The sequence below is a fragment of the Cupressus sempervirens genome, chromosome 5, assembly GCF_028749045.1.
Source record: "Cupressus sempervirens isolate cs-2001-9-10 chromosome 5, ASM2874904v1, whole genome shotgun sequence".
NCBI classification, from domain to species: Eukaryota; Viridiplantae; Streptophyta; class Pinopsida; order Cupressales; family Cupressaceae; genus Cupressus; species Cupressus sempervirens.
In genome coordinates this window covers 476,784,496-477,072,853 of record NC_143122.1, presented here as the reverse complement: position 1 = coordinate 477,072,853, position 288,358 = coordinate 476,784,496, and the positions used below count along the sequence as shown (strand labels likewise).

General features: G+C 35.7%; 1 protein-coding gene across 1 annotated transcript; it reads left to right on the top strand.

Moving 5' to 3' along the window:
* Nucleotides 1-111,790: 111,790 nt before the first annotated feature.
* KAPP (kinase associated protein phosphatase) lies at nucleotides 111,791-273,970 on the top strand. Its single transcript, XM_089831382.1, has 12 exons — nucleotides 111,791-111,983; nucleotides 144,630-144,822; nucleotides 144,998-145,173; nucleotides 145,292-145,450; nucleotides 146,335-146,493; nucleotides 146,599-146,660; nucleotides 158,227-158,362; nucleotides 199,795-199,889; nucleotides 272,631-272,746; nucleotides 272,849-272,978; nucleotides 273,081-273,135; nucleotides 273,390-273,970. The coding sequence occupies exons 1-12, from the start codon at nucleotides 111,882-111,884 to the stop codon at nucleotides 273,585-273,587; spliced, it is 1,581 nt and encodes a 526-aa protein (XP_089687508.1). The 5' UTR covers nucleotides 111,791-111,881; the 3' UTR covers nucleotides 273,588-273,970.
* Nucleotides 273,971-288,358: the final 14,388 nt, after the last annotated feature.

The window sequence follows — 288,358 nt, the reverse complement described above, 5'->3', positions numbered from 1 at the left end:
ACCACATACATGATCTTGGGCTTTAAAAGACGTGTTTATTCCAATTGATGATTTAGATTTTGTAAGCTATGATTGAAGACACTTGTGATTATGGCATACAATGTTCATTCCAATTTGACAGCATCGTCAGCATAATGAAAGTTGAGAGATCGTCAACATAAGAAATGTGAGCGTCATTGAAAATGCGTCCAAACCATGCAATGTTCATTGGTTGTTAGACATTCAAGATTGAGTGTGAGTTTGTTTTAAGCCCAAAACAAAGATGTGGGAAACTTGATTGCCAAGCGTGCGCCCGGAGGCCATCCACGTCAAGATTTGTCCAATTTTTATGCCCAAATGAAGTGTGAACGAGATTAATGCACATTCAAAGAATTTTCTAACTTAGAAAAACCACTAAAAACCCAAGTGAGTGGAGTTTGATTTGCGTGGAGCACTTAACACCCTCTTAGGTGGACCCATCCCCATAGATGGCACTGAGATTGCAACCAATGGTTAAATTGATGGGTGATTAAAGAGGGTGAGTCCAACGACAAACTCACTCAAAGCATTTTTATTTATTTTTATAACTTAAAAGATTACAAAAATGTAGATTCTTTTTATGCTCCAAAAGATGATTATTTGATCTATGGCATTCAAGATTGGATTTTTTGTTTTAATCATGCATTCATAAAAAAACAAACTTTGATTTTAATCCATGGCACTCAAGAGTGATTTTAGCAACATGCATTCAAAGACAAGTGATTAAACATTCAAGTTTTTTCCTTTGAGCATTCAAGATTGAGATTTTGTGTGTTGTTTTAAGAACTTTGAAGTGCTTTGTTTTAACCTTAGATCATTCAAGATTGTTTTTGGACTCAAAAGTGAAAATGAATCTTTGGACTTTGCTTTTCATTCAAGATTTTGTGTTCTAGTTTGCATGTTTTAAGCCCAAAAATGATATTCCTAGATTGTTTTGATGCATAAAAAACCTAAGAAACATTCAAGATTTTGCAACAAGACATTTGTTTGGAACAAATAACAAAGCTTTTTAGGACAATTTTGGCAACCATTTAGGACTCTTAGTTTTCATGAGATTTTTAAAAGAACTTTAACATATTTTCAAATGAGGTTCATTTTATCCTTGATTGATGCTTTGAGTTTGATTTAGATTTTAGTGTGCACTTAGTGTTGATTTTGAACCTTTTGAAATGGAAACTTGAAGTTCTTTTTAAATTCCCAAAAATGAAGTGTTCCTAACTTTGCATGAATGCATCTAAAACCTTGATGTTGCAAGGATGCAAATGATTAGATTGGTTTAGTTTCACTTGTTAAAAGATTTTTTCTTTTTTGCAAATTTTTAATTTTTTAATGGATTTAAGTATGATTTGGGGGTTCATTTTAAGCACTAAAAAGAAGTGTGTATGATTTTGCTTCCTTAAAAAAAAAATGGCTAAGATCTCCCACAAGAAGAAGAAGAAGAAGTAGATGGAATAAGAAGAATATAGACAAGAAGAGGAAGAAGAATTCCAAGTGCTTTGTCCACCTATAAGCTTGAAAAATCTGCAAATACTATGAGATAGACTATGAGTTCCTTTGTCTTCTTCATTCTCATGTGGACCTACAAAACCAATTTATACAATCCTACCAATCACAAAAACAAGCAAAATTAGCCAAAATCAGCAAATGACATACAAAACTTGACTAAAAAAGCTAATGAAGATGACCCATGCGGGGTCCCACCGGGCGTGCCAAAATGTATATGAGCAATGTTAGTATGCTAATAGAAACCAAATTTAAATAAAGCTTCTACAAACTAAAAAAAATTCATAAACTTCAAGATAGACTAAGATGAGCTCTCAATTGAAAATATGAGCCATTAATGGGCTCTCTCAATGAGAAGCTCTCTTGTTGAGTGGCTTTATCTAAATGGATAGGATGTATGCTCAATATGCTTCCAAAGGCTTCAATGGATGATTGTGGATTTTTGGTGTGGATAGATGGCTTTAGTATAGATTTGGTTCTCAAAATAGCATTATAACTTTACTTCATGGATTGTGTTATTTTGCAAAGGGAAAGGATCCAATTTGTAGGCAAGAGGCTTGAGGGATTGAGGGCTAAGATGCAAGGATGGGAAAAAGCTCATGGAGGGCTTAGATTGCATGAGAGGAGAGCACATGGATTGTGCTTCCTTATAGCCAATCAAGGAGTGACACATGTCACATGGTGAGAGGATGGAGGAAAGGGGAAGGATGAGTCAACAAAGGAGGCTCAAGGGATAAAATCTTCATAAAGACCCTCATAATGACTTGTAAGAGCAATAAAAGGGCTTGGAAGAGTCATTTATGGCCTAGTGGGCTTCATAAAGTTTTATGGTTGAGATATTTTGAGGGTGATGAGAGCAATTTTGACTTGGACTTGATTAGGATGGTTTTAAGCTTGCTTAGGGTTGTGCAAATGATAAGAGGATGGATTAGGATGGTTTAGGATTAGCTTAGGGATAGGCAAGTGGATGGCATTTAATGAGGGTGGGTGAAGGAGGAGATATTTGTTAACTTTGGCTTGGGTTAGTAAGTCTTAACCCATGTTTAGGGAATGTGACAAGGTTAGGAGGGGATTAGGATTAGGGTTAAAGACATCTTCTAGAAGAGTCTAGGCTTTGGATGAGGATGAAGACTTTCTAGAAGAGTCTAGAACTTCCTAGGATAAGAATGAAGACTTTCTAGAAGAGTCTAGAACTTCTTAGGATGAGGATAAATTAGATTTTTAGGAAATAAATAAAGTTTTATTTATTTCAAGGGTTTGGGTTGAGGAGATATTTATTAAAACTTTTTTAATAAACATGAGGATTAATATTTAATCTTAATTAAATATTTTGAGTTGGGATTAGGGGTAGGAAATTATGGGATTAGCCTTTAATCAAAATTAAATAAGGATTAGAAGATTTTGGAAGAGGTTAGTGGTCTTAAGGAAATTGGCCAACTTTTGGGAAAAAAATAAATAAATTAATTATTTTGAGATTTTTGGTCAATTTATTAATTAAATAATTAATAAATAAGGAAATAATGTTTAAATAAGATTTAAACATTTTTGGGAGGGATTTCTTAATTAAATATTTTTAATTAAGATAAAGGGATTTAATGGCATAAAAATAAATTAATTAATTAAATAATTAATTAATTAATAAATGATGATGTCATCAGGACTTTTTCAGAAAATAAAAATACTTTATTTTCTAAAGGTTTTTAGGTGTCTACAGAGACAAGCCTTTTCAATATTGTTATAGTTGAATTCATAAGCCACTAAAGTACAACTAAGTATAGTATATGGTTCTTTCTTTTCCATTTTCATTATTTTGTTCTATCGGAGCTCCTGGGGAATTTTCCATAGTAGAGATATGTAAGATCAATGGTTTCCCTTGAATTAGTGGCTTGAGAATAGGTGGCTTAGATAATTATTCTTTAATTTTTTCCAAGTTTTTCTCACATTATTCATTCCATATGCATATTGGTCCTTTGTGTAGATGTTTGTTAAAAGGTTGTGACTGATCAAGTAATTGAGAAATGAACTTCCTAATAGACTAAATACATCCTTGTAGACTCCTTAATTGGCTAATATTTTTGGAAGGTGGCATCTCCATAATTGCTTGCACATTTTCTAGATCAACTTTTATTCCCTTAGCCAAGATGATGTACCCCAATAGTTTTCCTAATGATGCCAAAAGCACATTTATTTGTGTTAAGCCTAAGTTGAGATTGTTCCATATGATCTAGTATTAGACTTAGGTCAGCCAAGTGAGCGCTTCTTTGTTTGGATTTTACTAAGGTGTCATCAACATAATCTTCCATGTTTTTGTGCATCATGTCATGAAATATTGTGGTCATATCCCTTTGATAGGTAACTCCTACCTTTTTTAGACCAAACAACATGACGTTCCAGCAAAAGGTTTCCCATGCACATGTAAAAGTTATTTTCTCTTGATGCTCAAGAGTTATTTTTATCTGATTATAACCTGAAAAGCCATTCCTGGGGGAGTATAGAAATTCATCCTTTGGGCATGCTTTATTTAAATACCTAAAATTAGTGCATACATAAATGGATTTTTTATGTTTCCAGAAATAGGGACAATATTTGAGATCCTTTCAGCATAATCAATAGCTCCAATGAATTCGGTACTTAAGAGTTTTTCTAACTCAACTTTCACAAAAAGGACCACATGTGAATGTATCTTTCTAAATTTATGTTTAATGGGCTTGATACCAAGAACTATGGATAGATGGTGCATAATGAGATATGTATCAAGCCCATGCATATCAGAATAAATCCATGCAAAATTGATTTCCTTTTCCTACAAAAAATGAGTGAACTATTGTTTCTCCTCTATTGATAATGATTGACGCACATGTATGATTTTAGGAGATTTTGTGGTGCCAAGATTGATTGGCTACATTGGTTCTATTAGGTCAGGTGAACTATCCCAGAAGTAGCTTGGGAGGCTACCAAATACCTCATCCTCAGGTGCCTCGAAGAGGTTTTCTCCTCAGATATGTCTTTATTTTTACTTTTTCTTGGTCTAGATACTGCCACAAAGTGGTCTTCACCATCTAAGAACTTATTTTTCATTTTTCTCTTTAGTTTATGACTGAGCTATTGAATGTTCATTTTGGTCATGCTGACTATTGGTTCTTTAGTAGAAGAAACTATGGGTTCAATGGCATTGAGGTAACATGCAATCTCATAATCATTTTAGAATGATTGTAACTCTGGTCTTTGATTTTGAACAAACCAATCTATGAGATTCAATTGCATGAGGGAAAGTGATGTGGAAGTTTCAAGGTTACTAACATGATAGGAATCATCTCTGGTGACAAAAGACATTATAGGGAAAGCCCCATAAGAGTTTAATTTAGGAGGAGATCTTGAGATATTAGAGTGGCCTACTAAGGAAAGTTTTGAATCCAACTCATTCGACCCTATACAAGACTCATCAATTGCATTTAGTTGGGTAACATAGGCATGTACTATATCCACAACCAATTCACAAGAAGCATCAAAAATAAAACCCACTCATATTCTTGCAATTTGGTGCCTTGATCATGAGCTATCAGTCAAGGTATGTTTCTTCTAATTCTCTCTATGTTAGGACCATTGTCATCAAAGTCAAGTTGTCTAGATGTGGAAGCTTTAGTAGTATCATCATGAAATAGCATGTCTTCTCCCCAAAGGAGAGAGGTAGAAGGAGTAAAGTCTTCTTCATGTATCAAAGTGGAAGAAGCATATTGAGTGTCATTTTTGGACTCACTGTCAGAAGGAACTTCCATATCAAATTGTAGCAAGTCATTTTCAATCCCATATCCTAAGCCTGTAGTATCTTTACTTTGTCATCCTTTGGTATGACTTAGCGGTTCAAAAAGAGCAATTTTGTTGTTATTTAAAGGTCCTTGACCTCAATAGCCCTTTTTCGTCAAAAATTTATAGCCCTTTCCATATCTCTTGGGAGAAATGGGTGTGGTTAAAATGAGCTCATTATTATCCTCTTCCTCTCTATAAATCCAATTTCTAATAGCTTGGTCTTCTTTATCAACTTCTAAAGGAGTTGATAATTGAATAAATATGCCATAAATAGTCATGGCAGAAGCAAAAGGCTTCATTTTGTTAGAAGGTTTCCCATAGGAATGTGGGAAAGCTAACAATGTTGCAATAGAATCCAAAGTGTACTCCCTCATCCCAAGACTCATCATTTTTAGTTTCTTTTCGTATTCTACTAGAGATGGTTTTATGTTGCTAGATGGTCAATTTTGAGGTACTAGTGACTTTGTGGCTATGAGCATGTTGATGTACACAGAATTGCCCCCTAGGATAATATTTATACACCATTGAATGGAAATTTGATGCATTGGTGATATGTGGATGATACAACTTGCATTTCATGGATTCACGGTCGATCCAACAAAAGATTAAATGTAAGTGGAATATCTAACACTTCAAAACCATTTCCTTCTCAAAATGACCCACATGGATAGGAAGGACAATTAAACCTTTGGAAGACCTTTCAACCTTGTCATATGCTTTGATAGTGATCTTATTTCTAGGGTCAATCACGAACTCTAACATTCCTAGCTATTGTATCATGCTAAAGGAAGCAATTTTTAACCATGTACCATTCTCTATCAAGACTCTTTGGAATTAGGTATGGTAGATTATGACTTCAATATGAAGGGAGAGATTACGGGGATGACTAAGATATTTTTCATCCTCTTCAAAAACATTGAGGTAATGAGGTAAAGAGATATAGTTAACCATCAATTGGAATCAGATAGTGTCAATGTCTATGGGGATGTTAGTTATGTGCAAAGCCTTTTCTAGGATCTCCTTGGGCAAAGGAGACAACTCTAGAAATTCAAAAATAGAGATTTGTGCAGAGGTTCACTATAATTGATTGACAAGGTTGTAGATAGATATGGCTGATGTAGCCACTTGTTTGGAGGCAGAGGCATTCTTGGGATCATTTGCCACTTTAAGAAAAACTTTATATTTCCCCCTAGTGATAGTGTTTAAAGTCTCACAATGTGAAGAGGAAAATTATGCCACCTTAAGAGTCACCCTAGGCCTAGTGTCTCTATAGTTTTTTTTAGGGTTGCTTATTCACAAGACTACTTTAGGCTTCTCATTGTCAGTATCATAGTTGGGTTCCTTATCAAACTATGGGGTCATCATGTAAATGTGTTCACTAAGAGGTTCAATCATGTTAATCACATTATCTATGTTGGTAGAGGCATAGCTAACCATAGTGTCATTACCCTTTTTTTGGCTTTTGATATTTCACCTTTCTCATATTCAAGTAATGGTTGCTTGAAATCTTTGCGATCAAAATTTTTGACTAAAGCATCTGCAACAAATTTTTCTTGATCAATGAGATCTTGGATGATATTCTTAAGTTTGAAGCAATTCTTCATACTATGACCTTTGTTTCTATTAAAATTACAATATTGGTCATCTCTCCACCAATCAAGTTTGACAAGTGTGCCATAGGAATAGAAATTATCAGGCAATATAATAATCTTGTTAGCAAGAAAAATCTTCAAGACCACGTCATATGACCCAACCATTGTTGTATAGGTGCATCTTGGTTTAGAGCACCTCTTAGGTTTGTCAAAAGATTGAAGTTTTAAGTTCACTTGTTGTTTTATAGCATATATGGCATTAGAGAGGGTAAAGGTTGATTCTTTAGCCTTGGGAGTGTCTACAACTCCATCATTGACTACGTATTTCTTATTGTTCCATGGTTTTTCTTTGTCTTTTCTATTACCATTGTCATTTTTGTCTATATGAAGAATAATATCACTCTTTTTGATAGCCATGTCCTTAATGTGGTAAGCACTCTCAACCATTGATAAGTAGGAGATAATTTCCACAGCAAGTCAAATTGTGATATTGCTATCAAGATTTAACTGTGTGATTATAAGTCAAACTCATTTACTCATGTTTCATAAGTAGTGATTCAACATGAATCCATCTCTCATGAGAATAAATGGAAAACTTAGCACTCATTAGATCTAGGTGATGCTCACAGGGGTGAAGCACCAAGACTTCCCAGGAGGTCATCCATCCTAGTACTACTCCAACCTGAGCATGCTTAACTATAGAGTTTCCTCCATGATCAAAACCAAAGCTTGCAACCCCATTTACAAAACCTTTACCAAGTGTTGTTCCTTATGAGCCATTCATTAGAAAGCCCCTTAAGCTCATCAATTGATAAGTAGGAGATAATTTCCATAGCAAGTCAAATTGTGATATTGCTATCAAGATTTAACTGTGTGGTTTTGAGTCAAACTCATTTACTCATGTTTCATGAGTAGTGATTCAACATGAATCCTGATAAATCGTGATAGCATTATCACACTCTCAAACATGTCATTGAATGATCTAAACAATTGTTTTACAAGATCAAAGTATAGCTCAGGCACAAGAATGTTGACAAAGACATCAATTTTCTCAGTTTTAGGAATTTGTTGAGGGTACCTAGAGTGTAATGATCTCCAGTGTTGTAGGTATGTAGCAAAGGGTTCATTATGTTTTTGTTTGGTATTGTACAAGTCCAACATAGTGATGGGATGTTGTATATTGTAAGAGTATTGTTGAATAAAGCATTGTGAAAGTTAATCAAACATTTTGAGAGGGGATGACAATTTAGTGAACTATTACATAGCTTGTCCCCTCAAGATTCTAGGAAACAACCTCATGAGATATGTATCTTTGTACATAAAATCCATGTTGAGAGCATAGAAGTGGCATACATGGTCGTGTGGATTGTTATTTCCATCATATTTATCTTATTTGGGTACTTCAATATCCCTTGGAAATGGTACCATTTAGAGAATCATGTCAAATGGTAGAGCACATAGAGATTCGACAAAAGATATTTTAGGTTGCCCCTTCATCATTTGTGATTGTGTGACTTGGATTCTTAATTCTTGCATTTCTTTCTCCAGATTTTGGCCTTAGTAAGTTCTCTTTTTGTATGATCCTCTAAACATCATATTCATGGGGGAGTTTCCATCCCCTAGAGGTCATGTATTGGAAATATTGGTCCCTATTTTGTTGTAAATCTTTTAGCATGATTATTTGAAGGATTTCATCTTGTTGGAACCTCACAAGGTCTTCACTAGTAACATTATCATCCACCTCACTCTTGTGATGTGATTGTGAGGATCTAGGTGGTGAAGGACAGGCTTTTGTGTGTATTTTTGGAGACCTCAATGGTATATTGTTTCAATTATTGTCACCATATGGGTTATCCATGAAGGGATTATTGTAGTGACCATAAGCATGCCTATTCTCAAAGTTATGTGTATGAGTGCTAGTCTTAGCATGTTGATAAGATGTCTCTCTAGTAGCAATGCATCTAGCCTCTTCTAATCTTTCTCTATCTAAATGTGTTTTTTCCTCCTTTTGTGCAAAGAGTGCCTCTAGGCAACGATTCCTCTCTTTAGGATGCATGGTGAGTGAAACATTGTTTGTAGCCCTAGGGGTGTCAAAGGGAGTATCAAAGAAGTTATCAAATCTATAAAGTGGATTGTGTCAAATGTTAGCCTCTCCTTGCTTATCAGGGGTGCACTCTTCCTCACAAGTTTTGTTACAAGGATGTCTAGCTAGAGTTGTTTATTGTTCAAAAGTGAATAAGGGATGACTTCCTTGATTGACTTGTAGCCTAGTTGCAACCGGCATGTAAAAGTTAGTCTTTAGTGTAGCAAGAAGAATAGAACCTTTTAGTGGAGAACTTGTATTTTCACAATGATCACTTGTCAAAAAGATAATGCAGAGAAAGAGGCTTGTCAAGAGTGCTCAAGAATTTTCCACACTAATGATTCTAGCTGAGAATAGAGCAAGAATCTCAATGAAAAGTAGCCAAGAGAACAATGTAACCAAATTTTTGACAAGTGAACAAGAGTGATGTTGAGTTTGCATCTAAGAGACTAAACCATCTTTTTGGATTTAGACCATACCATACATGGAGATTTTAGACTAGACTAGAGTATAACTAGTCAAAAACACCTTGAATTCAACTAAGATGCAAATTAAGCTTAGTTTTGATAGCAGCAAGAACCATACAATATTTCCAAGTAAAGTGTGTGATAGTTGTTGAACAAATAATATCATCTAATATTTCTCTTAGTAGTTAGATGATACTTCTTGGACATATGATACTTTCTAACAAAGGGTGCAGCAAAACTTATATTAGACGTGTGATAGAGTTGTGTACTTAAGTGATACTTTCATAGGTGTGAAGTATTGCACAATATTTCTCAAGAGTTCATGCGACAAAGGGCTAGTGAACTGTGTAAAATGCAACTTTATGCCTAGAATGCCTATGTTTCAATTTGACCTTTTGAGTGTTTCAAACCAAAATGCAGTAGTGATAATATAGAACTTTATTTTACAACAATAAACACAATATTTTGAAAATAATAAGGGAAATGAGCATCTGTCTCAAATAGTTGAACAAGGGACAAAGCAACCTTGGCAACACAAGCAACTGTGATATCAAAAAGAAAATCCTATAGATGTTAATGCCATGTTTGATGTTTGAGAACATTTACACGAGTCTTGTCACGTTCAAAAACACATTCTAAGAAGAACTATCTAAGGTCATAGCTCATTACTCATCTACTTGGCCCATGCTTGATGCCCCTTCATGTCACACAAAGCAATTGCCCACAATAGATATTGGCTTTGTCATGGAGGTGTCATTGGCACAACCAAAGGGACACATATGGTGAGTGTAAAATCTTGGAGTGATCTGGGTAGTCCACTAGGACCAGTCCTTGCACCAAGATGTTGAACAAATAAATAAGGTATCTTATATTTTTATGGTGTTTAGAAAGGTTTTGTTCACAACACTCCTCTTGCACCTATGAATAGGACACCTTACCTTGTAGTAAGTAATGGACCTCATAGCCACAAGAGTACCTTAAGCATTCTTTCTTAGTATTTTCCTCATGGTCTTGATCCCACAAGTACTTCTACTAAACAAACAAAAGTTCTACGCCCTCCAAGGCTTTGGCCTTTGTCAAGGGGTTTGTGATTATAGTAGGTCAGGTTAGCTAGGTTTTTCTCGTTCCCACTTTGGATCATTCCTATTGGTATCTTTCCACCAATAGAAGGCCCTCTAAAGGTAATATCTCTCTAACAGATAGCAACAAAATGGATCCACTCTTGGAGGTCAATATTTATAATTCACCCAAAAGGTGAAGAGCATAATCTCCTATTCCAAGTGCTTCCCCCAAACATACTAAGAAGGTTAATTAAAACTGCTAAAAAGTGGGGTATACCACCCATTTTCAAGATCTAGGGGTGGGTCAAGATTTTAGGTTCACCTAAAGGGTGAAGAGCATACTTTCCTACCACCAAAAGATCCTACTCATAAGTTTTATGTGCCTATGGAAAAGAAACAACTAGTGTATTGCCACACATGAAATGAAATAAAAACAAGCACACATGGTTATTTTGTTTTTTCTTTGGGCAGCCCTACAAACAAGAATTAGTGGCCAATTTAGCATAAGGTCTTTGACATGCATTCTTTTATAACAATTTGCAAGCATTTTTTAGGAAATCCAACAATTCAAATGCATTAGTCCATCATGGGATTAGCCAAAAATATAATAAACTTGCAAAGACTTCTATTAGAAAACAAATAACTCTAAGAAAATACAAAAAATAGAATGTTCAAGACTCACAATTTGACCAAATAACCCAAATAGTGAATTGTTCCAGAAAGGGTGATACTTTTTTGCTGACAGAGTATCGTACAATACTTCTCAGTATACACAGGTGGTATTTTATCTCTATGCAATACTCTATACCATACCAGTGTGATAGAGTTCACAAATATAGTGTAATACTCTCTAAACTAGTGTGCAATACTTTAATTGGTAATGTATCATACCATAGTAGATGAAATTATCATATGATATTGATAAAGTATCACACAATAATTTTGGCTAAAAAAAATTGCACGTAACAACAAGTAAAATTGCAAGAACAGAAGTGAGTAAAAGGGAAAAACAAAGACATCATGCCCCACGGTGGGCATCAAAAATGTACACTAGAAATTGTGCAGTCCTCTAAACTATTATATCCAAGGTATCTCGTATATTGGAAAGCTTGGATGATGGCTTAGAGCTCCCTATTCAAAAAGTGCAAAATGACACAAACAAGCATAAAAATAGCTCTTAGTTGAGCCTTAGAAATGTAGCCCTTTCTAATAACCATAAAATAGGAGATTCCAAAATGATGCAATTCAAGATGAGACTATGTTAAATGAAAAGTAAAAGTGTGACTATGCTAACAACATGAGAGTATTACAAAACTATTATAATTAAGCTAAGTGAGCTAGTCTATTACATAAGGAAGCTAAACTAATGCAAATAAAATTGCACTAGTATGATGATGAAAGAATGAATGAGAGAGAAGATAGAAGTTCTCCACAAATGCTCCAAGAAAACTTGTAAGTAAACCTACAGCATAATAGTATCTCAAAATTGGGATCCTTAGATGAGGAGGGATATCTCCCCTTTAAATATGTACGAACAGTTGAGATCAAGATCAAGAGATGGATGATCAAGTTGGGGGTTGACTTTTAGCATGATCCATGTGCAAGATCATTTCCACCAATGAGAAAGAGTTGACTTTTTCATCTCCATGTGAGACAAAAATTATTTTCTTTTATTTTTAAATTTGGGAAAATGCCTTATGTGTGCAACTTAGGATAAGGGGGATTGGGATCTTTATTTAATTAAAAGGGGACACTTGAGTAAAAGCATAGATCTATGTCACCGTTTATGATACCAAAACCTATTTTGGTCAAATCTCATTTCTCTATCAAAAATCATTTTTTTCAAAAACTAAAAATACCCTTTTATAGATATTAGATTCAATATCATCATTATATAAATTTTTGAGTGTTTTGATTAGTTATAATATGTTATAATCTTAAAATTTTATAAGACAATATTTCAACATTTCATAAGATGTTCCCTCAAAAAAGGAAAAAAATAGTAAATCATATCAAAAAAAAATTAAAATTATATATATCTCTAGAGGAGAGAATCCTCTTCACGAATATGTAATTTTTTTCAAGAAGGTATAGATTTGATAGGGAAGTTTTGATGGGAGGAAAAAACTGTTGGATTCTAATAAGGTCGAACTTGAGTACTTATAACAAAGAAAATATACATCAAAAATAATTATTTCTTTTTTTGTTCACTAGCTATACATGTTATCTATAAGATATTTTCAAATTAGAATAAAATAAGATGATTTGCATATACTTGTTTGACAGGAACTTCACCCTATATTTTTTACAGTTAAAAAAGGGACTTCAAAATAAAATAAAATGAATAAATTCTTACTCAAAAAAACTATAAAAATTATAGGCATATAATTCATCCAATTCTACACATTTCATCAGTTTACATCATCTTCATATTTTAAACACAAACCATTTTTTTTGTCTTTGATGTTGAACTATCACATTCTGATATCCTGTTTCTTTATAAAAGGTGGCATAGGTTTGTGCTTTTACCCATTTTCTTTCAATAAAATATGGACTTAGGATATAGTGGTCAAACTATAGGATAAAATCAAATAAATTAATTTTTAAAGATTTGACCTAGGAAAATAATTAAATAATTTAGGCAAAATGTTGAGAAGGGAGCTAATGATCTAGGTGACCATTTTTTGGTGATTACATATGTGACTTACACGCATGCACTTGAATATTAAAATTTCTGAGATTTAATTGGATTTATTTTCTGTGGGTTGTCTATGATGATTTTCTTTGTCCCTAATGGTCTCTCAAGGATGCCCTTGACTAGGAGACTAGGGGCATGGGGCATGTTTTACTTTTTTTCTACGTGTGGGTATACTTAGTTGATCTAAAGTGTCATGAGAATTCCTACTTGTCCTACTTGACATTTTGGATTTACAACATATCACCCTTGTGTATTTTTACAAGACTGCACTCGAGGGTTATCTTGGTGCTCATGTCTTAATATAGGTGTAATTTTTCTATAGTAAATTTAGAGAACATAACTACATTAATAATCTTGACATATATGTCTTTGATGCATAGGAGGGTTTCCCACTAACCTATTTGATATAGATCATATTCATATCCTCATATTTATAATAGTGATGATTATATGATCTTCTGATCTCCCTAATAAAACTTGATGATAAAAATTAGAGTTTACTTATGCATCCCTTGCAATTACACTTTTGAATATTAGCTTAGATTTTAGGACTCATTCTAGTTTAGTTTTTGCATACTACATATTGAGAGAGTTCTCTCTTTATCTTTCATGGATATGTCAGTTAACTATATTTATTGTCTTTCATCACTTCCTCTTAATCATTCCTTCTACTCCTTGTTGTTTATATCAACTTAATGCTTCTTTGATTCTTGTCATCACAATGGGTTAATCTCATCATCACATCTAATCTATCCAAGGGCTGAATTTTCAAATCACAAATCTACATCATAACATGAGAGATAAAACATCTTTGAGAGATATATCCATACATCCATGAGCATATAAGCATAAGATGATCATACATATCAACATCACATGGAAACATAAAGACAAGTGTTGAAATACACATAAACATCCATCGCACAATCCATAAAGGAGACTAGTACACAATGTTATAAACTAAATCCAATATCTCGTATATGTAATGATAAATCAAGAACATGTAAAATATAGGATCCAAAATTTGGATAACTATCTCAAAATATACTTCAAAAGTGTCATAAGGACATAAACCTATCTCTTTTCCTATACCTAGGACCGACTCCCCCCTCATGCATAGGATGTGGTTGTGGAGGGGGTGCTCATGCCCTATCTAGTGGTTGATCTGATCTTCTTGCTCTCTCTAAATAGAGAGGCACCCACTTTCTTTCTCAAATTATAGTTATGTATACTTCATGATAGTAAGTTATATGTGCCCCTATCTCTTAGACTTGTGTCAAGTATCTATAAGATCCTCTCACAAGGATCTCTCTCATATGTCAGCCTTTGCTCTAGCATCCACCAATTATTGATCCCTCACTATGATGGTTGTTTGTAGTTGTTGAACTTCTACCTCTAGGGCCCTAATCTAACCATCCCAAGGAATCTCTCCCCCTCCAATTGCAGGGTGCTCCTAACTCTGCTCTTTTCTCTCCTCCCTATCCCTCTCCACCTATGGCTACCTAACAAAATTTTAGAATGTAAACATTAATCATTAAAACACCATAAAAACATCCACACAAGTTTGAAATTGGGATTTAACATGGAAACCCAATTTGGAATGAACCACCAACAACATGTCACTAAGCTTCACTCTTCTAAAGTGAACTCAGTTAGGAGCCAACCCTATTAAAGGTTACAAAATACACTATTAAGTGTGACCTTGTTAAATGATTTAATCACCCTATTAGGAGTGGCCTTATTAGAGGGCTTTAGAACATTTCATTAGAATGTCACCCTATTAAAGGATTTACATATGAGTGTTAGGTCAACCTTGATTAAAGGATTTCAAATACTATTTATAATGGTTAGAAAGTAACAACATGTTTTGATATATCAATTACAACTCACTTTGCATGTGATCTTAGTTTGGCTCATAAATTTATTCATTGTTTATCCTCCATTATCATCTCAATCTCTAATTCACTTGGCAACCCTTCAAGAAATCACTCTCCTTCAACTCTTCTCAACATTTTGCTTAGATTTTTTAGTCACTAACATTAGCAACTAATCCAACCTTCACAACTCTGTAACACTCTTACACACAGTAGGTTAGACCCTTGTACCTCATTAAATAGGTAATTCTAATCATTTTCCACTTAAACATCATCAAGATATTAGGGTTTATGATTAAATCCACCACATTCAATGAATTTGATAATCATTTTGTTTATCCTATTATTTTCTAGAAACCTTTCTTGAAATACATTCCTTAAATCATTTACCTAATCCTCTCCTAGTATTAAATGATCCAACTCATTGATCCTTATCATCAACACACTTTCCATATTCCAAGAAATCAACTTAGTCATTTAGAAATTATGATTTCTCATAAATAGTTAAAATATTGTTCTTTATCCAACACTATGTTTTGATGCTCGATCATCACTTGGTTACTCAGTTGCTACTAAATTTCTTTCTTAGTATAGAAACTATCACTTAGTCAATATTGATGCTTGATCAACACTAATTTTCCTTAGCTTTTTCTAGTGCTCAATCAATGCTAGCATCACTTAGCATATACTTCAAGTTCTATAATCTTCTTCTATGTTGCTTGGTCAAGCCTATGTATTTAATATTTCTTTGATCACATCTTCAAGGCTTTAGCATTACTATCTTCTCTACTTGCAATATGATTTAAACAATCACTTTATAATCTTGTCAAAAATTCCAACTAATCAAGTGTCCATTTGTAGTTTCCTCTTCATAACCCTACCTTTCATATAGTTACCTTTGTTATGAACAAATTCTCAAATCTTCTTCATCAATAAAATAGATATGACACTTAGATCAGATAGAAAACAATCTCACTAATAGATTTGACATCAATGACAACATAACAATTATTTGAATTGTAGTTTCCAATAATCTTCCTCTTTGGCATTGATGGCAACACCTCTAGTTACCATGCAATCCAAAACTTTTGTTGTCTCAAGCAACTCCCTCTATGTATAGTATCAAATCTCCATTGATATCCTTAGTTTCATTATGATTCTCATCTCTAAAACACATAATCTCTTTCTATCATATCAGACATGACAACACCTTTAGTAAGTTCTATGAACTCCCTCTTATTAATCTCTCCTTCATACTTTCTTTCTTATGGTAACTAGATAACCATCTCTCTCTTTGACAACAATGCCAAAGACATTTCAACTCATGCATCTTTCTCATTTAGATACCTTCATGTTAGTTTTGAGTCCTTCATCTATCATCTTTGTATGACTAATCCATCATTCTATACTTCTTCTTCACTAGTACCTTAGGAAACTCCTAAAGTAGAACTATCTACATCAATTTGTAAGATAGTCTAATCAACACATTTTATGCAATGCTTCACTTTAGCTTAAGTATCTTTTTCTAGGGGAATCACCCCTAGTTTACCTCTAAGATATTCATGAGCATCTTTAGGTAAAGCTTTAATAAATATATTAGCTATTTTCTCTTTAGTGTTCACATACTCCAATTTCACTTCTTTGTCTTGAACTAGCTCTATCAAGTAATGATACTTGATGGTAATATGCTTGGTTTTTGTGTGTAATACAGGATTCTTTAATATGTTAATATCACTAATTTTATCACAATAGATAACTACTAGATTTGTGAATGCTTCCATCAAACCTTTCAACAGTTACTTGATCCATATGATATTTAAACAATTTATTGCTACTGCCACATACTCAACCTCAACTGTTGATTAAGAAATGTAGTTCTACTTCTTGCTTGTCCATGAAATTAGTCTTTTCCCTAAAAATATTGCACTACCACTTGTGCTCTTTCTTTCATCAATATTTCTTGTCGAATCAAAATCAATAAATACTTTCTAGTTCAAACTTGTCATTCTTCTTGTAATATTATACATATTCTTCTATTCCTTTTATATATCTCAATATCCTTCTCAATGCCATCATGTGATTTTCCTTAGGTCTTGTAGGAAATCTTGCAACTATCCCAACTGCTAATGCAATATTAGGTATGCTATGAACAACACATTGTAGTTTTTTAATCATTGATCTATAATATGTCTAGTTCACATAAGTTGAATCATCATTCTTAGATAATTTATGTCTAGTGACCATAGGTGTACTTGCTAATCTTGAATCTTCTATTCCAAAAGTCTTTAGGATCTCCTTTTTATTTGGATCAAGTAATGAAGATACCTTGCATCATTTGATATATTTGTAAACTAACAAAGAACTTGATCTCTCCAAAAATTGACATGTCAAATTCCTTCTTCGTTTCATCAAAAATGATTTACATAATGCTTCCTTGCCTCCAAATATGATATTGTCAACAAAAATTTATATAGCAATACCTCATTATTCTTGCCATTTTTTAAGTATACTTTGTTTTTATCATTAGTTTTTGCAAATCCAATATTCACCAAATAGTTATGTAGTCTTTCATACCATGCTCTAGTATCTTTTTTCAAACCATATAAATCCTTGTACAACTTACACACCATATTTTTCTTGCTAGGATCCACAAATATTTCATGTCGCTCTATGTATACTTATTCTTCAAGTATCCCATTTAGAAATTTAGATTTGGCATCCATATGATATACCTTAAATTCTTTATAAGAAGAATATGCAAGAAATGTTCTAACTCCTTCTAGTCTTGCTAAAGGGGAAAATGTTTTCCCATAATTAATACCTTCTTCTAATGCATATCCTTTGCATACCAATCTAGCCTTAGTCCTTGTGACCTCACCATTTTCATTCAACTTGTTCCTGAATACCTACTTTGTTCCAATAACATTTTTGTCTTTTCATCTAGGTACTAGTGTCCATATTTTATTCTTTTCAATATGCTCAATTTATTAATTAATTGATTGTATCCAATCCTCATTCTCCAGAGCATCTTTAACATATTTGGGAACAAATTCACTAAGTAAGCATGTATCACTTTTGAGTAATTTTCTTGGCATAACACTAGATTCTTTATCTCCAATGATTTTCTCAGGTGCATGATGTATTCTCACATATTTTTCTAGTATAGGGTCTTTTCTTCTTTGTTCTTCAATAGGTTCATCTTGAAAAATGATTTCAAGCTCATTTTCTCTCTCTGGTTTAGGTTAAGGTACATGTTTTGGATGCTTGGCATTGTATTCATGATGTTTATCTTCCTCTTCTGTAAATCAGCATCATTTTCCAATTGTTTGGCACCCACAATCTGTTGCTTGAAAACTCATTGTTGCAACTCAACATTTCTAATCTATTGTAGATTGTAGCTTTGTTTTCTTGTTCAGGTGGGGTGCTAGGAGCATTATCATTCACATATATGAATAAATTGTAGTATTTAGGTTTTGTCTTGCATTCAACTTCATTCCTTTCTATGTATTCATCAACTTTTACATTTTCACTTTCCACAACTTTGTTAGTGTTAGAGTTCAAATACTTATAAGCTTTGGTCTTAGCGAAATAACCAAGAAATATGGGTTCATCACTTTTAGCATCAAGTTTCCCATTTCTACTATCTTTAAATATGTAGTATTTTCTTTTGAAAACTATGAAGTAATATACATTATGTGCATATCCATACCAAAATTCAAAAGGTGTAACATTTGTACCTTTCTTAACTTGCACTTTGTTCAGGGTATAAATAGTTTTACCTACAACTTCTCTACACTATTTATGTGAGATATTTTTCTCCATCATCAATGTTCTAGCATAATCTATGATTGATCTATTTCTTCTTTTAACTATTTCATTCTAAGGAGGGGTCCTAAGTGTTGACATCTATTTTTTGATTCCTTTGTTATTGCAGAATATTTTAACTTCATTGGAAATGAATTTACCACCTTTGTCAGATGTCAAGCATTTCAAACTCTTCCCTATCTCCTTTTCAACTCTGGCCAAAGACCACTTAAATAACTGAAAAAACATCATATTTTTCTTTGAGAAACATCACAATTATCATTCTAAAATAGTCATCAACAAATAAAATGAAATATTTGTCTCCACAATAGCTTTGAACACCAATAGGTCCACATACGTCAGTATTAACCAATTCTAAAATATCATTATATGAATATGTCTTGCTCTTGAAACTAGACTTTGTCATTTTTCCCAATTGACATTGTCTACACATAGCATTATCAGGTTTCTTCAATTTTGTAAACCCTCTTACTTTTATCATTCTACTGTTGCTAACTAAATTATCAAAGCTTACATGACATAACCTTTTGTCCCATAACCAAATATCTCCATGTTGTGCAAAAAAACATGTCTCATCAAATAGATCTAGATAGAACAAGTTACCTCTTGTTTAATCACCACTTTTAGTTAGTTTACCATCAACATCAAATATTTTGGCCTTTCTATGATGGAATTCAACTTTGTAGCCTAATTTTTTTAACTACGAAACACTCAATAGGTTATAGTTAAGTCCTTCAACCCAATAAACATTATCACGCTTGATCTTATTAGTTAGTTGTATTGGTCCTTTACCCTTCACAAGACATGGAACAACATTACCAAATTTAACACAACTACCCTGTATAGTCCAATGTTCTAAAATTTACTTCTATCACGATTTGTGTGATTAGAACAACTACTATCAATTATCCATCTATCACTTTTATTCACATAAGAAATTAATGCACTTTTCTTATCTTCATCAAAATCTTCCTTCATGGCAGCATAGATTACTTTCATCATTACTTTGAGATCCAATATCAGTTTCTTCTTCAACAATATAACAAGATTTCTTACCTTTATCTTTGTAGTCCTTGTTCTTCTTATTGTCTCGATCATCTATTAATCCTTTGTACTTTCTTTCCTTTCTCTTTTCTGTGTCTTCTCTATCAGGACATCTTGCAACAATATGACCTACTTTGTTACATGAAAAATAGACTAGAGGTAGTTTACCTTTGCATTTTCCTTTACCTCTTCCAAGTCTTCCAGTCATTAGTGCCTCAAGTTCATCAAGTTCATCATCAAAAGTATCACTGTCACTTTTCACATGTTTACCTTTTCCTCTCTTGCTAAGAACTAGATTTGATTTGAAAGTATATTCAACAATAGTAAGAGTGTGATTATCAAAATCAGACATCTCAAAAGCAGTAAGCCTACCAATTACACCTTCCAGAGTTAGGGTATTACCTGTTGTACATCTCAGTTCTTGTATTACACAAACCCTAATAGCATAAATAGGAAGTAGAATTATTAATACCTTGCTTATTACTATTCCATCCTCAATATTTCCATTTACTCCTCTAATAGCATTGATTACCTCTTTGATTCTTGCACAGTACTGAACTATATTCTCACCTTCTATCATTCTTATTTTATCAAATTTTCCTCTCAATCTTTCTAATTTGGCTCTCATGGAATTAGCATCTCCTCCATATATGATCTTTAGTTTATCCTACATTTTATTTGTATTCTTGCAATCTTTTACATCATCAAACTTAGCATAGCTTAGGGTTGAAGCAATCTCCAACATTGTTTGATTATGTTCTTTATTTTCTTTTAGTTGTTGAGCAACCAGAGGAACTGTTGTAATATGTACATATGCATTGTCCATAAACTCTAGTGCAACATCACCAATACCAGATATATCTAGTCTCATCAATCTTTTCTATGCAAGAATATTCTCTTTGTTCAACTTTGGTATCGCCTTTTTGTACATCATGATCTTTAGCTTTGAGTGCCTTCAAACTTCTCTACAAGCACCATTCCTCTAATACCAATTATTATAATATTTAGAATAATTGAGGGGGATGTGAATTAGTTATCCAAGGTCTAGATGTAAAAATTGAACAAGCAAACACTTAATGAACTTCAAATCTTATCATTCCATAGCTCGGTCTCTACAGTCAACTGTAATAATGTTAACTAGTTGTCCACTATCCTAAATATAATAGACTTATAGAATGTAAACATTAATCATTAAAACACCATAAATAGCATCCACATAAGTTTGATACTACTATTTAACATGCAAACCAAATTTAGGAAAAACCACTAGTAACATGTCACTAAGTTTCACTCTTCTGAAGTGAGCTCTCTTAGGAGCCAACCTTGTTAAAGGTTGCAAAACACATTGTTAAATGTGACTTTGTTAAAGGATTTAATCACCTTGTTAAGAGTGGCCTTGTTAGAGGAGTTTAGAACATTCCATTAGAATGTCACCCTATTAAAGGATTTACATATGACTATTAGGTCAACCTTGACTAAAGGATTTCAAATATTATTTACAATGGTTAGAAAGTAACGTGTTTTGATTTGTCAAGTACAACTCGCTTTGCATGTACAAATCTTAGTTTAGCTCATAAATTAATTCATTGTCTAGCCTCCATTGTCATCTCAATCTTTAATTCACTTGGAAACTCTTCAACCAACCACCCTCCTTCAACTCTTCTCAGCCTTATGCTTAGATTCGTTAGTCAATAACATCAACAATTGATCCAATCTTCATGATACTTTGTAACTCTCTTACATGTAGTAGGTTAGACTTATGTACCTCCTTAAATAAGTAATTCTAATCTTTTTCTACTTAAACATTGCCATAGATATTAGGGTTTATGATTAGATCCACCATATTCAATGAATTTGATCACCATTTTGTTTATCTTACTATTTTCCAGAAACTTCTCTTGTAATCCATTCCTTAGGTTGTTTACCTAATCCTCTCCTAGTATTAAATTGATCCAACTCGTCAATCCTTATCTTCAACATTTTTTCCATATTCCAAGAAATCAACTTAATCAATTGGAAATTATGATTTCTTATAAATAGTTAAAATGTTGTTCCTTGGCCAACACTATGTTCCAATACTCAGTCATCACTAGGTTACTCGATTGCTACTAAATTTATTGCTCAACATAGAAACTATCACTTAGTTAATACTGATTCTCAATCAACACTAATTATGCTTGATTTTTTTTGGTGCTCAGTCAACACTAGCATCACTCGACATATACTTCAAGTTCTTTAATCTTCTTCTCTATTGCTCGATCAAGCCTATGCATTTGATCTATCTTTCATCACATCTTCAAGGCTTTAGCATTGTTGTCTTCTCTACTTGAAATACTATTTAATCAATCATTTTATCTTGTCAAATTTCAACTAATCAAGTGTCCATTTTTAGTTTCCTCTTCATAACTGAACCTTTCCTCTAAATACTTTTGTTATGAACAACTTCTAAAATCCTCTTCATTAATCAAATAGATATGACACTTATATCAGCTAGAAAATTGTCTCACCAATAGGTTTGACATCAATGGCAACATAACAATTATTCTAATTATAGTTTTCAACAAATCTCCTCCTCCTCCTCTGTCTCCTCCATCTCCATCTAACTTTACAACTGAGTTCGGCTACCTAATGCACCTCTAGATTTGTTACCACCTCCCTCTTCTAGATACCTCCCCCACCATCTCCACCATCATCACTACCATCCCCTCCCCAACCCACATCTCTTAACAATGCATATGGAATCATGAACCAAGGGAATGGGTGCCTCCAAATCTCTCGCACATAAGTAGGATCCATCCCCACATCCATGATATCTCAAAGGTAGTTTCATTTCTCTCACCATAGCCCCATTGTATCCATCCTCACTATGATATAGTCTACCATCAGCACCCATCCAAGGGTCTCCTCCCTCCTAAACCTAGAATAGGTGGTAGTCTCAATGGATACTACTTATCACCGCCCAAACTATCTCTAAACCCTACTAATCACAAACCTCTCCATGATCTCTGAGTGTTTTCCCAGTAGTAGTCTATTGTAAAACATGCATAAAAGCTCATATATAGGATCATCCCAGAACTCATATCCAATATATGTCCTCTACTCAAAGGAGGATAGCTCACCAAATAATTGCTAATAGTAGGTGATGTCTTCATTGCGTGACTGCACTATGAATCCACAATACTTGTAAATGAACGGATAGCTTTGTTCCAAGGGTTGCACTCATGATTCGATCATTGTTATGTGGTTCCAAGTCTAAATCTGTGCTAATATTGCACCAAATGCCCATGTCCTCCCCTCCTAGTAAACTATCTCATACAACTCATGGTACATGTTTGTAAGGATGGCTAATCCCCATTCCATCTTTCGTGGCCACCCTACTAGGTCCATCACTAATTCCCCTAACCTAGTGGGAAGCCCTTCTAGGTCATGTCTATAACTAAGGCTTGTTCCACTAGAGAGCATACTATATAGGCCATCATATAATACTCTCCATACTCCTCCACTAGCCTCTCCCAACTCAAATGCTTATTCAAAAAAATGCATGCATTACTACCCTCCCCTCTGTCGAGGTCTGATCATAGTACACTCATGACACACAAAAATCATGTCAACACTCATAGTAATGAAAAGATGAAGTGAAACAAAACATCTAACATACTCATCATACTTATCAACTCTCTATGACATGATACTCATAGGATGCAATACACATCCTCTAGTGTGATGGTGGCCTCTCTAGTGGACAAATGGAAGGTGTTATGCTCATTGTGCCATCACTCCACCAATCTTGTCAAAAGGCCATAGTTTTCCCATATATGGGGCAAATTTAAAAGCCAACCAAATACCATGGTATCTATCACTCTCTCCTACTCATCATCCAAAAAGAAAACCATTTTCAGCCCCACAATCTTGGGGGTCCTAATGATCAACCCCGAATATACCATCTACAAAACCAAATGCTACACCCTTAATATTGGTGTATATAGGGTTATGAATAGTGAACTTGTGGTTATCTCAATCCTTAATATATCATTTTATCATTATTATATTATTATTTAGGTAGGTAGGTCAGCCTAGGTATTATATAGGGTTGTCTCTTTTCAACCTAAGCATAATTAGTTATATATAGGAGATTGCGAGTCTTATTTCAAGATCATATTGTGAATTGTGTTCTCATTGGAGGTATTTGGAGGTTGCCCCCTTGAAGTGGCCTACTACTCTTAGTTATTATCAAGTATTTTGTAGAATATTTCATATTATCTCTTCTAGTGTGCAAGTTATTTCATTACAAGTGGTATCAAAGAATGATCTTGGCACCATAGAGGCAAGATATTTTCTCAACATCGGAGGCAATTTTGGGAAGAGCATAAATTTTAGATTTTAGCAAATTTTTAAAGATTTTAAAGGGTTTTTAAAGACCATATTAAAGAAGCTATTGTCCAAGTTTCAAAGAAATTGGAGCAAACTATTGCAAAATTACTATTTCTACACAATTTATTGAGATCTACATATATCTCACATACTACCAAATTGGAGTATCACTTGTATTAGGTTTCTGAATACATAGTAGAGGAGCCTAGATTTCAAAACTTTGGGAAATTGAATCAAAAATAAGCAAGTTAATGCAAAATTAGGAAAATTCGCTCTTAAGGCAGCATATTTGCTATTTTTTTGGATTTTTTTCTAAGGGTATCATGGCCCTAGTAAGTTACAGTAAAAAAAAAATTAAAATTAAAATAGAGAATTTACATTTCATTTGTGTGATTATTTCAAAAATATAAGTTCCATCATGACAGGGCCTCCAACAAGAGGCAAAGAGAATGCTGCCACACCAGGGAAATCCTCTAATAAGGATTGGGAAACAAAATAGGATAGTAATTCTAATGAGGAAATAAGTAAGTTCAAGGAAGAGGTTAAGAGGGATATGTGTGACCTTTGAGGAGATATATCATATACACGAAGCATGTTAAGTGCCTATATGAATGAACTAAGGAAGGAGTTCTCAAGAAATCAAGGTGAAATGTTCAAGTCGACTAATAATGACACAAATTTTAACACTCCTATGGGATCTAAGAATTTTTTTCCAAAGGTGGATATGTGCAAGTTTGATGGTAAGGATCCTCTAAAATGGATAAACCAAATGAAGACTTTTTTTGAAGTACATCAAACCCCATATGGACAAAAGGTCACAATGGCTTCCTTATATCTAGAACTAGATCAATTCATTTGGTATCATTGGCTTTATATGCATCGAAGGAAAGGGTATCACTATATTATGGTCAATTTTTATAGAATAATTCCAAGCACAATATAGCAGTAGTGTGATAGACAACTTCTTTAGCTACCTTCCTAAGCTTCAACAAACAATATCAGTTAACAATTATATTCAAAAATTACAAAATCTATCCTTATGAGTGGATACAATTATAGAGTAGAGCTTGAATGATTTATTCTTGGGTGGTCTCAAGGATCACATTCAACATGAGGTACACATGTTTAGTCCTAGCTCAGTAAATGAGTCTTTTATATTAGCATGCAGGGTAGAGGAGAAGTTCTTGATTCCTAGAAAGCAATGGGCTAATGTGACAAGAGAAAAAGGATAATCAAAATCTTCTCTTCCTCAACCTACTAGGTTGATTCCACAACAAATTGAGGATAAAAGAGAAAAAGGGTTGTGTTTCAATTGTGATAGCAAATATAATCAAGGACATAAATATAGTGAAAATAAATTGTTCTATATTGAAGGTCCAAGTGAGGAAGAAGAGGATGAACCCATATTAGAGGAGGATAGGGATTCAGGTCAAGAATCGCATGATTCTCAACCAATCATTTCTTGTCACACACTTTTAGGTTTAAGTGCACCACAAAATCTCAAGGAAGTGGGTTTCTTAAAGAAGTAGAAAGTAACAATGTTGATCGACTCAGGTGGTAATCATAATTTCATCAACAAAAAGTTGGCAACTCTTCTAATTTTTTTATATATCTAGCCTTAAAGTTTCATGTTTTGATAGTAGATAGTGGTAAGTTAGTTGTTTAGGGAAGTGTCATGGGAGATTATCAACTTGATACCCCAATGTATGCAATATCCATGGATGTGGTAGATTTTTTTTGGGAGCACAATGGATTACTACATTGGGAACAATTTAGATGAACTTCTAATAATTATTCATGAGATTTCAATAAAAAGGAAAGGTAGCGGAGCTAAGGGGATTGAAGGAAAAATCCCCATAGATGGTAAGCTCTCATCAAATGCAAAAGTTTCTTAAGAATGGAACAGATAGATTTGTGGCCCAACTATGTTCATTATGTGTCTCTCAATATAATGCTCTTACTTATCTAGATTTACAAGCAATTATTAATTGTCACTCAGTGATTCTTGGAGATAGTCCTAAAGGACTTCCTCCTAAGAGGATCATGACCATGCCATACAACTAGTTCCAAGGAGCCAGCCACCAAACATTAGGCCTCATAGGTACCCACACATACAAAAAAGTGAGATAGAAAAAATTGTTGAGGAAATGCTAGAGGTAGGAATTATTAGGCATAGCTAAAGTGCTTACTCCTTACCTATGGTGATGGTGTGTAAGAAGGATGAAAATTGGCACATGTGTCCATATTATAGAGTACTCAACAATTACACTGTTGGTCTGAGTTTTAGCATGATGGAAGTCCTTTGTTCAGGAATAGAAAATTTGGATTCTCTCCTTTGATGGTGAATACGGTTTCTAGATAAGTCATCCATTTGCTACCCTTTAAAAATTTTTGTGAAAACCCTACGTTTCACTCCATTCTTAAGTGGTCAGGCATGAAATGTTTGAATTTTTAAATCGGGAAAATATTTTGTTGTCTTTTATCCTCTGCGCCCCCGAGCTACTTTTCCTCTCAAATTCCCCAGCCGTCCAATCTAAATAGATCCACCATTGTCATTTCCTCACTATGAAAATATGGGCACTCTTTATGTATAGCGAGGTAGCAAGTGCCAAAAAATTATAAGACGAAACTACAATTTGAAGACACGGCAGTCGGAGAATTGTTTTCTAACAGATCACTCAGTCATGGACACCTAGAAAGTACTATCAAAATAAGAAAAGGGACCTAACGGAAGCAGTCAGAAGTCAACATCAAAATGATGGTTTTTCGATGTCTTGCTACCTTGCTATCAGAAAATTTGGTCATCTCGTCATTAGTGAAGTAGCGAGGCACCGAGAAATCAAAACACAGTGGCCTTGAAAATCATCGGCAACCATGGCCTGACCAGGTGGCATAACAGAAAAATAATTACTATGTTAGAAGCAGTTGGCAGGAGCGATAAAATTTTGATGGGTCCTTGTACTTCCTGACGCCGAGTTTTGTTGAAGATTGTTGGAGCTCGCTACCTCGCTATCGAAAAAAGTTGACATCTCGCCGTTAGCAAAGTTGTGAGGTGCTATAAAAATCAATAGTTGGTAGGACCCAGGGCAACATGGAAGGCTAGCTAGGCTCAAGGTAAAGTTTTATGGATTGCCAGTGGTGCAGATTTGCATACATCAGTAGTGCCTTGGACCAATAAAGCATTTAAGAGATCCCAATCGTCAGATCAAGTTTCAATCAATGATCCTCGCCATCTCACTATAAAAAGTTGCATGAGGTTTAGTCTATGCGACATAGCGAGCATGGAGCCCACCTCCTTTTAGGGTTCTTGATGCAATTTCTCCACCTTCGATGTAACCGCATATCAACGGCCATCGTTGTCTCGCCATAAAGAGTTGCTTGAACGATATGTATAGCGAGATAGTGACCATGGGCCCACCACTATCTTCTAAGTAGTACAAGCAATATATCATCTGCAAGATAAAAAATGAATCAATGGCTATCACTACTTCGCTATGGCAAGGTGCTCGTTCTTTATGTATGGCGAAGTAGCGAGATATTGACACGTGTCCTCAGTCACCAATGGGTCTAGGCAAAAATGCCATCAAGGAAGGCATTGTACCTGTGGTCAATTTTTATTGGATTGACTAGCCAACTTGTTAATCGAAATGCCAAGTTGTCTTTCTCTATACTCCATGATTGTATGATTTTGAAGATCAACAGTGTAGGTTTTAAATACTGAAGGGGGTGGCACTCTGCATATTAATGAGATATGAAAAATTTTGCGTGTAAAAGAAAAAAAAGGGTGTAACTTATAAGATTTTCTCAATTGCACCTTATGCGAAAAAAGATTTGAAGTCTTTTCTAAATAGGATCATTTACTAAGAGGATTGTGTAGATTTTGGCATGAGTGCCAAACAGCATAAAAGAACTATAGTTAAGAGATTTCCAAGTGTGTATTTTACTATAGTCTCTAAAGTGTTACAATCTTGCATGGTATAGCAAAAATGGCTCCAAAAAATTCACTAACTCTTAGACTGTGGATAGCAGAGGGATTATTTGACAAGAGTAATTGGATCCCTAGTGTTTCTTCATCTCAAATTAGTTTAAGTTTGTTTGAAGGGTGGTTTGTAGAGAGGAATTTGTTTGCCTCGTATGTCAGTATGTAGAATTTTGATCGAGGAAGATTAGTAATCCCAAGTGTTTTTATGGGTTGTGATCAAGCTACTAAGGTAATGAGGGAAGCAAAGAATATACTTGATAAAATAGAAACCCTGTCAGTAGTAATACCTATCTCTAAGGAAATTTTCAAGATGGTACACTTCAATGCCATGGCAACAGAAGTATGTAGGATCCTGTGCAGAGTTTTTAGAGAAGGTGAAGAATATTTTATACCCATGGGCTTCATGTGAATAGTCCCTCTAACTTTTTGTTAGTACCCATCTTTTTGTGTCAGTAGGTGAAAAAATTTGGTTGAAAGCTAGTTTTGGATGCAGACATGGTTGGCTAAGCAGAAATTGCTCATTTTGTTATATTTGACAGCCACATTGTTTCCATACTCGAGTGCTTTTTCTTAAGGGTTAATCCCATTATCTTAAGGAGTCATATTAATCAATGAAGAGTGGGAAGTAAGGGTGTTTCTCCCAATACCATGATGATGGTAAAACCCATGGGCTCAAGTCATTTTGCAATCATCAGATTAGATTTTGTCATGGACAATCTTAAGTAGTTACATATACGACAAAATCACAGTTGGAGCTAAATCAGCAAAAGGATGTGATAGACAGAAGCCCGCAAGAGAATATATGGTTCACATAACTTCTTGTTAATCCTTTTCTTTTTAGATAGATGTGTGTGTTTTCTTCTTGTAAAGGACACCTGTCATTTTCTCTTAGCCTGAAGCTTGTTGCATCTCATACTATATAAGTGAGATCCCAGGGCTAGAGAAAGGGTCCCAATTCTATTTTTCTAAGTGATACTTAGTCTATTTTTGGTCCATTGTTTTGAGAAAATTGGTGATGTATTTTCTCTGTCAAATCTTGAGAATACATGAATATAGAATGATTTGTGTTTCTTTCTTAAGGTCATTCTGAGTTTACTATAAATTGTATAAATTATGAACTATCCCCATATCAGTTCTTTCTGAACTTTGTCTCTTTTTGATTACTTGGTTGTCTTGATGTTGTATGAGTAAAGGCTTGTGCAATTGAATGCAATTCAATTAGGTTGTATATCTATTTATCATTGTTGTTAATTCAATGGATTAAGTAAAAGCATTGATGAATGTGATAAGATTGTTGTAGTAGTGGAAAGGATTTTGAATGATGAATTCTGATAAGAATTGCTAATAAAATTTGTTGTAAAGAAACAAATTAGATCTAGAAATTTTTAGTAGACTCTGAACCCTAATGGATTAGGCACTGATCAAATTTGATACAGCTGAAAGAGAAATGTGTCACAAATGGTTGTCAAAATGCAAAATTAAATCAATATTACTTTTATTTCTTGAAGATTTTCAAAGTTGGCCTATACTTGTTTGCATGGAATGTTTTAGCTTCAATTAGCCACTATTGCTGAGAACACCTACAGATCTATAGAAGAATGTTGGCCATATCTGCTATATGGGATGTGTTTATCAAATTCTCAAGAATTGTACATGTATTTGAGGATTTGAGATGAGAATCAGAATGAAACTAAAATAATTCTCATACAGTTTTCCCAGTCTTATATCATCCCTGGGTATACCCACCCTATTTTTGTAGAGCCAAAAGAGTAGAAAACCACCCATGGTTTTGTTGAAGTTGGGCCCAAATGGTTTTGCACATACAATTGCTAATAAGAATTGGCTAGTCTTTAGATTGTGTGAGTATTGTCGTCTTGGTATTAAGCATTTTGTTGCTTAGTAGTTTTAAAACACCAACAAAATGGTGACTCTGCTGGGGAGATGAATTGAACCTATGTGACAGACAAACCCTAAGAATTTAAGAAGGGATTCAATACAGTAGGAGAAGGGCATGAAAAATTTGCAACAGTAAGTTCTCTGATGTGTTTTTTCCACATTTCTTACTTAAATGTCATACACCCCAGTATGTTTTATCTAGTTGTAGTAGTATTCTTCAAGATTGAATCTAAATTGTGTTGTTATTAAGTGTTATTTTCAATCAATTTAGTTGAATGTGGTTTTTAGAGTACTGCTATAATTTCAGAGTCAAGATGGTCAAAAAAGGGGTTTCTCTCTTTACAGTGTTTTAAATTCTACAAAGTGACAATTCAGATCTGTAGTTTTATGAAACATGTTTTGAATCTTTCTCACAATAGTGAGTGGCAACTTTTTCTAAAGTATCTCTGAACTAGTGTAGATCGATTACTTGTAATTGTTTTCAAGAGTTTTCAATTGAAATAGATAGATTTGAAAGTTATGTAAAGTTTTAAGCAAGAAGAAGAGAGTGTATAAGTTTCTGACCAATAAGCCTGGAAGTGTTGTTTGATTTGCTATTATAAGACTTTTTAATGATAAAAAATGAACTACAGCTGTGATTTCATTTATTTCTCCTCAAGGAGTTGGCGACTGTACAAAGTTTGATTAGTGGTGTAAAGGATTTTCAATCTTGCACCTGTGCCAACCAGCAGATCAATGTTTCAATAGCAACACTTGAGGTATTTTACAATTTCATGTGATTTTGTTTCCATGAAAGTCAGCTTTACATATGTGTTCTCCGTTAAGTGAGTTTCAGCACTAAGAAGAGGAGAATAGTTTGAAAAGTTTCATACATTTCATTGATTAAGTTTCAGCTTGTTGTTTTAAAGTTGTGAAGTGTATTTGAAGTGTTTTTTTGGTAGAGGGTTGTGTAGATCTCCTGCAAGTTGTAAATCAGACTTATTAGTGAAAGAGTTTTGTATCTTTCAAGAATGTCAAGATTCATTTCATCTAAGATGCAGCCAGTTAATGAAATTCCTAGATCCACCTCTAACAAGCATTATATGCCATTGTGTTTTAATGGTATTCATGGTTTCCTGAATATCATTCTTAGTGATGTTAGAAAAAGTTTGCCTAAGTTTAATGGGAACCATCTTGTTTCAGCCAGTCATCATATTGAGTTGTTTTCTGATTTGATGGGTGACTGTGAGATTGCCCATGAGGATGTGCACATGAAGTTATTTGTTCAAACCTTAGAAGGTGATGCTAGAGACTAGTTTTCTTTCCTACTAGCATGTTTTATTTCATCTTGGGGTGAATTGCATTCTACCTTCATGGAGCAATTTGTAGAAAGGGTAAGCATATATGATTCATATGACAAGTTCTTAAAGATTCATATTCAGAGTGATGAACTTGTCTCTCAATTTAACATCAGATTTGCAAGAGTTTTGAATGAAATCCCTGTGAATTATAGACCTAATGATCAAATGTGTTTAGCAGTGTATTTTGATGCATTTGACAAGAAAATGAACTATCTACTAAGGGATAAAGAACCACAAACATTATATCAGGCTTTTGTGATTGCTAGGGATATTAAAAATAATTTGAAGTACAGATTGACTAGAGGTCATTTCTCTATGTACGATTGCCGGTATAATGTGTTTGAAAGAAAGGATGAATGTGGTGTTGATGCTTCATTTTCAAATAAGCATATCAATACCCCTACTATAGATTTTAATCAAGTGGAAAATTCATATCAGAATATGTGTATAAGCAAGGTTAGCTTGGTTACAAATGACAACACACATGTTCATGATGCTACAGCAGTAGGATGTATCTCAGACTTTGATAGGGTTCAGCACTGTGTTGATATTGTAGATCAAGAATTAGTTACATTAGCTAGTTCTTTTAATGGTGATTGTATACATGATTCTGTTGCTAATAAAGTTGCTGCACCTAGATCTCAGTTTTGTGCAAGTGAGGAAGCTGAGAGTTATCTCCATGATCATGAGTTTGATATTGTTGATCTGACATACCATGGAAAGGTGATACAAAATGAAGAATATGAATCACACTTGTCGCAGTCATAGTCAAAAGAATAGAGTTTGCATGAAGTTTAGTAATATATTTGGCTATACCACCCTTCTCTAGCTTATCCCAAACTTTAGTCCTTTGCTTCTATTTTTCTGCTTCACCGACAGGTTCCTTCCTACTTCTTTTCCCCACCATTTCTAAATTTTCAACACTAACTATTCTCATAAACTTTGACCTTTTATATCCCATCTCCAACCTTTGAAAACCCTAATGGTCACCTCTCTGATAATCATTGATGTCTTTCTTTTTCCCAAAAATGGTAAAGAAAGAGAAAAAAAATCTACCCATGAAATGTGTTGATTTGACATTGATAACCTCATCTGACTACATTTTTTGTAAACACCATAATTATAAATACTCAAACCCCAACTCTCATTAAATACCATTATAACAATTAGATATCTACCATACTTCCCTAGATTTTGTCTACCTCAATTAGGCTTTTCACTTTTTCTGGGATATTTATGCCAGAATTCCAAATCATCCCATTTTCTTGCCTAACTGCTTCATTAGCAAACCAGTCTGTCACAAAATTTGCCTCCCTATATTCATGGGTGATATGGACACTTTCAAAATTGCCAAGAAAGAAGTGGATCTCTTCAATAATATTAGATATGGACCATTATGGTTGGGTGACCCCTTTAATACACCTTATGATGTTATTTGAATCCCCCTCCAACCATAATTTTTTAACTCCCATGTCTAAAGCTAATTTCACCATGTGGCATATAGCACTAGCTTCCACATAATGTTTTGTTTGATAACCTAAAGGATGGGAAAAAATTGCCATCCCTCCACCATAGCTATTTCTAATGATACCTCAACAACCCAAAGGTCTAGGGTTTCCTTCAGTTGCACCATCAAAATTTGCTTTATGTCATTCCTGAGGAGGGAGCAGCCATTTCACTCCTATCTTTTAGTCCTCCTATCCTTATCTTTCTCCTTCTTATTACCACCATTTTCAATATCTCCCCCCTTTCTAACTTGGTAATTTACCTTCATGCTTCTATATATCTTTTCCACCAAAATAAAAGTAGGTTCCTCTCTATCCTTGAAGATTCTATTGTTTCTTTCCTTCTAGACTCCCCAACAGAAATGAGGCAAAGACTAGGTACTTAAATCCTGCAAATCTACACCTTTAAACATACTATTTCATTGAAAAAAGAAATCTAGTAGATTACTTGGCTTGCACCAACTTACCCTAAGATTCTTGGTTAAACTATCCCAAACCTCCCTTGAATAAAGGTAATGGATAAACATATGATTTGCCAATTCTATTTGATTTTTACACAGTATACATATATTAGGCATATAATGTCCTCTTTCAATTAAATTATCCTAGGTAAGAATTTTGTCTTATAAAGCCAGCCAAAAAAAATATTAATCTTTGGGGTTAAACCAAGTACCCAGGCTTTAGCCCAAGGGGGCTTCTCATTTAAGCTCCAAAGAGAGCTATATCTTGATGCAATCCAATAATAACCATTTGGGTTGTCTCCCCATATTAATTCATCCCTCTTGTTATTAGGAATCATAGAGTTCAGCATTATCATAACCAGCTTAAGGTCATCTAAAATGAAAGACAAGTCTCTCCAACCCTAGTTAGTTCTATAATCACTAACTTTCAAATCAAATTGCCTAATACAAATATTTGACCAGTTTTTAAAGATAGGATTATTTATAAGGGGGCCTTGAATAAACTAATTATCATGCTAGAATAGAATGTCCTCACCATTACCCTCTTTCCACTTAATCTTAGCTTTGGCCAAGTCCCTTGCCTTAAGAATTCCATTCCAAATGACAAACCCATTCAGGATGTATTCATTATTGAGCAAGAACTAAATAGTAGGTCTTCCAACATACTTATTAACAAAAATATCTCTCCATTCCCCTATACTTTTAAAGATGCACCAAATCTATTTAGCTAGAAGAGCCTTATTAAGATGCTTTAATTTCCTAATTCCCAAGCCCCCATAGTACTTTGGAAGATAGACATTATCCCAAGCTACAAGGGGATATCTCTTCTGACCCTCAAGGCTAGACCAAAGAAATTCTCTCTAGATCTTTTCCATTTTGTTAGCAAACTTAACTAGTATCCTGAATAGACTCAGGGCATACATCAAGAGATTCTAAAGAGTGGATTTAACTAAAAGACATTTTCCTTCTTGACTAAGAGAAGCCCCTTTCCACCCCACTAGCTTCTTGCTAAACCTGTCAAGAATCCCATTCTAAAAAGAATCAAGAGGCTTAGTACCCATAGGGAGACCAAGATAAGTAGAAGGGAGCTTTCCCACTCCACACCCAATAATCCTCACAATTTTCCTTTGTCCTTTGGGGTATTAATGAAGAAGACTGAGCTTTTCTCCCAATTAATAAGCTATCCTGATCCTCTAATATACATATCCAAAATATCCTTCATCACTTTTACCTCATTAATTGATGCCTCCCCTCCCATAATAGTATCATCCACAAACTATTGATGAGAAAAAGAAGCACTCCTCAAAGACGATTTGATCCCTTTAAGTCTCCCTTCTTGTTTATTCCTCTCAATCAACCTTCCAATACATTCAACCATGATAATGTAAAAAATAGGAGAGATAGGATCCCCCTGTCTTAACCCTCTTGAAGGTTTGAAAAATTTTGAGGGAGCCCCATTTACCAAGATTGCAAGAGAAGAAGTAGAAATAAGTTGAGATATAAGCTTGCAAACTTTCTGATCAAAGCCAAAAGCCTAAAGCACCAAACCAAGGAAAGTCCAATCCACCTGATCATAGGCTTTAGAAAGATCCAACTTAAGAAACATACCTTCTCTTTTTCCTGCTTCCATGGAATGAATCACTTCATGAACCATCATGATAGAATCCAATATCTGTCTTCCAAGGACAAAACCCATTTTTTGTTGTGATATAATCAAAGGAAGAATTTTAAGAATTCTAGAAGTTAACACCTTTGAGATAATCTTGTAGAAAAATTTACAAAGACCTATTATTTCATTCAATTTTGATCCATAGCTAAATTCTCCTTGAGTCCTAAAAGTACCTATTTTTGTTGAAGCAAGTGGTCCTCTATGGCCTGAACTCTTGGTGATTCATTTAATGATGATGTGATGGAAGAAGGATTATATCCATAAAGTGCCAAAAATGGAGACATCTTTTATGAGCCATGAAAATAAGTATTGTACCACCATTCTACAAGAGGTAGCCAATCTACCTGTTGAGATTTTTTCTCTAAAATGAAACAATGCGAAATAATCTCAATGGGTAGATTGGCTACCTCTTGCAAAATGGTGGTATAATACTTATTTTCATGGCTCATAAAAGATGTCTCCATTTTTGGCACTTTATGTATATCATCCTCCTTCCATCACATCATCATTAAAGGTGTGTCACCAAGAGTCCAAGCCATAAAGGACTACTTACTTCATCAACAACAAGTACATTTAGGACCTAAGAAGAATTTAGCTATGGCACAAAATTGAATGAAACAATAAATGTTTGGAAGAATATCTATGATGTTTCACTTTAGAGAAACAATCTCAATGGGTAGATTGGCTACATCTTGTAGAATGGTGGTACAACACTTATTTTCATAGCTCATAAAAAATTTCTCCATTTTTGGCACTTTATGGATATCATCCTTCTTCCATCACATCATCATTAAAGGTGTCACCAAGAGTTCAAGCCATAGAGGACCACTTGCTTCATCAACAACAAGTACTTTTAGGACTCAAGGAGAATCTAGCTATGGCACAAAATTGAATGAAATAATAGGTAGACCAACATCACAGTGAAAGAAATTTTGAAGTTGGGGATCGGGTCTTCTAGAGATTGTAGTCTTATAAACAAATCTCAATGAAGCAAAAAGAAAAATGTTGTCTCCAAGATATTATGGACCATACCAAATCATGCAAAAGATTGGTAGTGTTTCCTACAAGCTAGAGTTTCCACTGACAAAAAAGATACATCCAATTTTTCATGTTTCTTGTTTAAAGAAGTTAATTGGGTAGAATATTCCTAGTCAAATACTACTACCAAATCTTGATGAAGCAAGAATAATTTGGGAACCAAAGTGCATTTTTTTAAACATGCATGAAGAAGCTAAGGAATAGAACCCTCACCCAGTATCTCATCCAATGGAAGAATTTACTAGTTGAAGAGGCCACATGGGAGGATGAGGAGTTTATTCAAAGGAATCCACACTTAGTTAGCATTAAGGATATTGCTTTTGTTGGTAGTGGACTAGTATCCCTCACAAGATTTGTGACATGGCTTAAAACTACCTTTTGTGGTTCTATAAGACTATTGGTTGTATCAAGCATTGATAGGTCAATCTTTTGGTGCAACAGAAACCCTGCCATTTCTAACAATTCATATTAGAGCTTGGTCACAAGTTTGAATCTCATAAGCCATGATGAGTGATGCTGGGAGGGGGATTGTTGGTAGTGGGTTAGTGTCTCTTGCAGGATTCATGACATGGCTTAACTACCTTTTGTGGTTCTATAAGACTATTGGTTGTATCAAACATTTACAGGTCAATCTTTTGGTGCAATGAAAACCTTATCCTTTCTAAGAATTTGTATTAGAGCATCAGGTCCTTCAATAGAAAGATTAATAACTTTGGGAGATTAGTGGTGGGTCATTTCGCAAAGGATAGTCCTAAGTCTAATAAAGGAAATTTTGATACCTAGAAGATGAAGCTTCTTGGTGAGGCATCATAAATGTGTAAAGAATGGAGCATTGAGTTTCTAGATCTAGAGCATTTTGTTGCATACAAAAGAATAGAAGCACAAGTAAAGATAGATCCAGAGCTGAAGAAGACATGAAGATCAAAGAAGTTATTGATCTACTTATGAAAAGAGAGCTAGAAGGTATGGAAATTTTTGTTTGTTGGAAATGTAAAAAGTTTGATCATTTTTTGTCCAGATGTCCTAAGAGAGTAAGAAAATCTAGAAAGAGTTCACTTTATAATAAAGATGAAGAATTCAAAGTAAGTAAGGAAATATTCTTGAATTATTGTGATGATAAAGATAATGAGCTTGAATTGGTTAAGAAAGAGGAACTAGTAGAAGAGATAGCTTTAGTAACTATTGTTAATCCAAAGGCTAACCATGAAAATGTGGAAGTTATCATTGAGACTAACAATAATTTATAGAATTTCAATCAGATTGAAGAGCAAAGATCTAAGCCTAAACCAGAAGAAAGAGTTGATTTGACAACTCCTAGAAAAATTATATCAAAGAATCACCCTCCAGAGAAAATAATTAGAAACAAAGACAAAGGAGTGATGACAAGAAACATAGTTAATAAAGAGATATGTTTGATTTCTCAAGTTGAACCTAAGAGTGTAGATGAAGCCTGTAAGGATGATCATTAGATTCAAGTAATGAAAGAAGTATTAGATTAGATTGTGAAGAATGACAGATGGGAATTAGTTCCAAGGCCTAAAGATAAGAATGTTATTAGAACTAGATGGGTAGTCATAAAAAAGATGAATGAACAAGGAGAAGTTGTAAGAAACAAAGCCAAACTTGTGTGTAAAGGATATTCATAGCAAGAAGGAATATACTATGAGGAGACTTATGCCCCTGTAGCCAGAATGGAAGTAGTGAGAATGTTCCTAGCTTATGCAACAAATAAGAAATTCAAAGTGTATCAAATGGATGCCAAATCAACCTTCCTGAATGAAGAACTTGAAGAAGAAGTATACATTGAGAAACCTGAAGGTTTCCCTCTAACAGAAGAAAAGGACATGGTATGCAGACTAAAGAAAGCTCTATGTCTGAAGCAAGCACCTAGAACGTGGTATGCAAGGTTGGATAACTATTTGGAAAAACTTGGATTTTCTAAAGGTATAGTAAATATTAACTTGTATTTAAAATAAATAGAGAATGTATTATCAATAATAGTAATATTTTTTGATGACTTAATATTTGGAGGTAATGATGAAGCAAGTGATAAGTTTACTAAAGAAATGAGGAATGAGTATGATAGGAGAAATAAAGTTTTTCCTAGGTTTGCAAACTATATTAAATAGTGATGGCATATTTATTTCACGAGCTAAGTATTTTGAATATTTCTTGAAGAGATTTGGATTAGAAACTTGTAAGCCTTTTGGTACACCAATGATAATTGGTCACAAGTTATCTAGCAAAGATGACACACCTATAGTTGAGTAGAAGAAGTACAAATCTATTATTGGAGGTTTGCAATATTTGACTCACACTAGACCAGATATAGCAAATGTGGTTGGAATTGTAGCTTGATTTCAAGCTAATCCTAAGGAGTATAATTATGCCATAGTAAAAAAGGATATTTAGATATTTGAAGGGAACATCCAATTATGGGATATGGTATGACAAATTGAATGATTTCACTCTATGTGCAAATATTGATGTGGATTAGGCAGGCAACATAGATGACAAAAAGAGCACTAGTGGTGGAGCATTCTTTCTTGGAGGAATTTCGGTCTTGGCTGAGCAAAAAATAAGATTGTATTTTGCAAAGTATAACTGAGGTAGAGCATGTGGCAGCAACAAATAACTATAATCAAGTGATGTGGATGAAACTGATGTTGAAAGACATTAGGATAGAATTTTCAAAATTTGTTATCATATACTATGATAACACAAGTATAGTGAGTATGTCTAAGAATCTTGTATTGCATTCTAAGACTAAGCATATATCTATTAAGTATCATTTTTTGAGAGAGAAGGTAGCAGAAAAGGAGATTAGATTAGAGTATGTAAGTATTAAAGATCATATTGTAGATATCCTCACAAAGCCTTTACCTAAAGATAAATTTGAGTACTTGAGAGGTATGCTTGGGGTTATGCCCATGCCTACTTTAGAGTAGATGATGCAAAGATTGCATCAGCCTAGTGGTACATAGCACTATTATTTGACTAGACTAAATGTTGATGCTTCCTACATGGGGGAGTATCTATGATGAGCAAAGTCATTAAGTACTCTAGGTATTTGGTATTAAACAATCTCCTTGGGCACTTGAGCTAGTTGAAAACTTGGAGCAAACAATTGAAATAATGAGGGCTTTATCATTGATGTCAATGGGGGAGAAGAGTACATGAAGAACATCCTCTAGTTGAATAGGGGAGAGACAGTTGCATATCTCTATCAGGGAGATTTAGAAAGATTCATGAATTTTTCTATGGGGGAGATATACAACATGAAGATACAGAACAAAGTAGTTTTCCAGAGGATTTTAGATATGATTGATGAATAGGATTTGAAAAGACAAGAATGAAAGACAAGCAGTTGGGTTAAACATCTAGCATACTATAAGCAAATCACAAAACACAATAATTATATGTTAATACCTTCTAGTCTACCATGAAAGCAAAATAAAACAAAGAAAGAAACACAAAGTAAAACTCCCTCTTTTAATTGTAGCTCCCATGTCCTTCTTTCTTCTCCATGTGATGTAGCTCCAATTTCCTATAGTGCACACAATTGAAAGCAAAATCCTATCGATCAGATGATGCTATGAGAGTACTAGAAGAGTGATTTCAAGCCTAATGGATGGTAAGAGATGATAGATGTTGAATACTCTAAAAGATTAAGGACCAAGGGCCAAGGACTTATAGATTCAAGACTTAGGGATTCAAGAATTAGGACCAAAAATGAGAGAAAGAAGGCTCAACTTATAGCCAATGTGCAAGAGGGGAGGATTGAATGAGAGGATGGACACTTTTCAATGAAATGTACAACTTGGCATGAAATTCCTTAGGATACCTGTGATGCATATGACAGAAGATGTCAAATGTGAGATTCTATGATGCATGAAAGTCAACAAGCCTAAAAGTGGAAGAGAATCTATGACATGCATATGACACCTCAAAGCCACTTGTAGGATTATAAGATGCATGGAAGTCAAGTTGGCTAAAAGTGGAGTAGGATCTATGACGCGTCATGTGACACCTTAAAGCCACTTATGGCCAAGAATCTATGATGATGGAGGCTTATTATAGCCATGCATAAGGAATAAAATATATCGAATATGACATATTTAGCCAAGTATAAATGGAGAATCTATAATGTGTCATGCCGACGTGTCACAATGATGTCAAGGCTATGTCAAGATTATGTGGAATATTTGAATTAAAAACTCCTTATTCCACACAAATCAAAATTAGTAATTTGGAAATTAGAGGTGGAAAATATGACTTGGGAAATAGAGAATTTTCATGGTTTGTGAATGATGAATCAATTAATTAATAATATTCATGGGATTAAATTATGGGTTATTTAATCCTATAGAGAAAAATAGTAGATGATTGGCCAATTTGATTAGTTAAGTGCAAGATGAAATATGACAATTATGCAAATTGACTAGGATACAGTGGATAGATCAAAACCATGATCAAATTGATTGAATGATTAAAATTGATAACATGCCAAGGACACATAAAATGGATTAAGGACATGTAACATTTAACTAACATTGTCAATGCTACAGGATCGAAATTGATTGATAGGTTGATCATAATAACATCGAAGAACATTGTCAATGTTATTAAATATATTTGATGATGTCATAATTTAACATTGAGGGACTAAAAAATGTCAAAGATTAGATTATTTGAATGATAGTTTGACCTAGCACTAAGAGACATGACAGTGCTAAGGTCTAATTTGATAAGGTTGATAAGATTTGATAGGCTTCCATGGCACTGAGAGACACGACAATGCCTAAGATTTGATAGATGATGATAGATTTGAGATGTTTGGCACATTCTAGGTTGATTATGGTTGATTTGGGATGATTTTGGGTTGATAAAGGATGATTCTGGGTTGATTACGGGTGATTCTAGGTTGAGTGGATGAGATTTTGAAATAATCTACAAATGATGTGAAAGGGGATATGAATGATGAAGGAGGTTATCAAACCATGCTCTAGTGATATTCAAGTTAGATCAGAATTAGTGAAATGAGAAAATGGGATAAGTTAGTATGAAAACATGATTAAACCATAGACATGAACCATTTTTTAGTGTCTACATTCTTCCCTCTTTGATACAATGTGATTTAGAGCGTCATGTCAAAGAACCCTGATGAAAAAGACATAAAAGCATGCTCCAATAAGGGTGATATATATGGGTGCCCTATAGATAAATTGACCAAGATAGGCATGTGATAGGTCAATTTTTTGATAGTAAGAATACAAAGCCTTCACAATCGACAGATCACAAATCGAAGCTAAAATACAAAAGTTATGGGGTCCAAAGTGCAAAATGAGGGTCAATCAGGGGCCCCAGAGTAATTTCATGGGTTCCCACTGAAGAAACTAACCCAATGATGAAAATTAAAAGTTAATTTTTTCACAAAAAAGATACCAATCCAACACAACTAACAAATCATAAATGAGAGTTCAAACGCAAAAGTTATGGGCTCTAGAGTACAGAACAAGGGTCAATTAGGGCCCTCGAAGTAGTTTCGGGCATTTAACTACCCCATGTGCACCCAAAATGCACCCAAATGAACATAGGGTGCACTTGGTCATTCCAAGTGTGTGCTAAGATGACCAAGTGCACCCTAGGTTCACTTGGGAAGCCCAACTATGCTCTGACAGTGTAGACTGCGCCCTAGAAGGCTCCGAGGGCCAAAATCAACCTAATTGAACTCGGCTGAATGACATGAAACTTTGTGAACATGCCAAAAATGGTAGAAAGAGGTCAAAACATGAGTTAAATCATTCATCTATGGTCAAATTTTTTCAAACATAGGTCAAACTTTATCAAACCTAGGTCAAATTGAGGTAAGTATGATGATGTGGGGATGTTAGAGTGTAGGATGAAGATGCTTTTGGTGTATTAGAACACAAGTCCATGGTGGTGGATGAGATGGATGTTAGAAGATAAATTAGACAAGATGAGGACCAGGTAGAATGAGGTAGGGACTTTTACTTTTGTAAAGTGGACTATATGTCAATGGAGCTTTATTTTGATATGGCAGATGGAATGCAATGCATCATGGCATAAAGGGCCAAAGCGCAAATGAAAACCTTTTGCATAAACAAGTATGATGTGGATAGAAAATTACCTTGTCCTTCCTAAGGCATATATACATTCCCTAGACTCTCAAAGGTACATGTTTAATATGACCATGAACCATCATGACCACTCTCATAGATCAATTTATATCATCGAGTGGCATAGGAACATGATCGAAGAAAAAAAAAAAAAATTAAATCACTCACTAAAAAGTGTGATTCAATAGCTATTCTTGTTCATTTTACTTTCTTTTTAGTGTTTTAGGTCTTCAGAGAGTGTTTGACAGGTTGATCATGTGATAGGTTTATGTGTTGATTCAGTTGATAGGTTCATAGTGATATGTTGGATTGATTGTTGGTTTACATTTCTTAGATAGTGTGATTGTCATTTAAGTGTAGTGCTTTGAGTTCTAGTCCATGAAAGTGTAAGTGTTTAAGCAAAAGGAGTGCTTATCAATAGTGAGTATTTACAAGGTTTATTGCAAGTTTTCAGTGGTTTTTATGATTTTTAGGGTTTTTTGAGGATATGTAATGTTTTTGTGTTACTCGTTTCTTTAGGACACTTTATGATTTTTAGGGTTTATTTCAAGATATTTTATGATGTTTAGCTATTTTTTTAGGACATTATATGATTTTTATCAATTTGTTCAGGAAATTTTATGATTTTTAAGAATTCGTTCAAGACATTATATGATTTTTATGGATTTTTTCAGGATGTTTTATGAATTTTTTGAATTTGTTCAGGACGTTAGATGAATTTTTTGTTCTTTTTTTAAGGACATAATGTGATTTTTAGGATTTTTTTAAGGATAATATTGGAATTTTTAGGAGTTTGTTTAAGATCATATTGAATTTTTAGGAGTTTTTTAGAATCATATCTAAATTTTTAGGATTTTTTTAGGATCGTATTGGAATTTTTAGGATTTTGTTTAGGATTGTATTTGAATTGTTAGGATTTTTTCAGGATCATAAGGATTTGCAAGTGTTAGCTCCAATTTGATATGCAATAAATCCAATAATGTGCTTAGGGACATGCCCCCAGTTCAAGTTCAAACTCGTGCACTGTGTAGGTGATATGCCCCTAGACAAGACACAAACTATGTACAAAGGCCAAAGACAAAGTATGTACAAACTAGTGATGCTTGGGTAAGATAACAAGGGATATTAACTAGTTTGTTCGCGATGATAAAGGACTAAGGATGTCTTGCAGTATGAAGGATGTGATCAGGGAATGATAGGGGGGGGGGGGGGACCCAGATGGAATCCCCGTATATGGAGGAGCTACAACTGATCACACATGGTGCCTGTTTGCTAGGTTTTCACCATGGTACATGCCCAAGTGCCTATTTGCCAAGTTTTCACTTTTGGATGGAATTTGTCTCTTGACTGAAATTTTTGTGCCAAGATGCCTATTTTCCAAGTTTTCATCGAGGCATCCATTTTTCATGAATTTTTTCCTTTTTTGTTTTCTTTTTTCAAGATTTTTTGCAAATTTTTTTTTTTTCTGGAATTTTTGATGGAATCAAAAATGTTGCTAACGAATGCTAAGAAGAAATATGTTGTTGGTGCTACTAGTTGATAATCTTTGGATGCACAACTGACCATAACTATGTAGGAGTCATTCTGAGTTTGTAGCTAAAATCAAGCCACTAGATGGCCTCGAGATATACCATCGTGTATCGTATGTAAGACAGTGTTTGTTTCTCACAAATTAAGGCATCTGAGAATGGTTGGGTTAAAGGATATTTTATATAGGATGTCACTGATGATGACATGCTCAAAGGCATGATAGATAGAGGTTTGATTTTGGGTGTTAGATAGATTAGGTAGTAGGATTTGGGTATAATTAGTTGGATGCAAAGAAGGACTAGGAGGATTGAGACTAATGACTCTCCACATGAAGGTTGATCGAGAAAGCTCAAAAATACTTTGTGGCATGTTGAACACTGGAACACTTATATTCATGACATCAACTTTTTCATTTTGTATCCTTGGGAGCTATTTAGCTTTTTCTTTTTCATGGTCTAATGGCACCTTTGGTTTTCACTAAGAGACCTATGCTTGTTATTTGTTCCATTGTTTCCATTTTTGTAACTAGAAGATGGAGTTGACTTCCTAAAATATGTCAATGTGTTCAATTTAGGAGAAATTTCTTCTTGATGACCATCAATTAAAATTCCTTCATAGCATTCCAAGACATTTATAAGGGCATCATCTTTGCCAAATTGATCAAAGATTGGTGGTCCATATTGGTCCCAATCTAATAGTTCAGGTTAACTTGAGGGGATGTCATCATAAGTCTTGAATGGGCTCTGGTTGAAGGTATATAAATGGATATCAAATTTAGTTGTATTATTTGGGTCAACAAAGATATGGTCAAGTGTATAAGGACTATTTATTTTATGTTGGGTGTCCTCAAATACCTTTTCATTGTTCAAAACATCCACCATCTTACATGAGGGTACCTTAGTACTAGGAGGACCTATTTGTAATGGTTTGAATCAAACCCCAAAACTAGGAGGTTGTCTTTTTGTAGTGATAGGCACAATTACTTTTGCATGATAGTAAACCTAGGTCCATAATTGTTAGGAGATACCAAAATGGGTTCTTGTTCTACTTTTTCTTTCTCAATATAGACAAATGTATTCTCATAGACATGTTCTTGATGTAGGCCACTGCCACTAAGAAAATTTATAGAAGTGGCATTTTGTGTACTAATCTCAGAATGTTGTGCTCGCAATAGCTATGATTTACCATAAGATTGGGGTGAAAATGGTGACTCCCTAATGTTGGATATTTGAGACATAAAGTATTCTCCACACCCTTTGTGTTCAATCTTTAGCTTTTCCTTGGCCTTACTGAGGAGTATATCAAGATCCACATATTTAGAGGAATCTATGGGTTGTGCTTCATTGTTTGTTGGGACTTGATATGTTGTAGTTCCTCTAAGACTGGCATAGAATTGAAATGGGTCTGGATCACCAGGGATGGTAACCTCTACATTATTATAGGAAAATTTTAAGCACTAGTGGTATGTAGAGGGCACTACTTTCATAGCATGGATCAAAGGGTGTCCTAGTATCATATTGTAATTCATTTCAATATCTTGGACCTGGAATGATGTATTCTCAGTAGCCAAACCAACTCTAATGGGTAATATGATGATGCCCTTGGAGAAGTGTTCACCATCATCGTAGGCCTTTATTGTGATTCTATAAGAGGGATCTATATCTTCTTCAAAGTAAACCAAACCCTTGAAAACTTTAAGGGTACAGATGTTCAATCCCACTCCTCCATCTATCAAGACATGTGTGACCTTGGCATTATGGATAAAGACTTTGAGATGAAGGGGATCATTGTGGTTGGGTCTATCCTTAAGAATATTTTGAGGGGAAAAGGTGATATGTTGTGATGTGGATAGGTTCCCAACCATGGCCTAAAATTGGGCAACATCAATGTTATATGTGACTACTAACTCTTTCAAGGCTTGATCCAAGATCTTCTGGTGTTGGTGGGATGCATGCAGTAGGTCCAAGATGGATATTTGTGCAAGGGTCTTTCCAAGATGGTCAACAAGGCTATAATCAGATGAAGTAGAAGTATGAGGTCCACTAGGGGTTTCATTTCTAGTAGACATAGTAGGTCTAGAAGGAGCTATCGGTAGGGTTATCTTGGTACAACATGTAGTGACAGTGCAACAAGGATCTTCAGCCCTTAAGGTGAATGTGGATATGCGGGAGTCGGACTCATTGAAGAAATTGATGGTATAGTCATATCCAGTGCATGTGTAATTCACATTAGCTTGTGAGTTTGATTGAACTAGAGGCATTTTCTTTGTCATTATTACCCAAAGGATCTTTAAAAATAGTGTGATCAGAGGTGGATGCTAGCAGTAAAGGATCTATAGTAATAATATCATCATCAATGAGGTCTTGGATTTCATGTTTGAGCTGAAAACATGAGGTACTCGTGTGTCCTCTAGTATGGTGATAATCACATAATTTTTTGTCATCCCATCATTCTCCTTTTGTTGATGGCTCATCCTTGATTAGAGGTAACTATAAGAAGTTATTACTCGGTAATTTTTGAAGTGCAGTGTCGCAAGGTATCCCCAAGGATGTGAATTTCCTATCTTTGTTTCTAAGATGCCTTCGAGGTCCATCCTATGTGTAAGTCTTGGTTTTTTGTTATTGAAGTGGTGTTTGAATAGGAGTTTGTGACTTTTTAGGGTTTGCACCTTTTACAGTTAGTTGAGGTTGTGTTGTGTTGATTGTTCGTGCATCCACAATGCCATCATTGGTTACATTCTTATTTTTGGAGAAAAAGTCACCTTGTCATTAGACAAGTTTGTGTTGATTTTTTCCTTGTTTGTTTAAGGATACCATTATGGTTGAGGGTGTCTTTAATACTAGCCCCCTTTTTCATCAACTTAGAAATGGTGCTTGGACTTTTGATCTTAATTTTGTACATTAGGTTGGGGACTAAGTTTTCAATGCATAGATTAACTTGTTACTTTTTAGGAATGTTTGGTGAACATTGACTAACTAAGTTTCTCCAACGTAATAAGAATGTGATGAATGGAACTCCCATCTTTTTTTTAGTTGAGCACAAATCAAAAAGTGTCACCTTGTTTGTAATGTTGAAGGAAAAGTGTAAGATGAACTTGTCTACTAATTTTGACCAAGATTTGATTTTATCGAGAAGTTTGGAGTAGCAAGCCCACCCAGAGAACAACGAAATAGTCTCATGAGGTAGGTGGGCTCATCATTGAGTTTGGTACAAGATGCACAAAATTCCTTGATGTGATCAACGGGGTTTCTTTTTCCTGAACATTTATCAAATCTAGGTGCCTCAAAATGTTTTGGGAATGGAGGCATATATAGATTTTATCAAAGGGATTAGAACATAAGTCCCTTTCTATGTATAGAGTTTGTTTCTTCATGACTCCCAATGCCTCAACTTGTTTGGATAGTGGTTTGAATTGTTATAACAAGTCCTTATTAGGGTGTTGAGTGGTAGTCATTTCTTCAAGTCTTTTATGTCTCTAAGTAGACCTTTTTCTATGGCAAGAATTATATCTACTTGCATCTGACATTTCAATATCTGAAGACTCAAGTGATTTTTCACTGGGAGGTGGAGGTATGTTGGCACTTCCAAGGAAGAATGGTCTTTGTTGTGGCACTTGTTGTGGTACTTCTTGTAGTATTGATTTTGATTGTTGTACCATGGGTTGTTGTTGTGTCACTTATTATGGTTGTTGTTGTTATATTTCTATTGGTTGCATGTGAGACCACATGTGCAACTATTGTTGTAGAGGCATCTATTGAGGTTGTTGTGATGTATGTTGTTGTTGTAACAAGTGTTGTTGATAAGAAATTTGTTTCTCTAAGCATCTTTGGTATTCCAACTATTTTTTTAGTTGCTTTAGTTGTTTAGAAAGCATGGCTTCTTGTTGTTCGTATTGTTGCTGGTACATTGCATGTAAGCCAATTGGATTTACATTAGGTTGTGCATTAGGGATGTTGGATCCTTGCACCACTTGAGGTTGATGTTGTTGTTGTTGATGTTGTTTTTGATATGTTGTATGCATGTTAAGTGGATTTTGACTTGGTTGTGCACTAAGGATGTTAAATCCTTGTACCATGTGAGGTTTTTGTTGTCTTAGAAATTGCTTATGTCCTTTAGAGGTGAACATCGTGTTTGGGTCTTTGTTTTGAAACTTTTGTGTGTTAAATGTTTCTACTTGGGACATCATATTGATTTGGAAATGAGATGAATTCCTTTGGGGAATGGGTGAAATGTCAAAAAATCTCTTCCTTTGTATGTCAATAGGGGTTTTTTCAATTGATATTGTATACTCATAGGAGGTTCCATAACATTTGGTGTCATAACAGTTGGTAGAGTTAGGAGCAAGGGTATACTTTGTTGATTTTCTTCCAAAGGAGGTATGTTTGGCATCCCTAGAGTGTAAATCCCCTTAAGCACATCTTGTTGTTGTATTATTTGATTGAGGTCAATTCTTAATATCCTTTTGGGATATTTTTGAAGAGTCTTGTTTCCATTTATTGGTGGAGGTTCATTAAACAAGGGATTTATGTTAATGTGTTCAAAAGTACTTTGGAGGATCTCATGGTTGATTCTTGGTGAGATATTATAGGTGCTATATGTGTGTTTAAATTTTCCAAAGGTTTTTTTTCCTTATCCAAGTCCAAATTAATCATGGGTTGTATGCTTTTGAATGTTGGGTTGTTTTGATGTTTGGACTTAGGTCCCTCCAAATTTGGATTAAATTTGACAATTTCTTGGGTTGCCAAAAGTTTAAAGTTTTTGCAAAAAGTCTTGTATTGGAAAGCCTTAGCCATTTATTCATTATTGATTCCATAATTTCTATAAGAGTCATCACTTAGGTCTGCAATACCTTGTTGTATGTTCGATATGTTTGGGTTGAAGGTACTTGTGTTGGGTTTGCTAAATTCAAAAGAGTGTGTTTGTTCATCCGCGGGTGTGGTTGGTACACTTACACCTATGGGTGGTATTGGTAAAAATATTGGTTCAAAATTAGGGCTCCATTGAACCATTCCATGTGTAGGAGAACTATTTAGAGGGAACTTCACAGTGGATGTATTGTTAAGGGTCGATTGTGTCATCTCTTACTGGTTAGGGTTTTGTGGGTACATGCTTAATGGGTCCATGAGGAAAGGCTGTAATGCGTATGTTTGGTCCCTGTCAAATTTTTTTGAGGTTTATTTCTCTTCTTTTATATTGGATGAGCTTTAGGTTGTGCTTTGGCTTGCGTTTGAACCTCTATAAATAAGGGTTGGTATAATTTTTCTGGTATATGGGCTAACTGTGTCCTTGTAAGTCTTGGCATGATACCTAAGGATGAAAATTTAATGGAAAAAATACTAAATGGACTCTCTACCTCCCAAGTGTGCACCTAAACTACCAACTATGTTCCAATAAAACTAAGTGTCCCCTTGGCCCTGAAGGTATGCAGTTGGTAAGCAGTTGGTAAAATAGGACAAAATTTGATAATGAAGATGTGGATATGAAAGATATGAGTGTTCTTTGGATTTTTAGGGGTTTTGAAATGTTATGAAACCCAAGGAAGTGAAAAATGATATAGGGTTTTGATATGCAAGATGAAATGGTTCTAAGGGAATGATGCAAAAAATGCAAATGTGAATGACATTTTGATTTTGACTAAAGGGTATGAAAATAACCCTATGGTATGTAAAATGAAGATTAGGATTGGAATTTACACTTGAAAATAATGTCAAAGGTTGATTTATGAAAGGTGGATTATGAAAATGAAGGTTGATCAAGGTTGATAATGACATTTGGGATGAGAAAATAGATAGGTTTGACAAAGATTTGGACTAGTTGATAGTTAGATAAGTGGATTGGACTTTAATATTTAGAGGGAATGTTAGGGTTTTCAACCATGCAAAGTGGAGTGATTGTGCAACTAGGTTTAATTGGAATGACATTTAGGGAAACTCAAGATATGATAATGTTATGACAAGGGTGTATTCAAGGTTTTGAACTTAGGAGAAATCTTTGAAATGTATTAACCTAGGAGTCTAACCTTATGATAATGGACTTTGGATCTTGACCAAAAAGAGATAAAAATGAAAAGATCAAATTGATAAAAATGACAAAGTCAAATCCATCAAGACATAGATAGAGTTTGACCCAAGAAAATGACAAAAGGGAAAACAAAAAAAGACCATGGTCAAGATCCATTATCCATTGACATAATGAAATACTCTAGGGTTCATAATTTGTTTAGATTTTGGGTTCAAAATGATGTTTAGGGGGATCAAAATGATGATTGTGTTGATTTTACATGCAATATGCAAAGGTTATAGGATGAAAAATGATGTTTGGGGTGAAAAATGATGTTCTAGGTTATGTTCAGATTGAGGATCTATGCAAGCTTCTAGAGGCAATTCTAGGGTCCCAAAATGCAGTTTGGAGGCCCAAAATGGTCGTGCAAGTCACCAAGTGTGTTATGATAGTACCAAGTGTGCTCTAACAAGACTAACTATGCCTATGTTGCACTTGGGCCAATTTTAGCACAGTTGGTAGTTTCATGGCGGAATTGGGAGACTAGGTTGAAGGTTTTGTTGAACCAAAACTAGGTTATTAACATATTGATATGCCAGAGAGATAGATGGTTGGGGATGATGTTATGAAAAAATTAAAGATGCAAAATTAAGGTTAGGACATGGGGAATGAAGTCTAATATGTACAAAGTGAAGGTTAGGATATGTAGAATGCAGTTCAAGACATGCTTAGAAAGAGGGCCTTTACAGGCATCTAGTGGCTATCCTAAGGTCCCAAAATGATATTTGGAAGTCTAAAATAGGTTTTTAGGTGACCAAGTGTGCTTAGACGGAGCCAACTATGCCCCTGGTGCACTTGGGTCTAATTTGAGCATAGTTGGTAGCTTCAGAGCATAGTTGGTAAGTTGGGCTGAAACTAGGACAATTTTGGGTTCTACGGGTTCTAGATTGTTGTTCTAGAGACCTAGTTGATAGGGGATAGTATTATGACTAGAAACATGTTAGAATATATATTCCACTGATATAACTAGGCCAGGTGGTGAATTATTTATAAAACTAGCATACCAATCATTAAATTTAAATAATCTTAACCATATGAGTAATATTAACTAAAACCACAAGAAGATACTCATACATTATTAACACCACATATGTTAACTAGGGAAACCCTTGATTAGACAGAAAACCCCAAAGGGAATGGTACCCATAAGATGATGTACTAATATAAATATTCCTTGTTAGAGGATAGACCCTGTTAGGAGTCTGTTACAACATTTAGTACATATGAGTCCCTGTTAGGAGATTCCAACGCTATTAGGAGTTGTGGAAGATAGTTGGACCCACTACCTAGATAGCTTCAAGGTTAAAGTTAAAGAACCCACTATCCAAATAATCTCTCATTTATTCCTTGTAGAATAATAGAACAAAAATGTGCTTCCTTCCTCTATCTTTTTCCTATCAACATGACTTTTTCTCCTTTAGATCTTGTAACCAGGTCTCATATTATGCATCCAATGATCTCTTGGATCACTTACATGCATTCAGTAAGCATTTTGCTTCTCACATTGTGCATTAATACATCACATTCAACTTGATCTTTTTCTTTTACATCCCTTTTCAAATAAGAAAAACAACTTTCCATTATACCATATCATCATAATAATTCCTTGAGTTGGCCTTGAGGCTTTCTCAATTAACTAAGATAAGATAATTAGTTAATTCACAATTGCAATAGCATTGTTGGCTTATAGTCTATACCAAACATTACATGTGTAAAACTACATCTTGCTCACACACTAGCATCACTACATGACTATCCTTGATCACTGTGTATATGCACATCTCTTTATTACATCTCAAATGAAAGATAGTGATAGATCATCAAAACACTATTTTCCAGTACTTCATTTCTGTACTACTTCCAGTAAATCAAGTATAACTTTTGTACACCATTGAATTAAACTAAGTACTCTTAAACACATCATTAGGACAACCTCAAGAACATGTCCTTCATTTTGCATCATCTAAACCTTCCTCAGCTTCTGTGCATCATAAGATCTATGATTACTATTCTTCTAATCTTTATAGAATTACTGCTATGTTGACACCAATGACAAATGCAGTCATGAATGCAACATATCAATACTCTTCAATGCTTAGGATACTCCCCTATTGTAGTATCATCATCATTCATGTTAGCAATCTCCCCCTTTGGCATTGATGGTAACATAGATGAAAAACATCTAAGTTTCAAGAATACCAAACTATACTTTGCTACTGCAGCTATTGTCATCTTCTCAAATATTCTTCATCAATCTAAAATCTTTTGGCTACTAGTCATGAGTTGTTCATGGTGAACAACTTAAAACACTTTTCTGGCTACATATCTTCCTCATAGAGGTATCCTTCTATGCACTTACATATTCTTCTATGCACTTACATATTATTTTGTGCACTTGCATATTCTTCTGCGCACTAACATATTCTTCCATGAACTTACATGAATCTTAATAAATCTTCCTAAAGAGATAACACTTCCCTATTGAATTCTCAATAGGTTCCTCCTTTTCATATTTTCTCTCCCCATTGACATCAATGTCAAAGTTATCAATACAAGTACACAATACTAATTGCTATTTACCAATTGTTAGAATATACTTCTTCTAACTCTTTCAATTAGCTCAAGTGTCCAAAGACACTATTTAATACAAAATACCAAAATACCAAGAGTCCTCAATGACTCGGTACATACTAGATACTCCCCCATATAGGAAGCATCATCATTCTATCCAATCTAACCATAGTGCTCTGTACCATTGGACTAATGCACTCCTTGCATCATCTACTCTAAAGTAGGTAGGGGCATAACCCCTAGCATACCTCTTAGGTACTCAAAAGTATCTTTAGGCAAAGGCTGCCTAAAGATATCTACAATCTAATCTTTAGTACTTACATACCCCAACTTTATTTCCTTTTCTGATATCTTTTCTCTCAAAACATGATACTTAATGGATATATGCTTTGTTTCATAATTTAATACTAGATTCTTAAACATACTCACTTACTTGTGTTATCATAGTAAATGATGATAGGTATATGCCCAATCTACATAAGTATATGTGCACAAAGTGAAATCATTTGATCGATCATACTAGATTTGACGTATTGCAAGGTAGGAGAATCCCCAATGGAGATTTCCTAGCCCCTAGATATACAACCACATAGTATAAACACAACACCAAGAAACAACAATGCAAGATTTGATACCAAATTACAATTCTTGATTAATAGATATATAATTGATTACATGCAATATGCCCAGTTGTATGGCCTTTCGGGTTAGGGCCAAATACAAACAATAATTTAAAAATATAATTAATTCTATAAGATCCAAAAAGATCCAACTTACAACCAATCTCAGCTAGTCTAGATACACAACTAGATAAGAACGCCAAGAAGAATCCACACTTGTACCGCAGGTCCACCAAGAGATCCTCTAGTTCCTAAGCTGCAGCTCTAGCTCCTCAAATTTTCATTTATCCTTCATTCCATCCCCAAACTCAAATTACTAAAAGACTCCAAAAGGCCCCTAATTATATTGATATAAGCCACAAGTCAGCCCAGAACACAAATTAAATACAAATACATAAATTAAATGCCACAAGTCAACCTGCAACAGCAATTAAATGTCCATAAATCAATATCTGAGTAAAATCATGATATCTCCTAGCTTAAATTGAATTAAAAATCATTCTTTGAACTATAGGTAGAAACCTAGGTCCTCTACAACCACTTAAATGAGCAAAGGCTGATTCCCCAAGGAAAAGTGTGCATCCATCTTGAAAGTCATACACAGCAAACTGTCATGCAAAACTGTCAGAAATCAATACTCTGGGAGAATTATCATATCTCCCAACCTATAATGAATTAGAACTTACACTCTTAAATAAATATAGTAATCTAAGCCCTCTTAAATTATTGAAGTGCATAGCCTCTCATTCATTAAATATAATTAGTTATATAGCCTACAACAGGCACCCAGAAATCAGAAAAACATAGTTTTAGCAACAAGGTTCAAATAGCTCAAACTTCAACTCAATCTATCCAATCTCAATGAAATTATGAGGAAAAGGTTCTCGAATGTGTCTCCAACACATCCCTAACCATGAAAATATAGTTTCACCAAAAACCAAGCTCGATGCTCCTCAACACTTGACCAAAATCCCTCCAAACATGCAAGATTCCAAGAAAGCCTAGGATGCTCTTGCATCAAACACCCCAGGTTCAAAAAGATGTTCTAGCAACTGGAAAAACATCTTCTAGGATTAAGCACATAAATTCCAAATTGGTTCTTCACATATATGTCCTCTAACTCTTCAACGTGCACACTCATTCCCTTTTTTTTCTTCTTCATATCCACCACAGGTGTTCCATAAGTCCGCTTTCCATGCTGATCTCCAACCTTCTCAGAATTTGTCAACTCAACTTGGCTACCAATACTCAGGTTCCTCCTACCAAGCTCTTCATTCTATAAAGGAATTAGGGAAACCATCCTACCACCTTTCTCAATAATAAACACATTCCTAACAAAATCATGCATAACCCTATAATCATACTACCAAGGTCTACCAAGTAACACATGACAATTGTTCATATCCATAGTATCACACAACACTTGATCCTTATACTACCCAATCTGGAAATTAGTAAGGTATTGCTCCCTTACTTCTAAAGTATGCTCACCTTGCAACCAACCAATCCTATAATGATAAGGATGTCACATTCTCTTCAAACCAAGTTTTTGAACCATCACTTTAGCAACAAGGTTATCAGTGCTACCACCATCCATAATCACCTTGTAGATTTTGCCACCAGACTTACAACAAGTCCTGAACAAACTAGTCCTCTGACAAGAATCCAATGTTCAGCACTCATTGAGCTAGAAAACTCTCTCTTTTCTCAAGCTAAGTATCCTGGACTACAACCTCATTCACAATAGTAGTTTCCCTTCCAATTGGACATTCAAAAGATCTATGCCCTTCTTGACCACACTCGTAACAATTACCTCTGAACACACTTCCACCTATCCTTCTTTTTTTTTCAACAGGTTTTGGTTCACCTCATGCTTTTGGTTTAGCTTGTGCTAAACTATGCTACTTCTCCTTCCCTTGGGGATAACTTTGATTCTTCCTCTTTAGCTTCTCATCTACTCTCAAAGCATACTGATAAGTATCCTCAACTAAAGAAATATTTAGCATACCAACCTCATCTTGAATAGTAAATCCCAAACCATTAATGTATCATGCTACCTTCTCCTTTGACAATTCTCTATGCCCAGACAGAATAGTCAACTTGTAGAACTCCTCTATATAATCTTTCATAGGCATATCCTTCTACTTCAAATTTTGTAACCTTTTAAACAACTCAAGTTCATAATCAATAGGAATGAACTTAGCCTTTAACTTAGTCACCATCAATTTCCATCTACTGATCTTCATTTTACCTTCCTCTTCTCTATCTCTTTGTAGTTCTTTCCACCAAAGAGCAACATGTCCCTTTAGCTTAGTCTGTGCAAGCCTTACTCTGAGTGGATACTCAATATCCTCAAGCTCAAGGTAGTCTTCCAACTAACCAATCCAATCAATCAGGTCTTTAGGATTCAAAGTACCTAAAAAATTAGAAACCTCCATCTTATGCTTTAGCTTTAACTGAGATCTAGGTTGAGAAAACTGACCGACCCTATTTCCCATAGGTCTCTCCATATGATTAGTTATGGCCTCACCACTTGATTCAAAAAATTCAAAGTCTTTAGTAGCTTCCTCATAACCATCTTCAATAACCACATGTCTAGGTACACCACCTAAAGCACTTACAATTTTAGAAATCATGTCACTCTTCATCAATGTAATCTTAGATCTAAACTCTGCTCTCATCTTCTCTTAGATCCATTCTTCAATAGCATCACTAAGATCATTAATTTCCCTAGGGTCCAATATTCTTGGAGGAATCTTCCAAAATTTTAGCAAACACTATGCAACAAATCCACCAATCCAAAAGATAAATCGGCCACAAGATCAACCTTCTTCCACCCAAGTCCTAGTGCAAACTGCTTCAATGATCTGTCTACATACTCAGGAACAACCTTCACTTTGATACCACCTGACACAGTGCAAGGCAGGAAAATCCCCAAAGGAGATTTCCTATCCCCCAACTATACAACCACATAATGAAAACACAACACCATGAAACAACAATTCAAGATCTGATATCATATTACAATTCTTAATTCATAGATATATAATTGATTACATGCAATATGCCTGGTTGTAAGGCCTTCCAAGTTAGGGCCAAATATAAACAACAATTATAAAATACAATCAGTTCTACAAGATCCAACTTATAACCAGTCTTAGCTAGTCCAAATACACAACTGGATAAGAATGCCAAGAAGAATCCACACTTGTACCCACAGCCCCACCAAGAGATCCTCTAGTTCCTAAGCTGCAACTCTAGCTCCTCAAATTCGCATCTATCCTTCATTGCATCCCCAAACTCAAATGACTAAAAGATTTCAAAATACCCCTACTTATGCCAATCTAAGCCACAATTCAGCCTAGAACACAAATTAAATACAAATACATAAATTAAAAGCCACAAGTCAGCCTGCAACAACAATTAAATGTCCAGAAATTGATATCTGAGTAAAATCATGATATCTCCTAGCTTCAATTGAATTATAATTCATTCTTTGAACCATAGGTATAAATCTATGTCCTATACAACCTCTTAAATGCAAAAAAGTTTTATTCCCCAAGGAAAAGTGTGCATCCATCTTGAAAGTCACACACAGTAGACTGTCGCATGAAACTACCAAAAATTGATACTCTAGGAGAATTACCATATCTCCCAACCTATGATGAATTAGAACTTGTTACCTTAAAAAAAGATAGTAAACTAGGACCTCTTAAATAACTAAAGTGTGTAGCCTCTCATTCATTAAGGATAATTAGTTATATAGCCTGCAACAGCCACCTAGAAACCAGAAAAATACAGTTTCAGAAACAAGGTTCAAATAGCTCAAACTTCAACTCAATATATCCAATCTTTATGCAATCATGAGGAAAAGGTTCTCCAATATGTCTCCAACACATCCCTAACCATGAAAACATAGCTCCACGAAAATCCAAGCTCGATGCTTCTCAACATTTGACCAAAATCCCTTTAAACATGCAGGATTGCAGGAAAGCCTAGGATGCTCCTGCATCAAGATTCCATAATCAAATGTACCCTTGAAATATTTGAATATTCTCTTTACTGATGCATAATGATAGTCTTTATAATCATCTTGAAATATTTCTACAATCCCAATTGTACTTGCTTTATCTGGTTTGGTGTGAGTCAACTATTGCAATCCTCCAATCATAGATCTATACTTCTTCTACTCAACTATAAGTGTTTCATTTTTACTAGATAACTTATTACTAGTTACCATGGGTGTACCAATAGGTTTGAAACTTTATAAACCAAATATTTTCAACAAGTCTTTTAGATACTTGGTTTGTGAAATAAATATCCCATCTCTATTCTACACAATCTGCAATCCTAGGAAAAACTTCATTTCTCCTATCATGCTCATTTCAAATTCATTTTTCATCTCTTCAGCAAACTTATCACTTTCTTTATCATTTTCTCCAAATATTATGTCATCCAAAAATATTACAAGGATAAATAAACCATCGTTAATTTTTCTCAAATACAAAGCACCATCTATTGTACCTTTCTATTCATTCTCTAGAACAGCTGACAGTAGGCCTTCTCTAGCTCTCATGTTACACATGAACAAATCTCTTTCTCCCTCACTTCATTCCTCTAACTTAGATTCTTCAAAAAATTCCTTCTTATTTTTCATCAAAAACCAATATCATGGACCCATGCATAGTAGATGAGTCTTCATCTTTTCCTTCCAACTGTCATAGTTGTACCCACAAGATGATGTACTAATATAAATAGTCCTTGTTAGAGGATAGACCCCATTAAGAGTTTGTTACAACATTTATTACATATGAGTCCCTATTAGGAGACTTTGACCCCTACTAGGAGATTCCAACCCTATTAGGAGTTGTGGAAGACAGTTGGACCCACTGCCCAAATAGCTTCAAGGTTAATATCAAAGAACACACTATCCAAATAATCACTGTATTATTCCTTGAAGAATAATAGAATTGACATGTGCATCCTTCCTCTACCTTTCTCCTGTAAACTAAACTTTTTCTCCTTTAGATCTTGTAACTAGATCACATACCATACATCCAATGATCCCTTGGATTATTTATATGCATTTAGTAAGCATTATGCTTCTTCTCACACTGCACACTAATACTTTGCATTCCACTTCATCTTCTAATTCTACATCCCTTTTCAAATAAGAAAAATAACTTTCCTTTATACCATATCATCATAATAATTCCTTGAGTCAGCCTTGAGGCTTTCTCAGTTAATTAAAATAAGATAATTAGTTAATTCACAATTGCAATAGCACTGTCCGCTCACAATCTATACCAAACTTTACACGTGTGAAACCACTTCTCACAAACATGTTGGCATCACCACAAACTTTCCTTGATCATTATGTAATTTTACATCCCTTTATTACATCTCAGATGAAAGACGATGATAGATCATCAAAATATTATTTTTGAGTACTTCATTTCTACACTACTTCCAATAAATCAAGTGTAACTTTCATACACCATTGAATCGGACTTAGTCTTCTTAACCACATCATCAGGACAACCTCAGGAACATGTCCTTCACTATGCATCATCTAAACCTTCCTAAACTTTTTTGCATCATAAGATCTTTGACTTCTATTCTTCTATTCTTTACAAGATTATAGCTATGTTGACATCAATGACAAATGCAGCCATGAATGCAACATATCAATACTCTTCAATGCTTAGGATACTCCCCTAATATAGTATCATCAGCATTCATGCTAACACAAGAAGGTTCAAAATAATGGTTAGGGCATTGGAAATGAGGGCTAAGATGTGCAAGATGATTTCTATGGTATACAAGGATGCAAGATGGAAGATGAAATATGAATTTTAAGGGTTGGAAACTAAAAACTAGGTGATGCAAGAGGAAGCCTAAGGAATGCACTGTGAATGATAATGGATGAAAAATGAGGACTAATAAGATGCAATATGATGTCTAGAGGATGCAATCATGAGGTTCAAAATATGGTGAATGAAAGTGTATGCTATTCAAGGGTGGAATCTAAGTCATGCCAAGCACTCCTAAGGTTACAACTGTCCATGTTTTCAAATTCTTGAATATTTTAGACCAAAGTTTGCAATGTTTTGACAATGTTGTAATGTTTTGACAAGGTTTGAATAGTATCAAAGTGTAAATTTTAAAATTTGGATTTATCTTGATTAATGTTGTACACAAAAATAAGACACAATAAAATAAGAATAGATGTTAAAGTGAAAGACACACCACAACCTAGGCTTTAAGACTGTATCCATTGAATTCCCACTTGAACTAAAGTTCAGTCACCCTTATCTAAAGTAGACAACTTAAAATATTGGCACCACATGCTTCCCCTTACAATGCACTCACTTATTAGGACTACCAGGATCTGAATCCCAAGGCTCATCACTTCCCAAGGGATTTCTGTCTTTACTAAGGATCATGAGAATGTGTGATGTCTTCATGAGCATGGGTGACTACCTAAGCCAGTGGATAGAAAGGTTTTTGGCATCTAAAACAAGGTATTTAGTCTAGGCATTTTTTTTGAGAAGTGAATGATAAACTTCCTCAGAAGGTCTCCCAACCTCGAGAACCAAGGTTTGACGCACCACAAGGGTACTGGAAAAGAGCTATCATGCAACAATACCATCGACATAGTATAACCCATATTGATTTTGTTATAGCGACTAGAATTTTGACCTAGCTTTGGCCTATTATCACTTTGAGTTCATCCCCTGGGGCTCACCATGTGGCAAGTCTTGGGTTCAAGGTATGCCTCTCTAAAGAAGTTACACAAATTTCTCTTGCACCCAAGGTTCACAAAATGGTGAGGGAAGAAGATACGCCCATGTAACTCCTAGGGTTCTAAACAATGCATGGACACTAGACAAAAAAGAAAAGTTCTTTTTACTACACCAAACGAAAGGTTATCTAATCTAAGAAATCCACACACAATGTTTAGACAAGCACATAGGTCTTCAACATCCTACAAATAAGCATTAGTAGTTTGTAATTGATATGTCTTCTCCCAATGATTGCCACATACTATAGATCATTAGTGACATGAAAACAACTATCCTAGGTCCTAGAATGAAATTGAAACCCTACATGTAGATTCTAATAAAAAATAGGTGCTTTCTATGAACCAACTACGCTACAAACTACGCCCTAGAAGGCCAAAAAGACTTAGGAATCCCCTAAGTACACCTAGATAGTACAGAGTGCACCCATGGTACACTTGGGGCTCATAAGGGCATAGTTGGTAGTTTCTAGGCACAATTGGGAGAGTTGATGCATACTATGGGGAAATGATGCCTAAACAAGACCCAGAACTTGATATTTTGAAATCTACTCAAGTCAGTTCACTCAAATAGTGCAGAGAGCACCCATGGTGCACTTGGGGCCCAGAAGGGCATGGTTGGTGGTTTTGGAGCATAGTTGGTTAGGTGTAAATAGAAAATGGGGGTTATGGTGACTCTTAGGCCCCTTAAACAACTTTATAAAAGTCCCAAGTGCACCTTGATAGAGAAGAGTGCACCATAGGATAGAAAGCTATACAAATGCATTAATTAAAACTTAAAATCATGTTATTGGGTCCCCTAATTCAACTATGTGTGATAAGAAAGAGCATATAGCCATTATACACTTTCATGTGAGTTCCTTCCTTGCACCTACAAGCACAAAAACAAGAAACCCAAGTTAGTTTGCATGAACTTCACGTTGGGTTCACCAATTATAGGACCAGAAAATGGGTTAAACATCTAGCATACTATGAGAAAATCACAAAACTCAATAATCATATGCTAATACCTTCTAGTATACCTTGAAATCCAAATAAAACAAAGAAAGCAACACAAAGTAAAACTCCCTCTTTCAATTGTAGCTCCCATGCCCTTCTTTCTTCTCCATGTGATGTAGCTCCAATTGCATATAGTGCACACAATTGAAAGCAAAAGCCTATTGATGGGACGATGCTATGAGAGTACTAGAAGAGTGTTTTCAAGCCTAATGGATGCTAAGAGATGATAGATGTTAAAGACTCTAAAATATTAAGGACCAAGGACCAAGGACTTAGAGGTTTAAGATTTAGAGATTCAAGACTTAGGGATTCAAGAATTAGACCGGAAATGAGAGCAAGAAGGCTTAATTTATAGCCAACTTACAAGAGGAGAGGATTGAATGAATGGATGGAAACTTGTCAATGAAAATGTGCAACTTGGCATGATATTCCTTAGGATATCCATGATGCATATGACACAAGATGCCAAATGTGAAATTATATGATGCATGAAAGTCAACAAGCCTAAAAGTGGAAGAGAATCTATGACGTGCATATGAAACCTCAAAGCCACTTGTAGGATTCTATGACGCATGGAAATTAGGTTGGCTAAAAGTGGAGGAGGATCTATGATGCATCATGTGACACCTCAAAGTCACTTTTAGCCAAGAATCTATGATGATGGAGGCTTATTATAGCCACACATAAGGAATCAAATATATCAAATATGACATATTTAGCCAAGTGTAAATGGAGAATCTATGATCTGTCATGCCCATGTGTCACAATGATGTCAAGGTTATGTAGAGATTATGTGGAATATTTGAATTAAAAATTCCTTATTCCACACTAATAGAAATTAGAGGTGGAAAATTTGACTTAGAAAATTGAGAATTTCCATGGTTTGTGAATGATGAATCAATTAATTAATAATATAATTAATCAATTGAGGATGCTTTGTTAGAAAGAATAATTATTAATGTATGATGAAAATTATTGGAATGACATAGGATTAAATTATGGGTTATTCAATCCTATAGAGAAAATTAGTAGATGATTGGCCAATTTGATTAGATAAGTGCAGGATGAAATACAATGATTATGTAGAATGACTAGGATGATAGTGGGTAGATCAAAGCCATGCTAAAATTGATTGATTGATTAAAATTGATAGCATGCCAAGGAAACATGACATGGATTAAGGGCATGTAACATTTAACTAACATTGTAAATGCTACAGGATCAAAATTGATTAATAGGGTTGATCATAATAACATCAACAGACATTGTCAATTTTATTAAATTGATCTATTGATGTCACAATCTGACACTAAGGGACTCAACAATGTCAAAGATCATATGGTATGAATGATAGTTTGACCTAGCATTGAGAGACATGACAATGCTAAGGTCTAATTTGATAAGTTTGATAAGATTTGATAGGTTTCTGCTTCATTAAGAGACATGAAAATGCCTAGGGTTTGACAGATGATGATCTCTTTGAGATGTTTGGCACATTCTGAGTTGATTATGGTTGATTTGGGACAATTTTGGGTTGACTAAGGATGATTATGGGTTGATTAGGGGTGAGCGGATGAGATTCTAAAATGACGTACAAATGATGTGAAAGGGGATACGAATGATGAAGGACATTTTCAAAACCTACTTGGGTGATATTCAAGTCTAGCCAAAAGATCAAAATTAGTGAAATGAGAAAATGGGATGAGTTGGTATAAAAATGTGATTAAACTATTGTCGTAAACCATTTTTGAGCATCTAAGATTCATGACGTGCATATGACACCTCAAAGCCACTTGAAAAAATTGAACTATAATTTTAAGTATTTGGTCACTTTGTTGAGCAGGAACCCATGGAACTACTCCCAAGCCCCCAATTAACCCTTGCTTTGCACTCTAGATCCCATAACTTTTGTGTTTGAGCTCTAATTTGTGATCTGTCAGTTGTTATGGCTTTGTCTTCTTGTTGTCAAAAAATTGAACTATCATATTCTCATCCCAGTTAATTTCTTGAGGGGACAACCATATATACCACCACTACTAGGGCATGCTTTTATGGCTTTTTTATCAAGGTTCTTTGACACAAGACTCTAAATCACATTGTATCAAAGAGGGGGGAAATTTAGACACTCAAAAATGGTTTGTGCCTATGGATTAATTACTTTTTCACACTAACTTGTCCCATTTTCTCATTTTACTAAGTTTGATCTTTTGGCCAGATTGTCATTTGATTATATATCAACAATATCCTTCATCATTTGTATGCCCTTTCAAATCAATTATAGATTGCTTTGCCCATTTTTATCCAAACTTTTTGGGATCAACCCAAGATCATCCAAATCAACCCAAAATCATCCCAAATCAACCTAGAATCATCCCAAATCAACCTAGAATCATCCCAATCAACTTGAAATCATCCCAAATCAACTAAAAATAATCCCTAATCAACCCAAAACCATCCCAAGTCAACCATAATCAATCCAAAACATTCATATATATTAAATCAATCATCATCTATCAAACCCTAGGCATTGTCATGTCTCTTAGTGCCTCAAAAACCTATCAAATCTTATCAAATCCATCAAACTTGACCTTAGTACTATCATGCCACTCAGTGCTATGTTAGAATGTCATTCTTATCATCTAATCTTTGACATTTTCAAGTCCCTTAGTGTTAGATTGTGACATTATAAAACTAATTTAATAACATTGACAATATTCGTCGATGTTATTATAATCAACCCTATCAATCAATTTTAATCCTATACCATTTACAATGTCAATTAAATGTTACATGCCCTTAATCCATGTCATTTATCCTTGGAATCTTATCAATTTTAATCAATGAATCAATCAATTTGATCACGGATTTGATCTATCCACCATCATCCTCGTCAAATTGCATAATCAACGCATTTCATCCTGCACTTATCTAATCAAATTTGCCAATCATCTACTAATTTTCTCTATAGGATTAAATATCCCATAATTTAATCCTATGCCATTTGAATCATTTTCATCTTGTATTACTAATTATTCTTTTTAACTAATAATCTCAATTAATTGATATTTATTAATTAATTGATTCGTCTTCATAGACTATGAGAATTCACAATCTCCTAAGTTCTATTTTCCACCTCTAATTTCCATTTTACTCTAATTTCCATTTTACTAATTTTCATTTGTGTGGATATATGGATTTTTAATTCAAATATTCCACATAATTATGCCACATGGACATGACGCATCATAGATTATATCCTTATACTTGCCTAAGATATGTCATAATCCATATATTTTATTCGTTGCATATATCTATAATAAGCCTCCATTGTCATAGATTCTTGGTTATAAATGGCTTTGAGGTGTCATGTGGATGTCATAGATTCTCCTCCACTTTTAGCCATGTTGACTTCCATGTATCATTGAATCCTGCAAGTGGCTTTGAGGTGTCATAAGCACATCATAGATTCTCTTCGACTTTTAGGCATGTTGACTTTTATGTGTCATAGAATCTCACATTTGGCATTGCATCATGTGCGTCATTGATATCCTAAGGAATCTCATGCCAAGTTTCACATTCAAGGTGACAAGTGTCCACCCTCTCATTCTTTCCTCTCCTCTTGTACGCTGCCTATAAATTGAGCCTTCTTGCTCCCATTTCCATTCCTTAAGAGCCATATCCTTAGAGTCTTTGTATTTAGTATCCATTAGGCTTGAAATCACTCTTCTAGTACTCTCATAGAATCATCTCATAAATAGGCTTTCACTTTTCAAGTATGTGCATTATAGGCAATTGGAGTTGTGACTTAAAATTAGAAAAATTCACGCATACTTCTATGGGGGAGATATACAGCATGAAGATATAGAACAAAATAGTTTTCAAGAGGATTTTAGTTTTTATTGATAAATAGGATTTGAAAATATGAGAACAATAGTAGCAACAACAATAGATATTGTTTGGTATTCTTGGAACTTAGATAATTTTCATCGATGTTGTCATCAATGCCAAAGGGGGACATGAATGTTGATGGTATTCCTTTTGGGGAGTATCCTAATCATTATAGATCATTGACATGTTGTGTTCATGATTGTGATTGTCATTGATGTCAACATAGTAGTAATTCTATAAAGACCAACAAAATAGTAGACATAGATCTTACTTGTATGGATAGAGTTTTGATGTACAGGTGAAGCGTGATTAAGGAAATGTTCCACATTGTGTCCTGATGACAAGATAAAATATGCATAATCTAAGTCAAAGATGTACGGAAGCTATAAGTGATTTACAGAGAGAAGTGTAGAGATAGAGTGCATGTAAAGCAATTTCTAATGATCCTCTTATATCTTCTAGCAGAGATATAATTTGGTGATGCATAGTTACATAGTAATCAAGGATAGTCTGATGGTGACATCAGTAAGTGCGCAAGTCCTGAAGTTGCACATGTGAAGTGTTGTATAGACTATGAGCCAACAGTGCTATTGTAATTGTGAATTAATTAATTATCTTACTATAATTAATTAGGAAAGCTTCTAGGCCGACATAAGAAATTATTTTGAAGATATGGTATAAAGGAATTTTTTTTTGTTTGCAAGTGTGTGCACATCAAGTATAAATTGTGAAGTGTGCAAGGAAGTGCAAACAGGAGCAGAGTGTTTGGTGAATGCAAGTAGGTGATCCAAGGGATTATTGGATGCAAAGTTTGTGATATGGTATTAAGATCAAAAAGAGCAGAGGTCTAGTTGATAGGACATAGAAAGATGAAGGAGTGGTACAATTCAAATCTATTATTCTACAAGGAATAATACAAAGATCATTTGGACAGTGGGTTCATTGGTCTTTCCTCTGAAGCTATTTGGACAGTGGGTCCATCTGCCTTTCACAATTCCTATCAGGGTTGGTACAACTCCTAATAGGGTTGGCACAACTCTGAATGGGGTTGGAATCTCCTAAGAGGGATTCAAAGTCTCCTAATAGGGAATGATATGTACTAAATGGTGTTATAGACTCCTAACAAGGTCCATCCTTTTGATTAGGTTTCCACAATCCATTAGACTTTCAAATTTTGCTTCTGGATTTGATTGTGTCCGTACATCATCTTGTGGGTACTATCATCTTGTGGGTACTATCCCCATTGGGGTTTTCCCTCTTATCAAGAGTTTCCATAGTTAACATATTTAGTGTTATTATGCATGAATAGCTTGTTGTTGGTTCCTAATTATATTACTCATATGTTTCAATTTTATAAAGGTTGATAGTTCTGATAATAGTTGGATAATTAATTCACCCCCCACCCTTTCAGTTATATTGGCAAACTATATATTGTAACAATTGATATTAGAGCTTGGTCATAGGTTTGAATCTCACATGCCATGTCGAGTGACATTGGGAGGGGATTGTTGGTAGTGGGCCAGTGTCCCTCGTAGGATTCATGACATGGCTTAATCGCCTTCTATGGTTCTATAAGACTATTGGTTGTATTAGGCATTGATAGGTTGATTTTTTTGTGCAACGACAACCCTATCCTTTCTAACATCTTTTTTGAAGAGTGGGGGCATCCTATGCCCTTAATATTGGTGTATATATGGTAATGAATAGTCAACTTGTGGCTATCTTAATTCTTAATTAAATCATGCTAAAATTATTATATTATTATTTAGGTAGGTAAGTTAGTCTAGGTGTTATATAGGGTTGTGTCTATTCAGCCTAAGCATAATTAGGTATATATACAAGGTTGTGAGTCTTATTTGAAGATCATATTATGAAGTGTATTCTCATTGGAGATATTTAGAGATTGCCCCCACGTAGTGGCCTATTACTCCAAGTTATTATCAAGCATTTGTAGAATATTTCATATTATATCTTCCATTGTGCAAGTTATTTCATTACACCAAACCATAAAAAATATGTCAATACTTATCACAATGTATCCAAATGAGATGATAAATACTCCTACTCTATTTTGAAAATGCAAAAATTGAACTAAACATGAGAAAAATGCTCAAAATAGTATTGTGTGATAGTTCTTTCTATTAGCATATGATAATTTTAGTTGTATTATATCATGTGATACTTGACATAGTATCTATGTGATACTTTTCAGTTGTGCAATACTTGTGCGACTAATCGGTGGTGCTCATACGATAGTTTTTCCTATACCTATGCAATACTATATTAATACTAGAAGTATCACATGATAGTTTATACAACTGTCATGTGATACTTCTAAAGTATCGTATGATATTTTATGGAAAACCTATAAAACTTATAAAAAAATATACCAAAAATGCTGAAAAATGATCCAAAATGCTTGGAAAATCAAAAACTCATTGAGGCATCATATTGTGGAGGTTGATTATGCAACTAGTTGCGCTCAAAATGGTGTGTATGCATCAAAATACCTCCCTACATCATTATTTCGCTACCAAATGTTCAAATCTATCAAAATCACAAGAAGACAAAATGAAGTGAAAATGACCCCTTAGGCCCCTTTTGTACCTTTTGACCTAATTTTTGAAATCCTAAAAATTGCAAAAAAATTGCACCCCTAGCTAATTTTGATGTCCTAGATCCATTTTTGGGATTGAACTCAAAATTTGAGTTTATCTTGATGGTCAAAATTGCATTTCAAGATTTCCTTCTTCTTTTACGTGGTTAGCTGACCTTTTGAGACCTAATCTTCAAATCTCAATGTGGCATCATCATTTCCTCATTTCTTCATCATTTCTATAGTCTTCCAATGCTTCTTTCTCATTCTATTTTATTTCATCTCATATTCCTTCTTGTTTTGACCTAATTTTAATGCTTTATCTTCCTTGGTCAAACTAGGGCATCATATCACTCTTGGTGGTCATTCTTTGGTTTTAATTGCTTATATTTCATAATGGACCTTACTTTATCTCAATTTGATTAAATTTCACTCATTTTTGCATCTCCTCTACCTCATCTTGATTTTGATCTTGAGGGGCAAGAATATTCTATCATCACTGTAAATCACTTTGCTTCTATGGCTATCTATTTCTCAGGAGCATATGCTTGACATTTCCTTTTTCTCTTGATCTATCTACATAATTTTATCATCATATTAGCACTCATATCAAGTTCTAATATTGTCTCCCTCCTAGTATTCAGTACTTCCACTAACAAACTGTGTATTCAAGATCTGTTATCTCTCTATGTACTTCATTATTCAGAGTCAAATCACTTTGTCGCTTGCTTGGCTTCTTCATTATTTAACATAATGTATTCTTCAATTGATCACACATTAGTCAAATATGGGAAAATGTAATCACCCAGAAATGGTCATCTAGACTATTAGCCCCCTTCTTGACCTTTTTGCTAAAATATTTAAATCACTTATTTTGATCAAATTCTCAAATTGTAAATTATATGATTTTATCCTATAGTTTGACCACTATATCCTAAGTTCTTATTTAATTAAAAGGAACATCTCCCCCCTTTGATTAAGTAAAAGGCCCCACTCATCCCTTATCCTAAGTTGTACACATACAAGCATTTTCCCAATTTAAAAATAAAAGTAAAGTCTTTTTTGTCTCACATGGAGACACAAAATCAACTCTTTGTGACTACTGGAAACGATTGTGCACATAGATCATGCAAAAGTCAACTCCCCACTCTTGATTAGATCCTCTCGTCTCATGATCTCCACTATCTTTACTTCTTTAAAAGAGGGAGCTCTCTCCTCATCTTGAATCAAATCCTTTGTTACTGTTGTTATGTTGTAGATTTTTCTAGGTACTCTTCAAGCTTTGGAAGATCTTGTGGCCTCATACTCTCATTTTCATATCATAGTAGCTTAGCATCATGTTGCATTAGTATAGTTTCCTATTGTGCATTAGAATAACACACTTAGTTTAATTAGAAGGATTATAATACTCTCATCTTGCTAGTTAGTTTGCATTTCATATCTCATTCTGTAGATTACTTTTCACTTGCATCATATAGCATGTAGATTCTTGGACACTAGCATCCTTGCTCTTGTCTAAGAATCTCCCATTTCATGGTTTACTTTCAAGGGAATGCATTCTTATACTCATCTAAGAGCTATTTTACTTATATTTGCATCCCTTTGCACATCATGACTAGGGAGTTCTAAGCCTCCATCTAAGCTTCTCAATCCATGAGGTTCCTTGAATAGGACTTAGACAATTGAACTTTCTAAGTGTACATGAAGAACTTCACAAATTTTGTAATTTTGTAATTTTGGGACTTAGCCAATTTTCCCATATGTTGGAATCAATGCCAAAGGGGGAGATTATTGAAAATCTGGATAAAAGGTGAGTATGGAAATACATTGAGGTTGTCATTTATGGAAATATGTCATCTACATTAAGTCAGAAAGTTGTGAAGACAAGGTTTTGGTTTAAAGACTTACACAATTGTCTAAGTGTTGTAAAGATTAACTATTAATAAAGACAACTCTTTGGTTTAAGAAGTTCATAGTGAGAAAATTAGCACATGAGCACTTGAGGGAAACTAGGACAAGGTATGAGAATACTACATGTTAATGCACAAGTCACTATGAGTTTTGTGAATAAAGATATTAAGGTTTTACCAATTGCAGTCATGTACAAGCAAAACAGGGCAGAGTCAAGGAAATGTTAATTTGTGTTTACAAAAATATTTACTTAACTAATTAGGGATGACATCCTAGATTTTACCCTAACTTAACAAAAGTTTTTTTTTTTTGTTTTTTTGTTTTGGGACACATGTGAAGACATGAAGGCTGACATGACATGATAACTTGGTATAAAGGAAAGTTATGGATATGTGAAGTTGTGTGTTGTCTTTAGACATTGAAATATATTTTATATGTGATGCAAAATTTATGTTAGAGTAGAGAATGGATAGGACATGTGAATTTTTGTACTGAGACACATCAAATATTGAAGATATCAGCATTGCCAAAAGGTTTTTGTATTTATTCATTTTTTGTACAAAATATATCATTGCAAATACATGTATGGTGGGCTTATCTTATATAATCTTTTGTAATTGTAATACAAATTCCTAACAGGGTTGAGCTTTCTAGTAAGGCCTTGTCCTCTAATAAGGATTGAGACACTATATGAATGTAATACGCTCCTAACAAGATACCTTTGATTAGTAGATCATTTTGTGGGTACCACCTCTACTAGGGTTTCCCCCTAACTAGGGTTTCCCTAGTTAACAAATAATGGTGTTATGGATTGCATTATGTTATTATTATGTTTATTTATTACTTCAATCTCAAGTGCTTATTTAAAAGATTGTAAAAAATATCCATAGTGGGGGAAAAATTATGAAATATTGATTCACCCACCCCCCCACCTCCCTCAATATTTTACTTCTAACACCTTAAACTTGGCATCCAAATTACTTGGAAATAAAATAGAATTCATAGATGAAGAGGAACTTTGTGGAGGGATTTCATATTGGTGGAACGATCTCCAAGATGTGTGCCTTTGTTGACTTGCACATATAAAAAGGGTAAATAGATTATGAACTAGTGGATGGAGGAATATGGACCTAAAATGGATGGAAGGGGTGAAGGAGGAGGTATATGTTTGTATATGCATTCAAAAGAGATACCAATGCCTTGAGAGTGAGATTTAAGACTTAGGTCATTACCTTAAGAATTGTATTTGACATGGTAGGGTTTTGACATAGTTTATTCTTTGATATTGGACCCTTTGACATGATAATGATTTTGACCAGTGAGATAATTTCTACTAGACATGAGTCCATTTTTTGGATGTACATGATATGTAAGAAATGGTAGGACCAATAATTGTAATAGATTCAATAGAAATTGGGGAACCCATTTGAAGTAAAAGGGGTTCATGAACATCTTGCACAAATGTATTTAAACCATGAGGGGAATCAAGAGGAATAATGGAATCATTTAATTGAATAGGAGTGATTCTAGGATCATACAATAGGATAGGGTCTTGTGGTGAATGTAAAGGAATAATGGGACAATGACATTAAGGGATGAAGGGATATTTAGGAGGATCTGGAAGGACAATGTGATCATGTGGTGAACATGAAAAGATGAATAGATATTTTGGAGGATTTAGGAGTAAAGGGATACTCTAATCTTGACTTAGAGTTGGACTATTAGGGAATATGAAAAGGTCACCTTGATATTGCTTAGGAAGTGAAAGTTCAATGGGACATAGAAGGAATATTTGGTCTTGAGATGAAAGGGGATCATCTTGGATATGGATAATGGGGTCAAGATGAGGCTCAAGGAAAATGGGATCTCGATAAAATATTGGATTAGACTGGTCATTGTTGGGATCTTCTTGAATTATTTTAGGACTTATTTATTTTCTTTTTAAATCATCCTCTTGACATGGGGTATGAATTTCTAAAAAATGGATTAATGTTTGGACATGATGAAGATGGAATTTCAATTGGTTTCTCTGAAATATAATTTCTTAGCATTGGTTCTATAGTTTGGGAATCATGAAATAGACTTAGATAAAGGGAGGGACTAGCTTGAATTTGTTCTATGAATAGCCCCTGGGAGGTTTCTTTATTGGAGGTGAAACTTGAGGGTGGTGAAGGGAAATGCTCCTGTGAAGGTTTAGGTGATTAAGGATTGGAGGGAGACATGGATATATCTTGAAAGTACATTTCTTGAGAAGAAATATGTATTTCATCCATGTGATTATTTTTGTATGGACCATATATATACATGGGTAAATTATTATTCTCCTCCTCTTCATGTATAGGATCCCATTTTTTAAAGAAACTCTTTAACATTTTTGTTGCAGATTTTTTATGCTTGATTGATCTTGTTGATGATATAGAATCAATAATTACATTTTGTACAATTTTTTGGGGTTAAACATATTCCTCAAAAGTTTCTTGATGTACAAAAGTTAACATGTTTGAGTTTGTGCTTGTTTGAGAAAAACTTATTGAATTTGAGGGAATAAAGTGTTGTTGATTAACTTGAAATTTGTTAATGGCCAAGTTGTTTGTGATTGAATTGTTTGAACAAGAGGTTGTAAAGTTTTTTGAGAATCGCTTCTTGAAATGAAATGAAAATTGATTCAAAATCAGGTGATGGCCCCCATTGGATCATTCCACATGTTGATGAAGTGTTAGGTGGAAATACCATGTTGTACATGTCATTTGGAAAAGCTAAAGCATGCTTTAAAATAGGATTGCATTAATAATGTTCTAGGACTTGGTTGAAAAATGTTTTCTCTTGAATATGAATAGATTGGTTGAAGTTTTCATTTACATCATTTAGTTGTGCAATAAGTTTTGGTATGTCTGATATTTCCATGATAAATTGTATGTTAGCTTCAAGAAAACTTTTAAGTTATTATTTACAAAATTTAGCCATGTTTATGTGATTTTTAAAAAATATATTCTATTTTTTCACCTTTTTCATCTCCTATCCAATTTTGTTTGCAATTTTCAAATAAGGTATGTGTGGGATTCATGTGATTGATTGTAACATTTTGATGTTTTCATATGTCTTAATTCAAAAGGGGTAACACCATGTGAGGTGTATATCACATTTAGGTCAAAACCCTATGTTGAATTGAAAGATGTTTGTATCATGTTTGGGTGAAAACCTTTTTGTTTCAAATGTAATTCTTGTGTTGGGTCAAAGAATGTTTGTGGGGTGTCACCACTTGAAATGTACATGGGTTGGTATAAACCTTGTTGCCTTGTGGAAGTTTGTGACCTTGTAAGGATTGACATGATGTCTAAGGATGCAAATGCACTAAGTATGAAGGATAAATGCAAAGTGCACTTCTTTTTTCTTCCTTTCAATTTTGGGTTTTTAAATGAAAATACAAACTAAGGTATACAACATATTTTTGGAATTTTTATTTAAGTTATGAAAATGCAAGCTAACGTGTGATAATGAAAAGATTCTAAATGTATGGGATGCAAATGCACGTGTTGATAGGGATTTGACTAAGGTATGTTAATGAAATGCAAGTATTTTTTTGAATTTTTGGAATATTGGAATGAAAATGAAAACCAAGGGTTTATGTATGCAAATTATTATTATTATCATTATTATTTTAAATCTTTGGTTCATGAAAATGTGACTTAGGACATTTGTATACAAGATGTTTTGGAAACTAGACTTTAGATTATGCAAATGCACCTAAGGGTATGTATGCAACTAGAGATTAATGAATTTTAGGAATTGAAAAGTTTGACTTATTCAAAGTGATGTGGGGTTTGAAATATTTGTGGACTTGAACAAAGTTGATGTTTGGAAAGCTCCCCTTGGACATTGGAGGATTTTGGTGTTTGGAAAATGTTTTAGGTATGAAAATGTTTTTGGACTTTGAAAATGATAATGAAAAATGCAACTATGTTTTTGGATTTTAGATTTTTGGGATAAGTAAATGATATGAAAACCATGATTTTAAGAAACTATGGTTTAAGCAAACTAGGATCATGAAAAATGAGGATTGTGCTAAGTACAAGCCAAGGCTATGCAAGGTTAGGTTTGAATTCTTGAAGAAAATATTTCAAAAGCACAAGGACAAGAACCTAACCTTGTGAGGATGAATGTTGGAACTTGACCAAGAAGAAAAGGAAAAACTAAAATGATAAAGTTGATAAAAGGACTAAGTCAAACCCATTAGGACATAGATGCAATTTGACCCAAAGAAAATGATAAAAAGACAAATGATAAAAGACCAAGGTCAAGATCCTTCATTCATCCACATAAGGAAATACTCTAAGATTCATGTTTTGTTGGGATTACTAACTAAAATCAAAGGGTTATAGGTTCAAAATAAGGAACAAAATGGGATCAAAATGAGGACTATGCAAAATGAAAGTGCCTAAGTGTAAAATGAGCATAATGTAGGGATCATCAAAAGGATTGAGATGGGATCAAAATGAGGGCTATGTAATATGAAAAGGGGATATGACATTGAAAAATGACAACTATGCAAGGACTGTATTATGAAACATGCAAGGAGGATGTAAAAAATGAATACTAAGATGCATGTTATGATATCTTCAGGAAACAAGTTTGCACTTTCATGTTTTGCAATGTTTGACAAGTGTATGTTTGCAAATGTTCAATATTTCTAGTATGTCTACAAATGTTTAATATTTCCAATGTATTTTTTTGAGTTTGTAAATTTCTCAATTATTTTGATCAGTGTGAAGCAACCACACAAGATACAATAAATAGAATGGTTGTTGTTAAAATTGAAAAAACACACCACAACCTGGGTTGAAAGGAATGTATTCCCACTCAAACCAAAGTTCAACCATGTCTATCCAAAGTGGTCAACCTAGGATCTTGGTAGAACAAGCTTCCCCTTATAGTGAACTCACTTCTCAGGCATATCAAGATACTCTTTCCAAGGGGAATCACTTCCCAGGGAATTGTTGTCTTTACTAAGGACGATGAGAGTGTGGTATGTCTTCTTAGGCATGGGTGACCCCTTGAGCCATCAAATAGAAGGTTTTTCGCCACTAAAACATGATTTTTAGTTTGGGACACTTTGTTCTATAGGTACATGATAAACTACCACATGAGGTCTCCCAACCTTAAAAACCAAGGTTTGCCATAACTCTAAGGGAATTGGAGGAGAGCTATCACCCATCCATACTATCAATTGGACATTAATCACAATCAAGCCCTTGTATAGTGGTTACAATGAAGACCTTGATTTGACCTATTTTTGCTCTAAATTCATCCCTTGGGGCACCCAATATCAAATACCTTGGTCTAAGGAAAGATTCTCTAAAAGAATCACATAGATTTATCTTACACCCAAGATTCATGAAGGTGAGGGGAGGGGAAACGTTTTTATAGCCCTTTGGGTTCTAACACTACCAAAATGCCAAATAGAATATAAAATTCATTTTAGTGCACCAAAACCAAGCATTTTCTAATCTACTAAAAATAACATATAATGTTATGATAAACACACATGGTCTTCATCATATGTCCTGCATCAAATACATTATTAGTTTTTAGGATTTTGTCTTTAGCCCACAATCACCACAAGTTGTAAAGTGATCATTATTTACAGAAAATAAAACTACTCTAGGCCATAAACATGAAATTCTAGGTCTTGTAATGCAAATTACTCATAAAAATGCCCTTTTTGTTAGCCAGCTACACATAAATAGTACAAACTATGCAAGGGGGTGCTAGAAACCAAACTAGAAGATAGGAATGCAAACAAAAAGCTATGAAATGAAACCTGATCAACCAAGTGTGCAACTTTGTTGACCAATTGTGCAACACATAAATATTACACTAACAACTTTCTAAATATTCTAAATGACCTTTGTCCATCATCCATCTACCTTTCCAATCATCCCATAAAATCCTTGCCTTGCTAGACACTCGGGACAATTCTTTCTCTATGCATAATTTAAATATGACCCTAAAAAAACATATATGATACTAAAAAAAGTAGAAAAAAATTAAATGTGATCCTAAAAAACTACAAAAAAATAAAATATGAACCTGAAAAAATACCTAGAAACTCAAATACAATCCTTAAAAAATACTTAAAAATCATAAAACATCCTGAAAAAAAAGTCTCCAAAAATAAAAATAAATACCCTAGGGAGATTTGTACACCAAATATAGGACTATAAAAAGAGTGAGTAAGCATAATAGAGGAACCAAAAACTCTGTAAAACTATGCAAACTATCCTAGTCTAAACATAAAAGCAACTTAAAGTAAAAGAGAATTAAACTATGAAAACCCCCTTTAAGTTGAGCTCCTATGCTCCCCTTTCTTCTCCATGATGAGTATTAACATAGCTCCATATAGACAAGGTGTACCTATAAACTTGAAAGAAAAATTATAAGGATGATATGATAGAAAAATGATGATAATGAGAATACTAGGAGGAATTGGTTAGCCAAATGTTAGCCTGCATATGGACCCCCCATTTAAAAATCCAAAGTCCAACTACATTTATTATTCATACGGGTCAAGGATCAAGTATGTGTCTTTTCCTTATTATCTTTTACAAAAAGAATGCATTCCAAAATATTCAAGTTGAACCAAGTTCATGGGGGCTCAAAATGATTCAATCTAGTTCAGTTGGTGGAATCAACTCAAGAACAGGCATTGAACCACCTTGAACTAGTTCAAATTGGTTCAAATAGGTTTGGTGGAAATGTACAAAGTGTAAATTGGTTGATACAAGTGTATATGGATTAAAAACAGTTCAACTAAGTTCAAATTGGTTCATGTCGGATCATATGGTTCATAGGTTTAATGAATTCAAATACAACCAAGGTTAGTGCAAAGGTCCAACAATTCAAGGCTCAAGGTTAAAAATTTAAAAGCTTATGTTCATTGGTTCAAAAGTGCAACTTCAGGTTTAGATTTGAAATCCAAATGTGACTCAAGACCCCAAAACTATGAATGTAGTTCAGAATCATCATAAATAAAATTTTGGGTTCACAAGTTCAGGTTGGCAAGTTTAAATGGTTCAATTTTAACAACAACAAATTTTTTTCTAAAAACTGAAAAAATGGGTCTTAGTGCGAGGGACATAGATTTTAATCCAACCATTGGATTGATTTGATTTTAGTAAATATTTTAGAAATACTAATTTTCTAAATCCTCTTAGAACCAGTTTTCTAGAATCTTTTTGGGTCAAAAGTTATAGACATTGGAGTGTACTAACAAAAGTGTCCATGATAGTTATAAGATAACAACAAATGTTTAAGTTATATTATTATGGACTTCGATTTAAAGTTTATAAAGAGGTTGAGGATAGTAATATAATATTTAGTTCTCATAACTAGATATTATTTTATATTGGTAAAGTATTTTATAAACTTGGGAGTATTTGTGAAGGAGACAAATGTGTTCACTAACAAATTCTTGGTGACTCTTTTACAGAAAGAAATTGAAGTTCCAGTGTTTTCTTTTCTCATAAATTTGAAGGTGCCTCCCCGAGGATGGAGGTTGGTAACTCTATTGAAGACAAATGTCAAGAGGTTTTCTTTGAATGTTCAAAAAAATTAAAGGACTGGGTTCCAACAAGAAGCGAAGATATCACATATATTTTTATCTTTATTCCACCATTTAGAAATGATCCAATTAGAGAAGTTACAAATGATGTGGCAAAGTAGGTGAAATGGTTGAATTCTTTTTATGGTGCCATCCTCATCAAGAAAAAACCCATTGTATAAGAGGCATTTGCAAGAAAGAAGGAGAAAATTGATGTTGAAGAACTTAGAAATTTGAATAGTGAGATTGCGTTGTTAGGACTCAAAATTGAAGCCCTGATTTTGAGTACAATTGAGAAAATCAAGCTTTATAAGCGCTTTTTGATGTATGTGTACCTGGCTGTCCTTTTGAGCCTAAGAGGTGTTTAATGTTTCTAACACCTTGCATTCCATATGTTTATGTGTTCCATGAAGATAAATTTCCATTTTGAGCCATTTCGTGAAGTCCCATTTTGAGAAATGTCCAATGTTGTGTTTGTAATTGAATATCTTGCACCTAGTAATGTTTTGTGACTTACCATTTTGGAAGTGTTTAGTGTCCATACCAAAGAACCTATGTTTTAGATTTCAAGTCATTTCAAATCTGTTTGACTAGGTTTTGAATCCCTCAAAATTGGTCATTTATTGTTGTCATGCTGATGTGAATTGTTTAAAATTCTAGGAGGCCTTGTTTAACTCATTATAACTTTGACTTAGTTGACTAAAATGCTAAAATTCCTTTTGCGCTACATTCTAAAGGTTAGAGACATGTTATGTTTCAATTTTGAGCTTATGATGAATCTATTTGGTTAGTTTTCAAACATTATTCCAAATGCAATTTGTAACTTTTTACTGGTGTCAGTGAATGCATATTAGTCAGTACCCTTGTTCATGATGTCATATTTTTGAATTTGTGATAGGTGAGATTGAATGGATTATACCACCATGTTCTACTCTGAAAATAAATGTTAAGTGTGCCAGTTTTCAAATCTTGACGAATCTGTCTGCACACTTTCCCAATTCCATTCTGTTTGCAGAAAATCACTTTCTTGCTAGTGTTTTCAGTTTGCAAATTCTAAGTAGCCCACTTTGACTACTCGCTAAATGTGTCTAGTTACTTTTCATAAGCCCTAATCTCAAATTTATGTTTTCCTCATGATAGTGAACCAACATGCTAGTTTTCCTTTCCCCAAGTGTCAATTTTCCTAGTTTTCGAAGCCAAAATAGAACATGATTTTATGGTTTTTTGACTTGTTCTTTTGCAGGTAATTCTGAGAGGGCAACTTTGATAGTCAATGTCTTGTGACTGAGAATTTTTCATGAGATGATATTTGACATGGTGCAAGAATGTAGAACAGAGAATCAGTATGTTTGATTTGAGAGCCTAGTCAGGTGTTTTTGTCAATTTTTAAGGTCAGTCAAAGGACCTTCTGGCACAAAGTTGGCAAGTTGCAGAAAGATGTCAAATGAGTTTTAAAAGTCTTTCCAATGGTCAAATTTGTTTCGAATCAATATTAAGAAATTAGTGGGTTAGTTTGAAATATCAATTGTTCAAAAATGAAAAAAAAATTAGTCACACCCACTTCGGGGCCCAACTGATTACATCAAACTAGATTTACAACCTAGAAAGTCATTGAAGAACGTGCCTGTAGTATGGAGGGTATTATTCTTGATTTTTGCAATTGTATGTGGTTTTCACATGTTCTATGTATGCGATAGATAGATAACTATTCACATGAGATCAAGATATACACTCCTCAGGCAACCTTTCAGATTCTCATCACCAAATCAGCTGAAAATGTGCCTTTATACTATCTTATTCCCAAGACATATACCAAGGATGAATGTAAATGCACAGTTGTATAGTTATTTTTTATATTATCCAGGCAAAGGTCTGGTAATGGATGGTTTGAAACATTACTCAATAGCCATCCCAATATCAATTCACATGGAGAATTTTTTTAGTAAAAGAAAGACGACATAATTTCTCTACCATTTCTCAAATGTTAGATACTATTTACAATCTTGATTGGTTCAACAGTGCTTCCATAAATGAATGCACAGCTATAGTAGGCCTTAAATGGATGCTTAATTAGGTAGATTTTTTCTGCAATAGTTGGCTCCCCCAACTTAACATTTTCAATTACCTAAGTTTTTCCTTTGATATTCGTCACTCTGAACATGTAGTGACATCATGTGCACAATCGTTCTTTCAGACTCGATGCTTCTTCACAGTTAGAACCTACGACATGTGGCAAGTGAGAAGAACATTAGAAGGAAGAAGTGAAGGAGCTCCATGGCATAAAGGGTGTCATAGTTTCAAAATGCAAGCAATGGCAGGGGAGGTAGCTCACATCAAAGCAAGCCCACATCAAAAGGGGAAGTCGCACGCCATGAGCAAAGGAGAAATAATGTAAAATTATTAATCCAACATTGAGTAGGAAGGGACATTTTTCAATGTTTAAATACTCCAACACATGCATTGTTAGTTTTCTTTAAGATAACCCCTTTTTGGGAAGCCGCAGGCTAGATGGAGGGGCCCACCATGGACAGTCAACTGGCACGGAGACTAAAGAATTTTTTACCAAATGCATGCCAAAGGTTGATCACATGTGATTACATGGAGATAGATTCCCAAATTTTGACACATGGCCACATTCGATGGTTGGTGCAGTCTCACATTGCGTAGATGCACAGAAGATAGGCAATGCGAGAAAGTGCCTAGGCACCACGTGGTAGCAGGCCCGGTCAACGATGACATGGTGGTCCGGTTAGCACACTAAGGTGGAAGTGATTGGGTGTTAATGTGGTGGTCATGGCAATGTGGGCGAATCGAGCGAGGACACGTGGTGATGAGGTGTTGAAGTCAGACCAATAATATGGTGCCATGTGGCACATATCTGGTGCCTAGGTGGACTTAAGAGAAGAGTTGAAAATTAATAAAATATTTCTTGTTTTAATATTGTATTAAATAAGTGAAGTGGGTGTTCATAGAAAAAATCAAAGTTAAAAATTTAAAAACCTATAGCTTATACTATAGTGGTTTTTTTTTAAAAATCAATTTTATTGCATTTTAATGTGCAAGGCCATTGTTGGAGCCTAATTTTCAAATGCATACTAGAGGCACAATTTTTTCCTGAAATATGGACTCCAATATACCATTGGAACTGGGAGGAGATAAGCTACCCATTTTTGTAGCTAGTTTTTATACAGGTGGTCACTAGGAGGGGATTTTTAATTCTTTTAAATCCATGGCTTTTGATAGGTGTTTCATGTTTTCAGTTGCAGAATTTAGTTGTAATACACTTGATATGCTTGGTTGGCTTAGTATGTTCAAAATTTGATACCTATGATGTATTTTGTCTCAAGTATTTCACAATTTGCATGCCATTTTTATGGAACTTTTCAGAGATTATTTCCTGCCAAATTAGATATGTTGTTCTATCAAATATCTAAGATATTTTATGATTCTAGGAGGCAAAATGATGGAGGATTTAATTTGTAGTTGTTGGGAGAGATTAGAGAGATGGTTTTAACTTCTCGGGGAAGTTTTCCAGGTGGACACATGTTAGACACAGAATAGATCTGGGAATTCATTCTCTTCTATATCATTCTCTCTCTTTCTCATTTGGAGGGGTTGGAAATTTTTAGGGTGATACCTCATTGTTGGTTCCAGTTTTGGGAGAAAAAATTACTCACTGTTGTGATACCATGTGTGTTCCAATCTTGAGTGTCCTCAGATTTTTGAAACCAAGGTTCCAGTCTTGATGTGTTCTCATCACTATGACACCACATTCTTCAACATTTTTTCTCTTGTATGAACAGAAGTAGTGAAGATAATATAGATAGTTTTGATTGATTAGGCATTTCTATGTTTTAATTTCATGCATATGAATGTATAGTTTCAAAGAAATGAGTACAAATAAGCAAGAATCTCTTTAGTTTCATTTTGATTCTCATCTCCTATCTCTATAATCTGTAGTATTATGTGGTTTAGGGATAAAGAACTGAGATTCATTTCTATCCCCTTAAGGTTGTATGTCTGATATATTTTGTTGTTGGAACAAAGGGCCAAATAAATGTTTGATGTGTTTGATAGGGTTGCTAGTTATTTGAGAAGGATACTTCATAAGAATGAGGTCTTTATGAACATCGATGTCTGATTCACAAAGTGATAAGACAGATCTAGTATCTTGATGTATGAAATATGTCATTGATATCACAGATGTATGTGTTTGATTCATGGAATTGCCCAATAGATAAGGCATTGATCAGCTACAGGATCACTTGTTCTTACTGTTGCATATTTGGGGTCTTGCTACAAATCAACATCATTAATCAAATGTTTTTCCCTTCAATGTTAAAGAACTGAAAAGGATGCCCTCACTTAGCTTAGAAATTTCTTAGGTCATGTTATTAGCTATTCCATGTTTGAGATCTATGTATAAGTGTTAGAAGATTATGAGTTTTATCTACTTTGTTTAGATTCAGTGTATGCTTTGACAACTGGTACCATATAAAGAATCTATAGGTCCACCTACCTAGGTTTTGCAAAGCCTGAAGTAGAAGAAGGGTCAAGTCGTATAGTTGACCCAATGTTTGAAAGGGTATGTTGAAGATGGGAAGTAGCTGCCCCTAGATGTATCTTGTTCTCATTCAGGTATTGTTTCAAAACACCAACATGCAACACAATCTTTCTTTGCCCTAAAAGTGAAATCTCCTAGTTACAAAGTTATGGAATGTCATCTTGATCCAAATAGTTCTAATAATGAAGATTTTCAAATTAGTATGTAGCCGCAGTGTGAGATTTTTGGTTTCATTGAAAAGACAAATAAGGATGATTATTTGCATTTTAAAAATTGCAACCAACCAAGTAAATAATCTTTTGATAAAAAGGTAATATCATGTTCCCTTGTGATAATAATAAGATGTCATAAGGTTTCAATGAAGATTTATCTATTTTTGAAAATTTGTTTTATAATGAGAATCATGAGGTAGATAACCATCCAAATGAGGTACCACATTGCTAAAAGAGTTTAACCATTAGGGAGACCACTCTCTTATGTGAGGAAGAAATCATATGTCAATTCCTACCAATTATTAGAGAGGAGAGCTCTATTGTGATAAATTTGGATTACAAAGATGAGGTTGAACTTTATGATATTTTGAGAAATGACAAGATGGGTGGAATGCTTGGTATGTGTAATGATTATATTCTTTCTACTGGAAACCAAGAAAGTACCCCTGTAAGAGAAAATCTCATGCCAAATGTAATGCCTTTCTTTGCTGAAATCTATCAAGATGCTACAAGTTATATGAAAATTGATGATCTTAGCAGCATTAATTGTAAATATTATGTAATCTTTCTTAAAAATCTTTATAGGCATCATTTCTTTCAACTAGAAGTTGGAAATTATTTGAGAGATGATATGCAAAGGGCCAAGGAAAATTTAGAAGTTTATGACACATTTTGGTTCTTTGGGAGTGATTGTTATGTCACCAAATCGTTGCACACTATCAGTTTGGCATTCAACACTGAGGAAGTTTGTAAGGAGCATTGGTCTTGGGATACGTCAACTACATACAATCTTCTACAAAGGAAGAGATCCTATTTCTTATAGCCAGTCAATGGAAATGTGTGAATTCTTCTTACCTTACTTTTTGTGTTAGGGGTTTTTCCTAACATTAGACATACTCTAAATAACTTTTTGTTGTGCATAGTGGTACTTAGAATAATTCTCAAGCTTCATCTTGTTAAGAGTTTAGGTGCTTTGGTGGTGAGGCTTTCTTTTGACCTCATTTTTGGCTTGTATTCTCAAACTTGCTCCCCTTCACCTATCTACAAGTAGCTCCCTATACTTCTCTCATTATGACTCTATTTGCCCAATGATTCTTGAAACTAATTTATTTGGACCAGATGTTGGAATTCTTTGCTTTTTGCATGAAAAAGAAGTCCCACAGTTAAAGCCAATATTACCCTACATATTAACCCTCCATTTAAAAATGCAAAATCCAACTACATTTCCTATTCATACAAGTCAAGGATCAAGTATGTGTCTTTTCCTTATGATATTTTACAAAAATAATGCATTCCAAAGATGATTATATTCAAGTTGAACCTAGTTCATATGGTTCAAAATGATTCAATCTGGTTCAGTTGGTAGAATTAGTTCAAGAACATCATTGAACCACCTTGAACTAGTTCAAATTGGTTCAAAAGGTAATTAGACTCAAATAAAGGGGTGATGTGGCCGAGGTAAGAGGGTAATATGGCTTAGATAAGGGGGTGATGTGTTTGGTGAGTGGATTTGTTAGAGAAATGCAAGTGTAGATATTTAATTAAATAAAATGATTTATTAAATTAATTAGCTTGTGTAATTTATTTAATTTAATAGAGGAATGGGGATTTAATTAATAAGTCAGACTATTGGTTTGTGTTTGATTATTGATTAGAGTATGTGTAATTAATTAAATTAATTAACTAGGGGATACCCTAAATTAATCAAATATTTAATATTTAATTAATAATACCTTAGAAGACGACAAAATATGATTATATATTTGTCTAATCAGATTTAGGTGTCTATAGGTAGTGCCAAAATTAGATAGGCACTCATGACTTCCTTTAACTTGTTGAAGGTGTGTTGCACCTACTCATCCCAATGGAAATATCCCTTCTTTGTTAGATTTTTAGTGATGAACTGGTCTATGAAAATCCCTTTAGAAGTCTTATCTAATAACTATATAGTCTAAAGAATGCACACAACATTGAAAGAGTATTGGGAGGCAACCCATCCAAATTCACTTGAATCTTTTCTTGGTAATCTTATACCCCTCAGGCATTTATGTGACCCAAGTACAATATCTCAATAATTCCAAACTTACATTTGTCTATCTTAACAAATAATGATTATGTCTCCATGGTCCCCAATATGTTGTCCAAATATCTCAAATAATTATCTTAGGTCTTTCTATACACGAGAACGTCATCAAAGAACACCAACATAAACTTTCATAATTACTTTGTTAATGATGTGGTTCATGCAAGACTGGAAGGTGACTACAACATTTTTCAACCCAAATAACATGACCAAGAATGCATAGTACCCATAACAACAATGAAAGGATACCTTTTCCACATATTGTTCCCACATGTGGATCTAATGGTAGTTGAAGAGGAGATCTACTTAAGATAAATAGATTTCACAATACAATTTATATAAAAACTCATTGATCATGGGGATGGGCTATTTATTTTTGATAGTTTTTTTGTTCAATGTGTGATAGTACATGCACATCCTAAGGGATCCATCCTCCTTATTTACTAGCACTACCAACGATGAAAAGGGACTAAAGCCAACCTTGGTCCATCCTTTTTCAAGGAGTTCCTAGATAATCTTCTCTATCCCATCCTTGAATTGCTTAATATGGTGATACAACATGGTGATAACAAGCTTGGCCCCTTCTTCTAGCTCAATGGTGTGCTCAAAACCTTGATGCAAGGGTATACTCAATGAAATATCAGTAAAGACCAATTCATGTTTATCCAATACTATCTGGAGCTCCTCATCTTGGTAGTTAGTTTTTGCCCATGTATAAGTTTCATTGAGACTAGATAGTGTACCACTCATAAGACATCATAATGTCTAAATATTGTCTCCATTAATGGGCCCAAGATTTCCTTTAACCATCCATTTGACATCCCCTTAGTAAAACCTTTTTTCCATCCACCTAAAAGGAGAACTACATCCTCTTGAAGCTTTGTGTGTACTCATTGAGAATGTCCATCAATTGGGTACCCAATAAAATGTCTATATCATCTAGATCTACTAGAAAGAAGTTATATGTTACTATGTAGTTCCCATGGTGATGCTCACATACAAAACTAAATGGGTACAAGAAAATTGATTTCCTCTTGCCACCTTGACTTTGAACCCTTCATGTTCCTTCATACAAAAACTCATTTATTTCATTAGTGATGAGTTGATAAAGTTAAGTATGACCCAAATATTGAGCATGAGCATCACTTTCTACCTATAGAGTGTACCTTTTATCCAAATTATACAACACCTTAGTGTATTGACAAGTGACATAATGTCACCTCCTTGTCATACTAGTGTGAAAATCCTCTATGTGTAGTTTAGGTTATCCCCCTTCAAGTCTTGTTGATCGTCTTCTTCATTCTCCCTTTTTAGTGGTTGAATCTTCCACTCTACTCCTACTCCTCCTCAAAAATCATTTCAATGTAATGGATTTTACCTTTTTCTAAGCATCAGTTCCCCACTTTTCACAAATCCCATTAGGTGAAATAGAGTTTCCTCCTAAGATCTTGTCTTATGGCCTCATCTGACGATGACTTCTGAAGACGAGGTTTGTTGTCTCTTTCCTTCAGAGTGAGTTATAGCTTGGGCGTATATAAGTCTTAGAGGAAAATGAGGATTCCACCATGTCACATACCTTCTTAATGTCTTTTGAAAGTGTGTTTGGGTTGAAATATTTCACTAAAACTTTCAAAGGTTCCATTAATCAATCACCTCTTTGAGATATCCATTACTTAAATAATTAACCTCTAGAATTTTATAATGTAAGTGTCAACTAATTAGGATTTCTTTATTTTTTCCAACTCCTTGAAAATGAGTTTTGGATCCTTCCCATTAAAATTGTCTATCTACCTCTTTTTGGATTCAACATATATGGTTACTTGGTCATGGTCAAGGATAACTATTTCATGGTCCCACCATTCCTAAGTAATCCCTTCCAAATAAAGTGCCACAAATTTGTCTATCTCATCTCTAGGCATCAAGTTAAAAGTTGGAAATATGTGTCTATCTTCTATACCCATACCTATGAAAATGTTGATCTAGATCCACCAAAGGATGATTGATTTACCTTTCCTATCTTCTATTTGAGGTCATTGTGGTAGTGACTATGAATTTTTTTGCTTGAGTATCTAATTCATAGATCAACATAATCCCTGAAGGTTATGTCTCCTTCAACATCCACAATTATCTAGTCTTGCCTTATCTACTCTTGCATTTTTTGGAAAGTGATCTCTTTCTCTCTATGAGGTTTTTTTTTATTGTTAGTGAAATATCAACATCGATGGTTGAGAGTGTGAATGTTTTTCTCTCCCTATGATAGAATTATCATTGTGCCTATTTTGTTCCTTGTTTGTCTTCCCTTCCTCCAATTTATACAACATCTCCTCCATAAGCCATTTTCATTATTATGTTCAAATGCACTTGACTTCTAGTTAGCTCCCTTAATAGCATCATGACTTTAGCCATAGGAACTTGTGGTTTTCCTATTCTATCAATAGAGAAATACCTCCTTCTAGTGTACTAAGTACACCTTCACCCACTACTTGATAAGGTAGAAGAATCACTAGCTTTAACACCACTATAATATTTTGAAGTCTTACTCAACTACATTGTACAACCACTAGATGTATGGCGACCTTTCTACTGCATTATTTCCCCATTGTGACTCTGATAATTCAATGGACAAGATGTCACTTCAAAGAAATGGCTCAAGGCCTTTATGATAGATTGTCATATAACACAACTTTTGGTTAGGGTAGTTTTTCATGTCAACAAGGACACTGAGGGAGATAACCACTCCATGGTTGGGTGGTAAAAGCACTTGGGCCACGCTCTCATCTCAAGGTAGTGGATGGACTCATATTTGAGGCTTAAGAGATACTAGTTCACTGATAGGCTTTAGTTCAATGGATTTTTACATTTCCATTCATGTTATAAGATTGTATCCATGTATGTATTGAAGATGTTTGATGTGGTGGTCAATATCTCATGTATAAACTTTAAGCATTATGGATCTTGGTGTATGGATGCAATCCAAGCTTGATGGATTGGTTGACTATTTGATGTATTTAAGTCACATGTTATTTATGATGTATACATTTCTATTTTGACAAGCGGTTAGATTGTAAGCATAAAGTCTTATATAATTTAATGAAAAATTGGCATTTTTTGACACTATGTTATTTGGACTTGACTTTTCAAATGAATCTTTCCACTTTTTATGTTGTTTTTCTTATGTGGCATTTTTATTGAAATGCAAAATTTACATGCCATATCATAGCTAGGTTTATTTTCTTTGTGTCTTAAACCTATGATGAAATGTATTATCATGCAGGTGACTTCTTCTGTCATTCTATCAATCTCCTACATGTTCTACATGATAATAGTTGTGTTTGAATAGAGTGCCCCACAAAAAATTCTAAATCAACTTTGTTTTCCTTCCCTTTTCACTATATGGTTGTATGGTATAGAAAATGTATGAGATGTACACTCCCAATCATTGTTGTATAGTATCCTTGATGCACAAACTTGATACTACATTTTCCATACTTGGACACAATGATTTTGATCAATAAGATATCATACAAATTGTGAATTATATTGCTAATGAAAGGAAGATAGATCTCAATGGAAATGAAGATTCACACATGCAAAAGAAATTTCATAAATAATGATAGCACTTTAGATTACATCAAATAGTTCCTTAATACAAGAAGTTCTAGCCAATAGTAGATTTGTAGATACCAATGAAGGAGGATCTTTCACCTCCAAAAAGAAAGATTATGAATTCTAACATGAATTTGCACATACAAAGAAAATTCCAAATTCACATCCCTATGGAAACTACTAACTTGGCCTTATATGTGGCTCTAAGAAACTTCCTAAAGGATTAAAAATGTGTAAAGAGGCCAAAAAATTACCAACAATAAATAAATAAAAGGATTGAGAGATAATTTTATTAAGTTTTGGGTCCATAATTATTATTATATTATTTGTGAGTGAGTGAGTGAGTGAGAGAGTTTATTTCTCTCTCTCTCTCTCTCTCTCTCTCTCTCTCTCTCTCTCTCTCTCTCTCTCTCTCTCTCTCTCTCTCTCTCTCTCTCTCTCTCTCTCTCTCTCTCTCCTTCTTACCCCTCTCTATGTCTACTTATATCTCTATCACTTTATCTTAGCATCAATATCTTTATATCTATCTTCCTTCCACTATATCTATCTATCTCTCCCTCTTTATCTTTTCTATCTCTCCCCATCTTTATCTCTCTTCCTACCTTGCTTCATCCATCCATTTGTCTCCCTCTTCCACTCTCGCTTAATCTTCATTTCTACCTCTATTGACACCCCATCTATACACCTCTCTCCCTCTTCCACTCCCTCTCCCTTTCCCTCTTTCTAAACATCTATATCTATCTCTCCTATTTTATTTTTTCTTCTATGTCACTTTTTATTTCTAGATCATTATCTCTCCATCTCTATATCTCTCCCCCTTTTTACTCTCATTTATCTCTTTATTAGTATACCTCATGTAGAAGACACATGTGAAAAAGAAAAAAACAACCATGATTTCCTTCAATTAGCCTTCCAAACCTCTTAGGTGTACCCATTACACACTAAGGCACAATTATTTTTGGATTAAGTAAAATAGGTTTTATAGGGATCCCGAAACCCAAATGTTTTACATAATAACAGAAACATAAATAAAAAGTAAAGTCCAGCTATTATGCATTTTCTTATAAAAAGCTAAAACCAAAAGACAAGCTCGTGGCCAAGAAATAAAAACCAGTAACCCTAGATAAGGATGAAACAAAAAAGAAAACTAAAGCTATTAGTTCTCCCTATCTAGAACCTTTAGAGTCTTTGTAGCTTCATTGGCCCTGTAGTTGTCCAGGCCCACTTCATCCTAGTTCAAGTCACCCACCGGTCCCCTGGTCTTTTTTTGTTCTTCCTTGGTTTTCCCACAGTCCATACTAGCCTTATCTTCTTTTTCCCTGCAAAAGCCAACTTCCTTCAAAGATTCACCCAAACTGTTGATATTCTCATTCAGGGTGTTCAAAGTCATAATCACCTAATTAGCCAAATTATGATTAGAAGTCTCCATGCTTAGAGCTCTTTTTTCAACCATTGAGATACAATCCTCCTAGTCAACATGTTGTCCCTGATAGCTGCTTTTCAAATGGCCATCCTTCTGGCTCGTTTTCTCCTTGAGCTCTTCTATCTCGTGAAATAGCCATTTGATAGATCAAAAATTGTCTATCATGCTATTTTTAGCGTTGTTAAGTAGGTTGAGCCCATATTCTCTCTCATTGTTAGAGATTGCAATAAGAGTCGGGTCTAGAAGTTCATCAAAATGGACTTTACCATATTTATCCTCCATTAGTTGGGGGTTCATCATCTCTCTGACTATCCCCATCTTCACCATTTTAGAATTAAAATTTCTCCACGACCTCCTTCTCTCTTTCAACACCACCTCTCCACTATCTTCCATCAGAGAGATTATCTTCCCCTGCGGTGATGGAATAGAAGGGGCAAGGCCCGAGAACAAAGGAGTCTGGTCTTTTGTTTCTTCCAATAGTGAAGCTTCCTCAGCCTTCCTTTTCTTGGGCTTCCCTTGTATAACTATCATGTCCTCCTCAAACTTCTCACTATCCTCCCCCTTCACCTCTTCCTCTGATTCTATTTCCTCTTCTTCAGCGCTATGCTCCTCCTCTTGTTCCTCAATCTTGGTGGGGTTAGGGGTTAAACCCCTAGGGCTTTTTCTACTAGGAACAATGATCGTAGAGGGAGAAAATTTCTCCCCTTCCTTTAACTTCTTGCTTTTAGAGGGGGAAGTTTCCTCATCTTCCTAATTTATGCTCTAGACTTCCTCAGATTTTGAGCTCTCAGGCACAATTGTTGATAATAATCTCAATTGTTGATAACAATCTCCAGTCATAATAAAATGAGGCAAAAAGGAAATAATTTTTAAAAAAATTGGTAGGGGTAGGCACTGGTAGTGGCTATAGCTAATTTTATACACTTAATTTAGATAAAAGGATATATCATATTGTATTTTTTTTTATTGTCTCCATATGCAACTTAACCACTTAAAGCTAATATGTCAACTTCTAGGTATTGATGGTGTATGCTATATGAGTTGTTATGTGAGGTAGGGTTTAAAAGTGATAATTTAGAAATTGTTGAGTGATATATGACCCTTAGTACACCAATAATTGTTCACTCAAAATTACCAATACTTATGGACACATATTCCATTAATAGAGTATAAATATTTTAGTAATTATTTACAAATCTCTAATAATGGTGAACAAATAAACGATTCATGAATAAAAAAATTTAAAAGAAAAAAAAAACTCTACTACTAATACATAAATGAACTACTATTGATACATGTAAAAATATTTAAATAAACAATTATTGAAGACTAGTAATGAAGAAAAAAAGAGAGATAATTCTAGGCCACTATTGATCGAAATGGCTATGCAACCGACATAATGGCTGAATATTATGATTTATTAATTCTTTAAAATTTACAAAATAGTCAAATTATAATTTTAACTAAATATTAAATAATAAAATTATAGTTATTATGTTGCCTAAGTAGACGCTTCCACTATTGATGACTCTAACTACTTTGTAAGAATGTTGCAATGTTACATATTAAAATAAAGAAAAGATATAAACATTTGAAATTTCTTTTAATATTTTAAATCCTAATTGATTGGTCAATTTAATTGAAAAATTGAATTGAATGAAAGTAGGAACTAATAAAATGAAATAAAACAAGAGCTTTGTTCACTATTGTAAGGAAGGGGAAAAATATCAAAATATGTTGTGAAAGAGAAGATTATAAGTATAAAGATAAAAGTAAAATTTTTGAATTGAATTAATTGAATAATTTAGATTTTTGGCCTTTGTGGCTTTTTAATTGCATTTTGGATCTGATTTTTCTTTTCTTGGACATGTTGCTTAGATGGGACATGTTGAACCTTACGCTTTTGTGGATTTTCAACTTTATTTTCTTTTTCTTTGGCATCCAATTTGCTTCCATTGGCCATGGTATGGGTGCATGAAGGACGTATGGAAGGTGAACGTTGAGAGGAATTCAAGGATGTGCGCCTTTGTTGATCTTTATGAGGGGATAAATTGGAAAACATGGATAAGGTAGAAGGATGTATATAAGGACCTAATATGGAAGGAAGGGAAGAAGAGTTTGACGATGGAACATAAGGACCTAGAATGGATGGACTATAAGAACCTAAAATAGACTTGGAAGATGAAGGAGGTGAAGTTTTAGGTGTGTAAGGAAGAGTTTTGGAATTGGAAAAAGTGGAAGGTGTACCAACATCTTGAGGAATTATTTTTTTAAGGGGATACTTACTATTCTCAACGCAAGATGCGAGTCTAGGTGTATAGGGTTCATGAGGAGATTGGATAGGTGTGATAGGATCATGTGAAGGAGTAGGGTTATGAGGGGAATCATGAGGAATAATAGGATCATGAGATGGAGAGGGATCGTGAAATATGGATGAAGGGGTGCATTGATCTTGACTTGGAAGAAGATCATTGAGCGGAACGAGTGGATTGTGAGATAGAATAGGTTCATGAGATGGAATGGAGGGAGTGGAACTATGAGATGGAGTACTTTGATCTTGACTTGAAAGAATATCGTATAGCTCAAGGAGTGGATCATGAAATGGACTAGAATCATATGAGGACATGGAAGGAATGGAATCATGTGGTGAAAGAAGATCATATAGCATGGTAAGTGGATCATCATATGTGGGCGTGGAGGAAATGGAATCATGAGATGGAGTAATTGGATCTTGACATGGAGGAGTATTAGTGAATGGAGTGGAAGAAACTTCTTCATGAAGTGGAGGATCTATGGAGGCTAATGCTGGAGATGGAATGGAATCAGTAATGTTCGTGGTAGGTGCAATGTCTTGATCTTGATTAGGAGAGGAATCAAAGGACGGACTAGGAGGGATGGATGAATGTCGAGGGATAGTGGAATGAAGGGATGGAGAAGTGCTCAGATCTAGAGGAAAAACATCATGCTTTGAAGGAAGGTCTTGAGATGGAACTGGAGATGAGGCTTTAGATGATTGGCTTACATTATGCTGAATATTTAATCTAGCCAAAAGTGATGTGAAATAGTTTCGACGAGGTGGAGATGACATTGTTGTAGGCTTAGGAGATGTTGTTGTTGGAGTACTAGGGGATGAAATAATTATAGGATTAGGATTTTGTGGAGGTGGAATTATGGGTAAAGGATTTGGATTAGGTTCATAGTAAGGGGGATTACATGGAGGAGTAGGATTGGATGGGACATGAGAACTACTGCCTTTGATATATGAGAGAAAATTCTTCATTTCCTCCATTTTCTTGGTAAGGGTTTTTACGTCTGAGACATTGTGTGGGCCGTGAATGGAATCGTATGGAGGAATATGAGAGCTAGAAAATGAAGGACACATAGCAAAGAAAATGACCTTTTCCTGCGAACTTAGTTTGTCCAAGAGTGTATTCTTTAGTTCCTCAACTTCTGTGGCGAGGTCATTTATGATGGAGGAATTGTATTGGCTATGGATGGAATGGTCTACAGATGAAGGATAAGGAGATAGATTTCCCTTGTCAAAGGTAGGAGAATGATGAACATGAGATAGATTAGAATTGAAGTTTTGAGAAGGAATTTGATATGGAGGAAGTACGAGACCATGTTGTCATGCAATATTGGAAATCATTGAAATAAGAAGATTTAGATCCATGGATGCAAGATGAAAAGTGATGAATAGATTTGAAGAGGGAATATGAACTTGAAACTTAGGAGCTTTGTGTTGATTGGACTTTGATTTGATTTGATTTGAATTTGATTGCACTTGATATAATTTGATTTGATTGAATTTGAATTGATTTGATATTGATTTGGTTTGGATTTGGATTGGATGAGGGTTTGATTTGATTTGATAAAAAACCTATGATAGTGCAAACAAAGTGAATGTTTGATTTGAATGAAAATCCAATGATAAGACAATGCTCCTATGTCCGAAGTAGAATATGTGATGTCAGATTGAAATAGAAAAAGACGTGAATGAAGTTTTTGATTATGATTGATTATGACTTGATTGACTGAATTTGACAAGGGATTGGATTAGAAGAATGTGGATTTGAAAGATCGAATTGAGAATGCATGATGAACTGAATATGAATGATGATGAATTATGACTAGGATGAAGATTAGGAATGTGATTGAATGACGAGAAATGTAAGAGGGAAAAAAAAAAAAAAAATTGAATAATTTAGATGAAAAATAAATAATTGAATTTGCATATACATTATTTTTACTTTCACATTTATCCTCCCCTCAGCTTTCATAATTTTGATACATCTTTAAATTGTTACACCAAACATTGTTATATATTTACTACAATGATAGTTGATACATGAATTGTTTAATTTTGTTTTTAACATAACTAGTGTGAATATATGTTTTTTCACAATTACACTCAATTTCACTCTTTCAACAACATATGTTCCCCTTGTGACTTTTTTTTTGATTGTTAATACATCACTTTAATAAACTCTTATTTAAAGAAATCAAAAACCAAAACCTTGAAACTTAACTTATTGAATGTACTTCATATTGTTAATTACTTTCTTTTTAATTTTTTAATATTTTAAAATTCTAAGAATTGCTTTTTAGTTTCAAATTTTATTGATTAGTGTTTATTTTTAAGTTTGTTAGAATTTCTAATATTGAAATATTCACTTCAAATTTTAAATGTTATTAATTATTGTTTCTTTTAAAAGTTATTACAATATTTGACTTTTAAATATCTATTGTTAGATTTCTACAATTTTTCTAACTTCTATGATGCATTATAGTGTCTTTCCTAGTTTTAAGCTTTTATGATTGCTTTTTATTTTTAAATGTATTAAAATTTGTAAGTTTTAAAACTTGTCACAATTTAAATGGACATTTTATTAGTTGATGTCATTTTAAAATTCTTCTATTATTAAAGCTCATAATTTACTGATGTGTCATAGCGTCTTTCCTACTTTTAAGCTTTTATGATTAAATTTATTAAAATTTGTAAGTTTTAAAACTTGTCACAATTTAAATGGACATTTTATTGGTTGATGTCATTTTTAAATTCTCTATAAGTTGTCTTTTGTAGAGTGATGTGTAGCTGTCATAATGACTATAAAATAACATGCAGCATGGGAAATAAAATTAAGATTCTCAATCAAGATTCTTATCTATTTATCAATCCACTCCATGAAAAAACATTCCAAAGGATACATGTGATTTAAACTTTACAAAAATTCAGAAGCCGCATGATTTACAGGCTTGAATGCAAATGTAGATAGAAAAAATAGTACCAAGATCCACAAGTGTCAGTCCATGCTTCTTCAATCCAAAGAAAATGGCAAGCAAAAGATATTTATGAAAAGATGTACAACATAGATCAATAACATTGCCTACCCTTAAAGCTTATTTCTAAAACACTCCCTAAATCTGAACTAGCGATGAAGCCAAGTGCATAATGACTATAAAACAACATGTAGTGTGGGCAACAAAATTAAGATTCTCAATTATTTATCAATCCGCTCCATAAAAAAACATTGCAAAGGATACATGTGATTTAAACTTTACAAAAAATTAGAACCCACATGATTTACAGGCTTGAATGCAAATGTAGACACAAAAAATAGTACCAAGATCCACAAGTGTTAGTCCATGCTTCTTCAATCCAAAGAAAATGGCAAGCAAAAGATATTTATGAAAAGTTGTACAAGATAGATAAATAACAATGCCTACCCTTAAAGCTTATTTCTAAAACTCTCTCTCAATCCAAACCAGCAATGAAACCAAGCGTATCAAAGGATAAAATAGAGTTCATGTTAGACAAAATAGCCAAGCACTAGATTTGACCAGGGTTTTTTCAAGTTTTTGTAGTTACTTGAATTTTGATTTTTTTTTAAATCTGTAATGCCTAAAACCAGAGGAATTGAAATAGGTATCAACAAAGTGAAAATCAAAGTCCTTAGATGGGAGGATGAGGATGATGATGGGGAGGAGGATGAAGAGGAGGATAACAAAGGTGGTGATTTATGTTTGCCCAAAGAGATAGGAAGAAAATTGTGCCAGCATGCAAGCTAAGTTAGGATTCCATTTTTATTTCAAGAAACCAAATTGGAGAATCTAAAGAAAAGGATAGATTGGGAGGAGGATGAGATAGTGATAAGAGGTTACCACAAGGATAGTCCATACAGTAGGCCCATAAATGAAAATAAACTAACTTTTCACAAGAGTTTCAGACATTTGAGTTGTTCCATTAACAAATTATCATTATTATCACATAAAAAATAATGGACATTACTTTCAAAAGCATGAACAGAGTCCAATTTCTCATCACCACAATAAGGAAGCCAACCATTCAAGTGGAAATGTGGTCAGGTTGTGATGCAACAACTATAGAGTATAATCTAAAGTGACACAAATCTATGCATCAATGGAAACAAGTTGCAGTGTATTTTCTAGAACTTAAGAACTAAGTCTCATGTTTTTCTTTAAATATCAATTTTACAATAGAAAAACATCATATTGTGCATAATAGCAAAATAGAAAAGATGATGGCCAACTATTATATATTCCCTAGGATGTTTCAAATACTTCTCGGTTAAATAGTGTAAAATTTAGAAACTATACCAAAATTTAGAGTTGGATACCAAGAAAATTTGACATGGGCAAGGCAGACGGTTGGAAGGGGCACAAAAACAAATACTTAAAAGAGAATTTCAATTCACCATCCTATGGTTCAATTAATTACATTTTCATTGTCTTGTGTATTTCAAAAATTTAAATTTACAAAAAAGGTTAATTAAATAAACATCTAAGTTAGGTACCATTGAAATTTGAATTAGTTACCTCAAAGTAATGTACGAAATATCTTGCATATATTCTCAAAGAAAAATGAAATAGAATAATTAGTTAGGAGTAGCGAGAATTGAAAAAGTACTAAACAAAATGCCCTAGGGGAATTTTTGTTTTGTCTAATTAGCTGAGCGCTTAAATTATCATTTTAAACAGCTAAGCAGTGTACTCAAATCATCCATGAACATATTCAATGTTGAAGTTGAGTAAAATATAACATCTAATTCTGAGTATAGTTGAATTTAAGCCCACCTTAGCTTGTGCTCAAATTCACAATAAAAAGAGGACAAATTGAGTGATAAAATAATTGCACCTAGCTCAAGATGCCACATATCTAGTGGATAAAGCTAGGTGCCAGTACAAAGGACAAACTAAGCTACCAAGAATGCTGAATTTTGCAATAAAATTGAAACAAAAACAATTCATAAAAGTGTTCATTTCTAGTATAATATATTATAGGTATTGCAAATAGATGTAAGGAAAGTGAAATAAAATAAACCAATATGCAACTAAAGAAAATTTGAGTTAAAATAGTGATTTTCTATAGATAGGAAAATATTAGACTACATGTTTTGGACCGTATGTTTTTCTTTATGGTTGAATACAAGAGACAAATTTCTAGTCATGCAACATAATTCTATCTAAAGTATGTATGTAAAATCTGTGTATTAGAAGTGGTGGAGAGCAAAAATATTATGCTTCATATAGTTGCAGGTGATTCGATGTATTCAACATAATATTGTTGATCACAACCTATCTATATATACCAAAATTTTAGAGTACAAGTGACTCCTAGGGAAAATATTATTGCTAGCACATCTGTAAGGTCTTCAACATATTCAATGTGATCATGTGGATTGAAGCCTTCTAATGACAAAAAACCTAAATTCTAGTCTAGGAGCCTTAATTGATCCGCAATACACCAAAAATGGCTTTGTTAAGTGCAAAGACTTGGAAGGAAAATAAATATTTGATAAAACTAAAGGAAAAGAAAGATGAATTATTTTTATCTTATGTTGAAGGTTTCGCTTATAATGGAGATGATATTGTCATTCATTGCAATGGAGAAAGTGCATTGTATTTCAAATGTTCATAGCAAGTACATGACTATTGACATTTTCTTTTTGTTGGTGTCAAATAGTATGTTTGTAAGTTGTTGCAAGTGTCATTCAAGCATTTTCCCAATCATGGTGCATTCAACAATTTTATTATCAGTTTCTATAGTACACTGCAAGAAAGGTCCATAAGCGAAGTTTGTGATTTTCCCACATGCAAAACATTAGCTATTGTGGTGGTTGAGGATGGTGCTAATGAAGTTGGCTTGTTGCATTTTGTGTAGAGTAGCTGGTATGGTTGCAAATAAGAATTCTTTGGTCTTAAGGTACCCATGACCTAGGATATGAAAGAAGATTTAGTTATGAGTTTGGGATGTCTATTATCTAGAATATGATTGCAGTTTTATTGAGAAGTGGTATGGTTTTGTTGGTTACCTGGATACTGGAGGAGAGTATATTTCGTAGAGTGTTGATTGTACTTTCATTTTTGAGGAGGTCAACACATGTTGATGGTGTTGTTTTAATGTTATTTGTTCCTCTTGGCTCACTATGCACAACATTCTTGAGAAGTAAGAGCAGTGTTGTGGTAGAATGTAGGATTTGTTGTAGTGTTGTGTAAGCTTGAGCATGGAATTCAAGAATGGTTACCTGCAAAGAAAATAAATGTGTTAGTTAGTAGAATCAGTAATTCTATTATGAGAAAAGCATCAAGTCTGGACATAGATATGGAATGAGAAGATTACAATAGATGTGTCTGATATAGACTCTCAATCCTTGACGTGGAGCTCATACTCCTTTGGGGTTTGTTTGTGTGCTGCCACTATAACACCCAACGTGCCAATTGAATAGTTATTAGGTGACTCAATAAGTTGACATATTCTAGTGTCAGGCATCAGTTTTTGTTGGCTATAGACTTTGTCAATGGTTTCAACGGATGTTGTGCAATGAACTAGATGTAATAATTTGCTTCACCTCTTTCATTCTGTGTTTTTTTCTTCAGAGAGAAATCTTTTATGCCGACACTTGCGCCAAGCAAAAGCTTTGTCATAAATTTTTCAATTAATTGGTTGGTAATGTTTGCTGTTATGGTCATGTTACCATCACTATCAATGAGATCAACATGCACTATAGGAGCTTTTGTTGGGCTTGTCAAATTTTTGGCATAAGCAGGACCATAAACAACAAGAACATCACCTTTTAAGGACCATTTAATTTTTATACATATTTAATTATGCATCCATAGCTCTAGAAAATGTATTTAAAAAGGTCAATAAAATAACTAATTATGTATAAAAATTAAATGGATGCATGGGAAGGTATGGAATGTTGCATAGATTATTGCAATACCTTTTTGCAAGAGTTGAACTCTGCTTTTGCAGTCCATTCTTATCAAGACTGCTCTTAGCTTCATGTTTGTTTGTTTTGGATGGCTCCATTGAATATTTGTGCATGAATAAAACTATGACATTGTTCGAATGTAAAATCAATGCGAAAGTGAGTTTGACAAAAGTCACGTCAAGGAACCAGGTCAATATCCTTATGCAATAAAAATGTACAAAACCTATCTACATTTGTGTAACGATATGCTATTAGGTAGGCTTTTGATGCATATGAGAAAGTTGTGGATAATAATAGTTTTGTAATGCATAAATAAAGAATCTAACCTATAAGGTTGTTGTCATTTTTTTAAATGAAGACTATGTAATTTAGAAGTGGGTTGTTAAGATACTGCGAAATGATTTGACCAATATGTACCTAGTAGAATGAATTTTGTAGATTGTTGATTAATATTATGTATTCAAAAGTGGTCTAATAAAGTGCCTGGAAATGTTGTTGCTTTGTCAACTATTAAAGAGAAGTTGTATTGTTGCATGAGTTCTGCAAGCATTTTTGTTTTTTACTAGAATGTAGCATGTTAATGTTGAAGTCTCCAATAATTATTACTTTCAAATTTGTTGGCAACAAGGAAAATATACTCAATATTAGATTCGATATGTCATTGATAGGTGCACCTAGTGTAATATAAACATTAGTAATGCATATGTTATGATATGTAATATATCAATGGTGATTGATTTTGGACAGTCTGTTGCAAAAGAATTTGTGTTTAGTATTGTAGTTGTTTTGGTACAACAAGTCAATATACCATGAATAGCAAGTGAAGAATAGACATTGTATATTTCATTTAGTAATGGGAGGTGTACATGTGTCTTGTCTCTTGTTTCTTGGAAGCATAGTACAGTTGCTTCGAGCAAATCATGGTCGTGGACAATTTCCTTTGCATGCAATGGAAGGCTTTTAGTATTCAAAGAGCATATGATTAGATGGACCATTGATAGGAAATGAAGGCTATATTGAAGTTTCCATTTTGCTTGATTTTGAATTCGATCCATTTCCTTGTCCACTTTATGTGATACTTTGAAATTTTGATGTTGTAGTTTGTGCATCAAATATAATGTTTCAATGGTTTTTACATGAGATAGAGTTGTATAGGTAATACCATGCTGGTATACTTTATGAGGATCAAAAGCGAGTCCATCCATTATCAAACCTTGTGCTCTATGGATAGTTCTTACAGATGCTAGTTTAATAGGGAATTGTCTTCGTGTAATAAATTTAGTAGGAGTTTTCATTTTCCTAGCTATTTTCATTATTGGAGTCCAAGAAGGTGAAATAGAACTTGTGTACAAGCTTTGCATTTTTTTGCATCATGATATGCTAATTGTAGTGTCATTGAATTAAATCCATAGAATGTCTTCATGATTTGTTGTATGTAGTTGGAAGACTCCATCAACACCATTGACTAGTCCATCTTGTGTGTCAAGGTTGCCAGCTATTAGCTCAAGTAGAATTCCTAGCTTTAGATAGATTACAGCAAGCAATGATGATTTTTGAACTTGGTAGAGGAAATTGTCAGTGTGCGAGTCTATTGCATCGAGAGTTTCAAATACATAAAGCTTACTAGGCAAGAAGTCCAACATTCTTTTATTATGTTCAACAACAACTGAATTTCTTTGGAACAAGTATGAGAATTTTGGATCATAGGAGGTGTCTTGTAACTTGTTGTATTCAAGTAGCTTAGGTCTTCATCATTTTTTTTATCAGTTCTTGCATGGTTTAGAATGGAAATGAAGTGTTTGTTTTTTTGTCTAATTACAATGTGTAATTCAAAGCATAAGACATTTTCTAGCCAAAATGTATATGAGATTTTTTCACTATTTATTATTGGCTCCTCAAATATCCAATTATTGCATATAGGTTGTGCTTGGTATAAGTCACCACAAAATATGATGTCAACATTGCCAAATGGTTTTGTTGGTGTATGTTTGATATGGCAAAGCCTTTTGTCAATATAATATAGCATTCTTGAACCAATTAAGGACACCTCATTAATGAGCAAGACTTGTAGTTGATCCAATTTCTTGCTTACATTGTCAAGAGTGTTTGAGTCCAATGGCAACATCTTTGAAGAGTTACATGGCAGTTAAAAAATAGAATGTGTAGTGATGCCACCTGCATTTAATATAACTTTTCCTATGGAAGCGACAATAATGCCTTTAGGCTTGTATGGGTCACTTTCTAGTTGCTTATCATAGATTTGAATCATTGCTTGAAATAGGACTTTTATTGTAGATGTTTTGCCAGTGCCAGCACCTATTGTCAAGAACAATTATAGTGGTTTGTCAAATGCAAGTCTCTTTTTCATCAGAACATCTTTTGTTGTTGATTGTTGCTCTTCATTTAGCTATCTTTGCAAGCTAAAATAGTCTTGGTTGGTAAGAAGGAACGAGTGGGGAATTTCTAAGAATAGTGAGGATCTATTATCATGCATGTTTTGTAAGTTCTTTATATGTTTTATGTTAGTTATAATGTCGTATTTCTCTATTTCATTCCCTTCTTCTTTTTGCCCATGGTCAGTATCGAGGTCTATTGTCGAGTGATTGTCATTGTTAGCTTCTATTGCAGATTGATCAATGTCACCCCATTTACTATCTACTTGTGAAGTAATTTTTTTTTCATTTTTTGTGATTTGTACTTTGTGTGTTTCAAATGTTGCATTCCATGTTTTATGCCCTATCAATAACGAGTTTTCACTATTTCTAAAAGGGACATAAAGTATAGTTTTTCTCTATAAAAAAATTCGTGATCAATATGTGGATTATAACTTACAAAATGTATGATGTAGGGTCTTGCTCTTTTTTGGGGCTTCGATGAGTTATTTCAGTAGAAAGCTGTACATTTTGCTAACAACAATTGGTCAAAGAGTTTTGGCCATTGTATATAATTGTCCATTGTAGATGCATACATGATATTTTCGGAGTTGTCTTTTTCTTTTGCTAATAGCTTAGGACTTTTTAGCATATCAACTCTACTTTCTGGTGGTGAGGTATTGATGAAGATGGTACTTCTTGAGCTTTTTTGTAATGGTAGAGACAAGGCAATATGAACTGCTTAATGGTTGGACATTTGTTGGTAATTAAGCAATGCATTTCCTAGTTTTCGTATGAAATGTGTCTTTTCATTATAAGTATAAGTGCATTGTTTTCGTATTTAGTTGAATGCACGTGACAATGTTCTATCTTATTTTGTCATGTATGAACTACAGTATGATGCAGCGGCATATGCATCCAAGATAAATTGTGTGTCTATATTTGCATACTATAGTACATGCACTTTTCTAGCAAATGAATTAATCCATATGTCAGCTGGTTGCATTTTTAACAAGATAATTTTTTGGGACAATGTTGCTTGCAACATGGCAATGTAATTAGCTTCTTCAAGTTGGAATTCATATAGGAAATTTTCAAATATAACATCCTTTGTGTAATGTTTACTTTCCAATTGTTTGAAAAAAACTTTTGCTTTATCTTTAATTGTAAGATCAACATTTAACAAGAGCTCCAATATTGTTGTTTGTCTCATTGGAGGTAAGGGAAAGCTAAATCTACAACTAGATGTTCTATACTTTTTGCATGTATTTGTATGGTGGTGAGTTTGTGTTTTGACAAGATTTGGATCTAATAGTGTAGAGTCACAGAAAATGTACTTGTCAGTGAAGTCCTCTATGTTACTCTTTTTGCAATGTCTGAAGACAGGTGCATCCATGATCCATAGCATGAAGTGTACATGTTCATTACCTCGGTTTTGGAATTTTGTAACAAAAATAATCGGATACTTTTCCAAATAGGCCATTTTTTAGCATCAATTCCCTAAATTCATTAACCTTATGATTAAAATAGCAGCTATAAGGGACTGGATTTTTCCTAATTTCAAAGTCCAAGTCTTTATCCTCTAAAGTTTCATTTTGTCTGGGTTGTTGAGTGTTCAAAATATGTTGCAATGCATTGCATAATGGCTGCAAAAAGTTCTCGGCACTTGTTAGTGTAAAGAAAAAAGTTGGAGGGCCAAGTTGACAGATCATCGCAAATATAATTGTTCTCATATTTTGTAAATAATCAGGAGATGTGCAAATACTCTTTAGCGACCTAAAACCTATTGGAGATTTCAATATGTTTTCTAGGTTTGTAAGGTTGTGTACATCCTTTGTATATAGTTTTTTACCTTTAGTTTAGCTTTCCTTATACAGACCCATGCGACTAGTAATATTTGTTGGATAATTATTTTGTCTTAAAAAATATGTTTGTTATATGTGTCGAAAAGTTGTTGTCTTTATGCATGAGCTCCCACTTAACAATTTTTTGGTAGGAGAATTTTTTTGTGATGTCTTCTACTTGTGGGAATCCAAAAAACAATGCTGAGAAGTTCATTTCTTCTAAGTATCTTGGAAAATGCTAAAAGGTTTAAAGCCTTTTGCTAGTGCAATTTCAACAATTGTTGTACCGAGATCATTGATTGAATGCGATTCATTAAACCAATGTATGAGTGATTCAGCTTCAGGTTCCTCTTCATCTTCAAGCATAGTATAATGTGCATCTATGTTGCCGTCTATGTCATTATCTGTTTGCTTTTGCATTTTTTTATTTGCAAATAGAAGTTGTCAATCTTTATTTATCAAAAAAAATTCCTTTATATACAATGTTGTCTTAGAGAAGATTGTTAAAGCATTCATGACATGGGTAGGCTTACATTTCCTTGTGCATGTGCATTTTCATATTGTAGCTTATGTTTTAGTCTAACTACAATAGTGTTTGTCTCATCAATGTCTCTAGGCAATGCATGTTGCACTTTATCAAAATCGATAGGAACATTGATTATTTTACCATTCAAGCCGTATTGTGCTCTTTTGTATCCCAATTAACTTATATGTGCAAAAGCAATACGCAAGGAGACAAGTCTTTCTTCTAAGTTAGTCAATGTTTGTACAAGAGGAATTCATTTATTTTTCCTTATGTTCCATGGAGCACCATAATCAGGGAGATTGCCATACACAATGGCATCTACACAATGTTTGCAAATCAGTTCACCTATTGCAATTATTTTTGTAGTTGTTTGAAGAGAGAGCAAAGAGAAAGCATTGACAAATGCATCTGTGACTTTGTGAATGTACTTGTTGAAGCACATCATTTCATAGATTGTACATGCTTGAGTTGGTGTATCATTGATTTCTTGTAGATATTATCTAATTGATTTCTCATGTATTTTGTTTAGTGTACTTTGATATGGATAACTTGTAGCTTGGTGTGTCGTACGTGGCTTGCAAAAAACCCATCTTTTCCTAACAGTTGTAGATCTCCCTTCTTCTTTGGTAATATATTTAGTGTCAATTGATTGATGACCATGTTTGTTGAGTTTATTTGTCTATTGTGGATTTTTGCTTTTAGATGTCTTAGTGAACAATGAGTCTTCAAGTTGTTTGTAGGCATAGTTGTAATATCTGCAGTGTCTAAGCTTTTGACAAGAGACGGTCTTGTTTTCTTCAATTTTTCTGCAATTTCTTTATCTTGTGACAAATTGTGTTCATTTCTTTTTATTTGATTCAATATTTGTTCCTTTGGTTGGAGTGATTTATAATGGCCATGACCTATTCCATTTTTGAAACAAATCAAGTCAATGCTTGTTCTTGGTTCAACACAATTGCAATAGACGCGAACTTTAGATAACATATTTGGTTGCCATATGTTTATAGCTATATTGAAGATGTATGAAAGCCACAAAAAGAAAGATTCACAGCCTTCCAGGTTGTTTTCAACATATTGTATTCTAACCTTACTGATTTGTGTATGTGCTTGTAAGAGGAGTTTTTTATTTGACATTGCAAATTGCCTGTAAATCTGGAAGCAATGCAATGCAATTTTTTTATTTACTCTTAATGCATTAGCCAATGAGTGGGCCATGAACAATCGTAAGGCAATTGCATCAAACTGATTGTCAACCAAGAAGGCAACAACTGCAAACATGCTTTCACCATATGGAGAAGTAAATGCAAGGAATTGTTTTAAACTGCTGTGAGCTGATTCTTCTTCAGCTATGTCTGGAAAATTTGTCATAGTGGACGATAAAATTGGCATTTGTTGTTGCATGGTTTGTATTGTATTGTATGTATTTATTCTTGAGAAGATAGGTTCATAGTACCTGGCCAATGGATTAACATCATGGAAAAGAATTGATATTGTAGGATGAGGTGTACCTTTTCTGAAATGGAGGGATGGTTTTTTCTATGTCAATGACCAAATGCACATGGGTATGTCTAGCCAAAGAGACAACCAATGAATACAAAATGTGTCAACCCAAAGACCCGATTCACCTAGCATGTTGATTTCAGTTGCTGAGAGTTGCATTCTCCACAAGTATGTGGCCTTATCAGTTAATTTATGCAAATCATAAAGCAATGAAGGGTGAAGTTCATGTTGAAAAGAGGTTGAAGCTACACCACAACCATGGTGGAGGGAGTGCAAGAAATGGTTGACAAGTCCATTATGGAGTTCATTAGATGTATAGCGAGAATGAAGCAACAATTGTATTGTATCAAACAAACAATCACCAATGTTGAAGTTAAATGAGTTGATTCAAAAGCAATGGACATTATGAAGAGCATCATCAATTGATTTATTTTGAAATGTGTCATTTGATTTATATGTGTCTGGTATTATTGGATTTTCTGATAACTAGCCTAACGTGGTTGGTATAGCTAAAAGTCTATTTGTCATTTGATGAATGAAGCAAAGATGAAGTAGTAGCGGGTTCAAGATAAGTACAGGATACGTTAATCCTCCTACACCAACCCTTGCAAGATAATGGGGAAAATATGTTGTCAACTATAATGCTGGAAGGACAACATGCTAAGTAATGAATCAAAAATATTGATTAAGGTAATATGCTAGATATTATCAACATCTTTTGAAGAAAACTGTTTTGGTCTCTTTTTTTTTATAGTTCTTAGTCGATTTTATTATCAACAACAAAGTATAGAAATATCAATATAAAACCTATTTTGGTTAGATTAACTATTTATAAAACTAGAAAGGAATATATTCCTAGTAAAAAATCATAAGGCATTTCAAGGATGTTTTGAATCAATAACGGTGGCTATAAATTGAATATGGCCATTTTTAATAAATTTAAAATTTCTCTTCATTATATATTATACAATAGGTCACAGTTATAAGCATATGATTCTTGCAAAAATAATTCTTTACAGCTGCAAGCCAGTTATTAGAGACTATGGCTGGAAACAAAAGAATGATTTGAATACTCAACACAAGACACATATTTTCTATTAAAAAGTGTTAATAACAAGATATAGTTTCAAGATTTTCACTTGAATAAAAGAAGATATGTCAATAATATGTATTGGGAATAAACATATCAAAGGCTATAAAATATAGTGCCCTCCAAGCCATATTTCATAAGCAGTTATGGAAGTACAAATATATCTATTTTTATTAAAATTTCTGAAGCAGAAATATATCCAAGTTATATAGTTGAATTGTATTTCATACGGCTAGGTTGTCATCTTATGTCAATATATCAACAAGGGCTACGGAAGGAATTATCATTGTATATACCAAGCATTGGAAAGCGTTGGTGAAAGATAGTTGGGAGACTATGGAATGATATCTCTAGTCAAACCTAATCTTTGAGAAACACTTTCTCACTGCATTCACATCATTTCCTAACATAATTTTGTTGACAAACTAATAGTTTTGAAACCCTTTCCTATCTTACTGACAATATTTTCTAAGGGAAATCTGTTGAGAGAGTAACAAGTAAAATAAGTATTCATATGGAACCCATCACATTCATACTTTTTAGCAAACTCTACTGAGAAATTAACAATTAAAATGGGTCCTAAATTGGTAATATTAATCAATGTAAAAAATATTTTTAATAACGTCCAAGAAAGAAGAGGGACATATTTGTTTCAATGCAAAATCAATATATCATTTTACTCCTCACTAGTTATCTAGAAGTGAAAATATCTAAGTAATAGAAGAACTACAGAGATGAAAAAGATGGAATACCTTCAATTCAAATTTGAAGTTTGTCACTTATGTGCACCCGCACTCTGCTTTGTTATTAAATATAATCTTTTGATATGTTCAACATAGACAATTACATAATAAATTAAAGTTAGAATAAATCTAACCCAATATCTATGACAAATTTTTTAATAGATTGGTTTATCTAATAAGGTGCATGCATATAAACATATTTAAATTAAGCTATTTTGAAGTTAGAAGACATTAAAAGAAATATACCCAACTTTTCTCCCGCCTACCCAAATCTATCACTGCTCTGTGCACAAGGCAAGGACTCCAACTTGGTAGAGCCCTTGTTTGCATTTGTTTCATTACTAAATTTGAAATTGCAATTTATAAAAATGCTTGCTCTTATGGAAAAATAATTCATTTTACTTATTTCTATGGAGGGCATCTGTACTAAAGTGTTGATGTATGGCAATCTAGTAATATATCTGCTTATATTCTTGAGTTGTCTTTGACTGTACATTTTAATTTGTCTAATTAGAAGATTTAAACTTTTGAAGCATCTTGCTTGTATCATGAAATAAAAGTAATGTCAAAGACTTGTACATCTCTTAAGTGTCTGTACTGATGCAATCTTAGAGGGAGCACATTATGTAGTTGAGATCATTCTTACAAGATTGAGAGAAATGGTTCTCCAACTAGGTCTGCCATGGAGAGAGTGGCCTTCTATCTATCTCAATCACTGCATCAGTACCACCAACATCAAAAGTGGAGGAGTTCTAACAACATTACTAAATATTCCAATTACATGGAAGTTTTAAGTTTGGAAAACCAAGGTTATCCCTACCTCAGGGTTGTTCATTTCATAGCTAACCAGAGCATCTTAGAAGCAACACCTGATCAAGGACAAAAGGGAAGAGGATGAGATAGTGATAGTGAATTGCATCTCGGGATTGTGACACATGTTGGAGAGGGGTAGAAAGAAGTTGTTGGAATTCATTAATGGTGTCAAGGAGTTGAATCCATCAGTTCTGACAATGGGCAATGTACCAAACTCCATGGGAGTTGATGAAAAGCTCAACTTTTGAAAGTGTTTGGCTCAATGTACGAGGAATATGTGTGCATAGGAAGGCTCTTTTATAGTCCTCATCAACATGTATCTTTTATAATATGGAAAATGTAGGACCATGTAATAGCCCACTTTGATAAAGTTTGGATAGTCATTGGGAGAATGGAGAGGCTCTCTAGAGTCTCCATTGAGGTGTACATTCTCTAATATGTAAAGTTTAGCCTTATGTAATAGGTCATTTTGGTAGACTTTCAAGTCATTGGAAGCACATTTGCATGGGAAGAAAATTTACAATCCCCATCAATATGTTTGTTCTCTAGCATGAAAATTTTACCCTTTGCACCAAATAAAAGGAATAATTTGTAGTACTTCAGTAAGAATTGAACCCTAGATAGTACCACTACCATTAAGTCTAAAACTATAATGATGACTATATATCTGTTGTGGAGAATGCAAAATATACTCCACCATTGATAAGAGGTTACCACTTGCCATGTTTTTATAACATAACAAATCCCATTGCAATCTGCTACTTCTTTCATTTGTATTGTAGCTATGGATTAGACAACTAATAACTGATAACAACATATAGAGCTATGAAAAAAGTATAAATAGGTAAATTCAATCACCATATAAAATTCATATAAATCTACCATCACCAATGTGAGCCATGCAAACATGGGATCAGAATTGATACCCATTTTAAAGCATTATGCAATCTAAAGGTCTAATGTTCAAGCTTGGCAAGATGAGAACTTACCTGTAACATTCATACTACTAATTGTGTATTCAAGTTTTTTGAGTCCACTAAATCAAAAGCTGGAGAAATATATATAAGTTACTCATCATTTAGTCCACATAAGGATAATGACCACTATATTATTCCAAAACTTTACTTTGTACTCGCAATTACATAAATTGAAGGCAATCTGTGCAAAGGGCTTGCACTTGATTTGCTTTATTCTAAATTTGATAGATATAGTATGGAATGAGGTATTGATGGTAGAGGTATATTTGAAAAAAGGTCATAGTACAGACCATAGATCTCCATGTATTGGAATATGATGACATAATACATCCTAGCCAAATTCCAAAATTACTAAAGACAAACCAGAAACTGTCACTTCACATCGATCATTGTTAAATAACCTCATAGAATATTATTTTTCTTATATATTTATTTCTTAAAAATTCTCTTATCAAGAAGTCGGCAAAGATGAACTCAATTTTAACAATCCAATTATATGAAGGGAAAAAATAGATATATGCTTGGTTATATTAAGTATGAAAACAAAATTCAATACATTTCCATATATAGTACACAAAGAAATATGTGAAAAAATGGTATGCATACCCCTTGCAAGCACAAAAGACTGTATACAAAAACACATCAATTACATTCTAAGAACACTATAGCCCTTATCACATTTTAGATGCACAATTTGTGGCTCTAATATTTTCAAAATGTCTTCCTGCCAACACTAAGTTGGAGCAAAAATCCAACCCCCTAGCCCATCTGTACAACATGCCTATTCCATGGCATCCATATATTTATTTAGTATATCCTCTATTCCTAAACTAGAAGCTATCTATATTTTACCCAGCTTTGCCCATTTTGCAGGCAAATAGCACAAAGAAGAAAAAGGCTTTTAGAAATTCCAAAGAAGCAAAAAAGAATTGCAGTGTGCATGGTAATTATTAATTGTGGATGTTTGGTGTTAAATTCAAAGGAAGCAAGCCATTCTTCCAAACATTTGTATTTGGAAAAGTCACAAATTTTGAAGGCATTCATAAGGATTATTTACAAGGACATGCATATGGAAAAATCCCTAAATTTGAAGAACTTTTTAAAGCATGATCAGCTGTATAATATGAGTTCAAAATATGGAATTTTAACACCTCACTAAGTGCACAACAATGGTTATTGCAGGCATGGACTAGAGCATATGAAAGAGGTCGAAGAAAACAAGCAAAGGTGTATGATCCCATGTATACATATTTTTCTAGTATATCTATATTGTAAATGTGCAATCTGACATGGTGTGCTAGTCTTAGATGAAGAAGGCTTTTTAGCGCACAAGTAGTTGCAGATGCTTTCTACAAAATACGATTCTTGTTAGCCTATGTCCAAACAATGGTAGGAGATTTGACAGGGAATGAAATATTTATACAACCTTGCAAAAGAAAAGATTTAAAATGCAGTAAATAGAATAACATTCAATAGCCATCTACAAAATATTACTACTACATAGCCATCTACAAATTATTGCTACTACTCTTGGTAGGTTGTAACTTAGCTTAAAGTTGAAGAAACCACCTATGTTCAATGCTATAAATCGATAATTGAAGAAACTCCTACTTATAGATAGACTTGAAAAAGTACAAGTAACTGATGTCTAGAAAAGTCCAAAATCCTTGACATCAAGGATAAACAAATTCTCATATGGTAGAATTCCATTTGCACTAACGATGAGCAAGTCAAGAATTTAGAATATGAGGCGTTGGAATAAAAAATTACATCTTAGGCCTACTTAATGTGTTTTGGGATACTAAAGATATGCAACTTTTTTCATTCCCCATGCTAGGCATAAAAATTAGAGCTCAGAACTAGAGGAAAATGTTGAAAGATTCTTTCACCATTTTCCATAAGACAATAGCAAGTCAAATTTATAGTGTATCCCAATAAAATCTAAAGCATAGAATGATATCAAAGGCAAATTAAACATTTTATCAGAACAAAATGAAAATTTGAAGCATAAAAGTAAATGAAAGTGAATCAGGTAGCTGGACGAAGGCATGATGAAACCACAACATATTCAAGTTGTAAGCACAAATGTGCAGGAAAATAAAGTTTACTTGTGGAAACAAGACCTGACTAATGAAGATTATGCAACAAAAAGGAAGCAAAAGCACCAAAAACTGAACACAATAACATAACCAGGCTACCATTTAAACCATAGAATCTGAAAAATTGGAAATGAACATAGCAAATTCATAACGTATCCAAACCATTTCAGAAATCATGACAAAAAAATAACAACTCTAGCTGAAACATTTGATGAAATCTCCTTATTGAGCAGGAAACTTTTAATGATAAAGAGACATCAGATAAATAAAGAGATGAAGGAAAGATTGGTAATTGAATTCAACCCATTATCAATGGAATCATGGAAAATAATCCAGAGCCGTCGCTGACCACTTCTTTTGCCCTTTTTGTTTTGGACACTATCTGAGTAACTTTGATCAATTTTAAAATAATATTCATTATTAAGAAGATGAGACTTATGAAATCTCTAGTCAAAGTAAAACCCTAAAATATATTGTAGGAATGGACGAATTACAAACATGAGAAAACAAATTACCTAATGACTCTAGCTAAAACATTCGATGTAATCTCCTTATTGACTAGAAAACTTTAAATGATAAAGAGACATAAGATAAATAAAGAGATGAAGGAAAAGACTGTTAATCAAATTCAACCCATTATCAATGGAATCATGGAAAACAACCCATAGCCACCACAAACCACTTTTTTTGCCCTTTTTGTTTTAGACACTAACTGGGTAACTTTGATCAATTTCAAAATAAAATTCATTATTAAGAAGATGAGACTTATGAAAGCTCTAGCCAAAGTAAAACCCTAAAATCTATTGTAGGAATGGATGAATTACAGATATGAGAAAACAAATTACCTTCAATTGAACGTCTGTACAATTTGAGTGGCCCCAAAAACTTTAGGCATTTGTTTTTACTGTCCAACATTCCCTCTGCTTTGTTATTAGTATTCTCTATAGGCTTTTCACCTGTAAAATATACAACGCGTTCGTTGATATAGAGTCTCAAAATTACATATGACAAACAAAAATTCAAAACTTTGGAACTTGATGGTTTCAAGAATACAAAATTGAAGCCAATTACCTATACCACCACCAAAAAATTTGTAGGAAAGAAAATTTCAAAAATGACAAGGTGAATTGGAAAATCTATACCAAACCAATGTCTTGGCTTCCGACTCCCACAAATGCAAATGCCCCAGTTTTCAGACAAGACAACAACAAAAGCTTGCAAAGTCCAAAGATCTCCACCTTCTGCTCTTGAAAGTGCGAAGCCAAATTAAACACACCTGCACTATTTTATTCTTGCTTTTAACATTGCATTTACCTACAACTTTAATTGCAACATTTATTAATAATAATAAGAACAATAAATATTTAAGCATATAAGTTGCCAAGTGGCTCCTCAAAATGTGCTCGCTACTATTTTTTTTAAAATTATTTATATATTATTATTTTAAAACAAATGAGGCTAATAAATATAAAACTACTAGGAAAATGACAGCGAACAAATAGCAAAGCACGAAAAATTCAATAAAATAGAAATTAAAGACATAAAAATAGTATAAACCATATGATATATTTTTTTTCACTATGGTTGGAGAAGTGTGAAAGCAGCATTAATGGTTTCTATTTGAGGGACTAATAAAATAAGAAGAAACGAGAAGGTTAATACAAACAAGGGAAGTTAAAAATAAAAATCTCGTCGGCAATTGATGGTAAATTTTAATAGGCCTTTTAATATAGTCGTAATATTAGTCCGCAACCAGGGATGTTGTGTCGAGAAATTTTTCACAACGAAAAAGTAATCAATCAGTTTGAGTAGCAGAGGAAGAGGAAGGAAGAGGGGGAGGGGAGGATGGTGGACAAGAGTTTAGTAGGACTAGCAGTACTCGTATTGGTGCTGCTGCTCTACCTCCTCCTCTGTAAAATTTGGCACTTCACGAGAACGCGCCACAAGGTACCTTTTTTCCACTCTTTTGTAATTTATTTTTTCGGCGTGTTTCAGAAGATTCAATTGTTGGGAGGGGGCATTTTCCCCGCGTTTCGCTTCTGCGTAACGAAGAGGATTGTTGAAATGTCCCATCATTAACTGCGCTGACGAGAGGGAGTTTGTTGGTACAATAAAATATAACATTCTTCAATTTCGTTGTTTTTTTAGATCATTAAAACTCTTTAAGTTATGACTTTTAAAGCACTCTGCAAGTTTTTAAGATATCAACTCTCTCACTTTAGTCAAGAAGAGCGTTGGATTTACTGGTTAATGACTACTTATTATTTACCGAGCTAAAAAACGCGTTTAGGGCTAGTGATTGTTAGTAATTAATACTGACTTTTGGTACTAGCTGTATGATTACAATCGAATGGAGGATAAGGTTCTACGGCGTTCTGCAAGTTTGTTTAAGTAGCGCATTCAATTTGCCTTAAGATTTGAGAATCGACGACAATTCAATCGAATTTGATTGGGTACATTGGTTGAAAGTTCCACAAATTATATATATATATATATATTTGATGGCTGTATTTTGGGGCAAGTAACTCACCATCTTTTTCACTTTTAACAGATCATTGCCCTCATGCTCAGATTGAGAATGGTTTACTAGCTTCTTTTATGATTGATCTGTTATACCAACTTGTTTTTGTGTTCCAAGATGATGCAATAATTAGGGGAAAAAAGAGAAAATTGAACTGATATATGACAAGTGAATTTATGAACCTTCAATGGGCTAGCAGGGGTCAGAAGTAATAACTAATGTAGTCTGATCTGGATCCAAGGGATATCTGGGAAACAACACAGCAAATGAGAATCTGGTATGCTAGAGTGCTGGAAGCTAGAAAATGAATTGGCTTAATTTGAGTTCATTGAGACGAAAAAAACCAAAAAACTTATTTGAACGTTCATATTTAAAAATTTGATATCGGCAATAGGCCAGCCCAAAATTTTTGGAAAACTTGGAATCAGCAAAACTCGGTGAAAAATTCGGCAATAAATCAGCACTTTTATTGAACATTCAAAAATATACAATTTCTTAAAATATTCTAAAAAATGCATACATACACACCAAATTTGTAGAATATATAATAATTTGAGATATCCACCATATATCAATCAAAGTTTTTAGTTAAACAGTAATTCATAACAAGTAGAACTTAGTAGATTAACATAGTGCTAGAATCATATACCAAAAAAACAAGTACAACATTTAATATAAATAAGTTTAATACATATAGAAGTCAAACTCCATGAAACTACTACTTTTGAATACATATTAAATTCAAGTTTCAGTATCAATGAAAACTAAAAGTCGCAATCATAAATTGCATTTACGAGTAAAACTCAAAAGAGATTGTTGTTGCTGGGTGGGTGGTGTTGAAGTAGTTCATGTGGCAACATCCTCAACAGGTGCCCTAATAGGTGCCTCACACTCGACAGAAGCCTCTGATGGATGACCAAGCTCATCTTCCTCCTCACGCGCTGCGACATTTGCATCCCAGTCATCTGTTTCTCTCTCAAACTCAGATAGCTGCTCATTTGTCAATAAAGGTTCACCCACATCCGCATTTGCATCCTCACCGTTAAGATGAGCAATCCAATTTGTTGAATATGGATCAATATCATCCAAGTCTAGTGCTTCATATGAAGCTTGCCCTTTCACCTTCTTCTCGTGCAAGAGAAGGTTGTACTTCATATAAACCAAGTCATTTAGGCGCTTTCGAGTCAACCTATTTTGTTTCTTTGTGTGCTTGTTTTGAAAGTACTCCAATTTCTCTCGTAGCCAGAAGCACTACAAGGCTGCAATAAAATTTGGATGGCAAGTTGTTGAAGATTAGGCGTTGTGGTACCATAACCTTCCCACCATAGATTTGCAAGGATTAAAAAATCCATTTATGATGTGGTAAAATTTTCAATAAACTTTACGAGTGAAATAAATGGTATGATAAAATTAAACACATGTTCTTTTTTACCTGGCTGCAATGTATATCTCCTACGTTTGCAATCAAGAGAAGAAAACAATGACCCCTCTTCCCTCTTGTAGATCTGCAACTCATCAAGTATGAGGTCTTGGAGATCCATATCAGCAACCAATCTTCGAATACATGTGTCCAAGCCAATTGGAACCTCTGCATCTACTTTAAAAGTGTTGGAGAAATAGTACTCGGGGTTCAAGAAGTAGGCAGTTGCATGAATGTGTTGGTGGAGTTGTTGGTTCCACCTATGGTCAATGATGTTCCATATGGGTCTATATTTGGTCTCATTTGACCTATACAAGTGCTGAATGACCTCTTTTGCCCTATCCATGGCCTCATGTAGAAACCCCATGGGGTTTTTATCCGCATCCACAATTCGTAGAAGCGTCACCAATGGTTCTGACACCTAGACATAATAAAACATACAAAAATCAGCCAATGAAAATGTTTCAAAATTAAATACTAAATCATTAATGAAGACTTGAAAACTTAATTTGAAGGTCTCCTCCGTTAGCTTTTCAAAGCTAGCATCAAACACAATTTTACAATCTTCTCTGCTTTAGGCTTCCTGGCGTAAGGACTCTCTAACCATTTCTTATCAAGAAACATGTGCCTAAGGTCTAACAATGTCTCAGATATGCTTTGCAAGTTTAGAAAATTAGTAGCAAAGCATGTGACCTCTGCTCGTACAAGATCCTTACCACTAGTGTGTTCTCTCATAAGACTCAAGACCCACGTATGATTGTTGATGTACTTCGCGATATTCCTTCCATCTTCAACCACCTTCTCCACCCAACTCAGTTTCCCTAGATCCTCAAGAAGCAAGTCAAGACAATGGGCGACACAAGGGCTCCAAAATAAACAACTACCACATATGCAGCTGCATTATTAGCCTCAATTTGGATGACATTAGCCACTCCCACTTTTATTACCACCTCATCCAACATGTTATATAAATTTTCTGCATTTTTTACTTGATCAGAGGCATCAATTGATTTTACAAACCAACCGCCCCCTTGAAACAACTATAAAGTTGATGATTATCCTATTCCTGCCATTTGTCCACCCATCAGATATGATAGTGTAACCTTTCTGTTCCCAAACTTTTCTTTGCTTGTCCACAAGCTGATGAATGTTTCTTACTTCGCCATCTAACAACAGCCCACTCACCTCATAGGGAGTTGGGGGCTTTATCCCCTTACCAGACAAAGAAATTGAAGTTACCACTTGATCCCAATATGTACTGCATAAAGCATTAAAGGGAATATCATTGCGGATCCAAAATCTTTTAATTGCCACCTTTGTCTACTCATGCATCTCTTTGTTCCATGCAGTGCCTAGCAAGTCAGGTTGAGCACCAAGAGTGTTATGTGGAACCCAAAAGTCTGCTAGAGATTCACTTGTACTTCCCAATCCTTGTATAGGAAGCCCAATAGAAGATCCCTCTCCACCTGTTTGTGATCCTGTAGAACAAAAAGTTCCCATTGGGGCTGCCATGGCCTCGAATGTCCTCTTTTTTGTTGCCTTACTTTGTGCATATTTTTGTAGGCTTGTCAAAGCTTCTCTTGTAACCTGTTTTGAACATTTTTCACATGGTGTAATATCATTGCATGGTATCTTTGCAAGCTGGTATTTCAATCGGTTTATGCATGAAGTCATATGCTTATGGCACTGGATACATTCGACATGCCCATTGATTACCCCTGGGATCCCATGTTTCCGTAAAGAGTCCTTACCTATACCACCGCTAGTCATCTTGTTTCTATAGGTATGTCATTGACACTTGAAGTCTACACTCTACAAGTATAAGAATGAACAATCAAATATTAAATAAGTTTGATATCAAACATAATTTGCAACAATTTTAAAACAGTATGAATATATAGAATTTAATGATTAAATAAATATTTGAAACAATATATTCATTAATTTAATGACTTTTGGTGTTGTATTAAATAAATACAATATACAAAGTTTTAATTTCATGAACTTCATAAAATTTCATATCGTATTTACTGTTATTTATTAATTTTTTTAATAAAATAATAATAAATAGTAATACAATATTACAATTAATTATCATAAAATGATTTACTGTCTACTCATATTTTTATCAATTATGTATATATATTTTTAATAATTAGTATAATTTTTATTGTTTAAACTTTATAGTATTTTTAAATTACAAATTACAATAACCAGTTTATATAAGATTAAAAATATAATCTATCTAATTTAAATTTTAACCAACTCAAAATTTTAATAAAATTTTAAAATATAATTTATTAGTATATATATAAAAAAAGAATACAGTTATATGAGATAAATGATCATCTAATTAATACAATTATAAATCAATAAACATGTATTTAAAAAAAAATTGCTAACTTGGATTGTTCAGATGCAAATGATGTCCAATTTTAAATGGGGAATCTCGATGTTAGACTTGAATGCACAGCAAAAGTTCTCAGGAAGAAACGACAAGGCCATTAAATGAATCTGGATGTTAAACTTGAATGCAAACAATGCCAATGAATGAATCTGGATGTCTATGCATATGTAGTCAATGTCAGGAATGATTCTATTGAAATTTTAAACCACCAATACCAGTCCGTGAGACTAAATCACCCAGTCTGCAGCAGCTAGGAAGTCTTGACTCTCTGTCATTGCGCGATGAGGACAATGTTAAAACGATGACAATGTTAGAATAACATACCTAAAATCAGTCTTTATGCGATAACGTTCATTCAAACCTAATTTTATTTTTGTCATTGTGTGTTGACTTGCTGACCCATGATTTTAATTGGTAATTTTTTTGGTTAGTCACGATTTCAATTTAGAAAACATGCCGCATTTATTTGGAAATAACGTTGCCAAATTTTTGTATGTTTAAATTGTTTTTGCTGGTAACTTAGGATATCTCGTGATTTTGGCAGTATTCCACAGGTATTTTAAACTATGTGAGAGTTGTACATTACCATGATGTAAACAACTTTGCAGAATAGAATTGCTGAGACAATGATTATGTATTCTTAGTGAGTAGACTTTGATGGGTCACATAGCCTCCCTAGTATTGATGCACAAGAGATGATATTGGTCATGATTTGGGTTTTGGGCTTCAACATCACCCTGAGCTAGAATTCTTGGATGAATACGGACCATTGAATATTACATGAAAGTGTACTGTTGGAAATTTCGCAGTGCGTAATCCATAGCCAAAGCCTCCCATTTGATATCTCTTTTCAGCCTATGAGAAATTCCAGCTTGCAAAATATATAGGATGGTCCACTGCAACTCATCATAGTTGCATGAATTTTGCATCAACTGTCAATCCAAAAGCATTTGTATGGGCACGGAGGATGGTCTTTCAATAGAGGAAACCCAAATAGATACACTCACTATCCTCTCTTTGAGTAGCTCCTTTATCAACCCTAAAATCCATGCATTGATTTTGATGATTGGATGAATACGAACCATTGAATATTACATGAAAGTGTACCATTGGAAATTTTGCACTGCGTAATTCATAGCCAAAGCCTTGCATTTGATATCGCTTTTGATATCTCTTTTCCGCCTATGAGAAATTCCAGCTTGCAAAATATATAGGATGGTCCACTGCAACTCATCATAGTTGCATGAATTTTGCATCAATTGTCAATCCAAAAGCATTTGTATGGGCATGGAGGATGGTCTTTCAATAGAGGAAACCCAAATAGATGCACTCACTAACCTGTCTTTGAGTAGCTCCTCTATCAACCCTACAATCCATGCATTCATTTTGATGAGATTGCGGTGGTAACCAACAGCCTAAAAACCCATGCATTATGCACATAGCTTTGGGTGCATGAGGCTTCCACTTGTAGTATAACAATGGTCTTTGTCAATTTGGTGAGCATCTTTACTTATAAATTACGTATTGTGGCAACTGCTAATTGGATTGCAAAGATACGTATCTTCAATTAAATCAAGACATGTAGTTGCTTGTATATCTTGAACATTAGGCGCACAGTTTGGTAATGCTACCTTATGAGACGACACATGTTCACTGACTTTACAATGATGTATGAGAACATGACCAACACATTTTCGATTTGAATAGGCATCACATATTAAGTGAAGAAATCTGCACTCATTCACAATTGTTATTTTTTCCATATCTAGTTGTGGAATTTGAATTTGGTCTTTAATGTAGGTTTTAACTTTCATCCAGTGCACAAGTTTGAATGCAGATATCTATTTGACCATCTTTCTTGATGCTTATAACCATGGCCCTTACTATTGATGTGAGTTTTGTTCCACTACAACATGCAGAATAAATTCTCAATGTTTCAAATTGAAACACTAAACATTTAATCCTCTCTTGATATAAGGTCATCGCTCATGCTAAGCTTGCAAAGTAAGATCATGAAATGACTTCAAGGTTCCTTTTATTGTAGATGCTTAGTAAAATGATGATTCACTGGTTATCACAAAGGGACTTATAGTATTCATTCAATGGCTATCAACTCTTGCACTTCAAAAGATTTGGCCCTACAATGTGCAATGAAAATATGATTCAACTTTTCTACTTCAACTCCAACGTAAACTTCTAACCTCTATTTTTACTTCTACTTATACAATGAATGCAAGGAATCATGGACAAACTTGGACTCTACTAGATGTAATCTTGCCAACGACTCCACACACCTAGTGCAAGCTTCTAAGGAGCACTCCAGTGTTTTTCACATCAATATTTACCCTCTTTAATCCCATCAAATGGATTCAAACTAAAGATTGAATATCAATTGAAGTTAAGTACTTTTAATCATCGACTTACCACACAAGGCACTCCTACCATCAGCAATAGGCTATTGGTTCGGATTTATTCGAGTCATGCAAGTAAACACCCACAAAAATGTTCATTCCGCTATAAACTACTTGTAACAACATGAAATGAGATCCTAAACTAAGTGATGAAATATATTATGATAATAGATAGCTTCTATTATTATTTAATGGTTATTTATTTGTAATCCATCATAAATATTAGAATGTTTCTAATATTTAGTTATCTTTTAGTTAGTTGTTAGTTAGAATAGAATGTATTTATTCTTGATGATCGTTTCCTAAGGAAACATTGCTTATTCTTTTGTATATAATGATCTATTGATCACTATTAATAACAAGTATTTTACCAATTACTTCTCGTGATATGGTATCAGAGCTACCTTAATTTTTTTAAAAGTTAATAATTTCATTTTGAAAATTATCTGCTTAAATTTTTTGAATTTAATTTTTCTGCGCTAGAAAAATCAAAACTTGCTATAGGTTTCTTAGCAATTTTTTTAGCCTTGTTTGTGGGTTTTGTAGCTGCATTTTTTAATGTCTGTTTGTGGGTTTTGTAGCTGCATATTTCGCGGTTGTGGGTTTTAGGTGTGTGTTTTCCTTTGCAACTCGCATGCCATTTCTCCTGCAAATCCTGCCCAGTTTTATGAGTTTTTTCTGCTACATGTAGTTATTTTTATTGCAAAAAATGATGGTCATTTTTATTTGTTTCATGGTCATTTTTGCTTATCTTGAGGTGTCTAGGGTTTTTGTAACCCTCAACATTAAATTCGCGCCCAAAATTTGCTGTTTTTCTGCAAGTCTGTCATTATTTCAAAGCTTTTTTCAATCGAGGCCATTTTTTCGAAACCCTATTATTTTGTACTAGATCCAATTTTTTTTACAGATTCTTAGTGGGTCTTGTGAGAGCTCAATTTGGTTGTCATCCGTTATTTTTGGATGCCTTGATTTTGGAGCCAGAATTTTCAGAATTCGAAAACATATTCCTTTTGGGTTTTTTGAACTCTCTTTTGGGTACCTCTTAATAATTTTTTGGTCTTTCGATTTTTTTGCCTCAAAGTATGTGCCTTCATAGAGTTTCATGTTTTTCATGAAAAAACACGCTCCAACATCTTTGACTAATTTTTTGCTTGAGTGAATGGTCTAAATTTTGGCACATGGAAGTAGCAGATGTTAACAATCTTTGAATATTGGAATATTGATCAGATTGTTTTGGGTGTTACACAATGTCCCACTGCAATTGGTACTGATCAAAATACATGGGATCAGAACAATTGGGAGGTTGTGATGCTTCTCAAATTATCCGTAGTTGATTATCAACTCCCTCATATTCCATCTGACAAGACAACTGTTGAGATATGGGAGAATATGATGAAACTACACGAGACTTAAGACAAAAGTAGGACCTTATTTCTCAAGAATTCTATGTTTTCTATTGTCATGGATGAACAAAAATTGCTTTGGGTACACCTGAATAAGATTTAGGATATCCGTGATCAGGTGCTTGCCATTGGATGCTAGATGGAGGAAGAGGACATTGTGGTAATAACCCTCAAAATTTTACCCAAGTCCTATGAGCATTTTATCAAGACTTTCAACATCACTTATACTAGTGTTGATCTAAAGCTCATAGATCTTTGCACACTTCTACTTCAACAAGATCGGTAGAAACAACAGTTCAAAAGTAGTTCCAACTCCAGCTCCACCTAGCAAGCCTTTGCTGCTAAATCCTTTCAGAAGGATAAAGACAAGTCTTATTCACAATAATCTTCTCAATAGAAGTTCTCTACTCCAACATTAGAAGGCTCCAAGAAAAAGAACATTTAATACAATTACTGCCACAAGTATGGTCACATGAAGGTTGAATTTCAGAAATGTTTAGCCGTCGAAGCTAGGGAATTTGGTTCGTAGCTCAAAGCGAACAATATAGAGCACACCGAGTAATCAGAATTTGCGTTTTACGCCTTCATGGCTAAAAGACCTGCAGATCATGTGAAGTTGTTTGTCTGATACATTGATTTAGGTGCTTCTTGTCATTTCACCACTGTAGAGATTGGTTCACTGACTACCAACCTTTTTTAGATTCAATTAATTTTGGTGGAGGGGAAGAGTACACTGTTGTCGGGAAAGGCAACATTTAGATTCATTTTGCTGGGAGGAATCTCATTTTCCTCGATGTGCACTATGTTCCAGTGATGGAACTCTATCTACTATCAGTCAGTCAGATGCTACGACACTCTCCACGGTTGGATATCACCTTTAGGTCACATCAATGCACCATTACTGATAGGGATACTTAGTCTGTTGTTGCAGTTGGCCTTGAGGATCATGGTCTTTTTAGAATTGTTGATATTGGTGATTCTCAGGACCTAGCTTTGGTTGCTTGGTAGTCTTTGTCAGCTCCCTTTGGCATCAGCCGTATGGGCACTTAAATGTGCATTACCTATCTCAGCTTGTTGAGGAAGAGCTTGTCTTATGTTTGCTAGACATTCAAACTCAGCGTGGAGTTTGTGATGCATGTTAGATTGGGAAGCAACATTCTACACCTTTTCATGTTGGCGATTCATGATGCACTTCTCAAGTACTTTAGCTTGTTCATGCCAATATCTGTGACCCAATGGCTACTCCTTTTGTTCTTGGGTTCAGGTATTTTCTATTGTTTGTTGATAATTTTAGTAGAAAGACGTGGGTAGATTTTCTTAAAAAGAAATTAGACGTGTTTATTGTATTTCAGAAGTTTAAACCTCTAGTTGAAAAAGAGTTTGGGAAATCTATTATTGCTCTTAGGACAGATAATGGGGGGGATTCTGTCCTACTAAATTCTCTAGCTTCTGTGATATTCATGGCATCAAGCACTAGTTAACCACACCCCACACACCACAACAGAATAGTGTAGTTGAACGTCAGAACAAAACAATCACCAAGATGGCCAGATCTATGCTCAAACACAGACATGTTCCAAATAAGTTTTGGGCAGAAGCAGTTAATACTGTAGTCTATCTTATGAACAGGTCACCCACTGTGGCAGTCAAAGCTGAGACTATGGAAGAAGCCTAGTTAGGTTGCAAATCCAAAATTAGTTGCTTGAAGGTTTTTGGCTCTCTTGCCTATGTTTGGATCCCTGATGCATCATGCACCAAGTTGGATGTTAAGAGTTAGAAACTCATGCTTGCTGGATATAGTAGTCTTCACAAAGCCTATTGCTTGCTCGACATTGAGACATCTTGTCTCCTGTATAGTCGTGATGTAGTCTTTAATGAGCAACGAGGAACATTCATTGTTGTTTCTCCTATTTTTGATCCGGTAGATCAGCCTATGTAGGCTCATGATTTGGGAGTTTGGCTTCGATGAGGTCCACTTGATGGGAGGGCTCCAGTAGCTTCAGTTCTACCAGTGATTCCTGTACTAACACCTCTGACTTCTCTTGCAGGATTACCCAGATTTGCAGATGCTTCACTTGAGTTTGATTCAAATTCTTTTGATGATGAACTTGATTATAGAGCATCTATATATGCTAATATTGGTCCTTCTCCTCTTGGGCTTAAGTGATGGGCTAAGACACTTGGTTATCATTGAGATGATGAGCTCAGCGATGGGAGAATTGCTTGAAAAAAGAGCAAACCTACAAAGTCAGTTAATTTGGCTCTTATGGCCAACATTCATAGTGTGTTTAAACCTCAAACATACTCTGAGGCTAAAGGAATTCCAGAGTGGGAACAAACCATGAAATTAGAATATGAAAGCCTGCTAAAGAATCACACCTAGGTCCTTTTTAATCTTCCACTAGGGAAGAAACCCATTGGTTGCAAATGGGTTTACAATAATAAAATACAAGTCTAATGGTACTTTGGAGAAGTACAGAGATTGTGTAGTTGTAAAGGGCTTTTCTTAGGGTTATGACATTGTTTATGAGGAGACCTTTTCTCCTTCAACAAAGATGAGCACTATTAGATTAGTCCTAGCCATGGCAACACAGCTTGGCTGAAAGGTCCATTAGATGGACGTCAAGAGTGCTTTCTTGAATGGTGACCTACAAGAAGAGGTCTACATGACGCAACCTTCTAGTTTCAAGGTTGTTGGTAAAGAACATCAGGTTCTTAGGCTAGTGAAATCTCTCTATCGCTTGAAGTAGGCCTCTAGTGCATGGTACATGAAAATTGATAAGTACTTCAGAGGTCAAGGCTTCCAGAGGAGTTCTTCAAACTCAAATTTGTACATCAAGACTACTAATAATGACATCATCTTTCTGGGCATTTATGTGGATGATTTGATCATCATTGGCAGTTTGACATGTTTGACCAATGGAATCAAACAGAGTTTGTGCTAGTCTTTTGATATGACTGATCTTAGGCTCATGCATTATTCCCTGGTTGTTGAGGTTTAGCAACAATCTTTTGGTATATTCGTTTCTCAGTACAAATATGCCAGGGCTCTGTTAGAAAAAAGTTTGAAATTATCAACCAAGTCTGATTCTCCTCCAGTTGATGATACTACATATAGGCAGCTAGTAGACAGCCTCATTTACTGCCCTGCTACTAGACCTGATATTAGCTACATCGTCAGCTACATCTTAAGTTTTATGACTGCTCCTAAGGCCAATCATTGGATGGTAGCAAAGTGTGTGCTTTGTTATGTGAAGGGCACTAGAGATTATGGACTTCTGTACTCTCGGAGTTCTAATCCTAGACCTAGTGGGTTCACAAATTTAGACTGGACAGGTTCTATTGATTATAAAAAGTCAACTTTTGGATATATGTTCAGTTTGGGATCCAGTGTTGTCACATGGACCAATAAGAAGCAACAAGCCATTCCTCTCTCCTCTATAGAGGTTGAATACAAAGTGACAGTTAAGGCAGGTTATGAAGCTGTTTGGATTCGTTAGATGCTTGAGTATATGCAGATGTCACCAACAAAACTGATCATTTTGTTTGTTGATAACAAAGGCATTATCAAATTAGCACACAATCTAGTCTTTTATGAACAAAACAAGCATGTGGATGTTCACTGTCACTACATACGATAGCTGGTTGAAGACGGGACTATAGACTTGCAGTATGTTCCTACAATGGATCAGCAAACATTCTCACCAAGCCTCTTGGTCTTGATAAGTTTGTCAAATTCAGAGGACAACTTGGTGTCGTGGATGGATTAACCATTAAGGGAGGGTATTACGATAATAGATAGCTTGTAGTATTATCTATTATTATTTAATCATTATCTATTTGTAATCTATTGTAAATATTAGAGTGTTTTTAATATTTAGTTAGCTATTAGTTAGAATAGAATGTTCCTATTCTTGATGATCATTTCCTAAAGGAAACATTGCTTATTCTTTTGTATATAATCATTCATCGATCATTGTTAATAACAAGCAAGTATTTTAACATTTACTTCTCGTAATAAAATATGGATATCACCATGCAATAATGCAAACTTGATCAGAACAATTCTCTATGCAAGGCACCGCAATGAAAAGTAGAGCAAATTTGGCATTATATTAGCAACTATTTTCCAACCTCTCTTTTACAAATGAGGGGAGCAATCCTTATATAGGGAGCTTAAATGTGACATACAACCAAGATTGATTTGAAATCAAGGGCCAAGATTAATCCACATAAGCCCTATTTAAGGATTCATAACCACCCACTACAAGCATTAAATGCTCACCCAATTACAATTAAGCACCACCTTGTGGGCCAATGAAAAAATTACACTACTTTCATGGGCCAATGAGAAAATTCAAATCCATAACAACTTGATAAAGATCAATGACACGTCGACCAATGAGAAGAGAACCCATTGTAGACAACACCACCTCATCACTTTGGGAAATGTGTTCCTTATCCTGCAAGGTGAATAACCACTAGTAAATTATTACAAATTTTGAAATGATAATTGCATTAAGATTTAGAAAATCATCACAAACTTTCCATTTTAATTTTCAATAAAAAATAATTTAATGGGGTAATGTAAATTTGATTGGAAAATATATAATTTATTACCATTTATGATGTATTTCCACTAATTTTTATTTCCCATATGTTAAAATCAGTGCTATTTGGATAAATTCAATGCAATAATGGATGAATTAATCAACTCATTTTAAAAATCAATTCATATTTTGTAAAATTGAGGTAAATTTAAATCTCATATCAATTCAAAACCAATTTAAAAAAAAATTTCTCCCTCAAATTTTTAATATTTTAGAATTAAAATTTCTTTATTTTATTTTATTTTACAAAATGGGTCTTACCTCAATTTGAAATTAATTTCTATCCCAATTGATGCCATTATAAGTATTGAATCCTAAATTGAATTTTTTTTTTTAGATTGGTAAACAATTGAAGCCTAGAGTAGTTAGTAATATATGTTACAATTAATTTTTTTTATGTTTCACACTCGAGCGAATTCAAACCTAAGACCTCCCACTTAAGAGGCTCACAAGTTACTGTTGTGTTGTAGGCTTTTGCCTTCCTAAATTTGAATTTTTATCCCTCCATGCCCATATATTATTTACCAAGTTTGTCTTGACTCAAATTTTGGGCCCAATGTCATTAAAGAAAAATGCCACATGAATTTGTAACAAAATTCTAGGCTCAACTTCCCAATTTAACGTTCAAAGATCAATGCTCTAAGATTGGGTTGAAATTCAAAGGCTTTCCTACACTTGCCTTGAGATCAGACACATTTCATAGGTAGAAAAAGGAAGCTCAACTCGAGATCAGACAAAATTAGAGGCAAGGGAAAAGGCTTGTCTCTAAGATACGATGAAATTAACATAGGTAGAAAGTCAAGTCCCAGCTGAGACAACATATACATTGGTAGCAAAATATGTCTTAGCTCAAGATGGGACAACATTTACGTGGGCAGTGAAATATGTCTTAGCTCAAGATGAAACAAAAATTACATGGGTAGTGAAATATGTCTCAGCTCAAGATGGCTTTTATACTTAGCCGAATTTAGCTCCTCTTTTAGTGTCACTACCAATTTTGTTCCATCTCCTAGACTTAGTCAAAACCCCCATCATTCCAACCTAAATTCAAACCCATCCATTCACACTTAAGCCTAATGCCAAATCTTTATAATTGAACTACTACGACAATCCAAGCAAAAAACAAAAGAGGGGGTCCCCATTTGCAATGGGGGGATTGTGTGAAAACTTCACAACTTTTACCAAATTAGACTCTTGTATGGAGAAGATGACTCTTGCAATCAACATCTTGTTGATCTATTCCCTTACTTTTGTGTAGAGATTTGGTTTCATATATAAGGTGTTCTCTATCTTGTTCTCAAGCCTCTGTGCAACTTGATTTTCATCTAATAAAGGTAGTTAGGATTTCTTTTCATCGCATAGTAACTTTTGGGTAAGATTGTCTTGAACTCCTTTATGTGTAAAAACTATGGATCAATTTACTAGTCCTCAATCTTTACCATCTTGCACTTGTCCTTGTTGTAAACTTCCTTTGTGTTTAAGGCTTCTTGTAATATTGTTGTTCCTTATTGTGCTCAAATTCGATTGATTACTCACCAATTGATGTCTTAATTTTGAGTTGTCTAACAATGTTGTCCTTGTCATTGACTTGCTACTTTGCTAATTCGGTTGAGTGATGCCAATCGCTTTTCTCGTGCATATTTCTACATACCAGTTTTGCACAACAGGATTCTTCATCTTAGAAGAAGGCCCAAGGTGCCATAATCCTCCTTATACCACATGTCTCACAAATGAGGTATTCCATTTTTGCATTGTTGGAGAAGATGTCTTCTCTTATAATATGGAGGGTCTCATTTGAGTTGGGACCCTTTGAAAGGAATCAAATTATTGTGCAGAAGTCACATTTGCCCCGTAATCATCTTTTGCTTTGTTTCCTAGTAGATATACCATTCACAAGCCCAAGATGCAAAACCAATGTAGAAGATGACTTACCATAATGTTGTAGGAGAGCCAATATTTGTTGCTAGATCACTTGCACATCTTTATATACATGTTAAGCACACCATCTTTATTGTACTTGTGCAACTTGTTCTCTCAGGCCTTCCATTGGGAGAGTAAACCAAAAGCTACCTTTACCATCAACCAAGTCGAGAGGTTTGGTTTGCTGATCACCATCACATGATTATACTATGCAAAATGTGGACCAATGTGGTCATAGTCATCACCTTTGGTGTTTACTATTGGTTCACAATACACTAGCAAACCGTGGACCAATGTGGTCACTATCATCACTTGTAGTGTTACCTACTGGAGCACAATATGCTGTGTGAAATTTCGTGATGCAAAGGCATCTTTTTATTTTCATCTTCATGCATTGTGCTCATCTTTTGTTTGCTTTCAACCCCATTGATCTTCAATGTTGGAACATGCCCTAAATGTCCCCATAATTTGGAAAACAACAGAAAACACAAGGACAACAACAACTTTCAGAGGGGACAATTGATGATGTTTGAGTTGTCTCTTGACTACCCTTTACACCTAGTATCTACTCATGTATAGTCACCTACCATCAATGTCTAGTCCTGCGCCTAGAGTTGGGGAAGTATTCACACTTAGCACATTAGAGTTAAGATGCCAAAATTGGGGCATACTAGAAAGCCTTGACTTAGCAAAGCCTTGTGCCTAAGTACAAATACCATTGCAGTCGCCCAATGCAATCGATACCTACACAAATATGAAACTTATTGAACACCTTTCTTCTTGATGTCTAATTTATTCACTATGATAGAAATTTGTCTTCAACAAAGACTTCACAAAATTTTCAAATATTTCAATAGTTGAATCCCAGGCAAGAAATTTATAAGTGATCTCATCCTCAACCAAGGTAGAATCTTGCAGTACTGAAACTAATATACCTTTTAGGTTTCTGCTCTAGTGTTTTTGTTCCTCAAGGAGCTCTCCAAAATCTAAATAGAAGAAATTAACCAAGCTTAGTGGAAATGAGCTCCACAATGTTCTCTTAAACAACCCAGGGAACATTCTCAAAAACCCTTCTAAAGTTCTCACTTAAATTAACTCATTAAGTCTAGATAATAAAGCGACTTTAATATTTCCATGGCTATATTTCATTGTAGTCACTTTCTGTAGCTTTGTTAAATTAATCAAATAACAATACCCATAAAATACACTTTATTGGATAATACTAAAATAATTAATTTATATCTTTCCACCATTATTAGACTTTAACCTATAGGATTAAAATAATCTAAATGGTCCCATTGTATACATGGAACGAGACATTACACAAGTGATGGTACCATGGTTTGTTCAATATTGACACAATCTAATTACCAAATACAATGAGCTCACCAACAAATTCATCAAGAGTTTTGACAAGAAGGATATACGTTTTCATTTCAGAGAGCTAGCAGAGTTGAAGCAACCCAGTAATATGGATGCATACATTTCACAGTTTCAGGGGTTATCTGTCATGATTCCTAATATCGGAGAGGTGTTTGGTAGTCCTTATTGTTGCCAGACCAATGGAGTTTATTAGAGGATGTGATAAGGCTATTGGTCCACTGAGCTTGAAAGAGGTTATGAGTAAGGTTAGGAGTATGGAGCTTGCTGCCTTCCCCCGCAAAAAAAAAATTAAAATAAAACAATAAAGCCTCTTTCATGACCCTTCCAAGATGAAAAAGGTAGGAAGCATTATAACAAAGAAAAACTTCAGCCCAAATGGACCTCCTCGAAGAAGGTGGTAGATGATTTCAAAAAAGGTGTGAAGAAAGAAAAATATTTCTTTGAATGCAAGGACTTATTGGCCCCATGACATAAGTATTTGGTAAAAGGAAAAAATGACTATTGCCGACATATTCAGCTAATAAATCTGAATCCCAAAATTCAGAGCATCAACCTAAAATAGAGGAAAGTGAAGAAGAGGAATTAATTGCAATGTTCCCTACTAGGACTTTACTCTAATTTGCTGTAGAATTTCCAAATAAGGTATAGATTATGTTTAAGAATGCAGATTGCCAATTTATATACAGAAGTAGAGCCTGCAACAAGGTCAGTCATTATTATAAGAGATGAAGAAATATATGTACTTCCACAATGTTGATGAAAAGAGTCCTAAACATCACTATAATTCATAAATAAACAAGTCAAATTCTCTTAAGATCTAACTTAATAATCCATCTGCATCATTAAGTACCATGGGTTTTCACACAAGGTGCCTTGAGCCTGTCCATCAAGCCCAGGAGCACGGAATGACACTTGCCATTCAGCCATTCAGTCCCTTTTGGGTCATCACTACTCATATGGACCTTATGCATTTACCATATCCCCACCTTGTAATGGGACAGCTTAAGGGATGTAGGTTTTAATGGAATCATCATTATATGTGCGTACTGCATTACTAATTATGTATATATTTGAGGCAATGGAATACCTAGATTTATCAAATGAAGACATATACCAAATTAATCAATTCATCATGTAATGCATCATATTCAATGCCACAGTAGTAAACCAATAAACAAGTGCAAGTTTTGGCAATCTTCAATCAGATTGAATGGTCAATCTTCTTTCATCATGTCCCCTTTCAAATGCAGGCGTCTTCCTCTTATACCCCTGTCTTGCCCAAGGGACATGACCTTACATACGCTGCTTGACCATTCATAACAATTTATCTTTATTTAGTTTCAGTTTTGTGCAATGTTAATAATACTCTTTTGGGCACCATTTTAGATTTGTTTGAATCTCTCCAAATGTACTGGCTGAGGCAATTAGTTCACAGACAATTCTCAGCTTTAATCATGCCTCTTGACCATTAAAAGGGATACATCTTAGAATCCATTGGCATTAGATATATCAAACACTAATTGAGTCGATAGTGTTTGAAGGCTTCAAAGTAATTGGTTGCCACTTCTTTCCGTTTCGTCTTCGTCAGTTATGGTTAAATCTCAATGGTATAGACCTGCTATCTTTGTTGGGGATATGATATCGATAGAAGAGTCTAGGGAAGAAAAGGACGTGGAGGCTTGCTTGTTGGACGCTTTAGGCTTAAATGAAACGATTTATTCGGGGTTAACGGTATCTTTAAAAGGCAGCAAATTGTTGCTCCTATTGAGATAGGAGTTACTAATAATGTCATTGATGAAGACATTGTGGCTCAAAATGGGTCAAGACTAAGAAATTTGGAGGTTTCAGAGTTATGGTTGCAAATGGACACTATGTGTTGCATCAGGAAGATTCCACTATTGGGACTTCTATTGAACTGCTATGAAGTCAGTGATGATTTTTATGTTGTGAATACATAAGCACAAATATTCTTGGTATGCAATGACTTTGTTCTCTAGTTGTGTTCATGCTGAACTTAAAATCTATGGAGCTGAAATTTCAGAATTAGAATAGAATGGTGCTACTGAGAGGAATGTCAAAGGAGGGATTTTGTATTGCTACATGTAAAATGATGCAGCATATATCTGATCCTCTGCTCAAAACAAAATCACAATAACAATGTATAAATGTTTTTCAGATTTTGGTTATCCCCTTTTTGACATGGTTGTAGAGTTAGCATTCCATGATCTTCTTTTTGAGATGCATATTGACAATTTCGGGGAAGAAAGTGTTCCTTATGATGGTTTGCTTCATTGATCTGGGTGGAGGGAATCAATATAGCATGATGGATGACCTTGTTGATTCACCACAAGGATATGCGTACTACTGCGACCTTGTTGATTCACCACAACGATAGGAGTGTTATTGTAACCTAGAGGTTGGTGGTACTCAACTTGATGGAGCCACTTGGGGGTGAGTGTTTATGCCTAGGATCAACTGCTTGGGTTGTTTGGAATTCAAGGTGACGTGAGAGACATATTATGGGAGGTTATGGATCAAAAAGTGAAAAGAATGCTGCTATCATCTCTTTTGACACTCATCTTATGAGTTTATATATGTGTTCATACAAATGGATTTGTGAGAGATTTTGAGCAAAACTTTGTATCATAGTTACAAGACTCTACAAGTACAGAGCCTAGTCGGCTTTCCCAACTATTTTTGCCTCTAGACTCGGACTTGGCTGATGTTAGATTTTAAATTGGAAATATAGAAAGACATCAGATCACAAAAATAGTTCAAAGCCATAAAGATTACCCTAGGAAAACATTCCTTCTTGAGGGAAAAATCCAACTACACCCAAAATATTTAAGAATGAAGATAGTCTAAATATTACAATGCTCTCATATTGAAACTATATAAAGTACTTCACCATACTCGCAAATTGTGACTATAAAATAAATACTCCCCGATACACATTAAAACTTAATCAGCTATAAATGTCATATACTAAACAATCATATTCATCTTGCAACCCAACCCTTTCACACGAAAATACTCTAACAAATGATACTAGGAATACTTGAGGAAGTTACCAATACATAATGAATCATTAAGTGGCTACAGCTTCAACCGTTGCACCGAATAGCGTCGACTACCAAATAAAAGACAAATACAACTTGTTCCATCTGTCATTTCCAAAGCAATGGTACTTTGTGTGCTGACTATGATGTTACGTCTCTGCCTGTCACTACACACCGGTGGCTCTTCAATGGGTCAATGAATTATCCTATTCAATGTTAAAAAAAACTCCATCAACCTCACAATCATGTGGCTCTTCGCATGACAACAACCATGTAATGATATGATTGATCAGTAGTTTCTGTTACTCAAGAAATTAAGGCCCTTCAATGAAATTGAGATTTTACCTAATGTACAATGTCCCATTATATTATATATGAATTGAATTGTAAGTGCAAAGCCTTTCTTAATGATGAGCACATGAAAGACCATATGTAGTTTGGAAGATGATGATATCAGGTAGAGATAATACACAGGTATGAAAGATAACTTCTGAAGCTATGCATCTTCAACACTCTCCTCTCAGCAAAGAAGATATCTTTCCAAGTATTATGTCATGGAATCTCTCAACATGACACTCACAATGGCTACAACCATTTGTGAAAAAACCAAAACTAATCACATAGTCTCTCAATGTGATAGTGTCATGGAGTCACTCAATAGGATGCTCACCATGGCTACTTCCATTTGTGAAAGATTAATATGTGCACAAGTACTCATCATCGAGTCACTCAATGTGATGTTGTTATGGAGCATCTCAACATGACATCTACTATGGTAGTGGAAAGAGTAATACCTTCGTCCCAGAGGTAAATAGGGGCCTTCATGTCTAATTTCTTCGTCCCAGAGAAATATGCATTACAATGGCTTTCACTCACAGTACTCCCTCTCATAGAAATCATAACAAGGGTTTTCACTTGACACATTTATCCGTCTGAGAGAAATATGCTTTATAGCAAGTAGCAAGAATCATTGATGTTGAGGCTCTCTCTCAACAAGAGCAACATTCTCCACCATACCAAGCTTATCACAAAAATATGTAAACTTCACTCTAGAAAGTGGCTTGGTGAGAATGTTAACTGTCTACTCATCAATGCAAATATACTTGAGTTGAATTGCTTTCCTTTGCATCATATCTCTTAAGTAATGATATTTGATCTCCACATGTTTTGTTCTATCATGAAATATTGGATTAACAAAATGCTTCACACAATTTTGATTATCACAATGAATCACAGTTGGTTCCAAAGTCTGATCAAACAATCTTTTAAGAAGTTTTCCAAGCCACATTGCTTCTCAAGCTGCCATACAAGCTGCAATATATTTAGCTTCTGCAGTACTTTGTGCCATGCATGACTGTTTCCTGTCACGTATGGGGCTGTTCTTCTTTCTAAGTTTCAAGAATTGGATATGTTTTTCTCAAGAGTACTAGTTAGATTGGAGTCTTTTAAACCAGGCCTTGCAGCCTTCAATGCTCGCTTTGGTCCAACATAGGTTTTTGGGACATGTGCGTGAAGGTCTGAGACTAATAGTTGCTTCTTGTCTCAGTGAAACGATAAGAATAACAACTCCTATTGCACCCTATAAGGATGGCATATTAAAGAAGGTTCTACAACTGATCGTGGACAACCTGTGTGGATTACATGATGCCAAATGTCCTACCTTTGGTAAGAGTGCTAAGACATTATACATTATGGCAGCAAGAACGTGATTTTCTTCTCCACGAGAGCTCTTGATTATTCCTCTTGCAGTCAGGTGTGATTGCTCTTGAATGCAGTCAGCTCAAAGATGATCAAATGTGGGGAATTCAGCTCTCCCTCTTATGCTTTGTATGAACGACTCCCAAGAGTGAGAAAGACCATTTAATGCAAGCACAGTGATGTCTTTGTCCACAACTTTGCTACCAATGGCACTGAGCTGATCTTTTAATTCTGAAATCTTCATGAAGAATGCCATGACTGGTTCTCCCTTTGCCATCTTGACTTGGAGCAGTTGTTGCCTTAATGCAAGTGCCTTGCTTATGTTGTTGATCTCATACATTCCTTCTAGCTGTTTGATCATTGCACTGGCTGAAGACATCTTGTAGATGATAGGAGCAAGATGGTCTTTCATAGAATCAATTATCATAGAGTCAATTAGAATCTTCTTGGCTTTGATGGCATGTAATGTCCCCAATTTGGGACATTATAAAAAGTTAAGTCAAATGCATAACATGTTTTAAAAGTTAATTAAATGGAGCTTAATGCATAATTATTAAAGTCAATTCAATATTATTTTTGAGGGTCAATAAGAGACAAAGTGGCAAGAAAACAAGGAGATAGGGAAGGAAAGCCGAAGAGTCACTGTTTGAGCATTAAAAGAGGAAGTCAAATTCATTTCAGCTATGCTTGGTTTATTATTTTGGTTTTGGATTTTGAGTTTCTCTTGGAGAAACATTGGTAGAGCTTACAACTTTCTATTCAGAATGGAGGATGGAAACCTTCAGGTCATTTCTGGTGGACTGGATGCAGATCCAATTCATCTTTGTAGTGGATTCGAGACAGAGTTCATGCTGAGTTTACAGGTTCTTTCCCAGTGATTCCAATATGACTGTAATACTGCATTTAAGATTGGTTTTGGTGTTAAAAGGTTATTGTATTGTTGTATAATGCAAGATCATTTGTTGAGGAACTTTATATGAATATTTGCTGATGTATGGTGCTGATTTTATTTGCATGAGTTATCTGTTGTGTGTTCTCAAATTTGTTTTTAAGATAAATTTGGGAGAATATCCATTCGGGATACTACAGTGGTATCAGAGTATCGAACATGTTCTATACGGTATAGTTGGAGGCTTCATCGGAAAAGTTACATAAGGTTTTAACTTTCTTGATAAACAAAATTCTAGAAAAAGTGTATCAGAAACAAATATTCCAGAATTAGAAGTGTGCTGATTTTGAAAAAATAAGATTATTTTCTTTGGTCTGTATGCTGGAAATCAAAGGTTAAGTTTTCTGAATGTTTCTAGAAGTGCTGAGTAGATTTGGAATTTTTTTAAAAACAAATGTGCAGGAGCTTAGATCTAATATAAGGGGGCCCATACATTGTGAAAGCATAAGGTTGAAGCTTATATCACTTGATGATTATTCTTGGTGGAAAAACAATAAATAAATAAATAAATTGATGAGAATTTAATTCTGGGGCTTAATAAGGAGACTTAAATTTAATATATTCGGGCCTTCGCGGTGAGCATTGCCATGCGAAGTTAACAATTTTAATATAATAAATTTGCGTGGAATAGATTCAGCTGTTTAATCAATAAACTATATGATCTGTGTGCATTATGATATAACCTTGGATGGTGAGCTATTGCAGTTCTGTTTAAACTGGAATGCTCAGTCATCTTAGGTGCGAACTGTTTGACGAATTTCCTGTGAGATAGAGCAATAGTCAAAAGTGCAGAATTTCAGTTGCATCAGTATAGCAAATTTTAAAAATGGCATCAAATAACAGTCTGGCCTGAGTACTTTATGAGACAAGTAGCAAGCTGGAGTTGGAATCACAAACGGGGGAAATTGAGCTCATCACTTTGATTAAATTGGAAGGATAGTTGAGCATAGTCGAGCAATCACCCTCTGATTTATTGCAGATTGCTCTTGTTTCCATAGTGTCTGCATTGAATTCTTACAAATGGTTCAAACACTTAGATGGCAAGATAAGGTTGTTGGCTGCTTCTTGTTTGATGGAGATTACAAGAAATTTAGCACCTCAAGAGCCTTATGAAGAAGCCACAATGAAGGAAGTACTTCAGCTAATTGTTGATAGTTTCCAAAATCTTGAGGACATATAGAGTCGCCATTTCTCAAGAACGGTTGCCATACTAAAATCATTTGTACAAATCAGATTGTGCAATCTTGCACTTGACCTAGGGTTGTATGATTCAATTACTACCATGTTTTAGTATTTGTTGGGTACAATTGGGGAAGAGCACCATATGGATGTTTTTGCAGTTATGGGAACTATTATGGTTATTACCATAAATGAGAGCGATACTCATTATCAGCCTTCTATGCAGATGTTGCTAATGATTTCAAGGCAAGAACAAGTTACTTCTAAAGCCGCTAATAAGCTGGTCAACAAAGTGCTCGAACATTGTGAATGGAAAATTGAGGAGTTCAAAAAACAATGGGCCGTGTCATGCCCAAATATTGAACAAGACACACACACACACATACTACTCAATAATAATAATAAAATTAAAATTTGCAACACTTTAAGAAACCATATGAAATCATTTACATATTATTGCTGCAAATTTTCAAATACATCAAATCATATTCGAGGAAATATTTAAAGTGAAATGTATTCACAACTTGACATGTCTCTTCCAATATTACAATCACATTTGGATCTTGATATCTCCAATAGAAAATGAAATCTTTCAAGCTTTTCTTCAACACAAATCCATATGAAATTGTAGAAAACAACACTGAAAACCATGAAGAGCTCACCTCCGAACCTAGGTCTCTAAGAAACCATATGAAATCATTTACATATTATTGCTACAAATTTTCAAATACATCAAATCATATTCGAGGAAATATTTAAATTGAAATGTATTCACAACTTGACATGTCTCTTCCAATATTACAATCACATTTGGATCTTGATATCTCCAATAGAAAATGAAATCTTTCAAGCTTTTCTTCAACACAAATCCATATGAAACTTGTAGAAAACAACACTGAAAACCATGAAGAGCTCACCTCCGAACCTAGGTCTCTATGAGACCACCCACCGAGCTTGGAGAACCAAGACCAACCGGGTAACAATCAAGCACAACCACATAAAACAATAATTACACGATACAACATTTAACACCCTTTTTGAGCTTACACAACAGGTTACCATAGCAACCAATATAATGGGTGAAGGTGTGCCTAAAACCCCGAGGAGAAGCCAAATACATAAGACCAAATCTGTCTTCTCGAGGCATATGAAGTAATTACCAACTCTCACAAAATGTCTCCCTTATCACCCCCAAAGTGCATAACAATATTGTATTGGCACATGCATCCCATACACATGCATATCCCTCTTCCTTCCAGGGAAGAGACTCTGCACTCAAGGGAAAGGCCCAACTAACCCCCTCACCCTAAGGCCACTTCTTCCCTCCCAAGGGTGAGTGATGTCCTCCCGCACCTATAATATCATGCTCTCAAAATCAAAGAGAAAGAAAAAAAAAGAAAAACAATAGAAATTTATTCACACCCAACAATACAACATGGACAATACACATATGCATCTGTAGCCAAATTTACACAACTTTTATTCAGTAAAACAATACAATACTAATTCCTAAAACATGGCAGAAGCTCCAACCTTTCTCCAATCTATGGCAAATGAATCGATTTGAGAAGAGCCCTCTATCCTTCCTTGATCAAATCTCCAAAAAGCATAACGTCTCTAAAACTAGAGAGTGGGTGAATGAAAACTCTATTTTCGAATTACCTTTTAATAAGCAACTAAACTCCTTTTTCTCCATCATGAAGATAAAAAATCACTTTAACTCCACCTAAGTTTCCCTATTTTATTGGAACTCCAACTCACTGAAGATAAGGTGAGAAGTTGGGTAAGATTTCTTCCAATTTTCGTAATATTTGAAAAATGGGATTTTAAAAGGTTTAGAAAAGTGATTTAAACTAAAGTCAAGTCAAAATTAGAGCCCTAACATATAGTACTAACATGTAGGTAACTTAATTTTACCAAACGAACACCCTAGGACTCTAATAAATGTCTTTTGCCAATATCTAAAACTGACTTGCCACTTATACACATAACAGTACAAGTGCCAAGTGATACTATAAAATATACACTTAACATTATGAGTGGAAAATCTAATCTAACACACTCATTCACATTACGTTCACAAAGTAAAATACTAAACAACGAGGCTAAGATCTATTCATCAGATATAGCCTTGGCATTCTCAGTAGATACAAAGGTATAGTCTTGGTTCTCCACTTTACCATGTTTATATTTCTTGCACACTCAAACTGCATATCAGTAGTCCAAGATATATAAAATATGCATATATAAATCCTAAATTAATTTTATATTCGTAATTGAATCAAAACATAAAATATATCTCAATTGAATTTCAAATAATATTTTTCCATTTCTATAAAACTAGCAAAATCAACTAAGCATGATATGACCATTTGCAACATTTCATGATTTTCAAACATATGATCCATCTAATCTTTACATTCAAACATAATTTCATACTCCTCAATAAAATAACCAACCAAGTACATGAATGTAAACGATCATCAAGCGTCATCAATAAGTTCTAACATCATAAATAATCATCGTAAAAATAAAGCATCCCATAATATCAAATAGTCTGAAAAACAATCCAAAATAGTTCCAACATATAACAAGGTCTCAAAATATAAAGTATTTGAAACGTAAATAAACTACTATGATGGGTTAGGTTGAGGCCTCACAAGCTGAAACAAATAAACCTTAAAACAAACTGGAGGTTGACTTCCAACCAGCAGAGGATGAAATTACGGAACACTCTCTTACTTGTATTGAGAGGTATTCTAAGCTCTTCATTGGTGAATTGTTGATTACCATTGACAAAACTAGTGAAGAGGTGAACCCCTTTGATGAATCTATAGCAGAAGAGCACATGACATCAGCTATAGAAACAATTAACTATGATGATTATATCGTTTCAATAGTTGAGGATAAATCAGAAAATGTGTTACGGGACAACCATTTCTCCCTATGTGAATTTGAACACAAACCTTTATGGCTGCAAGATTTGATGGACATGTTACTAGTCATGAAAGAAAGGCTTGTACAAGTGTTATCAAGGGTAGTTGACTCTCACAAATTCATTAAAGAACTTATTTGGGAACTCAAAATGATGAGAGACAACAAGTTTTCTTACGTGGAGTCACTAGTATGCTACTATAAACAATCAAAAAAGCATTTGAAATGATGAAATCAGATTACCTGCAGCTCTTAATCAATAGTTAATTTGCTATCAAATTTGGCGAAGACAAGGAAAAAGAGGCAGATGAACTTTGTCTTCAATGTAAGTCCCAAGGTTCGATTTTGAGTTCGACAACTATAAAGTTCAGATGAAGTTCGCGAGGTCCAAGAAATTCGAGATTAAATTCGCCTTATATAATTTTAAATGAAAAAAAAAAAAAAAAATTAATTAATAATAACAATTAAACATACCAAATACTAACATTTTACTGTCAAAATAAGTAAAATATACTTAGAATACTAAAGTTTTTCTAATAAAAAATATATTTATTATTTAAATTATTCTTGAAATAAACATAATTGTTATTTCATTTAAAATAATAAAAAATAATAAATTAATAAATAGTAATAAAAAAACATACCAATGTATTTTCAAAAAACTCTAATATAATAAATATACTTATTATTTTATATTTTAGGTAAACATACATATAATATAAACATAAATTATTGAAAACTAAAAATGAAATGAAAATTGTTGCCAACACTTGGTAATGGCCACAACAATCTTCTACATTGAGCAACATGAAGCGGGTGAAGCTAGGGAGAATGGGAGTGTGCAGGATTTCAATTGCAGAAGACTGTTACCCCTGCCTTTAGAGTCTAGATCATTTTCATAGTGATTATTTAACGGAGATCAAAGCACTGCTAGTAAGCCTTGAATGTCTACATATATGGTGGAGTCCAAAGTTGGTCATGCTTCCAACTTTGCATGACTAACTGCTCTCAGAGATTTGCAAGTGCGAGACTGTGAGAAAATTAAAGGTTTGAAACATTACATAGGATTGGAAAAATCGAGTGGAGACTAGCGGGGAGGTGGCTATAGAAAGTTTAGAGTAGATGCTGAATTTGAGATACTATATCTCGGAGCAAACAAGGGATCATCTATTATTTGTTACATTCAAATGATGAAGGTAATATAGGACTTTCTAAGAATAAAGTTGTTAATAATCTTCATGTTGTGAAATATTTGTGTCAATGTTGTGTAGAGGTGGCCAGATGATATAACAATGTGTATGCAAGCGACCAACAACGAAGATTGTAGATGCATATGATTTTAGATGGCAAATGCCTTCCAAAAAAACAAAGATATTTTTTGCAAATAAAGGTTCATTTATAAGTTTTTTTTGTCGAAAATTTGAAAAAACTCTATGATGAAATGTGTTTTCAGAATAATGACAACCAAACTACTGCTATATGAACTTTCTGCTGAATTTAAGCGAACGTTTTTCATGTGTTATAGGTTTGCCAAATTTCAAACATAAAGCCAAAAATTTGGCGAACCTTGTGACTAAGTCTTCAGCTATGTATGACACATTACTCCTTAAAGTAGGCTAAAATCAAACTCCTATTGCAGCCATTCACAAGGAACATGAAATTAAATATAAAACTATGGAGACAGTTGAACTCTTGAAGGGAAATACCATTTGTGAGCATGAAAATAAGTACAATGTTTCCACCATTCTACATCACGATGAGACACATTTTGCTAATGAAGACCATAGGGACCAGCAAGAAGTCAAACACATGAGTTCTGATTTTTTCAACAACAGTTACATGATTTCACCTTATCATGAGGTAGAAGATGAACCAAATGATTTTACTTCGAAAACAATTTGTAATGGTGATCATTTCATTGATAGAGACTATAATTTGAGTGATGATACTCATGGCAATGCTGAAAATTCAGAATTGGCCTTAATGTTTATTGAGGGTTTCTATAGATTATGTAGAGATTTATCACGGAGTCTTCATAGCATGGAAGCTATACATTTACTAGCTAGTGATTATAATTGTACACCTTCTTTAGCAATCAGTGGTTACCCTACTTGGAATATTAGAACATTTTTAGTTTGGACCTGGCCTACAGGGGTTAGCGAGTTGCAGGTAGATGAGTGGGGACGACACACGTTGTGATATACTTCATACGAGATGCTTTTCTTTCCAGTTCAGTGGCATATTAGTGGCATTGTTGACATTCTTGATTTGGATTTGAGTTATGCCAGCGACATCTTGAGATCTCATGAGTTGGTTTCCATGCATGCGGGAAATGTGTTTGGCATCGACTGGTTCAGTTGGCTGATTCAAGAGGTTGGTGGTTCACCGAGCATCTATTTTTACACACAAGATCTTGCAAACAAATTGTTTGGGATGTAGAAGTTAACGGGGTGGACACTATGCATTATGTGGGCTATGTTGAGTTGCTTCATTATTTGAGACTTGACTCGGTTGTGTTCAAAGTAGCGCAACAGGCTGGAGCAATAGTATCTCTCAGGATGACTTGGGACCCAGGGATCTTAATGATAGATGGGTCGCATTCTTATTTTTGGTACCACAACATGGCAGGTCATGACTTTAGAGTTACCAGTATGGGCCACAAAGATGCTAGCAGATGGATATGGGACCTTGTTATTGGTTATGGACTCATGATTGCTTGAGGGCAAGCGATCTCAAGGAGGGAGGACTATAATTGGGGACATTTAAACAAATTAAGCCAAATGCATAACATATTTTAAAAGTGAATTAGATGGAGCTTAATGCTGAATTATTAAAGTCAATTTAATATTATAAGAGAGGGTCAATAAGAGACAAAATGACAAGAACACAAGGAGACAGGGAAGGGAAGCCGAAGAGTCATTGTTTGAGCATTAAAAGAGGAAGTCTTATTCATTTCAGCTATGCTTGGTTTATTATCTTGGTTTTGGATTGTGAGTCTCTTGGAGAAATATTGGGAGAGATTACAGTTTTCTATTCAGACCTGAGGATGGAAACCTTCAGGCCTTTTCTGGTGGATTGGACACAGACCCTATTCATCTTTGCAGTGGATTAGAGAATGAGTTCACCTTGAGCTTACTGGTTCTTTCCTAGTGATTCCAATATGACTGTGATACTGTATTTAAGATTGGTTTTGGTGTTAAAGGTTATTGTATTGCTATTGTATAATGCAACAAATTTTTCTTAGGGACTTTATATGAATAATTGCTGGTTTTATTTGCATGAGTTATCTGTTGTGTCATTAAATTTATTTTTTAGATAAATTTGGGGGAATATCCATTCAGGATATTACATGGCATTCTTCTTGAACTGAAGTAACTCTTGGTTTTTAGGTTCAGTTTGATCTTGTCCTTTACAAGCTGAATTAGATCATTTTCCTCAAGTGCAAGGACACAAACTCTCTAGGAGGTGAAACTCAGTGCTCCTTCAATTTTGTCATCTACCTTGAGCCTTGTTACCATCTTGACTGAAATAATAGCAACATATTATCCTGATTGATTTACAATTAATCTGATCACAATTAGTATGAACTTGGCTCTGATATCATGGTAATCTTAGTGATCAGAACTAACAAAACTTAGATTATAAGAAAGATGTACACATACAATGCAAAGATACCCTGGGAAAAGCTCCGTCATGGAGAAAAATTCAACAATAAAATTCAGATCATATATTATTAATATCAGCAGTAGTACAATTACAAATTCCCCTACCTAGGGCACGAGAAAAGGACCTACTTATCTGATTGCAATTACTGATCTGAACCTTCGATCACCATAAGAGCAGATTATAATGATGTAGCTTTTCGAACAAGACTCAGAACTGATGATTGTAAAGTCCAGACCTTCAATGATTGATTCACTGATTATTCAGTAGAATATTAGCTCGCCGAACTTAGCAAAGGAATTCACTTGATTTAGTTTATGATGAAAGGCAACACAGTGCCTTATTTATATACCAATTACAAGCCTTGAGATCCTAGGTCGACCTTTTTGTATTTTGCCAGCAAAATGCAAATATAAATTAATTAATTACAAGTTACAATTGCCTTGATTGCCCAACAAGCTTAATTAGGGCCCAACCCAATTACATGGTATAATATAAGTTACCCTTATTTGAGGCCCAACCCAATTACAAGAGGTGATTGAATTATCATAATATGAGTTATATTTTAGTCGCTAAAGGCAATATTAAAATTTAATACGCTAGAATCCGATCTAGCTAGTTTCAATTGTAAAGAGGTAGATGTCCACGAAAATACACACAAGCACGCAACCCTTCAAATTTGCAAACGCACGACATCAACGGAAAGAGATTTTGCAATCTTCAACAAAATCTGCAAACAAAATTCCTAAAAACCTAGGGACCTTTTTTTCATAAAAAAATGATTAAAAATTTCTGGAAAAACATTTTGAGGAGGCTCAATTTTTTCATTAAAAAATTTGCCAAATTTTAAAAAGTGCCATTCGACCTACTTGGATACCATGCCCGGGTGATTGCATTATCCTATTCATGAATATACAAGGTATATATAGCAATTTGCATGGTGTTCTAAAAAGGAAAAAAAACTGTGTAAGTGAAGCTTCAAATTGAAGCTAAAAATGACAACAATGCCTTCTAATAAAAGGAGCCTAAAGAAATACACTAAATGACCATTATTAGAACAACTAAAAATAACAGACTAAATATAATTAAATATTCTAATATGTCTATTATGTATAGTGGACTGTCAACTTGTTCATTGATTGTTAATGAAATTTAATGTCATGAGCTGATTACTGTGAGAATCTCTCTTCATGTTCATTGTTTGAATTTGTGTTTTGATTTTAGTGCCATACTTTTAAAAAAATATAGGGGGCATTCTCACAACTCATAGCTAGAAATCACACCCTTTTTCATTTTCTTCCTTTTGTGATTGAGCATTATGAGTAGGTGAAACAACTAGCACAAGTGGAGTAAAGTTGCCAAAATTTGGCCATTTAGCAAGCCAACAGTTATGGGCCTAGGGATAGGTAGAATCCCGGGGAACAGGAGGTTGGGGTTGGGGGAAGAAGGGCTAAGGCCGCTTGTCAATAGGCCTATATGTAGTTTTTTGGTAGGGGGCTGAGAAGTGTGCAAGTTAGCATCGTTTTCTTTGTGGGAAATTTGGTAGTGTCTAGAGTTATTTCCACAAGAGGGAGAATGACCCATGGGAGGGATTGGAGTTGGTGGAACCCTAGCAACAAACAAGGGGCATTTGCCCCTATGATCAAGTAGCACTTGTAGGTGTGCTACTTCAAGTTCAACTTTATTAACTTGCACCTAAACTTTGAATTCTCCTCTATTATATTTTCAGCCAGTTTAAATTTTTGTGAAGTTGTCAGCTGGGCTACTTATTTTGGCCAATTCTTTTAGCTCAAAGTAGTGTGGCCACTTGTTTAAAATTTATTGTCTTCATTGTCTCAAATCTGCATGATCTTGAGTTCAGAATCAGGGCAAAATGGCTATTAAAAATTGCGCAATACATTTTGCTAGGTGTGGAAATATATTTGGAAAGTAGAACTTGCATGACATTGGTGATAAAAACTAAATTCCAGGCTTGAAGTCCATGGACGAATCTCACATTAAATTCATTTTTCTTATTATTTTTTCATGTCCTTAATGTTTGAATGTTTTTCCATAGTTTGATAGATTACTTTCATGACCAAACTATGCTTCCCCAAGTTTCAGGGATGGGGGATGGCAGGGGATGATGGGATGTGTTTCCGATACGGGGTACTTTTGGGCCATTCTTAGGGGATGATGTTGGAGGACTGTAAAACATAGGGAAGATTTAAAAAAAATAGAGAAAATTTCAAATATTCATATCATAAAACTGATAAAATAGTCATCATGGAGATTATAGATGCTAAATGCATAACATTAGACTTGAGTTGAGATTTCAGATGAAATTGGCAAATAAATTAATAAAATTTAAATGCCTTCATTGTTAATGAGGCATATATTTTATATAAAATTTATAACAACATGCTCTAAGGCTGCGAGTTTGAACTATAAAATGATAAAAAACATAGAATATGTATGGCTGCCCCTAATCTAAATTAGGCATTAGTAACATCAAGTTTATTCCTGCTTCCTTTTTCATCTTATATTTTCTGTCATGAATATTTACTGTATGGGCAGGGGAGAATAGATTCCCTAGACGGATCTTTTTCAGGCAATCCTAGCTAGTAGTTTACAAGAAAAAACATAAGCAGATGACGACAAGATATATAAGTCACTTGAGGAAAATTCCTTTAGCCAGTCTTGACCCTGATATTTGTTCCTATTGTAATAAAATTAGCAGTTTTTGGCTTAGCTGCACATAGTTTTACTATTAGATTCACTAGTGTTGACTTGGGATGAATATTATGCTATAATGAAATTTAGAGCCTGCACATAAATCACATATTTAGGCTAATATGTTGTATATTGGACACAATTTTTGCCACGTCTTATGACATGTAGATATGTTTGGAGATTTTGCTGCCTTTGTCCAAGAAGATTTTGCTGCCTTCTAAATGAGTGAATGGATGTCTCGTTATTTCATTTTTTTGGATGTCATATTATTTCTGTTTGCTGCATTTCATTTTGAATTAAAATGGAAATTTTCTGCCTTGGCAGGTTGACGATGTTACGGAATTCCTAATTCCAGAGGACTCATCTGCTGGACAAAGTCAAAGGTCGGCAACAGTAGCTAGGTGGAATGCTGATGGAGGCATTGATGTTTCAAATGAAGATCGTTTGAATTCTTCTGTTGTTTTGACTGAGGAACACATCATACCAGTCTCTCAAGTGGAGGATATTCCCTCTCAATGTTTGTCCTTTTGTTTTTGTGAGCTGTATTTTATTCATTTAACTGCTGTTGTCATTGGATACTATAGGATATGAGCTTGTAAATAGTGTACAGTAGAATCAAAGATCTTACCATTTATAATTAGTTGTTCTATTTGAATTTTCAATTCTGAGTTCTAGTTATGTTGGAGTTGCAGGCAGCACATTGACTCTGGAAGTTATATCTGGACCTTCTTCAGGAGTTCATATTTCACAAGAACCAGAAGGAATGTGCAACCTTTCTTTGCGAATTGGAAGAGTACCTCAAAATGATTTAGTGGTGAATGATCCTGAGGTTTCAGGGAAGCATGCTCTTGTAAATTGGAACTCAAAGGTAAGCTCAGCTGTATGACAATTATTTTAGATTTCCTTCTAAATACTGATTTGATCAGAATAGTGTTCCTGTTCTTCCTTCTTGTTATATATCAATTGTACTTACCCTCTACTGGCAGAATTCTAAATGGGAGTTAGTTGATCTGGGTAGTTTGAACGGCACACTTTTGAATTCCCAACCAGTTTCCTCCCAAGATTCTAATTCAAGACAGAGGAGTAGTCCGGTGCAGCTTGCTAGTGGAGATATCGTAACTCTTGGTTTAACTTCAAAAGTTTTAGTAAGTATCCATCAGTGCTTTGAAATAAAACTTCAAGAGACCATGGTCAAAGTTTGAGTAATTTATGTAGCAGGATTAAGTTACAAAAAATAAAGTGTAATATAGGTCAACTGACATTTAAGTTGAATTCAAATTTTTATGTGACTGGGAAACAGATTGTAAAGCTAATCTTAATCCTTTCATGGATGGTTGCAATAAGAGCGGAATGTGCACTAATTACAATTTAAGCTTTTCATTTCAGTGGTAAATCCTGTTGAGGACTTTGTGTCTTTTAATTTCATTTTGGACTTGAATTATCTTTTGTAACTAGGAATCACCTGTTTGCTTAAGTCATATCTTATAACAAGTGTTAATGGCTGTAGTCTCATGCTTAACTTTTGGTTCATTGGACAACCTTTTGTGCTCACGTTTGCCATTTGGATAGATTTATATATGTGACAATCTTGAATGCAAATGTAATCTAGACGGCAATTTTGTGTCAGAAAATTCTAAATTTTATATCACTATTGAGTTTTTGTTTTGGATATAACATTCATATACATAAGCCACTTCTCAATCTTTATTTCATAGTCATCCTAGTTCATGAATTATACAAGGCTTATCCATCCCTAGGGGATTGGAAGTTATAAATTAATGTGTGCGTGATTGCCATTCTCTAGGTCCTTAAAACATTTCACACTGCAAGTGTGTGTTGCTAATTAAGGATAAGCCCCACACTACTCGATTTTTAACACCATCTCCCATTGGAGGTTGCACGAAATTCAAGTTATTGTTTTTGCTAGTGCTACCAACAAAGAGTTGTATTTGCATTATAAGATTTGTATTTCAATGCCTTAGAGCTGATATCTTATATTTCATAACTAAAACGTTTGCATGCGTTGCAGGTAAAAATAGTGGATCATAATGACTCAAAAATTTCAGTCCATTCTGTTCCTTTTGGAGTTGGTGTTGCTTCAAATCCAATGACCATGCGCAAAGGAGGAAGAGAGCTTCCAATGGAAGATGTATGCTACTGTGAATGGCCTCTTCGTGGGATTTCACAGGTTTGATTTAATTTTCCAGCAAAATTGTTAACATCCTTTTAGGGCTGATTATTTTTCATGAAATTCTATTCTCCGTTTCCATAACTAAAGCCATTTGTAATGCAGTTTGGAGTCTTTTGTATATTTGATGGACATGGCGGGGCCGCTGCAGCTAAGGCTGCAAGCAAGTTAGTTAGCTTTACTTATCTTGTACGTTTTTAGGTTTCATTATTATAATTATAAAAATAGAAAGCTGTATAAGAGCCTGCTAACTTTTTCAAGACCAAGTCATGCTTGCAGGTTTGGTCTTTATTTTTCTGGTTGTGTTCAATGATGTTTCTCTTTCTATTTATAATATATATTTAAATTTGTGTTGATGTATTTTCCCAACTTCAATTCTTCCTCTGTCAGTATGTATTATGTTGATACTTCCTTCCTGAGGATTTTTACCCATTACTTGTTTTGCAATCCAAGTTATGCTGCTTATTTCTGGATAACTGTATTTTTAAGGTGAAATTTGAACTTTATATTTTCTATCCAGCTAACATTTGTGCATCGTTCGTACCAATTCACTCTGTGGTTTACAAATGATCTGCACACTCCAATTATTGCTTGTTAGACGTAGGTTTCTGTCAGGTCTTATAGCCAAAAAAACATTTCAAGGAAACACCTGAAACTGATGGCAAACTCTTTTCAGATCAGTTGTTTGTGTTGTATGAAAATACAGTATATTTAATGTCTCAACATATGTAGTGTATGCTTAACTAAATTTAGTATGGTTAGTGCCATAGTTTGCAAACTCTGTGAGCACTCTTTGAGTCGCTGCATGCTCTCTTTTTATTGCTGGGTGATTTTTTACAGATGCAGGAAGCATGCGGGTAAAATGCCAGTCTGGGTAAATGCTGGTTAAAACACATATTACACACTATAAAACCATGCATTTTCTCATTAGAGCTGTCATTTATTTTATTTTACCAATTTGTATTACTTTGTAAGTGGCCATGATTTTGTCAAGTATTTGCCGAGTCAGCGATTTTGGGCTTGCCAAGTGCTCTCTCAGTCTGATTCTGGGAGCTATGGTTGGTGCATTGTTTGTTATTAGTTCAATCTAAACATTCCTCGGTTGACCAAGCTGTCAGCATTATATAAAACTGCATGAACTATACCTCGTTTGATATGACTGGATGAACTCTACCTAGTCTAACACATGCCATATTATATCTGTAAATGTCCAGTTATGTCAAATTTGTGTGCAATCCTTATTTATGATCTTTTCTTTATGTAAATTCATATTGTGTTCTTATTTGTTATAGCATGTGTAGTACCGTGTTTGTATCAGATGGGTTGGCTAGAACTTTCAATTGATGGTAAGCATTGCCAACAACTTACTAGACTAAAATATAGGTTGAAAGTCAGTGCCCTAGCTGGATAAAGAGCAAAATGCAGCTAGTTGGAATAAAAAGTGAAATGACTTCCAACTTTCTTTTGGATGTCTTTATGAGAGAACTGAGGAGAAAAGTTAGAGAAAATCCATGATGTATGTACATTATCTGTTACAGTAGCCAATAGCAAACACAGCTGACCAGTTGATGTACTATCTGTGAAAACGCTTGGGAGATTATTATATTATTCTTAAAGACATCCATGCTGTGAGAGATGAACAAAGTTATACAACAGCTTTTTACAAATTTAGGAGAGACATTGTTTGGAAAGTGGACATTTTTTGCACCAATCTGGTTGAAAGAATTGACGCCCTTGGTTATGAATACTTGCAGATGATGAAAAATGAGAACTAAGAAGATTGATTTAGTTGGTTTGCTAAGTGACTGAAGGCAATTGCAAGTAGTCAACAATCTTTCAATAAAATAATCAATAATAATTCCAAACTTAAAGCTGGAGTTGGAGAGGGGTCAAAGACTCAAAACTATTAAATGAAGGTGCAAACTTAAATGATCAAGTTTAGTTCCTAGGTTTTGCAGACGTCAATGATGTAGAGTAAGTCTCCCATTGGCAAGAGTGAGATGCCTGTCTCAAGATCCTGTCGCATCCGACCTGGAATATTTAACCAAGTTCCTCACAAATAATTTTCAGAATTATAGAACCACAAATGCATGCACAGTTTGACATTTAAACCAGCAAATAAACACCAAATATTTCTAGATTTAAAATAAACAAAAGTTATTGTACAACAATGATCAATAATACAATAGCAATCACCAAATACTTTGTTTTGCAACTCTTGCTCTCTCATCCTGATGATGAATCACGTAGTGTGATTCGAAATGTTGATGGTAAAAATTTAACACAATCTAATCCAAAAGCAATTGCCAACAATTATAATGGATTGTGGAAATCTGATTTCTTTGAATCACCAAATATCCAATCTTAATAGAGTAACAATAGTCAGATTGGAAAGACCTGTAAGTACAGCGTGAACTTAGTCTCAAATCCACCACCAAGTTGAACTGGTTTTGCGTCCAGTTCACCAAAAAGGGGAGTGAAGTTTTCTGTCCTCAGGAACCTGAATAGAAGCTGAAGCTTCCTCATAGAGAAGTCAATAATCAAATCAAATATCCAACATAATCTGAAATGAACTAGCTTCCTTCTTTCAATGCTCAAGTTTGTGACTCTTAAGTTTCCTTTACCTGTCTTTTGTCTTCTTCCTCCTTGTCACCTTGTCACCTTTTCACCTTTATAATATTAAAATGACACTTTAAAATAAATTGCTTTCAGCTCCCTAACAAGTCATTGTAATATTTTGGAGTTGGCTTGCAATTTTTCCTAATGTCCCAAAAAGGGGACATTACAGTCCTCCCTCAATGAGATCGCTTGTCCTCAAGAAATCAATACCAGGATCCCATATAAATTTGGTTGTAGCTCTTAAGCCCAAATTGTGAGATAAAATCCTGTCAAGCTGTGAAGCAAGGAGTCCAAGTGCAACTCATCCATCCATAGGATCATTGGATCCTAAGTCAACCTGAAAAATACTGCTGCACCTATCAGTTGTGTGACTCTGAACATGACTGCATCCAATCTCAAACAGTGCAGTGACTTGTCATAAACCACAAAATGCAAAGCATACATCCTGACAACCTTTGGATCCCAGACCAGCCTATTAAATCGATCCTAATAGGGGAAATAGATGTGCAGACAATTCATCACTTCCCTGTATCAGCCAACTGAACAAGTAGATCATGAGGAACAATTCATAAGACCTCCATATGTTGTTGTAATCCGGATCAACAATGAAAATGATAACATTGTTGTCACTATGACTCTGCAGTGGAAAGATAATCATCTTATAAGATATGTGCGACAAGTTGAGATGTCTCCACGAGTATGCTTGCAGCTCACTAACCCTTGTTGGCGAATCCAAATTCTGAAAATATAATAGTAGACCAAGCAGGGTAGCCATTGGTAATTGAAGAAGGCATGGATAAAATCACCAACTATTAAATAAGTAGCTTCCATATAGAAGTTGAGATAATCATCTTATAAGATATGTGGAAAGATAATCATCTTATAAGATATGTGCGACAAGTTGAGATGTCTCCACGAATATGCTTGCAGCTCACTAACCCTTGTGGGCTAATCCAAATTCTGAAAATATAATAGTAGACCAAGCAGGGTAGCCATTGGTAATTGAAGAAGGCATGGATAAAATCACCAACTATTAAATAAGTAGCTTCCATATAGAAACTCAGTGACAAGTCTCTAAATAAAGTGTGGAAGTCTTCATTGTGCATTAATGACAATTTCGGAATTTCTGATTCACCATAAATGTTATCAGCCAAACCTACGCCTCCACCAAGGGAATGATCATCTCCATATGAAATTTCAGAACTGATATCACTTCATTTACACTCATCCTTATGTGGAGATATCTTTACCTCATGAAAATGTGAAAGCATACATCTGCTGTTGTAAAAATCAGAATGCTTGAATCTGACTTTTCACTAGCCCTTTTGATCATTATTAGCATAATTTGTCTCATTCAAATAGGGGATGGTGGGGATGATATGCTCACTTTCATCTTCACAAATGGTGTTGATTCCTTTAACTATTTGTATGATCTCCTTGGTTTTTGAATTAAGATTATCTTCCTTTTGTGGCTTCCATAGAAATATAATTTTTAGCCCTGTACAATGAATGATGTGCCATGCTTAGTTGAAGACAAAGTTCATCCAACTCCTTTTCATTGTTGTTGGTTTCTAGGTAGTAGGATCGCTGCATATGTGCTAACAATTGCCATTGTATTGATTGTGTTTCAAATGCAATTGAAGGCTTATAAATATGAGAGGAGGAGACACGTCTCTACGGGTTAATCATCACTAGTTAACATGTTAATATAATAGTCTATGTTCCCCCAAGTTTCTGGTATGGGGACAGCGGGGGGACGGCGGGACGGGTTTCCAAGATGACAAATTATTTTGGTGATTTTGGGGATCGGGAGGGGGGGGGGGGGGGGGGGACGGCTATATATATATATATATAGGAAATTTTTAAAAATATACATTGAAATTTGCAAATATTCATGTCATTCATATGAAACTAAGCACAAAGCATGTCATTTAAACACTATAGAACCATAACATACAACATTTGAATGCCATCTAAGAAATAATATTTGAATTCAGTACTCAATTGTCAAAATGCATATCAATATTAATGAACAATATCATAATGATAAACATGATAAATCTAAAAATCTAAATCTAAATATGCCTAAAGCTATACGGCCAAAGGCTAGAGGGCTGCCATTAAGTAATAAGTATCAATGCATCATAATCATGATCACGTTCAACATAAAAAACATAACATAGAAAAATGAAGTAGACTGCTGCTCCTATTCTGCCTCTACTGCATTTGGAGGGGTGGGGCCCACCTTGGTGACCTAGTAAGGAGCCTTAAAAATTAATTTTTAATATTCTCTTTTTAATTGTTTTGGAAAAAAAAATTAAAAATTAAAAATTAAAAAAAAAATTGGGGATGGGTGGTCTTACCAGCTACGGTCGGGGGACGTCTAGGTGTCCCCTTTCCATACTGGGGATGGCCAGCTGTCCCCCTTTCTTTCCTAGCCATCCCCAAGTTTCAGGGATGTCCCTTGCAATTTTTCATTTTTTGGGGATGACTGGGGGATGTCCCATACCTGTCTTTCCGTCCCAGGGACGTCCCTGTTTTCAAAACGCCTGGTTTTAGGACGGGTACGCATCCCTGGGGAACATAGATAATAGTAATATAACCATATATATATTGTATTACATATATAATATATATTATGTATATAAGATATTTATCTTAAAGATGATTTACCATCAACAAGGTATCTCATGTTTAAAATCAATCTAACAGAAGTTGCAACCTTAATACTCCCTCGTAGCTAGGGAGGATTTGTAGAACACATTATGCTCTCAAGTATATGAAGCGATATCATCTAAGTATGATATTCAATTCACAATGAGGCTAAATTTCTCACCTTTCATAACACACAATTGAAACAATTTCCATAACTTCAATATAAGCTTAAACACCACCTTAAGTGTGGTCTATAATAGTAACTACGTCATGGTGTCTAACAAGATCTGGCCCAAATAACTATAACACGTTGGTTATCATGCTATCTAGCAAAATTTGGCTCAAAGAACCATGATGAGTTGTTTATCATGGTGTCTAGCAAAAAAAGGCCTAAAGAACCATGATGAATTGGTTATCATGGTGTTCGACAAAATCCGGCCCAAAGAACCATGATAACACTTGCTCCTAGACATCCAACACACGTAGGTGCTACAAGTTAATATAGCGTAACTAGGAGATAGGTCAAACTATTGATAAGGTCGTCACCTTACAATAGTGACCTTACACACATGAAAGATCGTTAGCTTTCATTACATATCATATGCGAAATAGTAACCACAATGAGCCAAGTCAAAGGGTGGTACAAAGGCTTTCACCTCAATTCTCTCTCACAGAGAAGAATACATGACAAGGAACTTCACTTAGAACTTCTCTACATAGAGAAGATATTATTTACAAAGGATTGCAACTCATAAATTCTCCCTTTGAACAATGATCTTGGGAAGTTAGGTCCAACAGTTACTTCCTTAGAGGCTCTCTTTCCCCAAGGATTCTTGTTAGACTCACTCTGAATCTGATATCAATTTTTTGATTTTCTTCTGATAAGTCATCACTTTCTCATGATATACATAGGAGTAGGCCCATCAAAATCATGCAGTCACACACATGTATTTTGAGAGTCCCTCTGAGTATCAATCTTCTAAGCTCCTGCGTTGCTTTAGAAGAAGTGTCATACTCCCTCTTAATGTAGAAGGATCTCATAATCTCAATCATCAAAGATGCTTGCTTTAAGAGCCTCACTTTATCCATCTTGTTCATCAAAGTCTTTGGAGCTACTATCATTAGATTGTGTCTGCACAATATTTGGTAGCATATGTAAAGTACCAACCCTCTTTTCCTATAAGAACACTCTCAAACATAAAGGAAAAGATCAAGACAAATAACCCTTAAGTATGTATAGAATTGCAAATAAGAGAGAGACTACAATGAGTAGATAAATGTAAAAGATAAGAATACTTATTTGCACATGAAGATTCAAAAATTGTTTTCTTAGATTATTGAGAATGAAACATCTCCCCTCTAAAGAAGGTTCAAGTGGGAATTAAACATTGGTTATTATTCCCCCCACAATGTAAAATTCTCACTTTTATATCGTTGAACACTTTTGCATCACATCAAATATGGCAACTTCTTTCTAATTTCCAACTTTCTTTTTTCATCCATCGAAGGTCCAAACATTCATTAAGCTTAACAGTAGAAGCAAACATGTCCTTTCATTTAAACTTATCCATGATACACCAATATCTTGATTGAGTATGATTGTGCCATGAATGAATCTGCAACTCAAACGTCGAGTTTCAATCATCAAAGAGACACTCGTAGATGGTTCAAATGAATTCTTACAAGCTTCATTTACCTATAGCAACAACTCAAATTTCCTTTGTTCATGCAAAGGTATTTGTTTGATCTTTTGATTAAACCTATATTACGCGCATCTTGCAATTTGTATATTCCAAATTTATATCATTGGTGAATCCATCACAACGTGGTTTACTCCCTTTGAATTAATATGATCAAGATCACCAAAGGTTGATTGAATCATATCCTATATATGCTCCCTCTCTTTCAAGGTTGCCTCAAATGTCTACGTCCCTCTGAATTTGAATCTTTCTCTTTTTATAGTAACATTCTCAGAGAAAAGGATCAACGCAAATAGCTCTTATAGTACAAATAAATTATCAAATAAAAAATTATTCTTAAGAAAGAATACTTATCTTAGTATTCTCGCATATATTCTCATCAACATCCTTCTAGATGTAAGTTATTCTAATGAAAGTTATGTCTTCTTGATAACTTAAGACCAACCTACAAACCTTCACAAACCATTTATTTTTATTTGATTTTATGTAGTACAAGGAGTGAAGGTTTCACTTTAAGGGACTATCACTGAAGTCACTTTCATTCTTCTATGCCTGATGAAATATGGGATATTCTATCGATAGCATTAAGACACAATGAGCGAAGGTTTAAGGGACTATCATTGAAGTTACTTTCATTCTTCTATGTGTTGTGTAAAATGGGATATTCATTTTTCATGAATGTTTAACCTACTCCAAATCTTCCAATCATCTATAGGCAACAAAGAATTTCGGCTAAGATTGTGGAATATGTCCATATGCATAAACACCATTTTGAATTTTCTATATCACAGGTAGCGAGGATATATGCATGTTACATAGAATAACTTGGTTCTACATATTAAGGCTATATTATTTAGCTAATTCACCTATCCATGTAGTATTCCCTTACATTCCTTCAACCTTGCATGATGCCTCTTGCCTCTTCAGATTATTATAAATTTTCCCTAGTGAATTTTCTGTATCAGGAATATGGAACCAATTAGACTTGCTCAATGTCTCTGTGCATATGTATAATTATATCGCGTCTCCATCTTTCTCTTAATGGATGCAGCTCCTCTTTATGGATATATTCTTCATAAATTTCCTTCGTTAATGCATTATTTTCCTCCTTGAGTGACTCTTCCAACATTTCAACAATGTGAGCAGCTGGATGTTGTCTATGATGTTCATTGATCTCTTCTGGACTGTCATTTGCATTAAGGCATTCTAACCGCTTGCAACTTGAACTCTATGTTATAACAAGTTTGAGTAATTGAAAGAATTCAAACTTTGTTATTGCATGGGATATTACAATGTAGCTTGATCCTCTGTGCTTTGTTGAATTTCCTCTTTTTTTCAATCTGCGTTTGCAGTATCTTGAACATGAATCTTTCCTTCTCACTTGAGTCCTCAGGCTTGAGTCATCTTCTTATAATATCTACTTGAAGTTTTGAGGCCTTGATCATCACCTTGCCCTCGCCCTCTAGCTTCTCTTTCTTGAATTCACCTTGCAAAAAATTGAGATACGTATTAAGTTTGTGAAAAAAAAATTCGGAAAAAAATTACATCAATAATAAACAGTATTCATCCCACTTAGCATTAAAATTCATTTGTCTTACAACTCTCCAATCTGCCCATTTGATTTGCCTTTCATAACGTGAGGAAAATAAGGCTAAAGGGAAAGGGAGGAATTTCAAGTCCAGAGAATTAATGTGGTGGAAATCCTTAGCTCAGAGGATTTCCACCAAACATGATTTTGCCTTTTTCACAGATATTTCACACTTTTCTCTCGTTAACACTAGATCTCTTCCTAAGTGGCATCCCCCATCCTTTGTTTAGAATACAAAAAATGTAGTGGCGAAATTTGTGACGTTAGAGGATTCTCTTGGTGGAAATCCTTAGCTCAGAGGATTAGCTTTAAGGATTTCCACAACATTTACTTAGTTCTTCATTTACTTCCATCCTTCCAAAACTTCATCATTTCACATTAATTTCACTTCAATACACATCCTTTTACCCCAAACGCTTGCTTGAAATCCATTTTGATGCAAAGTGAAAAAGGGAGAAATTTTGTCTTGAGAGGATTAATGAGGTGGAAATCCTAAATTCTAATTATTTCCACCAAATACGATTTTCTCAAAAATTACCCCATTTCCAACATTCCTAGGCAATTTCTTGTTCTATTGTTACTCATGATGTTGCCTTCGTGCCATAAATCGGATTTGAATGCCTAAGAGGGTGGTGAAATTTTGGGAGGATTGTGGTGGAAATTGTTAGCTTAAGGATTTCCACCAAATTCTTTTTCACCACTTAAACTCCCAAAACTTGGCATTTCACACCCTTAAGCTAATTCTTTTACTAATTTTCGATTTGCTATGTCTTAGCATAACCTTGCATCAATTTTGAGTTGATGGGGAGAAGGGTGGAAATCCTTGACTTCAAGGATTTCCATTGGTGGAAATCCTTTTGAATATGACCATGGCAATTATCCTTAAGAAAATTACTGTTTTCCTTCTATCCTTAAGAAAATTACTGTTTTCTTCTCTTCATCATTTTAACATTGCATTGATCAGTTTGCTACGATAACGAGGATCTATCACAATGCTTGCACATCACCTTGTCCTAAGGGTAAATTGTGAGATTTTCTAGGATGAAATAATAGCTAGTGGGAATTCTAAGCTCAAAGAATTTCCACCCAAGAAATCTTTAAGGATTTCTTCCTTCCAAATAGACTTTTCTTACAATCCTTCTCCCATCTCCCAAGCATGTAAACCTTTATCACTTGGACTAAAATTTCTACTCTTTCACTAGGACTTAGGCTATGGAAATATGTCAAAAGGACATCAAAATCCTTACACGTACCCTAGTCAAATATTACTTCCTAGCAAGCCAAAATTGCTCTAATTTGCCCTCAGACTTGGAGACTTGAAAGTGTTGCCAACAAAAATCACCGAAGACAACAAATCCTACTCACTAAATCAAAAAGAGGGGGTCCCCATCTATAATGAAATGATGGTGTGAAAACCACCCAATCAGAATTTTACATTTTGTCCTTGTTCTAAATGTCTTGGAGGGAAAGACGAACCACATGGGGACAAATTGGCCCAGCACTTAGTCCTTTTTATTGCAAATCTTTTCTCATGAGTGGAAAAGTGACCCCCTATAGGAACTTCCATGATTTTTCAAGAGGGGATTCTATTTCCATAGGGACTTTGTGTGCTTTTTGGAGTGGAAACTCACCCCTCAAAGGGATTATGAACATTTCTAGATTGAAAATTCTATATCTATAAGTACAAAGTGCATTTTAGAGTGGGAGTTTTATTTTCATCATGACAAAGTGCAATTCTAGAGTGTAAATTCTATTATCATTGGGACAAGTGCAATTTTGGAGTGGAAATTCTATTTCCATAGGGACAAAGTGTAATTTTACAAGGAAAAAAAATGATTTTCAATTTTAAGGCCCCTGTTTGTAAACCTTGTCACTGTGTTGTATTTTGGACCACTTGCTTAGCTAAAATATTAATGCACTTAAGAATTTTACCCCAAACCAGTTCAACTTGTCCAAGTGAAACCTTAACCTTGACAATCTATCTGCACATGCAACTTGACAACTTGATCACTTCAGCACTTGATACCCTTTGAGCTCTGAACGGTCACCTCAATTGCCAAAACCTAACAACTACGAGAAAAAAGATGGGGTCCCCATTTGCAATGTGGTGGTGGCGTGGAATATTTGCAACACTACCTACCTTAGAATAAGTCATCAGGTAAGAGTATAGGCATGTATGGAACAGTTCCATATTATTAGGTAGTTAACTTATTTGGGAGACACTGAAACTTTTAAAAACGGAATGAGAAAATGAAACTTTCAAAAATAAAATCTCTGGATGATTGCATTAAATTGAGTCTGCTTAAATAAAAATAAGGCAGAAGTTGCTAAAAATAGTGACACAAAAAATAGTGAATTAAAAAATTGAAAATATCTGGACATAAATATAGAACCTAAGATGACCATCATAGTAAGTAAATTATTATTTTAATTACACGTGTTGTCTTGTTTTCTTATTTTTCATGATTTGAGGCAATTATGTGAATCAATACATGCAGTTCTAACTTGAGATGCAGCTGCCTTTTTTAGAATAAGTCATCAGATGTAGTAATGTGTAGTACAATTCCATATTATTAGGTATGCATGATTTTGAGAATTATATTTCCATGTACTTAGCGTGAAAGAAAGTATTTTCACTATGATTTTTTAAAATTTTTTGATGAAAAATCGTGAACGTATGCACTAGGTTCCTTTCTAAATCGTTAATTTTGGCTTATACCTTTGTGTTAGATAACTGACATAAAATCTTTAATTACACTGTGAGTTGTATAATAAAATAACCTTGGTTTACACTTCAATTACAAGAAGATTAAGCTAAAATGTTGGAATGAACTGAATTGGGGTACTTTTGTATCAAGCTTATTTTGATTATATTTTACTTCATATGTAATGAATAATAGTCACATGAAGAATATAGAAAAAATGATTTTTGACACAAATGTAACATGTTATTTGTATTTTTTAATTTATAAATTAGTGAGCCTTAAGAACCCTCAGTTACCTCCCTTCAACCAATATTGATTTATATGAAATCACAGTAATATGTCTGTTAATAGTTTGAACGCAGGGTGTTTTACTTGCTGGTTTGTGAGATTCAAATTTGTAGTGTGTAAGGTACAACCAGCAGTGGTTTTAGTCAGATTGTGTAATATTGTTTGATTATGTTTTCAGGATCATGCCACAAAAGCTGGCTGATGTTCTATTTATCCCAGGGAAAAAGGAACAAGTTATATCAAACTGCAATGCTGCAAATGTCTTGAGAGATGCCTTCCGGGAGACTGAAGCAGCATTAGACTATCAGTATGAGGTTTATTCAGCTTCCTTTTTTTTTATTGGAAGTTTTGACAAATTGATTTCGCTAAAGAGTTTTTTATTCATACCCAATTTCATATAACAGGAGTGGTGTTATAATCTTGTGGATAATTATTTGGGAAACTACTTTCCTGGCTATAATTTATATGGTTGTGATCAGTAGCCATCATTTATATCTTGCTGAAGCAGATATTGAATTTTTATTTATTTATTTAGTACATTTTTTTATAAGCATGCGGTCTTTTTATGTTGGGGCCATAGAAGTCTCTACTCTATTGGATAAAATATACTTGATAATTAAAGAGAAAATTATTATTTTGCTTATTTATGCACTATTTATTCAATGCATTTTGAACGAAATTCATCGTTCTAATTCTTATATTTTAGGACAACACAAAATGGATAATTTCCCAAAAGTAATGCTTTCTTCAAATCAGTAAATGAAAGCTCTCTTGTAGCACTAAGCAAAACTAAATAATATAATTTAAGGAAACAACCTTCCACTTTTTACACTATCTACAAGTTATATCTGCATTTTAATGATACATTGCAAACACATTAAACAAATGGCCTGTTTTTTAGTTCTTGGGCAAGGGCATAATGCTTATTGTATTCAAGATTATATATTTTGTTTCTCTTTAATCTTATAACCACTCAGAGCTATAAGATTTCCACAATTCATTAGAATGCTATACTGCTTCTGGATTAGATTGTGTAGGAATTTTTTCCAATAATGTTTCGAATCACACTGTGTGATCTATCGTCAGGATGCAAGAGAGCCAAAGATAAAAGTGGATGGATCACATAGTGGGATTCAAAACATTGATGGAAATTTTTTATACACAATCTAATCCAGAAACAGTATAGCCTTGTAACCACTTTCAATAACTAATTGATCATGCCTTTTAACTTAATACAGGGACTAAAAAGCATGAGTAAATTTAAAGATAAAATTGGATTCAGCATTATGAAGTAAGGTTTTGTAGAAATTGCCTGTGAATTGATAAGGTTCAGTTCAGGTATAGGGCCGAGATGGGCCTAGGCTCAGCTATGAACTAGCTTATGATCTTGGGATCAGCCCTAAGCTAACTTGGGTATACTCATTGTCATCCTATAGACTAGATGCAAAGAAAGCATGTAAACCATGTTTTTATAATGAAGTGATGCAAAAAAAATTCAATTGACAAACGAAGAGACCAAAACACCTGCTCTTTCTCCAGGATGCCATTTTTTATTCCAAAAACTTGTTGGTTACTTTTTTAGGGTGAAGGCTTGACAAACAGATTCTTCCATGTTTGTGATACAGGAGCATCGAGAGGTATAAGGGCAATCCTGTGTCACCCAAAAAAATGTACTTAGACTTAGTTTCTGTTTCATGTGTTTTCATTTTTGGATACCCAATTGGGTCAAATAAAAGTTCCAACTCTCACAGTTCCACTATCAGTGTGTTTGAAAATCCCGAAAAAATAGGAGCATGTAATTTGGCCATCATTTTGGTGAACTAGAAGGTGTGAATTGGCCAGATGAATGTAATTGTAATTTAGAGCATTCCAGAAAAAGAATCAGGTCAAAAGGCCACACGGTTTGAAAGTTATTGCAGTTTTTCGGGTTTTGGAGACCTCCTAAGAATGCTTCAAAGTCAGGTTAGGGGCATTAAATGACTTCGAAAAGGGCTGAAAAATGGGCTATAGAGCGCTTCAAGAGCTTTCCGAAAATGTAAACGGTTCGTCAATTGGAGCTACGGTTCAAAAGTTATGCCTCCCGGAAGTTCGGTTACCGTTTCTGAATTCTTCTAGATTTGCACCGACTTCTAACGCAGCTTCTGGAACCTTCTATTTGGTCGGTGGATGCCTACTAGCACTTTCTAGAATGTACTCCTAGTTCTTAACCCTCCGGGGTCTATTTAAGGAGATTTTTGGCATTGTAAAAGGCAGTTTGGAGTGGAGTTTGAGAGGAGGTACTGAAAGGAGAAATTATCTCCGGATTTATGCTATTGTAAGCCCTTAGGGCATGTTTTGAAGTTTATTTTCCTGTACTGTTGTACTAGCTTATTTTCTCAGTTAATGTAATTTTCCCTTTTCTGTTGTGTCCATTCTGTTCTTGGGTTGTGTCCCCATCAAGTGGTATCAGAGCTGGTTTTCCTGAGTGTGTAGACAGAGCGCTGACTGTGAGGCAGTTTGCACCAGGACTGTGTGGTTGTGGGATCAAGTTAGAAGATGCCTCCACGAAGAGAGCGTGGTGGAAGGGCCAGAGCTATTAATCCTGAGGAGGTTAGAGCCCTCCAAAGGCAGGTATAGGCATTGCAAGAGGAGCTCCGTAGAGGACCAAATGTTGCCGCTGGTGACGACAGTGAGGATGACAATGAAGAAGAAGTTATGGGACCAGAAGGGGAATTTGACGGGGAAGTTCTGAATCATGCAGAGGAAAGGCTTTTTAGGGCCATTACTAAGTTTGGGAAAAGACCCACAATTGAAGTGGGTGTATTTTCAGGAAATCTGAAACCAGATGAGTTGATCGACTGGATCAATGAACTAGAAGAATACTTTGAGTATGAGGATATCAGGGACCCAGATAGGGTTAAGTTTGTAAAGGCCAAACTGAAAGGCCATGCCAAAATCTGGTGGCAAGAGGTTCAATTCGAAAGAAACAGAAGAGGAAAGGAGAAGATCACAAGATGGGATCGCATGGTGGACAAATTGAAGAAGTAGTTCATTCCTGTGGACTATGAGCTTGATTTGTTTAAGAAGATGCATGGGTTAAAGCAAGCAGGAAGATCAGTCCAAGAATATACAGAGGAATTTTACCGACTCTTGATTAGAGCAGGACATGCAGAAGCAAATAAGGAGAAGGTTGCTCGTTATATCAGTGGGTTGCGACCTAGCATCCAGGAGGAATTGAGTCTGGTAAGAATCACCAGCGTTGAAGAGGCATACCAGTTTGCTCTACGAGTTGAAGAGAAGCTGAATAAAAGGTTTGAAGGAAGACAAAGAGGGCGCGGTCAAGGAGGAAGGGGAAGCGGTAGGTCATCTGGAGGCCGCAATGAAATCCAAATGAAAAATGAAGATGAGGGTACTAGCAGGAACCAGAGGAATGAGGGTTTCAACCGCCCTCGTGACCAAGACTTTGGAAATCAGAGAGGAAGAGGTAGAGGATGTGGACAAGGAAGAGGAGGCTTCCGTGGTACCTGTTTCCATTGCAATGAAGAAGGTCATCGTGCCTTTGAATGCCCTCAGTGACAAGGAAGGACAGATAGGAGAGCTGAGGGCCAAGCTAGGGTTGCTCATGTGGATGAGGATGCACAATCATCACATTCAGAGGATGCAGAAAGAGGAGAGACCTTGGTAAATGAAAGAGTCCTACTAAGTGGTGAGATTGAACCAGGACAACAGAGGAGTTTGTTCCGTACCAGATGCAAGTGTGAGGATAAATGTTGTGACGTGATCATTGATGGTGGTAGCACTGATAACTTGGTATCAGAAGAGATGGTCTCTAAGCTGAAGCTCAAGAGGGAGAAACATCCCCAGCCCTATCGGATTGCTTGGGTAAAAGATGATCATAAGGTCCTGGTAAGTGAACAATGTTTAGTAAAATTCAAAATTGGGAGTTACCATGATGTTCTCTGTGATGTTATTTCGATGGATGTTTGCCATCTATTGTTGGGTAGACCATGGCAGTTTGATAGACATGTAGTGCATGATGGACATGCAAACACATACTCTCTGACAAAGGATGGAGTTCGCCACAAATTGAAGCCCATGAAAAAGGAAGGTGAAAAGGTATGTAGCAGTGCTAGGATTTGTCTTGTTGATGAAAGGAAGTTTTTAGATGGCATGAAACATCAGCATATGTGCTATGCTTTGATTCCTAGGAAAGATAAAGAAGGTAGTAGTGAAATACCAGTTGAAGTTTCAGATTTACTAGGGGAGTTTGGAGATATTATCTTTGATAATGTTCCAGATGGATTGCCACCAGTAAGGCAAATCAGTCATCAGATAGATCTGATTCCAGGAGCTAGTTTGCTTAACAAGGCTGCTTAGAGGATGACTCCTACTGAAACAAAGGAGCTAAATAGACAGGTTCAGGAGTTGTTGAGGAAGGGGTTGATTCGAGAGAGCTTGAGTCCATGTGCAGTACCTGCAGTACTCGCACCAAAGAAAGATGGAGAGTGGAGGATGTGTACAGATTCTCGAGCTATAAATAGGATCACCATCAAGTACCGATTTCCTTTGCCAAGGATGGATGATATTATGGACTGCTTGAGTGGAGCTCACTACTTCACAAAGATAGATTTGAAGAGTGGTTATCACCAGATACGGATTCGAGAAGGAGATGAGTGGAAAACAACCTTCAAGACCAAGGAGGGTCTTTATGAGTGGTTAGTCATGCCCTTTGGATTGATGAACGCCCCAAGCACCTTCATGCGGCTCATGAATGAGGTACTTAAGAAGTTCTTGGGAAAATTTGTTATTGTTTATTTGGATGATATTTTAATTTTCAGCAAGACTTTGGAAGAACATTTATTGCATATTCGTAGTGTCCTTGAAAGGCTAAGGGAAGAGAAACTGTTAATTAATCTGAAGAAGTGTAACTTTGCAAAAAAGGAGTTTGTCTATTTGGGGTTTGTTATATCACCTGAAGGTCTCAAAATGGATCCGGAGAAGGTAAAAGCCATCTTGGAATGGCCTACTCCAAGGTCTGCTACTGAGGTAAGATCATTTCATGGTCTGGTTAGTTTTTACAGGAAGTTTATTAAGAATTTCAGTGGCATATGTTCACCCCTAACTGATACAATAAGAGGGGATAGAAAAGAGTTCAAATGGACTGCAACAGCTGCGAGAAGTTTTGAATTGCTGAAGAAAAAGGTGACAGAACAGCCTGTGTTGGCACTTCCAGATTTTAGAAAAGTGTTCCAGGTGGATTGTGATGCTAGTGGTAGCGCTATTGGGGTTGTATTAAGCCAAGAAGGTAAGCCTATTGCATATTTTAGTGAAAAATTGAATGATGCAAAGAAGAAGTATTCTGTTTATGATCAAGAGTTCTATGCAATAGTTCAGGCCTTAAAGAAATGGAGGCATTATTTATTGCCAAAGGAATTTTTTTTGTATACTGATCATTAGGCATTACAGTACCTAAATAGCCAAGGTAAATTGAATCAGAGGCATATGAAGTGGGTAGAGTTCTTGCAGAGTTATACATTTGTGTTGAAGCATAGAAGTGGAAAATTTAATAGGGTTGCAGATGCACTAAGTAGGAGACAGTTGTTGCTTACAGTAATGCAGGTTGAAGTAGTTGGGTTTGATGAACTCAAGAATTTGTACCCTGAGGATCCTGATTTTGCTGAAGCCTGGAAAGCTTGTAAAGAACCTGTTGCTGTAGATAGAACCAAGTGGTTAGACTATTTGATTCAGGATGGTATGTTGTTCAAAGGTAGTCAATTGTGCATTCCAAAGAGTTCCATGAGGGAAAATCTAATTAAGGAGAAACACAGTGGAGGGATGGCAGGACATTTTGGTCGAGATAAGACCATTGCCATTCTTAGAGAACATTATTTTTGGCCTCAAATTTCACAAGATGTGAAGAAGTTTGTACAGAGTTGCCAGGTTTGTCAAGTTGCTAAGGGGTTTAGTCACAATATTGGCCTATATCAGCCATTGCCTGTTCCATCAAGGCCATGGGAGGGCATAAGTATGGATTTTGTTCTTGGATTGCCAAGGACACAAAGGGGTAATGACTCAGTATTCGTGGTGGTTGATAGGTTCTCCAAAATGGCACATTTCATTCCATGCCACAAAACTCATGATGCTGTTCATATTGTAGACTTGTTTTTCAAAGAGGTGGTAAGACTACATGGACTTCCAAGGAGTATAGTTTCTGACAGAGATACTAAATTTGTGGGGTATTTTTGGAGGACATTGTGGAAAAAGTTGAGAACAGACTTGAAATTTTGTTCCACGCATCACCCACAAACTGATGGCCAAACAAAAGTGGTAAACAGAAGTCTGGGCAATTTGCTAAGATGTTTAGTTGGGGATAAGCCCAAGGGATGGGATTTGATTCTACCACAAGCAGAGTTTGCTTACAATAACTCTATAAATAGGAGTACTGGAAAATCACCATTCCAAATTGTATATGGGAATAGCCCAAGGACTGCACCAGAATTGAGGAAGATAGAACAAGGGGAGAGGACAAGTGCTGAAGCTGAGGAATTTGCTGAACATATCAAGCGTCTACATGAGGAGGTTCAAGCACACATTACCAAGATGAATCAAGAGTATAAAGCTAGGGCTGATCAAAGGAGAAGACATAAGGAATTCCAAGTAGGGGATCTAGTCATGATGCACTTACGAAAAGAAAGATTTCCAGCCGGTACTTACAACAAGCTGAAAATGAAGAAATTTGGCCCCTGCAAAATTTTGAAGAAACATGACTTAGGAAATGCATATGAAGTGGAGCTGCCAGATGGTATTCACATTTCTCCCATTTTCAACATTGCAGATTTAATAGAGTATCATGATGATGGTGCAGATGAGGAGCTGGTGTTAGAGCCATGTCCAATTCCTGCTTCTAAGAAGGAGGAGATAGAAGACATTCTAGATCATCATGTGGGTAGGAGTACCAGAAACAGGTAGTATGAAGAGTATTTGGTCAAATGGAAAGGACGACCGATCGAGGACTCAACTTGGATTTCAGCAGCTGAGGTTTCCCATTTGGGATTTCCTCTACCATTCATAAAGTGACAGGGTCACTTTTCAATCTACCCTGGGTGTCTGATGCAGGAGCATCCAGAGGTATAAGGGCAATCCTGTGTCACCCAAAAAAATGTACTTAGACTTAGTTTCTGTTTCATGTGTTTTCATTTTTGGATAACCAATTGGGTCAAATAAAGGTTCCAACTCTCACGGTTCCACTATCAGTGTGTTTGAAAATCTCAAAAAAATAGGATCATGTAATTTGGCCATCATTTTGGTGAACTAGAAGGTGTGAATTGGCCAGATGAATGTAATTGTAATTTAGATCATTCCAGAAAAAGAATCAGGTCAAAAGGCCACACGGTTTGAAAGTTATTGCAGTTTTTCGGGTTTTGGAGACCTCCTAAGAATGCTTCAAAGTCAGGTTAGGGGCATTAAATGACCTCGAAAAGGGCTGAAAAATGGGCTATAGAGCGCTTCGAGAGCTTTCTGAAAATGTAAACAGTTCGTCAATCGGAGCTACGGTTCAAAAGTTATCCCTCCCGGAAGTTCGGTTACCGTTTCTGGATTCTTCTAGATTTGCACCGACTTCTAACGCAGCTTCTGGAACCTTCTATTTGGTCGGTGGATGCCTACTAGCACTTTCTATAATGTACTTCTAGTCCTTAACCCTACGGGGTTTATTTAAGGAGATTTTTGGCATTGTAAAAGGCAGTTCGGAGTGGAGTTTGAGAGGAGGTACTGAAAGGAGAAATTATTTTCGGATTTATGCTATTGTAAGCCCTTAGGGCATGTTTTGAAGTTTATTTTCCTGTACTGTTGTACTAGCTTATTTTCTCAGTTAATATAATTTTCCCTTTTCTGTTGTGTCCATTCTGTTCTTGGGTTGTGTCCCCATCAGTTTGCTAAGTGTTATGGAAGAGAGTGTCAACTATGCAATTTCAACAGGGAGAGATTTTCAAGTTTTTAATTCGTTTTTAAAAATGTTTGTAAATTTTTAAAAATATTTAAAACATATATATTTCTTGGTTGTGATTCATTTTTCTTAATTTAGCACGCTCTAGGGTTGTAACTTGTAGCATTTTATGTTTTTTATTAGAACATAATAGCCGCTAGTTTCATTTTATTAGGCTAGTTGATAGAGAGGTAGTTCAAAATTGACATAGAATAACTTATTTGGCAACATGGATTTGTGATGGAATCAAAGTAACGAGACTCGGACTTGGCTTGGACTCAGCAAGGGTAAATTGACTTGTGAGCCGGCTCGGACTCGACAGTGATTTGGCAAAGTGACAAAACCTTTGAAATTTTGAGATTTTTTTAGGATTTAAAGAACATTCCATGCACCCATTATTGAATAAAGTGTAAAGACACAATAACATCATGAAATAGAAGGTAATTTGATCGCATACTTAAACATACATCGATTACATAAGTACAAAGGTAAATTGCTAAATACTAAATAATAGCTGAAGGAAATAGAAAACATAGATATGTAAAATGATAAATCCATAAAACCCATCAAAATGTATATCAAATCCATGAAATCCAACACATCAATAGTCATCATCAAATGTTCCAATCATATTTTAAGTTAAACAAAAAGTTAAAACATGACTATGGTTATGGCTCTTAGTCCTCATCCTCATCCTTAGTATAATCTATAAAATGCCTCTTAGTAAGGCGTCTAAGGTTGGTCTTGGATGATTGATTAGCCATAGCATCAGTCTGTGAGGTGCCTCTAGGATCAATTGTAGTCTCAGCTAGTGCCTGTGATGTGCCACTAGGAGTAACCGTAGTTCTCTGGTCTTTTGCTGCCATAGCCATGTCAACCTCTCTGTCTGCCTCATCAACCCACTCTAGGTCCTCATCATCAAAGACAAGATTAGTAGCCTCAGTGATCTACTCAAACTCTGGATCAACCTCCTCTAGAGTAATCGGAGAGGTGTCACTATCCAAAATCTCCCTAGTCCAAATGCACAGGTTGTTATACACAAAGAGTAGCTTATTCCTTTTCTCCACAGACAACCTGTTACGCCTCTTCGAGTGGATGTGCTTGAACTTGCTCTAGTTTTGCTCACAACTAGAAGTGCTACTTGGCTGGCTCATTATGCAGATGGCAATTTGTTGAAGGTTTTTGGTCGAAGACCCAAACATTTGCCACCCTCTATCTGAATTTTGAAAAAAGGAAAAGAAAAAAATATTAGTCTCATTTCAAAATTCGAACTTTAAAGCTAGAAAGTTAGAAATTAGATATATATATGTGCATTATTGCATATTGTGTAAGGCTTAAGTTGCAATTTTTACTTGGCTGCAATTTTGTACGACCACCTTTGCAAATTTGATTTGAAAAAATGGGCCATGTTGCATTATTATAGGCATCCATCTCAAGCAGTATATCTGTGGCATTAGTGACCATCTTTGATATCACAGTGTATAGGCCACTAAGAACCTCCTCATTTGCCTTGAAATCTTCACAGAAACGGTATGCTAGATTGAGGTAATAGGCTGCTGCATGGATGGGTTTATGAAGTCTATCAATTATGTCCCAAATAAGGCCATATTTGTCCTCAACTCCTACATATTTGGCTCTAATAGCCTCCTTGGTCCTATCCATGCCCTTGGACTTCTCCCCATCAGCAACTCGTAGGAGGGCTACGAGGGGCTCATTGATCTACAAAACAATTAAACAAAAAACCAATTTAGTGAATGATGAAACTTTGGAAAGTTGCACAATGAAAATAAAACAAAAATATGCATGAGATAATTTAATTTATAAATTTTTAAGACTTAAGCTTTTAAAATTTAAATTACCTCCACAATCTCTTTACATGACTCCCAAAAACCTTGATCATAAATGCATTTCGTTGCATCTATCCCTGTAGGGGTGGTGGTAGAGGAGGAGGAAGTCCGTTATGGACCAACAAACATGCACCTTAAAGGTAACCTTGAACTCCGCAAGGATTTTAAGTGTGATAAAATTAGAAGCAAATCTTGTGATACGGGGACGAGCCAACTCCTTTCCCTCCATGTATTCCCTTGTAATGCTAAGGACCAAGGCGTAATTATAGATGAACTTGCAAAGATTTTTGGCCCTAGCAACACATGATTTCACCCATTCAAAGATTATAGATGGCCTTGCAAAGATTTTTTACCAATATCCTCTAACATGAGGTCGAGGCAATGGGTTGCACATGGAGTCCAAAAGATTCTTGGGTGCCTCTCCATCAAAAGTTTTCCTGCAACAATTTTTAAATTAGTTAGTAAACGATTAAAAATTTAGATGTGTTAAAAAATTTTTAATTTTCAAAATTTAATGAAAATCTAAAATATTTTTTTTTAGAAACTTATAAGTTAAAATTTTACCTACAACAACATAATTAGCTGCATTATTAGTCACCACTTGGACAACATTCTCTTCCCTCACATCCCTTATGACCTCCTCAATAGCTTCACATAAGAATTTTGCATTTTTGACATGTGAGGAAGCATCTATAGACTTCAAAAACATGGTGGATCCTGAAAGTGAAAATGAAACAAAATAATTATCATTGAATAATCAATAAAACAAAATTTTGGTTGTTCAATAATACATTAAATTTTAGATTTCGAGAACTAGAGGATGATGAATTACATCTGCTAGAATCAAGAAAATTTAGGAGAGTCCTCTTACTCCTATCTATCCATCCATTCCATGATAACAGTACACCCCCTTTGACTCCAAATCTTTCTATGGTCCTCCAACTCAAGTTTCATCCCCTCAACCATTTTTAGTAAGAGGGGGCCACTCAACTCATCTTTAGTGGGGGCTTTAAATCCCACACCATAGATGGAAACCGCATCAATCATCCTCTGCCAATAAGGAGTCCTGTTACAGTTATAAAAATATTTTAATTAGCATATTTCAGCATCGAGTTAAAATTATACAATTTTATTTTAAAAATTGAATTTTAAACTTAAAATGTAAAACAATCAAATATAAATGAAGTTGAAGTACTTGGCTGCTATAAATGGAATGTTGCATAAATACTAAAACTTGCAAATTGCTCTTCTTCCTACTTCATGGATGTCCCTATTCCAGACCAAGCTCTCAAGTGAGGGTTGTGCACCAAGAGTGGAACGTGGTACAAAAAAATTGTCCAACCTAGATTTTCCGACTCTAGAACGAAACGTAATGCCAATGCTACTAGTAGGGGCAGCTCCACTAGTAGTGCAAAGAATAGATGTAGAAGAAGTATCACTAGCAAAAGCACTAGGATGATAGGGGGAAGGGAAGAACCTTCTATAGCACAACCTATTGAACCTGGGGGTCTAAAACTAGATACAAAAGTAGTTTCAGATGAGTGTGGAAGGGAAGTGGGACCAATTTGAGCTAACTCTGTTAATTGTATTTGTCTTAATTCCTTTTCTTGTTTATATTTTTTGAAGGCAACATAACAAAAATGTTGAGCCTCATGAGTAGCAACTTTACAAGGCTCAACATCATGACCATGTATGCCAGCAATATGGTATTTCAATCTATTTATCCCTCCACTATTAATGACCTTACAAAATAGGCATTTTGTTTAAGCTCTACCTCTACTCGGAAAGCTCATGGTGTACTTCCAACACTCATCTTTTTTATTGTCTTTAAAGAGCTTGGGTGTTTTAGCTGGAGGAGCCATTATGAAGAAGGAAAAATGTCAAGGTTGCTGCAATAAGACATTTTTTCCCAAAAATTACCATTTAAACATTGTATTTTATGAAGGTCTAAAGTAAAACAAAACCCATAAACATACAGGGAAAATTCATCGAAAAAAGCCATAAGCATAGAGAAAAAAATATTTAAATCCAAAAAATCAACTCTTACCTCTTTGAAATGAGTTGGGAAGAGCTCCTATAAACTTCTTGATGATCTAAATGAAAGCATATAGTTGCTCCAATGTCACAAATGCAAGCTTTTCTCCTTTTCCTTTCAGCTGGTTGCAAAACAATGGCACTCTATTTCTCTTCTCTCTCTCTCTCTCTCTCTCTCTCTCACACTCACTCACACACACAATAGTGTTAGGAAAGCCCTTTTAGGGTTATAAGGATAAGAAAGAACAAAAAAATAAATAGAAAAAATTAAAAAAAACAAACATTTTTTATTGTTTTGCCTTAGCCGGATGTTTGACTACCGCGGCCGAGTCAAGACAATTGCAATGTCCCCATTTTTAGCAGGTTTTTGCAATTGGCTAGTTCAGTTCACCATCGCGACCCTCATGAGCTGACAGTAGGATTTGAGTGTCTTAGTTGTGTGGTTATAGGCTTTCTAGTAGCCTATGGTGTGTTTTGGCTCCGTTTGAGGAACTTACTATAAATAGTAAGTCAATCTGTTGGTTTTGATGAGCTGAGTTGAGTTAGAGGAGTTGGAGGATGCTCTCAATTTTTATTTCGGGCTTCTAGTTTGGGCTCCAAGAATCTTGGAGGGAGCGTCTATTTATAGTTACACGTTAGGTTCATTCATCGTCTTTCATCATCAGGATCATTTTGGTGTTGTTAGATTTGGATTCTGATGTTTCTTTAGTTGTTTTCCCAAGACGGGTGTGCTGTCGGTAAAATGTATAGTGTAGCCGACGGGTAGAATAGTATTTGAACAGGAGCATGACGCTTGAGTCGCCCCTTCGGAAAGGTATATGTATATGTCCGAGATGGACTTTGGAATCATCATTGTAATCATTGTATTCGGATTGTAATCATTGAGTGCATATATATATATATATATTTTTTAAAGAGGGGTAAACGCTTTGACCTGGAGCTATGAACTAGTGAGGCCACAAACAGGGGACCTCATCCCCATTAGATTTGAACCTTGATGGCAAGGATAACAACACAACAACTTAACCATCACAACGTGCCACTATTGGCTCATTGAGTGCATATATGAATAAAGTACCCGTTCTGCATTGAATCGTGCTATACTACATGTGTTAAGTTTCTTACCATGTACGGTAAGCATTTGGTGCCATTGCCAAACGTACTTGGAATGAAGGAATGGTATGAAGATTAATGCCGAATTTTCTTAACAATGATAGAAATAAGGTAAAAGACAAAGATGAAATATGTACAGCACAAAAAGTTTTAATTCTAGCACAACAGGCAGAGGCTTCAGCAGATTGCTGAGGGGCACCGAAGGGGTGAAGAGGCACGGACGGAGGGAGTGCACTCACCTAGTAGATTGAGGAGTGCCGAGGAATTGCCGGAGGAGACTTCACAACGATTAAATTTGGTGGAAGAAACAAAGGAAGAGTTCCTTAACCTTTATATGCCGAGGGGAGAGTGTCCGAACGGAAGGGCAGCAACTCGCACAGCTTGGAGTGCTAAGAGAGCACGAGGGTGGAGTGAACTCTTTGTTCTCGATACATCGGACAAACAGATACAGGCGGAGAATAGAACAACCTCACTTGAAGAAGACCTTTCACCAGGCAATGCGGTTGTTGGAAACAAGGCTACTATCTAGAGCAACACAGGTGCTTTGAATAGCACGGGTGCTCAGAACAGCGGGTGCTCAGCAAGTACCTCAGAATCAAAGGAAAGTAGCAGTGCTTTGAACAATGCGGGTGCTTAGAATAGCGTGGGTGCTCAGCAAGTACTTCAGGAATCAAAGGAAAGTAGCGATGGGAGGTCCTAAAGAAAAATTACCCAAGTTTAATGGTGATGGTACAGAAGATCCAATCCGACATTACAAAATGTGTGAAACCATATGGACGGCAAATGGCGTGATAGATGAGTACGATTGGATCAGACAGTTCCTAGCAACTTTGCGGGGTATGGCAATTGATTGGTTTTCCGACGTCGACCCTCAGACACTGACTACATGGCCGAATGTTAAAAAGGAATTTATAGCAGAGTTCAGATTGCTTCGGGATAATAATGAAATAGTAGTAGAGATATATAGTACTAAACAAGGAAAGAATGAAACAGTACAGGCCTATGCCAGACGATTGAAAGAGCTTGTCGGGAAGATGGAAAGTCAATCGGTAGACGGTTTGAAAAAACGATGGTTTGTGGAAGGGCTATGGTCGGCTTTGAAAAAGAAAATGAAGATTGTACCACCGGCGTCGTACACTGACATGCATACTCGTGCAATGGATTTAGAAAGTGAACAAAAGGCAAGTAAGAAGAAAAAGCATAAATTCTTGGATTCAAACGATTGATCATCTGAAAGTAGCAGTAGTGACGAGGAATCAAACAAGAAGGTGCGAGCATTATAGAAAGATATGCTTCGAATGATGAAAGAATTTAAGAATTTGAAAAAGAATTCGGACACAGTGAAGGGAGAATTGTGGTGTATAGATTGTAAAGAGGCTGGCCATACAAAGGGCTCATGCTCGAAAAAACAGTTTTGTGATATTTGCCAGGTGGCAGGACATTCCCTGAAAGAGTGCCTGTTTAATATGAAATCAAAAGGACACCAGTAGGGGTTACTAATGCAAGAAGCATCCAACCGCAATAGCACAAGTAATGATGCAACTTCGTGTGGATATCGCAATAATAATAGACGCGGAAGGGGTGGAAACAACAACAATAACAACGGAGGCCAGAGTCAAATATAGTATGATGCGAGTGGACGGCCGATGATACAGTGTCGGGCATGCAATCTTTGGGGCCACTTCGCTAGGGATTGTCTTACAAAAGAGATGCCACGCTACTATGCAGATGGTGTGGTCTAGGGAACCACAAAGATGCAAAATGTCCAAAACAAGGGGTAAATCTATTAAGCATTGAAACGTGTGATAAGAAAGTACTGGTAGTTACATGGGAGCAAGCGAGGAAAGTGAAATATCCAGATGCAAAAGAAGAGAAGGAAAGGTTACAAAAAGCACGAGCAGAGATAGAAAAACAGATGAAAGCAGAAAAATCACAAATCAAGGACACTGCCGAAACTTCGAAAAGGAACTTAGTGGAATAGAACATGATGAGGTAGATAATGCAAACATAAGTGCTTATTAAACTAAATGACCTTCTCATGATGCCATAGTTGCATACAGCCATTATGAATATGACACCGTCCTCGAGAGTGACGGAGGAAGCAAGGGATAGTAAGGGAACAACGGCAACAGACCCAATGCTACTGGCACTTACAACAGGAAGACACCTGGCAGTAGTGGAGATGGGCATTTTGGGTATTGTGCTGACGGATACGATTGTAGACAGAGGATCAAGGGTGAATGTATTGCCGGAAGATATTTGGGAAAAGTTTGGACAACCCACACTATGGCCACCTACTTTCTAGTTACTCACAGCAGATCAGCATGGGATAAAGCTGTTGGGAACTTTGATGGCACGACTAGTAACAATTGGGACACAACCATTTTTACTGGATTTTGTGGTCCTCCCACTGAAGAGAAGAGGGTACGACACCATCCTGGGGCGGGGGTGGCTGGTGCAAGCAAAGGTAAAACAAGATTGGAAATGGAACACCCTATCTATGGAGAAAGGAGGCAGGAGATTCATAATTGATTTGCATACACAAATGGCAGGGGAAGAAGCAACATTGTCGAACTCAAAAGGCAAAGGCGAGAGTGATGACGAAAGAAAAGAGAGGATGAAACTAGTTGAGGAAGGGGTGTTGAGATTAGAAGGAGGGTCAACTGATGACGACTTAGATTCGGTGAACGGACTGCTACACTGGCAAATGGAAGACTACGAGGTCTTTCCGAGCTGCAACATGTTGGGTGTTGAGGAAGAAAATGCAGGCAATGAGTTCCTGAAGGAGTATAGTGAACTAAAGGAGGGAGAAGCGCAGGTGGATGAAACACCAACTCATATGTTCAGTGAAGATAAACTGATGAAGTATGAAGAGCCTACGGTGAAAACAATGAACTTGGGTGATGAGGAAAATCCGAAAACATTCTAGTAGGAGATGATTGGAACCCAGTGTTGAAGGTGGCAGCATTCAAAATATTCATGGAGTACAAGGATGTTTTTGCTTGGACATATAAAGACTTAAAAGGAGTGCCACCAGAATTATGTGTTCATCGGATACCATTGATCGAAGGTGTAGTACCTGTACGGAAGTGGCTGTACCAAATGAATAAGAACTATGCAACAGAGGTCACGGAAGAAATTGGTAGGATGCTGGAGGTAGGAATGATTTTTAAAGTGCAGACAAGTGAGTGGGTATCACCGATTGTGATATCCCTGAAAAAGGACACAACACAGATAAGAATATTTGTGGACTTCTGATGTCTAAACGGCGCAACAGTTAAAGACCCATTTCCAATACCATTTACAGATAGCATTTTGGAGGAAGTAGGGGGGCATGAAATTTATTCATTTATGGACGGATTCTCAGGGTAGAACCAAATATCCATTGCGGAGGAGGACAAATTAAAAATGACATTCATTGTGGAAGATGGGGTATATGCATACAACAGGATGCCGTTCAGATTATGCAATGCCCCGACAAGATTCCAAAGGATTATCTTACACATATTTGATAAAATGTCTGTTGGAAGTTTTAAGGCGTTTCTAGATGATTGGTCAATTTTTAGCACAGAGGAGAAACACATAACGATGCTCGAAGAATGCATGGAGAGGTGCAGATGAGCAAGATTGGCGTTGAACCCAAAGAAGTGTAGGTTTATGGTGCCATAGGGAAAGCTGCTCGGATGCATAGTTTGTAAAGAAGGATTGAAGACGGATCCATACAAGGTCCGCATAATTTTGGAGATGCTACCTTCGGTGGATTAATCAGAAGTAAAGTCATTTTTAGGGCAAATCGGTTATTATCGGAGATTTATTAAAAACTTTACAAAAGCTTCTTATCCGCTGGACAAACTCACCTGCAAGGGTGAACCTTACAGATGGGAGGCTGAACAGAATGAAGCTTTTGAGGGACTAAAAACAAGGTTGGCTACGGCTCCGCTTTTAGCCTATCCAAATTGGGACAAAGAATTTCATGTTCATGTAGATGCATCAAATTATGCCATTGGAGCAACATTGGTGCAAATTGGTGACCACGGATTGGACCATCCAATATATTTTGCAAGTAGATTGTTATCAAAGGCAGAGAAAAACTATAGTACAACGGAGCGAGAGGCGTTAGGGATGGTATACGTAGTGCAGAAGTTTAGACACTACTTGTTGGCCACCCCATTCATATTCTACGTAGATCATTAGGGATTGCTATATTTGGTAAATAAGCCGATTATTCAAGGAAGAATAAGTCGATGGTTGCTATTATTACAGGAGTTCACATTTAAGATTGTGGTATAGCCAGGAAAAAGTCATGTAAGTGTAGGTCACCTGTCAAGAATAAAATCAGGGGAGCCACTTGAGGGAATTAATGATGACTTCCCAGATGCGCAGCTATTTCATGTTACAGTACTACCAGCTTGGTACACACATATTGGAGAATATCTATCGACGAGGCAGTTTCCGAGTGACATGCCACCAAATGAGAGAAGGAAACTAGTGCTGAGGAGTTAGACGTTTTAGTTAATCAATGGGCTATTATACAAAATGGGATTTGATCAGATTCTAAGGCGGTGCGTCCTAGAGGAGGAAATTCCTAAGGTACTAAAGGAAGCATATGAAGGACCGGTAGGAGGACACATGGGGCCAGATACAACTGCACGGAAGATACTTCTGGTAGGACTATGGTGGTCAACTGTATACAATGATGCCAGGGAGTGGGCCATTGCATGCGACACATGTTAGCGAGCTAGGAAACCATTGAAGAGAGACTCCATGGCTCTGAATCCCTCGCACACGCAATAACTTTTTGAAAGATTGGGATTGGACTTCATTGGACCTCTGAAGGTGAGCAAAATTAGAAGGTGCGATATATTGTGGTAGCAACGGAGTACCTGACTAAATGGGTGGAGGCACGCGCATTACCAGATAACTTGGCAGTAAGCACAACAAAGTTTATTTATGAGCAAATTATTACTAGGTATGGGATTCCACTACAGTTGACAAGTGATCGGGGAGGACACTTTGTTAACCATGTTATCCGACTGCTTACTACTGAATTTAAGATGTATCATTCATTGTCAAACCCATACTATTCGAGAGCCAACGGACAAGTAAAAGCAACGAACAAAATCTTGGTTGGAGTGATTTATAAATCCTGTGCAGTTGAGGGAGAAGATTGGGATGAAAAGTTGCCATCAACCCTATGGGTGTATCGTACTTCATATAAAGTACCTACAGGACATACCCCATTTCAGCTGATGTAGGAACAAGAGGCAGTGGTGCCGACAGAATTCATGGTACCCAGTTTGAGGATAGCAATTGAGAACAAGATGGGCAATATGGAAAGCTTAAGGGAGAGATTGCACAATTTGAACAAACTTGATGAGCGACGGTTGCAGGCACAATGGGCCATCGAAGTTACACAAAACCAGCGGAAGGCATGGCATGATAAGCACTTAAAATTAAACAACTTTCAACTGGGCTAGTTAGTATTGAAGTATAACGGACGGAATGAAATCAGACCTGGAAAGTTCAAAGTTAAATGGGTTAGGCAGTACAAGTTACGGGAAGTTGGCTATAACGGAGCAATTAAGTTAGACACTTGACGGAAAAGAAATACCAGATGCAGTAAACGGATCGAAGTTAAAAACATGCCATGAAAGAAATGGTCCTTCGTCGACAAACAACTAAGAAAGAAAAAACAACTGTAAATAATGTATATATGTACAATAAGCAAATAAAATATGGAGTTAAAACATAATTCTAAGTGCGGAGTAGTAAAAAGGAATAAAAAAAATGAAGTATTAAAAGAGCAGGAAGTGAAATCAAAATATAATGGTGAAATCAACTTTAAAAGCAATGGGAGTATGGTCTACCGTACGGCCTGATTCCGTGGACTTAAGAGGCACACCATAGAGGTATTAATACTCCGTACAGCTAGAGGAAAGCCGGAAGAAAATAAAAACTTGCATAAGACCGTACAACGCATGGTAAACTAGGAGCATAGGAGGAGGAATTGGAAGTCGTACGACTAGAGGAAGAGGAATTGGAAGCCGTACGGCTAGAGGAAGAACACGGCTAAAGCAGACAACCGTACGGTTGGTAAAGAGTGGGAACAATTGCATTGGGCATGTAGTCATAAACTATGAACAACTCCATTTGGCGTGTAGCTTAGGAAAAAAAAATACCTAAAGATATATAGGCCGTACGGCTGAAGCTATATGAAAAAGCAGTCCGTATAGTAAAGGACTGAAATTGGAGTTAAGAAGAGGACCGTACGACCACCTAGGAAGGAAAATAGATCAATCATAAGGCGAGCAAATGACTATACGACCCCAAGAAAGTTGTGCATGCATGTGAAATCTACCATACAGAAGACAAGGAAGGTGAATACTGGAAATCTAGACACCGTATGTAGGTAGCTAGGGAAGCGTTCGGGATTTAGGAACAAGAGGAGATCGTATGAAGATAGAAAGGGAGGAGGGTCGTATGGCGTAGACAGGACTATTGTTTCTGAAAGTTTAAGCTTGAAGTCCAGGAAGAACAATGACCAGTAGAGAAGGGAAAGGTCGTACAACGAAAGCAACAGGGAACAGGAGCCATACGATGCACAAAGCAAGGATAAGTTATGAAAAATGAATGCCGTATGGTGAATATCTAGGAAAGAATACAAAACCGTATGATATGAGGAGATAGAATTATTTCATAGAAACAAAGAAAATTGTACAACACATTTAGAAAAGAATTGAAGGAAAAGGCCATACAACGTATAGTGGAGAAGAAAAACTAGCCGTATGGCCACTACAAGCAAACAAGAGACAATTGAAATTTGTATAGAATACAGGATTAAGACTAATCATTGTTTAAGCCAAGCCGTACCAGGAGGAGCCGATTCAGTGAAGGAATTGTAGCCGTACTTCACTAAGCTTGAGGGAAGTCGTATAGTACGAATGCTAAGGAAGAAAGAAAATTGTAGCAAGTTTGTACGGGAAGTAATTGCCCTAACGGTTTATTCACAAAATGACAAAGAAGTGACAGTTATGCAGTCAGCTGGGAAGAGGGCTTGGAAAAAGAAACTTGACGAAGATGCAACCATGAATAGGAATGTTAAAACATTGCCATTCGGAATTCGTGTAGCAGGAGATACCAGTGTAGGTGCAAGTAAGAAGAAAGTAAAGCAACCAAAGCAGCCGAGAGACATTCCTACAGTAGAGTATTACATTTGAAGGGTTAAATGGTGCAGAATGCTGGAAGTGGTGGCAAGAGACTCCAGACAACCATCAGGTGAAGGTTAGTATCCAGAAAGCACAAGTAGAATGGGTAGTGCAAATGCTAGTATTTTGCATCAAAGACTACAAAGGGTTTTTGTGTATAATGATTGAAACGTATGGCAGGTTCTCTCGGACCAGTATGTTACAATATCTTGGTTGCAATTTAGTAGTATCATTCAAACTGACTGATTTTACATGGGTATTTGGCATAGCTGGTCATGTTCAAGGCGAAAGAAAAATAGAGAGCAAGCCAAAAAAGATGAACCGTGAAGTGAAGTTGAAGTTGATACAGCTTGTGTGTGGAGACCTGTCGCAGGCGGAATAGGAGGTTCTTTCAGACACGTCCAAACGCAGAGGGTTAAAGAAATCTAATATCCAGGAGGGTCACTGGCGTTGTTTGATGGACATAGTGAAAAGCCGCCTCATAGGTTCGAGCCGCGCTTCAGATATCTCTTTCCCCCATGTAGCAATGATGAACGAAATTTTGCACGGCAGAGTATATGACTGGGCAACATTATTGGCCGAATGGATGTCGGAATTTATGACATTGCAGCACAAAACGTTTTATATGTTGCATTATGCTATTGGCCTGTTCTTGGAAGGAACAACGTGGATGATTTCGAATGATGCGCTGAAGGCCAAACCAGGACCACTCGCGCTTAGCGAACCAACTATTATGCAGTGGAGGCATTTGGATACACTTGGCACCAAAACCATCGGACAAAAGCGATCGAGGCCAAAGGTGGAAACACAGATAGTGGTCGAGAGGAGACATCTTCAGAGGAGAGTGGGATTGAGGGGGAAGAGGATGAGGAGGTAGAGGTGATCATAGCTACACCATTGAGATTTTCTCGGCCTGTACTTTCGGCTACGACACACTTGGTTCCTGTGGGCATACATGGCATTCCAGGATTTGGTCAATTCAGGCAGTCAGGGGTGATGACACTAGTTTCAGCTACGACGCAACCCATCATAGAGACACGAGCTGTTCCGGAGGCAGCAGCAGAGGCACCTCTGTCACCAATGGAGATAGTAGCTCCGGAGGTGACGATGGAGCCGGCTCGTGAGACTCTACTAGAGACAGGAGATGAGACTTTGGTACCTGATGCGGAGATGGACATAGAGATAGGGGTAATGGAGGTACTGGCAGGCGAGGAGTTGGGGGCATTAGGTGTCCGATTGGATGTAGTAGGTTCTGATGCAGTGGTTATGGTAAATACAACACTGCTGGCATCACCGGAGCGAGATAGAGAGAGCCGAACCTAGAAGCTGAGTGCTTATTTGAGTACACGGTTCCACCGAACCCTGGCACCTTGAGTGACAGACCCGCCGACACCCACGCGGGAAGCAGTATTGGAGAACCCATTATAGGGGGTTGGGTAGACACAGGCTGAGGGAGTACCACAGTGTTCTTGAGCGTATGGTGGAAGCAGTAGAGACGACTATGGGTGTGCAACAGGAACATCTAGTAGTGCAAGAGATAGGGATAAGAGAGGCATTTCGTGTTGATGTAGCAACTCTAGCGTCTCTAGTGTCTCGGGTTTGCCAAGTGTTAGCTTCGGCGGAGACTCAGGCATTGGGCTCAGTCGTTAAGGAGATGGAGAGGGTTATATCTTTTATGAGATTGGGATGCCTAGCTGCCTTTACTGTCTACTTTGAGGAGTGGGGATGGCCGGATGCGGAGATTGCAGAGATGTGACAGGATTGGGCCACGATGAGAGATCCCGGTATGGAGAGCCGAGTAGAGGCTTTGATTCATGAGGTAGTGAAGATATACAGGGAGGCGTATTACACTCATTGGAGGAGTCAGGTGGATTAGGTAGCAGCTGAGAGAGTTCGGGAGGAGTCAACTGCCAGGTTAGCTTCAGAGAGGGCAGCATCGGAATTCGAGAGGGCGGCCTAGGAATCTGAGAGGGAAGCCCTGTTGGATAGATAAAGTCAACTACAGAGGTGGGCAACAGAAAAGGAATGGTTAGCAGCAGAAAAGGAAAAAGTGGCAGTAGAAAAGGAGAAGGAGTTGGGATAGATAGATAGATAAAATTTTAACGTCCACGAGGCCAAAAATAGCCTATGGGAGAAATCGTAGAGATGATGCAGTCAGGGAATCCGAGAGGGCGGCCCTGTTGGATAGACAAAGTCAACTTCAGAGGCGGGCAACAGAAAAGGAACAATTAGCAGTAGAAAAGGAACAAGTGGTAGCCGAAAAAGAGAAAGAGTTGGGAGAAATCATAGAGATGATGCAGTCAGCCCTAGAGCTTCAGATGGAAGCATAAGCGGAACTGAAGATTAGGAAAGAGCAAGTCTACAAGCTACGGGTGGCGCTGAATGAGTTGAGGGCGCAGACGGCCACTACGCCAGGGACACATCCCTCTGTTTAGTATTTTGATGTATTTTTCTTATCTTGAGTTTTGTTATATTGTCGTCCAGAGACAACTTTTCTTTTGGGGGGATGATGTTGTCAGTAAAATGTATAGTGTAGCTGACGGGTAGAATAGTATCCGAACGGGTGCGTGACGCTTGAGTCACACCTTCGGAAAGGTATATGTACACATCCGAGATGGAGTTTGGAATCATCATTGTAGTTATTGTATTCGAATTGTAATCATTGAGTGCATATATGAATAAAGTATTTGTTCTGCGTTGAATCATGTTATACTACATGTGTTAAGTTTCTTACCCTGTACGGTAAACAGGGTGAATTATTATTATTATTCGTCTAAATATGCTGAGGTTGCTACTTTTGTTAGTGTTGTTGGTTGGTCACCTCAATATCATAGCTCATTGGAACCGGGACGAAAAGTTTTAAATCATGGGAACAAGAAATAGTGACCTTACATGTCAGAGTTTGAAGTTATGGTGAAAAAGGTCATTTTCAGAGCCAAAAGCAATTAATAAATTAGTTTATAATGGTACTTTATTACATTTTAATGTTGTGTGTGGGAAGCTTCTTAAGTGAAGTTCATTTGGGAAATTTTGTGCCATTTGGAGATTATAAATATGAGCCCATTTGATGAGTAAAGCATTCAATTGATTATTTCTTTTGTTGCTTTTGAAGAGTTTTTGAGTTTTCTTTGCCCTTACTGAAGTATAAGGGTTTGGAATTAAGAAGTGCCTGGTAATTCATAGTTGAGGTATTGTGAATTAATTCCGAGAATTTTCTTAATTAAATTATAGTATTTCCTGACTGTTATGTACCGTACCTGGGATTTTCATTGTGGCTGGAGAATTTGTGATTTGGAATGCCATTATTGTCTATTGTTTGGTGTGGTTAAAGAGGAATGTACTATGGCTGTTGTCCCTGTATTTGGCAGCAATTTCAGACTTTGTGGAAGGCTGCAATCAATTATTGGAGGGCAGCAATCAGGTTTTTGAGCACCTGCGATTATAAGCAAGGAGCACGTAATTTTGAACCTGCGAGTAAATTGGATTATTTCTTGAGAGTTGGAATCCATATTTCATTTTTTAGAAGTCAATTTCTAGGTTCATTATTACATGCTTGTAAATTTCCAGAAGTCAATTTTTAAATGGATATTAGTAGCATTGCCATCAATTATAGAATTACTTTTGAATTGTTTAGTGGCATTCATTTGTCCAAATTGATAAAGACTTAATCAATTAAAATTGTGAGCAGTTGGCTGTGAATTTAAAGTATTATTTATTGAGTGATAATAATTTGCCTGCCAAATGTTTGACAAAATATCAAATTGTTGATTAGCAAAAGCAAATTGATGTTTGTTAAGGATATAGCCCGTTGAGCGTTTTTACAATAGTCGTGATCCGCGAGTCACGCCTTGACTTGCGAGTCTGGTGAGTCACAACACTTGACCTGCCGAGCCCGAGTCACAAGTCATTTTGACTTGGCAAGCCATGTTTGACTTGTCGACTTGAGAGACTCGCTCATCTCATGGTGAGTCTCGTTACTTTGGATGGAATAGCTCCTTGAAGATGAGGACTTCTGTTGGTATTGGATGAATGCAGGAATGAGTATTGAAACTCATATAGCTGAATGATAGCTCACCTATGTGCTATGCCCAGATAAGGAATAAGAATTTGTCCAAGACTGAACAAAAAATGGCTGCCAAGGGAGCAACTTATGACATACATCAAAAACAAGAAGATTCCAATAATGTTAGTGTTGAGAGCAAAAGAGTGATCACACCCTCTATTCAAAAAAGGATTGCATATTTTTTTTATTGGACCTATAGCCTGCTACCTCACATCCTTTCTTCCATCTTTGTCTTCCTAGAAAGATGATGTCCCTTCTATTTCTCATAAAAGAGGTCCATTAATGCTTCTAGAATGAAGTGGGATATTGGAATGTCCCATTTTTCTGGGACATTATAATTCTGTGCATTCGGCTCAATTCACCTAGGTTTTAGGGGCAAAAAAAGTTCTTTACAGGGTTCAGTTCGAGATTTGGCCTAGACATTTATAGTTTCAGACCCATCAGAGTAGTTTGGCAGCTTGTCCAGATGCTTACTATTTTTAGTAAGTAAACAGAGCTCCGTATTTTCAGTACCTCAGTGTTGGTTTTGAAGCGTCTTGCCGGGAGCTTTCCAACAAGTTATTGCGCGTGCTTATTTGAGTTCATTTGGTCAGTTATTTTAATGCCTGATGATTATATGGTTTACTGACTAAGTCACTATTAAAGTTCATTTAACTTGTCATTTTATTTTAAAAGGGTACTATGTTCACTCAAGTGACTAAAAGACAAAAGGGGTGTTTTATCTGACATTGCCTAAAAGGGCGTGCCTCACATTGGAAAAAGTGATAAAAGTACAACAAGCTCCACACAGGAAGCTATGAAGATTATAATATTTAAAACAAATATTAATCTGAGAGCTGGAAACAGTGATTGGTTATCTCTTCGAGGATGCAAACCCTTGAAGGAGCATTTGGAAGTTGGATGCAAACCTAGCCTTTTTATAAGTTTTATCTACATTTGCCAATCTGACTGTTATTTCTGTTTGTAAGATTGGATTATTTGGATTGTTGCATGTTATTGTATTGCTGTTATATAATACAGTAACATATTTGGCGGTTATTTGTGTTAATTCTTGGTTAATATATGTGCTTGTGAATATTGGAGGAATAAAACGAACTTTTCTGAGTTTTCTTGTATTCAAATCTGCTAGCTATAAATCGATTAAAGTTCTGGAATTTATATCAAGTATTGGTTTTCTGTTTGGTTTTAAGTCTGCACTTTAATATCAAGGGTTTTTTTGGAAAAATATCCGGAAAGGGATATTTCAAATACCTCTTATTTCCCATGATAGAGGCCCATTGGAAATGGCCTTCTAGAATGAGGGAAGAGAGATTACAGATTAGTGCATTGCTTGTTAAATATACTTAAAAAATAAAGTGAGTTGCAATAAAAATAGTTCCCGCTAAGCTAGAACTGCAGAATTCACCAGTTCCAGAAAATCATAGTATAGAATGAAAAGTCAAACTGGTAATTATTTTATAATTTTGGCATTTTTATTTGAGACATTTCTTGCATATTGCTATTCAATTTCAGCCTCTATTGGATATTTCTCTTTTGAATCTAAGTTATCAGGTTTTGCCTTAAGGCCTCCAACACTTGTGTTGGATATGGGTTCGCCCCTGTCTATGGTTCGGGTCACCCAGGTTAAGTAGCCAAATGTACCCTAGTGTATCCAAAGGCGTCGAGGATAAAAAAAGGAGCATAAAAGGCATTTTAAAACTCTTTCTCTGCATTGAAAATGCCCTAACACATCCCTAAGCGCATCAATCAGCTCAATAGAAAGATCATTTTTCTCTCTTCACTCACTCGTCTCATTGTGGTATTTTGAGTAGCTGAAATAACTATATGACAAAAGACGTAATACCAAATTCTGAACTATTGATTGACATTCACTACTTATCTTTATCACTGCCATTTTAGTGTCAACTTTGTGCATGTGAACTTGATTGATTTGGTTCAAAAGATATTATGATCAGTTACTATGTTCTTCAGAAGTCCATGGAGCTTGAATATCTCTGAGGAACAATTTTGCAACTTGTGGTGGGTTGTATTTTAATGAGATAGCAAAGAAGTGCATGCACTTGCTTAGCTGGTCAACAACCACAAAAATACAATCGTTGCCATTGAATTTAGGGAGTCCAGCGATAAAGTCCATTGATGTGCTCTCCAATTTTTGCTTCTAAATGGAAAGGGATTGTAATAGCTTGCAAGGAAAGTATATTCCACTTTATTCTTTTTGCATGTAGGGTCTCTTTTACAAAATGAAGAGCAGTATTTTTAACGCCTTTCCTAAAGAACCTATCTCTAACTTGTCTGTAGGCTTTGAAATATCCTGGGTGTCCTACCATGGTGCCTCGTGGAGAACTCTCAAGATCTTTTCCTCTAGTTTTGGTTCAGGCACTATGCAGAGTCTATCTTTGTAATAAATGATGCCAGCCAAATTCGCCCATCCATTAGTTCCCATGTAAAGGTGTTCTTTGAATACTATACTAGAAAGTGAGCCTTCCAATCAGTTGAGATCACAAATAATAATAAAATAGTTGGTTTCTAGGATAGGGCATTGACAACTGCATTTTTTCTCCTTTCACATATTGGATAGCAAAATCATTTTCTTAGATCTTACTAAGCTGTTTTTGTTGACATTCATTAAGGTCCGTTTGTTCCAAGAAGTACTTCAAATTATCATGATCTGTCCTCGCTACAAACTTTCGACTAACTAGATATTGTTGAAACTTGGTCAATGCATGCATTATGGCAAGCACTTCCTTGTCATATACAAAGTACAATCTTTCAATTTCCTACTTTCAAAAGCAATAGGATGCCCATTTTGCATCAGAACTGCCCCATTCATTTCTTCTGATGCATCACACTCTAGTACAAAAGATTGATTAGAATTTGACAGGGAAAGGACCGGATAAGTGCTTATTACCTTCAATTTATCAAATGCCCTTTGTGCCTCATTCATTTATTTAAATGCACCTTTCTTGGTTAGACTTGTGACGGGTGCTCCAAGATGAGAATTTATTTTAACACTAGCTGCACAACCCATAGGAACCACATAATTCAGTGGAGTGTTTGGTGGAGGCCAATCTAAGATGGCGTGAATCTTCTCATCGTGTACTGAAACCATCGTTTACTGAACCCATCTTTTGTCAATGATATGACCGAAGTATAGTATTTTGATCATTCAGAATTCACATTTAGGCTCTTTTGCATATAAGGACTGTATTTCTACTATTCCCAAAACTATATCCAACTGTTTTATATGCTCTTCCCATGTTTTGTTAAACATGAGAATGCCATTGAAGAACACAATTAGGAATTTCTTTAATTGCTAATTGAATATGTTATTCATATTAGATTGAAATGTTGCAGATGTGTTGGCTAGACCAAAAGGCATAACCAAATGTTAATGTTTGTAGCTGCAGAAGATATCAAATTACCTGCAGTGATTTCTTTTGAGCTACCGTTGTATCTGTGTTTTCTTCAGTATTGATTCTGAGACTTCTGTTGTGCATTCTTTACTATCATGAAATTAATCTGACAGTGAGGAGTCTTTGTGTTCTCTGATATGATTTAATGATCAATCCAGACTATGAAGTGTTCTATATTGTAAGTATCTGAAGTGTTGCTACTGTTCATTCTTCAGTGTCAGTCTACGTACAATCACTCTTTGTGACTGTCTTTTAGATGTGTGCCACGCGAGACATGTCTTCATCGTTCTTCATGTATGTTGATATTGAAAATATGAAACAGCCTTACTGTTAATGTTTTTGAACCAGATTATGAGAATGCAATAAACAGAAAAACAGAAAAGCATCCAGACAAATGAAACCATTATTTACCCTTGAAAAACCCTCCTACTTGATGGAAAAACCAAGTCACACCCAGAAAGAGTCCTCCTTTATTTAGATAATAACAGTCTCAGTACATAGGTCACAAACTCTTGAGCTTGTACACAAAAGAATCAATACGATTCCCCTTACAAAATAATGAGTTTTTGACTGCACAGCAAAAGAACGAGCTACAATGTACAAAGGCAATAGTCTCCTAGACTCTTTGTATCAACATCAAGTCTTATCATCTGTTCTACAGCCAACAATATCTCTGCAATACTAAACAATATGTAAAAGATGTTCTTAAGCTGCTCATCGCAAGTACTCAATCAAGCAGCTGCTCTCTATAGATGATAATAACAAACACCCAGCTCTTTATAGAATCAGACAAGCCAGTACACAACACTTGATAGTGAAACAGCTAGAAAGGTCACCAACTGTAAAGTAACTAAGAAAAATGAATTGGCTGCCGTTATCAATTATACACGGCAAAAATAAGATATAGCAGACACCTCACACGACAACCATAAGATAGATGACTCCTCACACGGAAAGAATGATATGAATCGATGCCACACACAACAGTAAAAGGAAGAAACAACACCTACATAATGATATGATGCCACTAAATATCACACCATGGTAATACTTGAAGCCGTTACACATTATGAGCTGTTGACTGAAGGAAGAATAATGGCATCACAAGGCACACAAACAAGTGATGATATCAGCTGTTGAGACATAAGGAAAATTGTCCATGTCGCCATTACAAATGGAAGAGCATAATATGAAGACGTGCCATATGAAAGAAGCTACAGTTTGATAATTACGAAGAAGCAACTGAGATGCCATGAAGTCACAAACTACCAACATAGTCTTAGGTATGTATGAAGTCTCTATGGAAGCTACAACTTCAATGCTCCCTCTTAGCAAGAGAGAGAGATCTTCCACATGTCATAACACAAGGCTACAACCAAAAAGAATGTCAACAAAATCTCATCACAGATTTTCTTAGTAAAATTGTTATCTCAGCATAACAATATCAACCATTGTTACTATAGAGGGTCAATTAGAAAAAACAGAAAACAAAGTCATGGGGTCTCACACATGACTTCCACCATGGCTACTCCCAAAGGGTGGATCCACCATAGCTACTCCTAGAGGGTGGAACAAGAGATTTTACCTCAACTTCTCTCGTAAAGAAGAACTCATTAACAAGGGATTTCACCTCACACTTATCTTGTAGAGAGGAACCCATTAACAAGGGATTGCACCTTGGACTTCTCTCATAGAGAAGAACTCATTGACAAGGGATTGCACCTCAAACCTCTCTCACAGAGTAGGACTCATCAAGGGATTGCACCTTGAACTTCTCTCACAGATAAGAACTCATTAAAACACATAAAAGATCACTGAATGCTGAGACTCCCTCCTAGTCAAGACCCCCTGTCAATAGGGACATCATATGCACAACTTCAATTATTATAATAAATTAGGTTGGGCTCCATTGCTTGACCAATCAAGGAGCTTTATAAGTCACATTGCTATATGGGCTTGCTGATCTTCTACATAAGAATTTGACATTCTCCCTTTGCCACACAAGCTCACTCTAAATCTTAATTCCTTCTCTTAGAATAAACTGATCACAAGATAATCTGAATAAGGACTTCTTCTTCAAGTGTCACCAAATCAGCTTGTTTATGCCAATATGGTAGAAATGTTGCCAACAACATATGCATACAGAAATTATAGTGCTATCATCACATCTAATTTAGTAATTGGAGCAATACACAAGAAGGTAACATATATCTTTTATTGATTATACTAAACAGAGTTACTGTACTAGTGATTGTCTTGAATTGCCATGCCATTCTATTCCATCTATGTACTACATATAGTGCTCGAGTTGGTTATTGACGCGATCTTTGGTACAAACTTCTCCTAATAACTACTTAATTACTTAATTACGAAAATACCCTCTACATCACCTCCCTCTCCCCCGACCCCAGAAAAAAGTTGTTTCCACATAGCTGTCACACTCAAGAATAGGGATGAGAGGACGTCCTGTTGGGTGGATATTTTGCAACTGACAATTTTGTGAAAATCTAGTTGCAAAAAGCCAAAACATATGAGACAAAGTCTCTCCTACCTTAAAGGGAAGGCTCTCACTTCTCATTGTTCCTTGGATCAACTCAAGGTAAGCAAGAAGTTGAGAGATTCGTAAGGGGTGTAACTAATATTCTTCCCTCTTAACTTTCAGGAAAGAATCCACTCACCTGTGGAGTGATTAATGGGCAAGATGAAATCTCTAACTACGCTTCTATCTAGTAGCTGGAAATGGTGCTATCGATAAACCAACACCAACTCAAAGGCTGACTGAATGCGCACCGGTTTGGCTCTAAGTCATATTTGTCTTATTTATAAGAAAAATCACTACCATTGGGGCACAAAGACTTCCAAAAGTAGATGATCTCTATTCTATAAATTATTTTTAGTCTTAATCTATTCTATAAGAAAAACCTCTACCATTGGGGCGCAAAGGCTTCCAAAAGTAGAGAAGTTCAAACTATTTTAATGAATTTGAGATGGTAACACAAGCTATAGTCAAAGCTTCTATTCTATGTATTACCACAACCGCTCCCAGCCAAAGCTGCGGCTTCAATTGCTTCTTAACTCACTATGCTCTATTATTGAACACAATAATAACATGAATCAAAGATAATAGGCACAAACTGCTGTCAAAGCTTCTGAGTTGCTCTATCACAATTGCATCCAGTCAAAGCTTCGAATAAAATTGCTCTAGTCTTGCATAGGGTCTCCTTGTGCTCTAGCCTCCTCTACTGCCATTGCCAGTGCCTCTGCCTCTCGATCCACCTGATCAACCAACTCCATGTCTTCATCTCTGAAGACAGGATCATCGACTTCTAACTTCAATTTGACCGCAAAAAACCAAGATAGATTGTGGGAGATAACACCGTGGAAGGCATGTTGAACCTTGAAATTTGGCTAAGCCTTGAATTATTTGAAAACCCCCAAAATCTACAATCTGCATTTTGACTCCTATGAAGTTGAAACCTATCTCAAACATCTTGACAATATTTATACAAATATAACTTAAAGTATGAGCAACTTATACTTAAATGTTATATTTGTATAAATCGTCCTGCTCTTGAGCTGAAAAACCTCAATACTCTTCTCTCAAGTCTTCTTTCTCTATTTTGTGTGTTTGCAAGTGATAGAATAACCTTAGGTATCAGTGATGCATTGCAAACGGAAAAAACAAGGAAATAACATTAAAAAAGTTTTTTTGCCACTTTATGGGCATTGGCTACTAGCTGAGGCAGCCTGATAGGACTCAGTGAGTCTTTCGAGCTTGCTGACTCGGCGATTCAAGAAAGACTTGGCCATGACTCAACCGAGTCTCAGTCCACAGGCAATTAACTTCGTTTTGGCCACCTCGCTATGGGTGTTGGCTGCCAACCTAGGCAGCTTGACGGGACTCAACGAGTCATTCTTGTTTGCTCACTTGGTGATTCAAGCAAGACTCGGCCATGATTTGATCAAGTCCAAGTCCAGAGGCAGCCAGCCTCGTTTTGGCCACCTCGCCTTGGGACTCGCCTAATACTGTAATGCTGGCACATAGTGTAATTGAAGGACCTATCAATGGAAGATGTGTACAAGTGTGGTTGCCGTTGTACCAAAAGATTGACCATCAATGCTCGATTCAACCACTAGACTTATAGAATCTACATGAGGGTATTAGTTCCTTGTAGTGCCCCCTTGAAGTTCATAAAACAACAATGGTAAATCTAATAAATAATAGGGCCGTCAAAAGTATTTAATTAGATTAATTTATTTATTTCAACAACATAAAAATTAATTAACCTATTACTGAAGTGAAATATTTATCTTTGTCTAGTAAAGGGAATTCCTGAATTTAAAAAAGGAAAAAATTTCTATAAGGTGGAATCAATATTTGGTGGGTAGTCATGGTATGGTGACAAGTTAAAAAGGAGGTATAGCTCAGACAAGGGAAAGAAGGACATTTTATCAGAGTTGTTGTAGACTGGGCTCTTTGCAGAGAGTAGAGAATACTCCAGGTTTTGAGGGATGTTCATTTCTAAGAAGAATACTATCTTCGGATTTGAGAGATATTTCCAGGATAGCTAGTTTTTTGGTAGAGAATTGAAGTAAGGGATGATGTTGTTAGGAAAGGGATAGCAAAATATGTCTTTGAAAAGCAAAGCTAACAGTGTTGTTGCAGTAGGATCAAACTGCATTGAGCCTGTCTTACAGGGTAGTGAATCTTAATCACGGTATCAGTTGTCGAGAGTGAATCAAAGAGCTCTAAAAATCCCTAAAGCTCATAACCAGAAGTCCCTTGATTTGAAGGGAGGTTAGTCAAATACAACAAAACTTGAGTTCCTTTTTAGTGTTGAAGATTACCGTGAACAAACAGAAGTCAATATTTCCTCTTTAGTAGTGCTGTTTTGGAATGCTGTCATCATGAGTTTGCTGCTGAGAAGAATATCTATACGTTGTCGTACCTCAAAACCAGGAAGATGCATGTGGTTTAGTATTGACATTTTAGAGATTGGATTCCACTTGCTCACCACAAGTCACAAACTTCAGTGTCAGTCTTTTTTTGTCAAGCCTTGTGTTCTGAAGGGGTGTTGATGCTTGAAACAAAAAAAAGATGATACTCAGTGCTAAGGAATGGCATCTCTAGTAAATCTCTTGGACAAACAGAAAAATAGAGATGTCTGTTAGTTGTTGCAAGGAGAAGATGAGCCGTTGAGTCACTTAGAATACATACAGAGGATCTGCTAGAAGTGGAACAAGCTACGTATGACATTAGAAGGTTTCCAGGATCTCTGTATCATGTAATAATGGAGGAAGGAGCATTAGAGTTTGGTTGCTACATCAGGACCTGCTTGATTCACAAATGACAGGTTCTACTTCTCTATTTGAGCTGGAGGTGATTGTTTAATTATAAACGGAACTAAAGAATACTGGCATTTTAATATATTGCAAACTTGTTTTTTATTAAGTCAAAAACTGTGCCAATTGAAATATCTGTTTTAAACAGTATTAAGCTTCAAACTAATTTTTCCTAGTATTATCTCCTCGAAAACTATATGGTTCATTTACTGGGAAAAAAACCTCAAGAGTCCTGTAATCTTTACTGCTGGAAAAACAAAATCTGATAAAATCTGGGAAAGCAGAGAATGAGTTCTGATTTCTGGTGATCCATATTAAATGCAAGTGATTTAATTGAATTGGGAGTAGCCCACTACATTGTATCTCTAAGTTGGAGTCACCTCTCTTACTAAGGAATTCAGATATTTCAATTTGGATTGGAAAGAGAAAGTGTGAAATATGTGTTTCTCAATGTAATGCGGATTGAAAAGAAAAGGATGTGGAATTAATTACATCAGATCTGTGAAGAAGGATTCATGCAGATTTGGTAGCAAGGATAGATGAAGTTTTATGAAGAGATTGTAGCAGAGTTGAGGAAGAGAAGTAAAAGCATCATTTGTGAAGGATAAGATCATCCATCATCCATTGTAGAAGCAACTTTGGTTGGTGCTTCGAAGAGAATGAGGGGTTGGTGCCTCTAGTGGGCAATTGCTCATGAATAGAATGAGGGGTTAGTGCGCCTAGTGGGAAAGTTTCTCATGAATTGAATGAATGTTTATGCCTCTTGTTAGTTGAGCCTATAAAGTTTGTCAAAGGGAGTTTGTATAAAAGCATTAAGTCGCCGTGGGTTTCTTTTTTTAGGGTTTCCACATATATCTTCTGTTCTCTGATAGATCTCTTGTTAGTACTGATGCATGTGCTTATTCTATTAAGTTGAAAAAGCAAAAGTATGTCGTTATACTACCCCACCCCCCACCCCCTAACTCCTTAGTATAACCATGTGCTCATCACATCGCTTGCAGCATATGAGTGATGGGCATCTTGCCATTTCAGTGTTATGCTAGTTTTTAAATTGAAAGCACTAAACTGCTCAAGTATTACAACTATTTGTCCTTTTGAGCCTGTATTATTCATATTCATAGTTCTGGAATTAAATTAGGAACTTGAAATACAAATAGTGCTTAAATTTATATTATTCAGTTATAAATTTCATTGATGATTGAATGATTCTTGTACTATCGCTATAAACATGGACCTTTGTCTTATCTTTGGGTGGTTAAATTTGACTTAGAGAAAATAAATCAAATGTTCTGGGTGTTTAATAATCTGCTTTATTCTTGTAGTAAAATATTTTCTGTTTGAGAATTTTTGATCTTTTTTCACTTTCTTTAACCCCATCAATCTCAGATAAGGGTTTTATATTATGTAATAATCATTTCTAAGTCTTGTATAGGCGATTGATAATCAATATGATGTATAATCCTGTTTTTGTTTGCCTAAAGTAGATGATCATTTACCCCTCATCATATATGTGTGTCAAAACACAGTACAATAGAACTCGTGGCGGATAATGAGTGTGTGGGTGTTGAAAAAGGCATTTCCTCAATTAGATTTACTCTCAGAGAAATCGTTATATGTTTAAGTAGAGTTGTAGTTCTCTTGACCTATTTGACCATGAGATCTGTTTGAAATGCTCATATAAATATGGTGGACAGTAAGCAAGCTTTGGGAATGAAATGAGCTCATATATTATTTCCAAAGCCTTTATTGTCAGCCTTTTTAATCAGCAGTTGCCGAGCTAGCTATTTGAGCTATTCGCTAGGTCCCTGCAGAGATTTCATGGGATGAAATCAGATGATATAAGATTGAAGTTATTATTGTTGGGGAGATTATACTACTCTTTGGTGATAATTTCTTTATGTGAGGCCCAATGGATGCAGAGGCAGTGATATGAAGTAACTTGTAATAAAATTTCTTGCTCTCAGCAACTTTAATTTTATCCGTTTAATCTCTGAGCATTTTAAATGAATGCATGCTTCAATCCCTGTGTGCTTACTGAATATCCTTATTAGGACCAAGTTAAATTCCTGATTATCCATTGGTGACATTGGTGATACAATGTCTTATCAGATTACAGTTCCCATAATCTATATATTTAGGAATGCAATTTCTCACTTCAACAGAATCCAGAGATGGCAGTGGGAAATCATACAAGAACAGTGGCATCAGAATAACAGTGGAAATTCCACCAGATAGCAGGCATATATTACAATTTACCAATTTGGGTAACTTTTTGAATCCAGTTGGGCTTGTGACACTGTAATGACCCTGCTCAAATCTGATCTCAAAATGCTGATAAAGGCTCAAGGAATTTCATCAAACACTTTGCATACAAGGATGTTAATGTTATAATTCTGTCGGATAAATTATATTATATATATGAGATATATAATATATGACAACTATTATATATGAAATAATTAACTTATATTAAGAGTGATATATATATATATATATATATATATATATATATGTATATATATATATATATAGTTTTATAACCATTATAATATATTAAGGGTATATTACTTGTGTTATCAATATAACTAATGTAAGTTAATATGTTAAAGGGACATGTCTCTTCAAGAGACATGCCTCTTTATTTCACATATATATTCATTCATCTAGTAACTTGGAAAACACATAAAAATTCTACAAGTGCTATTACAAGTTACAGATCCTATTTCACTAACATGGTATCAAAGCAAGTTCCCTACCTGCCTGTGAAGTTTAGAAGGACAATATGGTAAAGTGCAGGAATTTAACATTTAAGAGTGTGTTCGATTCTGATATTTGAGCTAGGTTGCTAAGTGCTGAATTCATTCTTGGAGTACATACTGCAATAGAGACAAGTTAGCACATACAGATATATTCAAGCAACATAGAGAATAAATCTTGATCGAGCCTTCATCATTAGAACAGAAAGAGACAATCCGTATTTGATCAAGCAAGTTTTATATCAGAACTAATCTGACTTTGAGTTGCATAGGGATGCAACAACGTAGGTGGTATTCATAAGGATGGATCCTTATGCAAGACCTCAAGTCACTCTCCTTGTTTTCTCCCTCCAGCAAGACCTTTGAATGAGCAAATGTTCCAGCATTGCAAGTCAGATTTCTTTCAGCCCTTGAAGTGCGAATCTAATTAGCAAATTAAGGATCAAATTTATGAGGATCATGTTTGCGAATTTGGTGTGCGATTTTGTACAGAAATAATACATAACAAGGGCTGCAAATTTTGGTTATGAGCCTTGAGACAAGGGCTACGATATATATAAGGACTGCGATATATATAACCTGGGATTTTGATTGCATGGGCTGCGAATTAAGGGCAGAATTGATGTGCGAATTGGGAAGCAATACATGACATCAATTCAAGGATAAACAATCAGACTTGTGATGTATTCTATCAGACTTACAGAGCAGATTGATGAATTTGGCATTGATAATCAAGGGCAAATTTGGAAATCAGAAGTGCTGATTTGATACAAGCCCTAGTGAGCAAAACTTGAAGCTGCCCAATATCATCGGGATTGTTTATTGACTATCGACCATGGAGATAAGTTGAAGGATTTTGTTAGGAACCAATACATGAGACCAATACAAGCTCATCATCTACTTCCTCATCTTCCATATTCTGATGCTTTTGATCCTTTTCATTGTTGACCATATATTCACCGAGCAACTGCAAGAGATGAGTTTCTCTTCTGTATTTCCGGCTCCCAATCGCCTCCCTCACTTCAACTAGAGTCAAATCTTTCAGAGCGTGCTCAAACTAGTGGTGATTTTTCTTATTGAGAATATGTTGCAACATGGTGGTCGTTCGTCTATTTTCAGTGCCTTCAGGAGGTGAATCTTGTACCGAAAATCTGTCGAGGACTTGTGTGACAAAGCAACCGTCTCTTGCCAACATCCATGCAAGGACCTCGAGATGCATCCCCCTGATTTTCAAAATAACTTCTCTGTATTCTTTTTTGCATCTCCTCTCTCTTCAGCTTCTCCACCAACGATTGTAGGCTATTAAAATTCCACGCGCTTTTTGACTTCAAAGCCTCTAAATCATAGCGAACTTGTTCTTTTTGGAAATGTTTGGGACGGAAGCCAAAAGCTCTAGGACCGTGTAACCAGAAAGAAACTAAGGTTATAATGCCAACTAAGGTTATATGTGATTTAGAATAGTGAGATAAGTATTCTATCTCAAGACTAATATTCTTTATTGTTTATTTTGAAATCAACCTCTTATATGTATCCTTGTATGCATTAAGAGTGTTAATTATCTCCTTATGCTCTTGTTCTTTTCTTTTGTCTCCGAGTATATTCAATAATATAAGAGTGGGAATCTAACATTGTAAGGGGGAATGATAACCAGTGTTCTATTCCCATTTGAATCGTCCTTATACGGGAGTAGAAAAGACGTACTCAAATTGTTTGACAATTCTTACATGGAGGCATTTCCTGATTTGATGCATATGGACCTTCATTGATCAAACTTATATTATTATTGCAGGTAAGTATTTATTATCCTCGGGTATTGCATGTATCTACTCATTGTAGTCTCTCTCTTATTTTGTATTTTTATAATTACTATAAAGAGCTATTTGTCTCTGAGGATGTTCTTGCAAGAAAAGAAGATTGGTACGTTAGGCATGCTACCAAATAGTGCGCAGACTCAATCTTATGATAGTAGCTCCAAAGAAGCTGTGATTTAGGATTCACGAATCATCTAATGATTAGGTTGGATAATGTGAGTTTCTTGAAGCAAATATCCTTGATGATTGAAATTATGAGAGGGAGTCAAACAGTTCATTAGACGCAATCTTGGAGAAAGAGAGGGAGCAAAAATAAAAATAAAAATGCTTAAATCAAACTTTTGATGATATTGGTTCAGAAGGAGTAGACCTTATCGATGGATTCAACACCAGTTAGAAACTATAATAGCTAAAGGACTATGATTCATGGGATAAAGTCTCATGTATATAGGTTGGAAGGCTTTATGCTATTAGGATACCCATTGAACTAGGGAAGCATGACATGACTTGCTTCCAAAAGAGGTTGGAAGGATGATAAGAGATTTAGAGGAAGTCTGACACTTCATCGGAAAGAACCTTGTGCTAAGAGGTTAGAAAAGTTGATATCAAACTAAGAGGGAGAAACCTTATTCTTTGATATGTTTTATGGTGAATATTGTGACAACTCCATATGATAGTATTCATGAACATTTGATGTCATACATGTATGAGGATGTCCCTGTGTACATCATGAAGAAGTGACAATTTCTAAATGATTATCACTTGTATTAGGAGAAGTTGTTGTAAAGTGACGTCCTTACAATAACTTGTAGCATGATTCATTTTTGCGAAATTGTTTCATGTAAAGGCTTTATCTTATAAATCAACAACTAGGCGGTTGATATCATTAATTTGATTATCTACAAGTTGTTGTATAGATATATTTCGGTACTTGGTGTATATTTTGCCTTGATATTCTGATAGGCCATTACCACATTGAGTACTTGGTGGATATCATTTAGTTGATGTTCTGATAGGCCATTACTTAGAGTATTTGGTGAATATCATTTGATTGATATTTTGATAGGCCAATGCTCATGTTACCAAATATGATATCAAATAGTAATTGGTGAATATCATATGTTGATATTTTGATAGGCCAATACTTACATGATATCATATTCTAGAAATCTTCTGATCAAAGATTTCTTATATGTATTATTTTTGAAATATTACCTATGGTGTAATATTTATGTGTTTTATCCTTCTTCATTAAGAGGGAGTGTTAATGTTATAATTTTGTTGGATAAATTATATTATATATATGAGACATATAATATATGACAACTATTATATATGAAATAATTAACTTATATTAAGAGTGATATATATATATATATATATATATATATATATATATATATATATATATATATATATATATATATATATAGATAGATAGTTTTATAACCATTATAATATATTAAGGGTATATTACTTGTGTTATAAATATAACTAATGTAAGTTAATATGTTAAAGAGACATGCCTCTTTATTTCACATATATATTCATTCATCTAGTAACTTGGAAAACACATAAAAATTCTACAAGTGCTATTACAAGTTACAGATCCTATTTCACTAACAAAGGGTCATATGACTGATATAACATTTCAGTTTGCTTTAATGACTCTTTTCTTCAATTAGCATCAATTAGAATGTTTACAAATGACTCTAAATTGATTAGACCTAACATGAATATGCAACTTATTTTGACAATATTCAATGCACATATGTGATTGAAACTACTTGCAATATGCAGCTACAGCAACTAGTAATTATGACAAACACTTTGGATGCAACCTAAGATGACATTTATGCGCTTACAGCCAAGTGGTATTTTAACAAACATTTGGTATGCATAATTATAACATTATTTATGCCAAAAAAAAAGAACCTACAGCCAATTGACATTTTGACAAACAATTGGCATGTAAACTAATAAGTTGATCATGAATGGCAATAACATATTCAATTACAATAGTAGTTGACCCACAACTTATTTCTCCTTCTTTGCAATAAAATGTCTACTACAATGATGCTATGAATTGGTCAAGACTCTTGGCTTACGACTGTTTGACAATAGTGCTAAATTTGATTTTCTGAGTATTCACTTATAGCAGCAATTAAAATGCCTATGATGACAATGCAAACTACTTAGTGAATGCAAGAAGAACCTGGTAATGATGACACCCAATGTTGTTGATGAAGAAACAATAAAAATCCAATGTGATAGGCACCTTCCAAGCTCAAATTGAAATACTCAAGCTGCTGCCCTTGTTCTTGCCTAGCAAAAATTTAGATAATTAATTGCAGCACCAAACGCCTTCCAATTTGCCTCTAAAATGATTGTCTCGACGATAGGAATTGAATGCAACAATACCCAGAATGATTGGCCTCCTCAATCGAAAGGTATGAGCAAAAACATGAGACTCACATAGGTTGATCAACCTCCATGGCAGCAGATTATGAAGGTCTGTAATGATCTTGCTTATTAACATAATCAATCTCAGCAATACATCAGCGGCTGAAGTAACTCTTCATCAAATGCAACAATACATCAGTTGTTGCAAGTACAATAATACATCAACTATTGTACTCAAATAATCTCTGCCGTGAAGCACAAGATTGGACTTCTAAAGGAAAGCCCACAATTAACAATAATTCAGCTGGTATCTTACGGCCTCAAAATTGCATAACCAATGAGGGTTTTCGTCCTCAAAGGGTCCTCCAATGGCTGAAACCCTAGCTGGCTTCTCCAACAAATGATCATATCAAACAATCATCAATTGTTGAACAATGAGAATGAGGCCCATGATGTCTATTTATACTTTTTCCTCAAGAGGTTGGCCCAAAATCTAGAAGCTTACAGAAATTATTTTATTTTTATTAAGTGACTTTATGATATATTATTTTATTTAAGTCACTTTATTAAATTAATTAAATATAAAGTTACCTTTTAATATTAATTTATCTGACAACTTTATAAAGAATTAATTTAATACCACTTATTTATTTAATTAAATAATTAATTAGTCATCCTCATAAAATATTCATTATTTTGGACAACTTAATCAATTAAATTAATTAAATCAAATTACCTCCAAAACGGGGACATCATAGACACTGAAAGTCCTATGAAAGATTCTTATTAAGTTGTTGCCTGGCATCTTAAACTGAGGAGTATTAAAGCTGTTCTTTTCTCAATAGATACTACCATTATTAATACATGTTTAAGCAGTCTGTAGTGCATGATTCTTTATGGTGAAACATTTCTATTTACACTGCTTGTTTGCCTATTTTTATGCATAATTTTGGTGTTATGGTAATCACTGATCAATTTTAGCTTAGATTAGTTTTTTCTTTTCTGTATTTAATTCAACTCCAACTGTCTGAATCCCTTGAGATGGCAATATGGCGTTTTCAATTGTTTTAAAAATCTTATGCCATTGTAAATAGAAATAACAAGATAAGCTGATAACATGTGATGATCTATAGCACAGTTTACAGATTCAGTTTTGGAGAGTACTCGGCAAACCCAAATTTTTCAACTCAGCATCATAGAAATAATTAAAAATTAAAATCTCTTCCTGAATATTTTTTTGTAAAATTTAATTACAAAATACATTTAATTAAAAACTGACATCTTGAAAGAGAAAATGCATGGGTTTATCACAAAAACAGCATGTCAAAAACACATCTTAACCAGAATTTTATGTGCATTAACATTTTTATCCATGTTTTTTTTTGTCTATAAAAATGCGAGATTAAACTTGTGAGTACTTGCCCAACAAAAAAAGATAGTACTCCGCAACTTGGGGAGTATTTGTAGAGTTTGCAAACTATGATCTAGGGAACTAATTGTGGCCTAAACATGGAGTTGGAGGAAGATGGTAGAATGTTGCAATTGATGGCAGAACTCTGTTTTTATGTTTTTATTATTTAATTTCCTTTATATGTTCTATATTAGAAACTTGTTTTCCTTGTTTGTATGATGCCTGAGATTTTTATTTCATGTAATCATGGGAAACATCCATGGGAGTTTTTACCTTCTGAACAATTTCATTCATTTATTTCTATTTAAATATCAGGACTTATGGTGGCTTGGATATTTTTACTGATGGAATGTTTTAGGCTTACAAGCTCCAAAAACTTTTCAGGGCTGCACAGCAACAGTTCTCTTGCTATGGCATGATTTTAATGAGGTTTTTTTTGCACAGTGTGCAAACGTCGGAGACTCAGCATGTGTTTTCAAGTAAAAATCTCAACTTCAAATCCGTGTACTTTTAACTATTAATAATCTTTCCACTCATTCTTTATTTACTACGAACATTTATTCCTTAATGCATTGTTTCAGTAGGCTTACTGAGAAAATGTAAGAAAAATAAAATTTGAATACAAATGAAATGAAATGTTCATCATGTGCATTTCTACACATGAAAGGCATTGGGACTGTATATGAACAGTTTTTTAGTGCACACTTAGAGAAAATTAACACAACAAAAAGCAACTGGAAGAGCATGTGTGACATGAATGGCATAGAAATGATTAATACCTGCATATTCATGCAGCTCCAATTGAATTAGTGAAAGAATCTATGTAACTCCAATTTTCTGCTGTCTTCCCTTCTGCCTCTCTTCACCTACAGAGAGGCTTGATGGTCATGCAAAATGACAAACGATGGCCTCCAAGCATTAGGTCCTCCAGCTGCTCCCACCTTTTCTATCTGCTGCTATGAGGGAATAGGGTTGTGGAATAGCAACAAACAAGCATGTTCTTGTTCTTCTTTCCTGCAACTGCTGCAATTGCTTGCCTTCCAATCTGTTGCTTCCAACAAAGATTTCATGCATTAACTGGCGACAATACATGCATCCTTTCATGCCTATAATTGGCCACTGCCAAAGCATCTGATCTCTGTACCATTCATCACTGCCACATGGAGAAGCCAACCATTTTGCTTTGTCCAAGTAATTGATTCCCTGGATACCAAATCATATATTCGACCAAAATGTTGCCCACTGTTGTAACATGTAGCTGACTATAGTAGTTATATTATGAGTAGAAAAATACCAAATTATGGAGAATGGAAGCATCCATTGCTTTGCATACCCTTAAGCGTCTATTTACTTCTTCCTTTCTCAAATATGATCCACGTGAGCAATAAAGTAATTTCCCATAACATATCAATGCTTTTGTTAACAAGATCCAATGTGACCAAATGAGGTAATTTGCCACAACCTATGAATCAGTTTGGTAACAAGATCCAATCTGACCAATGAAGTAATTTCCTGCAACCTATCATTCGTTTTTGGTGGGTTAATTAATATTGTACATCGACAGCTTTTTCAACTTTGACAATGCTCATTCATAGTATACTTGAGACATAAGGTTGAGGAAATTAGAACTTCTTTTATCAAACATGATCCGTGCAAGCAATAAAGTAATTTCCCATAACATATCAATGTTTCTGGTAACACGATCCAACGTGATCAATGAAGTAATTTGCCACAACCTATCAACCATTTTGATGACGAGATCCAATGTGACTAATGGAATAATGTCCTGCAACCTATCAATCTTTTTTGGTAGGTTAATTGATATCATACATTGACTTCTTTTTCACCTTTGACAATGCCCATTTGTAGTATACTTGAGACATAAGGATGAGGAAATTAGAACTTGAATAGGATGATGAATTGAGGCATCAAAAAGAGATCAGAATAAATGCATAACGAAAAATCTCAAAACCTTGGAAGGAACAAGATTATTTGTGTGTTTTCCAGGTTGATTTTGCACTACAAGTTTGATCCAGATCCATTCTGTGAACAGAATTGATTACTAGTGGTTGGAAATTTGGGAAATAACCAAAATTTTGACCAAATGAGGTAATTTGCCTTAACCTATGAATCAGTTTGGTAACAAGATCCAATCTGACCAATGAAGTAATTTCCTGCAACCTATCATTCGTTTTTGGTGGGTTAATTAATATTGTACATCGACAGCTTTTTCAACTTTGACAATGCTCATTCATAGTATACTTGAGACATAAGGTTGAGGAAATTAGAACTTCTTTTATCAAACATGATCCGTGCAAGCAATAAAGTAATTTCCCATAACATATCAATGTTTCTGGTAACACGATCCAACGTGATCAATGAAGTAATTTGCCACAACCTATCAACCATTTTGATGACGATATCCAATGTGACTAATGGAATAATGTCCTGCAACCTATCAATCTTTTTTGGTAGGTTAATTGATATCATACATTGACTTCTTTTTCACCTTTGACAATGCCCATTTGTAGTATACTTGAGACATAAGGAAGAGGAAATTAGAACTTGAATAGGATGATGAATTGAGGCATCAAAAAGAGATCAGAATAAATACATAAAGAAAAATCTCAAAACCTTGGAAGGAACAAGATTATTTGTGTGTTTTCCAGGTTGATTTTGCACTACAAGTTTGATCCAGATCCATTCTGTGAACAGAATTGATTACCAGTGTTTGGAAATTCGGGAAATAACCAAAATTTTGTTCATTGCACTTCCAACTTCAATGTTCCTGGGCCTTGCAAAAATTATAGGATTCAGAAAAGTATATATAGATGTGTTTGAGATGTATTTTGGTTTTAGAAGATTGAGTTGCATGTTTCATTAGTGTCCTTAGTTATTGGATTCATTCTTAGGAGGTCGGATCGGATTTGTGCCCGGATTTGTCCTTTTTTCTTTTCCTTTTTTTCTTTATAGTCGTAACGACTTTGATTCATAGTTTCGTACTAGAATCATAGATTCATACTATGAAATGATTTAGAATCGTAGATTCCTACTATGAAATGATTTAGTTTTAGAATTATACATATTCCTCTTATTTTTGTTGTATATTTAATGCATATATAAAAATCTTTTTATATACACACACACACACACACGAATCCTTGGGCATCATAATAGGATTTTTTCCTTTTTTCAGGAATCCATGGATCCCGTTCACATACTCGAATTCACATGCTCGAATTGGCAACTAAGTTAACATCATAGAAAGAAAATTCAGCTCTTCCGTGGTTGTGAAAAATAGGCACAAAAATAGAAGGCAGCCATTGTTGCTTCCACTTGTATCTATCCAGCCAATTTGTACAATTACCTCTAGCAAAAGCTGGTTTTCCCTCATCGAGTTTCCAGGATGATAATTTGAAGCATGTGAATATGCAAATTTATTTTGTGATTTTATTCACCCGTCTTAATTTTTTGAAAAAAAATATTTGTTTTTTCTCATGTCCCTTTTTAGGGACATAGGAATTTAAATGACAAGTTAAAAAAATATTAAAATGACTTTAATGGAGCTCAATAAAGATTAATAAAGTCATTTTAATTTATAAAAGGGGAATAATAAATAGACGAATAAAAAGGAATTCCAAGAGATAGGAAGCTGGAAAATAAAGGTTCATAGGGATGATAGAGAGAATTATATCTGGATTATGCTGAATTTTATGTTTGATTTCTCTTGGAGAATTTTGGGAAGCTTTGGCTTTTAGTAAGTTTGAGGACAGAAACCCTTGAGTCTGGAGGTAGTTGTTGATGTTTTGGTAGCTTTAGTAGGATAAACCTCCTAGATGAGAGAGTATTTAATATAATTACAATGATATATATACACACACAACTTTGATTAAGTTATCTATTATATTAATTATATTAATAGACATGTCCCATGAAGGGACATGTCTCTTATCATTTTATTCCTCATACAAATAGAGATTGATGCATTTGGAAAACACATACCAAAATATTATGGCAGTGCTATTACATCTGCAAGGGATCCTCATAAAATAACATGGTATTAGAGCCTAATTGCAGATGTAAATCAAATAAAAAGGAAGCTTACATGGGATATGAAGATGTGTTTATGGTGTTGCTAGGCAAAAGACAAGGTTACATCTCAGTGCGTAGTATATGTCAAAAATGGTAATCTATCTTTCTCAGTGTTCAGATTATTCTGGAAACATAGATTCTGCATAAGTACATCCAAGGAGGACACCATGAAATCCTTAAAGCAATGTTAAATCAATCTCGGTGGTGGAACAAATTTATGAGAGAGATGGATGAGAGAAAACAATGTGCAACCATGAAAGGCCATTCGAAGATATGTCAATAAATTTAAGCTCGAAATGCTTGATTGTGTTGACATTTGGAGTCTAGATCATAAATCTTTCCTACACCTTGTTGAATACGTAGAAGTTGATAAAGCAACTTGTGGAACTATGTAGGCCTCCGTATTTAATCAACTAGGCTCACAGACTACCGAACCCACCCGGACAAGATTCTGCCTTTGCTCCTTTATCGCATGGAATAGCAAACCATACCAGGCAATAAAATACACCGTAGTTACTTGGAATGATTAAAATAAAATAAAAAAAGGAAATAATTATCAAATGCTACGAATAGAGGAATGCCACATGAGTAATATTGAAAGAATGAGACAAGGGAACCACTGGGTGCTTGGACTAGTCAAGACCTGTGACTCGAGCTTTAATGATTGATGTCGTCCAAAATAACATTCGTAGGGCATTGGTATTGTAATAACCACTTGACGAATTGGAATCATTTATTAAGAATAACATATCGGGCATTAAAGATGGCAGAATCCCACACAATAGCTAAGGGAGTCAAGTAATCATTGAATCCCTGCAGTAAAGAAGAGCTAATGGGGTTTTGGAATCCACCCTAGTCATCCAAGAAAGGCATTCAAGAAAGAATAACCAAAAGTTGCCACCTTGATGTAAGGTGATAGGTGCCAATCCCATTAAGGTAAAGTATATGTGTGTATTATTATTTTTATATATTATTTAATTTTCTTAAATTATTAATATTTAAGTAGAATACAAAAACATATATATTAGTATAAGGAGATAATTATAAGTTATATGGAAAGTAATAGAATAATGAGATGAATATTTTATTATATTACTTTTGTGGTCAACCTCTTATTTGTATGTCTATATGTACTATAAGTATTGTGTACCTTGATTTTTTCTCTGAGAATGTCATTAAGGTAGAGGGAGATTAAAATTTCAGAGCAAGCTTGACTTTTCATTTCAAGCAACCTTGAAAGAGAGGGAGCAAATAGAGGATATGATTTGGTCAAGCTTTAGTGATCTCAATCTTATTGACTCAGAGGGAGTAAACTATGTTGAGATGGCTTCTTTAGTGATGAATAAATTGTAGCAGTCGAGAGGACTGTGATTCACGAATATACTTTGTGACTATGTGATTTTAATGGGCCTACCCCCTGTCCCCTGTGTACATCATGAGGAGGTGACAACTTCCAAATGATATCACTTGTATTTGTAGAAGTTATTGTAAGGTGATGATCTTACAATAGCTTGTACTATGATATTAAACAAATTGAGTATATGGTGAATGTTATGCGAATTGATGTTCAGGAGGCCATTACACAGAGTACTTGGTGAATATCAAATGAGTTGACATTCTTGAAGCCATTACTCACAGTACTGGGTGAATATCTCGTTACTCGACACTTAGGAGGCCATTGCTCAAAGAGTACGTGGTGAATGTCAAATAAGTTGACATTCAGGAGGTCATTACTCCCAATATCTTTATATTACATTGAGGTAATATATGATCGAATGTTTATCCTCCCTAGCTAAGAGAGAGTGTTGATGTTTTGGTAGCTTTAGTAGGATAAACCCGTGAGATCATAGAGTAGTTAATACAATTACAATGATATATATATACACACACAACTCTGTTTAAGTTATCCATTATATTAATTATATTAATAAACACGTCCCATGAAGGGACATGTCTCTTATCGCTTTATTCCTCATACAAATAGAGATCAATGCATTTGGAAAACACATACTAAAATATTATGGCAGTGCTATTACATCTGCAAGCAATCCTCATAAAATAACAGTAGTGGACAAAAACCCTTTGTTGGATATACACTCAGGTGACTCGTGCTTGAAATTCATATTTCTAGTTATCCAATCCAAATGTAAGTTAAACTTTGACTATGATTGGATATTTGTTGTTATTCTACTGAGATTTAAATGCAATATTTATATCTCATTCAGAATCTCTATTACAGTTGAATATCTTATAATTTTCAGTGTAATGTGTTGGTTAAATTAAAATCAGTTGCTTGCAAATTATTTCTTAAAAGATAAAATTTAATATTTAGAATATTGGAAGTCTTGGTTTGTATTATGATATATGTGGAATGAATTAAGTTTGAATATTTCATCTGCTGTGCTGGAGATATGCCTGGTGCTTGTGGGACCTGAATTTTTATCTCATAAAGTTTGGTTCTTATTTGAAGTATGTCTTGAGAAATATATCAATGGAAATGGTGCTGCAATTTTTTTAAGTGCCCTAAGTTTGGAGTAGTCTAATATTTTGGATATTTAATCTGGGCCTTATTATCATCTAAAATAATAGTCCTGTGTGATGGAGCAAAATTTAGGGCCTCTCATTTGATGAATAATGTTGGAGATTGGCTAATGTTTTGTATGTTTTGTTTAGTAAGAATGTGTTAGCAAGAACGTTGCTGCATTGTTATTAAGACAAATAAGAAACTGGAGTTGCCTCTCATTTTATAAATAATGTTAGAGATTGGCTAATGTTTTGTATTTTTTGTTTAGTAAGAATGTGTTAGCAAGAACGTTACTGCATTGTTATTTAGACAAATAAGAAGCGGGAGTTGTAAAGAATCAATGAATGGTTTGGTTTGTTGTTATTCAAGATTACCAACAGGCAATAAAATCAGGTTTATGGAGTTCCTTACATTGGCTGGAAAGAAACCATCTGCAGTTTGATATACATATAAAATACATTGTGATAGAACTATTATGCTGGGTGACATATTGGGCATGTGTATACACTTCTGCAATTGATTGTTTGTGCGCAGCGATTATGAACTTCACTCTGCAAAATGATTAATGACTATCATTATCATTTCATACAGGACAGTAATAAACAGAATGACTTGAGGATTGAAATAGGTCGCAGAACAGGAAAAATTGAAGGAATGGACAATATATATACACAGTTGACAACCTAGTCAGCATGAATTTATATGCTCAGCATCTCTTACATTACAGTCATAGCTAATATGGGAGTTCAGTTGATCATTTGACTTTAATCCGATCTTTTCAACAAATTCAAGTGGATCTTTCCACAGGCAGACAGAAAATGAATCAAACCAAAAACAATGATTACAATGTTCTATAAGTATTAAAACTTGAATCAGAAGATAGGGATAACTGTGAAGGATCACCCATTTAGAGAAGACTGATGAATCCTATATATACATAGCAACATCACATAAATTACCAACCTCCAAATCATCCGATAAGCATGAGAAAAATGAACAGTCAAGAATTAACAGTGGAAGAAAGACATTGATCACAGACTATAGATATTGGTGACCTTGTGAGAAACATCAATGAGTTCAAAAGCAATAACAATTAAAGAAGCGACAGCAATATAAGTGCAACAATGATACTGATGGGTTTGAAAGATCGAATATTTGGACCACAAATAAAAATAGTAATTATGGTCATTCAAATTGAAAGTAAAGTAGTTGTAGGAAATGACATGATATGTATCAACAGCGAAGTAAAATTTCATATGCAGTGATATATCAATAGCCTAAACAACGATATTGGAAACAATATAGGAACAAGAGGAACTGATGTTTAGAAATTGCTGGAGAAGTAGTGAAACAGAAAAATGTGCATAAATTAGAGGCAAGACTATACAACAATATATTTATGCAGTGGAAAACTTTTGTGTTATCAGAAGAGCATCAAAATTATTCATGTTGACTTGGTATGCATGACTGTGTATGATTCGCTGCAACTTGCAATACTCAGCAACCCTGCCATATGTGCCGCGACTACTTTCACAGCTCTGCTGCGAATCATTTGGAGCACCTTTAGATAGCAGTAACTTTTGACCAAGTTGAGTCTCCCACACGGTTTTCCAGATATTATCTTTATTATAGAGAAGTTGCTACTAATAACTCATAATCCACTTGAGGGCAGTGATGGGATTTGCAACGACAAATATGTTAGAGAAGACAACAGGCTGGGACCACATAGAGACTGAGCATAGGAAAGGAGACAGGTCGGGACCACAGAGAGTTGCAGACAACAAAGCAAGAGAGACAAAACCCTATTATTATTTTATCAAACATCGAGATTATAGGATGGACTCTGCAAATTACCCTTTGTTCTCTTTTTTTTCCTACTGTATTTGTTTATGAACGGTTTTGAACCCGAAAACTGCATTCACCTTTTCTCTCACAACAAAATATTTGTTTATGAACGGTTTTGAACCCGAAAACTGCATTCACCTTTTCTCTCACAGAGAGATTCTACATCTGGGTTAACAATGCAGAATATTGTGAGGATAAGAATAGGAGGCTCTACACTGAAAATTTAGGATCAGGACAGGCAGTAGTATGGGAAACTAAACCAGTATTTGAACACTCTCAGGATGGCATAGTGGTCGCTTTACAGTACTCAAAAGCAATCACAACCAAGGGCTATCACAGATCGTCAATACATCTCGCCAGAAACACAGCAGGAAAAGCATCGTGATGTAAACACCAAATTCATTTTCGTCAATGAAAAGCAATACCTAGGTATACTTAAATGGAGACAGATCCGGAAGAAGAAAAGACAACTGCAGAAGATGAAACTTATCATGATTTTACCAAGGACAGCTAAAAACCTCCTAATAACCGAAACAACGGAACAAGCAAAAGATGTATCACCAATATAAGAGGAATCTTAGGAAACTGTGACAGGGATTCCTACAATAAAAGATGAGGCAGACAAAGGAACCTACGAGGGGGGCTTTCTACAAGAACCTTACAACCCCTCCTCCTCTACTTTGCTTTGGTCTTCAGAAACGTATGTGAATGACCTTATGGACATGAAAAGAAGGGTAGAGGACTTGGAGGAGAAAGGATAGCAGGATAGAGAAAGGTTGCAGGAGGTCACAATAACTAGCTGGGAACTTTAAAGAGAAAATAAATGGTTGAAAAAGCAGGTCTTAAAATCTTCAAGATGGCATCGAGAGAGGGCAGCAAGAAATAATCACTATCAAATAGGCTTTGAACGAAGGGAAAGTGACAATAGAAAATAACTTGGAAAAAACAACTAAATCATATACCACAACAAAAATGGACGAAGTTCAAGCAACATTAGCAGGCATGTTGCTAAGAGAAAACGAACTAAAAGAGAAAATAAAAGAAGCCAAATCATGGGCATAGTGGTCAATGAACCATCCATGGAACAGAAGGAAGTCATTCAAAAACAAGTCAAGAGACAAATCAGAGAGGAGAAGGAAATACAAGAAAAGGCTGTAAACATCATTATCAAAGGCTTAAAAGACTATGGGGAATGTGAGAAAACAAAGATTTTGACACATGACTTCAATAGGGACAAACTAAAATGGACGGGTAAAATCCGGCAAGGAAACAGAATTGGCAGAAGTATGGGAATGGGGAAAAATAGACATGTGAGAGTTACTTTCAGCAACATAGAAGATAAGAGTGCAATTTTGAATAATAGGGGGCTACTCAAAGACACTCAAATATGCTTAGACGAGGATTTGACCATTATCCAACAAGAGGAAAGGGGGAAGGAGTGGGATAAAGTAAAATCGACAAGGGTTGCCTGCAAATGGGCTTCGATGAAAAACGGTAAAACATAGATTGCTGACAAATCAGCGAATCATAGCCGAGGGACAAGACATTATTTTTCTCATAGAAACACACGAACATGAGGGATGTAGGATTCCAGATTTCGAAGGGTATAATAAAATCTCCGTGTGGAATGAAGAAACAAAGACAAGTAAAGGTCATGGAGGGATTACTATCTTGATAAAAGATATGTGGAACAAAACCATAAAATTGGAGAAAGAGGGCCCAAATAAACAATTTATATGGCTGAAGATTGAAGATGATGAGGAGATTACATGGCTAGCAGCATGCTATTTCGCACCAAAGAGCTCTAAATTCTACAAAAAGAGACATCTAGTAAACAAAGATCCATTTGCAGCTTTAAAGAAAGACATGCTTTCCTTTAATCAAACTGGTAACACTATCCTTCTAGGAGATTTTAATGCTAGGATAGTGAGTAACCAGGCTATTCAGCTGGGCAATGATCTAACAGAGGACAATAATCTCTTTTGGCTAAAAGAAGATGATGACAATATCAGCAAACGGAGTTCTCAGGATGAATAAGGTGGTGTGTCCCACTTTGGGGCTGAACTCGGCTATGCAGCCTCCACGGATTAATTGTGTAATGGTATGAAGATGTGGCCAAAATCAAACAAATTTACTTGCAAAACTATAATGGACAAAGTGTGATAGACTATCTAATATGTTCGCAATCAATCATCACCAAAGTAATTGATTTCAGAATTAAATAATGTTCCATAGAGCTAAATTTAGACCATAGGCCTCTTTGTATTAAATACAATATGAAGGTCAAAAGACGGAAAAGTGATCAGGTCCTAGATGAAAGCACAAAAAGACATAAAGAGAGTAAGATTCTTATAAACAACGATAATAAAAAGATATTTTGCACCACTCTTGAACAACAGCTCCAAATGCATCATGACATAACGAATATCAAGGAAAACAGTGATAAGAAAAGTCACATCAGCAACAATTTTCTAATCGCACTAATTAAGGAAGCGCTAAAGGGTTGCAAGGGAACAAGGAGAAAGAAGAGGCATCTCAAGCACCTTTTCGGCTAACCCATGGTATGACGAAGAATGCAAGGCCGCAAACATGAAATTTAAGGGAAAAAGGAAAACAAAACAATTATAAGAGAATACAAACAACTGATCAAATCCAAAAAAGAAGAATATGTGATTAATCGAAGGAAGGAGCTAATCGTGTTAGGAAAGCACAATCTTATAGATTTTGGGAGGAAGTTACAACAAGCTAGGAAATAGGTTGAAAATAAAATTACGGATTCTCAATGGTTGGAGTATGCAAAGACTCTTTATGAGAGATTGGAGGATGAAGTTTCACTCTCCACAACCAACAATTCAGATGAACTATTTTCTGATGAAGACATTACTCTAGGGATAAGGAGATTGGCAAGTGGAAAAGCTCAGTATGTTGATGGGCTGCAGGCTGAATTTCAAAAGTGAGGGACAGATTTGTTGACTCCACACATCAGGAACATTTTTAATATGGTCACGCAAGGCTGCTTTCCCATGTAGTGGACCACCAGTGTAGTTATTCCTCTCCATAAGAGCAGGGATTTCAACAACCTTTCCAACTACCGCACCATCATGGTGAACCCCCTATTAAGCAAATTCTATGGGATTATGGTAGAGTGGAGAATCAGTGGATGGGCAGAAAAAGAAGGGAAAAGAGCTATGGGACAAGCGGGTTTTAGACCAAAACAGTCCACCATTGATCACTGCATTACCCTAAGGTTCCTCGTAGAAAAAATGTGGTATAAATAGGGAGAAGAGGCTTTTTTCTGCCTTGTTGACTTTAAGAAAGCTTTCGACACCGTCCCTAGGGATAAGTTATGGAATAGGATGGAAGAATTAGAGGTCTCAACAGAGCATAGAGCTTCTGTTTATAAACTTTACGAACAAGTTAAAGCGAAAATTAGAACCAAAGTGGGCATGTTAGAATGCTTTGGCAGTGACATAGGGGTCAAACAGGGATGACCGTTATCGCCTACCTTGTCTGGTCTCTATATTGATAAGTTAGAGGAATGGCTAAACAAAGCCAATGGAGAGGGAATTCAGCTCACTGAATATGTGATCAGATTGCTTTTGTATGCCAATGACCTCATTCTCATTACTAAAACAGGACAAGGGCTGAGAGAACATTTGAAGAACTTAGAAACCTTTTGCACAGAAGTAGGGATGGAGGTCAACACTTCTAAGACCAAGATCATGGTCTTTTCCTTGAGGAAGAGAAAACAACAATGCACTTTCAAATTTAGTGACAAAGCGCTAGAAATTGTAGAAGAATACAAGTATTTGGAGATACATTTCCATTACTAGCTCAGTTGGGAAACATGTAGATCAAAAAGGACACAGGGGGGATGGATGGCATCTTATCTTTTTCAAAACAGGTGCAGGACAACAGAGTTATGGGATTGGAAGACTAAGAAAACCCTCTTTGGGTTGTAGGTGATACCAGTTATTTTATATGGCAGTGAAGTATGGAGGAGCAGCGTATTAAGCCATAAATGGCGACAAATTGAAAGAATTCAGAAACACTTCATCACAACTAATCTCAAAACCAAATCCACAGTCCCATACGAGATTATTTTAGCGAAGGTGGGCATGTTCTCGGTGGAGGCCTCGACAATTGTTAGATTACTGAGCTATCTAAAAAAGGTGAGTAAAATGGATGCACATTGCTGGCCTAGTAGGGTGGTTGATGGAGAATTGGCTTGTCGGAAGAAGACGTTGAAGAAACAAAATGATAAATGGTTCAATAAGTGGAACATTGACTACCTAGAGTGTCCGAAAAACAATTCTGGAATAAAAAAATAGGTGGCACGAAAAGTCAGATCTGTCATGTGGGCAAACTAGCTAGGTAGAAAAAAGGCCTATTATGTCAAAGAATATAGTCCCACATGTGAACATGATGACAAGGAATATTTAGGAATCGAGATCAAAGGAAAGGCAAAAATCCTAATCGGTCAATTGAGATCTGGTTCCCACCATTTGAAATGTGAAATTGGTAGATGGAAGGTCCCTAAGGAAAAGTGGGAGGACAAAATTTGTAGATTTTGCAACAAGAGTGGGGTGGAAACAGAGTGGTACTATTTGAAGGATTGTATAGCATACAAAGACATTCGCAGCCAACACAAAAAAACTTTAAAAGTGAACAACATAAAAGACCTTTTCGAAGGACCAAGACTCTTCAAGGGGGCCATTTTACTTATGTAGATTCACAACAAAAGAGACAGGATGGAGAAATTACATCAGAGCGACTAGGAGTTTTATTTGGGTCCTTTAGGCTTATGGCCTCGTGGACGTCATTAAAAATCTTTCATTCATTCATTCTGCTTTACGCATGTGTCTTGGTATTAAGGCAGAGTTATTGCAATTCAGGAATCACAAATTTTGCAGGGATTGGTGGAATGAGAATTTGTGAGTGAATAGTAGTGCAGTGCCAAAAATCTTACAAAGATGAACAAGGCAATTCACATTCTTTAGCGTGAATGGTGAAGCTCGTTCAAGAGAAGCTGTTTGGTGACCATACGAAAATTTATAGCAGCGACTTCAACATACATTAGTCAGCGCATGAGTTAGAAGGGGCCAAATCATTCACATAACTAGGACAACAATATATATGGAAGCAGCGATTGAGGAATGCTAGGATAGGCCATTGAAAGTCTCATTCTTATATGGCAATGAAATAGGGTAGGACACGCAGATGTTATAAACAATTATATATCTTCTTTGAAGTACATATTCAATGATGATACACAAAAATAGGATCTATGGCAACATATAGTATCGTTCCTTTTAAAGACAATGAGACTCATATAGAGATAAAAACAACGAACCTCAAAGTCGCTCATTGCCAAGCTGAATATTACTGTTTGATAATTTAGTCAAATATTTTCTATTGCCGATAACCTTAAGAGTTCAACAATTTCATTATGTGATAGCAATTCTAGATTAATTTTGAAAATGTACCATTAAAAGGTAATGATAATATAATTAATAGAAATGCTATAAGGTACGTCTATTGGTAAAGAGATATAACTTATATTAAAATCAAAAGATGTATAAATAAGGAGTGAAAAAAGAAATAGCAAGAAACACATTCAAAGAAGCAATACAATCATTATAAAAAATATTCAAATCTTGTAAGGAGGAATAAGGATTAAAAAAGCATGGCTTTTAACATGTATTAATGTTTATAATACTTTAATGATTAATAAAAGGTCATTTTTTGTTTATGTTTATCTGAGACGAAGAGATTAAAATTATAGTGTGGATTCGTCCTTTATGATCAATAAGAAGATTATTAAATTATTTGACCAAAGCTTTTGCATTGGATTTTTTCGCATTCTTTGTTCAACGATTAGAGATATAGTGAAATAAATAGATGTTTTCTTGTCCTTGTCTAATTAGACTTCTGTAGAAGAAGATAAGACCCGTTTGGACTAAGAGAGAATTGCATATAAGATTTGTCTTTTGCAGAGCATATGATGTAGTTGATGATATTTAAATAAATACTGTCTCATAAGGTTGTACGTAATAATCCTTGTTGTAGTTGATTCTATTGCTTGAATAAGTAGACGCATTGGTCTTTTAAAATTATTGAAATATAATCATTGGATTTATAGTTGAAGTCAGTAATCCCTGTATTTTCTTCTTGTAAGCATCAAATCAGTTATTGATAACTTTACATAAATATTCAAACATTTCAAGCAATCATATAACAACATATTGGTCGAGTTCAAGGACCTTGCTAGCCTAAGAATTGATTTGGATTTGCTATAGAAAAGCTTTGAACCAGGAGGTCAATAATAGGCGAAGGGGCCCCTATCCCTACTATTATAAGGTAAGGTATGGAAGTTTTAGAATTCATTCCAGATGTCGACATCTAAACGCCCTATATATCTATCTGCTTGGGCCTATGATTACATATTAATGGGCTCAGGCCTTACCTATGTTCTTCAGCCTAAATCTCCACTAATATAGGTAGGGCTCCTCTCGGCCGAACACCACCACTAAATAAGCTAAGCTTGTAGGTTGATGATTGCCATGGTTCCGCACAGATCTCGGCTTTGGCCCTCATAATAGTAGGGCACCAGACCGGGATCGAATGCATGGTAGCAAAAAAGTAAATTGTTGGTTAGTTTCGCGCTATAGATAGTAGGGCCATTAGAGAGTTGTGATTTTTAGTGATAGCCCATAGAATAGTAGGGCTGATACAGAAGGCATTGAACCGATTGAACCTACAATGGCATCTACCTCCACACTTGCGATGGAGCTAGGGCCAAATTCTATACATAACATGGGGCCCGAATGGGAAACTATAGCTGATTTGATGGGGCGAGGAAGTGTGATGGCATTCATTTTCTAGAGACCAACTATAGATAGTTCACTCAAACACTAGCCAGATTCCCCCACCCTACCCTGTATTGAGTGTGGAGTGGGCAACTCAATAGGGCTTATTGCCATTGTAAGGGGTAGGGGGTCCTATTGCCATTGGAGTGGCCTCGACTGAGAACCTTTCGATTCTATACGTAATATATTGATTCCATCATGTTACGTATAGTAAAGTACATAATGGATGGGGATGGAAGGCCCCCCAGTGGCCTTCTCCCATTCGGTAGTGTATATAGATAGGGGTCCTCTACCTTGGGCCTTCCACCCACCCCGCATCACGTCACTAATAGGGGGGGCGGGGGGGCCTCCTAGGGCAACCCCAAGAAAGGTTCTGCAGATGCTATTCAAAGCTAGGCTGCCTTGCTCATTATTCTGCTGCCATAGATGCTCAAATGCTACTACTGGTATCGGATATGATATTGGATTTGCTTGTGTATACCATAGGGCCCCCCACTATTCTAAGGCTAGCAAGCTTATTAATGGTAGATGGGTGGGAAGATATAATATGGGGGGAATTGCCTATACCCCCCGGGCCTTGGGTGGGGGGGGGGGGGGGAGCTACTATTTTGTGGGAGTTGGAGAGTGCTTCAACTTTGAACCTAGGTGGAAGGGTGGTTCTTTCGAAATTTACTAACCTTGCATGCAGAGAGAACCATGACCTTTCTCATTAGCTCCGTCAATTCGGCCCTCAATTTTACCTACTATTCTAAGGGCGAAGAATAGAATAATGGGCAATTCTAAGGGGTCGCTACTATGGAACAAGGGGAAACCTTTTACCTTCAAAATTCCATCCGAGAGTATCATATAGAGGGGAGGGCACAATCAACCAATGACATTATGCTTTATTTCTCCTCGATTGATCCACTACTACTATTGAATCTCCTACTGCCTCTGAAAGATGTTTGAATGTAAGGGTTGAACCTAGCCTTTCTGCTGCTCCAAAGGGCGGGCCCCTACAATAATATGAAAGGGGCCCCTTAAAATATAGGGATCTCCGAAGTTTGAAGCGAAGGTCTACCCACCTAGGTGTAACGTAGCTTAAAGTGGAGGGGAATTGAAGTCATTCTTGTTCATTGGCTAGAATTGATTGGATAATCCTACTAGAGAATTGGCAAAGCTCTTGGATTTCCAATCTGTGGTTTTGGAACCAACACTGTGAACAATAAAGTGACGATTATTTGTAACATTAAAGTCTTGAAATTTATTTGGAGATGTCATGTATTCCTTGCTATTAAGAACATGCTCATATGCGAGAAACTAATTGGAGCTTTATCTAGGGCTTGATCATTTGAATGAATTCAAGGATTAATTTTAAGTTCTCAATATAGATTTGAATGGATTGATGGGACTGTCTTATTTCTTGAAGCATTAGTTATGCTATAAATATTTGATCATTCTTGCTATGAGGAGTTTGTTGCATAAAGGTATCCGTTTGTAATGTTTTTGCCATGATTTTATTTGTCTGAACATTAATGACAGCTAGTGCATGAACTAATGTTTGTAGAATAATTAGTTGGCATTGACTATTGTTGAGTTGTGGCATGGAAATACTGTATAGATAAATACACTGTCTCTATTGGCTATGATTTTTTTCAATTATCATAGTTACAAAATTACAGGGAAATGATTTAAAATGCTTGTAACTGAAATATCTTGGTATGTAGAATTGCAGAGGAAGTTTTCTATTCTAGGCAAGCAATATTGTAGTTTTAAAATCACATAAGGTGTCTTATGGGTCCTTTGAATCTTTGAGGAGCTAATTATGGATTTGGATGAAGTTTTTTAGAGCTCTAAGGTTTCTCATACTGCCGTGACAACAAATTGAGTGCACGGGTTGTAAGGAAGACACAATAGTATTGGTTCTTGTGTAACACTCTTGTGTTTTTGAGAAGTTTGCATCTTGCATTCAAGAGGGCCGAATTGACTATTGTTGGTCACAAGGTGAAAATTGCGGGCAAAGATAAATCAAGTGGATATTGAACGCTGCTTTACCTCTACCTGGTACTGTATTCAATTCATGACATTGTCTTCAAAGAGGTTGAACTAGGAATTATTTGGTCGTATTTCATGCTCATGAACTCTAATGCAATAAATGGAATTGTGTTAGACAGGAGTCGCTAGAATTCAAATTCTTGATGTCATATTGCTATGACTTACTGGGCTGAAATGAATTGATTCAGTGCCCAATCGAAAGTGTGAACTAGAGTTCCCAAGAAACCTATGAAGGAAGGTTCTTATTACTTGTGTTGTTGCCATGGAAGCCTTTAGCTCGTTTATTGCTCAAAAAGGATTTAAAGAGAATTCCGAATTAATTTAGGTTAGAAAAATAAACACTTGAAAATATCGTTGATGAATATATTTTTCCAGTATTTTTTTTTCTAATTGAATTTAGATTCTGATCCAACTTAGATCAAACAGAAGATATTTTCAATTTTTTTTTTGAAAAATTATTACTTCTCTGTTATCGAAATGTTATTTTATCTGAGTAAGTGTGTATTCATTTATCAAACTAGAAGTTAAGTGTGGGAAACAATTAGTACAATAAACAAGGTAGCCCATTATAGCTATACGAGGAGGCTTATATTAGATGACAATTGGTTCTTCGAGCATTTTATATCTAATCACAGATGGAAACTATAAAGCTATAAAGATATATTATGAATTAGTCTGCTATTTTGTAAAAGTATATAAGTTTGCAAAATTAGTCTAGTGTAAAGAAAAAAAGCTACAATGAATTAGTGTGTTCCATTCTAAGTCACAGGATACATCGAATTTCATCAATGAAGTTTGAATTTCAGTGAATTTTTATCCTTTCCGAACATTATCTGAATTTTGACATTTAATTTAGTATTGTTATTTATAATAATGTATTGTTATTTTAAAATAATATTGAGTTCTTTAGTTTAATTATTTTTGCTATGTCAAACTATTTTGACAATTTTGTGGATATATTACTTATATTTAAAAATAAACGAATTTATATAAGTTAAGTTTAATGTCAAGTTTTGTCCAAATTTTTACGCTCATTGAATTTCATCCAAATTTTATGATTGACGAACTTGAATTTGAATTCAAACCTTGTGACTTCTGTTCCACTTGAGAGAACTTTTAGATTGTGACCAAACTCACTCCTAAAAGGCATTCACTGTTGATCTTCATTGTTCATCGACAGTAGCTACGTCAAGCATAGGATAGGGCTGAAGCAGGTATCAATCCACATTTAATTTGGGTGTTGACAAGTATAACTGGAGTTCTTGCTACTAGTTGTTTTCTTCTAGGTGTTTATACGCTCAATTACAAGTCTAGAGGGCATCACTAGAATAGTATTGGAACCATTTTATGGTCACCAAAAGGTTTTGTGTAGTACTTGCGATTTACTTCTTTGTGTATGGGAGTTAATTGTAGTGGGAGGGTAAAAGTTGAGAAAATATTGTACAGACCAAAAGCCATCATTCTATAACCAAAAATTTAAGCCACACATTTGATATTGTAGTGGGAAGGTCAGGTTATAAAAGTAGTGCAAAACTTGGTTACATCGTGGTAGGACACTTTATTTAGTTTGGAATCAACAAAATGAAGGCAATGGCACTAGATGACAGTTTGGTGAAAGTGTTTAGTCAGCTAAGTTTCAAACTTAGTTTGGAGTCTCAAATAACAAAAACAATTCTCATCACTTAGCCAATTGGACAGATGTTTGTCAATTGTAGAGAAATCACCTTTTGTTTTGTTGCAGATTACACTTGCTCCAATAGTGACTACTTTAAGTCAACATTGATGGTAAAGGCATTCAAATGGTGAGACAAGGCCATTGGTTGCTTCTTGTTTGATGATGATCACAACAAGCTTATGAAGACAACTTAATGAAGGAGGTACTTAAGCTGATTGTTGATAGTTTTCAAAATATCGAGGACGTCGTCGTCATTTCTCTAGATGAATTGCCATACAAAATCCATTTACAGAAATTATATTGTGTAATCTTATGCTTGACTTGGAATTGCATGATTCAATACATACCATGTTTGAACATTTCTTGTTCACAATCAGAAAAGAACACAATGCATATGTTATTGCAGCTATGAAAAGTATTATGGTTATGTCAAGAAATGAGAATGATGCTCAATTTCAGCCCCTTCTACATATGTTGTTAACCATCTCAAGTCAAAAATAAAATGTCTTTGAATTTGCTTATGAGTTTTTTTTTTCTTTGTTGACCGGTAAAATGCCGAGTCCAATAATTTTCATTAATAATTAATAAGGTTTTTACATTGTTCCTCCGTTCATATGGGCACTAGTAGGAAAGAAGAGAGTTAACAAACCTCCAGTCTTGCCCAAGGACTTGTGTCCACTATAGATACAAACAACAATATAGGGGCATTCCCCTATTTATAATGCAATTGTGAAAATTGTTCCTTGTTTTAGACAATATTTATTTCTTGATCTACCCTTCTTTTGACAATCCCTGTATTTTCCCTTCAATTAGTGTTCTATTTGCTGCTTTCCCTTCTTGTTTGAATTCCAGTTTTATTTAGCCTGCAAACAATTACCTCATGACCAAGATCGTTGTTAGTATTAATCATAAAATTGAATATAAATTATCTAATCGGTGTTCTATTTGCTGCTTTGCCTTCTTGTTTGAATTTCAGTTTTATTTAGCCTGCAAACAATTACCTCATGACCAAGATCATTGTTAGCATTAATCATAAAATTGAATATAAATTATCTATCTTAATAGGTCATCCAGATTGACACATTGACAAGAAGATTGTTAGTCTATTCACAACATTTAATTTACTTAAATAAGGGAATTCATGAAATTTTCAATATAGTGACTGATTTTTATTCTAGATTTTGACGTGATTTAATTAGCACTATAATAGTGAGCCTATTTACAATAAATAGAGATCATTAAACACTATAGTAAGGACATCCAACTGAAGTGTTAGGATTATTTCGATCCTTGGGTAGCTATCTTATACCATAATACCATCAATTGGAGAATTGAGAATTATTCTTCAAGCATAAGATTGATTTTTGAGGTTGTGATTTAGATTAAGTGACCTAGTTATTCCTTAGGAGAAAGTCCTCTACATCTACTCCTTTGTTTGCTAATGTATCCGCTTCTTTGTTTCCTTCTTGATATATATGTTTAATACTAATATCTTCTAATTTATTGATTATCTTTAATGTGTTTTCAAGTTTGGAATTTAATATCCATTTAGGAGTGTTTCTTTTCCTTAATGTGTTGAGAATAATTTGCGAATCCCTTTCTATGGTTAACTTGGTAATGCCCTTTTCTAGGCTAAGACTTAGACCTTCAACCAAGGCATCTAATTCTGTTGGACTATTAAAAAGTTACCCCAAAGGGCTTGGATTGATTAATTATGCAAGAGCCTTTGTCAGAATGGATAATACATCCTAATCCAGCAAAACCTGGATTGCCTCATGAAGCCCCATCAAAATTAAGTTTTACACATTCTATTGGAGGGGGTTCCTATTTACAATCCACCTTGGTTTGTTTATTTGCTTTTGGGTAGATCATAGGTGGGTTAATTAGTTTGAACTAGTTTTCGCACATTTCTGCATTCAATGCAGAGAAAGAACCTTCTTCCTTTTGATAGTTTCTAAGATTATTATTTTCCATCTCTATTATGCATGCCTCCACTTTAGTGAGGAATGAATATAAGACCATACTTTTGTTAGCAAATATTCTTCTATTCTCTCTTTCCATATTTCCCATAGGATTATGGATGGGGCTATTTTCCACAAATTATTGTAGACTCTAGAGTTACCATGTTTTGGCCAACTTTTTAGGAAATTCCTTGAATTGTCAAGAAATGGTGATGACCAGTTAAGTTTTTGACATAACCATCCCCAACATTTATTAGCAAAGGGGCATTGGAACAATGGGTGTTCAGCCATCTCAAATTCGTTTTCGCATAGAAAACATCTTGAAGGCCCTTGAAAACCCATCAGCTTTAAGAATTCTCTTTTATAGAGTTTCCCAAAGAAAGATACCTTCTTTGGGAAGACACGCTGCATCCCAACATAGATTGAGAGGAATGTTTGTCTTTTCCCATTGTTGAGAATTAATTATCACTTCATATCCTCTTTTGACACTATATTTCTTGTTCTTTGAGGCATTCCAAATTAATTTATCCCTCCCATCTTCATGATTAATTTGTCTCTTTTCAAAAGATTGCTCAAAAAATTGTTTTTTCCGAGCTGATAAATTTGTCTCTTTAATGAATTTCCACTTCTGACCACTGTGTTGATCATCATTAAGTATCAATTTGTAATCGCTTACATGTAGTCCCCACAAATTTATTAGAGTATTTTAAATGTTAATAGATAGATTAAAACTATTGGGCGAAGGCAATCCATCCCATGAAGCTTCCCAAGAAAGGGCCTCATGACCTTGACCAATGTCCCAAGTAAGATTATTGGATATAAGGGGACGACAAGGCATCATGAAATTCCAAGTTCTTTATCCGTTAGGTAGGTTTCTAGTTTGGAATAAAGATGAAGGATCTGAACTATTCAGATACTTGTGAAATAAGATTTTTGCACATTCACTTTCATGTTCTTGATACATTCTCCAGACTAGTTTTGCTCCTAAATCATTGTTTTTTCAGCTCCAATTTTTTATGCCTAGACGTCCATATTCCCTCCATATTCTTTAGGTCTGCATATCTTGTCTTGTTTGATTACAATTTGTTTCTTCTTTTCTTCTATTCCTTGCCAGAAGAACTTCCTTAGCTTGCCTTCTAGGTTTCTGTTTACTCCTTTTGGAAGTGGAAGATATGACCTCTGGTATGTAGGAATAGTAGATAAAAGTGCTTTAATCGTAGTTGTTCTTCCAGCTTTAGCTGAACATTTCCCCATCTAGCTTCTAATTTTTAACCTAATTTTTCAGATAAAATATTCCATGTTTTACCTTCTCTGATGCCTTTTTCTAGTTGAATGCCAAAATATTTATAGGGGAAGGTTCATTATCTAGTATCCTAGTATATTGTAAATATTTCATTCTATTTCAGAGGGAGCTTTGAGAAAAAAATTCTTAGATTTATCCGCATTTACATTTTGACCTGATGCTTCCTTATAGGTTTTTATATTTTTTTAAAATTCTCGGCCTCTTCCATTGTACTTTCTGCCTAAAGGATGGTATCATCTATGAATTCTTGATAAGTTATTTTAGGGACTTTGTTTGTTACTATGACTCCCTTGATTTCTCCATCTAATTGGGCCTTTTTTATGGCTCTACCAAATGTTTCGGCCATAATAATAAAGAGGAAAGGTGAAATCAGGTCTCCTTGCCTAATTCCTTTTGATGTGCTGAAAAAACCCTCAGGCATGCCATTAATAAGAAGGGAGATTTTGGGTGTTGAGATGCAATTATAGATTAAGTTGACCCATTAGTGCGAAAATTTGAAGGCTTCCATGGTTTTACTTAAAAATCTCCTATCTATTTTTATTGTAAGCCTTATGTATGTCTAACTTCATTAGCATACATGATTCCTTAACATTTGAGCTGAATGTATTCGCTCTTGCATAATAATTATACCGTCAAAGATTTTGACCTTTTCGGAACGAAACTAGTTTGTACTTCTAAAATCAGTTTAGATAGTACTTTTTTCATCCTATGTGCTAAAGATTTAGAGAGAATTTTATAGATGGTGTTATGTAAAGCTATTGGCCTAAGTTCCTTGGTTTCTCGAGTTCTCTGATTTTTTGGGATAAGTACTAGAAAAGAATTATTAATCTCAGCTAAAAGAGATCCCGAGTTTCTAGTTGCCTCAAAAGCATTCCAAAGATCATAGCATATGATGTCCCAACATTTTTCAAAGAAAAAGGCTTGGAAGCCATCTGGACCCGGAGATTTGTCTAGGTTGAGGTTGAAAAGAGTTTCTTTAATTTCTTCTAAAGTGAATTTCAATTTTAGATATTTATTATCTTCCATTGTTAATTATTTGGGTATTGTGCTTTTCATCTTGTTCTGAGCTTGAATCTGCTTATGGGTTGGTCAACAAGGTGCTCAAACAATGGGAATGGGAAATTAGAGAGTGCAAAAACCGATAGGCTAGAAAAGTATTCATTTTACTGGGATTACAGGTTCTGGGATCTCCCAAAAGAGTAGGAATCGAGTGAGGAAAGAGCAGATTTGTTTCACATGTCAAAAGGCTTGGACACTTGATCATATATGTGGAATTAGTAAGGGAAATAGCATATTGCAGCCAAGCTTTGATGAAGGCAAAATTATTGGTGTAAATTGTACCATAACTCATGAGGAGCAAGCTAAAATAATAGCTCTTAATACACCCAACATGGTGCAAGGTGACAGCAGTAAGGATGGTTATCTCCAACAAGCTAAAGATGATATCATGGGGGAAGAATCGGTTGCTATAGGTAAGAGGTATACTAATCTATTAGTTTGTAATTTGCAGATTATTATTGACAAATTAGTGAAGAAGAGAACTCCTTTGGTAAATCCCTATATGAGCATGACGCTGCTCCATTATTGCTTCATGAAGGGTGCATGACATCATCTATAGAAGGATTAAGTGTGATGGTGACAGTGTTCCCTCAATTGAGAACAAATCCTTAAACTTTATTTGTAACAATCCATGTTCCTTAGATGAATTTAAATTTAAGCTCCTAGCATTCCAAGATTTGATGGATAAATTATTGGTCTCAAAGGAGGGGGTTGTGCAAGTATTAACAAGGATAGATGATTCACAGAAATTCACTGAAGATCTGCTTTGGAAAAGCTCAGATTGATGAGAGGCAAAAGGAATTGAATAAGGTGTTACTAGTTCTCAATTACACATCATCAAAGAAGCATTTGAAAGAATGAAATCAGACTAGCAGTTGTTAATGGACATGGATCTTGCTATCAAATTTGGGGAAAACAAGGGAGAAGAGGTGGATGAGCTTTGTTTGCAACTTAGCACGACTCATTACTCATTATACATGGCTGAAAATCAAACTTCTATTGGAGCCACTCACAAAGAAGATGAAATTAATTTGAAGACTTTGGAGATGATGCAGATTGCTGAAGGAATCGATACTATTGTGAGGGTGAAAGTAAGTGTAATGTTTCCAGTGTGCACCAGTCACTATTCAAATGAGGTATATTATGTTAATAAAGATCAAAAGGACCAGCAAGGAGACAAGAACTTTGATGACCAATGTTTCTATGATGTTCCAATATGTAACAATGAAATTGTTGCTAAAACAGATTCTAGCGGCAGATTTTAGAGTAGTTTCAGCCATAAGACAACTGATCAAGGAACTTTCAAGGTCAGAAAGAGTTATGTCCAAGGAGATACACGAACAAGACAAAGATAAGGGGAACCATGAAAGTCCAAACAACTGTTGGATGTTTTTGCTGTTGATGATAAATCAAGTTTGTGCAAATATCAGCGAATTCAATTCAGGTGCTTGACCTGCTTGAACTGTTTGCATCCATACTGCTCATGTATTGGCATATGTTTAATATCCGATGTCAGTTGTTTCCTTGAGATTGTTGACTTTTCATGAGTATGTTTTCTACCATGTATGTTGTTTGTAACTCAAAGATCTTGTCAAATTGTTCGCCTAATCTGCTAAGCTCTGTGGCTTCCACGTTGACTCATGAGATATGCTTGTGCCTGCATTATGTTTCTCTACACTACAGGTTAATAACCTTTGACAGCTGCTTTAAAAAAGATTTTGTTTGTATGTCAGTTTTTGGTAACTGCAAGATGTCAGTGAACGTATCTCTGGCACTCTAAATACAACTGTTCACCATGTCATGGTTAGGCAAGTTGGGTCATAAACAGTGAGGTGTTACTTCATGTTGTGTCATTTTGGATTGCAAAGAATGTAGAGTAAGTTAATGAGGCAGTTAAATGTTTTTCGAATGGGTGGAGGTAATGATGTAAAATAACATTTGGAAGCTGTATGATTTTCCAAGCAAGCAACTTAACCGTTTTCAAACAGAAAGTCTGGAGAAGTCATTGTGTGCCATTTTGTCTATTACTCATGGTGAAGCGTTGAAGTGAAATTTGGTGAAAGTGGACCCTGTATGGCTCTGCCTGCAGTTTTTACTGAGCACCTTTAACTCTATAATAATGATTTTGAGTTCGGTATATCAGATTTGCACAAGCAAAATTATTTGTTATGATAATTATGGTTAGCAGATGGAGGATGCTGAAAAGTTTTAATAACATTTATCATGAATTGAATAGGTTAAGTAATGTCTTTCACGACAAGGAAATGTTTACCATACAGGGTAAAAGGATACTTACTATATGTAGTATAGCAAGATATAACACAGAACAGATACTTTATTCATGTATGCAATATGCATGCACTGCTTACAATATTATTAAGATGATTACACTGATGCACTGCTTACAATATTATTAAGATGATTACACTGATGATGATCCAAGGTCCCTTCCAGATGGTCTACATATACTTTCCCGAAGGGGTGACTCAACCGTCACGTGGCCGTTCGGATACAATTCTACCCGTTGGCTACAATATAGAATTTTACTGACAACATCATCCCCCCCAAAAGAGAAGTCATTTCCGGATGACAATACAACAAAACTCAATAAACAACTAATTACATTAATGTATAGATACTAAACAGAGGGATTCATCCCTAGCGTAGTGGTCGTCCGCGCCCTCAATTCATTCAACTTTGCCCGTAGCTTGTAGACTTGTTTCTTCCGAACTTTCAATTCCACTTCTACCTCCATCTAGAGCTCTAAAGCTGATTGCATCATCCCAACAATCTCTCCTAGCTCCTCCTCCTCATCTGCTACTCTCTCCTTCTCTGCTGCTATCTATTCCTTCTCCACTACCAATTTCTGTAGTTGGCTCTGTCTGTCTAACAAGATTGACCTCTCAAATTCCCAAGCTGCCCTCTCCATGGCTAACCTGGCAGCTGACTCCTCCCAAGCCCCCTCAGCTACTACTTGGTCTGCCTGGCTCCTCCGAAGGGTGTAATATGCCTCTTTGTGTATCTCCACTATCGCATGAGTCAAAACCTCTACTTGGCTCTCCATACTAGGACCTCTCGTCGTGGCTCAATCTTGTCGCATCTCTGCAGTGTTCACACTCGGCCATTGCTGTTCCTCAAAATAGACTATAAAGGCAATCGGGAATCCTAATCTCACGAAGGATACATCTCCCTCCAGCTCCTTCACTACTGAGTCCAAAGCCCGAGTCTTTGCAAAGGCCACCACCTCGCGAACCCGAGTCGCTAGAGCTGCTATATTAATGAAGAATGTCTCTCTCATCATTGCTTCCAGCACTACTGGATGTTTCTTCTGCACACCCATAGCTCTCTCTACTGCTTCCGCCATACGCTCAACAGAGCTATGTGGTAGTCCCTCATCTTGTGTCTTCTCCACCTCCTGTGCCTGCAAAGGGTTTTCCTCCAATATTGCTTCTCTTGTAGTTGTTTGCACGTACGCCACTCGAGGTGCTAGGGTATGGTGGAACCACGTACTTAGGTATGTGCTTAACTTTTGGGTTCTGTTCTCTCTATCTCACTCAGGTGATGCTAACAATACCATATCCACTGTAACCATTGCATTTGAACCTACTACGTCCAATTGGACACCCGATGTCCTCAAACCCTTGCCTGTCGGTATCTCCATTACGCCTACCTCAGTGTCCATCTCTGTATTAGGTACAAGTACCTCATCCCCAGCCTTTGGTAAAGCTTCACGAGTAGGCTCCATCGTTACCTCTGGAACAATTGTCTCCATTGGTGTCGGATGTGCGTCTACTGGTGTCTGAGGAATAGCTTGTGTCTCCGCTTGTGCTTCCTCAGTATGCTGAATCGCAACTGAAGCTGGCATCATCACTAGTTGCCTAAACTGACCAAACCCTGGAATACCATGAATACATACGGGAGCCAAATGTGTCATAGCTGAAAGTGCAGGCCGTGGGAATCTCAATGGTGTAGCTGTAATTGTCTCTACCTCCTCGTCCTCTTCCTCCTCCCCATCGGTCCCACTCTCCTTAGAAGAAGTGTCCTCTCGACCACTATCAGTATTTCCATTGTCTGGTCTCGGTCGTTTTTGTCCGACCATCTTGGTGCCAAGTGTATCAAGATGTCTCCATTGCATAATTGGGGGTTCGCCTGGTGTGAGTGGTCCCAGTTTGGCCTCCAGTGCATCGTTGGGAATCATTCACATTGTTGCATCCAAGAATAGGCCCATGGCATAATGTGGCATGTAGAATGTCTTGTGCTATAATGTCATGAATTCATACATCTGTTTGGCCAACAATGCGGCCCAGTTATACACCCTACTGTGTAGAATCTTGTTCATCATTGCCACATGTGGAAATGAAATATCTGAGGCGTGGCTAGAGCTTGTGAGGCAACTCTTCACAACGTCCATCAGACAGTGCTAGTGACCTTCTTGTACATTGGATTTCTTCAACCCTCTACCCCTTGATGTGTCTGAGCCTGTACCACCTGCGTCAGATCCACATACACGAGTTGTATCAACTGTATTTTCACTTCTCGGCTTATCCTTTTAGGTTTGCTTTCCTTTTTCCTCCCCCCCTGTGCATGGCCAAGTATCCAGAATATTCATGTGAAGTCGGCCGGTTTAAATGACACCACCAAGTTGCAACCAAGGTACTCAAACGTACTTGTTCAAGAGAACCTATCGTATGTTTCTATCATGATGCGTAGAAACCCTTCATAATCTTTGATATAGAACACCGACAATTGTATCACCATTCCACCTGTGTTTTTCGAATATTTGCCTTCACGGGATGGTTATCAGGTGCCTCTTGTCACCACTCCTTGCATTCTGCACTGTTCAATCCTTCAAATGCAACATTCTGTGCTATAGGAATATTTTTCGTAGTTGTTTGTGTTGGTTGCTTTGCCTTCTTTTTGCTTGGTCGTGTACTTGTTCCTCTTGCTACATAGACTTTGGATGACAACGTTTTTACATTCCTGTTCATTGCTGAATCTTTGTCCAGTTTCCTTTTCCAAACTCTTTTGCGAGTTGAATGCATAACTGCCCCTTTTTTACGTTTTGCTCAACACAAATTGGTTAGGTCGGTTACCTTTCCATACAATATTGTTTCAAAATCCCTTTCTTGTCTTGGCATCCGTACGAATCTTGCCTCCTCCAGAGACTATATGACTTCTCCCTTTCCTAAATTCTATCTGTTATATGGCTATGATTTTCCTCCTCTTAAGGTTGTACAGCTTATGTTGCCTGAATGCTCTGGTACGACCTACAAAGGGTGACTTTATTGTTGCGGCTTCTATGATCCCTTTTTTATCTCCCCACGTAACTCCTCTTAAGGTTATGATTTTCCTCCTCTTAAGTTTGTACAGCTTCTGCTACTTGAATGCTCTGGTACGACCTCCAAAGGGTGACTTTATTGCTGTGGCTTCTATGATCCCTTTTTTTATCTCCCCATGTAACTTTGTACAGTGTACGACCACTTGCTATAGTGCTTCTGTATTGTTGGCAGATTATATTACTGTCCTTGTGAGCCGTACGATCATTTCTTTTGTACTCCTTAAACCCATACATCCATACAATACCTCTGCATGTGTTCTCCTTTGTCCGTACGACCATATGGCCTAATTTGCTTCCTGCTTCCTGCTCGATTGTACTATACGGTGTGGTTGTCAGATTTGTGCCTTCCTCAAGGCCATACGATACACTTTATTGCTTCCTCATGTTCGTATGTCTGTACGGTAACTTCAGTCCTTCAGTTGATGGTTGAACCTTTTCCTCTGCTGACTGTATGGCTTACTTGCTTTTGCTCCTGTCCTGCTTTTATGTTGTACGGTGTTTGTCTCCTATGTATGAAGCCTTCTTTCTATCCATACAGGTTCCTTCATGGCCGTATGGTCAAGGTTTTTCAAATGTCCATACAAGTTATTCTACTGTGACTGTACGGTGCTTCCCTCTACGCAATTGAACGTAATCAATGCTCCTTTCTAATGCTTCCTTACAAGTCGTACTTATCAATCTTTCTTCCTGCTTGGTGATTTTTACGAAGGCCGTATGGTATGGTCGTTGTTGCAAGGTTCTCCTCCTGTCCGTACAACCCCCACTTTACTCTTCACGGTTTGTATAATGGTTTCTCTTTTAACTTTTCATTCCCCTAAAGGTCATATATTTTTTGACTACTGTTCTCTTGTTTATATCTTATTACGTCTATCAACTTAAAATAAAAAGATTTTATTTTTCACCTAATTTACATATATGCATTAATATTCATTATTTACTCGCAATTATTCTTTCGTGGGGGCGCATTATTTCTTTCGTGATAGATTTTCAACTTTGACCCATTCACTATGTCGGGTACTTCCTGTTTAGCGTCCATAACTTAATTGCCCCATTATCGCCAACTTCTTGTATCTTGTATGGTTCGACCCATTTAATTTTGAACTTTCTTGGCCTAATCTCATTCTGCCCATTATACTTCAAAACTAACTGGCCCAGTTGAAACTTATTTAATTTTATATGCTTATCATGCCAAGCATTTTGCCTATTTTGTGTAACTTCTGTGGCCCACTGTGCCTACAATTGTCACTCATCCAATTTGGTCAGGTTGTACAATCTCTCCCTTAGGCTTTCCATGTTGCCCAGCTTGTTCTCGATTGCTATGTTCAAACTCAGTACTATGAATTCTGTCGGTACCATTACCTCCTGTCCGTACATCAGCTGGAACAGAGTGTCTGGTTGTTACCTTATATGAAGTACGGTATGCCCACAATGTTGATGGTAGCTTTTCTTCCCAATCTTCTCCCTCAACTGCACAGGATTTATAGATTACTTCGACCAGGATCTTATTCATGGCTTTGGCTTGTCTATTGGCTCTTGGGTAGTATAGGCTCGACAGTGAATGATAAATTTTTGAATTCGGTAGTCAGCAGTCGAATGACATGGTTAACAAACTGTCCTCCCTGGTCACTTGTCAAATGTAGTGGAATCTTGTACTTGGCGATGATTTGCCCATAGATAAATCTCGCTGTGCTCACCGTTGAGTTGTCCGGTAGTGTGTGTGCCTCCACCCACTTGGTTAGATACTTTGTCGCCACCATGGTGTACCTACACCCTCTAGTTTTGCTTACTTTTAGAGGTTCGACAAAGTCCAATCCCCATCTTTCAAAAAGTTCTTGTGTGTGCAAAGGGTTTAGAGGCACGAAGTCCCTCTTCAATGGTTTTCCAGCTTGCTAACATGTGTCACATGCAACAACCCACTCTCTGGCATCGTTGTGTACGGTTGGCCATCATAACCTTGCTAAAAGTATCTTCCATGCAGTTGTGTCTTGTTGCATGTGTCCTCTTGTCATCTCTCATTCGCTTCCTTCAATACCTTCAGAATTTCTTGCTCTGGGACGCACCACCTTAAAATATGATTAGGTCCCATTTTGTATAGTAGCCCATTGATCAACTGGAATGTCCAGCTCCTTAGCACCAGTTTCCTTCTCTCATTCGGCAACATCCCACTAGGAAATTTTCCCATTGATAGATACTCCCTGATACGTGTGTACCGGGATGGTAGTATTGCAACATGAAATAGTTGCATGTCGGGAATATCATCATTGACTCCCTTTGGTGGCTCTCCCAATTTTATTGTCGACAAATGGCCTGCACTTACATGACTTTTCCCTGGCCGCACCACAATCTTAAATGTGAACTTCTGCAATAATAATAACCATCGATTTATTCTTCCCTGAAAAATCAGCTTATTTAAGCATTGCCTGATGATCTACATAGAATACAAATGGTGTCTCCAACAAATAATGTTTGAATTTTTGTACAACATACACCATCCCTAGTGCATCTCACTCCATCGTATTGTAGTTTTTCTCTGCCTTAGATAATAATCTACTTGCAAAATACATCGGATGGTCCAACCCATGGTCACCTGTCTGCACTAGTTTTGCTCCAATGGCGTAATTCGATGCATCTACATGAACATGAAGTTCTTTATCCTAGTTCGGATAGGCTAGAATTGGTATCGTGGCCAACCTCGTTTTCAGTCCCTCAAAAGCTTCATTCTATTCTGCAGAGTCCCAGTAGGTAGGAAATCTTTGCAAAGTTCTTAATAAATCTCCAGTAATATACGATGTGCCCTAGAAATGACTTTACTTTAGATACATTCGTCGATGGTGGCATATCCAAGATTACGTAAACCTTATCCGGATCCGTCTTCAACCCTGATTTGCATACTATGTGTCTGAGCAGCTTCCCGTGTGGCACCATGAATCTGCGCTTCTTCTGATTCAGTGCCAATCTCGCTTGTTTGCACCTCTCCATGCATTCTCCAAGTGTCATTATGTGTTTATCCTTTGTGCTAAAGATTGACCAATCATCCAGAAATGCTTTAAAACTTCTGACTGGAACGTTGTCGGAGCATTGCATAGTCTGAATGGCATCCTGTTGTAGGCGTATACTCCATCTTCCATGATGAATGTTGTTTTTAATTTGTCTTCTTCGGTGATGGATATTTGGTTTTACCCTGAGAATCCATCCATGAATGAATAAATCTCGTGCCCCGCAACTTCCTCTAGAATGCTGCCCGTGAATGGTATCGGAAATGGATCTTTGATTGTTAATGCATTTAAGCATCAAAAGTCTATGCATATTCTTATTTGTGTGGTGTTCTTTTTCAGAGATATCACATTCGGTGATACCCATTCACTTGTTTGTACTCTGAAAATAATTCCTGCTTCCAACATCCAATCGATCTCCTCCGTGACTCGTGCAGCATAGTTTTTGTTCATTTGGTATGATCGCTTCCATACAGGTACTGCACCTTCAATGAATGGTATCCGGTGGACACAACTCTGGTGGCACTCCTTTTAAATCTTTATATGTCCAAGCGAAGACATCCTTGTACTCCATGAATATTTTGAACGTTGCTGCCTTCAAAACTGGGTTCCAATCGTCTCCTACAAAAATATTTTTTGGATTAGTCTCATCTCTCGAGTTCATTGTTTTCACAATAGGCTCTTCATACTTTATGGGTTTGTCCTCACTAAACGTATGGGCCGATGTCTCATCCACCTGTGCTTCTTCCTCCTTTATTTCACTATACTCCTTCGGGAACTTGTCCCCTTCTTTTCCCTCCTTGACATCGAACATGTTACAACTGGAGAAGAGCTTGTAATCCTCTATCTGCCAGTACAATAGTTTGTTCACCGAGTCTAGGTCATCATCATTCGACCCTCCTAATCTGAATACTCCTTCGTCTGGTTCCATTCCCTTCTTTCCTTCATCATCACTTTTGCCTTCACCTTCTGAGTCTGATGACACTGCCACTTCTCCTACCATTTGTGTGCACAGGTTGATTATGAATCTTTTGCATTCCATAGATAGGGTATTCCGTTTCCAGTCATGTTTCACTTTTGCTTGTACCAACCAACCCCATCCAAGGACAACGTCATACCCTCTTCTTTTCAGTGGAATGACCACAAAATCTAATAAAAATGGTTGCGTTCCAATAGTTACTGGTTATGCCATCAAGGTTCACAACGGTTTGATTCCGTGCTGATCTGCCGTGAGTAATTGGAATGTGGGTGGCGACAACGTTGGTTGGACCAACTTGTTCCATATATCTTCTGGTAACACATTCATGCCTAACCCTCTGTCCACAATTGTATCTGTCAGTACCGTTCCCAGAATGCCCATCTCGATTACTGCTCAATGCCTTCTTGTCGTGAGTGCCAGTAGCATTGGGTTTGCTGCCGTCGTTCCACTACCCTCACTTCCTGTTTCTTTTGTTACTTTAAGAAGTGGTGTCATATTTAGAATCGTCGTCCATAATTGGGGCATTGTAAGAAGGTCATTTAATTTTATCGAAACTTCTGTTTGCATTACTTGCCTTATCAAGTTTTGTTTAGCTAGGTTCCTCTTTGAGGTATCGGCAATGGCTTTTGCTTGCAACTTTCATGTTTCCATTTGTTTCTCCAACTCTGTTCGTGCTTGCTGCAACCTCTTCTTTTCTTCCTCCGCAGTAGGGTATTTTGCCTTCTTAGCTTGTTCACGTGTAATGGCTAGTGTTTCCTCACCGCATGTTTCAATGCTTAACAAATTTACCCTTTGCTTTGGGCATTTTGAATCTTTGTGGTCTCCCGGACCACACCTTCTGCAAAATAGCTACGATGTCTCCTTCATGGTACAATCTCTGGCGAAGTGCCCCCAGAGGTTGCACGCACGACATTGTATCATTGGCCATCCACTCGCTTTATATTGTATTTGACTCCGGCCTCCATTGTTATTATTATTATTATTACCACCCCTTTTGCGTCGGTTATTGTTGCAATAACCTCCTGAGGTTGCGTCGTTGTTTGTGTTTGTTCTAGCGGATACTTCTTGCATTAGTAACACTTGCTAATGTCCTTTTGACTTCATATTAAACAGGCATTCGTTTATGGAATGTCCCGCAACCTAGCAGATATCACATAATTGTTTTTTCGGGCAGGAGCCCTTTGTGTGGCCTTCCTCCTTACAGTCCGTACACCACAATTCCCCCTTCATCGAGTCAGGATTCTTTTTCAGATTTTTAAATTCTTTCATCATCCGTAGCATATCCTTTCGTAACACTCAAAATTTCATGCTTGATTCTTCATCACTGTTGCTACTTTCAGATGATGAATCGTCTGAATCCAAAAATTTGTGCTTCTTCTTACTTGTTTTCTGTTTGCTTTCCAGATCCATTGCCCTATTATACGCATTTGCATATGATGCTGAAGGTACAATTTTCATTTTCTTCTTCAGAGTCGGCCATAGCCCCTCAACAAACCATCATTTCTTTAATTCGTCAGCTAGTGGGCTCTCCATCTTTCTCACCAACTCTTTTGGCCTTCTTGCATAGACATGGACCGTTTCATTCTTTCCTTGCTTTGTGTTGTATATTTCTGCTACAATTTCGTTATTGTCCCTTAGCAGTCGGAACTCTACTATGAACTCCTTAACTTCTGCCCATGTAGTTAGCTTCTAAGGATCCGCGTCTAGAAACCAATCAATTTCTACACCTTGTAGTGTCGTTGGAAACTGCCAGACCCAATCATCCTTGTCCGTTACACCATTTGTTGTCCATATCGTTTCACATGTCTTGCAGTGCCTGATCGGATCTACTGTCTCGTCACCATTAAACTTCGGCAACTTCTCCTTTGGCCCTTCCATTACCACTTTCTTCTAATTTTGAGGTACCTGCTGTGTACTCGTGTTGTTTTGAGCACCCGCATTGTTCTGCATAACCTTTGGACCACTGTCCTACTTCCAACAACCGCGTTACCTGGTGAGAAAAGATCTTCCTCAAGCAAAGTTGTTTGATTCTCTCCCTGTATCCATTCCTCGAGTGTATCGGGAACAAAGAGTTCACTCTACGCTCTTGCTCCTTCGGCACTTCAAGTTGCGTGAGTTACTTCCCTTCTATTTGGATTCTCTACCCTCAGTGTATATAAGTTAAGGAACTCCTCCCTTGTCTCTTCCACCAAATTTAATCACTGTTGAGTCTCTTCTAGCAATTCCTTGGCACTCCTTGGTCTGCTAGGTGAATGCACTCCCTCCGTCTGTGCCCCTTCACCCCCTCAGTGTCCGTTGGCGATCTGTTGAAACTTCTGTCTACGTTCCGCTTTGTTGTGCTAAAATTAAAACTTCTTGTGTTGTGCGTATTTCATCCTTATCTTTTATCTTATTCCTATCTTTATTAAGCAAATAAGGCATTAATCTTCATCACACTTCCTTCGTTCTAGGTTTGACTAGCAACGACGCCAAATGTTTAGCATATAGGGTAAAAGGATACTTATCGCATGTAGTACAACAAGATATAACACAGAATAGATACTTTATTCATGTATGCAATATGCACTCGTTGCTTACAATATTATTAAGATGATTACAATGATGATCCAAAGTCCCTTCCGGACGGTGTACATATACTTTCCCGAAGGGGTGACTCAACTGTCATATGCCCATTCGGATACAATTCTACCTGTCGGCTACAATATAGAATTTTACTGACAATAGGAAAATGGTGATATGAGTCCTTGATTTTTGTTTTCTTGCTATAATTAAAGTGATGACAGGACTTATGTTACTAAATATGCATAGTCTTGATTATCTGCGCAAGAAGGTAGAGAATGATGTTTTTTTTGGGCGAGTAAAGGAGCCATGTATATTGGTGTAGGACACATTTTCTATGAGGTAAACATCCAGGTGCGTGTGAAAAGAAAATGTTTTTGTTTAGTGATGGCAGTGTCGGTGAGAGAGAGAATAGGGGTCTTCACACTATTCTGAAGAACAAAGAGAGTTTTTTTAAAGTGATACAAGAGCTGGTTGCTTAGTTTTTCTGTTAAAAAGGGTAAATTGAAACTTTAAAATAGTGGTGTGTGTTTTTGAAGAGGATGTCCAGGTGGGTTCTGCATGTGGTGATCTTTATCAAAAGGACTGAATGGTTAGAATTTCAGAACTTGCATAAAATTTCTGTTATAGAAAGCAGTGATCTTTTGGAGGCGTTGATATTTGGAGAATGTGCATATAGTTTGAGTATTTGTTGTTACTGCACTATCAGTAGAAGTAGTCTATGCTGTGACTACCATTGATGGTATTTCAAATGTTCTGTATACTGCAAGTGTGTTGGTTGAAGCCATTAATCCTCTGAGTGTTGCTGCTCTTGGACAGGTTGGAGTCTGTAGGTGATTGTAAAGGTTGTAGGCTTGATGTACTGTGTCGCAGCCCATTTTTGCTGGTGGTTAGTGTACCGTGGTTTTTACCCAGAATGGTTTCCATGAGATAATTCTGTGTGTTCTTGTCCTCTATGCTTTTACATAGTTTGTTTGCGTTATTAAAAGTAACAAAATACTGATTCACCCCTTCCACTCTCAGTATTTTGGTGTTTTTCAACAACAACATACTGATTGGTTTTGATAAATATAAGGAGATTGATATGCTGTATGGAAGCAAATATGAAAGGAGGCACCACTTGTTTCAAGTTTTTTTTGCTATGTATGGAGCTATAAGTATGAAGTTATGAACCCATTTCCTTCAATGGTTTTGCAGTGAAGTTAGGAGTTGGTGGCATGGTGGTGAGTGGTCATTTTCAAATTTGGAAGTGTACATGGACAAGTTCTTACCAGCGGTTCACAAGAAATGCATTCTTGGGGAGCTTAAAAATCTTATTTTTAATTTTGATGATGCTGATACCATTTGTTGCAATAGGGTTATAACCTTATTTTTATTTGATAACTTGCTTCCATACTATAGTTTTGACAGACTAGAGGAGAAAAAGCATGATGCGTACAAGTCTAGTTGATGTGAGCATCAATCATTACCAGAAGAAAGTGGTAAATTATCAGCTTGATTGCATTGTGCAGAGTGCATATTATTTCTCTTTCAGTGCGCAAGTTGATGAGTTGAGTATGCTTATGATGAAAAATGAGATCAAATTAAATGATTGGCATGAAGAGGATTATACCTTCTGATGGAATGTGATGTACTCACCTTTGGAAAGAGGATTGCAGCCTACACAATTTTTATGTTGCATTTGCCAAATGTCAGTTATGATGGATCACAGAAATGTAGAACCGAGATTAAGCTAAAGATCTCAGGTGATGGGAGATAGAGTTTTTCAAAGTGGCCTTGGGATCCAGGGATCTTATTGATGAATGAGTTGCACCTTAACACAGTGTGGTACTATTTGATTTCAGTTATTCTACAATTAGAGCATCTTGCAGATTTATATGGGATCTTGGTGTTGGTATGCATATACATGATTATCTGTTGAAGTTATCACTTAGGTGTCTCACTTGTGCTTCAAATTCATATTTCTAGTTATCCAATTCGATTATAAGTTCTGCGATTACTATTGAACATTGTTCTTCTTCAAGATCTCTAGTTCAGCTGAATATTTTATAACTTTCAGTATAATGTGCCAGTTAAATTGAAATGAATTGCATACGAAGTATTTGTTTTAATTCCTATGATAAAAAACCTGGAAATAATATCCTAGGGGGATATTACAGTTTTCAACAAATAGAAGGTAGAATACATTTGGTAATTTTTCAATTCAACTAGTTTTAAAATCTACCAGATCAATCTTTTCCTTTGAGAAAGTTGAAATATGGGTCAATAAAATATCAACATTGACGATACTCTTTACACCAATCTATCTTCTCCTTTATAAGAGGGCTTTTCTAGTGCCATATTTATCTACCACAATCAATCCCTTGATGTTTAGAGGAATCTGAATGTGATAATCCCATGCTTTTAGTTATGTTTGAGCAACATTGGGACCACTGTAATCATTTTATCTTTATAAACATGAATGACATTGAAAAATTCTACAAATGTTGATCATAATAGCGCTGCTATGAAGACCTTGGGGACAGCATTGTGGCAATGTCAAAATAGGCTTGAAAAACAAATTTGTATGAAAAAGTTATGACGTTACGGAATTGATTATCAAATGATGTTTTTCTCTTCAGCTCCCCGACAATATTCTTAATACAGAAATAATCTAATTATTCAAAATCAATGAAATCACTTGATCATTTCACTTTTTACTGCCTGATCCATGAATAGTGTAACAATTTCTCTCCACTAAATATGCTTTTCTTTGTAATTAGATTAAGACTTACCTCGCTGTGATTCACTTGCTTAGCTGATAAGGAAAGATGGCACAAATAGGGAAATAACTTTTTTGTTAGTAACGTGTTTCCCACTCATCGAAATATGAGGAATTTTTGAAAGTTTAGGGAATTTTCTGTGGTCATATGACTGCAATCAGGTACTACGTCATGGCATTCTCAGTTACCATGTTTTATGGTCACTAAGCAATATTTTAAGAATAGGATGTTCAAATCTTCAACCTCTCTACCTTAGCCACCTTCACACTGCCTTGCACACCAAGTAAGGTCTGCTCATAGGCACAACCACCAATGATTCACCACTATTTGAACAATCAAGGAAGAAGTTCATGCTCAACCCCTTATCCTTGGTTGTGCACATGACTTCCTCATGCTCATCTTAGCTCCCCTAGCATTTGGTGACCCATCACTGATGTTACTAGTGGTAAGGCCATCAGACACGGGAAATACTTTGTGACTGCTAAGGAGCCTCAAACAAATCAATATTTTCATGAACAAAAAATGGATCCCCTATTTTGGAATGATTCTAAAATGGATGCACGGAACCTATCCTCTTGAAACAAGCTCCTACCTCCAAACTACACAATGGATGCAGATCTAATATCAAAAGGATCTTCCTCGCTGATTTCGTTGGATCTATCTTTTTAAGAATTTGGTTTTCTATACATCAAATTGTTGTCCAACACATTATGATATACCATCCTTAACTCACACCCATCTAGAAGCAAATTAACAGAACCTACGTGGTCTCAACCCTTGAGCTCTGCTAACATGTGAAATCATTACAGGGTTTTAATGAACAAACTCTACACGATAGAGAAATACCAATATGTGATTTTGTGAGGGTCCTAGTAGAAAAGTATCACTTTCCTAAATAGAATCAAACAATGCAAACATAATTAATGTATTAGTCCTCATATAATTATTAATTCATTAGTGCTATGCATACAAGACGCATTTATGTATTCAAGTTAGACCATTTAGCTATCCACAATGCAATAGAATGCAAGTATTGGCAACTAAAGTATATACTGAGACAAGTTTTTAACATTCAAATAGTTGTTAATCATCATTCCATTGGTGGAGATATAGGTTTAGGAGATATCTTTCTGCCATGACTTTGATGGTCATCTTCCACGGGTTGCTGCTTCTCCTTTCATCATGCGGTGTATGATATTATCTGGTATAACACTAAATAATTGTGTAATGGCCCACCCAAGTTGTGACTGCAAATTATTCTTGTATAACTATAACTGTTGATCACCAGCCATGAATGTTGTTCTGAATCTGGGGTTTGTTTATTGATTTATCTGCAACTTGGGACGCAACAGGTACATAGAGAATATATTTATATATCAAGTTTTATGAGCTACACTACCATTAGTAACAGGACATATTGACCGAATAACAGTAACAAATTACTACGTTCTATTCCCAAAAGAAAATCTTATTCCGGCTTGTAGCAGAAAGTGATATTATAATCTAGAAATGCCCTTGAAGTACATGAGTTGTAAAGCATAGATAGTCGGAGTAACAACATAACCTGACATTGGCCTTAGTCTGCTCGTCCACGAAGCACACAATGTTGCGAGTCTAATTCCTGGCACCCCTTGTAGATGCACTCCCTGTGAATCTTAGCTCGTCTTTCATACTCCCGTCCAATGGTGCATTCTAACTGGTCAACTCTGGGTGTCTCTGCACTCTTCCATTGCTCTTGGAGACTCCAGATGACCACACTTACCTGATCACCAATGTTCCATGTCCCCTATGTACACTATCACCACACTCCACTGTCTCAGAAAAACACTACCATTACTGCTTGCTGCAATGACTGATGAAAGCGAGTGTCTGGTATAATTTCAACTCCCCAACTTCTGTGCATTTACACAGGCACAATGTAATATTCGACAAGTCCAATCAACTTCTGGAGCACTCTCGAACCTTAAGAGCATCCAATGGTGGCATCAAGGTTGTTAGACTGTGAGGTTACCATCCCATAGGACCTTGTTCATACCATAAACCAAATCCATGTTACCAGTCTTGTTCGCATAAGCATTTTGTATCCTCTTAGGTTCTCTTGCAATTCCTAAAAACATTCTCCCACACACCCTTCAAGAGTCCGTTCAAATTCCATATTCTTCCCCCATGCAATCAAAGCTGACTTATGTGCCCATTGTCCATTTGCCTTGTCGACAAAATGCCTCCACATGGTTCAGTTACTCCCACAATGCATCCTTATAGGAGATTTGTTTTTCTTATTCCACTTGCGCTATCTCTCCCCCATCCGCTTTTGCCACCTATTGCTACCCGTCAACCTTCTAGGATGATATTCGAAGGTTAATGCTCCTGTGCTGGGGTGTTATGTGGGTGGGGACATTACAGTCTGCCCCCCTGAATTATCTTGTCCTCAAGCGGTTTCAGCCCTGGGTGTTGCAGTATTGTCTCATTTTCCCATGTTGCATCTTCATTGGGTAGATTCTTCCATCGCACCAAATATTCTCTGATAATTCTTTTATGGAGTGCTGGCTCCCTGGTATCTAGAATGGGTTTGGGAACTAATACCAATTTGCCCTCATCTAGAGGATATAACTCAGCTGAAGGAGTCATGTTCTTCCCGAGTGCCTTTTTAAGGTGTGATACATGGATAATATTGTGGATTTTGCTACGCTAATGTAGCTTTAATTCACAAGCCACTTCCCCAACCCGTCCAACCGCTCTGAATGGGCCATAGTAGCGTGGCTTAAGTTTTCTCATTGCCACTCCTCTTAAGAGAGGACTGCTTGTAGGGCTGCAACATGAGGTACACCTTGTCCCCTACTTTGAATGAACACTCCACCGTGTGCTCCACCCTGTGCTGATCTGCATACTGTTTTTGCAGGTTTTGTGGCTTCACTATATTGTCCTTAAGAGATTTCATGATATCCTATGTTTCTTGTAACCACTCCATTGACCATGGTGTCCTACTGTCGTTGAACAAAAGATGCAAGAAGTTGGGCGCATCATAACCATAGAGGGCCATAAAAGGTGTCATCTGAATAGACATATGGTGCATTGTGTTGTAACTATATTCACCAAGGTATAACCTGTTGGTTCCCAAAACTGCAGGTTGGAATCCTACGAGTCTTGCCAACTCGATACTAGGATATCCAATTGGTTATGGCCAACTTGACAAGATCGATCAATTCGATTAAAGTTCTTTTGCATGTTTGGCTTTGCAAGGCCAAGGCAGGTATACCTGATCCTAAACAAATCACTTAAGTCCAAGATAATTATAATAGATTGATTCGAATATGAATGCAATGAAAGTTTCCCAAATGGCAAGGATTACAGAAACCTGTAAATGAATAAAGAACAAAGGCAAATGATTATATAAATGTGAGAATATCTTAAATAAAGAATAATTATTATGGATTATTTCAATAAATGAATATATTAATTCTTCAGAGGAAAAATATGGAATAATTGCTAGTGTATAGATTATGAATCATGAATAATATAAAGACCAGTGCCATAATTTAAAGGGCAAATAAAGTCAATATTATAAGTTATTATGTACAATTTTATAAATTTCTATGCACCTTAACCATAAGCAATTTAGTAATCAAGATGTGATGGATCAAATATGTAGACGCAATTTTAAACTTGTCTAGAACGTGCTTTAACTCCTATTGTTAGGAGACAAACCAGACACAAATTCAGAAACAATTAAATAGTTCACAATATTTGTGATAATCAAGTTTAAAATGCTATAATTGGCCCTATCCACTTATCGATCATATAAATTATTTATAGAATTTTAAAAATAATTATAAAGGGCACAACTTAATAAAACTTCAACTCTAGAATTTAAAATAAATAATTATGTTGCCGGAAATAAAATTGCAATAAAGACACTCCTTACAGATGATCCATTCCTTGCAAATTTATCCCAGAATTGCATAAAGTTTTATCCAGTAATTCAAATCCACGAGCTTCGCTCAATCATCCAATCGTCGCTAATAGAAGAACATAACATATCAAATATGCGATAATAACTTATGTAAAATTTTAGAAAGTCATATATGAATGTATATTGTATATAAGTTGCGTCTTCACTCTTGATCTGTATCATATATTTATAAACTACGAAAAGGTGCGTAAGGAATGGATACATCCCTTCACAGCACCTAATCTCAACTCCTTACTAATGAAAATGAATTATGACTAAATAATTTCATAATCATAATATAACTTCTTACAGATGATACAATTGTATGACCAAACATATGAGATGGGTCACTTAAATGGTGAATCACCGGCAAGATAAATAGTCCTAACATTTATGTCTCCGCATAGTAATCAATCAACAATAGAACATGTGCACTTGTCTCATGGATTCCAAGCAATTTGAAGGTTGAATTTTCTGTTACTCATACTGGTGATGCTCTTCCCCATCGCACATCACATAGACCTGCGACTAAAACAAAATATCAGTAGATATGAGTTATCAAACAATAATTAGTGGTAGTGAATATTTCCAATGGCTCTGTGAGGAAATAAGCACCGAAAACTTCCTGATTGCTACGTCTCCTAAGGGCACAGGAATTTCATTCTGCAAAGTCACGATATTTTAGAAAAATATTTGTGAATAAAAATTTCATTGGGACGGATATGTTCTAAGCTTGCATAGTCTTGAATGTTGGTTGTCTTTATTTAACCAATCTCTCTGTCACTGACACAAACTCATCAATATTATCATCAGCAACTGGACACCTCTAATGGCAACTTCTAGATCAGAAATGGCAATCTGTAAATCTGTTGTGTTAATGGAGTCATATGTATATTAAGGTTCAATTAGTTGTCTGCATCCTTCTTATACATATGTTCTGTACTACCTTTCAGTTTTATTGCTGCCTTCTATATCATACCTGTGTTTATGCCCTCTATCAATAGGTAGACATATTTGAATTAAATTGATGTATGCTGGCTACCATATTTTTCTGCCTTGAATACGCTTTGATTCTATCTCTAACATTCTCCTACGTAGGATAGAGCAGGCATATAAAAATATCTTCACCAAAGGATACTTTGTTGCTTCCTACTTTAGCATATAATTGAAGCAAATATCCACTGAAATATATTTTAATTGTCTCATTCGATTAATACTATCTTTGTCCATATGGGAGTGAAACTTTTTTACATCAATGATAATGTTCAACATATATTCTTCTGAAAAATCTCTAACATCCATGTCCTTAATTCAATTAATATCATTGACAAATGGAGCACCCAAATATTGCAAAAATTTGGGTTCCATCATAACCATCTCATCCATCCCCTTTGTTGCCTGACAACATAATTACGTAGGTAGGACTTGAGCCACTTATTCACTCTCTCTCTTTGGCCGTCAGTTTGTGGGTGATAACTAGTGCTTTGGGTTAGTTCAATACCCCATAGTCTAAAGAGTTCCTGCCAGAACGAGCTCATGAAATTGCTGGCTTGGTCACTAACAATGGTTTGTGGTACCCGTGTAATCTGAAGATCTCCCTAATAATTATCTCAACCACCTAAATCGCTGTTTGAGTGGATGGAATAGCTATAAAGTGAGCGAACTTGGTTAACCGCTCCACTACCACGTAAATATAATCTCTACCTTGCACCCTGGGTAAGCTTTTAATGAAATCCATTGATGTGCTGTCCTACTTCCGATCAACAACGGGTAAGGGCTGCAATAACCTACCAAGATAAGAGTGTTCATATTTATTTTGCTGGCAAACTGCACACTCCCTCACATGCTGCAAAACGCCCATCTTGAGTCCTTTCCAAGCAAACTGCTCCCTCATCTGTCTGTGTGTCTTAGAGTATCCCTGGTGCCCTATCTTAGGTGAGTGATGGAAGGCTCTAAGGATGCTTCGCTTAATCGCAGAACGGGGTACTGACCAAATCTTGTTCTTATACATGATCAATCCATTCACAACCATATAACTCTCATCCTGGATAGTACCATCTATGGTACTTGCGACCCAATCATCTCTAGCACAGTCCGCCATAATCAGCTCTCTCCAATCATCCAATAATGCCCTAATCGCACACAAGTGTGGTCTTTGAGATAATGCATCAACACCTATGTTTTTCTTCCCTTTAACAAAAACTATGTCAAAGTCATATGCTTGAAGCTTGCTGACCCACTTTTGTTGTCTATCATTTAACTCTTGTTGCCCAAGGAAATATTTCAAATTGTTATGATTTCTTTTGACTGAAAACTTGCTGCCAAATTAGCCAAGGCATGCATTGTGGCTAACATTTTCTTGTCATTTATTCTATAACTATGCTCGGCCTTTCAACTTCTTGCTCTCATAGGTGATCAGGTGTCTGTTCTGCATCAACATTGCCGTTATCCCCTCCCCTAAAGCATCACAATTTAACTCGAAGGGCCTAGTAAAATCAGGAGTGGCCAACACTGGGCAAGAACTCATCAATTGCTTGAATCTATCAAAGCACTGTTGAGACTTATTAGTCCACTCAAATGCAACCTTCCGAGTCAAATCAGTAAGAGGAGTTGCTGCATGTGAATAACTTTTCACAAAGTGCTTGTAAAATCCACACAATTCCATGAACCCTCAGAGGTGTGAAAGGTTTTTGGGTCGAGGCCAATCCATAATAGAACATATCTTCTCTAGATCCACTCGGATGCCCTTTGCGCTAATGATGTGCCCAAGATATAATAACTCTGTCATGCGAAACTCACGCTTAGGCATTTTTACATATAACAACTCCCTCTCCAAGATGCTCAAACTGTGAATAAGTGTTGTAAGTGCTCCTGCCATATCTTGCTGTAAATGAGTATATCAGCAAAGAAAATTAATAGAAATCTCCTTAACTGGTCCATGAATGTCTTGTTCATACATGACTAGAATGTTGTTGACACATTGGTCAATCCAAATGGCATGACCAAGAACTTGAAATGCCATTAATGGCACCTGAAAGAAGTTTTCTCTACATCCTCATCCCTCACTCTAATCTGGTGGTAGCCAGATTTCAAGTCGATCTTTGAGAAGTAGCATGCCCCCTGCAATTCATTGATCTTGGGTATGATATACTGGTTCTTAATGGCATGCTTATTAAGCTCCCTGTAGTCAGTGCACATCTGAAATGTCCCATCCTTCTTGACTAATACCACTACTGAAGTAAAGGGACTCTTACTGGGCCTGATGTGACCCATCTCTAAGAGCTTCTTAATTTCTTTCTCTATCTCTTCTTTGTACCTCTTCGAATCCCTATAGGGTGTAATAGTAACCGGTTTGGCTCCCTCTTCTAACTCATTCACATGCTCCATACCCATGTTTGGTGGTCTTCTTGCTAGAATATCATCAAACACTTTAGAGTGTTTGGTTGGTAGATCCTGAATTTGTGGTGGGTACTCCTGCTTTTGCTGCATACTTTCCTTTGGCATCAACACAACTCCTACTGCCCACTATGCCTGATCATGCTGAATTAACCTCTCCATGCATCTCAAAGATATCACCTTAAGCCCCTTATCTGTAAGAGCTCTAATCACCACTTTCCTCCCCTGATACTCGAAGTTTAGATCCATCCTATCCAAGTTGAAAGTGAACTCATGTAGGGTCTTCATCTGAGTCATGCCCAAAATGCAATCATAATCACTCATGGAAACCGCATAAAATCGGCTTGTCATACCATAATCCCCCATATGAAGAGGCTTATCCTTCACTACCAAAGAGTTGAGAAGCTAATGTCCACTAGTCACTCTGAAACCTCTGTACATATCTGTCTGGAGCTGTAGACTATCAATAAATGTCAAAAATAAGATTATGTGTAGAACTTGTATCTACCAAGGTAATCACTCGCTGCCCCTGAATAGTGCTTCTCACACGGAGGTAATAGATTGTTCATCACCTGATAAGCAGGCTACAACTTTCCCCTCAACCACCTTGTCATTTGTAGATTCACCTCCCTTGCTGCTTTCATCTTCTGAATGACTATCATCTCCTTTTGATAATGATTCTTTTGTTGAAAAATATTTCATATTGAGTGCCTTAGCTTTGTGAGGGCATTTCAAATAAATGACATGGTTCCCTACAATGAAAACATAACTTTTTTCTTCTAAGTTCATTTTGCTGATCACTATCCAACTTTTTAGTTTCAGCCTTTTGAGGTTGTTCTTTGTTGAAGGGTTTCTTATCTTTACCCTTTTTAAAAGTGGAACCCTTAGAATAAAACCTATTTCTAGATGTGGTTGGCTCCATGTCCCTTGCCTTTTTATAGGCCTACAACAATGTAGTTGGACTAAGTCCTTTGATCCATCCTCTTAATGGCTCTGTGTGGCCCTCCATAAAGAGCATTAAGAGCCTATTAGGTGCTATATTAGTCACAAGGGCTGCTAGCCTTCGAAATTCAGCTATGTAATTATCAACACTTGTCCATTGTTTCAGCTATGCTAACTCTTTAAAATGCAGCTTAGGATCCTTGTTATCAAACCATTCAATCAAAGTTTCTGTGAAGTCAATGTATGAAGTAATTTGGTTATGCCCCAAGGTAATCATATAATGATTCCACCATTTGCACGTGAATCCCTTTAGGTGTAAGGCTACAAATTAAATGGCATCCTCTTCTGGCATAGGATTCAGCTGAAATTACATGTTTAGCTTTTGGACCCAAGCCCTTGTGGTCATCTTGTTCCATCATAAGAAGAGAGGGAGAATTTGTTAATCTTTTGTAGCAACTTAGCATGGTGACCCGTGATGCCGACCCTTGGCATGTGTCTCATCCTTAAGTCCACATAATCATGTAGAGTGATGGATGCTTGGAACTTCTATTCTTCTGCCACCCATTCTCTTATCAATTGGCCATGTTTATCCTGTAATTGCAACTCTTACCTTTGCTGTACTTGAACTCTAGGAGGAAAATTTGGAATGCTTGGTCTCAAACAATTAGTCCTTGCTGGTCTAGGTATTCTACCAAAATTATCAGCCACCCTTATTCCCCCATTTGGTCCATTTTGGTCAACCTGCTGGTCTATATTGTTTGCTGCATTACCCCTGCCATTATTATCCATATTTTGTCTTCCATTGACTTCCCCATTCTCATTTGCTGGACCATTAACCCCATTGTCATTTGCTGCATTATTGGTATCTATGTTCAGATTTAACCCTATTCGCCTTGCCATCATTTGCATCATGAGTTCTATTCGCTGCTCTTGCTGGTGTGCTCTTTGTTCAGCCAACACATTCCCTTGGTTGTTGGTTTCTATCAATTGTTTGAACATGTGTGCCTCATTGTCCTCTACATTTTTTTCACCCATATTTTTGAATATAAGTTCCTGAGAATCTGTATTGCTCGGTTCTATTTCTACTTGCAATGAAGTTTCACTCTCAGATTCTTGGTCACTTTGACTCCTAACTTGTCGTGCTGGTGTATTCCGTAAGTTGTAATTAGCCCTATTCATCCTTTGACAACATTGTTGCAATCAGTGACAACGAGCTCCACAAGGTGTAGAATCTTAAAACTTTGATACCACTATAATGACCCACCCAAATTATGACTGCAAATTATTCTTGTATAACTATAACTGTTGATCACCAGCCATGAATGTGGTTCTAAATCTGGGGTCTATTATTGATTTTTCTACAACTTGGGACACAATAAGTACATAGAGTATATATTTATATATCAAGTTTTACGAGCTACACATACTAGTAGTAACAAGACATATTGACCAAATAACAGTAACAGATTACTATGTTCTATTCCCAAAAGAAAATCTTATTCTGGCTTCTAGTAGAAAGTAGTATTATCATCTAGAACTACCCTTGAAGTACATTTGTTGCAAAGCATAGATAATCAGAGTAACAAAAGATCTTGACATTGGCCTTACTCTGCTTGTCCACAAAGCACATGATGTTGCAATTCTAATTCCTGGCACCCCTCGTAGATGTTCACCTTGTGAATCTCAGCTCGTCTCTCCCACTCCTATCCAATGGCACATTCTGACAAGGCAACTCCAAGTGTCTTTGTACTCGTCCATTGCTCTTGGAGACTCTAGTCGACCACGCTTATCTGATCACCAATGTTCCATGCCCCCCATGCACACTACCACCACACTCCATCATCTTAGTAAAACATTGAAGTTATTGCTTGCTCCAATGATTGATGAAAGAGAGCGTCTAATGTAATTTCAACTTGCCTACTATGTGTTTACCACAACCATAATGAAACCTGACAAGTCCAATCAACTTATGGAGCACTCTCGAACCTCAAGACCATCCAATGGTGGTGTCAAGGTTGTTAGACTGTGAGGGTACTGTTCCACAAGCACTTGTTCATAAGTAAACCAAATCCACGTTACTAGTCTTGTTCCCATAAGCATTTTGTAACCTCTTCCCTTGTGCGATTCCTAAAACCTTTCTTCCACTCACCTTTTAGGAGTCCTTTCAAATTCCATATTCTTCCCCAATGTAACTGATGCTGATTGATGTGCCCATTATCCATTTGCATTGCCCACACAAATGCCTCCACATGGTTCGGTTACTCCCACACTGGATCCTAGTAGGAGATTCGTTTGTCTTATTGCACTTGTGCTATCTCTCCCCAATCCGCTTTTGCCACTCGTAGCTACCTGTCAACCTTCTAGGATAACATTTGAAGGTTAATGCTCTTGTGCTGAGGTGTCATGTGGGCGGGGATATTACATATTGCTAAAATATTTGATGTATTGACAAATGATAAAAGAGATCATTATAAAGAATTTTACAAATGTCAAAGAAATCATTCTACAAAATGAAATGTAGGTTCACAATTTCATTTTTTGCACATTAAGTGACCATTCATGAAAAACCTTCCTAGAAGGAAGGTTGTCATTATCCATACAAGTAAGAAATATAGTAGCATTTTTTAACCTACACTCTTTCTTTTTTACTAGCTTCCAACATTTCTTGGTTTAAACAAACATGAAGGGTCTTTTTGTTGATGCGAGTTTTGTATCACTTACATAACATATTAGTAATTGAATATTCGATATAGAGTATCAAACATACAATTCCTCTCTTGAAAAGTTATTGTTTATGGGGTATGAGAATAACTCCAATGTTCCTTACACTTGTGGATACTCACTCGCTTTTATCGATGTGATTCACTAGTAATCACGCAGGCGGCCTTACACAAATTGTTGAGGATGACTTGGACTTTAGTGGGATGATGGAGATGGTGGTTCGGTGTGAATGCTTGATGGTGTTGATGGGAAAGTAATGGTGGTGGAGGGTGAACGGTTCTTATGACTGGTGTTTTTTCTAATTCTCCTCTCCTAAATTCTAAGTCCTAAATTACTTGCTACCCTACTCCTACTCCTATGGAGTGAAGACTAGCAAATGGACCGGGATTGAACCTAATGAGAGTTAACTAGTGGCCTCACTTCCATAGGTGCAATGATTCAAAGGAAAAAATAAACTAGTTTGCCACACAAGGCTTCCCAAGAAGCCGCTAGGATGCTAGTGGTATAGTATTGATCCCTATCAAACATCTACTACTGCTGCCATACAACTATCTATCTTCTTTACTCTTACTTAGCTACTTGAAATGAAATTTGCCTCAACAACTTGAAAAGAAATCTACTCTAACCTTTTGGAAGTAGAAACCATGCAATAATACCAAAGGCCCTTAATCACCATGCAAGTCACAACAATGAGAAAGAAATAGCGAATTTTGGTATTATCTTATGCAACAATTTTCTCTGACCCTTACAAATGAGAGCAAATGACCTTTTATAGATGCCAAAATTACAACCTACGGTAGAGATCAAAGGCAAAACCGACGATCCAGATTGAATCCTAGAAACCCTAATTAGGGTTGCCACCCCATTGGCCAATGAGAAGACGCCACCTCGTCAATGGACCAATGAAAAAAGTTTAAAAGTGGCAGCCAATGAGAAGGCACCAAAATGGTGGCCAATTAGAAATAGACACTTTTTCTATTCTAGAAGAAAGAGAAATTGCCACTTGGGCTTACATTAAATGATCTTCTAATATGACTCTCCCCTTTTCTTTCGTTCTTTTAGCTAAGGCAATGAACCTAGCTAGCCTTTCGTTGACTTCTTCTATAGGAGGACAAGGTGTGTGCTTCACTTGAGTTCAACTGATTTCACCATGCTGCTTGCTGCTTGTAGTGTCTTCTCATGATCTTTCTCATATTCCTTTGCGAATTCAATGAAAGCATTTAAGGAGGAAAGGGTGTTCAAATGTTTCTTCTTGATGGCAACCTTTCCTAGCTCATCCAATCTCGATCCAAGTCTTGTCTCATTGATATCCTCTTCTTTGATGTCTTCAAAATCAAGCGCCATCTCGATGTTGCTCATCATGGTTGAAATGGAAGTGTCGACGCTTGGGCTATGCTGTGTAACCGCCTCCTTATCTCTTTGAGTATTCTCAATTTGGTAGTCAAGGCGACAAACCAAGATTCAACCATACCCAATCCTTTCGCATCACCCAATTTGGCCCTTTATAAATATGCTTTCGTTAGCCCAATGAATGCCTGTAGCCTGGGAATAGCTAAATCTTTGATGGGAAGGAAATCCTTCCACTCTTCAAATAATCTGAACTTGTTTCTAATAGTCACCAATGACAAGAATGTCGAGATGAAGGAAGGCAAGAAATTTCACCCATCTTGGATCGTATCATGGATCAAATCCTTAACTTCATGTAGTTGAGTAGATATCTCTTTGAGGTTGCTCTTGCTATCTTGACTGTTGGATGGGCTGGCAATCTCTCCAATATTTGTTCTCGACCTTCAACTTTACGATCCTTTCATTTGCCTTCCTCAACCTTTCTCTAATTGAAGCTATACCCTCTTGAATCTCTTCACATTCCATATCATCCGTGTTTCTTCCCAAGTTGTGTTCTACTATCTCATATTCCTCGGCCGCAATCTCATCCATTGCCTTATTGACTGTTGGTATAGCAATCCGAACCTTTTGGTGACCATCATTGTTGCTCCTGATTACCTTTGCTATCGTCTTTGCCATTTGTTTCTGGTTCTCGCTATCCCCCTTTTCCATTAATCCTTGGATGTCTTCCACTGTTCTGTTGCCCGGTTATAGAATTGTTCCAATGCTATAAGCCACAATTAATATTTTGAAACTTACCTCATTTTAATCATTGAAATGGTATTTTTATCTCTGAGTTTTTGTGAGTTTCTAAATCTTCATGTCTCCGGCTTGTTCCTAGCTCCGCCCAGCACTTGAAATTTTTAAAATCTAGCTTTTGAGCTCCAACTTATTACAGGTTAATGTTGAGACCCAAAATACGTGTTTTCAAGTCTATCATTAACCATCAACCTCTCAAAAGGTTAATGGTAACTTTCAAATCGCGCATTTTGGAGTAGGTTAATTAACCTCTCCAAAAACATGTATTCGTTAACCTCTTTGAGACAGTTATTAACCTCTTTTGTTTAGCTGATTAAGGACAAAAACTGGAAAAAAAAAATAAAAATCATCATATTGAACATCAAATGGAGTTGGATGAGAAAGGCGGATTAATTGCTAAGAAGGTTCAAAAGATAAAGTTGAAGAAAACACACCTGCACAAATATATTGCACGAAACTTGAAAATGGCGGAGGATTCAATGTGCGACAGTAGGATGCAAGTTGTACTCATGTCATTGTACATCATCTTGCCTATGATGATCCTATTTGTCTTACTGCAAGAAAGGACAAGAAGATATTAGTAACCGACTGGTTTGGCTCGCCAGCCGACCCTGCACTGATTTTGTACAGACCAGTAAAGAATTTTGGAGGCATTCCAGGTAGCAAGTCCCTTTGCCTTTGTCTAACAGGATATCAAAGTCAAGACCGAGTAGACATTATGCGAATGGTGGAAATGATGGGAGCACGATTTACAAAGCCATTGATTGTAAAAGAAGTAACACATCTTATATGTTACAAGTTTTAAGGTGATAAATACAAGCTTGCTAAACAAATGGGACTAAAGCTTGTAAATCACCAATGGCTTGAAGATTGCTTGGGTGCTTGAACATTGCTTCCTGAAGACAACTATGAAAAAAGTGGATGGAAGCTTGAGCTTTTGGAGGCAGAGGCTGGGGATTTTGAAGATGATGGGGTAGGTAAAATTGGCAACCCCACTCCATCCAGGCAAACCAATAAGCCTGGAAATCTTTTTAGGAGCTCTTGTAAGTCTATTGGAACATTGAATTCAACGCCATTGCAGGTGAATACGAAGAAATTAAGTATGCCAAAATCTTTGCCCAAAGAATTCTATAAAGAAAATAGTGGTGGGGAACAAAATATAAACAAGGAAATAATTGGCGTGCAGAGTAAATTGATGCCTGGTTCAACGAAGTGTGACTTGGATTATTTTTTTTTTGGTTTCAAAAGAAAGATTTAATGAATGGAAAAGTGAATGAGGCGCACGTTAATGAAGCTTCTTTTAAAGATTTAGAGGTGCCATATCGGGAAGGAGCAGGAATCAAGTTGCCAGTTGAGCAAAGGGAAAAGAGAATTGTTCTACTATATTTGACCTTGGACACAATGCCTCATTCAACTATATCATGGTTCGTATATATCAAGTCAATGGTTTAGAGTCGACAACGTATCAACAAGCGGATGTGATAATGGCTCATCAAAATCAGCCTCAAAAGGATTGAAAATTCTATAATCTATATCAATGGGAAGTCAAGATTGTAGCATCACTATCTAGATTACAGTCGGTGCATGAGCAATTGATGTTGTGAAAGATTGTTTCTTTGTCAAATACTCAATATGTCCAACTTGATGATGATCACGAAAAAGAGTCTGCATCAAATAACTCAACAAGTTGATGATTCAACCTTCTGAAGACATGTTCCAAGCCATAAATTTCAATTAATGATCTTTGTCATTTAAGGTTAATTTTAGTGAGGTTAATTAACCTCACCCAAATCACGTATTTGGGAGGTAGTTACTAACCACAGAGGGGTAGTTATTAACCTTTGTGTCTATATAAGGACTCTTTTGGGCTTTGTAAAGGGACTTTTTGGTTTTAAAAATAAGGGAACACTATGCTGGAATTTTGATTGCAGGATAAATTTTGGAAAGTATGTACACTTTTTATCTCTGAAATTGAAAATCTCTTTTGTCTTCTTGGTGCAAGGAAATGAAATGAGATGTGTTTTGCGTTCCCTATACTGAAATCAAAATTGTTATGCGTTGTAGTAGACATTCTCATGGTATTATGCGAGTGTTTATGAATGTTAATGAATGTGCTTGATAATACTGGTTGCTTTCAAGCGTAGTCCTTGATCACCCTTGTTATCAATCTTGTTTACCGAAGAAGGTCGTGAGGGTGTGTGGTGCATTCGTCTTGGATGACTTTCTCTTGAACTTTGAAGTTTTAAATTCTTTATTTGAAAATCCTTTAAAAATTACATCATACGAGGGAGCTGCCCCTCTAAACGCAGAGGAAGGCCGCATACCAAGGGCCTCTCCAACTATTGTGAACGGTTTGTCACACACTCCGTTGGGCAAATTCTACTGTGACAAATTTGTTTACCAACATGTTCAAGCAGTTACTACCTCGCCTCTTGGCATAAGCATTTGCCTTAACCACAGTGGTGTGATGCATCTCCCCAAATTTGGATTTGGTTTGACTAACAAAGCATCACCAATGGCTTCGGGCGCCTGACTTATTGCCTTGATGTCAATTGACCCATCTTCTTCTCCACTAGTTACTGTCATATCATCTCCTCGTTGGTTCTCTGAGAGGGGAATACTCGGTGCTCTCACTGTAACCACTTGATTCTGAATAAGGAGCTTACCTCTACCGTGGCCCCTTTATCACTTGAATTGACTTCTTGGCTTCTAGCCTCAACTATGCTTTCCCTTGATGGAACCGTATGTTGTCTCTTGGCCAGAGGCTCCGAATGTCCTCTGCCCTTCTCTACCTCCAAGGCTCTCTTCTTGTCTTTGGTTGTTTCCTGTTGCCGGCTACTTCTTTCACCCTTCTGTCTGACTGATTCTGCTAGACCTCTTTTTGGCTTCATCTTCTCATAGGTAAGAGGAATCCTTTGTCTTTGTAGCGTCCTTAATCTTTCATTATACCACGACTCGGTATGCAATTCTACTGCCCTTGTGACTGCCTCCAAGGAGGGATCTTGATGGTCATCCCAATCTACTGGATTCAACTTTGTTCCTTCTACCGTATCATAATCTTTTCTTAGCACATTTCCATCATCTTCCAGTTGATCGGGAATATCAAGGCCTCTCCATTTGATATCTCTCATCATATTCACCGACAATCTTGAGAAAGCTAGCTTTCTCACCTGAAAGTCATCTTTGGCGTTGGCCCAAAAGTCCTCTATAGTGGGAACATGCTTAAATGCATTTCTATGAGATACCTTGATAAGACCATTAGGATTGAATCCTTGCCTTGCTCTATACCACCCTAGATGATACCACTCCAATTCTTTCTCCGCAGCTACAAAGGCGGCCCGATTAGGACAACTATTATTGCCAATTTCGATTGAGAAGGTGATCCCTGCTTTACCTTCATTTCTCATTATTCTATCATAGTGCTCAAGTTGCCTAGCCAATTCCATCAAAACTACCTTGTCGGGAGGGTATCTTGGAAGCCTCTTGGGACAAACTGTACTCCCTACTACTCTAATGTAGGTGAATTGCGGAAATTGGATGAACCAACTTCCAAACTTCTTTATCTTTGCCTCTACTTCTAATGAAAGTCTCTTAGTAGGTGTCCCTTGTAGTACCCTTACTGTCTTCATGGCAAAGGCGTCACAAAATATCTTGTAATCCTTGTTGTTATGCAAGTGAAGCTATGGATAGCATTCATGCACCAAATATTGCCCCGGCCCCTTGCCAACTTCTCCTAAAGCCTTAAGTCTTGGACTCTTGTACAATCTAGCAATTAGGTAAAACAAATAAGATCCCATGTAGAATTGCTTTTGGTTTTGGACGGTTCTGAGCTGCAATTCTAGGTTCTCGCTTATGATCCTGGCCCAATCAAATCTCCTTTTCCCCTTTTCAATTTCATCAATGAAGTACATCCAGTTTTCAAATTGTGTACCTTGAGCTAGGCCCATGATCCGACTGAGAAGCACTATGAGATCTCCATATTCTGATTTGAAGTCTGCCACTGTAAGCTTTGATGACTTAGTTATGCCTTTCTTACCCTCGTGTAGCCAATTCTGCTTTAGGTGTGTGAAATAGGCCTCTTGGTTATCCTGAAATGATTTAGCTGCTTGATCCATCATCACTACTATTATATTCTTGTATTGGGAAATGTTAAATGTTTTTTCGATTGCTTGTCCACCAATGTTGGCCAACACCCTCTTCTCTTCGCCAAAGATGATGGATTTATTGATTAGATCAAACTGGGATGCACATTCCATAACCAATTCCGGGCAGGGCAATGTAGGAGGAAAAGCTGCTGCGTGTACAATTCCACTTTTGTATATCTTCTTTATCAAGGGGGATTGTCCTCCTTTTAGTCTGTCTTTGATTTGTATCATGTTTATTGTACCGATATTGGTATTGGTTATTCACTTCATTTTTGAGAAGAAAGTTGTTTTGGGCATCATATCCTCTTTGTCTTTCTTAGTATTTGTTCCCTTAGGATTCTTGCTTGCCCTACCATCCTCCATCTCATCGCCCTATAACGGGATGGTAAAGTGGTGGACAATGAATGCAAGAAGAACCAAGGGAGACAATATCTAGACAAGAACGAAAGAAGGAAGTCAGCTTAAGGACCCCTTTCAACTCTAAATGATTAAAAGTCACCTCTACCAATAGCTAGATCTTCTTTTTGAAACTAGGATCAGACTTCGAGAATTTCAAATCCCTTGAAAATCAAAATTTTACTCCTTTGGAATTGTCCACCTTTGGCTTCAAAAATCAGACTTTCACCATGTATCTCCTCTCCAAACCAAAATTGCCTAGGTCTGATGTAAAAAATACAGTCCCAAATGGAAAAAATCAGACCTCCGTCATAAACCGCCTATGGCACAAAAATCAGGTTTGTCAAAGATTGCCAAGAGTGGAAAGTTCTGCATTCAAACAAATCTGTCCAAGCATGGAAAGTCTCCAATTTGCCCTCCAAAGTCACCTAGGGCATAAATTGCAGCCCTCATAGAAGGAGAAAAATCACCAAATAATGCAAAAATCTGCCTCCAAGAGAAAATCGCCAAGGTCTGAAAATGATTGCTTGCAAGCAAAATTGCCCAAAAATGCAAGAAATTTACCTCCCAAAAGAAACCGCCTAAGAAGAGAAGAGCTGCTCCAGGTCTAAATTTGCCCAAAATGGAGAGAGGACTGCGCTAGCTAAAATTGCCAACACCTTGAGGAGGAAAAGTGTGAAGTGAGGAGGAAATGGGAGAGAGGCCTCCTCTTATACCCAACTTTCGTACTTCCTCCTAGCTGGCCGACTGGGACCCTGGGAGTAAGAAAAAACAATAATTAATGCACAATTAAATACTTAGCTAAATATTAAGTTTGCCAAAATGAAAATTGCTTTTTTTAAATTACCAATTAGATCCAAATTGCAAAAGGAAATTAAATAATGCCTTGGAGATGTTAAATATTTCCATTTAATGAGGATTTAGTAATTAATACGTCATTAAAATCGAATTTTGGCCAACCAAAAGCCATTTTTCAATATTAAATTACCAATTTCATTAAATGGTAGAAAGGTTTTCAAGGCAATTTTAATCAATTAAAGCCAATTTTTGCAATTTTTGGTCCAAATCGATTTTACTATGCCATTTAAAATTTTTTGACAATAAATAAAACCACTTCTAGAGTTTAAAATCGATTTTGCAATTTGGCTTCATTTCCACAAAATTTATTTTTTTCACCAAAGAAAAATTTAAGATTTTTCAAAACTCAAATCTAACAAAATTTCCTTTTCGAAAATTATTCAAATTTACAACAGTTATATCCAAAATTTCAAAAGAAATCATCGAAGTACAAATTTTACAATTTTATTGTGCTAAGTGTTGCCTCTTGAATTTTGTTCGGCCTAAGGATGAAATTGGTTGTTTTGGAAAATCAAGCGAAATCGGGTGAAAATAAGCTAAGCCTCCCCTACTGGCCTGAAGGTGTCCAAGGCTCAAAATTCTTGAAAAAATCAAAATTGTTGGACAATCCAAAAATTTACCAAGGCGATTAAAAAAAGGGGGTCCCCAAAATTTTGGGGCGATGGTGTGAGAACCTCACAACATTTTCTTGAAAAACCTTCCTAGAAAGAAGGCTATCATTATCCATACAATCAAGAAATATAGTAGCTTTTTAAATTTATCCTCTTCTTCACTCTTTGGAATTTCCATGTTGTAGCACGAGATATGTCCACACCTTCAAAGGCCAATAGGAAACTGAAATATAGTATGGTAAGGAGCTAGCTCACGCAACTCCATCACACGTTCATCTACTTTTGATCAGATCTTAGATAGAGAGATTGGTCATTTTGATATGACCAATTTCTTGGAGAGGGATGAAACATCTTCCAGCCATGATATGTGGCATATTAGAAGTCATATTCATCTGGTATCCACCTTCCCTATGGCAGTCCTCGAACCTGAGTTCGTTTGGAAATGTGCAAATCATTTTGACATCAAGTCAAAAATGATTAAGGATGTAGATGGGAAGGTACTTCCATGTTTAGATCCAAATGTGATTGAGCAAATTTTCAAGGTTCCTGCAACTCTAGAATGCGTGGATCTATCAAAAGAAATATCCTTGTAGCTATGGAATCAGAACAAGATAGATTATCAGAGGCATGGAAATGACAAATGGTTTAATAAAAGATCCAATTTCTCCACATGGCCAAAGACAATACACAGATGTGACTTCTCCCAAGAAGTCAACGATTTGATAACTCTTCTAAGCAGGATTTGTGGTCTCAAAGAATCCAATCACTTTGGGATCTGGATGTTCAAATTCATCTATCATATTCTTGAACACAGAGAACCTATCTATTAGAGAGAAATTATAAGCACAACATGATGTGAGCAATTGATTCATGTGAAGACATCATTCTCATTCACATGAATTCATACTTGGTCTATATTGCTGCAACTATGGGGACATTCTTAAGACTCTACCAAGGGAGATCGGTCTTTGGTTTCCATCTAGAACTACTACGATCAGCTTACTCTAATATAGAGCAAGCATCAGTACAAAAGGTTGCAGGATGCATTTTTCGAGCATTTCAAGTACCTTTTCATCAAGGAGTTGGTGACAAAATGTGTATCAAATGAGGCATGGGAGAAATTAAATCAATACAGGTGTATTTTTCTACAAGTAGAGCTATCAAATTTTCACAATACATCATAATTTTTAACATAGATTTCTAGATTAGATTATATTTTCAACATCAATGTTTCAGATAACACTCCATGATCCAATATCATAATTAATAGTAAGAGATGCATAACAGAAAGTATGGAGTGATTTGTCATCAAAATGAATAGTAAGAGATAGTTCACTTTATGTCATGCATCGCTTACTATTCATCTTGATGATGGATCATAGAGTGTGATCCAAAACGTTGATGTTAAAAACATACACACAATCAAATCTACAAATTTATGTTAACAATTTTCTACAATTTCCAACTTTCACTTACCTGAGAGTTGGTTATTTGGAAGGAGAACCATATACTTTGCCAAGATATCCTATTGTTAGGATAATTATCATGGAAATGGTCAGAGAACTTATGGAAGTATAAGCATATCAAACTAGCGAGCATAGGTTAGGAATCGTCATTTCCACTACTAAACCTCTCCAGATTGGCCAATATACACTTACTTTGGTGCATAAGGCTAATGCCATGGAATCCGAACTTCAGCTCACCACCTTGAAGAAGTTCAAGCCCATATCCAACTCTGATTATATAGGCATGCATTCCAAGATAAAAAGGGCATTCACTCATGTTCATCGCATGGAGGATGTATGGGATGACTTATACAACAAGGTAAATATCATCAAGATAGACTACTGCTAGCTTACTTTGTAGTAAATCATTGATCTAAACATAGCTGATATTTCAAAAGGGATCAAGGACGACCACATGATTCTAGACATAAATTCCATAATAGCCAGCTAGAAAAGCTTCTTTCTCTTCCTATCCAATGTTAGCAGAAAGAATTAAATTCTATCTTTGATAGATTCTAGTCTATCTTGCTGAATACCAACATTGAAAAACAAAGGTCTAAAGAGAGTCAAGCTGAGAGCTGGAATGGGTTTCTATCATTTCGGCCCAATTGGAATGAAACCTGCTGAATACCGACATTGAAAAACAAAGGTCTAAAGAGAGTCAAGCTGAGAGCTGGAATGGGTTTCTATCATTTCGGTCCAATTGGAATGAAACCTCAAGTGGAGATAAAGAGGAAAGATGATTCATCCTCAAAGCTAGTTAAGATTTTCAATTTGAAGGTAAAAGGAGGAAACACTATCATTCCATCCTCACATTTTTCTCAAGCACCCTTGCAAGCACAAGAATTAGATGAAGAAGAAGAAGAGGGAGAGATAATGGTCATATCTCCTCCACAGCCACCTAGCAACCAAGAGCCGTCTACACAAGAGGAACCATTCTTGGCTGCCATAGGAAATGATGTGGACTCATTCTCCACTATATTGATGCCTACAATTCCCATTTCAGAGGTGAATACGTTAGCACTACCTATCTCTTCTATGGCAGCTCCTATCTTCACAATAAAACAATGTGAGAACTTGGGAAATAAGTTTGACAAATTTCCAACTCTCACAGAGGGACAAGTTTCCCTGCTTGATACCTCAGTTGCAGGGTTCAATATGTTCATGACAAAGTCATCCTAAAAAACACACATGGTTCCAGTTGTACAAATGGTGGCATGCACCATGATAACGAAAATACAATTAGGATCAATGTCTGCCATAGTCACAATTCTAGTTCTAATGGATGAGAGTTTCAGCTTGCTTGCGTGGTTAGGAAACATTAGCATGTAAAGGAGAAAGATCAAGCTGCCCCCAAATGATCTTCCTGTAAAGAAAAAAAGTCTAAGCTTCCAAGGGAAAAGGTTGTCTCAAGAATCCTTGTTGATTTTGAAAATGCCAAATATGCTGAGATTGTAGAACCTCTGGTGGATAAACCAGCCAAAGTGCTTAATCGCTATGATTACAAGTTTACCAAAATCGAACTTGAGAAACAATCAAGGTTGGGATGTCAATAGGATGCAATTTCTTCCTTATCAAAGAAGAATAATAAATTTGGGAGAAGAAAAATCAGTTGAAGTTAAATAATGCTCGTCTTCACTAGATCATTCGCGAACAATTTTTGCAACCCATGGTCATCACATCACAAACAATTCAAGTAAATTGGAGGTTGAAGCAGCTAAGGTTTGGTTTGAATAAATTATAATGGAGGGAGTCCAGTTGATTAATGATGCGCTCATATCCTTGAATGTAAAAGAGTTGTTGAAGAAAGACTTCGTGATATGATTGCTTCTTTCAATCAAGAGACCAATGTTCTAAAAGATTTGGGCGCATGGGATCAAATGGCAGGTTCCATGCATGGATAGGTTCTATGAGTATTAAGGACTCATAGGTCACAAAGTGCAGGTAACGGAGAAGCTTTTAACAAAGACATAGGAAGCCCTCAATAATTGCCAGGCCATGGAAATGGAGATCATGGATGATCTAAAATTCATGGGATCTAAGGTGCTCATTGAGGATGACAACTTGTTGACCGAAGAAGACATGACTTTGGAATTCACTGATAGAGTTAATGCTGAATTTGATGGAAAGGATTTCAGAGCACCTACAATGAACAAGTTCGCCACATATATTTTACCACAACATGAGTGGGATTTAGTTGCAGAAAATTACTAGGTTTTTAAATACCAAAAACATCTCACGCTAATGCAGTCAAGGTGGACACATTTCACAAAAGATGAAGATTCCTAATCTTCCAATGCTTCATGACTCTATTGCCAAATATAAGGCTTTTGTTGACAATCTTCACGATTGATTCAACTTTCTCCATCTTTTTCTTTTAGTTTTAAGCATTTTCAGCTTTGTAGTTGTAGAAGATAGATTACATGTAATCCAATTGCATGTTATTCGATTACACGAACCTTTAGTACATGTAATCCAATAAATCTTCTTTCCTTATTTGACTAAGTCGAGGTGCTTGAGTTTCTCCCAACTTTTTCTCCTTTTTTTTCTCCTCCTTTTCCTATATAAGGAGTACCCCCCTCATTGTAAAAAAGTTCTTTTATTATATGTAAGAGAGCTATGCCAAACTTGTGCAAGTATAACTGTAATTGTTTACTAAATTTTTGAACAGAGAAGTGAATACAAAGAGAACATTTGTTTTGAAGTTGTGTTTAGAAACATATGTGATAGAACCAAATTAGAAGCTATGAGTTCAATTTGAGTTTATTGTCTTTATTCATGGTGATCTTGTGTGTTTTAGAACATAGTGAATATAGGAATCAATTGGAGCTAGAGCTGTGATTGGGAGCAATTGCTGTAATATAGACTCGAAGTTGTGACTGTGGTTTCATATTACTATCTTGTATTCATGCCATTTAGAAGTATAGCTATGGAATTCTCTGCTTCTAAAAGTCTATGTGCTCCAATGGTAGAGATTATTCTTATAGATTAGTAAAACTAGACGTAGATCTAAGCCAACACACTCTCAACCAGCATGTGAGTTGGTATTTGATATTGGTGTCATTGTTTCCAGCTTTTAGATAGAAGTGTGTTGTAAGAGATCATCTTGTCCATTACCCGATCCCCAAGTAAGAGGATTCTTTCCTTGAAGAAAGAGACAAGAATATTAGTAACACCCTATAACGCATCTCTTAACTTCTTGCTTACCTTGAGTTGATTCAAGGAACAATGAGAAGGAGAGCCTTCCCTTTAAGGTAGGAGAAATTATGTATCACACACTGTGGCTGATCTACCTATTTTGTGACTGAATTTGCATAAACTGTTGGTTGCAAAATATCCACCCAATAGTTTTCACCTTAGATTCTCTTATAGAACATTAATAAGAAAAGCGATTAATCTTCTTACAATGCTAACAAAAGAAGCTTTGTTTCTGTGATGTCCCCATTTTTCCCAGCATTGGAGTTTTAGAAATTAGCCTATTATTGTGATCCTCGTAGGCTAATTATTGTGGATAGAGGGTCTTCTTTGGCAGTGGCTTGTCTTGGAGGGTCTTATCTTCTCCACATCTCAATAAGCTACACATTGGTTTTCATTTGGCTCAGATCGGACTTCATTTGAGCTTAGTTTTGTGTACTTATTATTTGTGATAAGTTGGTGTTGATCAAGATGAACCCCTTCTATTTTTGGAAAGTGCATTTGGTCACATGGAGAAATAATAGGCATGACTCCTATTTCAGATGACATTTAAATGATGAGTATTTTGGGAGATTCTATAGTTTTAGTGGCCAAATTATTATTAAATATTAAATGGCTTATTATAAAGTTATAATTTAACTTTATAATTTCACTTAAGTTGAGAGTTGAGTTATCATTGGAAAGTGTCATTTATTAATTAGTTAAGCCAAGTGAGAGAGTCTAATAGAAGCTTCTAATTAATATTGGGTGGTGAAGCTTCTTGAGTGAAGTTGCATTTTGGCAACAAAAGGGAATCTGGAGGTTATAAATACAAGCCCATTTGTCGAGGAAAGAACACTTGGATAATTTATTTGCTTTTGTTGCCTTTATGACTTTTTCTGAGTTTTCTGAATTATGTGCCCTTGTTGAGGTAAAAGGGTTTGTAGCTGAGAGGTATTTAAATCACTGCTGAGGTATAGTGACTACAATTATTTTGAATATTTGCCGAGTCTCTTGTACTGTGATTATCTGTGATGGGCGATATTATTGTTGCTGAGAAGCTGAAGTCTAGTGTGATTGAGCTTTTGGCAGTCTGAAATTCTGGAGCTATTCCCTTTTGTTATTTTTACTGTATCTAGGGATCTCTTCATTGGAAATGGATGTTGAACGACTGGTTTGAGCAATACATTTGGGAGTGGGCTTTTGCACTACTCATTTCTGGATTCAACCTGCTGTAGATATTGGGCAACACCTTAACTACTGCTGATGCCTGTATTTGGTGTGTGATCTGTTGGGAATTATACCTTCCATTTAATCGTTTCTGCTGTTTGTTTAACTACACTTTGCTGGGCAATCATATTCTACAAATTTGGGCAGCATCTAGCATCTTTGGAAGGTGCTTTGACTCTGCAGATCCATGATCACATTGGGAAGGTCCGTGTTTACCACTGAGAGGCCCACGACCATATGTTAGAGGGCTGTGTTCTGTTTAGAGGCCTGCATTTATGATTTACAGACCTGCATTGTGAACTTGGAGGCCATTTTTAAATAAATTTGGCCTGTGAAGAGTTTGGAAAGGATTCTGGAGGTTGCAAACTGTAAAATCAGGCAGCATTCGGGTTAATTTAGGATCTGCAATCCCTTGTAGAGGCCCTGCGATCAGGTTTAGAGCCACCCTCAAAGTCTGTACTTGGACAAATTCTTGAAGGAGTCTAACCAGGTTCTTTGTTAATAATCATTGTAATAGCCCATGGTTAATAGCAAAAAGAAATTTGTTTAGCATTTAGCATCACTAGTGTATGTCTCTCTTTGTTATTTTAGCATCATATATATATATATATATCTCAAAATCATAGATAAGGGTCATATATTCAACATGTACAAAATGCAAGGTTCTTCCAAGACACAAAGACATGGTACACTATAGTGGTGTTAAGTTTGTTTGTCAAGTGTTTAACAAAATGCCACATTATTGATTAATAAAATAAATTGATGTTGTTACAACTATAATTGGATTGGGGTTCTTACAGTGGTATTAGAGCAGTTTCCTGCCAACTTATAGGAATTGGGCTTAGTTATTATTTTGGTCGGTGCTTACTTCTGAGATTGTCAGATTATTTTTGTGATTGGTATAGTGACATGGAGGGTGACATGAGATTCATTCGAGGTAGATATTATACTCACAGAGGATGTACTTCTTTGCCTAGGGATGGAGAATATGAGATATAGGATATTGTAAAACAATCAAATGATGCAGTTGTTGGCATGAGTCCCTAGGATTATGCATTCGATGGTGATGCGATGATAGTGGGAGTAGGAGCATGCAATGATACAGTCATATCAGCATTGGCGGCTACTTCTGCGCCGATTGAGCCATCTATGGAGGAATTTAGCGATATGCTGTAGGCAGTTGTTGATGTGTGTTTTGATGATGTTGCACATGTTGATGATTATGAGTTTTCATTAACTGTAGATTCATTTCAGTTTTCTATTGCGGCAGTCAGTGTTGTTCTTGTATCCATTCATTTTGATGTGGCTACACCTATCGTTAATATAGTTGGCATGAGTGCATATGGTTCGCTTGTAGCTACATCTTTTTCAACGCATGTTGGTGATGATTAGGATTCCAATCCAATATATATTATGTGGGTGGATATAGGGAAGAAGAGGTTGCATATATCTTCTTCAGAGTTGCCTTTTGGTGACATTATGACTTCTACATCATTTTGCGCAAGTTTTGGGTGTTAGGCTGTAGGACATGCGGTTGGTCCTAGTGATGTTGGTGTGCAGTTGGTTTAGTGTTGACAGGGATGTCACACACTTCTTCATTTGGGATCTAGGTGGAAGTTGGAGTTCACTGTGTAGCCAGATTGCTTGAGGACAAACAATCTCGGGGAGAGAGGACTGTAATGTCCCCATTTTTTCCAACATTGGAGTTTTAGGGATTAGCCTATTATTGTGATCTTTGCAAGCTAATTATTGTGGATAGAGGGTCTTCTGTGGCAGTGGCTTGGCTTGGGAGGGTCTTATCTTCTCCACATCTCAGTAAGCTACAGGTTGGTCTTCGTTTGACTTGGATCGGACTTCATTGTGTACTTACTATTTGTGGTAAGTTGGCGTTAATCGAGATGGACCCTTTCTATTTTTGGAAAGTGGATTTGGTCACATGGAGAAATAATAGGTATGACTCCTATTTCAGATGACATTTAAATGATGATTATTTTGGGAGATATTATAGTTTTAGTGGCCAAATTATTATTAATTATTAAATCGCTTGTTATAAAGTTATAATTTAACTGTTTATTTTCACTTGAGAGTTGAGTTATCATTGGAAAGTGCCATTTATTAATTAGTTAAGCCAAGTCAAGTGAGAGAGTCTAATGGAAGCTTCTAATTGATGTTGGGTGGTGAAGCTTCTTGAGTAAAGTTACATTTTGGCAACAAAAGGAATCTGGTGGTTATAAATAGAAGCCCATTTGTTGAGAAAAGAACGCTTGGATAATTTATTTTCTTTTGTTGTGTTTATGGCTTTTTCTGTGTTTTCTGAATTGTGTGCCTTTGTTGAGGTAGGTGGTTTTGTAGCTGAGAGGTATTTAAATCACTGCTGAGGTATAGTGATTACAATTATTCTGAATATTTGCTAAGTCTCTTGTACTGTGACTATCTGTGGCTGGGAGATATTATTGTTGCTGAGAAGCTGAAGTTTAGTGTGATTGAGCTTTTGGTAGTCTGAAATTCTGGAGCTATTCCCTTTTGTTATTTTTACTGTATCCAGGGATCTCTATGACTGGTTTGAGCAATACATTTGGGAATGGTTGTTTGAACTACTCATTTCTGGATTCAACCTCCTGTAGATAGTGGGCAACACCTTAACTACTGCTGATGCCAGTAATTGGTGTGTGATATGTTGGGAATTATACCTCCCATATAGGCGTTTCTGCTGTTTGTTCACTACACTGCTGGATGATCATATTCTACAGATTTGGGCAGCATCTAGCATCTTTGAAAGGCTGCTTTGACCCTGCAGACCCACGATCACAGTGGGAAGGTCTGTGGTTACCAGTTAGAGGCCCACGGCCATATGTTAGAGGGCTGCATTCTGTTTATAGTCCTGTGTCTATGATTTACAGACCTGCATTTTGAACCTGGAGGCCAGTGTTAAATAAATTGGGGCTGTGAAGGGTTTGGAAAGGATTCTGGACGCTGCAGACTGCAAAATCAGGTAGCATTCGGGTTTATTTAGGATCTGCAATCCATTGTAGAGGCCCTGCGATCAGTTTAGAGCCACCAGCAAAGTCTGTACTTGGACAAATTTTTGAAGGAGTCTAACCAGGTTCTTTGCTAATAATCATTGTAATTTACTGATAATGTTTAAGCCCATGGTTAAAAGCAAAAAGAAATCTGTTTAGCATTTAGCATCACCAGTGTATGTCTATCTTTGTTAGTTTAGCATCATATATATATATCTCAAAATTATAGATCAGGGTCATATATTCAACATATACAAAATACAAGGTTCTTCCAAGACACAAAGAGAAGGTACACTATAGTGGTGTTAAGTTTGTTTGCCAAGTGTTCAACAAAATGCCAAATTATTGATTAGTAAAAGAAATTGATGTTGTTAAAGCTATAACTGGATTGGGGTTCTGACAGTATCTATAAATACTCTTGCTTTTGGTTCTCTTTTTGCAATCAATAATACAAACTCATCAATCTTTTTCTTTTTCCTAAATATTTGCCCAATCACTTGCATAATCTTGATAGCTTCCACTGGTTTTTCGCACTCTTTATTAATACTCTCTTATCATTATGTGCACTAGCTCTAAAAGCAGTCTCAATTCTAGGCAAAGCATTTTTCAATCTAGTAGTTCCAAAAGCTTGCAATTTCCAAATCAATGTTTCTCTATTAAAATCTTTCATAAGAGGAATAACTTCTTCAATAACATTTACCTTGTTGTCATAAGGAGTCAGGGATCTGAGAATCTTCTGACAAACTTCATCTTTTGATATAGTTCCTCCATAGCTTGTTATACCTGTAGTAATCTTAGTAATTCTCTTCACATATGTTCTAGCAGTTTCATCATCTTGAATTCTAGCATTTTCTAACTTATCATTCCAATTCTGCAACTTCGCTTTCTTTGTATGTTCATAATTTTCATGTAATTTCTCTAACCTAGTCCGAATATCGTATGCAAGATCACGACCTTTTACCTCAATGAATTCAACATCTTATAGTGCACTAATAAGCGCTTCCCTTGTAATCATGATCATAGTTGGCATAATCGCCAAATAATCGGCGAGTTTTTACTAATCGCCGAGTTTTTGGGACTGGCGAGTTTTTCTCAAATTTAATCGCAAGAAAAAATTGTCGAATTTTTGTGAAAAATCGCCGACTAATCGCCGAGTTTTTGCAAAAAATCGGCGAGTTTTTCAGAAAAACTCTTTTTTTAATTTTTTTTTTTTAAATTTATAAATTTAATTTTTTTTTGTTAAAAACAAAAGGCAAAAAGCCTATATATATTATGTAAGATAGAGAGTTACAATATGCTAGTAGAGCTAGGAAGAGGAAAATGCGATTGTAATGATGTTTTTACTTCTAGTTTGATACAAATTATTTACTATTATGCTTCCCGCCATCAGCATTCAGCATGAGAATGTGATTTTGTACCCACTATGCATTTATATATATCTAAACTCCTGCTTCTTTCTTTTGTGTTCTCTATAGTGAAATCATTAGATGCATCTTCTCATTGAAATTTGCAAAATAATTTATTTTGAATTAAATTTTAGCAATTTTTTTAGGTTCCCGAGTTTTCCCGAGTTTTTTTTAAAAATGGCCGAGTTTTTCCTGATTAAACTTTTGGGGGGCTTGGCGAGTTTTTGGATTTGGCGAGTTTTCCAACTATGATCATGATACACTCGAAAATCTTCTTTTCAGCATCAGTGCTCAAAGATAGTTTGCTCCCTGCCTTAACCTGTACTTGTGTCTTTGTAATCAACTAGAAGTCAATTCCCATGCAGATCAAGTGTGTTCACATCTTATCCTTCCAACTTTAGTAGTTCTCACTATCAAACTTCAGGTTTTCCTTTCTTTAAGCCATAGATCTCCTCAAGTTGCTAAACATTTTTCTCAAAGAGGATCTGATGCTTTGATACTAATTGTTAAGAAGTAAAGTCCACCTTGATCAGAGGGAAAATCCCGATGGGATGGTACCCACAAGATACTGTACTAATTTACATGATAGTGTGATTGTGTTAGGAGCCAATTAGAGTGCATTCAATACAACAGTCCTTGTTAGAGGACACATCCATATTAGGAGGTTTTGAACCCTTGTTACAAGGTTCTAACCCTGTTATAAGTTGATAAAGAAACAAATACACCCATTGCCTAAATGCTCCAGCAACTATGAAGATCAAACTTCAGGATAGCATATCCAAAACAGTGAATTGACTGATGTACAACTCACATGCTAAAAAAATTCCTTTGAAGGTCACCTCAATCAACCAACTCAATCTCTGCCCTGCTCTGATCATCCAGCATTCAAGCTCACATCATGTGACCACATTCATTACATACATGATATGTGATGATTTCCAACCAAGGATAAAACATCCTTCCTTTATACCCTAACAAATAGTTAATTAGGTTGGCTTGTTAAAGCTTCTCCAATGTAAAAATAATCACATAGGACCCTGCTAAGACACACACACCTTCATAAATCACTAAATATATTACATTAAGATTCCCAAATGTTAGAAGACAATTATTACATTTCCAATAATATACAATATGTTTCGTCAACACGGTCGGCTGCCAATAAAACATACTGCACATTTCACAATAGCAATCTTTTCAGAATAATTTTAAGCCTTGCTATCACAAACATAGCTGCACGAACAAGTCTTCTACCAAGAACCAAGCTTGCTGACATTAATTCCACCTTGCCAATAAAATACAACAAATATGCTACCAACTATGTTTGGAATTATTTTCTGTACACTGGTCTACTACCAATCTTCACCAAATATACTGTAACGCATCCAGAGCTCAACATAAGATCCAACGAACGTAGATATGGTATCTAGACATCCTTCTGCACTAATATATGCTCGAATAGCTTTACCTGTTATATGCTAACTTCGCTATGCCAATAATCTCCATACGATATACAAAATCTTTGTTCGTCATGGTCACATAATCATATGTTGTCATCAATGGAAAAACCTTGTTGGAAATCTAATTGAAAAGCTCATTGTTGAAAATCAAGGAGGAAGATTGTTGTTGAAAGAATGTTTTCAATCATTATTTTGTCATTGATGTCAAATCCGCTATTTGTAGGAATGATATTTGCTTATAAGATCCAAGTACTATCACTTAGTGGATTGATGAAGAGGATTTGATCAACAAGATGTAACAAGAGCACCTAAGGGAAAGGTTGAGTTATGATGTTGTAATGAAGTGCAAGGATTAGTTAAGACAATGGTTAAATGATTTATTGATGACATACTCAAGGATACAGAGGTTGGTCACACTTAGAAACATTGGAGGACAAAGTTGTAACAAGGTAAAATGCAAAGCTTAAACTAAGATCATTAGTGGGTGCCGAGCAAGTTAGTTGAAGTCGAGCAAAATTCTCAGTAGAAGCCGAGTAATAGAAAATTCTAGTGTGTGCCAAGTGATCTTCATGTGCCGAGTGAAGATCAGGTGCCGAGCATTAGAAAATTTTCAGTTGGTAATGAGCGATCTTTAGGTGCCGAGCATCAGGAAAATCACAGTTGATGCCGAGTAACACAGTATGTGTTGAGCATTAGTATTTCAATAGTGCCAAGCTGCTGCATTATTTCAAATGATGATTCGCCAAATCTGAGCCGACATAGTGGCTACATTGAATTTTGTGAACGAGTTGGAAGATAAGGATGATGAGTTGGTGGCACAAAATCCTATGTAAACAGTTTTTGAGCGAATTCTAAAGGATTATTCAAGAAGTTTTTAGAGGAAATAGAATATGGGTTAGATGCAATGAATCCTACCTAATCCATGCGAATTAAAATTAAAGAATGGAAGAATCGAGCGGGAAAGGTACTCCAAGACTTCTATTTAAGAAGTCATAGACCAAGAAGCAAAGAGCTGTTGATACTGTTGCTGTTGAAGAGCCAAATCTGCGAAGTAGTTTAAAGAGTGTGAAAGGGGGAGACATCCAGGAGAAGGAAGAGCACAGAGGCTTTGCTTCTACGAGTGGTCATGAAGAGATGATTGCATTGGTACATTGAGCATGGAGACTCGAGGAGACTAAGCTTGAAAGGAGGTCAAGCTATCAAGATTTGCAGAGATTGAAGGCCAGGCAAGGGTATGAGCTGAGAAGAGATCTGAGATCTGCAAGATAAGTTGTATGTTGTATTCAGGTCAAGATTTTCTAATACTCTCTAACAATTGTATTAGATCTAAAAATCCTATGAACTTAGGTTGGTTTTATAGCCATTTGTAAATCTTTTAATAGGGTGGCATTCCAAGTGAATGTTCTAAAGTCCTCTAATCAAGCCCACTTATAACAGGGTGGTTAAATCCTCTAACAAGGTCACATTTGACAGTGTGCTGTAAGCCTTTAATAGGGCAGGCCTTTCACAGGGCATCACTTCAGAAGAGTGAGAATTGAGCAGCATGTTACTGGTGGTTTTTCCCAAATTGGGTTTCCACGTAAATCATTGTGTCATGCGTTGATTTCTTATGTGTTATGCTTGCATGTTGATTTACAGTAACTTGTTGATTATAAAAGTTAAATCTTGGATGAATGAATGGTTGAATGGGCTCACTACACTTGGTGAAAAGTTTGAATAGGACATCTGGACCTTGAATAACTAATTCAACCCCGCCACCCACCGCCCCCCCCACCCCCCGCCCCTCAGTTATTCTAAAGCAATTCTAACGAACCTGTCATCAATACAGCACATAAACGATACATCCAACTGCCAACCAAACTTCTATTTCTAACAGAGATTTCAAAGGTACACTTGCAGATATATTCTTTCGGATTATATACATATAGCAGAACATTTGTATTTATCTAGAAATTATATTCCTATTATTTCTGGTTAAATTCAGTTTGCAGTGAAAAAATCAGAATTTTCTTGGTTTATCGGAGTCTTGGTTCATTCACTTCTGTAAAAAGAAATCACAAAGCTTAATTATTTGTAGTTCGTGTAAGTTGTGAGTTGGTGCTCTAAGTCATTGGTGAGTGGATGCTCAAGTCATTGGTATGTTGTACTGGATGATATCATGGGTTGGTGCCCTAAACATTGTAATCAAAATTATTCATGAGGTTGGATTAGGACAGGAGATACTAATAGCGTTTCTTGCTGTGGCTTTTCCCATCCTGGATTTCCACGTCATATCGTTGTGCATTATCTTTCATCGTGTGGTGTTCCCTTTCAGTTTTCAGTTTGGTGCCTTCTTTACACATTCAGTTTAAGCACAACTCATCAAATTTAATTTAGTAAATCTGTGTTCTACAGATTGTGGTTTTTCAAGAATCTTTTAATGTGTATGTCAATACAATAAATGAGTCTATAATGTATATTATTATTTTTATACAGTCATACCCATTGCTGCCCTAAAAATGACCTAAAAATCCTTTCCCCGAAATGCACCGCCCTGTCTCCACCTTCAAATGTCTTGGAAACTTGTTGGAACATTGGTTAACTCCTTTAGTTTTCGGTGCAACAATGTTTTTGGACCTTTTCTTTTTATTCTAGTCTATGCTTTCCTATGTCAGATGCTTTATTAGTTCGTCATTCTTTTTATCTTGTTTGAAGTGCTCAGAGTTATTGGCTGTTTGTCTTGTGCCCTGAGTTGCACTTTGCCATCCCCATGCTCTTTTTTCCAGTCAACTGCTCATGCAAACAATTCAAGGCTTTTCTTCTTTTTTTATCGTTTCATTATTGACTATGTCTACCTCTCTCATGACATTGATTTTCCAGGTCCTGGGTTTCTGTATCTCTTACTCTGGCCATCAGAATGTGCCAGTAAATTTTATCATGCAGTTCAAGGCATAATAAAAGATCGGCCGACTCTGAGATGTCATCATTTGGTAAATTTTAGAACATGTCACTTTGCAATGTGGACCTGCACATGTTTTACCAAAAGCATTGACTTTTCAAAATAATTTCAGTGTTAATACTTGTACTGAGCATCTTTAAATGCCACATTGATATTATTCTTTAAGATTCTTGCCCATTTCTCTCGTAAGACCATCTGTTTGCTCATGAGTACTTCTTGTATCTTGCCATGCACTTAACTTGCGTCTGTGCATTTCAGCCAGCTTGCCAAGGATTCCTTATCTTTTCCCCAACAAGTACCATCTGTTGTTACCTTGCAATTGCCAATGACCTCTATCACTATGGCTTTTGTTATTAGTGGCTCTCCCAAACTCCTTGCTAGTTGTTTCTGACACCTTTATCACGTGTTCAAAGGTGGTTCATAGAGTTTAATTTTGAAATTTTCATTTATCAATCATTCATATGGTCCCATATTGTTGTGGGTACAACAGTCACTCTTTGTATTCAAACTTCGTTGACGTTCTTATTAAATGGCATATTCTGGACTTATTTCTGACTTATAAAATGAAAGGTGGGACTTTAGAGTTTGTAGTACCTGAAAGATGAGGAGGTGATGTTGACAGCATCCTTGTATCACCTGAGCCAGAGGCAAAATGGATAAGATATAGTAGCAAGTAATTCTTCACATGATACCTCTATCCTAGTGACCATTGACGAAACATCCTTACCATTGGGTTGCCCTCTTTTTATTCATGTTATTGTTAAAGTAATCATCGTTATTATCCTCATATTCTTGGTCCTTTCACATGTCATCAATATCATTTATTGTTTCATGGGAAAAAATCCCTTTAAAATTACCATCACTAACCCTAATCATCATCATTCTCAGAGGTTTTCATGTGATTACTCTTCCTATGCATCTGAAGCATGAAACATTTGGTTATGTATGCATTTTATTTGTTGGAAATTATATTGTGATCATAGATGCCTGACCCTAAAATTGTACAAATATGCAGGAATTGGGGGAAACTATAAAGTACACATAGATCTCTGAGTAGAAGCTATGAGAAATTTGTTCGACTTTTTTGTATCTAGTTTGTCATTATTTTCTTTTGTGAGGATTGTAGGTGCTCTCTTCTATCATTTGCTTCCACTTAACATCACATCAATTTTATAAGCGAGATAGATTTTGAGGGTTGCCTCATGTGTTTTATGATAGTTGATGTTTTTCTTTGAACTATACTATATTTTGAATAAGATTGTTACTTTCGTAAATGTTGAAAGATACTCAAGGTGGAAGTCTTAAGAGAACATGTTACATTATTTTGGCAGCATAGAAGAAAACCACATTTCCATGACAGAAGATCACAGACTGAGTAGTCTGTCCGAAAAGACCCGTATGTTGGAAATTGGCAAGCAGCTACGTGATGGGGAAACTCGCCTGTGGGGTATTGCTTGGGTTTTATTTGTCAATTATTTGTAATTTTGGTTTGGGATGTACAAACTTAATTTCATTTCCTTCAAATGATTTAGTAGTTTTTATGCATCAGGAATGAATATAGCTCGTGTCCTCGGGGACAAATTTTTTAAAGAGCAAGACATTCGTTTCTCAGCTGAACCATATATAAGTGAAGTTTTGAGAATTACACGTAAAAGTAAAGCCCTAGCTGTCATGGCCAGGTGGGTCAACCGTATATTGCACTTCAAAGATTCGGGAACGAGTTTTTTTTTTTGGAGTATTTCTTCTAATATGTAATAGAACTAAATTTTATATTCATGTAGTGATGGCCTCTGGGATGTTTTGAGTACCAGAAGTGCGCTGCAAATGGCTCTTGAGGTAACTTGATCTGGTCACAAGAAACTAATAGAAGAGATTTTAAAGTGGTTATAATATGATCAGACTTTGTGCACTATTATAGAAAAAATACCAAATCTTTAATTGTAGTAAGAATTGAAGGAAGCTTTGTTGGATGAGAAAGGCATTACAACGAGAACAAACATAATACCATGGGCACAGATAAGCCTGTTTGTTGGAAGGAAACTTATTTCGTGTCTTTTATCTGTTAACGAGTCGGTTGTGGTTATATGCAGGTCCGTGAAGAATTTTTTTCAAGTGAAGGGCCTAATATCTCTTGTGCTAAAGGAATAGCTAACACGATTGTGAAAGAGGCACAGCGATTGCGGACAAAAGATAATACAACTGTTATTGTTTTGGATTTTGGAGCTGGAAATGAATCTTGTGATGTTTTGGACTGCGATCAAATTGAGACCATTAGCATGTATAATTGATATATATAATTCTTGAAAATTACAGCACAGTTGTAAATCTATTTTTAATAGATTAATTTTTGAAGATCCTTGCAAGAGAACATCTCTCCTCTCTCTTTTGCAAACCGTCGTTACTTAATCTCCAGTTGAGTATTTTGTGTTGGTTTCCATTTTGTGGACGAATGATTTTGAGTCTTTGAGATCGAATAAATGCAGAAAGAGGAGATTGGCGACAAACTGATCAAACGACAAACCAAAACTCTCATGTTAGTTAATAATTTGGTTATATCTAGCATGCTAGAAGCAATGAGTGTTTCACAGCTTCAAAAATAGGACAACTTGTGTAATTTTTCATCATCTAAGAGAGGATAAATAAACATGACCGAGACTTTCTAAAATAAGAACGAGCAATCAATTTGTATGTAGCAAACTCTACTGTTGATTACAATTTGACCCTCCAAATTAAATTTTGAGTAATTTACTGAGTTGAAATATTAGAAACATACTGATTAGTATTGGCCAGTAGGCTTTTATGAGGAGCTTTGCTCCCCGCAAAAAGCCTTCTTTGGCCGGGAATTGGTCAGTCTGGTTGTCTGGCTGCTCTTTCCACGATGGTTTATGGGGCCGCATAAGCAGCTTATACAATTTAAAGAAATTTCTCAACGCAACTGATAGGCCATTCCAAGAATGCATAACGATCAATTTATAGAAGAGCACGGGGTATGCTATTTCGTATAGGACTAGGCTCCTGATCAATAACTTACTTTTTATTTATTAATTATTTACTCTTTATTTTTTTATAATATGCAGTCCTAAAAATTGATTTTTTAGTCCATTTTAATCTTAATTATTTTTTGAAAGAGCATGGCACTTTGCTGATTAATTATTAATTATTTCTACTTGGTTGAAATTAACTATTGAAGTTGACTTTGGTTATATTGGACTTGTACTTCGGGAAATTATTTATTTGATTATTATGTGACAAGATTGTAAATGGTTTTAACTAGGAAATTTTTTAAAATCTAAATTTATTAAAATAAATTGATTATAATTTTTTTTTTTAAGAATAAGAGTTTATACTATATCTTGAACAAGTGCAGTAGGTAATAGCCTACAACACAACGATAAATTATGAGCTTCTTAATTGAGAGGTCTTGGGTTCGAATCTACTCAAGCTTAACTAATAATTGAAATAATTAATCACAACAAATAATAATAATTAACCTTGGCTTCGGCCTCTTATTGATCCAAAAAAAACTTGAACAAGTGTAGTAATGTTGAATATGTGCGCAGCTAGATGTTAAACATATGAAGTAATGTATGTAACAACTTGTCATGAGGTAATGTATGCGACAACTTGAAGTATAATTAATATAAAGAAGAGATTTTTGACTTGATAAATAAGTTGAAATTTAAAGTACACTTGATTTCTTGGGCATTTCAAAAGTAATTTACTAATGTTGAAAATCCATAGAAGTTATGTATCTCTTTAGGATCATTCATGTAATTGTAAAATAGATTGTGCATATCAAAATTAGGCTAATAGATATGATTTATACTAATTTTTAAATGTTTAATTTTGGTTCACATGAAGATTGTTGATTCAATTAATCTTCACATAAAAATATGGTTTGTGGTCACTAGCCATTGTAGATAACAAATAGTTAGATTTTTTATGGAAACAAACTTAGAAGATAGAGTATAAGTATTCTAGAAGCACCTTCAACAACAATCACATAATGTGCTCAACCATCAATTAATAGATCAAATAGTGCATTTTTGAAACAGCATTATGAGGCACATAAGTCTACTAGAATAAATGTTGAATGAACCTATAACCACCATGATATGCTAGTTACACACAATTACATATTTCTTCACACTAATTGAAACAAATACAAGATGTCTTGACCTTCACATTTAGTACCACAATGTTCAAGAGAATGTTTTACAGATAACGTGATTCAAAACTTGCAAGTAACATCCATATACGCAAAAAATCATTATTAAAAATCTATTGTGAAAAATGATTATTTGTATATATATCAGTCACAATATTAAGATTCTACTCATGATCATGGGTTTTTGTTGCTTTTAAGTGCACCAACTACGAGAACCAACAATTTAAACAACAAAAATGAAATGGAAATTATAAATATTTCTTTGACAAATATGTTTTTGCTTAGAACCCTCATGGTCAAGTCTAAAAACAAATAGGACATATCATGCTCTTACAAAAGATTGATTCTTGCTTAACACTACTAAAATAAAGAGTTCTTTGGTTTGTTAAAAAGTTCAACCACTTAACTATTTGGTGATTTGGTTTGCTATAAAAAGATCATAATGACATTTTGTTGTACAAAATAGTGTGCAATTGTTTAACACCCTGCAAGCGAACCCAAAAAGATGAGACAATATGTTACTAAATTAAGTGATTTTTTTAAAAATTGATTTTGCTTGCTTTGTTTACCTAACTCTAGATGCAAGAGTCCTAATAGGTTCCCTGACGATGTTTGTTAGCGACATTACTTAGTTTCCAATTCATTGGTTATGTTTATACATACAATCTAAATAACAAGTAACTTCTTGTTTGTAAGATGCTAAAATCATCATTTTCTTATTTTCCCTTAAACATTACAATTTCATTTTTTAACTTCTATATCCATTAATCTTATTGTAATAGTTTAGGGTAAGAACAACCACTTTCTAACTTAGATCTCAAGTAAAACTTAGTCATTTTTCATTATGATAAATCACATACTCATCTTTATAGGAGTTAGAGAAGAAACCAAACAACTAGCTAATCTTCCCTGTTTATTTCACTTATTAATTCCAAGTGATAACTATAACTTCAACTCATAACAAGTAATCACTTTAACCATTTCCATTTAGAAGCTAAGGTTCGAGATCTTGTAGATCAAATGCATTTACTACCTCTTTAACTTTTATTAATCTATTTTAATCACATTAAGTAGATTTAAGTCATGTTTACCAACCATATTCCATTTGTTGATTACTTGTATTCTACCATTCATTATATAACAACTTATTTTGGTATAGCACAAGGCACTTTATACATCACAACATACTGTTATTACCATAATTCAAATCATAAATATATCATTCAATTCATGATGCATATACATATGTTCTCAAGATCCCTTTCAGGAGTTCACATTACAAACATTGCATAGATTTATTCCAATAGTAATGCAACATTATGACTTAAAGATTCAAGAGATATTGTTCAACAACCACTCAACAAGGATCCATACAGAATCATCCATGAAACATGAACAATACTTCGAAAATATTCTACCACCTAACCACATGAAACCATAAATGGTCCACTCCCTTGAGCTAGGAGATAAGACTATGATCCACATAGGTTTCTAAGGCAATTAAAGGCTAGGGTTCACCCTTCCCAAAACAACCAATGGATGTGTGAGCACATTTTCACAACATGAGGCAAAGCAAGAGTGACAATTTAGACCATGACTAGGTGAGTGTCATCGTACATTCCTATAGTATTGGGATTGTTTGCCTGAGCGAAACACCAGCTTGCACTCAGGCCTTCTACAAGATGTCCTTGCCTTGAGTACTCCCCAAGGAGCCGTACAAACAAAATATCCATTTATTTTGATTACTATTATTCCCAAAGCCCCATAATCCATTCATTTTGTTAATGTTTTCCTCTTGATTACAAACATCACATGTAGAGCCAACCTTCTATGGGCACTGGTCTATAATGCATAAGATCCTCCAATGGCCAATTTTGGGTCCCAATACTTCTGATGAGCCACTCACCTAGGGCATCTAATCCTACTCACAATATAACTAGCATATACATGTTCAGAGAACATTTCTAGGGTCCCATACCCCTAAGTCAACCCTCAAACCCTAACTTACCATATATGCATTATAATGCAAAAAATATATAACAATCATAAAGCACAAAGGTCATAAGCATATGTTCTACATGCATTTTGGATGTTAAATACACTTATTATACAACACATAACAATTTGACATGCCTCTGGTGTCTTTAAACAATAATTGGAAACATGAAAAACTTAAGTGGAATGTCAAACTAGTTAAAAAAACCCTAAAATTGTGCATATGTTTAGTATTGCCACACATATGCTTAGTATTATTGCACATCCATGCAATATTGTTGTGCATTTATGCATTATTGTTGCACATTTGTGCATTATTGTTGAGTTTGTGCAGTATTGTTGCACTTTTGCACAGTTTACTAGAACTTTGCATTTATGCAAATTTTTTCCAATAGTTGTGATAGACTGATAAATGCAACATAAGCTACACATCTGTTATGCTTTTCTATGCATCCATTCTTTGTTTCTGCTCATCCATACTAGATTGTGTAAAAAATAAAATGGTTTGATCTAGTTTGAAGCCCAGGCCAGATATGGACACGATAGGGCATCCATTTTATTTCTTGGATTGAATTCTTGTTAGGAAACCCTATCCTATTCGTCTCCTCCTTGGGTTTCAAACCTCATTAGTTTAAGGACTCTTTGTAATTAACATCATGACATGTTGCAATAATACAAAACATAGATATAGGAGCGTTAGATATAGTCTAGATTGCAAACATGTAAAAATAATAAACAGAAAACAAACAAAACCTTTATTTAGATACATCTATAATTTTCCTTTAATGATTTTAAAGTCTATTTGTAGGTTTAAGAGAAATGAGTGTGAGGAGCCTACTTGTAATTAGAGCAGATTGCTAGTTTCCTTAGATGCCCACAAATTCAAGCACCTCCTGAAAGCCTTCCCTCTTTCTTCCTTACTTCTTCCTAGTTGCTTTCCAAGCATTCAAAAAAATTTCCACTCTTTTGGGATCTCTTGGTAGGCTAATTTTTTTATGGAAATAATCTTAGATTCTTACATCTCACATTTTAATTCCTCCAACCCCCATGGCTTATGGGAATGATAAAATTTATAGGCAACCTTATGGTTGCAATAGTTGCTAACCATGCAACCATAAGGTTTGATTTAATAAATAATTGTATTTATTAAATCAAACAACTTTCATTACACACACACACACACACACACACACACACACACACACACACACACACACACACACACACACACACACATGCACGCACGCACGCACGCACACACACGCACGCACGCGCACACACACACACACACACGCACACACACACGCGCACACACACACACACACACGCACGCACGCACACACACGCACACACACACACACACGCACACACACACACACACACACACACACACACACACACACACACACACACACACACACACACACACACACACACACACACAGAGGTTCATTTTTTAATATGATATTCCAAGGGCCTTGGTTTTAAGGTATACAAATAACCCTATGGCCAAAAACATTCCCTTAGCTCAAGGGTTCAAATCTCTTAACTAGTTTCTCACATTTCATATTAACTAATTATGTTATTATACCATCTCTAAAACTAAGTTTTCTTATTCCTAACGCTAAGGTGTACTAGTGGCATGTTGGTGGCTTACTAGCTTGACTATCAGGAGGCCTAAGGTTCAAGTTTCTAGGAGGTAGGATAATTTTCCATTAAATATAATATTTTAATTATTATTATTTATTTTCTATTGTACTCATTTTATTATTTATTTTAGTACTTAACACATTGTTTTTATCATAAGAACATATAATGCAATTAACTAATTATGACAATCATAATAATTTATTTATTTATTTGGGAATATATGTGTGCATACATACATACATACATACATACATACATACATACATACATACATACATACATACATACATACATACATACATACATACATACATACATACATACATACATACATACATACATACATACATACATACATACATATATATATATATATATATATATATATATATATATATATATATATATAACATCAAGGTAGGAAATTACACATTTACAATTATTAAAATCATAACAAATGAACATATATAACTCACATGAAAATATAAACATCAAGAACATGAACATATACTTCCAAACACTATCATCCATTGATCAAACCATCAAATGAAATGATGAAACATAATCCTTGGAACTAGGTGATTGACTTCCTATCAGAGTTCTAAGGATGCAAGTGTGTTTATAAGGATCATGATGTCATCTCCTTATCAACAACTTGTTCAAGGAATTTAAGACACATTCAAACCTGTGTAGCCAAATGAAGTTGATGCATATTACTTGCACACACTTGCATCACCAACAACATACAACACACACACATTCACACAGAAACAATGACAAACAAGGAGGGAGTGATATCATGTAGATCTCTTGTAGATCATGTGCCTCTCCTCATTTAGAAGACACGCCAAGAATAGAATATACATACATACATACATAAGACATGATATGTTAGTAGGGTTAGCTTAAAACCAAATTATAATCACTAATCAAAAGAAATCATATCCATAATATGTTTAAACAATATATTGAAAGCATAGTGTAAGCATGCTCCATAACATGACACTAAAATAAGAGTCTAATCAACATGTAAAACATGATCCATAGTAGAAATCTAAACATGTTTTAATTCGTAAGAGTATTGTTAGAGCATAACATAGGCATCATATGAAACATAATGTAATGCATTATACAAAAGAAGATCAAAATATAATATGCAGTGTCTAATCACACAATAATGTTGTAAAGGTGGCATCGAAGATAAGAATATGCCTAAATTATTAATATGTTATTCCATGAAAACATAAGGGTATTATATATATATATATATATATATATATATATATATATGAATCCTGCTCACGACACATGACTCTATATCTCACAATATATACTATCATTGATCTCAAAAGTTATCAATTAGATAGTGGAGTAGTATTGATCACAAGATATTCTTTGCACTAAGCAATATTGAAGACCCTAATCAGAAAACGTACTTTCGAACACAATCATATTCTCTTTTTTCTAAATATATAATTATCAAGCTAAATTAAGGAACATAACAATTAGGACTAATTAATTTGATGAGAACCTACCTTCAAATACTCCTAGTTTGCTCATTATGACTTTAGGTGCTACTAAATATCTTCTAGGGTTAGATGAGGCATTACAATTGATAGTTTATCATCATTAAAAATCAAATATTTTGATATTAATAGCTGTCAAAAACAAGGTGGATGACCCATAACAAAGCAAGGCCTATCAAAGAAATAGGGCATCAACAACACATAGTCAACACAATTGGTGCTAACAAGAAAAATAAAACAAAACAAAAAAAAGTAGGAAGACAAAACATACCAAATTCATACTACATGAGAGGAGGGGTGAGAGTTCTTCCTACACCTAACAACTATCTTGAGTATACCATCTTTAGGCCCCCCAACGAAGGAGACTATTGGCATAACTATTAACACAAGAGACAGAGTGTTGAAGGGGTTGAGCAATATCAATAGATGCTTGGTGAAGAGCCATGCCAAAAGTAGACGGGGCAAGAATGTCCCATAGCTAGAGGCTAAAGCACTACTAGGATTAGGAATAATAGTAAGGGTTGCATTAGGAGATGATAATGACCACAAAAGTTTGGGTAAGATATGTAGCAAGGGCTTCATCAACATTATCTGTAGGGTTTCAACTTTGTCAAGAGTCTGTAAACCCTCTAATGACTCTGAAAGATAGTTAGTAGGTCAAACTGTTAGGTGTTCATTAGTTGCTTCCTTCTACCAAGTAGTGACATCTTTGCAATGAAGAAGAACATAATCAGTAGCCATGTGATCAATAGGGAAGTAGCACCAATAATAAAAAGGAAGACCCTCATTATCCAATGCTTGGGTCTACAGCCTATCCCCAACCACGAGAACCATGCCACTAGAAAGCAATAGAGAAACATTCATATCAACCAAAATATGGGCATAAGTAGTATGACCGAAGGTTCTTGTAGGTATGTCCATTGTTAGGAAAAGGCCAAGGGAGTTCTCAATAGCCTTAAAGAAAAATATCCTCCAATAAGGGAGTAGGAGATTAGGAAGATAATATCATATTGAAAGTACATTAATTGGTTCAATAAGAGGGTTGAAAGAGACTATCCAAGGTTTGGTAGAAATGGAATGATTTCCCCAAACCCACAGTGTGTTCAAAATTAGATCATAATCTTCAGAAAAAGAAAACTAGGAGGCAATGAAAAATTTCTTGGCGAATGGATATTGCTCAATATCACCTGAGACAAGAGATTGCCAAGAGCTAGAAATCCAACCATGTTGTTGGTAGAATTCAATATTTTGCACCACATCACGACCACAAACAACCACATGTGGCATCTTGGCACAAGCAATGGGAGAAGGTTTCACCTTTATTAGGATGGATGGTAGTGTAAGATGTAGTAACAAGAGCATAAGTCTTTCAACCAACAATAGTAATTTTTTTTTTACGGGGTAACCCTCCCATGACAACATTAAAAGAACAAGATTGACTAATAAAGTGAGGACCCATAATAGTCTAATCTTGGGCAAGGACATAACCGCTAGACTTGCTAGCCAACATAGGTACACCAAAGGAAACATTGGAAAAGACATGCCTCACCCCTACACCCATAAGTTGGTCAGAACACACTACAAAGACAAGACCTAATATGGAATGCAAGGAAGATTCCTTGAAAAGGAAAAACCAATACCAGACAAATCCACACCTATTGAGAAAGAAAGGGGTACATTAGTCTCTATGATTACATGACAAGGAAGATCAATAGACTCATCCACACAAACAACGATAGTAAATGTAACCCCTACAAACTATCTACCTCCAATACACTATGAATGGTAAACATCAGGAGCATCCACAAGCTCAAGTCCAAGTGCAAGAACTTGCAAACCAAATGATGAAGAGTTTGAAATTGCCTTTGAATGGGAAGAGTCATCGAATGACATCGTCAGTTGGTTCCATTAGAATCCAAATGTTTTTGGAAAAAGTAAGCAACAAGAGGGTGCTTTCCCATGGTACAAAGCACATACAAATGCAAGGCCTAAAGCACAGGCCAACAACAACACAAAGGCCACATAAAGTTAGCACAAGGGAAGTTGATTAAAAAAAACTAAAAGAACAAGGCATAGAGGTCATAACTCAAATAGATTGGGCCAAAAATCACACCTCAAGTGAAGGTAGGTTAGGATGGAAAGGGAAATCCCACAAAAAGGACCAAACATACACAACAAGAGGAGGTTGTGAGTTCCTTATTCACTTTTGAACAACTATCATCATGATACACTCATTAGGATCCCCATGAGGAGACACTAGAAGGACAATTGACAACACAACCACTCAAGTGTTGAAGAAGTTGAGCCACATTAGTAGGACCATGGTGCAAGGCTACTGAAGAAGGATCAAAAGTGCCTACCAAGCTAGATAGTCGAGCACAAGAAGTGTTAGTGGAAACAATAGAAGGCCTAAAAGAGTAGTTGAAGCAACCATAGTAGCTAGATCATGGACATCAATAGGTGCCACAACAAGAATATCTGCAGGGGTAACATCATCATTAGCAGTCTAGAAGCCATCAAAGGAGGACTCCGAGAGGGAGTCATCAATGTAAAAATCAAATGGTCAGAATAAGCAACTTCCACCAAGTAAAAACAACTTTACATCACAGAAGAGCACAATCTAAAGCTAAGTGATTGGTAGCAAACTAGCATTGACAATAGAAGGGGAGACCCTCATAGTCTAGCACTTGTGTCCATGGTCGGTCCCCAATCATGAGCACCATGTCACCCAGGAGTGGTTGAGATAAGTCCAAGTCAACCAAAATACAAAAAAAAGAAGTAAGTCCCAAGGCTACTGTAGCATCACTAGCCTTCAAGAACCGTCCAATGGAGCTTCCAATATCCTCATAGCAAGGAATCTCCCAAAAATGTAGTGGAGGATTAGGAAGGAGAACCCATACTCAATGCACATTAAGTAGTTCAGTAAGAAGGTTGAAAGAAGTTGTCTAAGGTTTGGTAGAAAGTAACGATTCCCCCAAAACCCACATCTTGCTGACAATATGATCTCAATCTTGAGAACAAGAAAAGATAGTGATAAAGAAACCCTTAGCACAAGGGTAAAGGTCAATATCCCTAGTGACAAGGGGTTTCAAATAGTGAGTTACCCAACCTTGAAGATCTAGGACAAAAGGCCAAATACTTGCAAATCTATCAACCAACCCACGATGCTAGTAGCAATCAATATTCTCCACCATATTAGGGCCATAAACTACTACATGTGAGGTCTTGACACAAGAAATAAGATGATCTTTCACTCTTGGAGGGTCAGTAGAAGTAGACTTAGCAACATAGCATAATTCTTGTTAAATCTTCCAGAAGATTTTTGAAAGGGAGGCCATCCCAACCTAACAATAGGCCTAAGGCCACCAACACAAACTGCTTGATCAATAGGGATGTCTGAAGTGTCAGGGCCAAGCAAGGGAAAAGATCCCACCTTGTCTCTGCTAAACATGGATGCCACAGAGAAACTAACAGACAATAGTGGAAAAGTATCTTGAGAAGAGATGTCAAACACAATGGGGAAAGAAGCCCTAATTACAAGTACATCGATAGTAAAAGACATGTTTTTGTCACATTCATAGTAATTAGATTACAATTGTTAAGGTAAAGATATATTTTATATTTACATCTCTTAGATTTATAATTTAAAAGATTGACCAAATATGAAATTTAGTATGAGGATTAAATTTTAGAAGAGATGTGATAATCAAATGTAGATAATCTTTCAATTTTCTTGTTTTCATTGAAGCTAATCAATGCTAAGTGGAATAAAAAACAATTTAGAGCTTAGTCAAGTTAATTGTTCATTGAAGTTTTTCTCTCTTTTCAAAAAACCTAACAATATTATGCCATATAGTTGAATCGAAAATAATTGAGACCTTTAAAAAAAAAAAAAGTAGGGTAAATGCTTTGACTTGGAGTTATGAACTAGTGAGGCCACAAACGTGGGACCTCATCCCCATGAGATTTGAACCTTGATGGCAAGGATAACAACTCAATAACTTAACCATCACAACATGCCACTGTTGGCATAATTTAGACCTTAGTCAAGTTAATTGTTCATTGAAGTTTTTTTCTCTTTTCAACAAACCTAACAATATTATACCATATAGTTGGGGATGCAATTTGCACAATGAAGAATCTCATTAAACATTTTCTAATAATGTTTGGAGATTTTGGTCTCTTTCTCATAGTCTTGTTCTTTGCCAATATAATATACTATGCATCTAAACATAAAATTTTGACAATAAAGAATGCCCCATTGATTGATAAACAATTGCTAATGTAACATGCTAGAAATTTACTTTTCTCGTTCTCTCATAATCTTTATTTTCAATGTAAAATATAGATATATTTATTAATTCAAGTGAAATGTATGTTGCATAAGATATATTGTAGAATGCCCATCTTGTTGACTAGAATATGATTTAAGAACAATTTAATTTTTTATAGCTTATTGAATCAAATGCATGGTAGTACTTACAATGGAAAATACATACAATAAATACATAGTCACATTTTTGCTTCCTTTATTTGATGATTCCTATCTATAGCATGAGAACAATATTTACTTTTGTGGTGAATATTTGCTGATTGGTAAATTTTTCTCATCGACCAACGTTTATTTTCCAATTTTTTTCCACATAAATGGTACGACGTCTCGACCCAAGTTGACCAAAAATGAGTCACACCCCCAGGAAAATAGCCACATGATTTATGCCGTTGGCTCTCCTTTTGACACGATATAGCCAATCAAAAATATTTTTTGCACACAAAAAATTAAACACATTTGCCAATGATTTTCAAAGTGGAACTTGTTGGACAACCTCAATTCCTCTTCATTTAAAAAATGTTTTAGGAGAGGGATGAAATTCACCACAAAAATATGTGGATGCAAGTCAGACACTAATTCTATTTTTCCAACTATATTTTGCATGATCGTACATTGGATGAACCATATTTGCCTTGGAAATTTCATAAGACATATTTTTATTATGTAGGCTTCACCAAGTATTTTGTATACTCTATAATATTCCTATGGAATTCACCAAAAAGGAGTGGTATAAATACATTCATAGATCAGTAGGTTGTTTCATTTCCAATTGATAACGAAGTCTCAATTTCTCAAATAGTCGAGATCATTGTTGAGCGAGTTATGAGTGCGATGACTGTAATTTAGGAAAATGTGAGTAATTCAAACCCCTATCTATCTATACTCTATAATTTAGTTCATTCTTATTTAGTAGGTACAAGTTAGACTGTTAGTGGCCAATTATCACTCGAGACCAATTACTAGTACCAATGAGTCATGTAGTAACTAGGGAGACCTAAGACATCTATTTTTTATAATGTAGGTCATACAACCAATGAATGCTATTTACATAAATATATGCAATAGTTGACTATCACTTTTTAAACAAATTGAATTTTTTGGCAACCTATATTTCCTTGGAGATGTTGAACATGAACCTAGGTAAGAGTACTACATGTGGTGGAAGCCAAGAAAGGCTAGCCAAATGCACTCGCATAACCTTTTCATCATATTTTAGTATCCAAAATCAGGAAGCTACAACATCAAAAGTACATTTACAAGATTCCCAACCGTTGCTAAGTGCTACTAGCATATATTGAAGAAGTTGGTAAACCTGATGTCTTTGATCATGATGAACTTGAAGAAGATCTTCAGTTAAATACCTAGAGTAGCCTAAATCTTCATGTCAATACCTAGAGTAGCTAGAATAATATAATCAACTTGGATGAGAGTTCCAAAGATGGTGATGGTGAATGACTAGGAAAGGGAATAAACAAATACAATGCAAAATCCAAGAAAAATTGGAATTGGGATCTATTGATTAGGAATTTTCAAATAAAATGTGCCTCAAAGTATCCATTTGTTGAACCTATTTGCAATCAAATAGAAGGTGAGCCTTTAGTAGAATGTAGATGTACTATATGCATAAGGATAAATAAAAAAGAAAAGAGGTTGTGACTAAAAATTGATACCATAGAAAATCATGTCCATGGGTAAAATTTATGAGAAGGAAATCATAGATGGAGTGGAAAAATCAATGACAAGATGGAAAACCAAGGAGGAATATCAACATGTTAAGAATGTAGAAATTTTAGAATTTCAAGATAAAATATAGATGAAGCCTACTGAAGTAAATTCTCAATTGAATCTCTTCTTGGAAAAGAAATGGAAGTTGAAGAAATAGGTAAAGTTCTTCTATTAAGTGCTGTCTTCTATATTTTGAGAAAATAGCATGCCATGATAGACTACCCATAATTGAGTGGTTTATTACACTTTCTGAAAGTTTATTATTATTCGAGGAGTCATTGGTCAGTAAAAAATAGATGAGAATGGGCAAATTGTCTTGCTGAGGTTGAAAAGGAAAATATCAAAGAAAAAATTAAAGAGTCAAATTTTATTATCTTTAGATGAGGTGACAACAATGGATAATACTTCCTAGGTATGCATAAATGTTTATAATGTACACAATTTTGTCTACCAACCCAATCTACAAAATGTTGTTAAAATGAAGGGTAATTCAATAGTAGAAAATATATTTGAACTAGTAAAGAGTTATTTAATTAAATATGGAGGTATAGATGAAATGATGATTGTCCAAAAGTTGGTGTGTGCTGGAGAAGATGGAGTTTCAATTATTCAAGGCCACAAGAATGGTCTTGTCACAAAGTTAAAATATTTTCTTACACCCTATGTTGATGGTATTCACTGTATGGCCCATAGAATGAATCTAGCTTTTGTAACTCTTCAGAAATATTAAGTTGAATTCTTAATCAAAGAGATCTATAGACACTTTTGTCGAAGTCTTAAACCATTTAGGGAATTTCAAAAGTTTTCTAAAGGAATAACTAATGGGAGAAAGATAAACATAGTGATCGCCCCTCTCATAATGCCAGTGAGGAGAAAATGGAGGTGGAAATGAGAAAGGAGATTGAAGACAAAACCCCTGTTGGTAAGGATAATAGCCAGAGTAAAGGTGTGAACAAGGAAATGATAGAGTATATGGACATTAATGCTGATATCTAGATCAATTCTATGAATTCCTTTGAGCCTAGGAATGTGGTTAATAGGAGGGATATGCTAAGCTTTCCTTTCTTCACACTGCTAAGCTTAAGGCAGAGACTTCTCTTTAGGGTGATTCATGGCTATATAATGAATTAATGGTTCTCAACAAGAAAATGAGGATAATGTAGAGAGATTTAGATGCTGAACATGCTAAGAGAACCCAAATGGAAGTGAAAATTGGTAACATACCTGACAAGCTTAAAGAGTACGAACAAGAGCTTCATCAACTTATAAAGGAAAGTGGTCTAAAAATGGAACAGGTCACTTCTAGTCTTTGTGCAGCGGTGGCCAATCTAGGAAAGAAAAGTAATGAGAGATTATGTCTCATGGTAATGCTAGAGTGGGGAGTCTTGGTGGGCCTAGTAAGAGAACCAAGTAGATCACAAGGAAAAAGGTTGCTGAGGCTCTTGGGGCTCCTATTCTTTTGCCAGCGGACATCATCTAGAGTACTACAGAAGTAGGTAAAGAGGTGGCGAACATTATCAAGGAGCTATTGTAGGTACTGGCTATGGATTGGGTTTGGGTTTGCTAGCTTCTGGTTTGGACGATTTTTCTAGTTTTTTCTTTTTTCTTTCCAGTTTGTTTAAAACTCTAGGTTCAAGGTCCTTACAAAACTTGGTCGTTTTG

Bases quoted from the DNA above. Each gene is read 5' to 3' on its own strand.
- KAPP (XM_089831382.1), top strand. From the start codon at position 111,882: ATGGTGGACAAGAGTTTAGTAGGACTAGCAGTACTCGTATTGGTGCTG. The intron at 145,174-145,291 runs GTAAGCTCAGCT...CTCTACTGGCAG, and splicing joins TTGTAAATTGGAACTCAAAG to AATTCTAAATGGGAGTTAGT. The intron at 146,494-146,598 runs GTTTGATTTAAT...TTTGTAATGCAG, and splicing joins CTCTTCGTGGGATTTCACAG to TTTGGAGTCTTTTGTATATT.